The sequence below is a fragment of the Triplophysa dalaica genome, chromosome 22 (assembly GCF_015846415.1).
Source record: "Triplophysa dalaica isolate WHDGS20190420 chromosome 22, ASM1584641v1, whole genome shotgun sequence".
Classification (NCBI taxonomy): domain Eukaryota; kingdom Metazoa; phylum Chordata; class Actinopteri; order Cypriniformes; family Nemacheilidae; genus Triplophysa; species Triplophysa dalaica.
This window is the reverse complement of record NC_079563.1, coordinates 5,775,001-5,998,252: the sequence shown is the minus strand read 5'-3', so window position 1 is coordinate 5,998,252 and position 223,252 is coordinate 5,775,001. Positions and strand designations below refer to the sequence as shown.

At 37.9% G+C, this 223,252-nt stretch overlaps 5 protein-coding genes and 1 long non-coding RNA gene across 10 annotated transcripts; 5 read left to right on the top strand and 1 right to left on the bottom strand.

Moving 5' to 3' along the window:
- Nucleotides 1-33,847: 33,847 nt before the first annotated feature.
- Nucleotides 33,848-44,655, top strand: si:ch211-243g18.2 (uncharacterized protein LOC559906 homolog). Its single transcript, XM_056736620.1, has 9 exons — nucleotides 33,848-33,903; nucleotides 35,799-36,196; nucleotides 37,290-37,372; nucleotides 37,452-37,608; nucleotides 39,099-39,263; nucleotides 40,739-40,864; nucleotides 42,029-42,246; nucleotides 42,356-42,384; nucleotides 44,148-44,655. The coding sequence occupies exons 2-9, from the start codon at nucleotides 35,804-35,806 to the stop codon at nucleotides 44,261-44,263; spliced, it is 1,287 nt and encodes a 428-aa protein (XP_056592598.1). The 5' UTR covers nucleotides 33,848-33,903; nucleotides 35,799-35,803; the 3' UTR covers nucleotides 44,264-44,655.
- Nucleotides 44,656-51,421: 6,766 nt separating this feature from the next.
- On the top strand, nucleotides 51,422-76,378 carry rc3h2 (ring finger and CCCH-type domains 2). Of its 4 annotated transcripts, none has more exons than XM_056736518.1 (19): nucleotides 51,422-52,234; nucleotides 56,248-56,551; nucleotides 56,726-56,843; nucleotides 59,303-59,539; nucleotides 59,844-60,019; nucleotides 60,985-61,185; nucleotides 62,116-62,248; nucleotides 62,591-62,709; nucleotides 62,806-62,918; nucleotides 63,676-63,918; nucleotides 64,101-64,246; nucleotides 64,536-64,909; nucleotides 66,429-66,563; nucleotides 66,953-67,105; nucleotides 68,532-68,745; nucleotides 71,088-71,172; nucleotides 72,439-72,616; nucleotides 72,699-72,814; nucleotides 73,410-76,378. In XM_056736518.1, the coding sequence occupies exons 2-19, from the start codon at nucleotides 56,321-56,323 to the stop codon at nucleotides 73,522-73,524; spliced, it is 3,087 nt and encodes a 1,028-aa protein (XP_056592496.1). In that variant the 5' UTR covers nucleotides 51,422-52,234; nucleotides 56,248-56,320; the 3' UTR covers nucleotides 73,525-76,378. The 4 variants fall into 4 exon arrangements, with proteins under 4 accessions (XP_056592496.1, XP_056592493.1, XP_056592494.1 ...); XM_056736515.1 differs by having other exon boundaries at nucleotides 51,425-52,234; nucleotides 72,696-72,814; XM_056736516.1 differs by lacking the exon at nucleotides 51,422-52,234 and adding an exon at nucleotides 54,491-54,607 and having other exon boundaries at nucleotides 72,696-72,814.
- Nucleotides 76,379-76,958: 580 nt separating this feature from the next.
- Nucleotides 76,959-155,096, top strand: LOC130411374 (rab GTPase-activating protein 1). 2 transcript variants are annotated; one of them, XM_056735967.1, is made up of 27 exons: nucleotides 76,959-77,078; nucleotides 88,015-88,219; nucleotides 90,315-90,344; nucleotides 94,734-94,962; nucleotides 96,410-96,617; nucleotides 96,693-96,867; nucleotides 98,134-98,291; nucleotides 99,389-99,499; nucleotides 101,964-102,030; nucleotides 103,179-103,281; nucleotides 104,408-104,577; nucleotides 104,791-104,959; nucleotides 107,776-107,869; nucleotides 111,969-112,119; nucleotides 136,903-137,016; nucleotides 137,962-138,036; nucleotides 139,758-139,883; nucleotides 140,330-140,473; nucleotides 141,200-141,241; nucleotides 141,582-141,710; nucleotides 145,618-145,710; nucleotides 147,315-147,425; nucleotides 147,500-147,604; nucleotides 149,050-149,133; nucleotides 151,716-151,787; nucleotides 152,534-152,731; nucleotides 153,750-155,096. In XM_056735967.1, the coding sequence occupies exons 2-27, from the start codon at nucleotides 88,070-88,072 to the stop codon at nucleotides 153,870-153,872; spliced, it is 3,231 nt and encodes a 1,076-aa protein (XP_056591945.1). In that variant the 5' UTR covers nucleotides 76,959-77,078; nucleotides 88,015-88,069; the 3' UTR covers nucleotides 153,873-155,096. The 2 variants fall into 2 exon arrangements, with proteins under 2 accessions (XP_056591945.1, XP_056591946.1); XM_056735968.1 differs by lacking the exon at nucleotides 90,315-90,344.
- Nucleotides 120,891-127,056, top strand: LOC130411376 (probable G-protein coupled receptor 21). The gene has a single exon (XM_056735969.1). It carries the CDS (start codon nucleotides 121,545-121,547, stop codon nucleotides 122,571-122,573), a length of 1,029 nt encoding a protein of 342 aa, XP_056591947.1. The 5' UTR covers nucleotides 120,891-121,544; the 3' UTR covers nucleotides 122,574-127,056.
- Nucleotides 155,097-166,540: 11,444 nt separating the features above from the next.
- On the bottom strand, nucleotides 166,541-219,374 carry strbp (spermatid perinuclear RNA binding protein). Its single transcript, XM_056735966.1, is given in 19 exon segments — nucleotides 166,541-168,858; nucleotides 172,188-172,238; nucleotides 173,469-173,598; nucleotides 173,762-173,902; nucleotides 174,570-174,704; nucleotides 174,792-174,944; nucleotides 177,787-177,830; nucleotides 177,833-177,997; nucleotides 179,483-179,566; nucleotides 179,723-179,828; nucleotides 183,115-183,212; nucleotides 184,132-184,243; nucleotides 184,564-184,659; nucleotides 185,081-185,172; nucleotides 189,484-189,628; nucleotides 194,103-194,292; nucleotides 194,428-194,663; nucleotides 201,136-201,264; nucleotides 219,308-219,374. Coding segments are annotated over 18 exon segments (2,058 nt in total). The 5' UTR covers nucleotides 201,139-201,264; nucleotides 219,308-219,374; the 3' UTR covers nucleotides 166,541-168,781.
- On the top strand, nucleotides 168,870-177,891 carry LOC130411373 (uncharacterized). The gene is made up of 3 exons (XR_008905065.1): nucleotides 168,870-172,251; nucleotides 173,797-173,923; nucleotides 177,757-177,891. It is a non-coding gene; the product is annotated as an uncharacterized LOC130411373 (long non-coding RNA).
- Nucleotides 219,375-223,252: the final 3,878 nt, after the last annotated feature.

Below are 223,252 nucleotides of genomic sequence, written 5' to 3'. Positions count from 1 at the left end.
CAAGCTGCTGTCAGATTGCAGTCTGGGAGGCACTGTTGAATTCGTTCTGACGTTTTCTTGGCCAGATTGAAACCGAATAGAGTAGGGCCAGCTTTGTGCCAGTAACAGAGGAGTTATGGCATGGGATTCCTGAGAGACAGAAAGATATATGACACATACCACAAGCACAAGATAACATGGGACAAAACAATGACTGAACTAATACGAACGTTTAAACTTTATAAAGTGAGATGTTTAGGGACTGTGGGGTTAGATAAAGTGATAAATCACAACAGGAATGCATTACAGTCATTCTTACTATGGGATGTTAAGGCAAAATCTGAAATGGGTATATAAATATGATAAATTGTTAAAAATGTGTTAATGATAATTACTGGAATAAGAATTTAATCTTCACAGTTATATTAAAGCAGTAATATTGCAAACTTTAAAATTCAGTGTAAACCAATGGGCTAAATGCATTCAGAGAATGGTTATTCCATATAAAGGCAAGGTTTCATAAAATAAACATATACAGCAATAACAACATAATGACCGTTAGAGTTTGAGGCAACACAGACACAGTGACAGAGTAATAGTTTCTTAGTGGGAAATATTTTTCTTTCAATTATGGATGTTAAACAATAATCAATAATCATCTATTAATCGGTTGTTACAATTTAAACGGTTTACCATTTGCTTGTCGATTAGTCAACTTAAACAAAAGCGTTTGAAGTAAATTGCATATAATATTCATCTGAGGCTAAAGTCAGATATGTTATACATTAATAATTTTAAATAATCAGTCCTATGGTTTCAGATCCAAAAATGTTAAGATAATGAAAACATTTTGTGACTATATAAACTTTTATACCATAGCAGAGTTTTCCATATGTTTGTGTTATAATAATAATATATATTATAATATAGAGTATATATATAAATAACTAATGATTATATATTGATATATATATATTGATATTCTTGAGAATGTACTTTTTTGTGACGGGTAAAAATGCTGCATCCTATTTTAATCCACCAAATACCCATTATATCTTTCATGCCTAGTCAGTGCGTGCCTTTTACATAACGTTTTTTATGCATACACAATTACATCATTACATGTCAGGCATTTAAGCATTTAGTTTGTTAAGAGAAGCATCACTAAACCGTTGTTTGGATAAGGGATTTTTGGATTATAAGCATTTTGATAGGTGGGTGATAAAGCTGGTTTGAAAACATAGAAAGGTTTCAGAGTGTTTTTATTTGTGATGCAAACCAAACCCAATCACTTGCACAGACGGGCTTATGTTCTTATAAATATTTATTGCTTTAGAATAAAATAACCTACAATAATTCTCATTTTAAAAAGCTTAATTATTATACTGCTAGTTCACAACTTTTTGGCTCGACATGCTCTTTAAAGAGTATGTTCTGTGCATTACATCTATTTTTCATGCTGTTTACTTAAAGACCTGCAAGTCAAACACCATTGTTGTCATGCTGCCAAATATGTCTAACTGAAAAATTCCCCCTTGATACGCAAAGGTGCGGTCCGATCCATAGGCTCCCTCAGGAAACGTCGACAGCGGTGACGGTGACCCGGCTCGCTTCGCAGGTCCATGAAGGGAGGCCAGAGTCTGGAGGCAGGGCCTGAGGGCTCGTGGCAGCGCTAGTTTAGACCCTAACAAAGGAAATGGGGGTCAGTGTTGGTCGACTCAACCCCGGCGCAGGAAGCTCTCTCTGGCAGGGAAAAGAAATACAATACTGGACTTTCACAAAGCGTCGACCCGGACGGGAGTCCGCGGTGCTAAAACACTCAAACAAACTAGCTCATTCTCGGTCTTATACTGTCAATAATCCTATATTGTTCACTGTCGGCTTTGACAGGATTAAACAAATATTTGAAACAGAGATGTGCACACACTGCTTGTTACCAGGCAATGTCTTATTGTTTAGTCACTGGGCCACATGTATGCGAGCCAAAGGACCCAATGTTATGAAGTGAGCAATTACCTGTTTGGAGCAACCCCAGAACCAGAACAAGCTCCGTATATCATAATACAATCATTGGCACACAGGACACCAAAAAAAATCTTAAACTGTGGTTCGACATTACATATAATACACATATAAGTGTCATTCATAGGGAAAATAAAGGCATATTAATGCCATGTTGACATACATACAGTACGTGATGTCACTGCTTGTGGGTGGGGCCAAAAATTTGCAGCCAGCACCCAACTGGACCCAACTTTCGTCTCGGTGTGTGCAAGAAAATATCTGAAAAACAGCAAATAGTTTTGAGTCTTTGTTGTGTCTGTGTTGTCCATAAGATGACATGCTATATATGTTTACTTGTAGGTTTTCTCCTCTTCTCTGATCTGGCGTGTTGAGAGGTGCTTTCATGTCTCCACTTAAAATGGCCTCTCACTAGAGTGGCTTTGAACTCACATGCAGGTCTAAGTAAAATACACAGTCTGCCATGGGCTGCGGACTAGCCGTCCAGATGTCTGCGCAACAATGCATGCACATTTCAGGATAACGCACAACTTGATCCGTACCATAAGTATAATGGGCCTTGCATTTTAATGGGATTAATGTCATGTGTTTGACAGGAGAGACTGATTTTACTCATACACACACATGTGCAACACACACATGTGCAACACACAGATCTCGTAGCAGTAGGCAGAATACATGAAACACACTGACATTTTCCTCAAAAAAGAAAAAAACTGAGATCTTATAGAAACCGGGATGCAATGTTGGACAAAAAAGTGCTTACATGAGTTGGACATTTCTCTGATAATAAAACAGATCTTTATTAACCTGTAAATGTCTTTTAAAGTACACATGACGATATTTTCCAACTGAAAAATATCAAACACTGACTTATCACTGCAACACTTATCCACTCAGATACATACCATGGCATGTACACATTGGTGTTTTTAGGTTTAATCCCTAAATTGATCACCTTTCTTTCTAATACCTAGTCATTTTTGTAAATTATACAATCAGTTGAGTTTTGTACTTCTGACGTAATCTTTGCAGCCATATTTTTTAATATTAGAAGAAAGTCTGTTGCAAATGGTAGCAAGTTCCAAACATCGTCTCAGTTTATTCTACAAACAATGTACAAAGTTTCTCTCAGAACCAGATGAAGAAATGCCAACCTGATCTCACAGTAATATGTAAACATTTTACAAGGTGGCAATTTTGTGCAAATCGTCCAAAACGTATGATTGGTATAAAATAAACAATAGTTAATCCCTAACCCCTCCCTTAAACTTAACCATCAATGGAGCTTTTCTACCATCAACCATCAATGGAGCTAGCTGATCTTTCCAAAACATGCGAATAAGATTGTAATAATTCACATGGTTTAGCAACCTCATAAAGTTGTTCACGAGATCGAAATGCATATTTCAAAATCTTTATTCTGAAAACAAAGCAGGATATAAAGATGTGCCAGATGTTTTTGTTGGTAAACTTTAAGACATGAGGCCAATATTGTGGTAAACCTTGCAAAATTAGTCTGTTATTTATTTTCTGAGTAGTCATTAAAGCATGTTAAATGTGGTTAAAAGGAAACAAATATCAGGAAAAGTCAGTAAAAATAAGTTTCGTACTGTGGAGTATAATAAATAATGAGACAAGAGACGAAGATTCGTCGAGACAGCTTTACGCTCCACTTTAATAAATCACACTCTGAACAGCAAGTGAGGACAAATACAACCACGCACATCAACCACCGGAACACAACACTCAAACTAACTCCTCCCTCCCTTAAAGGTACAGTACCTTGGTGAATGTCTCTTCAGTAAACTTGTGGTTCGCCACACAGGCCCCCCCAGAATTCACCCCTAATAAAACATAGGAGTCATTATTGCAAAAACAAACAGATTTAACAGTGAAAGGAAAGTACACGTACAGGGGGCAGATCAGGCGGCCATAACGGCTTCGCTTAACAGGAGAAGAGAGGCCAGGGGCAGGGCAGGGGCTGAGGCTGCCGCAGGGGGCGCCCTCGCCGTGGAGGCTGGGGCAGCTGAGGTGGTTCACCAATACCCACATGAGCAGGCTTGAGACGGTCTATCGCCACCCGCTCAGGCCTGCTGCCCATATCCACAATGAAGTTCTTAGACCCCCCCACCAGGACGCGGAAGGGTCCATCGTAGGGGGGCCGCAGCGGGGTACGATGACCATCGTGGCGGATGAAAACATACTTGGCCGACGGTAAATCATTGGGCACGTAGGACTGGGGAAGGCCATGGTGAGATGTGGGAATAGGAACAAAAGCATCAGCAATGTCCCGGGACACAGCACGATGAGAGGCCACCGACCACTGAGCTGTGGCATCTGGAAGAAACTCCCCCGGAACACGCAAAGGCTGGCCGTACACCAGCTCGGCCGATGAGGCTTGAAGATCTTCTTTAGGGGCGGAGCGAAGGCCAAGCATGACCCATGGGAGGCGGTCAGCCCAGTCGCAGCGTGTAAGGCTGGCCTTAGCGCGGCCTTCATATCACGATGAAACCTTTCGCAAAGTCCATTGCTCTGTGGTTTATTGGCTGTGGTACGGTGGACTTTAACCCCCAGGACCTCGGCGACTGCAGTCCAAAGCTCTGATGTGAACTGCGGACCGCGGTACGAGGAGAGGACGGACGATGTACTGAAACGGGGCACCCAAGCCATAATGAACGCTCGGGCCACTTCAGCTGATGTAGTGGAGGACAGGGGAACCACTTCTGGCCACCCGGTGGTCCTGTCCACCATGGTGAGGAGGTAGTGTGACCACGGGAGGGAGGAAGTGGGCCCACCAGGTCCACATTCACATGATCAAAACGTCTCTCTGGTACTTTGAAGGTTCAATTCAAGTTTCAATTCAAGTTTATTTATATAGCGCTTTTCACAATGTGTATTGTTTCAAAGCAGCTTTACAGGGGCAAACAGGAAAAACAGAAAAGTTAAAACACAGTACAGTGCATGGTATTTATACAACGAGTAAGATCATTCTAATAAACAATATCTAATTTCTAATTAAATAAATAAATGAATGAATGCAGTCTCCCGGTGAGCAGACCAACACTGCCCTGCTGTGGCGAGGAACCCAAACTCCAATGATTGATTAATGGAGAAAAAAACCTCGGGAGAAACCAGGCTCAACCGGGAGGGCCAGATCCCCTCTGACGTGTCATAGCTGCACTCAAACTGGTGACATGTGATTTTAGTTTAGCATTTAATACCAAATATTGTAACTTCAGCATTAATAAGACAAATAGTCCGTCTTTGCTCTTGGTTGGGATGTACTGGTCTGAGCTGGGATGGTCCGATGGTCATATTTCTCTTGGCTGGTGGTGGAATTGCCTTAGATGGAGCTGGGATGGTCAGTCAGTCTGCAGCTGTAGCTGGCGCAATCTCAAATTGGGGATGGGCATCTGTCGGTCATGGGACTTCTTCCTACCTCGGGATGGGCCTCCCGAGGCAGAGGCGGAAAGAGAATAAAGAGAATAATTAGCGTAGCTGCTGTTCATTAACTATGCATTAAGTGAAAGCTTGGCTGAAAAGATGTTTCTTTAATCTAGATTTAAATTGGGAGAGTGTGTCTGACCCTCGAATAGTATCAATAGTATCAAGGTTGCCAAAGGAGCCTTAGTATGACGGGTCACCTTTGCGCGCTGGGATGCCACACAGGCAGCAGCCCAGGCCCTGACGTCCCTCCGCAGGCCTGGCCAGACGAACTTGGCCCCCACCAGCTTGGTAGAGGCCTTCACCCCTGGGTGGGAAAGGCCGTGGATGGCATCAAAAACTCTACGCCTCCAGCCAGCAGGTACCATAGGGTGCGGTTGGCCAGTGGAGACATCGCAGAGTGTAGTGTTGGTCGTGTCAAAAACCACATCCTCCATGATTAGCGCCGTAGGGGCTGTCCTGTAGGCATGCATCTCAGCATCCGCGGTCTGATCCACAGCCATAGTAGCATAGTCGAGGCCTAAGTGGGCCGACCCAGCAACAGCCCGAGAGAGGCAGTCGCCGACGAAATTGTCTTTACCGGCCACGTGCTGAATGTCAGTTGTGAACTTCGAGATGGCAGAGAGCTGACGCTGCTGTCGACCAGACCATGGTTCTGAAGACTTCGCCATTGCAAACGTCAGCAGTTTGTGGTCAACGAAAGCCGTGAAACGCCGGCCCTCTAACAAGAAACAGAAATGACGAGTGGCAAGGAAAAGACCCAGGAGCTCCCTGTCAAAGGCACTGTATTTCCTCTCGTTGTCATGGAGCTTACTGCTGAAAAAGGCCAGCGGCTGCCAGGCTCCACCCACCCACTGTTCACACACAGCGTACTCAGAAGCGTCCGAAGTAAGAACAACGGGGGCGGTCGGAGACGGGTGCTCCAGCAGAGCAGCATTGGCCAGCGCGGTTTTGGCAGCATTAAAGGCATCAGTCATCTCTGGGGACCAATCCAACACGTCTGCCGGCCTCCCACCCCTCAAGACGTCGTATAAGGGTCGCATGAGTTGGACAACATGGGGAAGGAAACGGTTGTAGAAGTTCACCGTACCCAGAACTGCTGTCTTGGGGACATCCCGCGGGTGGACAGTCACCTGGTGGTAACCGCGTACCAGGTCCACCTTTAAAAAGATGGTGGCGCCAGCTAGGTGGGCAGAGTAATCCTGTATGTGCGGCACTGGGTACCGGTCGGGGTTGGTGGTGTTGTTCAGGCGACAGAAATCTCCACAGGGATGCCAATCGCAATCAGCCTTGGTCACCATGTGTAGGGGGAGGCCCAAGGGCTGTTAGCGCGGCGCACGATGCCGAGGTGCTCCATGGTAGCGAACACCACCCTGGCGATCGCGAGCTTTGCAGAGTCAAGGCGCCGGCCTCGTGCATAGACTGGGGGGCCAACCGTGGTGATGTAGTGCTCCACGCCATGCTTAGCCACCGCCGATGAAAACGTGGGCATGGTGATGTCAGGGAACTCAGCAAGCAGGCGTTGATACAAGTCCCCGATGGCAAGTGTGTTCGACAGACAAAGCACCCCACCCCTCCAAGCGTGAAGGGGTATGAAACAAAAGACAGGGCGTCGATAAGGCGGCAGTTTGTAACATCCACCAACAGTCTGTAAGTGCAGAGGAAATCCGCCCCCAGGAGCGATGTAGAGAGACGTAGCGGCCATTACGAAATCCCAGCCGAAACACCTCCCGCCGAAACACACTTCCACATACCTCGTGCCATACCTCGTATGAATGGGTCTGCCGTTGGCGGCGTCCATTGGGGGGGCATGCCCGCCAGCCATAGTGTCTACAGGCATTGCAGGCAGGATACTGCGTTGAGCCCCAGAATCGACCAGCAGCCGCCGGCCGGACAAGGTGTCAGTGATGAATAACAGCTTGCAGTCAGGGCGAGCGCCCATAGCTGTTAATGATCATGATTTATTGTAATTAAACTTTTTTGAATATTCGCCGCTTCCCGCCTTCTTCCTTCCCTACTTTGAACTGTATTACACTCACATATCACTTCACTACTAAACCATATTAAAATACTGATGATCTGCATGGCTGTAATAAGTTTTGTTTAATTCCGCAAATAATGGATCAAGTGTTCCTTTCTGTCACTACCGAAACAATGAAACCCAGCGTTGCGTTTCGGACGTGACTGTTCTTGAAGTGAAAATGTTTTATGTGCACACATAAAAACGAAATGTTGAGGATATCCCGTTAAAAGTTTGCTCAATGGAAGAAAAAATATGTGTTCGGTAGTGACGTTTCTTAAAGTTACACACAGACTTTTAAACACATTTACTTCAAAATGATAAAACCAATCTACTCATAATCTAGCTAATAGAGAGAGGGACACTAATGATTTTGGATACAAAATGAAGGGGTGTGGCTACCATCAGTCTCAGCCAATGGACTAAAACACACACTGTTTCAGTAGTGACAAGTAAATCCGGGACACATTTTTTTTTTACAGTTTAATCATTTAAATATAAAATAAAAAAATCTTTGAACGTCACTTTTAAAAAAAAATCTAAAATATATTTGGAACAATGTATTTATATAACAATGGAATGTTTAAAAAAAATTAAATGCTATACCTTTGCAACATAAGTTAAAATTTAGGGGTATAGGTTCAGGACACCCATCTCCCAATTGAAAGTACCCAATAAATAATGATTTTATATATTAAGCTTACTATTATTATGAATATTATTTTGGGATTCAACAGATGATAGAAGGATCTTAGTAAACAACTAAGATTTGAATACTTATGCTTTTGAAATGTGTTTTTTGATGTGGGAAAGGAGTTTGCATGAATTCTGTAGACTTTATAGTATGCGACTTTATAAATTGCTGACGGGCCTTTTGTTTGTGTGAGTGTCGTTGTGTATGTAAAAATAAAAGAGCATGCGTTTCATTCTTGTATCTTCTATTCCTTATAAAGTTGTGCACAAGTCGACTCCACCCAGCTTTCACCTGCTGACACATTTATGTTTAGACACTATTGTTGGACCTTGTGTGTTGATTTAGCATGTAAATTTCCAGTATCACGCCTCTGTTAAGAGACACTCTCAGACTGTTAACTGACGGCCAGAACAGCGATTTCTGTTTGCATTCCTAACAGCGTGTGAAGTACCTTCCACTATTTTGAAAAGGCTTGACAGCTTTGTCTCGGCTATCCATTCAGCGACTCTCTTTCAGAAACCAAAATAAGACGTTAGAAACGAGAACAAGACTGCACAAGTATGATGTCCTAATCACAGCTGCATGGTAATGGCTGAAATTGTCGTATTTTCACAAAATAAACACACGTGACCTGCGTACAACCGCGAAAACTGTTTTGTTGATGCGAACCAACGAAAGATGAAAACAAGGTGTTAGGATATGAAAACAAATGTTCACTCAAAACTGAATTGCCTGAATAATTGGAAACGTGTCAATGCTTCACAAATCAATTGCAACCGATACTATAAGCGCGATGACACGCGACATCTAAACGCATCACAACTTGAAGGAGTTGTCATGTTGTTTTTCCAAAGATTAATGGCAAAAATGAAATAACTGTATGTCTTATGCAAATGTAGTCATATTGTAGTTCAAAGTATAATACGGTTTACGATAGTAAATACAAAATGTTTCATCTAAATCTGTGTTTTTGTATAAATTTGAATTATATGGCACAGCATCGTGATGCTACTTGGTATCGAGATACTTCAGCTGGTATAGTATCGTAAGACATGTTTATGGTACCGTGACAACCCTATCCTGCGTATCGAGTGAGTGACCCAAAAATAAGACACAGACGGCAGGGAAAACAATGTTAAATGCAAATAATAGTAAATAAACACTTCATAAATTTATATTTCATTTAGAAGCTAGTGGAGTTTCCAGGTGAACAGGTTTGAGATCAATGTCCTATAAGTTAGTCTATTGGATTGTTTTTCTCTTATTCGATGTAAAGAGAAAAACAAACCACCCTGATCATATCAAATGCAAATTCACTTGAAAGAAGAATAAACACGCTTTGTATTTTGTACAGTGACTTATTGGATGTCTGAAGCATGAAATCATGAAAATTTACGAGAATTTGGAGGCAGTAATCCCCTTGTATGGTGTTTATATATCTGTTACTCAGCCAATGTTTGTATGGCTAGTGGGCCCAAAGCAATTGTTCATTTCCTTATGGGTAATATTTGTAATTTACCACTTTGAAATCACATTCTTGAAAAAGAGTTTGCTATTTTTGGGGGGGAGGGGGTTGTAAAAATAAAAATAAAAATAATAATCCAGGATATGTGTGAAAGATATATATATTTTAAATATCAAAGGTTGGAAAAAAACTATTTTGGAACATTAAACATTGGAAAAGGGTCACCGCTTGATGTTCAATGTAAAACCTGATCCTGAAGTGAAATCTCTCGAGAACCCCTGCAGTAAGCCGTGCGCATGCTTAGAAGGCAGCAGACGCCGCCGGAGGCTCGACACTTCACTTCATACTGTATATAGATAGATAAACAAATAGAGAAGTGATTGATTGCTCATTATAAGAGGTTCCAGTGAATGACAGACCCAGCTGTTGACAGCTGCGGGGGGATATGGAGGAGGGCAGCAGATGGCGGAGGGCACGACGGGGCTCGGGAATTGAAAAGGAGGAAAACGGGCCCAGCGGTGCAGATCCTCTCGGGCCAGCCCTGTGTTTGTGTTGGCTCGTGACCAGCCTTCCATTACTCCTCTTGAGATACAGCTTTCAGGACTATTTACAGCCCTGGCCGAAGTGTTCGTGCGAGCTCCAAATCCTTTTCTCTTCTTCCCCCCTCCCTACTTGCCCTCATTCGTTGTCGAAGAGGCACTTTTATAAACTACATTGTTTGTTGAAACTTCAACCTCGATTCATTGATTTCACTCAATGAAGGAGAATAATCACATTGTCTCGACCAATAGCGAGATGTTCAGCTGAACAGGCCCTACTTTCATTCACACTGTTTCAAATCCAAGTGATCCGCCTCTGGTCAGCAGTTTTAAGGAACGTAGGTGCACGCCTGACACAAAGGCTGTTCCAAAACATGGGCGGTTGACAGCCGAATAGTGTCCCACGGGGAAAATAAACCTTTATTGTTTGCTGCATTTGGCAGACACTTATCCAAAGCGATTTACAGTCCATTTAAGCTGTACATTTGATTGGTATGTGCATTTCCGGAGATGCTATAAATTATAGAGTTAAAACTCATTGTTTGCATTCTTTATAGCTCACGTGAGTTGCTGAGCTCAGGAAAAAATAAATGGAAGATGAAAAGAGATACGTTGATCATAAACAAACACATATTTCATTCAGTACTTAATGAGTATGAGTAAAAATACTTAGTCAAATTAAATATATGTTGCATAATATTTGTATGTGCTGTGTGTAGTGTTAACATCAACATCTTGTGAAAGTGCCTCCTTCCAGTTAACAGAGCCAATTCCATGATCCCTAGGCTGCACGCAGGCGTGTGGTAAGATCCGTGACGAGAACCGTCACCGTCCTTTGCCGGAAAAACAAGCCTCTGGTTCACATGCAAGCCGAGGGATAACGGAAGTAGACATTCTCATTAATAGCGGCATCCGTTTGCATATTTATCTTAAACAAACTCATCGCTTCGCTTCAGAGGACTTTTTTAAGACCGCAGAGCCGTGTCGAGCTGTTCGTTGATTGATGGATGCACTTTTTGGAGCTTCAAAAATTGCCCCCTACTCACTCCCATTCTACTGCTTCGAATAAGAATGATGTGACATTAAAACTCTGACTGCATTATTCTTCAAGAATAAAGTCATATTCAGTTAGGATGCCTTGAGGGTGAGTAAAACATGGGATTTTGTTTAGAATGAAGTATGCCTTTAAAGGCATACTCCACCTTAACATGAAAATTTGGTCATGAATCCCTCCACTATATCTCATATTTTAATGGCCTGATTGAACCTGGGGGGGCATTAAAAACAAATATTGTACAAATATACCCCTCAACCATCTTGTTTGTCCACTACTTGGTCATGAAACAAGAGAAAGAGCCCAATTGAAGATAACACCGGATTAAATGGAACGGAAAAACTTTATTTAAATAACAAACAAAAAACCCACAAGGGAGTAAAACAACAAAACAGGGTAAATACAAGGACTCATACTTGACAATAACACTAAACTTAATAAACTAGACTAGAACACATTGGACAAATAAACAACACTGCCTAAACTTACTGTGACAAATTTCCAGGACAAAGACGCTACGTCCTTTACGAGGCATCAATACACAACGAACTGCCACAAGACAGAAAACACAAGGGCATTATATAGGGATCTAAATCAGGAGGGAACAGGTGAGGGCATGAACTCATTAACAATCAATAATGAAGAGAAGAAAGGGCGGGAACAGAGACAAGACCAGAGAGAGCATATGGAAGACCAGAAGGGTCAAAATGTCTCTCTTTACAGAAAGCAAGGGATCCTGCCAGACCAAGAAAGACATGACATGATGAGGCAGAATCATGACACTACTGTATGCTGTGTTTTTGTCACTTTAAAGAGCAATTTTGAAATATCCTTCTCCATTCAGGTGGATTGGGGATGCATATACAGTATGGCAGCCAAGAGGGAAGATTTTCCTTAAACAGAAAATGGCTATTGGTCAATTCTCTAGCGATCTTGCTTCCTTCTGTTCTGGTTCCAATACTTGAGAACACAGGTTCAGAGAATGCATCAAAAAAGTACTGGATGTGAGCTTGATATCAAAGATGAACTGAATGCAGACTTGTGCGTACCGCATCCCTTTGTTCAGTTGCTGCTTGTATAAAAAAATTAAATTCAACGTTATATTTTGGATAAGGGGCAGCTCACTTGATTTTGAAACGGATCCGTTGCCTCTCTTGACTCTCCTCATATTCACTCCTTTCAAATGTATTTTTCTCTCTGAGGTGAACTAACATCATACTCTCTCCAGCCAACTCATGCAGTCATTAAACAAGCCCCTTACATTTTTGGCATTCAAATTATTTGTTGTATTTTTTTCCATACTCTCAAGGTCCTCTAGGGCTTTTTCCTTGATTTCTCCAAACATCCTGGCACCAACATGAAGGCAGTGGGCCTATATTTGTTGCTCCCAAGCAAACGTATACAGTGAGATCTCATGTCAACTCCTTGGTTGGCACTCAGCTGAAAGCTCCTATAGGGCACTTGCTCATTTCCCATGCGTATCTGCCTGCATGTCATTTTAAAGCATTTGTGTATGCGGTTTTTAGGCCTCTTGGAGAGAGCAGTAAGGGGAGGAGGTACAGGATCGAGAAATTCCTCCTCTGTGAATCAATCTAAACAGATTGAATTAAAAGCCGTGCTGAGCGGTACGGCAGAGCTCCTTTGGTGGTACATATATCTGACTCAACTCGGAGCTGGGTTTCAGTTTCCTATGCATGTCAAGGTGTGTTAGGCTTTGGCGCAACTCGAGTTTCTTGGGCCGTGGTGGGCTATCAGTCACTGTAGACCACCTCCCACTCCGTCCCTGAATCTAATCTGCACGCTGTCGGGCTGTAGGAGCCGAAACCCTTCACCTCCTCTCATCCATTTTAAGATGTTTTTCAAGATGTGCAAACCTTGAAGCCTTTAAATAATGTTTCAATAACTGACCATCATTTTGCTTAACCGACTAGACAACCACCAAACCAGGGTCAGTATGGATGGAATGTCTGAATACAAAACCAAAACAGTTCTCAGTCAAAAGAAAGATAGTTTAAACTTGTAGTTTCTCTTTAACTGTTAATTGTCGGAGCCCTTTTTGAGCCTACACATGAAAACGCATGATGGAACTAAAATGGCGGTAACTCATGAATTCTTTGGAATACAGACTTATGATTGGTCTCGTTTGAAAAAAGAAAAGTAGCTGATTATTGCTAAAAAAATAAACACAAAAAAATAAAATAAAGGTATGTTGTTAGGTTTATTGTAAAAAATAAATGAAAGAAATAACAAAAAATCTAAGGACACTCTTTATAAAAAAGTATCAATTACTCTCCCTACATCAATTATTTAAAAAAAACATCAAAGAAATCTTTATTCTAGAGTCTTAGACCTTTCCAATGATAGTTTGTCATGATTCGATTAGAAATTACATGCACAATATTGACGCAAAATTAGGTGTCCCGTATACGGAATGGGTGACAGTTAACAGGCTACAACCATTTGGATGTGCTGGAGCATTAACAAAATCACTAAATTGATTCAAAGTAACTTCAATGTACATAAAATGCCAGAGAGAAACATTACAAAACCTTAATTTTTAACCTTTTCATGCACTGTATCAATATCTCTCTCTTTGCCACTTTTTTTAAGCGTCATATAGTTTTTTCAGCTGTTTGGCACTGCAGCCTCAATTGTGGTTCTTTCTCTCAACAAACCTCTGTACTTCTGCCTGGTGCCCGGATGTCCACAATCCAAGCCACAAGTCAGAGCACTTACAGTACATGAGGAGGTGTGTTTGTTTCAGGTAACCACAGGATAGTGTGGGTTAAAAAGATTCCTGTTTACCACAGAAATCCAAACTGGTGCAGCTGCTTGCTGGAAGCAACTGGCCAAACAGCAAAACCTGGGAAGTCGAGAGCTTAGTCACTTGTTGGACAACACATAGTCTTGGCGCTCGGCATGAGAATGCAGAAGTATCTGGATTCTCCAGCGCATTGTCAAGAGAGACCTTTGCGCACCGTAATGCAATCTGAATTCCTCTGTTTATGATAGATTCACTCAGCCATCCTGAAAATCAAAAGAAGGATGTGAGGATCAGTTCATGTGTGTCGTTGTGTTAAAGGTTCCGATTATATTTATACTGCAGACCTCATTCAGTGACAGGAAAGCTGGAAGTGTTTAGCCGGTAGAAGGATCCTGAATCCATTTCAGTTTTGTCACTCATTGTAAAGGTCAGTGCTTTTGACATGATTACAACCATATTCATCAGGTCTCATGACATCATTCTTGTTTACCGTGGTCTTTCTGCCCTTTCCACTTCCACCGGCTATTTAGATTAACTGTGAATGACAACAGAGCTTATGCCGTCACAACTACCAGAACGTGACTTGGAGGTTGTCAGTAGTAGTTTAAATGCAGACTATTAAAGAGGTCGTATGGCACGAACACATGTTTTTCTGTGTCTTTGGTGTGTTATAAGTTGTCCATGCATGTATTAGACACGTAAAATTGCTAAAATTAAAATGAAAAAAAAGATGCCTTCTATTTAAAAGCGAATGCTCACCCAGTCCTGCCTGAAACTCCTCGTGTAACTACACCTCAACAAATCTACGTCAGTTCATGGTCTGATTTGACTAAGACCGCCCAAATGCTAGTAAGGTGGGCGTACCTGTCAGTACAATTGCTTTGGAACCTGACGTTCCAAATATGACAAGAAGCGTTACATTTCTGTCACACGCTTGCAGTATTCGACCAATCACTACACACTGGCTATCTGTCCAATCATAGCACACCTTGCTTTTCAGAGCAATGAGCTTTGTAAAAAATCTTCGCGTCTCAGATATGCGGGACAAAGAGGAGATACAAACATGCACGGTGTGTGGAATATACAGTGTTTTTGAATATTAAATTGTGTATACACGTTGCATTACATCTAAAACAAATAATAATATTCATTTTAGCTGTGTCATATGGCCTCTTTAAACAAATAAGTGCTTTACAGAATATATTTTTAAATGAAAGTATATCATTATTGAATCAAAAAATGTACAATAGGTCATTGAACAATGTGAGTGCCATTTGTGTTCCTTGTGTTTATATTGTCAGTATATAAAGTTCTTAAATAATAATGTCAGCTGATAGATATTTAAATATGAATATAGACTTTTTCACAACATGTCAACAAAAATCTAGCTTCTTGGAGTGTAAGCAAACACACACATTTTAAAACGAAACGTTAAAATAAAAGATAGCATTTTCTGCACAGATCGAAGTTAACAACTTGTAAATATTTTTTTTAGGTTTCAAGCTATGTTTCAACTCTGTTACCATCATATTTTTATAATTTTATCATTTTTAATCACAGTCAACCATGTTACCATCAAGTTTATAACCATCAACCCTGTTACCTTCTGAAAGCAATGTGAGCTGATTACAACTCTTTCCAAATCTCAAAATCTATTGTTAAAACCCAACCAATCGGTGGAATCCATGTGACCTCATTCAGTAGCTGATACAACGCCTGTGCGATTCGTCATTGAACACTTCCGAAGCAAAATTAGTTAACCCACATGAATGGATGTGAACGCTTAAGGGAGACCGAAGTTGAACCTCTCCTCAAAACTCTGAAGTCCCCGCTCATGCCAGGAAGCTGTATGGTTGGGTGTAATGTGTGAACATTAATGTGATATGATGTGACCACTAGATGAGCGATGGAGTCCAGTCCAGTCGTCCGACCTCCTGAACACAAATAAGCTCCTTACTTCCACGTTTGCCTTGCCTGTTAGTGTCCAGCTGTACACAAGCCAATTACAAGCACCATGGGTTTAATTGTGTATGCGGTGAGTTTGCACATAGAAAGTAAAATAACTTTTTGCAAAGAAAAATAAACGACGGGGGATTTTTCCTGGGAGGAAACCTTTCGTTTACTATATGACATGTTTCTTAATAGTGCTAAAGTGTTCTGTGTTCTTTAAATAAACAATGGCCGGTTTTGCATAGAGGGGCATGAAAGAATGTGGGACTTCACCACTCCTCGCACACATGTCAGCAATTTGGCTGCCTTGTGTATTTTGGATGTTAAAAAAGCAGCATTTCAAAGTAAACGAAAGAGGGAGAGTCTTATCCGCCTGGCAGCTGCGCTCGGTACGAAATTGCTTTCAGCTGATACTCTGCAGCTCAAACTTGCTTGGGTAATGTCAAGTGATGCATTGCAATACTGAGAAAACAACACGGACAAAAATAAATAAGGGGAGAGAAAATGGTGGAAGGTTTCTATGCTTATCCTTCACCTCTGAGATGCACATTGTCCAGCTGAGCTCGAGAATGCAAGCAGATGAAAAGCCAACACAAGACCTGGCCAGGAATACACACACTGACACATACTACATTCACATTAATGGTTTACATAAAACAGACTATTTTTGAATTTTAGTTACGTAACATCGTTTTACAAAAATTTGTGAGTTTTGAAAGGTCTGCATATCTGTGGGACTCTTATTTTTGACGAAATGATTTATTATCGATACATAATTAGATTATGTCAAATGATTAAAATAAAATTAAGTTAAAAGGAAAATGTCTTTGTTCTGATGAACACAGAGAAAGATATTTGGAAGAATATTAGCCATATTCGCTTCTGGGACCTCATCGAGTAGGCTACCATAGTAGGAAAAATTAAATGGTAGTCGAAGGTGCCCCAGAACTGTTTGCTTTCCTATATTCTATAAAATATGTTATTTTGTGTTCAACAGGACAAAAAATCTACAGTAGTGGATGATGTCCCAGAACTGAAATTGCTCATATTATTCCAAATATCTTTCTTTACAACAGAACAAGAAAATGAATACAGATTTGAAACAACGTGAGGCAGAATAAATGATGACAGAGTTTTCATTTTTGGGTGAACTATCCCTTTAAATTCAGTTACTCATTGAGGCCATAATTGAAAAGACTCATAACTTTTTGCAATTTAACAGATGCTCAATAAAAAAGATGTTTATGCGAAGCAACTTCACATTTATTCCAGAAACAATCCATCTGGAACAATCCGGGGGTTAAGTGCTTTGCTTAAGGGCACTGATGAAAGTTCATTAACTGTCGGGTCCTAAACATTAACACAAATTTTGTCCTTTAAAACAGTGCTGTATTTTTCATTTAACATTTCATAAACATCTTTATTTAAAAAGTCCCACCAAATAAAATGTACATTTGTGCAGAGTATACCAAATTTTTTTATATTCTATAATATTTGATTAGATACAAATTGTTAATACTGAATCAGATTTTAAGGATTTTCTAAATCATGGTTGTAATTAAAATATTTCAAAGTAAAAGAAGAAATAAATTGAATACCTTTGAAAAAAAATGTTTAATGTCTCAGACTTTTAAAGGGGTTTTACTGTATTATTATGTCCTTTTACGACGTCTTGATTTTGTTTTTAAATATAAAAAAATAAAACCATGGTGACATATTTGTTTAGGTCGGCTACTTCAGGAGAATCAATAAGGAGTTATATATTCTTCATATTGTTCGAGTTCCTGGATTGCCACCCACAAAACCTTAAAATGTATCTCTAAGACTAAAGCCACCCACTGTGTAAGCTGTTTTTGGAAAATCATTGACTCATTTTTATTTTTCCCTTAATACAAGCAAGCAGTTATAGGAGATTTCTCAAAATGGATTTGACACCACTGTTCTACCAAACTGTATTCTGACACTGTGTCTAGTCTGAATAGTTCACACTGTGTCAATTTGTTCCCAGCGTGCTGTTGTTTACATTGTCAGAGCTGAAGGATCTGGAAGCATTTGGTGGCTTAGCTCGCTGGGAGCTATCATATGATTCTGTCTTAAACTATTTTGATATCAGCTCTGTGGAGAGTTGACTTAAGAACTGTGCCTGAGAAACCATCCCCTCCGGGCTCTGGTCTGCAAGAATAAACACAAAGGCCAGGATGAGACCTCGGCTGTCCGATACCTTCTAAAGCAGGAACACCTCACCCGACTGTCTGGAAGTCCAGATGCTTCTGGATTTGTCGAACTTAAATAGGTTTACTATTAATTTCCCAGTTAAAAAAAACAGCATATGCTGATCAGGTAGGTAGCTGGTTTGTGCTGGTTTAAGCTGGTCCTAAACCAGTTTAGGACCAACTTAAACAAGCACATGACTTTTTTAGGACCAGCTCATGACCATCTTAAACCAGCACCATGCTTCAAAACCGACCTAACCAGCTGTTTTTTTTCAACGAGGTTGACCAGCATAGACTAGTTAATTTAGCTAGAATTGAGAAAAATAAAATACTTCCACTGAAGATGGTTGACCAAGAAAGTTCTTGTTACCGGTAACTACAGTTTAGGCTAATAACGCTAGCATCACATGCAGGATATTAGCATCTAAAAGATATACTTGTAGTCTTTTCAGTCGGGAATAAAGGTCAGCCGTAATCAGGATATTGGAAGACCCTCCGCTAGAGGCAATTACGACGGCTTAAATTCGAACTCCGCCACACGCCTAGACACGTAACAGTTCCAAAATGACAAGCACCTCCGCAACAAGTTCGTTCCCTGTGACCTATTACCCAAATGTGTTTGTTCTGGGAGCTGCCATTACCCTGGCTATGATCCCACTTTGGAGCTAATGGCTGAATTCCTTGCATAAGTTTTTTGCAAAATAATTGATCACATGTGAGCGCGCCGGTGCGCGTTTCCTCCGTTTTGGAGGTGATATCATATACAGTCAGAGCTTTCCTGTGATACTGTGATTGCTTCCCTCCGCCACGGCCAGGGCATTACACCATCGGACTAGAGCGGTCTCATCAAAGTGTGCCGTTATCACAAACAGCCCTGGACCCCGGCCACACGGATTCGGCAGCTACGTGTCATGACGTGAAGGGGAATTTGACTGCGATTAAACCTGAAGGCCTACAAGATGTTTCAAGACAAAAATCAAGGGGAAATGGTTGACTAGGTGTTCTAGGTTCGTCAAGGGACGTCCAGCTGTTGCATTCGCGCACATGTTGGAGCCCTTTGATAACATGGCACATGAACATAATCCTGCTTTATTTGAGCGTACACTTTCTTGCAAACTTTGTGCCAAAGAAATCATAATTTGATAAATATCTATGTAAAGTTCAAAGGCTTTGCTTCATAAAGGATTACTTCTTTGATGGAAAAGGAAAGTCAAGTTCCTGGCTATTGTGTATTCCCACTATATTCACTCAGTGCTCTGTCCAAACAGTTATTTGATTCGGAACGAATTTGCGCCCCTCTTCATATTGTTCATCTTGGGAGGAATGTTTTGTATACATCTTGTAAAACCATAGAGTACTACAACACGATTTTGACTCTTCTCCAACACTGAGTGAAAGACCTTCTGCATTAATCTAACTGCTTTATTTTTTGTATTTTGACAAATTTGTGTTTCCAGGAAGCGGCTGAGGTCAGCACAGCATCTGTTGCTACTTATGTCCAAGATACATGCGTTGCTTTGTGTTGGTTGTCAGGGCAACCAAGCCTTTGCAATCACCATTGAATGGTCACATCTTCAATGGCCTCATAAAAAACAATGATTCTCATGAAACAGTAATACAGTGGTTATGTGACTGTCCCATCTATCTTGGGTATTTACTGGTACATTTGCACTGATGCTGTAAACGCAAGAGAAAGGATTTTGAGTTTACAGTTTTAGTAATATACTATGGTTAAAATGATCATTTTAAAAAGTCCTGACCAAGAATTTCTCTATACTAAAACCAAAAGTGAAAAGTGTTTAAGAGAGAAGAAAATATGACAAAAAAGCCAGCCATCTCATCTCGTATATTGAATATACTTGAAAAAATGTGAATTAAATTAGAAATAAAAATGATTAAGTTTTGGGTGCTTAAAATAATGGTTCATCCAATAGTTAGAACTCTTGCATCATTTATACACCCTTGTGTAATATTATAATTCTTTAATTTGCAGATCACAGAAAAATATATTTTGCAGAACGTAACCCAACAACATTGGTCCCCATTGACCTCCATTCCATGAGCAGAACCCACTGAGACATTTCTTAAAATATCTTCTTTTGTGTTCCCCTCAAGAAAGAAACAACACGATGGCGAGTAAATGATGGCACATTTTTTTTATTTTCCCCCTAGAACTTGTTTGTGCAACAGCTTGTATGAACTCCTTTCACAGCATCACAGTCTGATTTCATCTGAAGGAATGAGCTGATTCATAGAGGATCATTTAAACAAATGGCTCCATCGACAGGCTAATGAAAGATCTGTGCTTGACAACACTGGCTCGCTCAGATGATGCCTCAGTTAGCTTATTAATTTACTCTTTGGTGAGTTCCATTAGCTGTGCTTTCGTCTTTCCACTCTTCAACTGAAATGTACACACTTGCACACAGGAAACCCTTCTGGGCTCTGCCAACACTGCCACCAAGGGAACGGTTTTGGCAGCTACGTTTGTCTCGAGGATGTACATCTGTGTTCTCCGATTGGCACAACTTCTGTCAACTGATTCCATCCATTAATAAACTGTAGCTCATTCGACTTTTCTCCTGGACCAATCATGACAATCTGACCTGATCTTGATTGTTTCATAATAAAGAGATACATTATTAATTGTTTTAATTGCAATGATATTAAACAGACAAATTGAGACCTTTTTCCCAGAATTTAACTGTACATGTGTCTCAAATAAACTTCAGAAGATACCTCAACAGTGTCTCAATCAAATGTCTCAAAATTTCAATATAAAGCATGTATTGCACATCCAAAACAATCTCACACCAATTCGTAACTGTATTATGAGGAGGCTAATTTGTATTACTTACATTTTGGTTCAATTTGTTGTGTTAGGTTTAGGGAGGGAACTCAGCTTTTTTCTCTATTTTTTGAATAATGGTATGAATTCATATGAACAAGTAATCTCTTAAAGTAAAGTGCTATAAAAGTAAAAGAGATATTTAGAAGAATGTTGGTATCTTAACAGTTCTGGGAAACTATTGACTTCCATAGTAAAGAAAAAATACTATTGTGGTCAATGGTGACCCAGAACTGTTTTGTATCCCATGTTCCTCAAATATCTACTTTTGTGTTTAAAAGAACAAAGAATTTCTAAGTTTTAGAAAGACTTGAGGGTGAATAAATGATGAGAGAATTTTCATTTTTGGGTGATCTATCACTCTAAAGGTTCTTCATGGAACCAATTACCCAAACACGGTTCTTCTTGGCGAGTTTACTTTAATGTACGACAATTAGAATCAATTGTCGCTTTTGTGTCTAATTTTATTTTCTTAAAAAAAGAACTGAGACTGAATGAAAAAACTGAGAACTCTCCAAAACTCTCTTGAACATTTTCCTCCGGGGTAAGGTTGGAATATTGGGGCCGGACAGACTTTTAGCAATGTGTTGTGCTAACAGGGCATTCTCCTTGTTGTGAGAGGACCACCCCTACACTAGTTTCCCCCAAAACTCAACCAGATGTGTAATGAGCTCCGCCGTGCTAGTAGCAGTAATTATTTTCACCTGTCCTGTGACAGTTTGGCGTGTAGATGCTAATATGTGCAGTCCCACCGCGGCCCTCTCCTTCTCCTCAGAGACCGCGTGAACCTCGCAAACTTCACCCTCATTTCCGTATGGTCGTTGGCCTAGAGCTTCGCCTTCTCTTCAGACAAGCTGAGCAAAGTCTGTCCCCAACATGAGCTCAGTCCCTCCAAGCGCCTGGATCAAATTCATACTACTTCATTTTTTTCTTCGTTAAATCCTTTTTTTATCTAAAGTGCTATTTTCCATCCGTATTCTGCAACATGAGGATTTAATTTTTCCTTCCCCCTACGCCCCCATCGTGCTCATTCTTACCTTACAGCTGTTGTTTTGGATTAGCGAAATAGCTGCTGTCAAATAAGACAATCTTTCTCCAGCGCCACCCACCGAGCCACTGGAATTGACAAGCAAGTGTCAAGGTGCGTTAAGAGCTGATGCAGTGACCGTGGACGACAGCGTCCCATTCATTGCCAGCTAGCGAATCGGGGCTGGCGTGCTGTTCACACCTTTGGTTTGTTACACGTTGTGAGGAATGTCATAAAATCCGTGCTCTCTTCTCACCTCTTGTCTCTTAACGCACACACTTTATTTTCCTGTACAAGAGTGTGATTTACAACCGAGTTTTGACAGCTTGGACTCTTTAGTGAACACTGTAGACTGTAGGCCTTTTGTATGTTCAACTTAAAGTCCCAGTGAAATTGAAGATGACGATTCTCATATTTTCATGAAATATTGCGGCATTTATAGTAAATAGCTTATCAATGTAAGTCATTTTCTATTTAAAATTCATGTACCCTCATAATCTTCGCTTAAAATCTGAAAATGCATCATTTGCAATCATTTCAAAATCAATGCAACAGCTGTTTTCACGCAACCAATCAATTCGCATTGAAAAACGCAAGCCACGCCCATTCATTTTCTCCTTTGAAATTCCTTCTCACTCATTAATGTGTCAGCAATCGCAACTTCCGGTTCAAGGGGACTTTAAACATCCAAAATGTATGCACACAACTGTACATTAAAGGGATAGTTCAACCAAAACGGAAAATTCAACCTCTGATAATTTCAAACCTGTATAAATTTCTTTGTTCTGCCGAACACACAGGAAGATATCTGGAAGATTGTCAAATCTCACCCTTTATTGACTCCCGTAGTATTTATTTTCCCTACTATGGCATAAATGGTGGGTGAGATCTGACATTCTTCCAAATTTCTTCCAGTGTGTTCAGCAAAACAAAGAGGTTTATAGGCCGACCGGTTTTATTTATACAACTTATCCAAGGGTGAGTAAATGATGACAGAATTTTCATTTTTGGGTGAAGTATCAATTTAAGGATTTAACTACATTTCACCACAACAAAGTTTACTCTCGCTATTACTAAAGAAAGAGAACATTGGGTTCTTCTCTGATGTTCCTATCTCAAATATCTCCTCCGTCAAAACATACATTCTTCTGTGAAACACAATGATAATTTTGTACGAATAGTCACAATGTGGATTTTTTTATAGGTTTCCACAGCATAGGGCTGTCAATCACTTAAAACCATCATTAAAGACATTGACCTATTTTGGTTGTCACAATATTTTTCTGGAGAACTGTTTTTTTAAAGTGTTGCTTTTGTTATCAGTGTGCAACGCAAGAAGCTGCTGATGCTGATATAAACATCTGCCCATCTTCCCTCCTGTCTGCTGTCTTATGTTGCCCCTGTGCCCCAGCGCTGGACCGAAGACGTAGCCAGACCTCACTTGTGCGCAGGTTTCCTCTGAGAGACAATAGGGGGGCAGTTTGGGGATGTTCCAGGGCCGAGGGGGCAGATTTATTGCTGAGGAAACAGAGCCGGGTGTCAAAGTGGACAATAGGGGATTCACACAGCGGCGGTGTCCATCGGACACACACTTACTTCTAACCAGGGCTCTTTCCCCTGCAGTCAGAAACTCCCTTCCTGCAGACCTGTAGAAGGACTGGCTGCCCTAGCCAAAGAGACCAGGGGGGACCCGGAGAAAAAGAGAGATCAACAGATGACAGGAGGTCCGCCACAGGCCTTACAGCACACGCCTGTAGGTCATCACATACTGATATATACGGATGGATTTTGGAGTTCCTGTATAAACTGGCCTGCCGCCCATCTCTTGATATTGAGATCCACCGCCCAAACATCAGCATTTATAGGGCTGGAATAAATCAATTGCGCCCCTACTGTCAGATATCAGAACAAACTTGTAAGAGGCTCACTGAGTCAATGCTCAAGTAGATTATTGTGTTAGATAAGAAAATATTAAACCAAGCAGCAGGTTTTTGAAAGAAAGACTTCACATGAGATATAGTTGTACTGTTTAAAATTAGAACAAGGGGTATTTTACCAGTGGGATCAGTGAGCCAAAAAAAATAAAAAAAGAAAGATATCACTTTTTTTGGCAGAATAATTGCCACATTTTGTTAACTAAATAAATTACATACATCTCAATTACATACCAAGTCTGGCATTTTCAATGTGCACCTAAGAGACCCTTTTAATATTTTGCTTAAATGTTCATTTTAGTTCAGGTTATCAATTCATGAATCACATTGAAAGCAACAGGTGTTGAACCAGAATGTTGAAATAAAATCAATAAAAACTAAATTAAGAGATAAAATAAAAATGTATCAGTTAAAGCATAAGGAATACAAGTGAGTTTCTAAAGATAATAAACACTCAGACCGAAGCATTGACACATTAAGGTTATAAACATTGGTAATATAGAACACATAAAATAAAATACATTCTGAGAAAATATTCTGCCTTGAATTTGTGAACCTGAACTTGTTTTTTCATTGATGATGAAGGACAGAGAAAGTCGTGATATTTGAGTCTTACTGAACTGAGGACTGAATAATTCACAATAATGAAAAAGCCTAAACGCAACATTCACTGAAAATAATGAATACTTCTATCGTTCAAATTGTTCTTTCACTGTCTTTGTTTATTTATTTATTTGCCAATAAATTGTATTAAAAACTCAGGATTTACCTCTACTGTGGAGAGATGGTCAATTTATAGACAAGCATCACTATAACTGTTGCTTTGAATAAACACACACTAACAAACCCTAAAAATCACTTATTTTCTTGGGAACGACTAAAGTTGATTTTAAAAGCCTACTTCGAAAATGCATGCTAATGATTGCCACAAGCTGATATAGTTCTTATAGCTATTCTATAATATTGCCGTGATTTGTGTTCAGGGAGATCCCAAGATCAAGAAACCAGTGAAAAACTCACAAGTCCACCCCTCTCATGAGCTGCAGGAATTTCCACAGCCAAAGCATTCACGTTATAGCTTTCAATCTGACATTTTTCATATTCCCATTATGGTGGCGGGGTAATTGTTGCTCCCCGCGCGAGACAAGCGCCTTCTAACGAGCACGCGCCCAGGGAAAAGGTGATGTAAATGCATAAGATTATGTTGTTTCATTAAGTTCGTCTCCCTTCTCTTTCACAATGCGTTAACAGGCATTCAGAGCATAAAGCGGTATAAATATAGTGTTTAGTGTTGTTGGCTGGTAATTGAAACTTTTTTTATTCCGCTTTTGTTATGTCGCGTGTCTGCGGGGGTGATTGGCAGACACGAGTGCGCGCGGATGAAACGGCTGCAGTGTTAATGAATAGCGCGCTGATTGCAGGATCCCGAGCGGTAAATTAGCGGTGCCGCCACGCTGACGTGCAATTACCGGACCCCCTTCATGCATATTCATCACGCTGCTTTGCATATTGATCAACAACTTCAGCGCTCCCACTATCAGCTAGAAAGGACTTTAAAAAATCTTTGGTCGGAAGTCGAAGGTGTTTCTCCTGGGGTTCATAATTGGCCGCAACAAGACTTTTTGCCTCCCACAAAGCCCGTTTCGTGCTATTTTTAAGCAGTTTTCCCCATATACGCCTGAGCACATTAAGGTCACTATAGGAAGCTTTTGCACTAAAATCTTTATGCAAATCTGAAGGGCACAATAACAGTCTGATTTGCATTATTTACAATACGCATAAACCTTTAAATACAAAAATATTTTATTTGTTACCTTATGAGTAATATGTAATCTAAACTGATTACACATTTCATTGCAATTAGGCAACACCTTTCACAGACTGCAAAGTATATTGTTGTCTTTGATGACAGACTAGTTGAGGACAAAAGGTGACTTAAAATATAGTAGAATCAGATATTATAACATTGATAAAACACAAATAAATAAAAAAATGCACACCTTCAATTTTTGAAACATCTTCAATCCCTCTATTGTCAGAAATACTAATAAAAGAATATATTTTAAGGTGTAAATTTGATCTTTAATATGGTAAAATAATTGATATTATTGATAATCATACAAATGCTATATTTTACAAAATCTTTGTCAATTGCTGGAAATGCACAAGCAAGGAATATTATCATTCTATCAAATGATATTTTTGATAACCCACCATTATTTATTTTTGCAAGAATATTTTTAAGTAAATATAAACATTTTAGATAAGTAAATAAATATACAGAGATGTTAAACAGAAAGTAAAAGGATACTTGATTCTCAATGGAATTAAATCAAGAACAACTACACATCTCTATTAATTGGTGGCTGTGCTATCAACTCCAAAGATCTCTGGTCAGTTTCAGTAGACAAGTCTTGAACCACAGGATAACATTCAATAACAAAAGAATGGAAAGAATATGACGAGGAAACATTTAGTGACAGTGGAAAATACGACCAACAAGCAATATTGTGCAATCAAGGGGAGAAAGTCAAAGCTGGCTTCTGTAGATTGACAAAGGGCTTTAAAACAATAAGTGTTTGGTTATAATTACAGTTATATCATAAGCATGTAATGAGATTTTTCTGCACTCAGTCATTATCTCACCCAGCTTTAAAGTATCTTTAAAGAAAATCCAACTTGGCTCTCTGTGTTTATACAGTACGTTAGTCCTGGGTATGATGTGAAGATATTGAAACAATATTTCCATGCATGTTGTAAAATACCATAATGGCAAAGTCAGGCAGACGATATTTTACTCTCCAGTTTCGCTGGAGAGTATAAACAGGAACAATGTTAACTGTGATCTTAGTGTGGTATGTTTTAACGTTGCATTAGATTCAAACCAGACTAGATTTGTTTCTCATAACAAATGGACAATACACAGTTGTTTACTCCGAATGCTATATTCGAGTTTAATTTTGAATGTTGAAATCCAAATGCTCTGGGGAGGTTTGCGTTGTAGCTCCAACTTGAAACAAAAGCTATGTGTTTATGCCATGTTTTACAAATATTATCTCCTAAAATCAAAGACAAGATCATTATCTAAAGATAATGGCGTTGCCATTCTAAATCCTTGACAAGATTTTGGATTGTATATATGTGATATTCCCCCAGCACAAAACTACCATGAATCTGTTGACCTTTGACTTGAGACACCTAAATTCAAATCAGCTTTGTTCCACGTCATCCAACAATTAACCAAAGTCTTATATGCGACGCCAAATTACTCCGTTTGACTTGAAGCCATTTTTGCAGCCATATTTCTCCCCTTGATTATCTCACCCGGCCTCCTAACAATTTTCCTTCCAGCTTTTCACCACTGCCTGTGCTTTTTTCATACCCAGGGTTCACATCGCTCACAGGATGGAAAATTATATTAAAAGCAGTGGTCTTAAAAGCCGCTGTAAGCTGGCCAGCGGTTAAAGTGTTCACACAAGTCCCCCTCTGGAGTCACCGATTGCGATCTCCTCCCCAGACATGTCCATTCACATTTTGACTGCCTCTGTTGCCTCTTTTGAAGCACAAAAACAACCTGTGCTTTGGGAGAGGAAACACAAACTTGAATGAAAAGAAAAAAGAAATAATGAGTGAAAGGCAAACGCAGGTGCTGACCCTCGGTGTAATGCTCATCTGTTCGTATCTGTTTGCAATTTCACCACTAGCGATCTTTATCATTGATTCAATTGAGCTATGAACTGCAGTCTCTGGCCAAGCCTTCCTGGCCGAGCACACTGGCAACCATTCAAAGGACCTGAGCTGCGTTTTGAGACGGTAAAAAAGTTTCCACTTCCCTCTAGATGGGCTTTGGATATCAGCGGACTAATTCTGCTAAGTGGTCATTCGGTGCGTTTCGGAACACAAACAGTAAACACCCTGGCAGCGTCTGTGAGGGTAAACACGGGGACGGGCCGCCCGCTGCAGCCGCAGTCGTCAGACAGGAAAGAATAACTTAAGATAAAACGAGGGATGAGATAAGAAAGAACACTTTAGCACAGTTTGGCAATGAAAATGTGAGCGGGGTCCAAATGTCTGAGGCTAGTCAACACTAGTCAAAATGTTTCTGTTTAGTTTTTTTTCAGATTTAGTACACTTCACCCTAAAATAGAAATTCTGTCATTAATTATTTACCCTCATGTCATTCAAAATCTGTACATGAGTCTTTATTTTGTAAAACAGAAAAGATAGTTCGAGAAATGTCTTAGTGGTTTCATGTCCAAACTATGGAAGTCAATCTGGGTCAATGTTATTTGGTCAATGTTCTTAAAACTATTTTTTTTAGTGTTCTGAAAAACGTCATGCAGATTAAGAATGACATGAGATTTATGAAATATTTTTTTATTTTTAGATGAGCTATGTCTTTAAAACAGTCTATATATGTGAAATGTCTCCATTTTGCTTTAATGATAGAATGCACTTGAACTCCACAAAGCATGATGATCCATATTTCTCCAAAATAATAAAGACATTTAAACATATTGCAACCAAAAACACTAAGTTAAAGTAAACATCATAAATGTATATTTTTGTTTATTAGTACAGTAATAGGCTTACAATCCTAAATCTCAAATTTGCTTCAAACACATGATCTGTTAAATGATAAGTGTAATAAAAAGATTTTTGGACCCTGCTGTATGTAAAAGGTGATGAACATTTAATTGTTTTGTGTCCGCTGTGTTTTGCTTTTTGACTTGATGTAAATACATCACTGTTCTCCGCCTGGGGTGAGTGTTATTGGAAAGTGAGAGGGTTTGGGCAGTGGACTACAGGGGTGTGTCCAGACTAATCAAGTGTGACAGAGGTCATCAGAGGTCAAGTGGGGTCAGGGGCAGCATCCTGACTTTGCACTGGATGATCAGTACTATTATTGATTTAACTGATTTGAGTAACCTCACACTGATGCACTTTTTATTCAAAGTTTATTTTCCAAGTTTGTAGTCCTCTTTGACATGACCTGCCAAAGACCTCTTCTCAGAACTATAACTTTTTATAACTACAACAGTTTTAACGTGATTCCAGTGTGATGTTTAGGGATGTGTGAAGCTCCACACAAGTTCACGCAGGTGTACTAGTAGAGTATATGTTCCAGTTACATTTGACTATCAATAACGTATAAAAACCTGCTGGCTATAGTTCTTTCTCGTTTGTAAAACTTATACTTATGTATGTAAAACTATATTTTAGTGTGTTACTAAATGGAAACATTCATCTACTGAAGAAGATGAATGTTGGTCAGTTGGTCACATCTCTGTGTGTGTATAGCACCAGCAGTAATAAAGCTCACTACTGCCACCTTCTGTCACTTCTTATGGACTTTATATTTCTTTTTGTACCAGATAGTTCAGAAGAAAGACACACAGGTTTAGAATAACATGAGGGTGAATAAATAATATAAGAACAATATAATGCATTTTTAATAATTACAATACAATAAAATTCAAATTTAATTCAAGCTTTACGAGGTCTCAACAGCAAATAGTGAATAACATATTAAATTGACCTACATTTCCATTTTCTTAGTAAAAAGACAGTAACAAGAAGTGTTAACAGAATAAATCAACAGGTTAACAAAATAGTTCCTTTCCCATCTCCAAAACATTAAATGCACCCTCACGTTGTTCACAAAATCAGATATTTAGCAAAATATCGTCATCTTCACACAATAAACGCTGTCCACAGACGATGACTTTGGCCGAACTTATGCCATTTTAAATGTGTAATTAAATGTACTTCTCTAAACTTCCACAGGGTGGTGATATTGTCTTCAGCATCACAGATGTGGCGCTGCCCTGTCCGATTTTTTCAACAAATTATTTTACAGAAATGATCCAATTCGTGCTTTATTAAATATAATTTAGTTCACTGTCTAAACAATACTGGGCTGTTTCAAAATATGCAATAATATCGGTTTAAATTAACCAATTTAAGCATTTAAATATGTATGTGAGATATTTAACATTGGTTGCCAATGTACAGCTAAATTTACCCTTTGTTTCTATTGAAGTCTAAAAAACATATTGAACACGTGTGTGCCAACAGCACACCACTCCTCAGGACAACCACATCATTTGTGTTATCCTCTCATGATAAACATGTAAATGTGTGGTGTAAAGTGACAGTTTCTAGCTCTGCCCTTTAGCCAAATGGACATCAGCAAAGATTCGGGGAAAAGACGTGTATTTTTTCACAGAAATGTGAAATGTGTGCTTAAAATGTGACGCAAATATAGCATGCACATGTCTAAGAAGATGGTGCTGATGTGCAGAGCTCTTTTGTTTGCATTTTTGTTTGCATAAGCATTTTCTATGTCTTCATGGCATGTATGTACTTAGGTTGAGTCTGTTTTATCTTGTCTTTTTGCATGTTTGTCTATCACCAGTCCCCTATAAGCCACATCCCATTTCTCATCAGGATTTTTGTCTCTGAGCCATGACTGAATAATGCGTTAAAGGAATGGTTCACCAAAAAAATGAAAACACTGTCATTATTTACTCACTTTTATTATAGCACGCTGTGAAATACTAAAAAGGAGTTTGGCTTTTGAAGATTCTTCATGCAGTTTAGTGCCATATTGTATGTTAAGGTCCAAAAATTACAAAGAGCATGAAAAGCTTCATAAATGTAAGAAACTTTGTGTGGAAAACAGAGTGAAATTGGAGTCTTTAGTCACTATAATCTTCCCCTCCAGTGGGCTGTAAAATGAAAGATCATTGAGATCAGTGAATGACTCATTCAGTCATAGACATTTGAACTGCATTTTTATCAATTGATCCAAATCTATGTGAACAAATTGTTTATGAGTCACTGATTCATTTACAAATTGGAAATCGACTCACTGACTCTGACTACAACAGATCTTAAGCTTAACTGTTTACAACGTACTGCTTAAAAAGAGTATAAATGAATCATCCGTTTAATTTGGATCTTGTTTGGAAATGTATGAGTAGTCTTTAAATGATTACATGTTTGTTCCACCGAGAAAAAAATTATGTTTTAGGTAAGTAAACAGTTCACAGATCTGTCAGTTTTGAGTGAACTGTATAGATGTCTCCTTTTAAGGGCTTAAACATGCCAAAGCTCCGTTCTAAAAAAGTTCTTAAATATGGTTTAGGGAAGGACACATGACAAACAACCCCACCTCCTCATGCTACTGTAAAACAAAAACATTTAGAGTCTTAGACAAACAGTATGTGAAGTTAAACAAGCAGGCCAGATCTGCAGTCTCAACACAATCTCATGGCACTTTGTAAACCAGGTCCCTCATATGTGTGTTTTGTGAGATCAGTTTGAGGGACGGGTTTTAATTTTGCTGTAGATTCAATATGAAATCAATTATAAACAAACACAGACCGGAAGTTTCGGGCCGGAACATGCATCCGATAAACCCGTCTATTTTTATTATTATATACCTACTGGATTATAAATATTTGATGTCTATATTTGATTTTTTTTTCCATATTTGAAGCTTTTCTGTAGCTCAGTGGTTAGAGCAAGTTCATGAGTTCGCTCCCAGGGGATTGCACATAGTCAAAAACAAAAATGCATGAGTCTCTTTGGGTAAAGCATCTGGTAAATGTTGAATAAAAGTATATTTTATCATATTATTGTTATAAATGATTTATTCCTTCATATACATAATTTCTGTACATATCGACACATTTTACTGCCCATTGCACGTAGCAGTACATTAAGCATTACTATATTGTGTCATCGGACTGTCCAACACACTCTCTAAAATACATTTATTTGTTCGGTTGAACATAAGATATTTGGATAAATGTTTGTAACCAAACAGTTCTTGCACCCCACTGACTACCAAAGTAGAGAATATTACAATGGTAGTCAAAAGTGCCCAAGAAATGTTTGCTGTCCAGCATTCTTCAAAATATCTTCTTTTGTGTTCAACAGAACAAAGAAATTATAAAGTAATTTTTCCTACTATGGTATCCAACAGAACTGTTTGGTTATAAGCATTCTTCCAAATGTCTTTCTCTGTGTTCATCAGAACAAAGAAATGTATACAGATTTGGAACAAGTCAAGTTCAATACTTTATATTGGTCCTGTGTAAATATTTGCAAACCCCACAATAAAACATGATGACCAATAGTAGGCTAATGATTTATGAAAAAAATCGATGAATGAAATGAGGAAAAATTGAGATACGAGGTTGTTGTCCAACAGCAAACATATTCATTTTTATTATTATATGCGAACTTGTTGATGTCTGCACTGGTAGCCTTCAGTCGTTATATTATATCAATCATCTTATTATATATATATATAAATAGAACAGTTAGTATTATAGTTTTACTTACTGTATTTTCCATAATTTCATATTCAAAATATCATATACCTGTATTTAAGAATTTGAACAAACCAAGCCCAAATCAAAATGTTTTTGACTCTTGATATTGTGCTAAACATCTCATTCAGCTACCGGTCAAGCTCAGCTATATATCGTGCCAGTAGAGAGACACAGGAACCTAAACAATTCCTTTCAAATGGTTTCTCACTGCAGTCTGTCTGAACATCAGTGTAAAAATGTGCTGAAATGTGGGTAAGTTGCTCTCAGAGCCGCATGTTTAAAAGACACGTACAGAAACCGGAGCAAACACCGACACAAGTCTGTAACCTGAGTGTGAATCCAATCCATCCCAACAGTGCCATGTAGTTTGGCAGCAGCCTGAGACTCCAGCTTTGTGCGATCTGGATATGTCATTGTGTTTACAGAGACTTCAGTGACACAATAAACCTCTTGTAGTCGTGTTACTAAACTCCTTTTCCCATGACACAGTTTACAGTAAGTGAAGGATTAGCTCTGTGCGCTTCTGAAGATTTAAACGCTGTTAACCACACTGTCTCTCAATCTGACTTGGCTATCTCACTTTTGGTAATACGACTGTTTAAACTAGTTTTTTAAAAAACAGACTTATGTGACTAGTTTTTGTCATGAATGTAGTCTTAAATGCTGAATATGTTTAGGTTTTTGGTCATGCATATTGTACGGTCATGATAAACGTAACGGGTGTTGTTATTGGTTGCCAGGACGTTGCCATGTGGTTTCATTATTGGCCCACATTAAGATACCCACCCACAAGATATTCTTGTTTAGCTGGTTTCCAAACATAACCTAGTTTGTTTAACTCGACAAGTGCCCTAAACCTCTTGCAAAACAATTAAAGCCAACCAGTATAAATCCGGCAATGTACCTTAAATTGTATTAAACGGACTATTTCTTTAGCAACGTATGGCTTCGGTCTCCAACTTTTTTTTTTTTTCAACCATTAGTTCCTTAAAACAGTAGCACCCCCTCCCAAAACAACAGCATCAGATCTATTCATTTATGTCCTTAGCACAAAAAGTGAGAGACACATTAACCAAATTTAAAACGTTAGCTTGTTTAAAGCAACCCTCAAACATATAAGTATTAGAAAGTACTACGAAATTGTCCAAAACAAGCAAGATTACTTTGATGCACCCATCTTGAAGCTTCTGTTTAGCAAAGCACACTTTGAAATCAATGAGAAAATACTGAAAAGTCCTCTACTTCAGGGAGAAGAGTAGAAGATAAGTAACGGATTGTAAACACTGTTCCGGCTTCCTGGGTTTAATCATAGATCTTGTTGTGCAGGCACATAGAGCCGGCTTTGTGTCTTCAATCTCTTTGTTCACGATACGGCAGAAACCTGTTGAATATTTCATGCCATGTCTTGAGTTACACCTTCTTTTCGATGTGAAAAAGTCCAGTTGTGGAGAGAGCGAGGAGATAGGCTCCTCCCACAGGTGTTCAGGTAGTGGAGGCCACGCCCCCTGCCCCGAGCCCTACATGAAGGCACCGTTAGGTACTGGCCACAGCTTAACGCTCTCTTCTCCACGCACATCAGAAGCGGTCGTCCACAGATAACAGGTATGAATACTTTCGTCTGCTTTTGATGCATTGACCACATATGGATCAACAATTTATTCATATTATTGATTTTATACACCAAATGTCTTAATACCAAATTCAGTCGATTATACTTTAAAGCAAAGATCATAAAAAAGGGATTACATAACACACAATTCTTTGAATGGTTTGGAGAAAAGGCGTCCGTTTAAGAAAGGCATTATGGGTCATTGGGGATCATTTATTCGAATGTAGATCTACCACATCTAAAAACGAATTGTAAAGGTTAGATGAGATGGTTTAGGTTAAGTGACATGGTTTTAGACAATACAAGCAGCATTGTCTCCAAGACAACAAACCCTATATTAGAGTAAGGTGACTAGTTAATTGTGCCAACACAAAACAACAATGCATTCTCCGTTTACATCGTGTCATTCAATAAGCTTTTGTGCTTTGAATGATGCACTTAATACAGAACTGAAAAGAAAACACAAATAGGTAAAATGTGTAAGAAGCATTTCAACGGTTAACCTTGAAGAATAAATGAGCTTTATTGGGCAACATATGTGAAAAATATATAATTCAAGATATGTTTGTCATCTAATTATCTGTAATAAATCTATTTACAAGTCAATACTCTGAGTATCTGTATATAAATTAAAATACTTATATACCTCTGAATGTGAGTCATATTTCTGGTCCCATATCAGCACAAAAGCTTAATTCAGAGTTATATATTGTACAGTAGCAGTGCTGTCAGACGGTTATCACTTCATGACAGGAGATGAATTGATTAGGAAGGTGTGAACTGACTCCCTTAAACAGCCCAGAGTTAAGAAGTCACTTCAGACACAGGTCGGACATTTACTTTCAACTGTGAAATTCAACATTGAAAAAATATAAAAGTAGGTTTTAACCCCTTAAGCCTGTATTTATAATGTTTTATCTCATTGTTTCCAAACCTGTTTTTGTCTTATTTACCACCAGTGTCCAATCAGCAAAGATAAAATTCTCAATCTAAACTTTAGTGTTAACATTAATGTGATAAAATCACATTAAGTGATCTATGTTTAATTTAAAAGATTTCTTACATATGTTATGTTAAGAATGACATCTAACACTGTATTGATTTTTCCCAAATAAGATGTTAATGCAGTGAGATCATTCTAAATTAATATTTAAACTAATCATTTTATATTGTAATTTCTGTTCTAGAGATAAAATATAACATTTTCAAGCATTCACTGGAACCTGCTTAAGAACCTTTAAGGTACTTGATAGCCTGGTTGGGTATCCATGATTGACAAACACAAATAAATAAATAAACATAAACAGTTTCAAAGCAAAACATTACTGCGGATGAGCACTTTTGAGGGCCAAATGTAATTTCCGGTACACATCCGCAATGAAAAGAGATTGTTACTGGTAAGCAAAATAAATAACAAGTAAATTACGTTAGAAAGTTAAAAGTATGTCTAGTCAGTTTTATTATTATTTTTGGCTAAATTTAAATACGACAAAGGTAAACAACCCATTAAACAAATTGTTATTAAATTCATATACAATAATATTCAACAAATTGTAATTTAATACATTTTATGATACAATCAAATGTTAATATAAAGTAATATTTAATTTAAATTAGCCAGATCGATTAAACAACATAGATCAGATGTTATCTTCGGACCAGGCACATGCATCCCATGAAACCTTCTATAAATCATCTGTTTGTCACCTTACTATACTATAATTGTATATACAGTACATACAGTACATACACATACACACACACAGACATATTTATGCATATATTTGTAGTATTGATAATATTTAATATTTGTGGTTATGATCATTCTCCTACATTTTTAAGTGAGTCCGTGTGAGATTCTGAACCACATCTGTCATTGGCATTACAGAGATCATGTCATCTAGTCTTTCTGTGCGGAGCTTGTCTCTGGGCCGGCAGCCCTCTTTCACCAGCATGTCTCTGAGGGACAGCGGACGCGCTCGTTCCAAAGCTGCTGTCTCATTTGCTGCCGCTAAGCCCCTGTCCCGCTCCTCCTCTCTGAGCCTGTCAGATCTAAACGGTCTGAGCAGCATGTCTCTCAATGGTCTCCACGGTAACAGCACCAATGAGAAAGAAGCCATGCAGAGCCTCAACAGCCGCCTGGCCAACTACCTGGACAAGGTCCGATCCCTGGAGAACTCCAACGCTGACCTGGAGCTGAAGATCAAGCAGCTGATGCTGGAGCGTGTACCCAAAGGGCATGACATCGAATCCATGTTAGCCCAAGCACACGCCCTAGAGCAGGAAGTATGTGCCTAAAGTTTTTTTTTTTTATCCAGAAACTAAATGCTTTGAAGTATTAATCAGTTTGTGTTAATTCAGATCACGCACTACTCATCACTACTCATCATACCACAACAAAGTGCAATGCCCTCAAACATTTTTCATGGACAATATATTGAATATAACATATTATTGAGATGCAAAAATTACAAAATATTGCAATAATGGTAACATTTTTATTAGATTTACCCAATAGGTATTTTCCCTTGAACATATCACACGTAGCACAATATGTATCACATCATTTCAAAATGATAATTTTTATCATGTTTTTCCACTAAACATTTTGAATGCTGTCTCCGAATCAGGTTTCATTAATATTAGGGACAAAAAAAAACTTTTTTATTTATTCTAGAGCAAAAGCTTACATTAAGATGTGTATAGAGCGGTGTTTCTCAACTAGGAGGCTGAGGCTGAGGCTGGGAGGCTGAGGCCTACTAGGGGGCCTCGGGTAATTTGAAGGGGGCGTCAAAAAACTAAATAACCATAAAAATGATCTACACAATTAAAAATCAAGATATTTCTTAATGTTTGTTTATTTTTAAACAAAAACAAATATTTCTCAGCCCTTGTGGCTCATGGTATGTACAGTACAGTAAGTACTGTACAGAAAGTCGGCACAGCCATGTGATCATTCGCCCCACAAGCACTTGTTAAATAATTACCTCCCCTTGGTTATTTTTTAACAAAATAAGGAAAGTAATATCTAAAATTAAAGTCTGGGAGAAGCTTATCGCTCATGTAATAATCACCCATGCTGATCCAAGTCGGTTTATCCTGTACTGCTCATGTCTGGTCTTTGGTGAGTCTGCTGGAGTCATTTTGAACACACGCCTTCAGTCTATTCACTGGTCAACTCTCAAGTTCTCCTGTCACCGATGTGCCTATTGAGTAACGCAACATAATCCCAGTTTGCCCCATGGGTACTGTAAATGTGCCAAGGATAATTATCTCATTAGAAATGAACTACACTCTCACTGTGATGATTTGATTTGTGGTTAATAAAATAATGAAAGAAGTGTACTTTATCGGTAATATCATCTTCTGTTTATTGCAGGTAAGGAAGAAAACTCTGGAGAACGCTCGCATCATGCTGGAGATTGATAACGCCAAGCTGGCTGCAGATGATTTCAGAATCAAGTGAGTCTGACTTCCCAAAAAAACATTTGAAAACGTTGAGTGTCTACAGGAGTCATGACTGTGTGTCTTTGCACCCCAGATGGGAGACGGAGAGTGCCATGTGTCATTCGGTGGAGCGGGACTGCGTGGCTCTGAAGAAAGCCAAGTCGGATCATGACCAGATCATCGCCACGCTCCGTGGTGACCTGGACAGCCTGAAAGAGGAACTCTACTTCCTGAAGAAAAACCACGAGGAGGTAAGTGACACACAATTACCTCATTCCGACATTCCTTGAGTTCACAAGGTTTGGAAAATATACATGTAAAGTAAGGATAGAATTTCAGTAACATGTCAGCCAGTCCAAAGTACATTGGCTTGTATCAGACAAACGCAGGTTCTCTTTTTATGCATGCAGGATTGGATGTGTGATTGGCCTGTAAAGCCTTTGAAGAGACATGACCTTCTGTCTTTGATAGACAAGGGCTACGCTCTGAGCCGCTCGTAACTCAATCCCTACGGATTTTGTGAAATTTGATCTAAGATGTGTGGCACAGCTACAGTTTTAGCAGTGGTGTTTGTTGATTGTCATTTTTAGGTGAGAAACGAACTCTACACAAATACGAAAATGCAGACGTGCATGTTTGGCCAACATATCGCGCTGTTCCACAATCTTGACATGCGTTCTGGTGTCACTGTCGTGGACTCGTGGTCACAAACCTCCAAAGATGCGATTGAGTTACCCATCAATTGTCTGTGCCAAATATTTATCAAAAGTGTTGTTATTCTGGTATCTAACAATAAATATGTAAATAATATTAACAATAATTTTCTCACCCTCGTGTCATTTGAGGGTCTCAATGGGTTTTGTGTCCTTATAATGGAAGTCAAACGGGGCCAATTTTGTTTCTTCAATTGAAGAATTATATTCTTTTGTGTTCTGCAGAAGAAATAAAAAGTAGTACTGGCTTTGAATGACATTTTCACAAGAATTTTCAGTTTTGGTTGATCTTAACATGCTTTGATAGATTGTCTTTGAACTGTTTTTGTAATTGTATAATAGTAATTGTAGTCCTGAAACAGAAAACCCATAGAATTGGTTTTGATATATTTAACTTTACAACTGTTTACGAAATTATGCTCTTGATTTACACCATTTGTGGCAGCACTTAGAATACATCATGTAATGGTTGCAATGCAATGCGACAAGGTGTTAAATTGTATCTAGAAACGATTTACATACTAAATTGCACCAAGAACATATTCAAAGCATCACTTGTCTGTCGACACGCCACAAGATATTATTCTGACTCAGAGGTGACTGCAGCATTCATTTTCAAGTAAGATAAGAAAAAGCCTACGTTCACTCTGGTTATATTTGGAAAGTAGGGTGCGGTCAAGCGATTGTATAATATGTCCAGATATATCAGGAGTGTTTGTTTGTATGAGTGGTACATTGCAGGAGTGCGTTCGTGAGCAACGTGAGATCAGCGCTATGAAATATTCATTGAGAGAAACTTAATAATGAAGGAACTTCCACCTGCCGTGTGCCACCGCGTGGAGTCAGATTCCCAACATTCACTCCATACGACCTGAAAACCTCACACACAAACCACACCTATTGTTCAAACACATATGACACGAACACTTACTCAAACATGTTATCTCATTAAACAGACAGGTTTTGTTCGTTTCACAGCAAAGTTGGCTAACAAATTGTACAACATCATTGTCTTTCTGTCACTACAGGAATTAGACAGTCTGAGGGCTCGGGTCGCTCAGGAGGAAGTCAATGTAGAAGTGGATGTCGCTCACGGGCCAGAGCTGGGCACAGTTTTGTCTGAGCTCAGGTCTCAGTATGAGGGCATTGTTCATAAGAACAAGGAGGAGGCGGAAAACTGGTATCGTAAGAAGGTAGGTTCGACTGGGGAACAGAACCAGCACCATGAATTAAAGCACCATGGCATTGCCATGTTATTATGGTGGTGCATTTTTTTGGACAATAACTAAAAAAACAATTTATTTGGATGTAACCCCAAAGCACTTCAAAATTACAAATGTATTGCCACATCAAAATTAAAAAGAAAATTAGAAACTATTGAGTGCACACAATCCTTTTTTTTTTATGTCCCTTGTATGGCTCCATGGGACATGGGACCATGATGGGTTTATGGGCACTATATTATCTTATAATACCACAGTATTTTCATATAAATTGTATTTACTTGTATATGATAGCCACTTATGGCACTTATCTTGTTTTCGAGCCATGCTGAGTAAATATTGGGCAGAATACACTGCTGGGTTAAAAATTACCCAAATTCTGGGTTATTTCAACCCAGCTGCTGGGTTGTTTCCACTCATGGCTGGGTAAAAACAACCCAGCATTGGGTCATTTAAACCAGTGGTTTGTTCTGTCCAGTATTTACCAAACATGGGTCAATCACAACCCAGCTCTTTTTAAAGTGCACATTTGACAATAAAAAGGTGCGATCTTTTATTTTATAGAAGAATTTTTTTTCCATAAAGAACCTTTAACATCTGAAGAACCTTTCTGTTTCAAAAAAGGTTCTTTGTGGCGAAAAAAAGGTTCTTCAGATTAACGTGATAAAGAGATGGTTCTTTAAAAAATCTTTTTCAGTTTTTAAAAAGTTCTTGAAGTAACGTTAAAAGAGCATTTCATCAACATTATGTCATTGGTAAATTCTCTAAAAATGCTCTTTAAACCGTATAAACCATTATTCTTTGTAAGTGGAACATTCTTAAAATCACTTTTTCATAATTTAACGAAAATGTCAGCAGAACATTCTTAATACATTTTGTTAGCTGGAATGGCATAACTACTGTGCCATGGTACTACCAGAATCTTTCTATACTGTTTTGTCATTTTAAAGGGACAGTTCACCCAAAGATACAAATTCTCTCATTATCAACTCACCTTCACATCGTTGCAAACCTTTATAAATTATTTTTCGTCTGAACACGAAAGATATTAGTATAGAAAGATATTAGTAGGAATGCGAGTAACCAAACAGATCTTATCCCACATTTACTGTTACAGTAAAGAAATACTATGGGAGTCAATTGGGGATGAGATCTGTTTAGTTACAGACATTCCTCATATCTTCCTTTGTGTTCAGCAGAACAACGAAGTTTATACAGATTTGGAACAATCTGATGTAAAGTAACAGTAAGGAAATAAGTAAACAGAATTTTCTTTTTTGGGTAAACTATCCATTAAGACGTTTTAAAAGAATTAGTGTTGCATTGAACGCACACAGCTCTACAGGATGTACTGCATTATGCTTTCTTCTGTTGTGTGATAGTCTCTCATGCAGGTCACTTTAGTAACCCATCCACTTAATGCGTGTGTGTCTGTTTGTGTATAGCTGGAAATGGTGCAGACGCAGGTGCGAGAGAGCAACGAAGCCCTGAGAGGAGCTCAAAGCGAGCTCACAGAGAGACAACGCTTTATGCAGAACCTGGAAGTGGAATTGGAGAGCCTGCACAAACAGGTCAGTACCAGGCGGGGAACCTTTTAAAGACCATTGCTGTTGCCTGAACTTTAAGAGCTGGCCAATGCTGATAGAGTTACAGCATAACATTGCAATGTAAAACCCTGCCCTTTACATCTTGGTTATTCAAACGACCCAGAGCATAAGTGCTCCATCTCATGACTTTACTTACTTCCATTATGTCAAATGTTGGTGGACACATAGGCATTGTTTGTTTTTAAATAAGAGTTCACTGTCTGAATAATGGCATCTAAAAGGGGTCAGTACCAAACTAGAAGCGGTACACGTAAAATATATTTATATATATATATATATATATATGATTTATGATGAGATCATTGGTGTTTCATAAAATAAAATAAAATAAAATAAAATAAAATAAAATAAAATAAAATAAAATAAAATAAAATAAAATAAAATAAAATAAAATAAAATAAAATAAAATAAAATAATAAATAATAAATAATAAATAATAAATAATAAATAAAATAAAATAAAATAAAATAAAATAAAATAAAATAAAATAAAATGAAATGAATTGAAATGATATAAAATGAAATAAAATAAAATAAAATAAATAATAAAATAAAATGAAATGAAATGAAATGAAATAATAACATAAAATAGTCAAATAAAACAAAATTATAAAACCTCTTTGAAACCTTTTACCCTTAAAAGGATAGTTCACCAAAAAATGAAAATTATGTCTTAAATTTACTAATTTCAAACCTGTACGACTTTTTCTTCCGCAGAACACAAATGAACATACTTTAAGGAATGTTGTGGACCAGAACCCATTCACGTGCATTGAATTTGTGTCCATGCTGTGAATGGGTGCTGTTTGGATACCAACTTTTTCTCAGAATATCTTCTTTTGTGTTCTGTGGAAGAAAGAAAGTCATTAGGATTTTAGAGGAACCTAGTTTATATCGACCGACAGTTCAACCTTATCAGTTACCGGTGGTTGGCAGTTTAAACAGTTACGTGCAAAGTCAATACGTCAATATGTAAATTAACATATTTAAGGACGTAATACTCTACATACAACATCCAAAACTTTAGCCTAAACACATGCATGGAAATGGTTTACCAGACTTCAACTATCAGCGCCAAAGTTCAATGTCGATACACACATGCAAACCGCTCTCCTAACATCTTCTGCAGGTGGCGGCACTGGAGGGTAACCTGGGTGAGACTGGGCAGAAATACAGCCAGGAGATGGAGCGACTGCAGGCTACCCTGGCCCAACTGGAGGACAATCTGTCTCAGCTGCGTCTGGACATGCAGCGCAACAAAACGGACTACGAGCAGCTCCTGCGCATCAAGCAGAACCTGGAGATGGAGATCGCAACCTACAGGAGACTGCTGGAGGGAGAGGAGGCGTGAGTGCCAGGATACTTATATTTGTGTGCAAGATCTGTACGACACATATATGAAATCACTGTGGCCAAATAAGTGTTTTAAATGACGTCATGTTATTTGTCTCTGTAGTGTTAAAGAGAAGCCTCCACCTCCCAAGAGTGAGTACTTCACTGTTGTAATGTCACAGGCTACTTTCATTAAAGACCAAAGCAAATTTGCACAAAGTAATATTACTCGTAATATTCTGCAATACATACATACTACTCAAAAACACTGAGCTGTGGTTCAAGTAAATAAGAAATAATAGCACCCATCCTAGTCCACTGTCCTCTTATAATTGCAACCGGGTGCAATACTCGTTTTAGCACATATCCCTAATTTAAAAAACAGGAAGAACTTCATTTTAATATCAAAGTCCTTGTAAACTTGATTTGACTGAGTGATCCATGATAAACTTGGTTAGTTCAGTAATTTCATTGGACGAATTGCTTTCCAATATTAATGATATCTCATACCCCTGCTGAGAAAAACTATAGAAAAAATGACAGAAGTTTAAGGGTTTCCATTAAATTCCATTGCGAAACAAATGTCTCTTCTATTTAAATCAGTACAAATTCCTTTTTGTAGTGTGTTTGGGGCATTATTCCAATAGGACTTCTATTGGGATTCAAAGGGTTCTGATGTGACAGATCCCTGCTGAAAAAGTACGTAGAAACTCCTACATAAATTCTAATGGTTTCCACTAAAATACAATTATGAGCCATTAGATTTTTCCATTAAGACCTTTACAAAATTCATTTTTGTAGTGTGTTTTACGCATTATACCAATAGAATCCATCACATACCAGTAGAACCATTACAGTTTTCATTAAAACCAATGCAAATCCCTTTATAACCATTATTACTTATTTAACTAATTTAATGGGATCTATTGTTTTTTTCAGCAGGGATATCTAACCAATAGAATCCATCACACACCAGTAGACACCATTATAGTTTGCAATACAATAAGGACTATAACCATTAAATCCATTACATTTTCTATTGTGTTTTGGGCAGGATTCAGTTTTTTTTCCAGCAGGTTTAACAGCACTGGAAATTTAATTTGTGTCTATTTTGAAAGATTAAATTCAAAAACTTGATCTGGCTTTTGTAGATCTAGCTTTAAAAGTGGAGAAATAATCTAAAATACTCCAAAAATGATAGTAATCTACAAACTGTTTATAATTCCATATTAATACAGTGTTGTTCACATTATCGAACAAGTTCCTGTTTACTAAAAACTATTCACAACAAACTGGTCATTGCTGATTTTTCAAATTTTGTAAGATTACAGGTCAAAATCATTCTTTTCAAAGCTTTACATAAACGATCCATTTTGGGGTTGTGTGTTGCCAATACGCCATTGAAATCTTTTTGGTAAACTTTTCCGTTTATAATTTTATACACAAAAGTAAATGCACTGTAAATTGGTAAAAAAAATATATTTGTTGGATGAAAAAAAAAATCCTAAAATAAAACGAAACGAAATGGAAGAAAAGAAATTTGGAGTAGTAAATAACAAAACAAAAAGAATGAACTAAAAAAAAAAATCCACCTTGATAATCATCTCGTTGTTTTAGATGACTTTTGCCCCATCGTGACACATCCCAACTTGATAACAGTATTTGATAAACCTTCAAGCCGAGAGCAGACCTTTTTCTGGAATGTTTTACCTTCCTGAGAGTAAATTTGCCCTCTCACCTGCGCTCCAAACCGTCTGGAACCAAAGACTAATGACATATTAATCACTGCCACACACAGTTACCTCCCATAACACAACCGTCCATAGCAACACAGAGCTTACAGCACAGTGCATAAGAGCGTGGTCTGTCCGATTGAATGGAATCTGATCTCTCTCTCTCTCTCTCTCTCTCTGCAGAGGAGCCTGACGTCCGTACCCGTAAGATAGTAAAGGTGGTCACGCAAACCATGATCAATGGTAAAGTGGTGGATGAATCCAGCGAGGTGGAACAGATTGAAGAGTCAAAGAAGTAAAAAAGAACAAGACCGTCTGTGTGATTTCATATAAAAGCCTCTATTGTCCATTTAGGAGCCACATTACCCTGGGCCCCCAGAGGCTCCTGAATAACACAGACTTTTGTTTCGCTCCCGGTCTTTCAAGGAGATCCACTTTCATTTCACAAACAACAAAGACCTGAAGTTACCAGGGCAAACCATCAGATTAAGAGCTGACACTGAAGAGGAAACAAATGTTCTTGTTATTTAGTGACGTGATGTAACTTCTAGAACTCTATATTTATTTCTGGATGTTAAATGTAGGGTGAAGAAGAATAAATTTACTTTTAAATACTTATGAATTAATTTGAGTTTTTAACATTTTATCTGTCAGTCTTTAACTGTAACGCAATAAACTGTTACATACAAACTGTGTCTGTTTGTGACCAATGAGTAATACAAAATTTTGCACATAATATGAGTTACACTTGACGAGAGTGTAGCCTACCGAAATGGGTACATCGGAAACGTAATATTAAACCTGTTACATAAAAAAGAGGCTAGAGGTTTTGTTAACTTTTAACCAACTGGTCTAATGTACAAGCAGGTGGACCAGTCACAGGTGTAAAAATACGCCTGTGTATTCATCCATCACATCTTGAAATACTCCTTTTTTTTAACTAAAATCCAAATCATTATTCGAAACCTAAAAGCATTGTGAAATATGTATTTGAGTTGTCTTTCTTTAAAAAACTTGCCAGTTGTTGTATTATGCAAAGACATTAGACATTTAAGGCATCATATACATGCATACCAGAATTGAATGTTTAAAAAAATGTTATATTCTTCTCATTGAAGACAATCAGAAGGTGTCAATGCATTTAATTCTAGAAACAATTAATGTATCGTATACCACAATGTCACCCGTTGAAGAGTCCTCTATTTTCTCTAAACCATAATTGTATAAAGAATATGACATTTATATGGCAGGCCAGTTTGGAGATGAAGTTAATAATAGGCAAATATAACAAACGTGTGCTATACTTTATTATAATGAAATAATACAAATACTACAGTATTGTAAAGTACTCATACAACTTTAGACATTTTACTTTAAAGTGAAATCCCTGGTCATTCCTGGCACTTTCGTTATCTTCACAAGTTCTTGGTCATCATTAGATAAGAACACTTAGATAAGAACACACAAAAATCACTGTCATAAAATGTACAATATGTAAACATGAAATGAAGGCTTATGGTAAGTTAGGTTTATTGTAAAGTTAGAGGTTTGTTCGCTTTTATGCGGTCCTGCTTGACAATTATGGCCAATGAGGTTCATGCCAAAACCATTAAGTCCTGATTGTTGACGCCATTCTGATGTGATCTGTTGGCCAGTGACTGCAGCCTGATAGTCTGGTGTGGACTGAAGAGGAGTTTGGCATTTGGAGCCATTGAGGGGCTTTAGCAATCTGACCTGATCTCTGCACTGATCTGGCGGTCATGAGGAGAAGATGACACTAAGACACGGTGAGAAACCGGTCTAAATCCAGAATGAATTTGGAAGGAAATTTGGATGTCAGCAGTTGATGTCATGCCAAAAGACCATAGCCATTGTATATTTTGAATGACATTTACTGTTCTTCATTATTATTTATTTATCATTACATGTACTGTATTTTATATGTACTGTGCACAAATTCTGTGTTGACTGCCCTTTTACATAACTCAGAAGTACATTTTCATAGTAATCCTTGAAATAATGCTGGTGCTTCTTGCTATGATATACAGTATGTAGCTTATTACTTCATACATGGAACATGAGGACGGGTGGGAAAAGAATGTTCCACAATGATGATTGAGAAAACATACTTTTATCACCACCCACTGTCCAAATTCAAAGCAATGCTCCTCCCACACTAAAGAGGTTTCTATAGTAACTAATTCTCAGAAAAAAGCTTTTATTTTTTTACTTTTGAAGAATCGTCTATTCTTTCAGGGAAACATGATTCTTTGAGAGGGGATGTGTAGAAATAAGGCAAGCATAAGACTTTCCATACCACACCCTGAAGCTTAAACATACACAATATGCATAATGCCTCAAAACCCACTTGTACATATATGATGCTGGTTCTTTTTTTAGCTTTTGTACAGGTTTGCTTAAGCTAATGTATTTGTATGCCAAAGGCAACACCTGTATTCTGAAGTCATATGTTGGTGTCTGTGTATAGGACGAATACAAGTCTACTGAGTAATTATGGATCGCTTCAGTCTCATTCTCAATAAGGGGAACAGACTTGTCATTTTTTAGACATCTCTTTCTGTATTTTCTTCTTGAATTTCTTTAGGGGTCTATGATGTTGAATGTTCATAGTTCATAGTTTCATAGTTCATAGTGTATTTCATTTTAGGTGTGATGTCCTTCATATCTCTCTGAATTAGTGCAATACAAAAATATACTTCTTATAGCCATGCAGAAAAAACCACAGATCTACCAAACAAGCAAAATAATAATCTACAACCCATAAGACACACTATGCCCATAGACTAATGAAATCACCAGTTGCAACAAAAATGTCTTTCAGTAAAATAAAAGCCATCCTTTTGAAATCAGAAACTGGTATTCATAGTCATATTTAAGCAACTAAATTAAGCCAACTGTCATGATGTGTCATTATTGTTCTGTTATCACGTCTATGGAAAGCACTTGGAATAACTATTGTGTGTAAAATGCTATTTAAATAAACTTGACACAAGTGATGAAATTTAAACAAAACAAAGTTTAACATATCTTATAAAAACTGATAACTCCACCACTTAACCATAACCAGCAACTATACAAACACTATTCACCAAAAATGCTCTTTCCATTGTACATTGCTATATCATCATTGTCTGTCTGTCAGCTGGTTGGCTTTGACAGTAAAAGTGCATGTTAAGATCTTTCCTGTAGCACTCAAGACGTTTGTACACACACCTGTGCTTTACTTGTTTTTTAAATTTATGCATTTCGCAGACGCTTTTATCCAAAGCGACTTACATTGCTTTATCCTATACATTTTACATAGGTATTTGCAATCCCCTGGGATCAACCCCACAACCTTGCGTTGTTAACACAATGCTCCTACTACTGAGCTACAGGAAAGCTTTTTAGTCTTCTCACAATTCTAAAATATTGACTAAACGTGTCTACGCAAAAAATGGTTTAAATAAAGTCAATTTATGCTTTAGACTAAATATTTTCTCTCCACTATCAAATAACTATGAAAGAAGCCAAATCAAAAAGCTTTGTGTGTTGTAAAAACTATATGCATCAAATATATAGACTTTAATGAATTAGATTTTTGTTTTTCTCTATCAAGTAATCCATCAAGTACCAATTTACAAATTCATATTATTTACATTATCAAAGGCTTGTTTTTTAAGTAACATATTTTATAAAGGTCCTCTTATTTAAATAAAATGTAAAGTATAGAAAAGGCACAAATCTAAAAATCCTATCAAGATTACACAAGATATAATACACAGATTTACGTTTACAGTAATTGTAAGAACATGTGTTTGCAACAAATATTATATTAAGTCAAACTTTCTCAAAATATCAATAAAAAGACCAAAACCATGCCCTTCTGTTATAAGACACAACTCTTTTCTAATATGATACGCAAGAGTGCAGACATTTAGCAAGCATGTGAATGCAGCTCATTTAAAAACTTTATAAGAAAGATCACAGGTAGGTTAAATGACGTACACTAGCCAGTGAAGCAAGCAATAATTAATAAATAATATAATTTGTGGGAACAAACAAGTTCATTTACTGCTCAGATGCAAGAGTTTCTTAAACGCTTATGTTCCTAAAAGAAAGTCGACAATAACACTGCTGAGAAAGTCATGAAATGCGACTTGCAGAATTTGAATAACACACAAAACCCGCAAATTATTGTTGCAAAGGGGCATTTAAGCTGTTAAAACCATTGGGGTTGATCGCCCCACCATTAAGATTAGCACAGGCTTACTCTATGAAAACAAATATTAGAGGTACATACGCACAGTCTAGACATACAGTATACCTACATGTCTGGGGCAAACCATTATTTCCCTTTGTTAAGAAAATCATGTGTCTGTATTTGTTAACTCTGTTTTATTACACGGCTCTTTGAAATGCTTTATTCTGATTGGCCAGTCACGACATGTGCAGGTTTGTTATTCCCAGATATCAACCTCTCAAAACTAATAACAAACGGTAACCCAGATTTTTTTTTTAGATATGTGTAATGTATATCTGTGGTGGGAACGTGATTCCGGGGGATTCGACCCTTGAGGGAAACCCGGCGGCCTCAACACCGTCAGGGAGCCTGAGGGGAACCCGGCAGTATCAACCCTCCCGCTATGATCCCTCTCTCTGCTGGGTCCTGTAATGGCTGGTGCATGCTCTCATGATCGGTGAGGGAACATGGACAGAGGACCCATGAACAGTCAGCGGGTAAAGGGTTTTAACAACGCTGCTACAAGATCTCCAGATTCTGGAACCATCTTGAAGAATCATCCGAAAATACATCTCTTCGGTCAACACCTGACCGATCAGTACTGACTTCTATTTCTATTCTACGCTCTGTAGTCTGTGATGGGTTATATGAGACCAGTCTTTTTTATTGCACTTATGCTTTTTGTTGTCCTTATGCTGTCCAAATTGCTTTCATCGTTTACCTCATCTGTAAGTCACTTTGGATAAAAGTGTCAGCTAAATGAATAAATGTAAATTCAAGACTTTTAATAATAAATACAAAACAAAAACACGAAAGGAAAACATAACAAAACATGGGAATATAATAAAATGAGAAGACAGGACTAAGACAAACTACACTTAAACAAGACTAAAATTTACTTTTGACATGGACAGCAAATAACTAGACTAGACTACACTAGACTAGACTAGACTAGACTACATTACACTAGACCGACAAGCACAAGAAGTCACTAAACAGATCACAATGAACCAGCACAGGACAGAAAACACCTGGGCATTATAAAGGGGGGGAACAGGTGCAAGAGGGGAACAGGTGCAGGGCATCAAATCATTAACAAGGAATTATGAGGAAACAAGGGGGCGGGGACAAAGACGAGACTGGAGAGAACATAAATTAAGTCATGACAACAATAATATGGCTCCCTCCACACAAAACATGGGGCTCTGTCATGATCCTGCCACTAGATCAAGAGAAACGTGACATGATGGGGCAGAATCATGACAGATACAAGATCACATTGTCAGGGTTTATTTCTGCGATAACAACTGGCTGCCTAAACATTATCCCTTACTTAAAACCTAGTGAGTACCCTAGCAAGACATGATATACCTACAGTAACTGACTATCATGAATGTTTTCAACTGGCTCGGATCCAAAATCAAAGCTAAAGACTGAAGATTCTCTGGGGATCACAATCTTGCGCTTGCCAATTTGTGTGAAAGGGATGTTTTTAGCCCAATATGAGCTTAAGAAACAAAAGTTATGGTACAGTTGGTGTCAGGTGTTATTGACTTCCAGAAAGGGAATATTCAGCTGCTTTCCCACTTCACAAACCTAAGCATAACAGACATCGGGAAATCAAAATCAAACCCATAAACACAAAACCCCACTCATACCAGCTAGAAGACTCACTGACATCCATGTCACTAAGATTGGAGTTCATTGTCATTAAATGCATGGAAGGACTTAAAGAGATTTTATGTCACTGCACAACCTTCTGATCAAGTTGTAGGTATCGCACACTTCCTCTGATTCTCTTCAAATGTGTCATTAACATTCTTGAGACATTCAATCCTCGGACTGATTTCCAGAGCACTTTAATTATCTCTTTTCCAGCTCTAAGAAATTCTGCTAGTTAATGACACATTCTGGTGGAACTTGCCGGATAGCTGTGATCACGAGAGCGGGACAAACTAAATCCTTTGCCTATAGTTACTTATTAAAGTACAAATCCCACATTGAAACCTATAGTAGCCTACAGGCCTACTTTTTATCTTACTACTAAAAGACTGCTGTCCCCACAGTCATTTGGAAAATAGAAACAAATCACTGCCCAAACAAGACACACATTTGAGAAGACAAAAATAGCTTGAAAATCAAAGAAACAAACACTTACAGTTACAGAGTTCAGGAGCTAAGAAACAGTGTGCATCAGTGTGTCAGCTCCGCACAACGCATGCATCAGCGGACGAACAGCGCCCCCTTGTGTCAACATATTTGTTTTCATAGGTATTAACAAGCTTGTGTACTGATTTATATCTTAGATTATTCCTTAAATGTATTAAAGAAGATTTGTCATGTGGTGGTACAAATTATAAAAGCACTGTTTTGTTATTGCATATCAATTAAACACAGGAATGTAAAGCCTTAGGTGTAGTTTGAGATTTTCTTCCAAAATTTGCGTTTCTATCAGGCTCCTGCGTTAAAGTTCAGTATTTTTACTGTAATTGTAATGGATACGTCTTATTTGGTATCAAAGTGAAAGACTTTTAAAATAAACATCAGAGCCTGATACAAATGATCATTTAAAAAAAAATGTACTTAGAGGTTGTTTGCATCCAAAGTGTTCAAATTGTTAGTAGTAAAATATAATGCTGAATTGCAGGGTAAACGTTATTAACTGAAATTAAGGTGACCTGTAGGTCATTTTTAGAAGCATTAATATCATTTGTATATGCTAGTGACAGAATGTGTACCAATGACTGCAGTGTATTTATGACCAGAAGATGTCGACAACATCCCTATCAAATAAATGCGTCTCGTTCACGACACAAATGAAAAGTGAGTGAATGGAGTAAACGTGTTAACATGGCGATGTGCAACATGTGTGACTTTAAATGCGACATGCAAGTATGTCGTTTGCATTTTCTTCTGAACTAGAACTGTAATGTAGAAAACCTTTATATCCCTTTTTTTAATATTGCATTTTATAATACAAATACATTGGCTAGATTTAACCTCAAAATAAACAGCCAACAAGCGACTATGAAGATAAGTCACCCTGTTAAAAGAGGTTAGGGGGTCTTCTTTGATCACGAGTGCTCCACAAAACACTAACATGCGCCCCCATCTGGGTGGTAAAAATGCCTTTTGGTTAAAGGATTCTTTCATTGGCAAAACGATGTCAGTATATTCCCATGAGGATGCTTACTGTATAATGGAGGTAAATTAACCTTTGGACCTTCACATTTTCGTCGTTTACAAATGTGATCTGCTCAAACGCGATCACAATGTGACACAATCGCATCTTCTGACATTCACTTTAATATTCGCTGTCTCTTTAAAACACATGCAGCCCACGCCTCGAAAAGCGGCTCGTTCCGGCTTTGCCCCTTTACATCTTTATCCTTGCCCCCTAGATGAAAATAGTACCGTGCAAAATATCCGACAACAACAACCAACGTCATATTATGTTAAAACGGCACAATGTAAGTATCCACCGGTGACATTTAAGTGCAAAGAAGCACAAGTGAAGTTCTTTTCTGTCCGCGTGAATACGCGGCGGAGGGATTTCGGGTCTCAATCTCACTGGTGGACGGATCGTGAAATTGCGAAACATACTATACCGAAGGCGGGGGCGATCAATATTATTTAGGTAATGAGAGCGTTGCTTGGAAACGTCCCAATAGAGAGCGGTGGGCTTATGAATATTGATTACGTAACGCATACGTCAGATCGCTGCCTTCCAATGCCGCATGCTTGGCTCATGAATATTAAAGACACAGGACGTGATCATAGTGGGATTTGTTGACGGCTCATGGGAGTGTACCTGCCTCTTGAACATGTCGCGCTGTCAAGGAACGCGCTCCCGAATTTCTGGAACCGACATACGTGATTTTATGTGATGTCTGGGCGGAATGAAAAGACCGCAAAAACCGGGAAAAAAACAAGTTCGGCTCCCGTGTGAATAACTGCATGCGATGAAGAATTTGATCTTGACGGCGAAGTGCACATAAACTATGGACGGTTATGATGACACTCTACGGTAAGCGCGAGTCGCGCGTCTTTTGCAGTATTGATGATGATATGGAGCATAGTTGCCGGAGGCGCGCGCTGCTCTTGAGATGTGCGCGAGGATCTCTGCAATAAACGTATTTTTAAACGTTGTGTCTTATTTAAACAAACATCATAGTCAGTTGCATATTGAAACCATTCAATAAAAATCTCGTGCTTTTATTTCACTGTCGAAATGAATGCTTGATCGAGAATAGACTGTAAAAGAGTCCGTCCACCTAATGCTTAAGTTCACCTGCACGAGACAAGTTTTAGTAGGTGCGCAAAAATCTGTGAAGTTGCACAACATCATGGAGCGCAGTTGGCGCTCAAACAAGCTTCCGTGTTTTAAGAACAATTGTCCACATTTCATTCAAACGACCCACCCAAAGCCATTTTCTTTTTTATCTCAACAGTAATGTTTTTATGGTTGCTGGCAAGGATATAAGTGAAAGAAGTCATTTTATAGAGTTCAATAAAAAAGTTTCAGCTTCATTATGTTAAGGCAGCAGTAACCATATAATTCATAAATGGATGTCTATTGAGATGAGATACAATCTGAGGTTTTAAGTCACTTTGGTTAAACTAGATTTGCTTCATAAACTGTTAGGCTATTGGCGTAAATGAACAGAAATGACTTTTTTTTATAACTTAATACTTAAAGGCCCGGTTTCACAGACTATGCTTAACTTAAACCAGGACTAACGTTATGCCTTAGTTAAATTAGAAAATTGAAGTTGCTTTTAACAAAATGCCTTAGATAAAACATTACGGGACCAGTTGCATAAACGTAAGACTGCGTCTTAACAACTAGTCTCACTGACTATCAATTAGTTAGGACCTTACAGTCATACTTTTCACATTTCAATTAGACCAATCTTACCTTTGACATACATTAAGAAGTTTTGACCAGTCTTGAAGAAAAAAACGAGATGACTAACTTGCAACCGGCCCAAGGTGAGCATCTTGAGACGAAACAATGGCAGTGACATATTTTAAGATAAAAAGTCATTCAGACAGCTCAGAGTTTCAAGTCTGAAGCCTTGTCTGTGAGTCCGGGCAAAATAAACGTAAATACGTCGATTATTTGAGGTGACAAGGACACAGTTTTACAGTTAACAAAGTCTAAACAGCTTATTCTTATCTGTTCTGCACAATTGTATCGCTGTTGAACTTGAAAGTGATTACGCAATACACTCTCACGAAAGAACTCAAAATACCTTTTTTGATAATCTATGACCAAGTCATATAAAATTACTTCATTTATTAATAATTAATAATTTGATATTTATCACTTATAGAATTTTTTAATTTGTGCAGTTTTCAAAAGTATAAGAATTTGTAGCTGTTGGTCAGAGCAAAACCTGTAGGAAGGAAAGGGGGTGTAACTTGGGGCTGACAGGGACTAGATGTTCCAACACTGGGGTCACAGTCTTGCAGAAATGCGTTTAAAGAACCAATCACACGCAGCCTTTGAAACCCCCCATCTCACGACACACATGCACTCTTTACACCCGCAGCATTCCTAAAGATCGGGGTTCTGTTAATATGTTGGAGCAATGCTTCCCATAGAACACAAGAGACGATCCATAAGACATGCAGTGACCCCTGGTAGCCATGCCAGGTGCAAGGTGTCAAGTTTATGTCATGGGTTGAGTTTTCTGCTTTGTATTACTACGTGTAATAAACTTGACATTTGCTTCACATGCAAACTTACCCACATGTGATTTTAAAATGCCATTTGTATTTGACAGTAAATCTTTTTTATAGGGTTAATTATAGTTACAGTATACAAACAGCATTTCCTGTCTGACTCATTTATGGTCACAAGACAGTGAACATTGATTTCCTGATCTTATTTGCACTGCATATTTTAACCTGTTTTAGCTACAGCACTTTAACATGATTTTTTACACCACAATTTGTGTGTCGTTGCATAAAAATAAGTTACATGCCATTTGTAACACATGTTTGTGTTAATACAGTTGTTGACTATGTACATGTATTTGTTCATAGTATCTGTCTAACACGCTGCTTATGTTCCAAAACACTTCAAAAAGTTATTATTCATATAGTTTATTAATACATATCCAAAATCACTCCCATGACTCGTGAGGGTGCACGTGCACTGCACATAACAGGATTTCCTTGAGCAGATTCCACCCAGCGTGACCATGAATCACAGAGCCACGCCCCCATAGACCCCGAACCCCATACCGCAACTATCTTCAGACCCGAGCTAACTTTCCCCGCATACACATTTGGTCGCAGGCGGTGTTAAATTCAGCATAAGCGTGGAAATATGATTCACGTGAGCAGAACCCAGCCGGTCCGTGGATGTTATACACGTACTGTCACTTTCATGGTGCGTAATTGCATGACATTTTACTGTAAGTGTAATGACTTAAAATCATGTACTTTGGCTTTTACGTTATTCTTACTCAGTCTGTACTCTAAATGCGTTGTGTAGTATTTGTATTCGCTGAGCTTGTGTTGTGCATCTGATTTGATATAATAATGCATTTTAACAGTTTACAGCTTTACAGTGTGTACAAAAATAAGTGTAGTAAATCATAATTGATTTTTTAAAAGTACATTTAAAGTTTACATTTAGTCATTAAAGTCATAGTAGTCTCTTGGTAAAAATACAAAAGCAAAAAACGTATATCTAATACTAACAGTTAAAAATCTTGTGGGCGTTTACATTTACATTTAGTCATTTATTAAAGCGATTTACAGATAAGGTAAACAATGGAAGCAATTGAAACAACATAAGGACAACAAACAGAATAAATGCAATAGAAAACTGGTCTCATATAGCCTACCAGTACGGTTTAGTCTTTTGAAGCTGTAATATTATATGTGACCCTGGACAACAAAACCAGTCCTAAGTAGCACGGGAACATTCTTGTAAAAATAATTAGGATATTAAGTAAATATCATGATCCATGAAGACATTTTATAAATTTCCTACTGTAAATGTATATAAACTTTCTTTTTGTGATGGGATGGCCTCCTTCAGTGCCTCAGCACAACTTCAAAGGCGAATTTCTCAATATTTCTCTTTTTTATACCTCAAATTCCATCTTTGTAAACAGTTGTTGTTCTGCCAGATAATTTCCTATCCTAACAAGCTAAATATATACAGTTATCTTATTTCTTCAGATGATGTAAAAATCTCAATTTCGAAATTTAATCCTCAAGGTTTTGTCGTCCAGGGTCACATATGATAATTTCGCTAAAAAGTTCAACTGTGTAGAGAAGATTTTTTTTCATGACCTTAGAAGAAATTCTACTGATAAAAATGTTATTTTGTAAATGTAGTTTGATGAATGAGATGTGGTGTGTGTGCTGAAACGGTGTACCCTCTTACCCACTTTCATGAGTCTCTCTCTCTCTCTCTCTCTCTCTCTCTCTCTGACAAATGATTGATTCTTAACAGCAGTTGAGGCACTTTCTTAACTCTGCATGTCATGGTAGATTTGATGGGAACCGACAGGAACTGAGGGGTTTGGTTAGCAGGTGCTAAAACAGCAGTTGCACGACAGCTGACCCTCCAGCTGTTGAAGAATAAATCATTTCTTTCATTGCTATTTAAAGGTTTCAACCACAGCTGCAAAAATCCCCCCCAAAATAGTTTTAAATCTTTTCATATATTAGTTTTGCAGTATTTTTGTATGCGACGTGTTTAATGTCAAATTGAAATGCATCACACTTAAAAAGCCTGTTTGTAAATAACTTATCTGCTCCACTTCCTGTCCCTGCAGGAAGTCGCTGATAAAGAGCAAGACAGGAAAGATTCAAAGACAATTAGACTGATAAGAGAGAGAGGGAGGGGTTGGGCGAACGGAGGTGTTTATTTCTGGAGCTCGGGTGCAACGACAACATGAAATGACATAAGAGAGAAAAACAAACCTTCGGCAAAGAAAGGTTTTGTGTCGTGGTTTTGTTTCAGGCATTGACAGTTAACAGTACTTTGTTCGCACATGTTCTTCTCCGGTCCAGGTGTGTTTAAGGCGCTGGGGCGTGGCGGCATGCGATCTACCTGAGCGTGTGGGCTCCACCTGGAGGTGACAGGATGCCGGTGCAGGCGGCACAATGGACTGAGTTTCTATCCTGCCCCATCTGCTACAATGAGTTTGACGGCAGCGAGCACAAGCCCATCAGCCTGGGCTGCTCGCACACCGTCTGCAAGACCTGCCTGCACAAACTGCACCGCAAGGCCTGTCCTTTTGACCAGACGGCCATTAGCACCGACATCGATGCACTGCCGGTCAACTGTGCCTTGTTGCAGCTGGTGGGGGCGTCGGTGAGTGGGACACGCTTGGAGATTGACTTTTCGGTTTTCAATAAACATCCAAATATGCTGTTTGTTCATGTATATGTCTTGGGCTTTGTAAAGGTGCTGGAGTGCAGTTTTTTGGGTTCTTATGCACATATAAATATTTGACCTCATGGATGGCGATGTCTGTTTTTGCTGCAGGTTCCAATGGGAGAGACTGTAAATGTGGGCAGTGCTGAAGACACAAGACATTATGAAGTGTGCAGGATGTGTGTAGAGGAGCTGGCACCGTATCTCAAACCCATAAGCGGAGGGAAAGGTTAGTGTACGTGAGTCATACAGGTGCATCATTGCTTTGATGCGATGAATAAAATCACTTGTGAAGGCTGCTTCATTGTTCGGGTTTGTGGCCACGTGATCTCGGGTTAGAGGAGCACAAACATTTCCTGTTGTTCTGCGCTTGTATGTGTGCGCACTCTTGTTTGATTTGTGGTCGGAGATTTGTTAGTCAGTGGAAGAAAAGAAACAACAGCTTAAAGGTCATTTCGGAAACAAAGATTTTATGAGAAACGCAATGAGAAACAATAAGGTGCAATTGAACGACCATTTTAGTGAGTTTAGTTTTTCAGAGCAAAGACCTGCAGCTTGTCCTTCTGTAATGTTGTAACAACAGCTCCAAACAAGTTGTTTTCTTGTTAAACATAGCATCAAACATTTTTGGGAACCGCTAGTTGATTAACATAATACTTTTACTCCCAACAATATAGATGCTCTATTAAAGGAATAGTTCACCCCAAATTATGTCATCATTTACTCACTGTCATGTCATTTTAAACCCGTATGACCTTCGTTCTTCGGCAAAACACAATAAAAGATATTTCGAAAAATGTAACCAAACGGCGGCACACATTTACTTGCATTAGTTTTGTGTACATACAATGGAAGTGAATGGTAACTGTCTGTGTTCGCTCACCAACACTTTTCAAAATATCTTCCTTGTGTTCTGCAGAAAAAAGAAAGTCATACAGGTCTGAAATGACAAGAAGGTGAGTAAACAATGATAGAATTTTCATTTTTAGGTGAACTATACCTTAAATAACTCTTTTATAAATCCGCACTACACGTTGTAATAAGCACTTATGTTTTACAGTCTAACAATGCCAAATAAAGCTCATGAAAAGATTGAACATAAAAACAGTCTATGCGGATGTATCTCATTTCCCGCTGTGTTGACCATTAACCAAAAAAGGCCTCTTTGTATGCCGATATAAAGCTTGTTGTGCATGAGCAGTAAACCTTCAGGCCAATCATGTTGCAGTCCCTGTTAAAGGAAAAGACTTGAGGAATCAATTGCCTGTTTTATAGGAGTAACAATAAAAGTTTCTCTTCATAGCATTAGCAGACTAGCGGGAAGCCTCATTGATGAGCTTTGAGTTTATAACAGCTCTTCTGCCAAGCCTCTGCCATTATGTAGACATAAGACTTATGGGATTGTTACCCTCAGGATATTTATCAAATCATTTGTAAAAGCAAGATACCAGTCGATAAGGATAGCCTATGAGTTTAATGCCTCGCCGTCATCCCAGAACTCAGATGATTTACTTTTTCTATACAAGACTATAAATTATTTAGAAAAGATCAAAGACAAATTCAATTTACAAAATGCACAAAACACAATTTTACACCATCAAACATCACTGCGTTTTTCTCATTGCGTACATGCCTAGTTAAAATAAGTCAGAAGTCAAGAAATATATTGAAATAAATTTACTGTATATTAAATCGTTAGTATATATATAACTGAATATATGAGAATGTGATTTATATACTGTATATGATGTCTGACAACTTGTTGTGTAGAGTGGGTCACTTTGTAGCCCCCCGAATATGGATTTATAATCTTAAACTTAGAATTTTAAACCAAAAACATTTTCAGTTATACAACGCTGTAACATCAAGACCAAATATTGCTATAAATGTAGTCACGTAGTATTCAGTGTACACAATGTGCTAATATATTTAGCAAAATTTATGTAATTATAGTTGGTGTTGTCTGTCCTGCTAAAGTCCACTCAAATAGGTTCACAGCACGGATTTGTTTGGAACTTTTGAGCGCTCCATGAACCACCTGACCACACGTCGGCGAGATCGAGTGTCGTAACTCTGTTTTTCAATGCCTCTGGATAGCAGTTAATTGAAATGTTCAATAACACATAATTGTAAGGTTTGACGTATTGAAAAAAAAATCCATGTGCAAATGTCAGCGCTGATAATATAAAATATTGTACATCAGCCTTGCCCTTATACAGTATCTGCCGACCTCTACTGGTATTACCGTCTGACATTAGATTAGTTGTTTACACAACAAGTCTTTTTACATAAACTACAGTGCCATTTTGCATATTGTAGCCAGCTGAATTCTTAAGGTCTTTGCACATGCGTTCTGAAATTTTCGTATACGTTTTTCCGTATTTGGAACTCGTTTACACGCTGTCTCTGAATTGTCAAAATGGCTCTCAAAACGCTTCCTAGGGATGCGAAACATGCAGAAAATCGAACCCAGTCCGTTTTTTTATGACGGATGAAATGTCGGAGGCAGTGTGTAAATGTGATTGACACATTGTGAGGTCATATTCATTATACTCAATGTACCTTTACAGTTTGATTTTCTTGATGTTTGCATAAATGTATTAAACCAGCGTTTTCCAAACGTTTCTCTTCCTGGAACCACCTCTGCTCAAGACCCACTTTAAACATTTCACATCTCGTTCATCACAGGTGTGGTTGCGTCACTCAGTCAGAGCTCGCTCAGTAGACCCATGCAGAGGAAGCTGGTGACTCTTGTGAACTGTCAGCTGGTTGAGGAGGAGGGGCGTCTGCGGGCAATTCGGGCGTGCAGATCTCTGGGTGAGCGCACTGTCACTGAACTGATCCTACAGCACCAGAACCCACAGCAGCTCTCCGCCAACCTGTGGGCTGCTGTGCGGGCACGCGGCTGTCAATTCCTCGGACCTGGTGAGCCTATGATTCACTTTTCCGTACTTAGTTTTTATTGATTGTTCATTATTCATCCCCCTTTCTTGATAAATGTGGCGTCCACTGTACACTTAGTTAAAATTCTTAAGTGGAGAAAGTTAGGGATGAGGATGGTCAAATGTGTTCGGTTGTCATTGACGATATAATTTCACTGATTTTTTACATCTAGTCTAGTTACATCGAGTTTTGCAGTCTGAGAACATTCTGCATGAAATCATTCCACTGACATCACCGATCGCATATTAGTCTCAGAACTGTGTATTTTTCTCGGTGTATTTCACAGCCATGCAGGAAGACGCTTTGAAGCTTGTGCTGCTGGCTCTAGAGGACGGCTCGGCTCTGTCACGGAAGGTTCTGGTTCTGTTCGTGGTGCAAAAACTGGAAGCGCGGTTCCCTCAGGCCTCAAAGACCAGCATCGGTCATGTTGTTCAGCTGCTGTACCGCGCCTCCTGCTTTAAGGTCAGGTCGAAAATCAGCTACACACGGTGTCTGCGCTATAACTGCTGCTAACGGTTTTTCATAAAATGATATCTCCCAATTTGATATACAAGGGGTTGATTTTAATTTGTGAGTTGATGTATGAAAGTCACATGTAGAAAGTTTTCTATTCTTTAATTTAGCTTTTTTAAATAATACTAATAATATATACATTAAATGGTTGGCTTGTTGCGATAGTCCCTGTCACCGGTGATACACCGATTGAATCTTGCGTCTCGACACCCCACATTGTTTACAAATCACTACGACACCCTACAACAAAATGTGAATTTGTGTAATCTAAAGGAGGCTTTATGGTTTCTGTTAGGTTGTGTAATTTGCTGTATCCGCTATATTGGGTGTCTGTATGTGGATACAGTGGTTTTTAGTCCAAGTCAATTTACAGGTAATTTACAGTAGGCATGGCCTCTCTAGATCAGCGTGGGGTAAGGGCTTTAGCCAAGGGCACAATGTTAAAATGCGATATTTAATTTTTAAGAGATTTGAAGCTGTATCTGATATTAGCCACATCATTCAAAAAGCTTTATGTCATACTATCCCTGCATTGTCTTCTTTATTCTGCAGAACACAAAATTAAAAAAGTTGATAAATTGTACTAGCCACTCTTTTTTTAGCATGAGCCAGGTGTGCTATCATTTAAGGGAAAGTTCTTCCAAACATAAGACTTATTTCATTATATACTCACCCTCATGCCATACAAAACCTGTTTGACTTCATTTCATCTGCAGAACTCAAAAGAAGATATGTTGAAAAGAAATCATTGGCCCCCATTGACTTCCATACTATTGACAAAAAAATGACATTTTTCAAAGTAAATAAAAGTAAAGTAATTAACAGAATTTGAATGAAACCTGGTGAATAAATGATGACGAAATTGTTATTTTTGTGAAAACTATGACAGCATTTTCATGCATCTCTCATCACAGGTGACCAAACGGGATGAAGACTCCTCCCTCATGCAGCTGAAGGAGGAGTTTCGCACTTACGAGGCTCTTCGTCGCGAACACGATGCTCAGATCGTTCACATCGCCATGGAAGCTGGACTGCGTATCTCACCCGAGCAGTGGTCGTCTCTGCTGTACGGAGACCTCATCCACAAATCCCATATGCAGTCAATCATAGACAAGGTACTACACGTCTTATACAGTCTGTACTAGAAACTATTGAGCGTCCCACATCATGTAAATGCTTCATAGGTGCTAAGACACCAATAGGAGATTCTAAACTGCGAGGCAGTGGAAAGGCAAAATTTGCATTTCTTTAATCATATTTTATTTCAAATTGTTTTTATATTGAGCAGTACTCACCCAATTGTCCATCATCTCCAAGCAACATCAACATTTATTAGCATTTTTTTGTGTTACGTTGCAGCTAGGGATGCACCGATATATACATTTTAACCGATAACTGATACTTCTTTGACATTGGAACTCAATAACCAATATATTGACCGATATACCGCATCTAAATATTAATATACATTACCTAGGCCTGAAACATAAGGCAAAAAGTGTTTTTAACTGTGAGAAGCGTGCACCTGGAATTGTTCAACCAGAGGAAATGAATCATAATTTATCGCCTTTAATATATTGGCCTGATTTTATTATTGGGCTGATACCGATAACTTTAGAAATGCCTTTAATCGCACGATACTGAACCCAGTTAGCTGTTAGATGTCTGCTAAAGATCTGGAGATCTGGGGAAAAAATGGCTGTCTAGAAACATTTGCTAAACATCTTTGCCTCAGCAGTTACATCCTTTCTAAATCATAAACATCTCGTAGACATCTTCTAGAGGTCTATTTGACATCTGCCAGCAGACGTCTCAGAGACTTGAGCAAACTGTGTCTTGCAGATGCCTTGCAGATGTAAATGCAGACACCATATAGATGTCTGCCAGACGTTCATGTGCTATCAGTGATATGGTTCACATCGTATCTATCATCATATTTATCGTGCATCCCTAGTTACAGCTATCTGGAATAACCTGAAGTCGAGGGACTTACTCGTCTTGTTCCCCCTCTGTGCTACAAATCTGAACGCATCTGTCCTCCACAGCTCCAGTCTCCAGAATCCTTTGCAAAGAGTGTGCAGGAGATCACTATAATCCTGCAGAGAACAGGTGATCCAGCCAACCTCACCAGCCTCAGAGTTCCTCTGGAGCTGCTCGCCGCCATCGACCACAACCCTGGTGAGAACGCACACAGGAAGTGTAAATGCTATTACAAACTAGAGAATGGAAACGATGCTATGATGTACTAGGGTGTTGTGGGTTGATTGAATAATGTATGGCTAATGTGTTGGAAGTGGTGTTCTTTGTTTGGTAACCAAACAACTTTGTCCCCATTGATCTCCATCGTATGGAAACAAAACCACTGAGACATTTCTCAGAATATCTTCTTTTGTGATCCACATATGAATAAATTATCATACGATTTTTGTTTTCAGGCACCCCATCAAGCGTGAGCAGAAATATTGATGCTTTTCTTAGCATCCACCTCTTATAAATAACCTTTGTGTGTGTGTACTGTAGATGCGGCTGCTCCGTCCTGGGGAGAATTGGAAAGTGTGTTATTGGCCGTGAAGGTGATCATCCACGGGCTGGTGGAATTCATCCAAAACTTCAGCAAAAAGAGCCACGAAAGCACTCAGGTGGAGCTCGCTCACTCCCGAAAATGTCAGATCTCCTGAATACATTCGATTCACAATACTGTTGATGTAATATTTGTCGTCCATCTCTTTGTATAGACTCAACCAAACAGCAAGTACAAGACCAGCATGTGCAGAGACTTAAGGCAGCAGGGCGGGTGTCCGAGAGGAGCCAGTTGTACTTTCGCTCACACACAAGAGGAACTGGAGAAGTGAGAACACACCGCAATATTTACTCAACCACTTCTGCATGTGGTGTTATTGTTATAGTTTGTGCCTTCTTCCCAAAATGCATTGCTTCTTTGTGAAATGGTTATGTACATTTTCGATTTCGCGTGACAGCAGTTATTCATCAAATGATTTTAATGAAGTGCATTCAGACATTTAGTGTGGGTAGGTGCACTATACAGTATAATGGCATAGAAACGCACTAACTGATCAAATCTGCAGACTGGCACAGACTTTCTGAAACAAGTCCAGACTGAAAATCTGGGCAAAACTTTGACTCAAATGCTTCTCCAAAGATTGCTTGGTTGCAGTAGCCTGTTGCTTTTTACACAACCAATCCACAAGATCAAAGGCTGTGGCATGCAAACAAAATTCAGTATACTGAGTTTTCGTTAATGTGCTTGTGTTCAAAGTCATCTCATTTGCATAATCCATGTAGCCAACTGGGCACTAAAAAAACTACAAGCGCGTGCCAACAAACGTTTCTTTCAGTGGGCGCAATGCATTCTTAGTGAATTACCCCCCACACTCATTCACTCATTCTCACTCACACATACGTTATAATAACCAAACTCACTCATTCTCATACTGTAATGCACAAATGAACCCTGACATACATGGATCTTCTTATTCAGGCTTACCCACACAATTACATCAAAACGTACTACAGAACAGGATCAGATTGCTCCTCCCATAACCCCATTTCTTCCCCGTCTCACATTAACTCTGTTTTTACTTTAGGTACAGAATAAGAAATAGGAAAGCCGGTGGGGCGGTGAGACCCTTTCTCCCAGTTTCAACAGTAATGCCCAAAGGGGGCACCAATGGGGTAACTCCAGGGTCAGAAGTGGGCACGGGTGAGCTGAAGAACTATGAAACAGAGGAGACATCAGGAGAATCATCTCCCACTCAGCTCATCCCTAGAGGAGGAGACAACCAAGACGAAACTCTCCTCAATGGACTGACTACTACCAGCCAAGACAAGTAAGAGTTCTGTGTTAAGGTGCTTGGATGACAGAATCTGTCGAAAATGTTGTAAGCTGACAGTTTGAACATAGTTCTTTATGTTCTTGCTAAAAAGAAAAAATAGTTTAATGAGGCCATATTTAAAACCTTTGTTTGATTTTGTTTATTTTTCTAATATGTTTTTCCTGAACGTCAATCAGTCGGGGTCGGTCTTCTGTGAAGGCTGTAGAGGATAACTGTGGTCCTCATGAACACAGGTCTGTTCTCGCGAGACCTCATCCTAAGCTTTGCTACTCTCAGGACCAGAGAACACTGTATGACCTCCCACCGTACCACCATCCTCCCAGTGAGTGACGTATTTTGTTTTTACAGAAAGTATTAGTAGGACTAGGACTACATAATTGTGATAATTCTGTTCATTTATCCTAAAATTGTAGCTGCAATGTCATTTAATGCACATTGACAAAGCAGGCATGTCTATGATTGGTTACAATGCTCTATTAATACAAAACACACTCTGTGCTCGTTTGGTATCCATAATCGTAATTGTTTTTTATTTCGTATTAATTGAACTGCAGATATTAGATCTAGATGGCATCCATTTCATTGACCTTTTCTCTGCATTTCTTCCACAGTTCCTCCTCAAAAGTCACGTAGCACACGTTTCCCTCGGTCCAACAACATACCTGAGTCCACGTTACCCCCTTCAGTGGGTTCCCTGTACCCGGATCAGCACCCCTCAATCCCTCCTCCAGACAGATCAGGCCACGCCCCTATTGGTCCTTCTTGTCCTTACTCTATGTCCCAAGCACACGGCATGTACACGCCCGTCTACGACAGCAGACGCGGGTGGAGACCGGCGCTGTATCCCAGGGAGGGAGGCCGGAGCAACTCGCTCCCTCAGGAAGTTTTCCATTCCACGGTCTACCAGCCGCCAATACGGGAGCGCTACAACTCGCTGGACAGCCCCTACTGCAGCACAATGGATCAGCGGGCAGCGATGCACAGGGCAGGTTTCATTATCATGAGTAGTTCATTCACAGCTTTTTTTTTAAAAGAGTCCCAAGTAATGGCGGCATGTTATTGTAACATTTGAAATTTGAAAAAAATCTGTTAAAAAGACGTTCCGTTTTTTGCTAATACAATATTTATTTTGACGAAAAACTATTGGCCGATTCTGATACCAATTTATGTTATTTGATGAGTTGTTTTGATCATGTTTTAAAGAGAAAAGATCAAAAACACATGCATTTAAGCTGCGATCTGTAAGATTTTAGGTTAAAAAATAAGATTGTTTATTGAGCAAGTACGTTGAAAATCAGTGTTTAAAACTTTCCAGATTCAGAACCATAAGTTTATAAAAATATGATTCATACAATTTGAGCTATCAGTTTGATTTGCCGTTTTGACTTTGATTGAACTTCGTTAAAGGTACAGTCTGTAAGAATTTTGCAGTAAAATATCCAAAAACCACTTGGCCAATGTTATATACAATATATATTTTCAGCTGAGTACTTACAATATCTCAAGTGTTTCCAACTGCTTTTAAATCCTGAGAATATCGGCATTCTTAAGAGTGGACCGGGCCGTTTAGTCGCCTGTCAATGGCGTCATATCCGCGTTACCCTTTGTTAGCGCCTTTACTGACGTAGCAACCGGATGACACTGTCGTAGACAGATGCAGAAGTCGTTTGTATTGTCGGTCCGTCTACCATTGTTGCAAATGATGTGTGTGCGTTCAAAATAACTTTTACTATGATTGATTTGAACACTTAAAACTGTGCAGTGTTATCACACCATTGAATTGGATGATTACTGTAACATCTATGACTAACAACTTAGTTTCTCAGATTTAATTCATTAATAATGAAACAAAATGATTTCATCAAATGCAACATTTTTAAAACTTTATTACTTTACCTCTTCCACTAACATGATTTCTCGTTCCTGTATATTTGATGTATCAGCGGTACCATCAGCGGTGGAGTTGAAGACAAAATATCCCATCGTTCCAAGCTACGCGATTGATGTTCTTATGATCGTGCGCCCTCTAACGGCCATTTCTACAAACTGTACCTTTAATGTAATTATTACGTAAAGTACCCTGCAAATTTTATGTTTCAAACGGAGGTGGTGATTTTGAGGTAAAGGTAATGGGTTACAGATTGCTATTTTATTTCTGCATCATCAAATCATTCGCATTAAACATCCACTGAATCCATTTAACATTGAACAGGCCATCATTATAAGAGACACAAAGTAATTAAATGAATAATTCATGCAAATGAGTTTCGTTAAATCTGCCCTCTTCATGCTATAGTTGATATGCAGATGGTTTAAAATTTATCAAAAATCAATCGACAAATATTGGTGGCCAATACTTTGATGCATTTCCTGTGAGAACGGTTTGGCGACACTAGTGGTGTTAAAATTCCATTTCCCCTTTAAATCTTAAATAGCTCATTAAGCTGTTTTTATCAGTATGAGAATGAAAGATATTTATCTCATATTCTGTCTCTTTTGCGTAGGACTCGTACGCCCATGTTCCTCTCGGGTATGAGGAACTGTATCGCCACAAACAGGAACAGTGGGCACATCACCACGGCAACATGAACAGACCTTCCCAACCATCTCCTGTTTTCACTGTAGATTTCTGCCCAGAGGTACGACCCAATAACTTGTGGTTTTTAGAAAGTGTGTCTCAAGGGAGCGCTACCTCACATGGATGCGTTGTGCCGGGGCGGCATTAATTTGTTATTTTTCCGAGTAATAACTTTGGCGCCAGAGCTTCGACCCCTTCTGAGGAGTGTGAAGCTATTTTAAGTGGGACTGTTGCTCAGCAACTGTTATAAATCCAAAGCAGATCCAGAGAAGCTGCTCTGAAATCTCGTGCTCGCACAACACTTTGAAACTCATAATCGCGCAAAAAAAGATTTGGCAAAATAGAAGCTGAGTCACTACATTGTTTCTTTCCACCCCCATTTTTGAAAAACTGGCGGCCTGTTGCACACTGGTGGGTGTGAGATAAAATGTTGTCCTCTTTCTCCTGTAGAATCCTGAGGGTGTGGGTGGTGGGTGTACGACTTGTAAGTGTCACGGTGGAGAAGAGAGTCTTGCCCACTACTCTCCCTGGTCGTGCGGCACCATCAGCCCCTTTGAGTCAGAGCCCCACCATTTGTCAACCCACTCCTGTTCCAAACAGCCAGTAAGTGGAGACACTTCAGATCACATTTACACTTGTTCGCTTTTATATTTATTTGCCGTTATGAAACGTTCCTGTTTAGTTCCACTTTGTTGATTCACTGAAAAATAATGTGTTATGAGCTGGAATAAATGGAGTCACTTCCGTTTAAATTTAAACTGATTTGCTTTTACATTTCCTAACATTAGCAAGTTGGTGATTCACTGAAAATGTGGAGTAGGCATAAAGGGAGTCAGACTACATTTACCCTTTTAAATGTACTTACAATACAATATTCCTATTGATTCCGGAATCAAAAGTCACTGGAGATTATATTTATGCTGTTTTAATTTCATTATTACACGGCTCGTTGGAATGCATGATTCTGATTGGCCAGTCGCAACATTTGGAGGTTCGTTATAGGCCCTTTCCACATGACGTTACGCATCTTCCGTTCTGCCACATAGCAGTGTAGCGTTACTTCCGCTAGCGCCTAAGAAAGGAGTTAACCCAGTCCCTTGCACAGCTGCCACAAATACGGCTAGATGATGTACAACATCTTGCAGACAAAATTTTGCTTACGGCTAGATGGAAGCTAGATAAATGATACAAATTCTTTGTTGAACAGTACCTGTTTGATCATTAAGGTAAGTGCTTTGTTATCTTTTTGTTGAAGCGAAGGTGCTAGGATAAGTACTGGAATGCGCGTTCTGTCAGTTTTTTTCACTATTGTTAAATTCCAGCGTGGCGGCAAAATGAAAGTTCTTCTTCTTCATGTTTGTTGCAAGATAGATGTTATGATACACTGTTTTGCGAAAAGGTGGACGTTAAGTTACGTCATTGTGAAAAGGGCCTATTCCCAGATAACAACCTCTCAAGACTAATAGCACACTGTAACCCAGATGCAGCAAATCAGTTTTACAGGTTTTTGCGACAGATGAAATATAAATATGTCTTTTAATTCCATACATGACATTATATTTACAAATTATTAAACCAAATTTACTGTTTGTGACATTTGAACGTCGTTTCATATCGTAAAACTGAAAGTAAACGGCTTTTCATGGTGAAGGTCTGCATTCAGTAAAAATGAGCTGATAAAATACTTCAAATACACATTTCATGTCCAGTTTTTTTCTCATGTGGCAATTATCCGTGTGATAATGTACAAGCAGCCGGCTGTTATCACAAAATAAGCCCCTTCAGTGTGATACAATGATGATGACACTGTCAGGGCTTATTTCTGCGATAACAACCGGCTGCCTGTACATTATCCCTCTTGTGACATGCAGTGATTCTTGATTTCCTCAAACTAACTTCAGATAAATATGAACACTAAGTGGAGTCACTTCAGATCACATTCACACTGATTCAATCTTAAATTTACATTTTGATACATTTTCTATTTTTATGGTTTGCCTTAAACTTATTCAGTATGGCATGTTCATAGGAAGGGGAGAGCGGATGCAAACGGTGGCTTCACGTGTTAGAGCCTTACAGGAGACTGAAAGATGAAGATCCCATCATTCCTTTCGGAGAGGGGCCAATCATTTCCAAATGGGGAGCCATTTCTCGAGCCTCTCGCACTGGCTATCACACCACTGACCCGATCCAAGCCACCGCCTCACAGGGAAGCGTCGGTACAACATCAGTCAATTTCAGAGGTTAGAATCTGCATCTGCGCTCGACTGAGATACTGACGTGTTGGCATGTTATTACTGTAATTGAAGCTTTTTACTAGGCCTGTTTGATATGTAGGAAAAGTGTGATAATGGATAATTGGATAATGGTGATATGCAAGCAATAAACAAGATTAATATGTCATGTTTATTATTTTCAAGTAGCTTTGAAGGCAGAAAATGTTATTCATGGCTAAAGAAAGCCTCAGTCAAAATTTAGTTTTAAAAGAGATAATAATAATAATAAAATAAAACAAAAACCCACAAGGGGGTAACATAAAAGAGATATAAACATGATAGATAAACAAGAACACAGACTAACTACACTAGACAAGACTAAAGGTAACACTTGACATAATTATAACTAGACTAGACTTGACTTACTACATCAATACAAAACAAGACAGGTATCTGACAAGGACCAAACAATTCAAAATGAACCAGGACAGAAAACACAGTTATTATAAAGGGAACCAAATCAAGAGGGGAATAGGTGCATGAGATCATTAATAATACTAATGAGGAAACAAGAGGGCGGGAACAGAGACGAAACCAAAGACCTAATGGAACACCATAAGGGCCCAAATGCCTCTCTCCACTTGAAACAAGAGGATATGTCATGATTCTACCACTAGGTCTAGAAAAGCAAGACAAAATGAGCAAAATGAATTTTTAAACCGCAATTCAGATTAAAAAATGGATGAGTTTGAGGTCGAAATTGGAGTATTTTTACAGTCATGAGTCTTGACAAAAAATAATATTTGTTATCTAAGCCACATTGACTTTGATTTGACAAACAAAACAAGATCAAATATGAATAATTGTTTTTTCTAAATTTGTTCACTCTTTTTTTATTAACAATTAAAGGTTTGAAACAGTTTTATCGTAACCTCCAGACAGTTACACCACCTAGACATTTTTCATTAGTGTCACATAGGGGTTGAACGACATCAGATTTTTTGAAGTCGACTATTAGGTGATAAAAGTTGCATCAATGTCGACTAGTTGATGATGTCATTAATAAATAAAATAAGCGAGGGAATGAACGATTTACAACAGGATTGATGGTTGTGGGCAGTAAGTTAAGGTGAACTATTTTTAAGGTATGGTGACCCATACCCGAAATGTGACCTCTGCTTTTAACCCATCCAGTGAGTAGTGAACACACTCACAGCAAGTGGTGAACACACGTACACCTGGAGCAGTGGGCAGCTATCAAGTAGGGGAAAGGTGCCTTGCTCAAGGGCACCTCAATCGTTACTCGCCGCCCCTAAGGATCGAACCGACAACCTTCTGGTCACTAGTTCAACTCTCTAACCATTAGGGCACGATTGCCCCACAGACACTCGTGTGTGTGTGTGTGCAAACTGCAGGAGAATGGTGAAACTCCCGCATAAAAATATAGTATTCAAATACAAATGAACTGCAACAACAACTAAAATAAAACTATTTTAAAGCGCGAGGTTGGTGGTAGTGGCGCTATGCAGTAAAAAAGAAGCAGTGGATCTCTACAGTAGCCTAAGTTAGGCTACTTCAGATTTGAAGTGTGTGTACAGACCAAACTTCCCTTGAATTACAACAAGTCAACTGAAAGGATCATGTGCACTAATATATAAAACAATAGAAAAATGTGTCGAGTTTGTTTGTGACGGCCTATGACTTTAAAACAAGTATTAATTAGGCTAATGCAGGAGATGCTTTAATACAGCAGCCAAAACGAGAAACATTTACATTTTTTCAGTTTCTTTCATGTTTTATTAAATGAGGAACAATTGCAAAAATAGCATGTAGTCTCTCCATGTAGAAGCACAGCGCACTGAAATCTATGTAACGTTAGGCTTTACCTGCAAGCTTTTGCATCTTCAGATCAAATTGTGAATGTTGTGGAAGAAAACTGGACACATTGTTAATGATGACGACTAGTTCGTTCAACCCCTAGTATCACAAAAATATGTTTAGAAGTGTATATATGTGTTTTTTTTGTGAATTTATTTGCTTAAAAAAATCTAACTTAACTGTGCGTTCACACCGCTGCCATCAAGACCGTCAAAATGGTCGGAAGTCATTCATTCATGTGGTGTGAATTTACAGTAATGGATTATTGACCCAAAAGCAAATTATTTGGTAAACGGGGCGTAAACATTTTCCAGTTGAAATGCCCTATTTCTTCTTCGAGTAGCCAATCATGATTCACATTTTTAAACAGCATGTCCAGTTAAAAAAAAAATTAAAGTTCAAATATTTTGTAGCCTTAGTTGTTATTTCTGTGTTGGAGCAGCATATTCTTTGGTTTTGAGGGTTATTTATGAATCATGTTCTCTTTACAGATTACGGCTCTCATATCGGTCACAGTGACCTCAGATGGGGCCCACGCGGATCTGATTCCTCCAGTCACTCCAGCTTTCTAGAGAGGTTAGAGTTTCAACAAAAAATCTCAGAACTTTACCATCTTTCCATGTTATTTATTTCCCATGGCCCCGCTACACGCACGAGAACCGCTCTGATTTCTAGCTCGTGAATATATACTTTATCATGTATTGCACATTGCGATTGTATACAGGTGCACACGATTTTACAGATTTTAGGAAACATAGCTTCATGTTTCCTCCTGTTGACCCCTCCCTTTCTGCTGTTGTCGCCTTGCTGTCCACATTTTAAATATAGAAAAGCAGCCGGAAAATAGCTCCTCGGTTTGTATTAACAAAGCTGTAGACATAGTACAATAGGTACAAAAAAGCCACAGAAAAAATAAGACATCATTCCCGATTTTCATTGAATCTGCATTTTTATATGTATTGTCTCCATTCAGTGTCTGTTGAATTTCATCAAAAATGAAGTCATCCAACAGCAATTTGAAAGACTGACAGCACGGCAAGACACATGAAAACTGATAAAATCCTAATTATTTTGAACTTTTCCTTAATAAATTTACAAATATTACTGTTGTTTTGCTTAAAATTGAATACTTGATTTTGACTTTGGTCTGAAAAATACAGAGCATCTTGTCTGTAATTGTGAGCTGTTTCTGCAGTTTTCATTTTCTGCAAATGTCAAAAAGAGCAATTAGAAGCAATATTTTTATTTTAAATGCGGGAGTAATATTTTGTTAGTAGTTCACAGAATGAAACATTTTTTTTTTACTCAAACAGGTTCCTATAAATAGTAAATTCAGAACTGAAAATAATTTTGAAATGGTCTCTTCATTTTTTCAGCGGCTGTATATCAAATCCTGTATAACTGGCTTATCGTGATATGCTTCTAGTGATAAATAATAAAATATACAACAAACAATATACAAAACAAATACATTTAACCTCGTCCTTCAGTTCCGATTATTTTTTAAAAACGATTTTCTGTGGTAATAAACACTATGCCACATTACATAAATTAAAACACTTAAATTTAGAATGAATTTGAAACTTTATTTTTATGGTTGAAGTTTTTGTTACGTATAGTTATCGTGTGAACGGGCCTAAAGACATTTCTTTAATTTTCACATACCAGTGATGTTTCAATGATGATGCTCATAGGTCAGATTATGAATGGGAGAACATGTTTCTCTCACCTGATATTGAGTTTCTAGTCTGAGAACACCAAAGAGCAGAGCTACAGTGAGTTGTGTCTGTAGGTTTGAGATTGATTCAGACCACGTCTGTTTGTGTGTCTGTGGTGTAACAGCGAACATCTTCCAGTGTCGGGTCTGCACGGCAGACGTTATTCCTTCAGCAGCGCGTCAAAGCAAGCCTCAGATATGCTGGGGAAAGATGGGGCAGACAGCGAGCCGGACAGAGACATCGAGTTAGAGCTTTCTGCTCTGGATATGGAGGACATTGAGACACAGGGCTGCAAACCTGAGGTAGGAACTCCAAATGCCTGGTCTGTTAGGTTGCGCTTAGTTTTGTGTGTTGTTAAGTGTTGTCTTGTGTTGTCTAAAGGAGGCTCTTTACACACAAAGACGCTCAGATAAGAGTCATCCTTCTACGGCCTTCAGTACTTACGGTTCCCAGCTACCTGACAGAATGGACGCCCATCTTATGAAGAAGATGGCATTCAGGTAAGTAACAGGGATTGTCATGGCTCAGGCTATTTATATCAAATTTGTTAATTATGAAATAAAAAATGAGTTTACTGCCAAAACATTTAAAGTCCAAGTGAAATAAAAAATTACAATGCATGAAATATTGCAGCGTTTATTGTAAATAGTTTATCAATGTGGGTCATTCTCTTTTTTAGATTTTGTGCCCTAAAAATCTTGTTAAAATCTGAAAATGGACTTCCTTTCTGTAATGACTATCCATCTTAAATGAAAATGACGTATGTAAGACAGCTATGGGCGGAGCATCCGTTAACTCCTCCCCTTCAGCTGTCAGTATGCTGTCAGTTCCAGAAAGGCGAAAGCCACGCCTACTACTTTGTGGCAAATTCAAACTTCACTTGTAAATGTGTCAAAATCGGGAAGTAAAAACAATCGCAACTTCTGGTTCACGGGGACTTTAATGTATGAACTGACTATGTAACTTTTATTTAGTTTGTTGCGTTTTATAGTTTGCGTTTAAAACAACCTACCAGAAATGAATTATGACCATATTCTTGTTGACTTGAGACTTTGTTTTTGAGTTTTAAGCTGTATGTCTTGTGGTGGCTCACAGGAAGACCTTCTCACCTGGAGGTCTTAGTATGGGGAAGATACCAATGTGCTCGCCCAGGCCTGGAGACCCCCCACGACCCAGTCCAGGACCCGAGGTGCTGCTAAACGGGAACTGAAGGGGCCGGACACAACAAGCCCCTCACATTCCAATTCCAAGGGGTCATGCCAAGAAACCACCATACTCCTTAGGTAGAAGGTAGAGTTGTCCTTATAGGAGTCAAATGAGGCGGCGAGACGCAGCCGGAAGCCTTCTTTAGTTATGTGTTCTCTTCATAAGAGCTAGCTATGCCCTCTGTAATCACTTGACATCTATTCCCAGTTTGTTTGTTGTTTTTTAATCACCGCTTGTGGATGAATGTTCATGTTGAGTCACAAACTCCACCTCAGGTAACTGTTGATGTCAGCCAATCAAAACTCACTCCAAACTAGGAACCAATTACCCACGTCCCATCACTCTGTGCAAATGGTCTCTTTGGATAGATTATTTTAGGTGTATCAATGTTTACAATTTCAAATATATATATATATAATATATATAGTCAAATAAACAGTATATCAAGAATAACCAAGGTGCTTGGAATTAATAGTACTTGCATTATTACTGCAGTGTTGGCCGCTGAAATGTGCATGTTGGGCGTCGTTCTTCGAAACAATCATTGAATATTGTTTTAATGTCATCACGTGGTATACAAATTTCATAGGCAATCGTTATTTAAATTCTTAAAGGAATAGTTCACACAAAAATTGAAATTACCACATTCAATGGAAGTAAATAGGGACTGGGGTCACCCAGCTCAAAAAGTTGCATAAATCTCCTGAAGCTGTACACTTGATTTGGGTTCACGTATGTTTATTATAAAAGATGATCTCTCAAGACATGTTGTGCCAGGTTTGGACATTGTCGGTGGTCATAGATGTGGCACCATTGACTTTTGACAATATTGCCACAAATAAGATGAGAGGTTTTTTGCCACGTTAATTTAGCCTCTTTTGTATTTTTATTGTTTGGTGTGCTGTTCCTTTAATCCATATAAAAAGCACAAGAGTTTCACAGCTGTTGTGAAAACAGTGTCGTTTTTCTCAAAGATGAAATACACGTACAAATATTCAGTGAGTTTAAACACAGAATACAGTTTCTCTTAGATGTTATGCGCATCAGTGCTGGCTTTTTATTTGTAGTGGACAAAACATGACGTCAGTTTTCATTGCTTTCATTTGTTGCGGTATGACTTAACAAAGGCAATTTACAGGAGACCGAGTTCTTGTATCTTTCAGAATTAGTGTTTACCCTTATTTATTGGAAAACATTTCTAACTTCCATGAAGTTGTTATCAAAATGTTGTGTATCTCATATTTGGTCAAGATCCTATCCACAGCATCAACACACGATTTTCAGTATGAGTTCATATCTGATAGACAACTCAAAAACAATTGACTTACATGATGACTTGCATACTGAGATTTAGATTTGTGCAATGAAACGTGTTGCTAAGAGGGTTGAGAATTTATAAAGAGATGGTATATTTGTTGACATCACATGTTAAAAACTCGCTGATTTAAATATCATTTTTTTTCAATCAATAATTTATGATGGGACGGTTTCTGCTTTTATGGTTTATTCCAAAAAAACGGTAACTGAATACTCATTTGTTAAAAATAATTTGCCTGGACCAGTGTCTGTTATATGTTTATACAGTATATGTGTACGAATGAGCAAATGTATGTCTTGTTTGAGTATGAAACAGAATATGAAAGCATTATCACTTAAGACTGTTAAATTCTCTGCTATTTTTGTTTTTGATAAACTAAGATCGTCTATAAGAGTTTTTTTTCTGGTCTTGGCTTAAGTAGTCTTAATAAATCTCACTTTGCCTCCTGTAGTCGAAATGACATCAAAAACATATTAGTTTTAATCTAACTCATAAAACACAAGGTTCAGCTCATGCTTCATCAATGAAAAACTTCCAATTAAACAGTTTTTTCTCTTTTAAATTCGTCTTCATACTTTTAATGAAATTGGGTTACTAGTTATACATGTTTCTTGCTAGATGTCAAATTGCCTTTACAATAGCGTTTTACTTTTTTATCACCCAATGCAATGCAACATCGCCTTATTCTTAAGTGTTTTACGAGTGTCTATCAGCCTAGCTTGGCTCTGTATCATGCATGCTGCCTTTGGCGAAGCCATTCTTTGGCAGAGGAGGTATGATTGTGTATCTGTCACACAAAAACCCAGCGCTGTGAGTCTCCTGCACTTGTGTGGCCGAATCTTGCATCCTACACACTTCCTATTGCACTTATTGTCTGCTCTTGTGGATTTATATGGATTGTGATTGTTATTTTATATCCATAGTTGCATAGTTTTTTTTCCCTTGGAAATGCAGATTTTGTTTGCATCTGAATTTTAAAAATTTGCTTTGATGTTATTATGGGTCAGGACATTTTTGGCTGTGATGAGCTGCTTGTATTGTCTGTGTGCAACCGCCAAAACAAATTGATGTGTTGGATACTTTTACGTCTGTATTAGACATTTTATTTGCAAATCTATTGTTCGATTCAATTGTAAATGAATATAAGATGGGCATCCGTCATTTTTTACAGCCAGGGCCATCATTAGATGGACATACTGCACATTTGTAAGATATATAATCAGCTATATTAAAATATATAAGGCTATTTATGGTCAAAGAGAGAGATTTTTAAATTTAGGAATATCTTTTGATGAAATAATAGAAACTATTTATGTCACTTTTTCTTTTAAAATACCACTTGGCAAAGGTTTCCCTTTTTCATGTGGCAAGGAAAGAAATACTATATATAGAGATGTAGCCAATGCACTGGTTTTGGTTGTTTGTTATTGCTCTTGTATTATGCCTAAGCTTTGCTCCGATATGTAGGGCAAGCTTGTGAAATGAATTTAAAGGTCATGACACATAGCTGCATGGCAAGAAAATAAACACAGTTACATCATCACAAGTGTTTGTGTCGTTCTTTCTCTGAGGATGCAGCTTTGTGAGTGAGCATGACATCTGCTGGTCAACTGTGGTACTGCGGCAGCTGGCGGCGGCATTCTTGACAGAATATAATAACAATGACTTATTTTATAATATATATATATATTTTTTTAATGAAAGCACAGTGCCAATTTTTGCATATTACAGTAAATATCTTTTTCTTCTACGTTTTCGCTCCAGAAGACGTATATTAGGCCACTAGAAATGTCTGTGTTGCTTTATATTGGCTAAAATCATAAAAGTCCTAAATCAGAAACGCTATGAAAGTGAGTAAATTATATCTTCAATTAAAAAAAATATAATGATCTATTTTATTTATCATTCAAATAGCATTGAAAACAAATATGAAAACTCGTGTCTAGATCACAGTAAGTACACGTACTGAAACTAAGGTGTCCACAAATAAGAAAGCAGTAAAGTTTACTCATTTTAAAGTTAGTTCTCACTTTTTTCAAGTCCGGCCCATAATAAAAAGTAAGCGTGCAGTGTGCTGCTCGCTACGAAGTGCACTAGCATTCTGTGGAAGTGCCGTGGTGCGGGGCGCATGCGCAGTGCGAGCGGGGTTTGGTTTGTGTACAGCAGCAGTGCTGTTGGTGGCTAATGTTGAGCGCTGTTATGTCAAGCATCTCTGGAATTAAAAGCCTTTGCGGAAACAGGTAGGATGCGTGTCATTGCTGCACATCTCAGTGTATTTATTTCGTGTACACGTCTGTTGCGCGATTCACTAGTTTAAACGTTGTTTAAGAAAAATACGACACAATAACATTTAGACTTGGATGTGAGGCTAACATGCTATAGTATATTAGCCCGTTAAAGGCCGCTGATCTGCTTCAATGCATGACACAAATCCAGCATAAAACCGACGGAAAACATGTTCTTTTGAGCGGTTTTTTTTACCATTCAAAGAACAAAAGCAAACCAGCAATCTCTAACGTTACAAGACTATCAGAAATCCTTAAAAGCAGGAATTTGTTTCTTTATCTTTCCTGGTTGACATTGTTCATGCATTATCTGGAATATGCGCAGATCTGCAAACAATCCGCAGATCTCTTTGTTGCAACGTTATTCATGAGCCATACATTCTCATTGTTTTGTAAAGTGTTGTAATGACATGTCAGTGTGATGGTAGTAACACGACATAATTCCTGCCTGCCTGTTAACTTACTGCCTGCAGTGAACTTTAGCTTTCATCAGTGAAATTCACTCTTGACATCAGATGGCAACACGAAAATCTTGTTGTCGTCGTTGGAGAGAATGAAAACCTTTTGATCAGAGACTGGTACATTTATCTGGTTTATTCTGCGTTTTAAAAAGTTACCTGTCTATTGTAGTTCAAGTGACGTCATGTTCTGGACGCGGAGCAAACAAGAGTGGGCTGTGACGTCACGCACGTCTATTTTCGTTGAAGGTTGTGAGCACTCATGACGTAATGCTGGTCTTTTATTGCTTAGGTAATTCTGTACTGTTGATCAGATGGAAGAATTGAGTTTGAATGACAAGATGAGAGTGATTAAAAGACATTTCTTGTATTTTCGGTGAACGGAGCTCATTCGTGTCCATTGCTCATAGGATGTAAAACAAGTTGTAAGTTACACTGTGCTGTTACCCGTCATTTAAAACGGACAGTGTGGGATTAAATAACCAATGGGCATACATCCGTATACATCTCTCTCAATGAACAAAGTAGGTTATACTGTAATTCCCTATGTGCTTGTTTTCTTCAATAATAAACATGCCCCTCTGTGGATGTTATGTTGCCTAGGCAGCAGCAGCGAGTTGTTCAAGGGTCCATTTCTTTATCTGTCTGTCAGCAGTACTGTTTCCATTAAACATGTGCTTGTGTTGGACATCAGGTAGATGAATGAGCTCTGAAAATGATCAACGGACGGTGTGAGTTTAGCAATTCCTGTTGTTCGCTCATGAGCGGAGTAAGAGTTTGGAATAGGAGAAAGTGGCCCTTTGGTCAACCATGTGTTTGATGGCACAATGACAGATGCTTCAGGTCTCCTGGGTATGTGAGACAGCTGGACCATGTGCAGCCGCACCCTGATACAATATCAGTCACCGTAGTCCACATGCTTGTTTCGGACATTTGAACTTCCTATTAAAAAACCAACGATTGTAAAATTTGATAGATTGCATCACGATGTTAGGAAGCCCATTATCTTTAAAGGTATAATTCGGACCAAAATGCGTCCAAAATTTTGATTGATGAACAACACTCATATTATCTTCATAAAATGGTTCGTTATCACTCATTTGCCAGTTTGGTATGTGTGTCTGTGTGTCCTGTACAGATTTGTTGTGTTGCCAGATACTTATACACTGTTGGTCATTGCAGTTTTGAGGTTTCCATAGAAATTTGAAAGAGATATTCACTACAAGGTCGCTCATTTTGGATCAGTAGCTGTTGTGTTTCCTTGTGTAAACACCACCAGCCCCTCCCATTTAGTTTTTCCCGAGTGCATGTTAACAAATGCTTATTTGCCTGGCTGGAGAGGATTACAATATTGTTAAAGCTTTCACGCATACCTGCATATCACACACTGAGCACATTACTAGATTGTTGGTCTTTCTCACCCATTCCTCCTTAAGCAGCTCATTCGACTCATCTGTTTATAGAGAGATTGTGGATTTGTGCATAATAGCGCATGCAGAGACCTATAGTTCATGTGACGTGACAGATCCAGCTTCCTGGTTCTTCACACAAGGAGTTTTTATTGTTGACACTAACCACATTTGCCATTTTAACGATCTGTTAAGCATTAAACAATGTAAAATAATGAGAATTAAGTTTTGAAGTAAAGGGGCACCAAGTTACAACTAACTCACTACTAAATATGTTTGTGGTGCACCAATAAATAGGGCTGGGACGATATATCGTGCAATACTTATGCAGGGCTCTAGACTAATTTTTTCCATTGTTCGCACTCACTTTCACAGTTGGTCGCACCAACTTACTATGTGGTCGCACCAACATACAATTTGGACGCATCCTTTTTATTGTATTGTTAGTACCTTGCATAATGACCTCGGTTGATGAATCGTTCTGTTAATTTGTCACTCCTTCTTTTAAAATAGTCAAATAGTCGGCTATAGACGACTTCATAGAAGCGCTTTAGCACTTGCCAGCCCAATAAATCCAAAATAAATGCAAAGAAACGTTGTATTTGTTATTTTATACAGTTATTATTATTCACTTTCATATTCAAGTTATATATTGGCTATGAAATGATCTGACTCAAATTTTACCCGTCACTCTTCACAATCCTCCTTTATTGTCGATTGTCGACACTATAACTATAGTTCCTTCTCTGACGCAAGGTCTAAAGTAGCAGGCTAGGAATGACCCGTGATGTTAGCAAATGCTGATTGGCCGAACTTTTGTTTGTTTGTTTGTTTGTCGTTGTTCGACGGACGCGCTTAAATGACGTTGCTGTCGACCGGCTTACTTCACTTTTTGCCGGTGCGAATGTGTTCATGATCAACAGCCCTCTTTACTTGTTCCGGAACTTTGTTCCTGAACTTATCCGGTCGGGAAGCGCCTAAAGACAACAAATATACAAATTATAAAAAATAAACAACTTGTTGATAACGTTAACAACAAGACCAAATATCTGTGTAATACCTTAGAAATGGCCCAAATGTACATCTTTTGGAAAAAGGTTGTTTTAACCCCTGCAGTCTTCCCCTTTAGCACTGACCCTGTTTAACATCTTGTTTAATATCGGTTCTTTGAAAAGTCATGTTTTGCAGCCTCAGTCCACCCGCCTCTTTCTTTTGTCTCATACTGTCTGCTTGTTTTTCTGTCTCTCTCTGTCTGCTTTAGTCCAATTGTGATTTTCTTTCCATCTCTTACCCTTTCTCTCCTCTTTCTCTTCCTATCCTCCTTTTCCGCTTTGCTTTTCCCCAAGAGAGTGTGAAACATCATCTTGTGTTTCACATCCCATTTGGCCTTAACGTCCTAGGGCAGAGAGAGATGATCTGACAAAGCGGCCATTATAACGGCACAGGAGCCGGGCAACAGAGCGGCAGTGTGAGACAGCATCCTACTGCATGTCTATTCTTCACAAATCCGATCTTTCTGTGTGTGAAACCACTTCTCTGTCTATACCAGCTGCACAATAGACACAACTCATTGTAGGCGCTCTTTGAAGCTTGTGCGTTGCTGGTTTCTAGTCATTGCTCTCCAGGGTGTATCACCGAGCCTTGTCTCCATTAGGGCAGAGCACAATATGCCCAGTCAGGAAAACCAAAGCTCATTCACACAGGAACAACCTGCCATTCAATATCTCTGGCTGTATCCCTGAAGCTTGAACCATTTGACCTATCATTCAACTCACATCTCTAAAACAACCTGCTAGTGTTTGTCTTATTGTTGTTTTGTAGTATGACTAAATGGCTGAAGGTCTGGTCCCCACTGGCCAAGAACAACCTACTTTAACATGAAGAGAATGTCTAAAGGTCTTTGCACATGCAGTCCGAAATTTTCGTATGCATATTTTGGAATTTGGAGCACGTTTTTACGGTGTCTTTGAATTGTAAAAACGCCTCTCAAAATGCTCGTAACATAAGTGAAAAACGCAGAAAATCTAACTTTTTTATGACGGACAAAAATATCGGAGGCAGTGTGTAAATGTGATTTACACAACTTTAGGTTGTGTTTTTCTTTTTTATAAATGACTCAATCTGCAATGGCCTTTAGTCTAGCTGTCAAATAAAGCAATTAACCACAGTTTTAAGATTTAAGTCTTAAAGAAAACATAGCCTTAATATTCTTAATAGCCAGCAGAACTGTGTATTTACAGGAGTCATATGACACTGCTAAAACTAATATTATCGTTTGTTTTAGGTGTAATGCAATGTGTTTACAAGATTTAAGGTTAAAAAACGCTGCTTGTTTGCCCCACAGATCTTTATCAAAGGTCATGGCTCTGTAAAGCAAGGTGTGCTATGATTGGCAAGTTAACCAGTGCGTAGTGATTGGTCGAAAAATGCAAGCGTGTGAGGGAAATGTAACTCCTCTTACCATATTTGGAACATCAGGTTCCAAAGCAATTGTACTTACTTCCGTATACATTAGGACATAGATTTGTGGGGGTGTGGTTACACGAGGCGTTTCAGGCAGGTCTGGGTGAGCATTCGCTTTCAGATAGAATGGATCTTTTTTCCGAAAGTTAAATTTGAGCAATTTTACGTTTCTAATACATGCATGGGCAACTTCTAACACACCAAAGACACAGAAATCACGTGTTCGAAAACATATGATCCCATTAAAAAAGTTTTAATTTTGAAAAAGGGCTGTTCATCGATAATTTGCAATTAATCGCATCCAGAATACAAGTTTGTGTTAACATAATTAATGTCTATGCACTATGCATATTTTTTATTTTATTTAAAAGACATACATGTATATATTTAGGAAATATTTGCATGTAGATATTTATATATAATTTAAATAATATATACATATTTATTCATTTTTATATTTTCTTAAATATGTGTGTGTGTGTTTGTTTTCAAATACTAAATGATTAAGTGCACAGACATATATCATCATCAACACAAACTTTTATTTTGGGTACGATTAATTGCGATTAATTCGTTGAACACCCCTTTTCTGAAAATGTATCTCCTGCGACCACGATTTACTTAATGAAAGTGTTGGAACTTGAAAACTTTATATGTGTCCCGTAACAAACTTGCATATTTAAAACCTATTAGTATTTTTTATCCATTTTTCATTAAACTTTTCAGTTTTAATAATACATGTAGCGATAGACATCAAAATCACTGTCAAAAGTGTCCCAATTTACCAGCTACCAACTCCACGACTTCACTGATCTTGTTGAGGTGTTTTCTGGGATTGTCTTATCTGTGAAGGATGATGGTGGCAAAATGTTACTGTTTGGATTCTTTGCATTAGAGGTGTGTCTATTGTGTTATGCCTTCCTAGATGGGTGTCTTGACGGAATGAATATATGTAATATTGTTCATTTGAGACTCGGATCATCTGAAAATATAAAGTTGTACTGGACTGGTGATTCCCAGTAGTGCTGAATGTCTTTTCAGTTTCTCTTTAGTTAGCAGAAGTTTGTTTTGATGATTAATCAGCAGACTTAAAATTAAATATGCAAAACCAGAAGCGTTGCAGGTTCTGTGACATGTAAATGTAAAGGCAGTGCAGGGCTGTACACATGCTCAGGAAAAAATCTTCCAGTGTAGCAAATTTGCAATTGTAGTATGCGAGACAGTTTTGTACTTGATATAGACAGAGGTGCTTGTTTGTTTGTCATTTAAATCAATGGTGCACCGCTATTTTAGTTGTTTTTGCGTTTACAACTTGTTTTCCTGCTGCACGGTGTCCATGTTTAAAGCCCTGTGATTTCTCCAATGTGGAAACTGGGAAGGAATAGTGGAGTTGCGATCTGATTTTTAAACATGGACAGTTTAACGAATTACTACACGCATGTGGTGCTCGTGCATTTGTCTGCATCTCACTTTATAAGTAGATGATCACATGAACTCCATCTCCAGAGCTGATCTGAGAGTTTATTTCATAAGCTTTTTTTAAGCATTTCACTGTTTGAATAAAGATATCATCAACCACCCTCTCTTTGCGACAACCTGTCCAAATTTAAAGTCTTGTTAACTTTAACATCCAGATTAAAAACACTGTGTAACGTTGTAAATTTAGGATTCTAGTTGTAGACTAATAAACTAAATAAACAACACTAGAGTATACTTATTCTTATTTACTAAACTAATATTTACTATTGTAAGGTTCAAAAACACAAATGTACCTGCAAAAGGAGGAATTTTAACTGCAGTTTACCATAGTAAATAATATATAAGTATACTACAGTATGTGGAAAAATATGATTATTGAAAAGTATAAAAATGCAAAACACAGAACTCAGGAAAATTAAAACAGAAAAAGGAACTTTGGAAATACTAAATTATATGGCCCAAATTTACCCAACTGTAACATAAATGTCCTCCCTCATAAATATTTTTTACGTGCATATTTTTTACTAATATAACAGACGTTGTATACTTGTACTACAACTGTTTGGCCTGTGCTACAAAACTTTTAACCTCTGTAGCGCCATAACTGCTACGTACAAAGAAGTTATCGCACAGCCCTACAGTGGCAGGGTTATAACTAATGTATAATGTATAACTATTCTCTTATTGTTCTTAACATATCAGCAGTTTAGCGAGCCAAAGCCTGGGTCACAAGTCTTTCAGTTTGCTTAGCTTATCTGGAACACGCAAATTTATATAATGTCAATATTTGAAATTGCTTGTGGTGAAAATCTAGACTTGTTTTTGCTGTGGGTTTTTGTTTCGAACTAATCTTCCTACAGTATAATGGGTCCTATAACGTAAAAGCGTAAACAATATTAAACTCTATTAAACTAATAATTAACTCCTCAACGCTATGAAAAACATATGCTACTGTTAAAGTAATAGGTCGCCCAAAAATAAAAATCCTTCCATCATTTACTCACCCAGAAGTTTTTCAAACCTGAATAAATTTTGTTGTTTTTCTCACAGACACAAAGAAAGATATTCTGAAGAAGATTTGTAACCTTACAGTTCTAAGGCACTATTGACTACCATGGTAGGATGAAAATCGAATATAGTAGTCAATGGTGCCCCATAACTGATTGGTATTCGCATTAAACATACTTCAAAATATCTTCTTTTGTGTTCAGCAGAGCAATGAAATTTATAAAGCTTTTTACACACCTTCAGTGTGAGTAAATATAAATAGTGACATCATTTTAATTTGTGGCTGAACCATCCCTTTAAGTACTCACGCATGCCTTGAGACTGCACATGTTATGTATGTATGTATGTAGCGTCACCAATTTTACAAATGAGTGTTTTGTATTTCAAAAACTTGCACTTTAAAACCTGCTTTCAAAAGGTTGTGTTTTCAAGCCCTCTAAAATAAAAAGTTTTCAGTTTTTTTATTTTTCTTTGCAGGTTCAGGTTTTCATGTCTGAACCTGTATTTTATGCTCCCATTGTTTACCTCCCATAGTCAAATATAGTTGATGTTCTGCCAAAATCTCCCTTGTAAGGTGATGAAAATGTGAGAACCACCAACTAGGGCTGTCAGGATTATGAAATTTGGCTATCGTTTAATTGTCTAATAAATCATGGCGATTATAGCGGTTAATTGTCTTTTTTGGGGCTTTGACGATTAATTGTCTGTTTAATGGCTTTGGCATATAATTCTCATAATTGTTTTGTTTGTTCATGAAATCATTTTCACACATTGTTGTCATTATTTAAGTTAATCTTTTGCAAGTTGTCTCTGGCAGTAAATATAAATACACTTAATACATATTTAGCTCATGTTGGGGTCATATTAGTACTGGACCAAATGTCTTTAGTAGCTGCAAAAAAGGCAATTCCTTTCAAAACCTGGGGAATAGCATCCTTCACATTCCTGTATAAATTTGGAATTGCTGTTTTGGAAATATATGTTTTTTTTCTTGCAGTTCATACTGCTTATCGAAGTTTTGCAGCATTTCTTTAAATACTGCGTTTCCACCGTAATGAATTGCTACATTTCCTTTGCAAAATATCGCATTATACTGTCAGTTATGGAGCGCCATCTGATACTTTCTCGTTTAAACTTAGTTGTTCGGTCAAAAGCCTGCGTTATTGGCAATTGACGAAAAAGTATGCAAATTCAGTGGGGTGATGTGACTTCGGGTGAGACTGTAAGTTTGTGGTGTAAACGTTTCTCTCTTTCACAAACAACATATTGCCGTATCAATGTCTTTCAGTTGTCCTTTTCGCCTGGTTTTGAAACCAAAATATTTCCACATCGTTGCCGTCGTATTCGGCTTTGAAACTGGATCCATTTTAAAGGTGGATAATGACCACTCGGAGTCAGATGATACCCGTAACCAAAATCAACAGAGCACTGTTTTGCACGCAGAGGACAGAGCGGTGGATGTAGGGCGCTACAGATTCCACTTTTGTTTTCTGGATAGATGTGATATAATTGCTGTGATCTGAAATCACCGCCATGAGTTCAAACTATCGCGATGAGACAATTATTTAATCATCATGACAGCCTTACCACCCACTGGCCCAATGGCGGAGTCCAAGTGGCATGGCAAAGGCATGCACGCATTCTGTCTTTACAGCACTTAGTTAAACAAAACTTGAATGAAAACAAAGTTCATTTAATCACCTCTATTATATCTGACTCTGACTTGTAATATCTTGATTTCTCATTTAGTTTAAATTCAATTTCCTCTTAACAATTATGAAATTAGGGTATATGTTTGATGATCCTGCTTTACTCTAAGCTATATTCACTCAACTGATTCTCATGTCGCTTAGAGTCTCGCGCTGGCCGTCTATACACGAATCTCACGGTCACAAACTGGCCACTTCTGGTCAATGCCAGAGGTAAGAGACCAGTAACATTTAGGTGGCTGTCACGGAAATCGACGTTGTAGGGCACTGATAACGCAAACTTAACGAAAACGCGTTTCGTAGTGCAAGTTTTTGAAAACCACGGCGTTCTCATTTCCGTGTAAACCCCGTAGTGCGCAAGAATGAGAAAACGACATTGTGCGCATGCGTATTAGGTGTGGGGTTGTGGTATGCGTGTGTACACCCAAACACAACGAAGAAGAAGAAACAAATACAACAATGGTGGATAACATGGGTTTTTTTGTGCTGCTCAAAAGTTTGTTAACGCTTCTCCAGCAAAGTGTAGATTTACTACACCAGTGCTATAACCACCAGCGGAGACAAATTATTTATCTACAGCAAAATCTAAACAGTCATTCACGGCGACGAAGGGTTTTTAAACGGCGCTTTTGGATCAGACCAGGGAGGAAGAGTAGATGGTGGGAAGTCCGCCTTCCAATAAACCATCAATCAATCGTCAGGGATCGTCAGTAGTGATGTCGTCCAACTACTGGTGGGGCATGCGTAATACATCGTTTTAGGCATTTTTGCGGATCTGTGTAAACGCGGATTGTTTTGATATCGTTGTCGTGTGTATGTGAAACTTTTCAAAAACGCAAAAGAAAAACTTTCCAGTTTTTCATCGTTTAAACGAATGGCAAGTTGTTAGACGGATCTCTAAAATTCTGAGCGGTGATTTGCGGTAACAAGAATGTAACGGTATACAATATAATTCTTATACTGAATACATAATATAAGAACGTGTTTATAAATTCAGAGTACTGTGGAACAATTTCAAACATGACAATTTATTAGTCAGGTAAATGATTCTTGCCGATTACAATTCAATTTGGAGAATTCGAAAACAAAACATCACATCCTCAAAGATTACTCTACAAGTCTTAGACGCAGAACTGACAGTAGAAAAAGGTGCGATCGGAAAAAAACACAGTGCTGTGTGTCTGAAGTCACGCACAGCACCATGGGGTTCATCTTAGTAAGAATTCCCCAGAACATTTTGCCAGCTTCCCTTAAATACCCAGACCAAAATACCCTTCCTCCACACAACGACAATTTACATTGTAAAGGATCTAAACAGGCAACGAATGGGCATTTACATGAATCCTCAACAGTGAGCAGAATATCTTTAAACCCTCAAACCTTTGTTATGATCCGCTCTACTGCTGTGGAAACGACACCATTGTACCAATCGCATTTCAAATTATGCAAAATATGCTTATGAATATTCTTTGTTCATATAAGATATGGTGTTTGTCATATCCAGTTCATGGGTGAGCTTTGAAGTGCTCTGAGTTCGGTTGGAGAGAAAGAGGAGAGGGGGAGATGAGAACAGAATACTCTGTGTGGAGTTCATTGTATTGGATAAAGTTGTGTGTTTCTCAGGATGTGGTGCCCTTTTGGTTTGGACACCTTGGCACCAGCCTTACACCCTCTGCTTCTCTATGTGCACTCAGACTCTTATCTTGTCGTTTGTTTGATACTTAAATAAAAGTTTCACCAAGCTCAGTCATGTGCACGGTAGTGTAAACAGTACTTGGCTGTACAGTTTACAGTCTTCAACACCTCAGACTTTGTTTGTCATTTGACTGTTGCTGTGGAGATAGCGTGCATTTTTACATCAGATTGACTATTGCACGTCGTATAATAGAGACACTCCCATTTGCTTCCTGGATTATTGTGTCATTAATATACAGTACACAATACAAGCACACATCAATAGACTAAAAGTCAGTCTAATAAAAATAATAATAGATAAAAGAGCACCTGAGGGAATCTCACAAAACAAATAAAAAACATCAAGGCTATCTTCCCACGTTACCAAACAGAAATCTGTATTTCAGTTTTCCAAATTTGATCAGCTTTTTTTTTTACTTTTGTTTCCTGTTGCTGTTTTGAAGTATCCTACTTCCTTTTAGCTATTATTCTTTTTTATTATTAAGTTTAAATGTTTTATTTGTTCTGCAAGTATCATATGCATTTGCTTTGCTGTCATTTATAGAACCAATACAGAACAAACCCACAAACCATAGTTGCTGTTGACAGAGAGTATATTCAATAGATCCCTCATGTTCTATTTTATTTTCTCATGTTTTTTTCATCTCTTTTTTTATCTTTTCTTTTCCAGGTAATTTTGCTCATTAAACGCTATTCATGAGCGCGCCTGGGTTGGTTTAGCAGTCATGGATGACAAGGCCTCGGTGGGGAAAATTAGCGTTTCCTCCGATTCAGTGTCTACCCTCAACAGTGAGGACTTTGTTCTGGTGTCCTGCCTTGGGGACGAGGCCCCCTCCACTAATAATGGTAGCGATGATGAAAAGACAGGACTGAAGGTAAGAGTAGACAGATAAATAGACAGGGGTCATGTTCCAAAATCTTGTGAGCTGCCTATCTAGGTGATATTTTAAGGTATTATATGATCTTCCTGTTAAGATGTCGCCTGTTAAGACGTCTTTCTTTGGTCAAGACAGCATCGCATGTAGGATTCTAAGAGAAATGAATCCCAAAATGAATAGCTCATGAAAAAATTCCTTCCAAGATGGTGCATTTAGCTTATTTAGTGAGGATGTGAGAAATATTGGGTCTTATGATAATACATGATATAATGTGTCTTAAATACTCAGAAGGGCTACTTTATAAACAACACTGTGAATTGCATGACAGAGTACACGAGGTATGGATAGAAATAGCTCATTCTAAGGTAGTAAAAACATAACGCTTCATCATGTATGGTCTTTATACACATCTGAAGACATAGTTATGTGTATTATATTGCATTTTTTTCAATAAATCCTCAATTTTTTTTACATGCGACCATAAATAAAATTGAAAAAAACTCATTACCCAATTTTTGTGTGTGCTTTGTGTTTTGGATTATTTGAATATGCTGTTTTTAGTTAAACTGTAAAGAAATTATTTGTTTGCCCATCTTTTTAGTATTGAAAATATTTACAAATGAATCACTTTTAAGGTTCTATGGCTTTGTAGACAGAGGACAACAGGCAAATGACTAGATTTTGGAACATAGCCACACTCTAAAAGTAATTCTGTGGCTTATATATCATAAAAATAAACAGCTATATTTTAAAAGCATATAACTGTTTTTTTTTCAGTGGGACATAAAAATATATATAAATTCCAATAGTTAATTTCTCTAAAATGTATGTATATTATTTGTGTGTATTTAAAGAAAAAGTATTTTATTAACAAATGAATTCTAATAGACATATTTTGATATTTTACTGATGTTGATTTCACAGCTTTAAAATGTAAAAGTAAGTGTAAATTGTTTTATGTAAAATCATTTAATTTGATTTAGAGTGCAGAGTAATCCTTGTAGTTTGGGAAGTATTGCTTTGTTTAGGGAACTTACAGTACTTGTATTACAATATTTTGTTGCTGATTTGCAAGTGCAGTTTTGATCACCTCGGTCGTTCATAAATGTACCTTTTTATTTTCATATGAGAAATGTGAGATTCAATGTTAAGACAACAGATGCTGATTAAAATAAGGACAGATCACAAACTTCTTGTAGAGATCTTGTAACCTTTATTCCTTTTTTTTTTGCTTAGCCCCAGTCTAGCTTTGTCCATTCTGACATGAAGCCACGCCACATGAATGCTGTTGAGACTTTTTTGTATCACCTTTATTTTATCGGCACAAATGTTGACATTCTGCGCTTTCAGAGTTTTGTAGAAATGCACTTTTGTTCTTTTGTTTCATATCGGACCGCACATTCATATGAACCAGAATGTCTGAAGATTTTGACCACGTTGTTCAGTTTCCCATCTCTTTTTGAGACTGTACAGTATGCTCACCCCTCTCTACTTGGCTTTGTTCTTTTTTGTTGGTTTGTAGAGTTCACCTTTTGGATCACGGAAATGAAACGGGGGACTTATAGACTTTTTAGTGTTAGTCATTTTCCCTTTTCATTGGTCTTACTCTTTACTGACCTTTTTTAACAATTTTTTTAAAAATAATTTTCTTATCGCAAAGAAAATGAATATGTTTTTCAGTAGTTTTTGGTAGTTTTTTTCATATGGATCATCATCCCCCCAAAATTCACCTTAATACCTTATGAAAAGAGGCATTAAAAAGTGCTGCAATGGAAGTAAAATTTAAATCTGTGTCTCAAACAAAGCTTTCGTATGATATGAAAAGACTTGGAATGTAGTTTATGTGCTATTAGTTTCATGGTATGGGATTTTTTGGGTGTGAAGCTTTCTTTAAACCACTAGATGGAGTCAGTACATTGTACCATGTTTCTCTTGGTTGTTATAACTTAAGCCCTTACATTATATTAGTTTGCTTTCACATCAAATCCCATTCTGTTCATCGAGAACGTTGTGCCTCAGTATATCCATTCCTCCTCATCATCACGCCTTTGATCTGTAAGGAAGTTCCTTAAACACTTTGTTTGTTACACAGGTGATATCTAAGGAAGGGGTCAGCTTTAAGGTCAGTCTTCCTCCTATTTTTACCCGTCTCTCCTCTGTGGTGATACTGTGTCTTTGTTCCCTGTGTCTCATTGGCTGATCAGTTTGATTGCCAGCTTCTTCGGCCTGTGCAGTGGCTTCATGTGGGGTTAAAGGCGGGACAAAATCAATGTCGTTGTTGTTGTGCATTGTGCAGTGCCCATATACACCTGGTGATTCAGAACAGTCTTGACCATATAAGCGCTTCTGTCTTTTGTAGCCTGCTGTTCAATGTGTTATCATCAATTCCTTTATTCCAGCTCTGATTAAGTGTTAGTCAAAACTTAAAGGGATACTGCACCCAAAAATGAAAATTCTGTCATGATTTACTTACCCTCAAGTTGGGGCCCTGGTGATTTATAAAAAGGTAAGTGCTCGGGTGCCATATTTTGAACATTCGATGCACAGATACAGCATCATAGCATCAGTTGCGGATGCTGCAGGAACAATGCTTTCTAAACGTCACTTTTGCAGCAGTGAAAACTTAACTCAACTTTATTTATATAGCGCTTTTTACAAATGTTACAAAGCAGCTGTTCATGAGAAATATTGACAATAAGCAAAACAAATAAAGTCATATACCTGTAAAAACAAGAAAAAGGTGAAAACACAGAAGACAGACAAACCCACATACAAACGCTCCACACACACGATATGAACACATATTTACACACATCGACATAGACACACACAGACAGGCACATGCTCACACAGCCTGGCAGACAGACAGGCACGCAAGCATGCACGCACTCACAGTGAAAGCACACATTTAAGATAAAGGAGAAACGCAGGTCAAATATTAAATAGACTATACACTTCTATATGCAATATTAATTATGTAAAACTTCTGAATTCTAAAGCAGCCCCGCAGCCAGGCAAATAGTGCAAAACAATATGCAAACTGTGGCGAGGAACCCAAAACTCCAATCGAGAAAAAAACCTCAGGAGAACCCAGGCCCAACCAGGGGATTCCAGTTCCCCTCTGGCAAAAGCTGCTGCCTCTGCACAAGCTCAAGAGTGCTTGCACGACAAGGCTGAATAAAAAATAAAAAAATCTTACTAATAAGGTAAATTATAGATTTAAGATTTTCATTAACAATCTAATAGCATTTGAAATTTTGTAGTGAAGTCGTGTCAGGTCGGCGCGTCCTTTATCCAGCTCTATCATCTCAACTCTGGTCAGGTCATCGCCTCCCCTGCTCTGCACTGCCATCAGGTCTGGGAATGAACTGCATCCTGCGGTAATTTTGGAACAATGAGACAAGACTGGCTGAGAGTAGAGTACCGTTCTGCACTCTTTGATGGAACAACTGCATCAGTGTTGTTGGAAGTGTTCCTGGTTCCGGTTGATCTAAATAATGCAGCCTAAACCCTGTGAGGATTGTTATTATGGAAGTGTAGTGTATGCAAGATTAAAAAGATGCGTCTTTAGTCTAGATTTAAACTGAAAAAGTGTGTCTTCCACCCGGACAGTGCAGGGAAGACTATTCCAAAGTTTAGGCGCTAGATATGAAAAGGATCTACCACCTGCACTTGATTTCGAAATTCTAGGGATCACCAACTGACAGGATGCCTGAGAGCGTAATGCATGTGAAGGGCTGTAATACAATAGAAGTTCGCTTAAGTACTGCAGAGCTAAACCATGTAGGGCTTAACTGAAAAGCATTGCTGAAAGGGACGAACTTGTCGTCTTGGGTAAAGAGAACAAGGTGTTGATATTTTTTATTCAGTTTGCCTGTTTTATCGAAACGGCTATGTTGTGAGAGACAGTTGCTAGTCTCCGTTTCGAATTTCCACTTCTAGAGCAGTTCAAAACTAAACGCACAAAAGATGAAATGGCACTTTATGAACACCTTTATTATTACTGGTGTTAATAAAAGAAACATGTTCTAAATAAAGTAGACCAAAATAAGGAAAAATGCGGTCTTAAAATGTCAAACCTCATTCGTTGCAGCATTTTAGAATGTACTTTTAGAAATTAAGTAGCTGCGTCTTCAAAGGCTGAAGAATGTACGAAAGCAAACATTTCTTTGGCACCTTTGACAATCATTTTTTTACAACCCCAGCAATCTCTGTGCTTACATTTCTTTGAGTTTGATAGAACAAAGAAATGTACAGGAGTGGAACTACTTGAGGGTGAATAAATCATGACCGAATTTTCATTTCTGGGTGGAGTTGAGTCCAGTCCCCCTTTAGGCCAGTATTCATGTAGACCCCCGTCAGTGATCGGTCTCTGCTAGGCGAGTCTGTCTTCTTATAGAAGTATTATTAAAAAGAAAGTTTCAATTGTTCCCTTTGCCTGTATGATTAAAAGATTGAATAGTTGTCCGCTGTGTTGCTTATTCGTCTGCTGTATTTTCTGCACTTGCTGTACTTGGCCTATGCACTTCTTATGCCTTCTAAAAACAACACAATCTGTCCTTAACTGAACACAAATCTGTCTCTAGTTCAGCGTAAGGGTTCAACACATTACCTACAGAAAATGACTCGATTTGTTAAAATCTATGTTTTAAAATTTCATGGCACACACAAAAAAATATTTAACACATCTTTTATGGGATCTCAGGCCCATACTGTACATTTCGACAAGACTGAACAAAATTCCCTTTTTCTATTTTCTCTGCGAATCATAACAAGAATTACAGGAAATTTTACAAGTAATTTGAGATAGGTTGATCATTTCTGAATAACAAATACTGAGTCAAACCCCCATAATATGTTCACATTGATCAAGTTGATTCAGAATAACTGTTATGAAATGACTTTCCACTTTATGGCTGGTAGCCAAAAGCTGGTGGTATCCGAGGAAGAGATTTTCATTTTAGAAAGTTTTTTTATATCGAAAAAGTTCAAAACAAACAAACAAACAAATACAATTTTAAGCATACAGGAATGTATTTCATTGGGTCTTTTAAAGGAGTGTTTCAGTTTCATGTTCCTGGTTAAATTAAGAGTATGTTTATAAAACAACAACAATGGAGTATAATTTTTTTTAGGGGGGATCTGCAAAAATGAGGAAATACGCTGCATTATTCATGCCAGGCCAGTAGTTGGCGATATCACTTCAACAATGCATGTCTGCATATATTCGCATATACAGTGCTTCGTCCAACTTGCCTACTTATACTATGCACTGTACTGTTTTTGTTATGAAAAAGTATATACATTTTAGTGTGTAGCAAAACAATATGCATGCACTGGGACATAATAACAGGAAACGTAATTTGCCGTTGTTGCCTAGACAACATTGTGACCATTAACTGTCACACTTATCAAAATACAGCTCTTCTTTCCATTTAAGTATTTATTCTTTCATATGTAATATTAACTCTGGTTATATTTATTAATTTAATGACGCATCAGTTATTTAATTTATGAATGCAGCAGTGCGTCACTAAACTCCGCCTACTTGCGGTGAGTTGTGGGTAATATCAGCCGTTAAAGTGTGCATCATTCTGCACTTCGAATTTCTACCGGAAGTAGTAGACCACACTCTTTTCAACAAACGACGATTTGAGGCATACCCTTTCTTTTTTTCTAATACTGTTTAGGACGGATACTAATCGAATTGGGACGCAGCATAGGTATATCCCAAAATTGCTTTGCTGGCGTAAATGTGTGTATAGAAGACAGTACATCTACTTTTTGCTGGAGAAACGTTAATAAGTATGTTGTATGGTACAAACACCCCGCAATTGTTGTTTTGAGTACATTTAAATTGAATCATTTAGCAGACGCTTTTATCCAAAGCGACTTACAAATGAGATAAACACTCGCTCATGTCTATATAGACTGATCACTTAATATGCATGTGCATGACATCACCGCTACAGTGTAGAGCGAAACAACAGCGCCATCTTCAAAAAACCCCTTACGAACGTTTGCGTTCAGTTGTAGTGTAAAAAAAAGTTTTCAGCTTTTAATTGAAAACGTTGTCGTATAAACGGCCTCTAAGTCTTATCCCTTCCTGGTATTCTACCGTTACAGTTTTCTGAGACAAGTTGCTCCTGCTTCTTGATGTATTTATAAGTAACCTAGCGGGATTCTAACGGACTATTGTTCCCCCACTAAATTAGCAAGGAGTACACAATAACGCTAAAATCTGTGTTTTTTTTTTGTTTAAAATGGTTTTCCTCCATTTACATCCGTGTGTTCTCAATGTATTACTGAAACAACAAAAACATTTTATTTGCATAAGAGATTTTTTTTCTGATAATAGACATGATCTGTAGCATGTTACAGATCCCATCCATTACGCTTAACTTAAAACTGAAATTGAAACATCTCTCCAGCGTTGGTTGTTAATCTGTATTGCTTTTTTTTCTCTTGTGTTGTAGAATGATGACATGTATTGATTGTTGTGTGTGCGCAGATCGTGGGGAACGGCAGTGAGCAGCAGTTGCAGCAGGAGCTGGAAGATGTGCTGATGGACCCTTCTGTGACTGAGCTGGAGGCCGGGACCGACCAACTAGGTGGGGGAAACCATGGTTACCCCACCTGTGCTGCTCCGCCACTGCCCTGTCAGACCCCCCCTAAACTGGAGATGGTGCTGCCCGTTAAGAGACCTCAGGAGAGCGAACTCAACGAGAGATCATATAGGGGTAAAATATATTACTGCATACAGAGACTGTGAAGTGTTATCGTTTGATAGAAGATTCCAATGACAAACTGTTTTTTATTGTTTACTGTTTTATTTCTTTAATGCATTGCAGATAAATTATGCACAATAGATCTAGCATAATGTAGTATGAAAGTGTACGTTTTAACCGTTTAAGCCTATTGACACCAAGTTTGTTGTAAGTAAACATGAAGTATAAAAACTATTCTTAATGAAAACTATTCTTCGTTAATTTGTTAAACAAGTCTGAATTTCTTTCATTACTTAGTAGATTACTTTCAACATGTTTAGCTATCAGGTCAAGTGTGTTCGGTAACGTGATCTCTCAGTCCTCCGCTCACCCTTCCATTTCGAAACATGACGGGGGCCACCACAGTACAAAAAGATGTCGTCGGCTGAGACAGCGATCTTCTCACGTTGACGCAGGGAAAAATCACACGGGCATTAGAAAAACTGTCGAAAGAGCGAGGTCTTATTTATTACATAAAATGAACGGTCTGTGGATTTTAAGAATGAAAAGAAGGATAAAAGTCAGGCAGGAGCTAGGACATGCGTTAATATTATAAAACCTGTCCGGTAGAGAAACATAAGGACTCGCAGAACTAAGGCTTTTATTGGAGATACTCATCTATGAAACAGAGAGACGTAGAGAGAAAGATCGTCTAAAAATAACCCGTGAGTTTGATTTGATTCGGATAAGTATGTGAGTAACATTGGTTTGTTTGTTAGAACCAAGATATGTTGTTGTTGTTGTATTATTAGCTGTGCAGTTTTGAGCATCATTGTTTATCTGGAACCAGTTTGCTGCTTGTATATACTGTACTCGTGTAGTCTTCCCTTTTTTATTCATTTGCGTTATTATTTGCGTGTTCTAAGCTATGATAAAGCTAAGCATTTCAACCGTGCATTGCACAGCACGTTTGAGGGCGATGCTGTTAAAGGCATTTGATCTGAGAGCAAAATTGCAGGTTGGAGTTTTTCCCCCTTTGTTAAGTCAGGGACAACTGGATTACGTACCGCAGGACGAGGACTGTTTGTTCATTTAGGGCTACTGTACAAAACATGGCGGTGCAACAAGGCGAATTCAATGTATGCAATAAATAGCTTATTCTAAGGTAATACCAACATAACTGTTTATTACGCAAGGTCTTTAAAAAACCTCTGAAGACAAAGTTATGTATATTATATAGCATTTTTGTCAATAGATCAAAAAATGACACACTGGACCTTTAAACTAAACAGTGACATACTGTTAACCTTTAGATCACACAATGGTAGTTAAAACCTCCTTATCATTCAAAATAATGCTATAAAAGAAAGTTTAATGATGAAATAAAGGTTTCTATGAGGTTTAAAGAATATGATCATAGAGACACAAGTCAAAAGACATACAGTAAATAAGTATGAGTAAACATGTTTTCATCGTTTAGATGAGCCTGCCGAGTTGAGTCCCGGGACTCCTGTCCCAGACGAGGACAGCGTGGTGTTCAGCAAACTGACGTATGTAGGCTGTGCATCGGTGAACGCCCCGCGCAGCGAGTTGGAGGCACTGCGCATGGTCAGCATCCTCCGCAGCCAGTGCCAGATGCCCCTGAATGTGACCCTGTCTGTGCCCGGGGTCTCCGAGGGAACCGTCAGGTACACTGGAAGAGTTCTGGGGTTGGGACTTTAATCACAGGGACAGAAAATTCATTCCATGAATTTGTCTCCTAGGCTTCTGGACCCTCAGACCAACACTGAGATTGCCAACTATCCCATTTACAAGATCCTCTTCTGTGTTCGGGGCCACGACGGAACGCCAGAGAGCGACTGCTTCGCCTTCACTGAGAGCCACTACAATGCCGAGATCTTCCGCATTCACGTCTTCCGCTGTGAGATCCAGGAAGCGGTGAGACAAACACGTTCACCCTTCTACACTAATTGAATAATGAGTAGCTCACACAAAAATAACAATACTTATTTACCCTTGTGTCATTTAAAACACGAAAGAAGATATTTTGAAAAATGTTGCTGTGGTTTTGGGTTAGTACAATGAAAGTCAGTAGGGGCTGATGTTGTTTTGTAACCTACGTTCTTCAAACTATCTTCTTTTGTGTTCTGGTCAAGAAAATAATGTACAAGTCATACAGGTTTGAAATTACATGAGGGCGAATAAATGGTGACATGAATTCCAGTTCTGGGTGGACTGCTTCTGCTTGAAGGAAGTTCAGAGAATTCTTATTTTAAATGAGTTATTTCACAAACTCTTAAGTGTGGCCATGTTAGTTTTTGTTACAAACAAATTGCTGTTAAATCCTATTTCTACATATGAGTTTATTTCTCATCTTTGTGAGATTGATCTAAATGTTCTTTGCTAAATGAATGTAGTTTTATGGTTTACTCAGAAGGGGGAGCTGTTTTTACACAGTTATTAAATGTTAACAAATAAAAAATGTCTTTGCCTTGTTTTATTTATGATCTTATTGTGTACAATTTATTAATTTCTCAGATCCATTGTTTAAAAAATGCAATGCTTGTTTTTGTGAAGTGATATTTTTTTGCATTTATTGGAAAGGAGAGGAAGACAGGAAAGTACAGGGTAAAGAGGGGCCGGACAAAATTGTATTTGCGTTATATATATTTTTTATTTAATTGTATAACTTGTTTTTCTTTGCAATGATAATCTTAGTCAAATCGTAATATAATTTAAGTTTTTTTTTATTAATATACGGTTTCTTCAAGTCGCGTCAATTTAATTTAAATGGCGCTTTTCAAATTTTTTGTTGAGAAACAGCTTCACATACACTATAATAAAAATAATAATAGTGATTGATGAAAAAATAAAATCTAAAGAAGACAATATATGGTATTAAAAGACATGGTATTATTTCAAGATTTTCTAATGCATTGATGAAGTTTAACTGAAATAAATATCAATGCGTCACATTACTGTTATAAATGGATGTTGTGATTGCAGTTTCATGTTAACTTCAGTCTTCACAGTGAATTTGTGCATGAAGTATAACGTTAGATGTAGGACTATAGATGACACAGGATGTGTGTGGCAGTGTTGATAACCTGAGAATAAACTGATCATGGGTCATTGTAATACAGCGGTTGTCACTGAACACTGTTTTGTCTGCAGTCCCTGAGACACGTCTGTTTTTCTTTGTAGGTCAGCCGAATACTCTACAGTTTTGCCACAGCCTTCCGACGGTCAGCCAATAAAGCGCCACTCACAGCCAAGGCTCCGCCCCTTACGCCAGACAGTGATGTTTTCACCTTCACCGTCAGTCTGGAAATCAAAGAGGATGATGGGAAAGGCACATTTAGGTTAGGCATATTCTTATTTCTTCGACTTTAGGTTTTAGTATTTACAGCAGTGTTTAAAGGAACAAGTCACCCAAAAATGACTCTAAAAATAATTGATTATTTACTAGCATTGATCTCCGGCCAAACCAAATTAAGAGAGATTGTCATCATTTACTAACCCTCAAGTTGTTCCAAATCTGTATAAATGTCTTTGTTCTGCTGAACTGCTGAAGAAGATATTTGGAAGAACGTCTGTATCCAAACAGATCTCATCCCCCATTGACTCCAACAGGGATGAGATCTCTTCGGCCATTGACATTCTTCCAAATATCTTATTTTGTGTTCAGCACAACAAAGAAATGTATATAGGTTTGGAACAACCCGAGGGTGAATAAATGATGTTATTGTTGTTATGTTACTTCGGCCATCACTTTAAAGTGTCAGCGCATTGAACAACAGCCATGTGACCATTCTTCAAAATATCTCTATTTGTGTTTGACCCAAAAAGCAAAGGCTTGGAATGACATTAGGGTAAATAGAACAAGACCGAACTGTCATTTTTGGCTGAACTGCTCCTTTAACGACATAATTATTTTAGGTGTCATTCCATGATATCCAGACTTGGAAGTCATGTGACCAGTTTGGTTGAAGGAAATGTTAAAATAGAAAAATCCTCCCCATTATAAGAAGTGTCGACACATGCTTCCTCTCATTTATCATGTTTTACATCTCGGAAAGTTGAATTAACGCTACAACAATGAACAGAGAACCGCTTCTTATTTCTAGCTCCACTCATTTAGGATGAAAAACATTTGTTTGGCGTTTAAGGAATAGTTCACAAAAATATTCTGTCATTGTTATACATACTAAATTCAAATATGCGTGGTCCTTTTTTTTCTCATGGGACTTTTTGTAATGTCTTTGTATGTTTTTTTGTTTCATTTTTAAGTCATCTTTATGGCACTTTAATACAATACAGATTGATTCAAAGCAGCTTTGCAGTGAATCGTATAATTAATAAAAAAGGAAAAGAAATATTTGGTAATAGTTTGCTTTGGAAAAACTACATAGACAGCTTTCTTAGTATAAGTACTAACTGAAATATCTCTGTGTGTCAGTGCTGTGTCGAAGGACAAAGACAGACAGAGCTTCAAACTGCGGTCAGGTATGGACAAGAAGATTGTGATATACGTCCAACAGACATCTAACAAAGAGCTGGCCATCGAGAGGTACGTTTCTGTTTTAACCAGTGTATGCATCCTTCACACAGAAGGCAATCCCATAATGCACTGCAGTGCCTTGTTAGTTATTGGAGCAGAGCTAGGGTCTCTCCACTGAGGGGACATTCTCATCCAGCATTTCCCATAAAAGCCAATAATTCATTTATTATTGATAAACAAGTGCTGAATTATGTTTTTTCTGAGCTTAAGCGTTGCTTTCAGGCCATGAGAAAATGGATGATGTTATTTTTCTTTATGGTGACTGATGTTGTGTTGAACTGAGGCCAACCCTAGACCAACACACAGCTGTGTGCTTCTTGTGTTTACACAGTGTATGTGTTCTTGTTTGCTTTCCACAGCATCTGCTTAGTGTAATAATTTCCAAAATTTCCACCAGATGTAGCCATCAAGCCAAATATTGAATTCATACAAAGAAATCAGAACATTTAAGTATACAAGTTCAGTCATTATAAATAAAGTAAAATGACACAGGGAATAAGTATTGAACACATGAAGGTAACAAGGTGCAAAATGGCATAGAAAGCCAGGAGATCACCTGAAATCTGTCAGTATTGTGAGAGAAACCCTGACCCCTATCAGTACTAATTGATATCAGCTGCTTTAGTCCTAATTGATGGCCTATAAAGGCTTCTCATTACCTAGGAGGCACACAGGAAAGACTTCATGATGGGTAAAAGTGAAGACCTCTCTGTAGATCTTCGTAATCTTATCGTTAAAAAGCATTTTGATGGGAATGGTTAAAGGCGCATTTCCAGAATGCTGAATGGCCGGAAATGGAAAGAGCATCACTTCACCATGAACCGGCCACGATCAGGTGCTCCACGTAAGATCCCTGTGCGAGGAGTCCAAAGAATAATCAGGAGAGTTCTCCAAGAGCCAAGAACCACTCGGGCAGAACTTCAGGAAGACCTTGAATCAGCAGGTACTGTTGTTTCAAAGAAAACTATAAGAAATGCACAGAACCGCCATGGCATCCATGCACGCTCACCACGCAAGACTCCATTGCTGAACAAAAAGCATGTTGAGGCTCGGTTAAAGTTCGCGAAAGAGCATTTGGAGAAGCTAGGATTATTGGGAGACTATAGTATGGTCAGATGAAAGCAAAATTGAACTTTTTGGCAGTCATTCTACACACCATGTTTGGAGAAGAAATGGCACTGCCCACCAGCCCAAGAACACCATACCAGCAGTTAAGTTTGGGGGTGGAAGCATCACGGTTTGGGGCTGCTTTTCAGCAAGGGGTACTGGCAGACATCATATTATTGAAGGCAGGATAAAGGGAGAAATGTACCGGGACATTCTGGATAAAAATCTGCTGCCATCTACCAGAAAGCTGAAAATGAAAAGAGGGTGTACATTTCAGCAAGACAATGATCCCAAACACAAGGCCAAGGACACAATAAAGTGGTTTCAAAGAAAGAAAATCAAGCTGCTTGAATGGGCCTGTCAATCACCTGACCTAAATCCCATAGAAAATCTATGGAGAGAACTGAAGATCAAAGTTCATAAAAGAGGTCCAAGGAACCTTCAAGATTTAAAGACCATTTGTGTGGAAAAATGGGCCAGAATCACTCCTGAGCAATGCAGACGACTGGTCTCTCCATACATGAGGTGTCTAGAAGCTGTAATCACCAACAAAGGCTTTTCTACAAAGTATTAAATAAAGTTTGTTCAATACTTGTTCCCTGTGTCATTTCACTTTACATATCATGACTGAACTTGTATACGTAAATGTTCTGATTTCTTTGTATGAATTCAATAGGCTTGATGGCTACATCTGGTGGAAATTTTGTGTCAATAGCCCACTTAGAATTCCCCTTACTGATAAAAATGCTGATGTCTCAAATACTTATTTTCCCCGCTGTATGTAGTATTCCATAACAATAACTTGGAATATGTTCATAAATTGAAATTCTAAATTTGTTGTTTATTTCATGAACCCACAAACGGTTATATGAATATAAAATGTAGCTTTTAATATATACTGAAAATTAAATCTGCAGCTGGGGAGCCAGAAAATACTGTAAAATAAAAACAATGTAAAGTTATTTTTTCATGTTACAATTCAGGTTTCATTACAGGTTTTTTTACAGTGCATGTCTTTTTTTCTTGTTTTTTTCTGCAAGCAAAAAAATCTGCCAATGGGGTAAAAAATAATCTTGAATTAAGTTTTACCTTTTTCTTAGTCGCTCATTTCAAGATTATTTTTCTGACCCCGTTGGCCGATTTTCGCTTGTTTTAAGCAGAAATTCACAGAAATTTCATATTTTTTTACTAAAAACAAGACCTATTTTCTTAGGTCAGTTTGCTCATCAAGAAAATGCTTCTTGATTTAAGAATGTTTAGACATTTTTACTGCAAAACAAGAAAAAAGTTTAAGCGAAAAAAGTCATTTTTTGCAGTGTAGTTTCACTGTGGTTCTTCTTTACTCACAAATGTGCTTGTATTTCAGATGTTTCGGGCTGCTGTTGAGCCCGGGAAAGAATGTCAAGAACAGTGATATGCATCTGCTTGACCTGGTAGGTGACTTAAGACGATTGCACCTCACCATCACGATAATGGGGGCAAAATACCACTTGCTTTAAGGCAGGACATGAGCCATATATACAATTAAGACCAAAACAGCATAAGAGACAGTTAAAACACACAAGTAAGGCTCTCAAAACAAACGAGAACACCTCAGAAATAACATAACATTATGTCTTTGCAAGCACCCTAATAGCCCAGACGTGTTCCAGCATTTTTCCTTGAAAATGTAACTAAATGTAACTAACTATGCACATTAAAGGGGTCATATGGCGCGAATACGTTTTTTTTTTTACATCTATGGTGTGCTACAAGTTGTCCATGCATGTATTAGACATGTAAAATTGCAAAAATATAAGTGTCGGAACAAAAGATCCATTCTATCTAAAAGTTAATGCTTACCCAGACCTGCCTGAAACGCCTCGTGTAACCACACCCCCACAAATCTACGTCAGTTCGTGGTATGATTTGACTAAGAACGCCTTAATGTATACACAAGTAAGGTGGTGTACCAGTCAGTACAATTGCTTTGGAACCTGATGTTCCAAAGTTGGTAAGAGTCGTTACATTTCCATCACACGTTTGCAGTTTTCGACCAATCACTTAACTGGCCAATCATAGCACACCTCGCTTTTCAGTGCCATGAGCTTTGTAAAATATCTGCACGTTTCGGAGAACCGGGGCAAAGAGGAGATACAAACATGCACGGTATGTGGAAAATACAGTGTTTTTTAACCTTAAATCTTTTCTATACACTGTATTACATCTAAAACAAACAAAATAATATTCTTAATATTAGTGTCATATGACCCCTTTAAAGGTCCTTCATTCTGGGACATACAAAACAAAACGCTTCAGTCAAGTCCAGGGATCAGGTTAAGGACACATAATCTAGCATCAGGGTGAGGATAAACCTGCTCGGGGTCTTTCCCAAACATTGATCTGATGGGCACGACACGCTCTTCCGTACAAGCCACAGAGGCGGTATATCCCGAGGCTGAAAGATGAACATGTTCTGAAATGTTCTGGGTTTACAACCACAAATTCATTTTCTACGTAATCTTTTCTATGTTTTTCTTGATATTATCTTCCATCCCCTTCTGTTCACCTCAATTACCCTCTGCATTCGCCCGTCTGTTAGGAATCGATGGGGAAGAGTTCAGATGGCAAGTCTTACATCATCACAGGAAGCTGGAATCCCAACACACCGCAATTTCAGGCTGTGAATGAAGAGACACCCAAAGGTACGGCCACACAAGTTATCTGACTTTGTCGTAGGTCAGTGCTTTTCAGGCTAACTTCTACTTTCAGTGACAACAAAGTATCACAATAATGTTTGTTCTTGTTTTTTTGCGAGACATGCTCCTGTCTCAAGCGTACCTTTTCTGTCCTCCTTTCTGTCCTTTCACGTTAAAGCAGAATCTGAATCACAATAGTAATTTCTTAGTTTTGCAGTCAAAATTGATCGATCTGATAGATTCGACTTAATCTACTAGATTATTATTGATCCAAAATGATACCGTAGTTTTGTTCCATCCTTTTCATATGCCAAAACTGATTAATCTAACTATCAGAACAGCAGGCCGGAGACGCAGTGAAGTTATTATAAAATGAACAAGGTTTATTGTAGGGAAATCATAGTAGCGTTCGGATGCCCATTTCCAACTCTGCCTAAAACTGTGTTTAGAGTTCACTCTTTCTCCGTCCACCTTCGTCTGACTAGAAACACATTAAGCAGGTGGTATTATACCAACACAGAGAGTGGAAAATTACTGCTTCACAACATTGTCTCGTGACGTTATTATGCACCTTGAGAAGGAGACCACTGCAAACTCATATCTCCTTTTGAAGACAATACAAGCATCCAACAGAATGTTGAATATATCATATAGTAACTAGATAGAAATGAATAGAATCTATAACTAATAAAGTAAATATGTAGCAAAATAAAGAATAATCATAAAGAATAAAATGGATAAGGAAATAAGAAATGAAAAACGACACGTACGTCTGAACTCTCAAGTCAGAATTTCCTCATCTTTAGGAAATACAAACACACAAACAGGTTCCTTTTATGAAATTCAGATCCGACAATCTATCAAAATCAAGCGCAACTGGCTCTTAAAGTGAATGAGAAATGAGACGATGATAGGTTTGCTGCACGTTACGCCCAAAAAACACCCCTCACTCATTGAGAGAATAGGGATAACCCGTTCAGACCATGCGCCTGGGTGCACAGACCCTTTTCCCGTCGTTAAACTAGCAAAAGTGGATTCGGACATGCCCTTAGTACACCTGCCCCATGCGCTTAGACTATTAAATCTGGCCCATGGTGTTTCATTTCTTCGTTTCTTTACCTGTATGACACAGATAAGTTCATGTACATGACGACGGCAGTGGACCTGGTGATCACAGAGGTGGAGGAGCCTGTGAGGTTCCTGCTGGAGACACGGGTTCGAGTGTGCTCACCCACCGATAGGCTCTTCTGGCCCTTCAGCAAACGCAGTTACACCGAAACCTTCCATCTCAAACTCAGATCGGTGAGGAAACACAAAACTCAGGACCTGACTTTTCAGAGAACTAATTTTTTTTAGAACATCCTAGAGAACCAAAAGTAAATGATTTAGAGTAATAGAAAGCCTAATAGGTAATGGTTACCCAAAGGCATCACCAGCAAACTGATTTGCTTTAAAGGTACAGTGATACCATTAGTCGGGCCCATATTAAGATGTTCTCTCTCTCTCCACTCGCAGATGGAGAACAAGGATAGGAAGAGTAACTCAGACACGCTGTATGAAGTTGTAAGTTTGGAGAGCGAGACCGAGAGAGAGAGAAAGAAGACCACAGTGAGCCCTGGCACCATGTCTACCGGCTCTCACGGCTCTATGGTGCCCTCCCCGCCCGAGGACGATGAGGAGGAAGGTGAGCGGTCCACGCCGTACTTGTGAATGAAGTATAAAATACTTAATTGACTTTATCTGTACTTAAAGGGATAGTATTCTGTCATGAATTACTCACACTCACGTTGTTCCAAGCCTGAACAAATGTCTTTGTTTGGTTTAACAGAAAGAAAGATATTTAGAAGAATGTTAGCAACCGAGATTCCCTATCTGTCGGTCTCTCGACGTTGTGTCGAGAACGACAAATGGGGTTCGCCCTTGAGAACCAATCAACTCTGACTATAGAAAAGGCCAATGAAATTTGCCGAATGAAATTTGCATGCCGGTCTCCGCCCCCGGATGTCAGCGTGCAGCATTCATTTACCTTTGCCCGCACTGCGGACAGATGGTCATACAGAAGTTGCGGTCACGGGTGTCTGTCTTCCTACGGGAAGCAGCCATCATTTCGTTGCTTCCCGGGCCGTGACGTCGGTGGCTAAGGCCCCGATGCCCGCCATTGTTAGCAGCGTTAGTGATGTGGGGAGATCTGCGAATGTAAACCCGCCTGCCAAGTGCTCACGGGCCGATCGCACCCTGATTCACTCTTCTGAACGTTTCCCAACCGGCGGTGACATACCGTCCGGATCCTCAGGCACGCACTCGGAAACGATGCTGACTTTCAATACGCTTCTCACACAAAGCTGTTGAACCCATAATGCACAAATCATATCAACTACTTTAAGGATACTTCTGCTGTGGTTTTTGAAACTTGAAAGTTCAATTAAACATCCTTTCATGTTCCACAGAGGAAAGTCATACTGTCACATAGAGATTTTTCTTTTTCAGAACTATGCCTATAGAGGAATAGTTCACCCTGAAATGAAAATGTTGTCATGATGTATCACAAAAAAAGGTAGAAGAGTGATAGCAACAGTTCTCGGACAAATAAGTGAGGGATAATCCACGGCTCACGGCAAGGATTTTAATGCACGACGTGGAGGCGAAGAACCACCCAAGGCGAAACAGAGGGCGTTTTCCTCCGAAGTTCATAAAAATACTAAATTATCCCTGTTATTCCATGGTTATTTGCCAAGTTAAAGCTTTTATTGATGTTTATACTGTCATTTTAGATCAAATGGGTGAAGATGACGGTTATTTTGTAAGGTAATTTTAAATGTAATCAAACTGACTGGAGCTACACGTGCGTTATAGGGTTTTATTTAGTGGTGGGCATAGATTATTTTTTTTAATCTAGATTAATCTAGATTAATTCCAAGATTAATCTAGATTAAAATGGCTCATTTGAATTCTGCCGAAGGCATTCAGAATATGTGTGCTACCCAAATAATGACTAAAAGGAAGCCAGGTGGCGCATTAGACCAGGGGCTCATCTCCTGTTTCCAAAATGCATCACAAACTGCTTGAGAAAGCTGTTCTACTATGATAATTTGTGATGAAAATAAATTATGTTCAATAAGATGAACTTGTGTTTACTTCCGCATTAGCTAAGGGATGATTTCCGTTTAGGTGGTACTTGAGACTGGAAGAGCTCCTACAGTACATTTACATTTAGTCATTTAGCATACGCTTTTATCCAAAGCGACTTACAAAGAGTGAGGGAGCAACAAGCGATATGTCATACAGGAGCCATAATACATTAGATCTCAATACAAAGTTACTGGTTTCAACTAAAGCTAGACCACTACCTGTTGAGAGGAAGTGTTTTTTTAAACCAATTCCGCATTGCACAAGGTGCAAACAACCTTAGTCTTGTCGATGTTTCTATTGGGAAGCTTCTTAAAAATTAATATTCCCTGAAGCAAACCCGGCGGCTTCATAGCTGCATCCATGTTAGCACGTCACGTTTGATGCGGTAATTTCACAGTAACGTTATGTTGTGTTCAGACCAAACGCGAATGGCGCGTCAAGCGCGAGTGATTTATATGTTAATGCAAAGAGCAAATAGACCTACTTGCTGCGCGAATCGCGCGAATGAAGCCCTGATTATGAGATGATGAGGCGGCTTCTGCTTCCGCGAATGACGCGAATCACGCGAGTTGAAAAATCTCGTTCTCGCCCCGTACAGTGCAGTTAAGCTGGTATACATCCGCACTAAAATATCAAGGTGAAAGTCATCATAGCTTGCGTAGTATAGACCCAGCTGCCAACCCAACTTTGAGAATAGATTAACGGCGACATTTTTTTTATCGCGCGATAAGAGTCTCACTGCGTTAACGGCCCACCACTAGTTTTATTGCACACCTTCCAGCGAATCAGAATCCTGTATTCAAACAAACCATGGTATAATTGTACATGTTTTTGTTCTGTTAAACACAAAGTAAGATATTTTGAGGAATTTAGGAAAGCAAAAAGTTCTGGGGCATCTTTGACTACCATTTTAACATTTTCTACTATAATGCCCCAGAAATGTCGCTTACACTCTTCCAAAAATGTTTGTTTAACCAAACAAAGAAATGTATACAGGTTAGGAACAACTGAGGGGAGTAATTCATGACAGAATTTTCACTTTTGGGTGTACTACGCTTTAATCAGGTTTCTTTGCAGACCTTGTACATCAAATTCACTTTCTAAAAATGTATTGTTCCTTTAAACTACTTCTATTTAAATGTGGAAACTGTTTTATTAAAAATATGACTGGTAACCTAATACATTAAGATACAAATATTTTACTTGGATACTGTGAGTTTTATTTAGTTAAAATATTATATCTGTACAATAGTCTTGTGTTAGTCCTTTTTTTTTGAGCATCTGTTTTTAACTATATTTCTTTAGCATGGTAGGTTAGCCAAAATAAGTTTATATGGAAAGCTTACTTACTCTCTCTTCCTTTCCATGCAGACAACGATGAGCCCTTATTGAGCGGATCTGGAGACGTGTCTAAGGAATGTGGCGAAAAAATTTTGGAAACTTGGGGAGATTTATTATCCAAATGGTGAGTCCTTGACAGAATCCAGATGATAGCTGCGACTGTGTCACAGTGATTTATATTACATCACATCGACAAAATCCGGCAAACTTTACTTACCTTTGTCATAAGACTATATATCATTGTTATCGCCATTATTTAGCAGTCATGTAGAAATAACTGAAGTGTGATAGCGATAGAAATTCAAAGCTTTGCTCTATAAAAGCTTCATCTCCATTATGTTGACAAACCTTTGTAGCCTCATCCAGAAATATTCAGCAATATGAAACCATGTGGCACAAGTGATGCCAGAGAACTATGTTTTTTTTTCTCATAAACCTACACATTGTGTATGGATGTGTTTTTAACCTTGCCGACAAGCCATTCATTTCATTCTTAGCTGAAACCATCATATCATTCACACTTTTCGGCCTGTCATGTTAAATGGTTTGTTCATAATTAAACTTCATAACCCATTTTGTGATGTCACAACCACCCCCGCACACCTAACAAAGTGACAACCACATCTGCAACACTGTCATTAAAGCACCACAGAAGGCTTGTGAGCTACAGGTTCAGTACACAGATTCCCGCAGAGATGAATGGATTCACATTTGCATATTTAGATTACAGGCTGTCTTGAACACGTCTTGGTTCTCTGACATTGGTAAATAGATCCAGTGTGTCTTCTGCATAGGGATTTTCTTTAAAAATGGCTTCCCACCCCACAAATTCCCCTTCTCGGACCAAAAAACCTACACGCTGTTTCTTATTTGAGAAGTCATTGATGGGAAGGAAATGAGAGAGACGTTTTAATGAGGAGAGCTGAAAGAGAGGGCCAGAGCTACTAAATGGGCGAGGGGATGGTGAAATGATGATAAGGGTCTTATTAAGATTATTTCCCGCTCTGGTTCCTCTCATTGTTAGTTGATCAAAACCTCGAGATGAATTCAATTAAAAAGCTCAGGAATTTAATTACAGGCCTGCGACTGTCTGAGGAGCACAGCTGTATCTTTGTGCGTGTGTTGTGCTCACATCTGGAGCTCTGAATGTTGTCCCTCTTCGCTTTTTTGGGAAACAGAGATTCAGTCTTTGTTTTACAACAGTTGTTTAATTAAGAGACTAAAGAGAGTCGCACATCGGCTGCGGAAGCGCCGAGCAGCGTCGCGTCTTGGACTCTCCTATAAATGTGGTAGAATCAAGAGGTTTTCTGTATTAATGTGCTGTTTCTCTGTTATTCCCAAACAGATGAATACATGTTGCAGTTTATGGTGAAGTCAGCGTGTACATTACATTTATATTTATGCATTTAGCAGACGCTTTTATCCAAAGGGACTTACATTACAGTATCCTATACATTGGTATGTGCAACCCCCTGGGATCGAACCCACAACCTTCCGTTGTTAACGCAATGCTCTTACCACTGAGCTACTGGAAAGCATTAAAGATGATTTCAGTCAAAGAACATCAAATTTATTGTTAAATTACTCGTGGCACGTTGTTTCGCTGCAGTAGGGTTGTCACAATACCGTAAACATGTCTTACGATTCTATACTGGCCGAAGTATCTCGATACCAAGTAGTATCAAGATGCTATGCCATATATGTCAAATCTATACAAAAAACACAGATTTAGATGAAAAATTTTGTATGTACTATAGTAAAATGTATTATACTTTGCACTAGAATATGTTGTTTTATTAACTGAAGTAATTGGATAAATTGAAGCAAATACTGTAGTATACTTAAATATTTACTATGAAAAGACTCACTAGTTTCTATGAATTAGTAGTTGACAGTAGTAACTAATTCTAATAAGGGACAAATTTTATTGATACAGCAGTCTTTATAAAGGGAAATATTAGACTTACTTTAAATGCAGAACTAAGATGGCCAGTAGGTGGCGTCAATTTCCATTGAGTTAGAGAATCATTTAACCAACTCGTTCAAATCGCCAATTTGAATCATTAACTCGTCCGACTCATTCAAAACACAAATTCATTTAGGAGATAAACACCGCAAAAAGGCAGATGTAAGTGTTCAAATGAATATCAATGCGCATATGCAACATTAACTACGATACAACGATACTACCGTTTCAAAAAAAAGAGAGGCACCGCTACACCGGTCAACCCTACGCTGCAGGACTCAGAACAGCGTCCTGAGTCGTAGCATAGTGCCGCCGACAGGCGCGGAATGTGTGTTTACACTCATAGAAAACAATATGTTCATTTTTACAAACAATTACGCTGTTCTGGGTCCGGTGTGCGACCCCCTTTAATGTACAGTGTTTTAAATGCCTTCATAATGTGGAACGAATGTGTACTTATGAACGGCTAGCTGTGGATAATCCCGTTTATACCTTGGTCATTTGCCAAGTTAAAGCTTTTAGTGATGTTTACGGTGTAATTTTAGATCAAAAAAGAGAAAATAAAAGTTATTTTGTCAGTTCATTTCAAATGTTATCAAACTGACTGGAGCTGCCCGTGCGCTATAGAGTTTTAATGCACACCTTCCAGCCAATCAGAATCGACTATTCAAACAGACCATGGTATAAAGGATTTTAATTCACGACGTGGAGGTGAAGAACCAACCGACGCGAAGGGGACACTAATGGATTATCCCAGTGGTTCTCAAATGGGGGTACGCGTACCCCCAGGGGTACTGGAGGGGTACTGCAGGGGGTACGTGAGAGAAACTGACATTTAGGAATAAATTATGAAAATCAATAAATTATGATAATTACATTTTATGCATCTTTGTGTAGTCCTAATAACATATAAAAAATATTAATTAATACACTTAGATATAATAACTGTTTGACTCTCATTTCACTGTTTTTTAAAGTAAAATGTTGTTGTCTGGTCATGGGGTATTTGGCTTGAAAAATCATATAAAGGGGTACTTAAGCCAAAAAAGTTTGAGAACCACTGTATTATCCCATACTTATTTATTTGATTACTTTTTTCAATTAAATTATAATATTTCAAATATTTTATATTACATTTATCTTATTTTTTTTCATATGTAAATCAATCTGTTTTGAAATGTAATATTTCCTCCACAAACTGCTCCAATTGCTCCAGGTTTACTACACTGAGGTTTGTTAAAGGATTGAACAACAGTAATAGTGAAGCTTGTCCTAGCAACTTCCATCAAAATGAAGCCAAATTGTTTAATAAACACATTTGCTTCCATGTTTCCTACCACACAGATTGATTGGCATTACAAGCTCATCAGAGGACAGAGCACAACACTGGCTTTAAGTGAGCCTCTCACGCCAATGACAGTAGAATTTACTGTCACAAACAGAGTTGTGTTGCGCCGCACAAAATGTTAATTATTGAGAGAAACAGGATGATTGGGATCAATCCAGTAGTATTGCATTTGGCATGAAAGTGAATGGTGGGATGACTTCCACAGTGAAGATCCTTGAAGGTAAAGGATTGTTCATAGTTCGTTGGGAGTATGAACTTTCCCTTTAATCAGCAGGAAAAATGGGCATCAACGTTATAACATTCCATAAATAAATAAAAACGAATGCTTGTAAGCACTCATTGAGTCGCTTTGCCTCCAGCAGGTTGATATTGTCTTAAGAGTCTCAGATTTAAATGAGCGTCTCCCAAATTAAAGATTCCCACTGATGTTCTTACAGATCTCAAAGAGATAGTTCAACCAAATATGACAATTCTTTCATATCTTACCCACGTGTCATTTTAGACCTGTATAAGTTTCTTTTTTTCTGCAGAACTCAAAAGAAGATATGCTGGTAATTGGCATTTACTTTCATTGTTGGACACAAACTCACACATTTCTCAAAATATCTTCTTTTGTGTTACAACAAACCAAAGTGACTTTGACATATTAAAAGTTCTAATAAAATTTGATGAAAACGACAATTATTGATTTATATATACATAATTGACAGCATCTGAAACAAGTTTTAATCTAACGTGCCTCATACAGTGTTGCATTAACATTATATTCCCTCCCACCTGAAAAGCATCATACAGTATTTTTCCATCCATCTCTGTGTAGATGAAACATGGATGCCTCTTCTTAAATGAAATTGCATTGTAATTCAAGCTACATCCAAAGCACCCATTGATGTTGAGATATTTCATCAGGCATCTGAACTTGGCCGTGCGACCCAAGCAGCTCCCGGCGCTGGTCCGCAGTGGCGTCCCAGAGGCCTTAAGAGGGGAGGTATGGCAGCTGCTGGCCGGATGTCATAACAATGACCATCTGGTGGAGGAATATCGCACACTCATCACTAAGGTAGGAATATAGTTTCTTTCCTACATTTCACCTGCTCCATTACATTTACATTTATTCATTTGGCAGACACTTTTATCCAAACCGACTAACACGTAGGAGAGCATATAAACATTTTATCAGCACGCTAAACAGTACCGTTAGTTTACAAGGCCATGCTACTGGGAGGATTACAGCTGGAGTAAGCAAGGGAGAGAATTAAAAATAATTTAGCAAAATTTTTAGACACAAGACAGACAATTAGTCAAATACATACTGAACAGGTAGGTTTTGAGCAGTGTTGCGTGTTACTAGTTACTAAGTAATTAGTTACTGTATTTTAATTACTTTTCCCTTGAAAAAGTAAAGTAAGGGATTACTCATATGTTTTCTGTAATTTAATTACAGTTACTTTTGATGTAATTAAACTAAATATTTTATGAAATATATGCGTGTGCAATAGTGTAATTGACATCAAAATTCAAAGTCTTACTTTAAAATCTTTGCTCACGTTTGTAATACTTTGGTCAGTTAATAATATTATTTATTTGAATGAATTAAATAAGCCGTTTCATGTATATTCTTGAATCACTTAACTAATCAAGGTCGATGTAGGATATAGAAAGTAATTAGTAATGAGTAACTAAATACTTTTTGGACAGAGTAATTTGGACAGTAATCTAATTACACTATTGAATATGTAATGAGTAACTAGTAATTAATTACTTTTTCAGAGTAACTTACCCAACACTGGTTTTGAGCTGTTTTTTGTGAAGTTGTGAAGGATGCTGCAGTTCGGGTGGAGGCTGGCAGTTCATTTATCATTTGGCTAAGACCTTAAGAAGTAATTCCATTGCTCCAAATTCTATCGAATTTGGCTTGGATGTTGAAGACATTAAACATGTTGAAAGTACTGTAATTGAGCTACTATGTCTGTTTGTGCTAAGAGCTGCTTTATTTTTGAAAATTACTTTTCACAATAATCATAAAAAAAGCCTAAAAAATCTGGCACACAGACATAAGGCCAAACTCAGCTAAGTCCTTATCTTACACAACACACCCCTTAGCAAAGCATACAGTTTTGTGACCACATGCACATTGCCTTGGATTTCCATGGTTTGAGTCAGAAACAAGCAGAGGTTTCCTCTCAGTTTACTTGTTAGTTTGGCTTCATACTCGCAGTGATTTCACTGGGCACGGCCATGTCAGCTGTCATTACGTAAAGAAAACATCCCGCAGCGCAGAGGTCCCATGTGGCTTCAAGATGTTCCTCGCTCCCCCCGATTGCGTACACCCACCCCAAGTCTAAATAAACCTGACACAGTGACTTTGTGTGAGATGGTTAGGACTGAATGTATAAGTCTGTCTCTCAACATCGAATGAAACTTAAATGAAGCTACTTTTGTATGACTGCAGGGAACAGAAGAAACTCTATCCAAACCTGATGTTGGATCACTCTTGCACACAAACCCAATTTGTTTTTCTAATCTGATCTTTTGAACTGATTGTTGTTTTGCAAGTCACGAAATCGGGGTGTTGTCGGTTGCTATTGTCAGGATATAAACAACTATGGAAAACTTTAAATTTCAGGTCATCATAAGGTTGCATCACTAAACCTACAAGCATACGTGACCAAAGCTGCACGCACAGTTTGTTCATACTCAATTTCAGATATTAAATCATTTCAATCATTACAAATAAAAATGTACATGTTTGCACACTGCGCATGTAGTGTGACATTATATATGCGTAATCCGTTTTTTAAATTGTATGTAGATGTTTAGTTTGTAGACGATCACTTACATATTTGTTTGCTATTCAGACGACTAAATACTTCATTAATTTAGGTTGTATAGGTTAAAAATTAAGACCTAACTTCATTTCTTAAAAATAAAAATGAAAGAGTTATGCAGTAAAAAAAGAAGAATTCAATTTTTCTAGGACCCAATACAACAAATGCGGTTATGGGTAGATGCGCTCTTGGTGTTAAGAATTATTTTTGACAAGTACAGATTTGGCCAGTTCTTTGGAGTTAAATGAATACTAGGAATCCTTCTGCAAAACACAAAAGAAGATATGTTGAAAAATGTTGGTAACCAAAAACTTCTGTTGTATGGACACAAAACCAATGCAAGTGAATGGAGACCAATGGCTTTTCAGATATAACTTCTCCTGTGTTCAGCAGAAGAAAGAAAGTCATAAAGGTTTAAAATGACAAGAGGGTGTGTAGATAGTGACATAATCTCAGTGTTTCTGCTAGGATTTTGTGAAACTGTGGTGCTTGATGATGTCACACGCGAATTAACATAATTTGTGACGTCATCACATCGTTTTAATACTGCGTCCAAGACACCTCAGAAGTGGGATATTTCCCACCACAAACCCAAAAGTAACATCTGGATTTACTAACATTAAAAGTATTTAATCTTAATGTTGATTAACATTATTAAAATTAATGTTACGAATGATTTAGGAGCATTAAGAGATTACAAGTAGCTTTTAACATTAAAAGAGCACCGTTCCATGAATTATTTCTCCTTTGAAGTGAGAATTATCATATTTTCAGAAAGACTAGTTCTGTCGTCATACGCGTCTTTTGATCAAATGCCGCTAAAGGGGTCGGAAAAGTCGCTAAATCTAGTGAGAGTTGCAAACTTTGCAACACAACGGCAACATGAATGTAGCGGAAACTTTGAATTTTCATTTTGAGGGTCCGTTATCCCTTTAAGTTGAGAGAACTTTAACTTGAAGACCTAGAAGTAATTGAGACACTTAAAGCAAGAAAAGAAAACCTAAAAAGATATTTTGAGAAAGGTCTCATTGGTTTAATGACCATACAATGGAGGATAAAGGACAGTCCTCTTAACAGGTTTGATTTGTCGTAAGGGTGATATTTGGGTGAACTATCCTCTTTTTCCAGATTCATGCGTAAATCAACTTTTATATGCGCTGCGACTATTTTTAGTATTTTTATATTTCTTACACACAATCTGTTATGAGATTATAGAAACCAGACCCGGCAGTAACCAGGCTGACTTTATAGTGAGCACTTGATGAATGGTTATTTCCACTCAGCCCGTTGTCACACCTGCACTCTTCACCGTCCGCCTCGTAGCGCACTACACTTCCATATTGTTGAACTTATGCGAGGTTCGAGTGAAAGCTAAACCGCTAACCACACACTACGTCTCCCGTTGCGTAATGACAAATTCATTAGTTTTCGTAACCTTACAACCAAAAGAATTGCTGGTGTCGCTGATGCTAACATTCGTTCTTTAACAACAGATGTCAACTAGGAAAATGCTGCACATTAACGCTTGGCCATGTTTTGTTTTGTTTTGTCATGTATGTGTGCGTGCGTGCATGTTTCTGACTGATCCCTGGGAATGGTGATTCATTTCTTAAAAGCATTGCACAAAGAATAGCTTACTGAGTTTTGCTATTGTGTATAATTCAATGGAAGCATTGAAAGGCCCACATTTCTATTTTGAGTTATTGTTGCGGCGGCCGGCTGCTCTACAGTTCAATGCTTACGGCGAATTAAGCGACGGAGTGACTTTGATGAAACGGTCCGTCTCCTCGCTTTCAATAAACATCTTACTGAGAAATATAGAATTTCCAGAGTTTGGAGAGAAAGGCCTCACAGTGATATATTTTGGCCGAATGACGAGTGTTGAGTTTCACCAGGTCTGTGGTCATAAATACTGGACACGTCTTAACACCATCGCCTCAGTGATGACAGGTTTGATGTAGTTCTGTTGAGTGCGTTCACCTTTTCCATTTATTCATCAAAAAGTGCCTCTTCATTTATTTACACTTTTTGCCATGGGAACAACGGTGGGCAGGTATGTACCACAATGAACTGTGTAAAGACCACAGCTGATTGATTATGACATAAATTTTAATTATAAATGAGGATGAATCGCCCAACCTGCTGACAGAAACGGCTGAAATGAGCCGGATCAGGTCTTAGCTGGTCTCCCAGTTTGATAAGGCTGGATTTGGAGGCTTTAGAGGGGTTTTGGAGAAAATAAATGACTAGCCATACTACCTGAAAACCTGCTTGTCCAGGCTGGGAGACCAGTTTAAAACCAGCTTAAAGCAAGTATCATCAGCAAACAAGATCAGACTCCGTTGAACAGTTATATAATATTAAACAAAAATAGACATACATTTTTGTTTAATGGTATAAATAAATAAACATTGCCTTAAAAATTACAAGCAATGAACCTACAAAAAATTGTAACAAGTTTGATGATCTGCAAGCATTGCATCAGTTTTGTCATTTGGACCCCTTTTGCCCATTTTAATTTTCTGCAAATGAAAACACGTTTTTATTTGGAATTTGGGAGAAATGTTGTAACTAGCTTCCTAGGTGGAAATAAAAAACATAGTTTACTTGAACACATAAAAAGTTAATTTTGAAAAATTGAAAATATTGTTCCTAATGTATTGTGGCTGTACTGTGTATATATAGAAAGACTAAATAGTTACTTAAAATCTAACGATGTTATATATTATGTTCTCATTATAATGTTGATGATTACAGAAAGTAAAAATTACGAAGGGTTGAAAGCAGGCAAAATATATAAGAGAGCAACATAAAATATAGTTTTTGACATGACCTCTGTGTAATCTTATAGTAATAATGACATCAAAAGTGATTTACACTAAAATATACTGCCAGACCATTTCATTAATAATTCAATAATCCATAATTCAAGTTATTTTCCATTTTTCTACATTCACTTTATTAGGTGCGTGTTTGGTAAAATTATTTTCTGTGGACTAATAACAAAATATTTCTTCCATATTTCAAATAAAATTATTGTTTCTATTTACATTTTTATTTGCAGAAAATGAAAACAGGAGAAACACGTCAACATAACAGAACATATGCTCTTTTTCAGACCTCAAATACTGCAAAGAGTTCATATTCACTTTCAAGCAATAAAACAGTAATATTTGTACATCCATATATATAAAAGTTCAAAATGTATTTTGTACAAAATGTATAATGTATTTTTTCAAAATAATCTGGATTTTTCTTAATGTATTCATGTATCTTGTCATTCTGTCAGTCTTTTACATGGCTGTCACTCCTGAGGTTTGTTTTTGGTGAAATTCAACAGACACTGGACAGGAATAGCCACAATACATCTAGAAATAATGAATAAATGAAAATTTGCAGTAGTGTCGTAATTTCTCTGTGGATTATTTTATGAGAATCCTACCTGCTTAAAAAAGCCCTGAAACCAGCCTAAAGCTTGTTTGCTAGTCTTAGCTTGTTAGTAAGGCTATTTTTTTATCAGCCCTGCTAAACTGGTTCAGTTGTTTGTACGTGTTAGCTGGTCTTAAATTAGGTTGTTTAGTCTGACACAACACCATATATGGGAGGTCATATACCGTTTCCGCGTCCAAACGCTCAATAAGATGGTTTAGTCAAACAACAAAAAATGCTAATACTGTATACACTCATGGCGACCTTAACCTTTATCTATCTAATCAATATTCATATATTAATGTCGGAGAATCTGTAAGCCCGGAGACTGTAGTGTCTCATGTTATTCAATAAATGCTCCGCTTAAATATGTGATGTGAGTAAACTGTGCTCACTAGCTGTTTTTGACAGCAGCAAAAGCACACAGACCAACCCTTATAAACTGAATATGTTATCCTGAAGACAACCTATGCAGCATGATGTTTTCAATGTTGAGGTTACAAATCTAATCAAGTCATTACTGCTCTGCAAACAGGCATGAAGCCCAGTTCCCCATTCAGCCATCATCTGCCTGCCTCCTTATTATCTTAATGGAATTGTGTGAGACCGTCTGCGATTTGACATGCTAACAAGTATCAGCACACAGCCATTGTGTTTGTTCTGTCCTCGTCCGCATGTCGGGCTGCATTTTTTCGCCACATACTATTACCAGATGTGCCTGTGTCCATAAACACAGACACTGAGGTCAGAAATACAGACCAGGATTTCTCTAGACGCTCCTTACACACCACCCCATGTGGTGAAAGAAAACAAACAGCTAACACAAAGCTCGGCCTGTTAGTTAGTCATCTTCTCGCATCACGTCGCAGCATTCTTAACACGCTTTGATAAATAACTGCCTCGTGGTGGGTGTGTATTGGACGAATAGTTTATATATTAAACATCTAAATGAACATATGAAGGTTAGAGTAGATGGTTAGAGAATTGTACGTTTTTGTGTACTGCTCCTTTAACAAAACACTCGCAATAGAACGTCTGTATAAAAATAGCATTGTTGGTTAATGTCCAATGGGGTTAATGTCAGGGAATATTCAGGATGTAGTGCATCATGACGGGGTTCATGAAGGAAGATTGTGGGTGGTCTGTATGGCAGGACTTCTGTCGGTCTCCGCGGCAGCAGCAGTGATGCTCAGGTTCGAGAGTTTGGCTGACTGCTGATGTAAAAGCTGCTGTCTCACTGTGTCATGGGATGAGTACGTGCCGTTTGTGTACTCTGTGTTTTTATCGAGTCAGGCTGGCTCGGTCTCGTGTAGCCAGACCTTTGAATAAATAGTGCAAAGGTTTTTTCACACGGCAGCTTCTTTTGGTTAAGAAACGCCCCTTTAATTTAATTCAATATCATTTATATAGTGCTTGTCACAATTTTAATTGTTGCAAAGCAGCTTTACACGCATAATAATTAATAGGTCATAATAATAATAATAATAGATTAAAATATAGAAATTATAAATAAAATAAAATAAAATAAAATGCATTGTATTATTGCAAGTTATCCTCTATGCGATGTACATTGCTGAAAAAACTAAATGAAGTACTACATTAGATTTTATGAAACTAATTTAATTTAGTTTAAGCATATTCATTATTCTATTATAATGTGCAAAGTACATTTTTAGCCTGGAAAAGAATGATTGACGTGTGAAGCGACCAACCAAAGTTTGTTGTTGTGAATTTTTAATAGATTTCACCAGAATAATAACCCAATGTGAAAACAATGGGCCATCAGGCTCTGCACAACCAAATGTAGTTAATAAAACTATTTTACAGACATATTATGATTCATATTATCCGAATATGTCATTCCAGCTGAAATTGGACCAAATGGAGGAAATGAGTTGTATGTTATATAAACAGAACAAATTGTTATACAAAGAATTTGTGTACAAATTTGCAACAAATTATAAAAATCCATTAAATATGAAATTAATATTTATTTTAGAACCAAACAGAGATTTATTTACAAAGATATTTATGAAAGGATGTTGGATGGAAAATATATTTCTAGAAATAAGCGATCAACACCTGGGAACGCAGCCGCATGACATTAAACAAATTTGAAATGAAATGTGATGCTCACTCAGGTCTACATGTATATCTTTTTCTACATTTTCAGCAAGGCTTTGCAACTCCATCTTACATACGTTCAGCTCCACCTTCTTTTTTTATTCCTTCCTTCCTCTCCTCTTCATGGTCCTCCTGATGGATGAGCCCGATGTCGACTGCTCCCCACCTTACAGCCGGCCCTATTTTTAGCCCCTCGTGTTTCCAGGCTAAGGGGATGCGTGAAAATGGGGACCGCGCGTGTTTGTGGATTTTGACTGAGGATGTCTCAATATTTTACGTTTTCAGTGAGAACAGAACGCTAATATAGAGAAAGGATACAGAAGGCCCAAAAATGCAAATTGTGTATATTGAAAAAAAAATATCGGTATATCTTGTGGGATGCTCAGATGACATGAGTCATCCATGCAAACAATCACAAAAAGTGTATAACGCATTCCTCCACGCCGTAAAAATTCGTACTTCCAAGTGATCTGTTTGTGTATTTATAATCATATTTTAGAAAATATCAATCATTATTTTCTTGTGCTAGGGACTGTGAGGTTATATAGTGCAAGGGTTAGGCTGATACACGACATGAGAAGATAAACAGTCTCGAATAAGAACAGGCAGAGAATATCCTAGAACTAGATATATGCGTGTTGTATTGCATTCTCAAGCACTATTTTTGGGTTCAACTATGCTTAAACTACATTACATGGCAAAAGTCAGTTGTTTGTTTTCTGGACATCCTGTGGAGTTTGTCTGGAGGGCATGAAACAATTTGTGCATGCTTACTCTACACTATTTTTACAAGCATACTGATGTATTGTATGTATTGTGAAAGGTGTTTGATCCTAGATCCAGGGTATTTTGTTGTATTTCTTCTGTACATGCTATCACACCTAAAGTACACGCTTACAAATGAGGATCAAGTGTAATAACCAAAATATGTAACATTATTCATTTTCATTCACTTTAAGAAGTATTTTCAATATGCAGGATCAGTTTTTTTTAAGGCTGTGCATTACTAATGGCTTCTAAATGCATTGTTGTTGTTCCTAAATGAAGTGTGACCTCATTACAAGTCTTTGTTTTAAAGACATTTATAATACAGTCTTATTTCTGGGACGCTAGAATAACATGCTGACCTCCCGCTGTTTTCTGCACGTGTCCCCATGTGAGCAGGAGGGAGTGCGTGGGAGGAATGTGGTGTTCGAATAGCGATAGGGATAAAGGCCAGTGCGTGAGAGAGAACAACATGGGTTTTAGCATTTAGAGAGAATAACGTGTTTTGTTTAGTCTGTAAAACACTGAACGCAATGGATTGTAATTACAAGGGGATGCCTCTCTCCACTCGTGCTTCTCCATTCGCTCAATGGCTCAAGTGGAGGATGGGAGGAGTTTCAGCGCTCCTGCTGCAGCAGAGGGAGGGAGGGAACACAGATGTATCGGTGCCACAGACGGGAGAGAGAGAGGCTGCTTTCTGCATCACACCACTCTATCCCTCATTTACATTCCAGACGCCCGCTCCTCTCCGGAGAGCTCCCTTCTCTGTTTGAAATGCCAATCACCGCTGGCCGTACCTTCATCCTCGATCATGCACACTTCCTGCGAATGTGAGGGAGCTGGGAGCCCGACACGTGCTGAGGAGATTCCCCACTTTTCGTCCGAGCGACGACTGAAGTTGCTGCACAGATATCCGACTCTGGAATTCGTCCTTTTTGAGATGTATAGGAATAATTGACTGGACTACTGAAGGATTTCCCATTACTTTTCTGTGTGGACGTCCTGTGCCGGCAACTGGCCGCTCAGCTGTGCTTTGTCCCGGTAAGACGGGACTGATAGAGGAGGGTGTGTGTGTACGTCCTGTACCGCTGCTGTTTCCTCCGGAGTTTAAGCTTGACTCACTACCTTCTGCCACCGGTTAGACTCTCCGTAGGATTCTGTCATCGCTCGTGTGTATATAAAGGATTTCTGCAGAGCGGCGGCTCATGTTGCTGCTGATATGCCAGGCACCTGGCATGGACGCCTTCCCCGTGTCTATCAAGGGCAGCCTTACCGCGGCCAGCATTTGCTGAGCTCGGCCCCCAAGGAACTATCAGCTTAACTGTGCACCCTCAACAAGATGAACGGAACTGAGCTGAACCAAACCACAGAACCCTTCTGCCTGCTGAACATTGGCTACTCCCATATCTTCAACACCTGTCTGCTGGAATTAGCAGTTATTCTCTTTTTGACAGTGCTCATCATCTCCGGGAACTTGGTGGTTATGTTTGTATTCCATTGCGCTCCGTTGCTCAGCCATCATACCACTAGCTCCTTCATACAGACGATGGCGTACGCAGACTTTCTGGTCGGGGTCAGCTGTCTCATCCCTTCACTGTCTCTCCTGTACCACCTGGAGGGTTTGAACGAGGAACTCACCTGCATGGTCTTTAGCTACATGGTCTGCGTTTTGAAGAGCGTCTCCATGACCTCACTGGCATGCATCAGTGTCGACCGTTATGTTGCCATCACCCGGCCTCTTTCCTACGCAGCTCTGGTCACGCCTTGCCGACTTCGCACCTGCATTGCCCTCATTTGGCTATACTCCGCGCTCATCTTTTTGCCTACTTTTTTTGGTTGGGGCAAGCCGGGATACCACGGCGATGTCTTCAGGTGGTGTTCCTCCTGGGACACTCAGCCCCTCTTTACCGCCTTTATTGTCGCAGCCCTCTACGCACCGGCTGCTTTTACCGTTTGCTTCACCTACGCTCACATCTTCCGGATCTGTCGGCAGCATACTCGGCAAATTAGTGAGCGGAGAGCACGCTTCGGCCCGCAGGAGCCTGAGCCGGGTGAGCAAGCATGTACGGACAAACGCTACGCTACCGTACTCTTCCGCATCACCAGTGTGTTCTATCTGCTTTGGCTACCCTACATCATCTACTTTTTGTTGGAGAGCGCTGGGATATACCACAATGCCGTTGCATCTTTTCTGACCACATGGCTGGCCATCAGCAACAGTTTTTGCAACTGCCTCATCTACAGCCTGTCCAACAGCGCCTTCCGCAAGGGCCTCAAGCGCCTCTGTCTTCTTTGCCTGCAACGTAGGGACACCAAGAAGCCCCTGGGAGATCCACAGGGCCTTCAGCGCCCTGCCTGCCATGTGTAGTTCTTTCTGTTGGCAAGAGAAGTGATGGCAAGTGTTTTGTCAAGTTTAAACGGATACTGAAGATTTGTATCTGCATCCGTATACCGTCCCGGTTTGTCAGGGCGTTTTGAAAGGGGCAAGACCACGAGTTTGGTTTGCCTGTATGTTGTAGGATAACATTCGAGGGAGAAGCCGACCGCTGGCCTGGGTAACTGGAGAAAAAAGTGGACAGTTATGTTAAAGTGGGCTGCTATTATTGTTCCAGAGCTGTCAGGAGTTGCGTTGATGATAGGATATGTGATGTGAAAGGATCTCATTCCATGAGACATAATTGTGTTTTAAAACATTTGCAGATTACAATAAAGTAAATTATGTTGAAAAGAAGTTACATTTAGGCCACAGTGCTGTTTTAGAGACTGGATAAAGTTGAGCTCATGACTTTCCAGTTTAACGTATCTGATCTGTAGATTCTGTGGTGTGATTTTATCGGCCTTTGTGCACTGTTGACTTTTAGTTATGCCTACGTGGTCAGCACAGGGGGAATGAATAGCTTGTGTTTTCCCTCCCAGCTATTTAAATGCAGGTACAAAGAATGAGTCCTGCTAGACTAGAACCGTGAATATTATTTGCAAAATGTTAAAAATCTTCCATACACTGCATATGAATCCCAGCTTTCGACCTGGATTCAGACTCTTTAAATGACTCTTTTTTTATAATACACCCAAATTTCTTTACACGCAATTTCTGAGGATTATCTGATCAAATCCCTGCTCCCAGTGGAGGAATGTGTTTGTTAGATCAGCAGTGATTTTTGTCTCGGGGCCAGCTATGAGTCTTGACCTTCACCCATCCGAATTAGCATTTCTTAAAAGCTCTTTTCCCAAAGAACTGAATTCTACCCTTCAGCGATGTCGCAATGACATGGCCTTCCCGTTTTCTGCTTGTTTAATGCCATGGAGGGATTACATAACCATGACGCTGGTCAGAGGAGATCATTCTTAAAAACCACGTTAAAACAACAGCCAACAGATGCCCCATTCTGCCTGACGTCTTATCAAGCCTTGAATGGGCTGGAGATGAACTTTCTTGCTAAAAGATAAAAAGTCCTTTGAGGATTGTGGGGGATTTGTCTTGGATCTCAGTATGATTCTTATGCCTACTGGATGAAGTGACTTTTTGACATGACCTCTGCCCTGAAATGTCCGTCCTGTAGAAATATCTGCCCGTGCTTAGTTTACTCGCATGGGTTGTAGGGAGTTTTAGAGGATTGGGTAACATCTGTGCAAACGCATTAAGAGAATCTCACTTAAAATGTCACATTATGTAGATCAGCACACCACGCAATCCACATGATGACAGCTGTCAACAGACCCTTAAGATGCTCAGCTCTGCAGGGTTCAAAGTTGCTTGGAACGGTTCTCAAGGTGGATTTGGACGATTCATGCGCCAGGGTGAAAACTACTGTCGGAGAGGTCAACGTTTCTTGCATGTACATAGTTTTTAAAGACAGCTTAGCAAAAAAGACTCTTATTGCGCTGTGGTATTTATGTCTATAACACTTAAAAAAAGACATTCTGTGTATAACGCACGTGTTGAGGTGCCAAGAAAATAGAGGGCAAATTATGCTCTTTTTCATTCTTTGACTGTGATTATGAATTACATTTTTGGACGGTACTGTTAAATATCGGTTCTTATGCACAGATAGCTTTGTTCTTATAGCTGACCAAAGTAACAATATTTATGTTTTTAATCATTCTTTTTATTTTTAAACCTATACCGGAACCACACCATCAAAATACTTGTTTTGAAAATTCAGATAGATTTCATTGTATTTCATGTAATTATATTCATGGGGACGACCTTTAACGTCCCTTCAAATGAACATTGGCGAGGGTTGTGTGTTGTATCCCAAAATAGAAGAGTTTTGTAAGACACCATGAGAGAAAGGACCTAATTTCATCACTCCATTTACTGTAAAAATTATCTATTTTTATGCTAATGACTGAATTGCCCATAGGCTTGTCTGTGTCTTTTATGAAGTGTTGAGCCTTTGATAAGTTACGTGATGATAGTCAAAACCGCTTCTTAGCTGTTGTGTCGTGACAGGGCGCTGTGCAATACTACCATTGATTAGAGAGAAAACATATCGCACACGATAGAAAAAAGGGCTTTTATGTTCTCTAAGTGTCCAAGCTGTGTGCTGTAATGTAGATCTTGATCTGACGGCCTCTGGCCCTGCACTGTTTTTAAACTCGAGCTGAAAGATTTTGTGTTTCACGGTTAGCTCAGTTCATCCATTCTGACGCCGCTCTGGACTACTTGAAGCATAGAGGATCTTCTCATTTGCTTTACTCATCAAAAATATTCAGAATAAATGCCCAAGATTTGGATGGCCATGCTTTAATGGCTGTTTCCAAAATGGTGTACTAGAGATGTTAAAAACAATTTATTTCCAAATAGTCTGTAGATTGAAGGGCTAGTCTGGTTTTGGGTTCACCTGACCCCAATCGGACATGTTTTTTTGTTCAACAACAGTGATGGAGCACAACAGAATTGAACCGAATGCAGGGGTCAAAGTTTGAAAAAAAATCATGACAAAAATAACCCCTTTTGTCTGGGTGTGTGACTGTGGGTGGTTTAAAATTGGATGAATTTACACAATTCAAAAGGTTTTTATATGCGAAATGTCTGATAGCTAAAGCACACAACTGTCAGCATGCTATTGAAGCACTGCCACTAAAGATGCAAAAAAATACAAATAATTATTATTAATGATTAAATCTTAATCTCTACGTAATGATGTATATAACAGAAGTTCATATATTACAAAGTTTCAAATGGTGGAATTTTACAAGACTGTTATTCTAATTTCATTCCCATTTGACCTCTTAAAGAGATCGTTGACCCAAAAACAATATTCTTTTATCATTTATTCACCCATTTGTCATTGTCAAACCTGTTTCACCTTCTTTCTTTTGTAGAACACAGCAGAACATTGTCCCCCATTGACTTCAATTGTATGAACACAACCCACAGACTCACCTTGTTTTGTGTTCCACAGAAGAAAGAGTCGTATCAAAGATATTGATATTAACTAGATGCGCCATTGACGTTATATTGAATGGTGCGGAATTCAACGCTCAATATGGCCGTTCTAGTGAAGGAAGTCCCACCTTCCAGTAAAATGACCCAATCGTCAATCGATAATGACTAATTATTGATCGTGATCGGAAAAATGCTTTTTAATTGTGAAATATCTGCCTTATACCATTCAAGTAGATAGGACTGTGGACTTGCTATGACGTAAATAGATGGCCGCCCATTGGAACGACTTCCGTAAACGGACTTTGGTCATATACAGGTCTTGAACGACATGAGGGTGAATAAATGACATACATTTTATTTTGTGCTTTCCATAAAATATTATGTGCGTTCTATAACATATTGCGACTGTTGTTGGATTTTCTGCTTAAATTGCAAAAAACAGTTTCTTGCGGCATGCTTATCAGTGCATTGTCATATTCTGTAGATAATGTATCTTGCATATGCGTTTAAAGGATGTAGCAAGTGGATTTGTAATGATTTTTATTAATACAGATTCTATTGTGTTGTTTTTTTTGGAATGGATATGGATTATGAGACTCAAAGGAGTGTCAGCATTGCATGTTTCACGTCATAATGGATGGTACTTGTGTCATGGCTAAAAGGAGGGTAAAGGTTTTGAATGTTATTTGATTCGTAGAACTCTGATGCCAGAGAGCTTTTTGTATGTTTTTTGTTCTCTCTATGATGCCAAGGCGTTTTTTTTCTTTCCTGTGGGAAACTGGTTATGTTCTTGATGTCAAGGTCAAGGCCTATTGCTCTCAAGAGAATCAATCTCCCATGATGATGTTGCTCTCTGCTGTGCCATATTAGGATGCCGGACCCAAGCGGTCCACTGCCATCGCAGAAAATGGAGGGCTGAGCTGAAACAGTGTGTGTTTGCTTTCGACTGAACTCACACCCCTCTGTGCACACAAACACACAGCTCTTGATTGTAACAGGCATCTATGTTGAATTTATTCATGCATGTTCTAGCAATCGGTTAACTCGCCCGGCTCTTTAATGACTTTCTTATGATCTTGGCCTTGTAAGTGGAAATGATTTGTATTTGATTAACTGGAGAGAATTTTTTTTTTGGCCTTCAATCCTTTAACTTAAGTGTCCTGAATTGTATTTCGCTTCCTCTTCTTATCCTAAGTGAACGTTTCTCACAAGGGTATGAAAACACTGCTTGGTGTTGATGATTAACACTGTTTTGGACGGAAGTTGCTGGGCTGAAAGAAGATTCTGCTCCTTTTTTGTTGCAAATTAACAATCTGGTGTGTTGTATGGTTGTAGCTGAGGTACTGGTGTAGTGTACCGCACATTTTGTAAAGATGTCATGTTTTAGAAAATAATTGTCATAAATAACATATTTATATTCTGGTATATCTGCACTGAGGAAATAAATGTGATCTCAATGTCTCTTTTATTGTGTGTTATTGTATAAAGAAACATGTTGGTGCCAGCCTATGACAGATTAATAATTAATAATCTCCTTTGCACAGACGGTCATTGGTCGATAATTGAACAAGCACTTGTTCATCACATGCTCTCACACACGTTAACCACAAAAGTAATGCATTGCGGTTGTATGTGATATAGAATTCGAGCAGTGACGTAACTTGTATTTAAGAAATGATTCACAACTTAATGCATGTCATAAGAGATTATTTAATAAACCTTTGGCACAATTTACCAAAATTTATTTGACACTTAATTTATCTGTCTTAAAAACAGCCTAAGATGTCTTTAATTTTGCTTAAATCATTACAGAATTAATTTTTAGAGGTTTTTAGAGAAACATGTTAACAAATCATCAAGTTTAATTACTTTTTACTACATTTTAAAAGGTTTAATTTATGTAAAACCAGGAATGACCAAAAACTTTTGTGACCACAATGAAAGCTAAAATGCTGCACAAGATGACACAATCACGGCCATTTAGTTACATTAAAAGGGATAGTTCAGCCAAAAAGGAAAATTCTGTCATGAACAACTTAACCTCAAGTTGTTCCAAACCTGTATAAATGTCTTCGTTCTGTGAAACACAAAGAAAGATATTTAGAAGAATGTTAGCAACTGAGACTTCTAGGGCACCATTGACAACCATAGAAATACCAAATGGTAATATTGACTACCAAAAATTTAAATGGTAGTCAAAGGTGCCCTCTGGGCACTGTTTGTTTTCCTAAATTCTTCACAATATCAAATTTTGTGTTCAACAACAAAAAAATTGTAATATGGTAGTCAATGGTGCCCCAGAAATCTCAGTTGATAACATTCTTTCAAATATCTTTGTGTTTAACGAAACAGAAATGTATACAGGTTTGGAACAACATGAGTGTAAGTCAATGATGACAGAATTTTCATTTTTGGGCGAAATATCCCTTCAGGTTTATTTGAATGACATTTTTGTTGGTCTTATTCAATTTTTGTTAGAGCTGGGTCCTGAAGTATTACCCATAATCTAACAAACCCGAGAGAGCACTGATTTACTCTGACGGCCCCCGTCATGTGCCCAGTGAGTGATGTGTTGCAGGGAACAGGAAGTGGACCCTCCCTGCCCTTTATTGAGGGAGTGACCAAAAATCAACCCGCCAACTCAATCTCCTCCTCTCACCTTTCATCAAGCTCGCTACACATTTTTTAATCAGCTTCCCCCCTAAAAACAAAATGCCATTTTCGACCATTGTTGCCGATGAGAATGAACCGCTGTAAACAATGGTCAGGAAAAAAGTACTTCCTGCGGAAGCCCCATACAAATAATATCACCAGTACAGTTAAAAAAGCACAACTTGTTTTGTGCTCTGTTCACACAGATTTTTTTTGTTCTCTTACATCACCTTGCTCTTTTCATGGCCCAGAATGATTATCAACAATGCTGCCCGAACATGATTGTTGTTTCTTATTTAAGACACGGACACTTTAAGACACGTTTCCTATGAGCAAACCCTAAACCTGCTTGGACTTCCTGCTCCTGTTACGGACCATACGATGAGCGAGTGATTTCTGGGGAAACTTTAGGAAGAAAAAGTTTTTTTTTGGCTTCATCCATTAATTTTTTGTTTGTTTGTTATTCATCTCTTCCTGCCATTCTTTCCCTTCTTGCTTTTCTTTAATTCGTGGCTTCCTTTTGTGGGGTTTAATGGAAATGTTCATGCCCCTGGAAATGTTAGGTTCCTGCTCAAAATATGCTTATGTTTTGGCGCGTCACATGTACAACTTAAGTAGTGCAATCTGTGTCATTTATCAGACATTTCGCTCAGAATTTATGTTGGCATATAATCGAGACCTTCTTTCCATCTATGTTTTGTCAGGGTATGTCTGGCTTCCATCAAAATAGTTGATGACTTTAGTCTGCGTACTCCAATAGTGACTGCATTGGACAAAGTTTACATAGAAGGTATACAGTATATAAAGGGTATGTTTTTGTTAGTGTATTGTTAGTTTTTACATTAATCTTTCCAAACTTGTTAACTCTTAACGTCTCGGTCAAACAAAAGCTTATTGAGGACTGAGAAATATTAATAACAAAAAACTTGTACTCAATGTATGCTTTATTTTCTGCGTGCTTTTTGTGGTCAAACTTTAGTATTGGGACCAATTCTCACTATTAACTAGTTAGCATGAATTTTATTAGCATATTGGCTGTTTATTAGTACTTATGAGCACATATTCTGCATGACCATACTCTACATCCCTAATCCTACCCAAGCCTAACAACTACCTTACTAACTGTTAATAAGCACCAAATTAGGAGTTTATTAATAATGGTTTGTAAATCCATATTCTCTGATACATTACCGTTCATTTTTTTGCCAAAAATGTGTCCGGTGAATGCCTTTGAAGTTTAGTGTTTTGTCCATTTTGTATCATAAATCTAATAGGTGACCGTGGACCACAAAACCAGTCACAAGTCGCACGGGTATATTTGAAGCAATAGCCAACAATACATTGTATAGGTCAATTGAATTGAAATGGATTTTTCTTTTATGCCAAAACTCATTAGGATATTAAGTAAAGATCATGTTACATGAAGATATTTTGTACATTTACTACCGTAACTATATCAAAACAAAATGTTTGAAAAAAAAGGTGCAAAAAAAGGTGAATAAAAATGGCCGGAAACAGCTTAAAAACTTGCCTGCACTTTGGGAATTACCCACTCGACTTGGGTATCTATGTAAAGCTTAGAATTTCAGCTTTCAGTTCATCTACTCTCCAAAACATCATTACAGCAGGATGCCAAAAGAGACCATTAAGCTAAACCTGTTTCTTCTTGGCAACAGGCTGCCACAGCGCCTCTTTAAAGACGATTTTCTCAATGTTTCCCAGAAAAATTGACCCCACCAGATCTTGTATCTCGGCTAAAATGCTATCCTAACAAACCATACATTAATGGAAAGCTCATTTATCCGTGACGTTTGAATCCATATTTCGAAAATTGAACCCTTATGACCGGTTTTGTTGTCCAGGGTCACATATTTTGATTGTTAAACTTCCCTGAGGGGGCATAAAGAGCAAATAGTGTGCAACATATTGCTTTTGTCCTCTAATCGTTGGTGTCCTTTTGAAATCTTGTATGTCCAAATTCTCTGTTTTTCAGGAAATGGAAGAACTGTCCTTTTTAAACGATTAAATACTGTGTTGTCAAAGTTGACAAGCATTTTTTAATACTTTATATTGCTTAGATATTTGCTCAACCCAACAAGGGTGACTACTTATAATATTTTATGATAAGAATAATAATGACAAAATTATGGAGATACCAGGTTTCAGAAGGACAGCAGCAACCACAGAGAAACTCAAACCTGACACCCTCATAATTACTTCAGAAGAGCAAAGTCGGATAATTCTGACATCATGTGAAGACCGGGTGTCCCTGAGCCAAAACCACCCCCTTGCCGTCTCAAACACAACGACTTGAACTTCAGAGACATGCTTCAGGTCGAGCACCGTCTTTGTAGTCAAACTGTTCCGATTACAGTACGGTCCGGCCTCAAACTGACCTATTTTTATCTGAAACTGTCCTAGTTTCTCCTCAGACCATTTCCATCCTCTTCTCAGCTTGCCGGCCCAAGGCTTTGCTTGTACAGTGGGTCAGTCTGCTCAGAGTTCGCGCTGAGTCTGTGTAGCTGGTGAGGATGTCAGCTGAGCTGCTGGCTGCGGATACATTATTTAGTGACTTCTCTCTTCCACATAAACAGAGCATCAATTATAGAAAAAGAGGGTAATTAATCTTTGAAAAGGGGGTATGCTTTCTAAGGCTGGAATCTGTTATTACCACAAGTTTGTGGGAGAGCTGTATTGCGCGTATTGGCCTGTTGTTTTTTTGCTAGACACTTTTCTCTAGGTAATTTTTTTTTGCTTTATTGGCCATTACTTGCAGGTGGTACTTGACTGGTATTACACGTGAGGGGTGTGAATAGAAGGAAAAGAGCAGACGATTATGACTAGAGGTCACTTTTTCATCTGGTCTTGTGTTGGGTCTCTCTCACATTACTTACATACACATTTATAGGTTAGATTTTTAGTTCATTCAAGCGGATCCATTCTCATGACCGTTGAGAGCGGTTGAGCGACTGGAAAACATTATTGGAAACACATTTATGTACAGAGAAAGATGTCTGAGTTTGAGGTTGAAAATGGTCAAATGGCTTGGTTAAAGGAATGGCTCATACAAAAATGTTTTTTAATCCGTTGTTTTTTTTCAACCTCATGCCATCCTAGGTGTACATGTGACCTTGGTTCACAAAACCAGTTATAAGTATCACAGGATTTTTTTTGTATGGGTCAAAATTATCAATTTATTTTTCTTTTATGCCAATAACCATTTGGATATTAAGTAAAGATTATGTTCCGTGAAAATATTTTGTAAATGTCCTTCCATAAATATATCAAAACTTTATTTTTGTAATATGTAATATGTAAAATGCTGATGGCATTGGCAGATATTAACAAATTATATATCAATGGAAGGCTTATTTATTCTGGTTTCAGCTGATGTTAATATCTCAATTTGAAAAATTAATTTTTGTCCAGGGTCAAATATAACTTAGTTATAGAGTAGTTTTGAAAGATGTACTGGCTTTTCCCTGCTTGGAAGTGTCATTTTCTTTAAACCAATGAGACTCTGGGGTAAATAAACGTCTTATGATACGAGGGTAAAAACTATTAATATTTTTACCTTATTTATCCAAGATAGTTGCGTTAGAACATGTTTTGATGAGAAAACAACACGTGTAATGTAACGTCTTCACGTACCTTAACTCTTTCACCGCCATTGACGAGTTTTCTCGTCATTTAAAAAAAACGCTTGCCAGCCAAAGACGAGTCATTACGGCAATCAGTGTTTGTACTGTTGTACAGCGGGTGGCGCTATTACACACCTTTGGTAAAAGTACAGGATCCCAGAACCTAGAACGTATATGTTTTAGCGGTTTTTAATGAGTGTAATCTGGGCGGAATCTGTGACAATTTTTTTTAATTATCTCAGCTGTTTAATCAAAATGATGCATTTTTGAAGAAACCTACCCACATCACATAACCACATAAAAAACGAACAAATGAAGATAGAAGAATACGGTTTCTTTTGTTTAAAAGCTGAGACTCTGTTCTTTCATTTGACATATTGTTTGTCCATATCCATATATGTCAGACCAAGTTTTCATACTGCTAAGCTCATTTTCAATTATGTGATAGTTTGCACAGTGGCGATCATTTAAATAGGGGGGGGGGGGGCAGGGGAGGCCACAGCAAATCTTGGGGTGCCACACCAAAAAAAGAATTCAGAGTAATGTTTGCTAAAGTTATTGTTTTATTCTGGTGTCGGCTGAAATTTTTGTGAATAGCAATACTCTGCATGGGTCTCTGCATGTCCTGACATCCCAATTACAGAGAGGTGATCGAGAGAGATTAACTAGAAAAATAGGAACTGAGCGAAAAATAAAAACTAGGATGAAGAAAGTCAGTGTGTGTATTCAGTTGAACAAAGACAGCGTGACAGCCGACGTTAATCGTGCTTTTTGCAGATTGTGGTCTTGTCCTTGAAAGCGGATGAATAAAACATGGTGTCCCGAATTTAGACCGAACTCCACCCAACATTCAGACACCCGAGGGACATGAAAAAACCTTCGGAGACCACAGCTACCATTTGTTTAGTGTGCCGCATAGCGACTTCCATTCAGTTAACAAGAGCGTTTCACATGTTAATATTACAGAACAACATGTAAAATGCATTTCACATTGCGTCCCAGCTGCATTTGACTATCCTGCCTCATCATTGTTTTTATTTTATTTTATTACAGATTACAGTAGTTTTGTGTTTAATGGAAGTCAATTGGGGCCAATGTTCTTTGCTTTACCAACGTTTTTCAAAATGTCTTCTTTTGTGTTTTGGGTTCAGTGATGTCATGTAGACTCCGCCCACTAGCCAGTCCTATCCCAGGTCAGGACTGATCCACCATAAAAATTCTAAGGAATTTTGCTTTGGTGTGTATTATAACAAGGCAAAATGTGTTTAATAGAGCTGAAAGTATCTGCCAAAATATAAAAATAAAAATGCATGGGGTCAGGGATTTGTCAACTTTCAAAATTACAAGCATTCTGAGGACGGTGTGTTTGTGTGTGTGAGACACAGTGTAATGGGCCATTACTCACATTCTCCCATCTCTCGTATTAGTGACCGTGGATTATGATGACATTAATAATGACGGATAGTTTAGAACTTCATCTTCTCACTAGAAGCGTCTTTACGATTGCCCAAGGTGGTTGCATATCACAAGGCCCCTTCCAGATGGAGGAACCTGACACATTCACACCATGAGACATGTTCAGGAAGTGTTAAATCCCTGTAGCAGGAAGTGAGGTAGGAGTCCATCTGCAGTGCAGTTACTGTGCTGCTGTGACTGACACCCGCAGGCATGATGTAATGTATTGCATTATTATTTAAATGGGAAAGGATGTGACAGCGGTTTGACCTTAAGCTTTCTACGTGGGCTTTGAAATGAGTGCATCTATAAATAGATGTTGTATAATCTAAACAAGGCTGTACAGTAAATGCATATAACTATAGGTGTTGTTTAGAAGATTAGTAGTAGTTTATAAAATGGGATTTAAAATGCTGCTAAATTGCTTCATGATATATGATATTTATTTTATTTGCAAAAATAAAATAAAAGATATTATAAATAATGTGACTTATATTATCAGGTCAGGTACAGTTCAGAATCTTCTCAAAACCTTGTTTGTGTGCTTGTGGAGTGTTGTGAAAAGATGTTTTGTACACTGCTCTGTCTATCTCTCTGTTCATCTCTCTGTCTCCGGTCCCCACGTCTCAGTCATGTGATGATGTTCTTGAAATTACTGCGTTTTTTGCCTCTCGTTGGCCGTTTAAGTGCGGTGGTTAAAACGAACAGTGTGCAAATCTTCTTACTCTCTTCTATTTCCTTTTCTACTTCAGGGATAATAAAAATGCAATAAGGAATTGATCATTTATTCACCCTCATAACCCGTATATGACTCTTTCTTCTGTAGAACACAAAAGAAGATATTTTGAGAAATGTCTTACTTGTTTTGGATTCATACAATGAAAGTCAATGGGGTCAAATGAGGTTTGGTTATCTTCTTTGGTTTCTGCAGAAGAAAGAAAGCCATACAGGTTTACAACGACATGAGGGTGAATAACTGATGAAAAATGTTCATGTTTCGGTGAGATATCCCTTTAAGTCTTACAAATAATACATACTATAGATTTGTGTCTGAATCAGATTAACCGAAATATTGAAAACAGTTCATTCACCATGAACATCGACAGAAATATGTAAAAACAAGATTTGAGAAAATGTTATGTTGGAAGGTCTGGGACGATGATATAGGGAACATGCTGTAGGTAGGGGGAGACCAACAGGGATTTTCACTGAAATTAACCCAGCTCTATTTTTAGGCAACTTGATGTAAAAGTGGCTGCCAAGAGATGTGTTTCAACTGAAAACATCTGTGTTGTGTCCATGAAGGGAAGTAGATCATAGGGAGGTGTTGGTAGATCAAGCACTGTGGGCATTAGAAAAGACAGCTGGAATAATCGGCCTCCCAGTCAGTAACCGCTCCACTGGTATACAATCCTTATCACAAAAGAAAACTTCTATAAGGACCGACACAACAGAGAACCACTGACTGAGCTCTGAGGTCTTGTAAAGTGTATGTATGATGTTACCTAATAGGGTCTTTGCATACTGTCATACTATGACGCTGCTAAAAACAAACCTGTGCATACACGCATACAGAACATGTCCACCACGGTTCATCCACATACCCCTTTGGAGTGTGAACAGCTTGTTCCAGTGCGTATGTTTTGAGGCCATTTGTGCGTTTTGCTTTTTGGCAACTCCTTCTAGTGGCTGGCAGTCAAAATTGTCTTATTTGTTCTTTCAGCAGCACTAAATACTGGAGGCATATACAGTATAGACAGAGACTAACAAAGCTACGTTAAAGTTTGCAACTAAAAAACAAATGTACATGACTAAAGTATTTGTAGGATGCTGTGTCTTGTAAAAGAGAAATTTCTTGGCAATGGTGACACCAATGTTATTTGCTTTGGCTACTAATTTTGCAGACTTAGTTGTATTTAATGGGATAGCTGACCAAAACTATATATCGACTAGTTCATTAACAGGATTATTCACTTTGGTTGATAATCGAAATGGCTGAGTAGTGTAAGATGGCTTGGTAATGCAGAACCAGTACATCTGATATTTAGCATCTGAAATAACCAACAAAGTATTAAAGTAAAATGAAGTATTGAAGTATTGAGTAGCGCAGGGATGGCGTGTTTTTGTAGGCGAACCCGGAAGCGAGTTATCGCTTTAGCACTTCCGGTTCCATCTCCCAATGTCTATGTGTTTATTAACAAGTTTCTGATAAATTGCCTGAATGAGATCTGTGGTTAACGAAACCTCAAGATATTTCAAATCACACCAGTTAAAGCCGCTTATGATTTTAAAAGTTCATTGTGTCTTGAAAACGGCGTTTGCGGACAAGTTGCTAAATGCGACTACTTCCTTTGCCGGGGACGTTATACGTTATCTTGCATATATCTCACAAATGAGATTAGGATTGGGAATCGAAAATCGAAAGGCTGGAAATCGGATCGGAAATTTAAGGAATAGGAATCAGATTCTTGAGATAAAAATTCACGTGTGCACATTTTCAAAAAAACAATCCCCATAAAATATCTTATGAAATTTAACAATATTTTTTTTACTACAGTTAGCATAGTTTAACTATAGTATTTGCATTAAAAAGCACATGAACCACAACTTAACTATAGTTTCATTATAGTAATAACAGTTTAACCATGACGTAGTTCAACTATGGTAATACAAATTGTAATAAATCTGAATAATAATAGGTTCTACGTGTATATATACACAAACCGCCAAACAAGACAATAAGCAGGCTAAGCGAACATACAGGTATATGTCTAAATGTTTTGCTTCAACTGTGGAATCGAAACTGGGAATGGCTGCAAATCGAAATCGATACACATAATCGGAATTGCAATCGCTAAAATTCAATCCTAAATGAAATGTATTTTCATTCACGGAGTAATTACTTACCAGGAAACGCATTTTTAATAAAGTTTAAAAGAGTTACCGGAGGCTTGGTGGTGGTGAGGTTGATGTCGAGCAATCGTAGTGTGGCGTATTTATAGCCTCGTGTTAGCTTTTTACTTCTGATGATTGCATTTAGGTTCTTAAAATAACAAGTGTTATGTTCATCTGTAAAGATTATCTTGATTGACAGAACGTGTACGTTTCATAATCTATTTTATTTTTTCCAATCTTCCAAAAGTCCATAGGATGTGTGCAGCGCTAACTTCCGGGTTTGGCCTACAAAATAAGTCATCTCTGTGGCACTCTATTAGGCAATTTAATTTCTATCATAGTATATCACAACTGTATTATTTGAAACCAATGTATTTTGAGAAATGCAGTCAATTGCTATACGTGTTTTCTATACGTGTTATCTGTCAAGCGTAGTTTGATATTATATGCATTGGCAGAAATCTGGACCTGGCGAATTCTGTATCTTCTACATTTGTTTCCATGTGTGTCACCTATTCAATTTTTATCAAAGTTAAATAAAGGGAACAAAATCAACTTTTTTAAACAAATGTTTTGTTGTTTCTTCACATATCAACTAACTGTATTTTTGATTTATCTGTAGTATAGTCTACAATGTTAATATTTCTCTCTTTGTGTTTTAGGAATCTCCACAAGACAGTGCCATCACACGCGACATTAACCGCACGTTTCCCGCACACGACTACTTTAAAGACACAGGAGGTGACGGCCAAGACTCTCTCTATAAGATCTGTAAGGTAAGCAGACGTCCCGTACGGGAATTTTGGCACACAAGCAGAGATGCTTCCCTTTTTTATTTCTTATCTTCAGCACTGGCATATCAATACATAACTGAGAGGTTAAATGAGCACGTTTGGACTCTTTATAAAACTGACTTTAATTTTGTAGGTTTTTTGCTATCTTATGAAATGTTTAATGCATAAAGATGCTCTATCAAAACATATATATGGAGTTAAAAGAGACTGTTTTACAGAGAGGTCACTTGACAGAACAATATAATAGTAAACTCATGATGGACATTCCCAATCACAAACACCTTCTCCCAAACTTTCTTAAAATTACAGGGTCAGTGGGTTTGATGTGAAAGTCAGAAATGTTGGGCTCGATAAGAAGATTGATGTGTGTGTTTCCATCTTTTAATAATTCAGCGCTGCCATCATTCATACGGCACTATGGATTTCTCATATCGACCACACACTGTGATTCAGTTCTCTCAGTGCTGGCCTCTAACCATCACACTAAAGTTTATTTGAACTCCAATTTGTGTTTGTCACAATCTGAGCGGACATTTTTAACACAGTTTTGAAAGCTTTTTTATGTCAATCGGAATAGAATAGTGCATCCGAAATTCCCATGAGTTCCGTCTTATGTGGGATGCAAACAATGTTGCTGTTCTTTTTGCTCTTTTAAAGAAGACACCGTTCTTACGTCTGAAAACCGACTGCAACATCATTCTGTAGTTGTGTTGCTTGTTCAATTCCCAGAGATTATGTTATGTGTCGGGCTGCCAAAGAAAACAGATTCTGATCAAATGTAACTTGAATAGATAAAAGTGTCTGCTAGATGCATTATGTTTTATTTCTGAATAAATCTTTTTTATTTCATTTCTTAAAAGTGTTTATTGCTAGATGTATAACAGCGTTACCCATAATGCCACAGTAACACTGTCCATTTTCTTGCAGGCGTATTCTGTTTATGATGAAGAAATTGGTTACTGTCAGGGACAGTCTTTCCTTGCCGCTGTGCTGCTATTACACGTGAGTGTTGCAAAGGTCAAAGACTTCTGAAGTACGGCGGTTTCAACCTGTAATGTTCCTGTGCTTTGTAGTGTAACTGGTAGAAATTGACAAGAGCATCAAGGGCGTATGGGCACAATACCCAGAGAACACGTGTAATAATAATCAAATGCTAATTGGCATCAGCAAGAAGGAGGTCTCAAAAGGTCTCTGTCTATTTTACATTTTTAATGGTGTTTATGACTTAAATGGTTTATATGACATGGCTAAAAAATATAATGGTTTGTTTAAGATGTAATGCAATGTGTATACTAGTGCTGCACGATTAATCGAAAAGAAATCGAAAAATGTATCTCCTCTTTGCTCCGCCTCTCTGAAACACGCAATTTTTTTACAAAGCTCATGGCTCTGAAAAGCAAGGAGTGCTATGATTGGCCAGTTAACAAGTGCATAGTGATTGGTCGAATACTGCAAACGTGTGATGGAAATGTAATGCTTTTTACCATATTTGGAACATCAGGTTCCAAAGCAATTGTACAGACAGGTACACCCACCTTTACTTACGTTTACATTTGGGCGGTTTTAGTCAAATCATACCACAAACTGACGTAGATTTGTGGGGGTGTGGTTACACTAGGCGTATCAGGCAGGACTGGGTGAGGAAAAGGCATCTTTTCTTCCGACACTTTCATTTTTGCAATTTTAATACATGCATGGGCAACCTATAACATACCAAAGACACAGAAAAACAAATACTCCCTTTAGAAACCACTTGACATTTATTTTCAGTGTTTCTGTATTTACCATTCATGGGTTTGTGGAGTTTAAGTAAAATTATCTTTTTTTGAAATTTTGTGAACTATATAATAAACAAATACGTATATTTTTATTTATTTGAAAATGGATACTGGAATAAAACGTATGGAAATATTAAATACGATTAAAGTCAAATTCTGCGTGGTCTTTCACTTTGTTTCTGAACTCAGGGTCCCAACGTGTCCTAAAGCAAAACAGTAGGTTTATAAGAAAAAACATTACGATTTTGAGCTTTGGGGGAAAAGAAGTAGAGATTCACTTCGACTGCTTGGTTTAAGATAATGTGTTGTATCTAACCCTTTTAGATGAAAGGTTGTGCCATCTAGTGGCGATTCCCCGCCGTCAGCTGCGTTCCTGTTTCAAAATGGTTTGCTAAATAATGTGAATTACATCTCGTTCTTAAAGTGTTGGGATATTGTGTGATAAAATCATTCATGTGATTGTTCACCTCAAATCAAAATTCTGTCATCATTTACTCACCATCAAAATCTGTAGTTCCAAATATATATAATGTCTTATAATTTGTATAATGAACATAATTTGTTCTGATGAACACAGAGAAATAAATTTGGAAGAATGCTTATAAACAAACAGTTCTTGGCCACCATTGACTACCAAAGTTAAAAATACTTAACATATTTTTTTGTTCTGTTGATCGCAAAAGAAGATATTTTGAAGAATGTAAGGACAGCAAACAGTTCTGGGACACTTTTGACTATCATTGTGATTTTTCCTACTATGAGTCTGTTTGGTTGAAAGCATTCGTCCAAATATCTTTCTTTGTGTTCAACCAAACAAAGACATTTATACAGATTTGGAACAACTCAATTTTTTTTTGGGGGGGGTGAACTGTCCCTTTAAGTCATAATGTGAAATTCATTGGTTGATGTTTATATTACATTACTTGTGTGATGTTTTGTGTGCAGATGCCAGAGGAGCAGGCGTTCAGCGTGCTGGTGAAGATCATGTTTGAATATGGTCTCAGGGAGCTCTTTAAACAGAACTTTGAAGACCTGCACTGCAAGTTCTTTCAGCTGGAGAGACTCATGCAGGTCAGTGTCAGTTTGTGATGCTTTATTAATGCAGCGTTTTCACAAGGCAGTTTTGTGAGAAATTAATCATTTGCATGAATTAAGTTACACCCAGACAATTTGAGAGCATTCAAAAGTAAAGTGTGTTATTTAGCAATAAGGTTTACGGGACATTTAGCACAGCCAGAACTGAAACTTTCCAATGTTTAAATTCTTTTTTTAATTTAAAATTGCTGTCTTTGCTAAAAAAACAAAAATAATTTATAAATTGAGCTTTTTGGTTGGATTTTGTGTCAATTGTCAGTTGCTTTTAAACATACGTAAAGATACGTGCAGACAGGACACCAGCCTGCATTGTATGTTTCAACTGATGGCAATAGAAAGGAAAATAATATATTTGTAACTCATTGATTTATTATTTATTATAAATACCTACAAATTGACAGTTAAAAAAATGTTTTTTGTAGGAATACATTCCAGACCTGTATGCACATTTTCTAAACCTGGGTTTGGAAGCACACATGTACGCCTCACAATGGTTCCTCACGCTCTTCACAGCCAAATTTCCTCTCTACATGGTTTTTCATATCATAGATCTACTGCTGTGTGAGGTAATGTTTTATTCTTACCTGCTTAAAACAAAAATCACTTTTCCAACTGAATGTAATGTCATGAATTAAACATTCAAGTAATGGCTAGAACATGTTACAAGACTTTTAAAATCTGATCAGATATTCAGATAGAAACAAACTAAATGAAAAGTCCAGACTGAAAATCTGAGCAAAAGTCTTGTAGTGTATTTTAGCCTATTTGTGACCTTGAAATGAATATGCCTGTGTTGGGGGTAATAAAATGTAAAATATTTCTAGATATGAGCAGAAATCAAGACCTAAATTTATTCTTCAGTCAATGATTCAGTTTCGTTTTACTCTATATGAGTATGTTTATCTTAAAGCTGCTTTTCATATTTTTCCAACATTTGTTATTTCGTCAAACCAATTTATTTTATAGATGCAATAAAATGTTTTGTTAACACGACATAACAAGTCTAACATGGTACTGACATGCAGGTAAACCAATAAAAACACAACAGTATTCCCAAGTTAACATGTTTTGACTTTTTCATCATAAGCGCACGGCCATATTCTCCATTATATAACTTTAACACTATGTTTATTTGTGTAGTTGTGTTAAACAAATTTATTGTAAGAGAACTTAGTTATAAATATTGTGTAATACATTGGCGCACAGTTATTTAAGATGGGAGCATGAAAATGTGCTTCAATAGTTGTAGTGACCCAGATTTTCCTCACAATCTTGTTCTTCTTTTCTTTCAGGGCATCAGTGTAATCTTCAACGTTGCTCTTGCGTTATTGAAGGTGAGACGGCGCTCGTGAAGCCAGCACTCGCCACTTTTTGTTGTTTTCACTAAGGTTTCACCGTAATGAGCACACAAGCTTGTACTGTTTTCTGAAAATGAACTGGCAAACCACCTGTTCGTCATCGCCATGGTTACAGCTGATAAAAGGATGATTGACTTATTCGACCCATCCGATCGTTTGCAACTACACAGTGTGATCACACTTAGTGAAGCGCTGCTGACATTTCATCCTAGAATGAGATGAAGTGTCTTTTTATCAGAAAATTATTATGTGATCGTCATTATTGGTTTGTCATAAGTGAGCAGTGCAACTATTTTTAAGCTCTCTGTCCCAACAGACGTCAAAAGATGACCTGTTACAGACGGACTTTGAGGGTGCGTTGAAGTTCTTTCGAGTGCCTGTACCCAAGCGCTATCGCTCAGAGGAAAACGCAAAGAAACTCATGGAGCTAGCGTGTAGTTTGAAGGTAAGCAATTATAGACCCCAAAGATGGCCTTTCTAAAGCATGTAACAGGATTATTTTATGTGAAGTATGTGTAAACCTAAACATAATAGCTTACACGTTACAATATTTAACACTGTAAAAGATATTTTGAGACTAGGTAGTACATTTGAAAAAACAAAATGACCCCAGATATTGTGCATTTACAGTTAAACCATTAGTTTAACCTCTGTTTTAGTGTCGGTGTAAAAACTAAAGTTGTTTTGGATGTAGAAAGTGTCTAAATCAGAGACATCATTGTATCTCTGATTGAAGTGTGTTATGTCTGAAGTGACCAGCAGAGGGGGCTGTTGAAGTAAATAACAAAAGAACCTGAATGCAGGCTGTATTTTGGTGGAGCTGTAGAGCTTGATTTATAGGTGTCATAAACTGATGTTTATTTTACAATGTTCTCTATGATCCATTTATAATGTAAGCACGATTTTTGTACCAAAGACGACTTAACGTCATTATAGGAAGTCTGAAAGATGTGGCTGGCAGTCAAGACTTAGAAGTATTTTTGGTAAAATGAGAACAGTACTATTCTGATACTTCTGTTTTTTCTTACTTTATTTTCTTTGTAAACATTTTGTGCTGGTCTGTTGTTGTGGTGTCAGCTCTTTCAGATTCAGATACATTTTGTTACTTGTCTGTATGTCTGCAGCGTTTTCATACCAGGACATGATCGCCATCAATACATGACTGTCTTGCTTCATTCCATCAAATACAAAGAAATCTTTATTTTCTCTTTCCCTCACTCGCAGTATTCAATCACAACACTGTAACCTAGTTCGGGTGGGTTCCTGTGCTATTTAGGTATGAGGGGCACATGATCTGAACTAAAAATCTGAACTCTAGCAGAGTTTCAGAGACACACTTTAGTTTAAAAGCAAACATGATCAGAAGAGCTTCTCCACTCTACAACACCAATGATAAGATGGACTTTATACTGCTATTGACAATAACTGACGTAGTAAAAGCAATATTTATTGATATCGTGTTAATACTACACATATTACACATATAATACTACACATATTACACATATGGTAAATCATTAATTATATATGAAGAGCTCTTTTCAAAACGCTATAAATCCATGAAAATGACATTTTTTTACATAGACCCATACATTTTGTTAAAATTCAATCTATCCCGTTAAAATGGTATGTTGGTTCAGTCTGTACATGTTAAACAATGATTGTTAAATGAAACAACAATATTGTCGATTATAAATTCGATTTTTTTTTTTTTTTTTTTTTTTTTAAATTGGTTTATTTCTTTTTAAAAACAAACAAACAAGAGAACATGAAACATATGACATCAGGGATACTACATATTAATATAATAATATTAATTATTACAACAAATTAATATACTACAAATTAATATAATACTACAAATTAATATAAATCAAATAAATGCAAATGCATGAAATAAATAGCAGCCAAATAAAATAAATAGTAACAACTAAATAATAGAATAATAAATATTTTCAATTTCATGTTTCAATATACTCCACCACATACAACAAATAATTTAGAAGTAACACATACAAATACCACTAATGAGCGAATTCTGATTGGTCGAGAGGACTTATCGCATTTAGGCTAAAAACAGGTTCGGGATTTATAGCGTTTTGGAAAGAAACTGCATCTTGCAGTACATTTTAAACAAGGAAATATAGTGATTTGGCATGAAACATTGATGGAGCAGTGAATAGGTTTAGTACACAGCAAAATGGATGACAAACTCATTTTTTTTTAAATTTGGCACTTAATGCATTTGGAAAAGAGCTCTTCATATATACATAGTATTTGCCTCCATACTGTTGTGTTTTGAGTGTGAATCATTTTCTAAATTACATTTATGTAAATGTTTATGTATTTATTTAGATGAATTCTTCAGGCTGTGATGATCATGTAGTGGAAATCTTGTATTGCGACAGCAATGTTGTGCAGGTTTTCCAGTAACATTTTTTTGCAAAAAAAGTAGCTTATAGTTAATTAAATGCCATATTTTATTGTGCACATTTGAATTAGTATTAATTCATTAGGATTGATAGTACGTACAGTTTATTCAGTTTTTGACAGGATGATGTATAAAAATCTAAATCTAAAATATTAGTTTCCGGTTTACTTTCGCATTGCCCATGTGGGTATTTCTAAAACGACTTAACGTTACCCAAACAACGACTGTGGAAAACCACATTTCTGTCAAAATTAACTTGTAATAAACACAACAGAAACTTGAATATTCTCACGTCAAGCATCATCAAACATCAGCACCAATGATTCATTAATTGTTAACTTTGTAAATTGACCTAATTTCTTTTAGAAATTTTTACTATGCAATACAAATATTAAAGCTGCAAATATGTATTAAAGGGACAGCTCACCCAAAAATATTAATTCTGTCATAATTTCCTTACCGTCGAGTTGGTCTTAATTTGTATAAATGTCTTTGCTCTGATGAACATAGAGAAAGATATTTGAAAGAATATTTATATCCAAACAGTTTTTGGACCCCATTGACTGCCATAGCAGGAAAAATGCTCAAGTATTTTGTTCTTTTGAACACAAAAGAAGATATTTTGAAGAATGTTAGACAGCAAACAGTTCTGGGGCAGTCTAAGAACTGTTTGGTTAAAAGCATTCGTCCAAATATCTTTCACTGTGTTCAACCAAACAGAAATGCATACGTGTTTGGACCAACTAGAGAGAGAAGTAACTCATGACAGAATTTTCATTTTTGGGTGAACTATCCCTTTAAAATCACATAAAGCCTTCCTTCCGTTGGAAAAATAGTCCCTAATCGACTGTAAACAACAACATGTTTCATTAACATTGCTAACGGTGCATAGTGATACACAGAATCATTGTTTTATAGCACAGAATAAAGCTCAGCTATTGGCCAATCAGAATCAAGGACTTGAACGAAACCGTTTTATATATTTATTTATACTTGTCTCAGACCACTTTTAACTCTGAAACCGTAGCTTCCCCGGCTGCAAGCTACTCATAATTCAGAGCAGCTTCCACAACATCGCACTACACACACGCTTTCATTTCGCTACACCTTGACCTAATTGATCCCTGGGGTGTCGCTAAAAACATGCTGACTGATGAACTTGTCTCGACGTTGAGAGGTTTTTTTCAGACCTCATTTCAGCTGGACAAGGTTCCATCTGTGGAAGCAATACAGATTAAATATGGAACAGACCCGTTTGTGTCTCTGTGTTAAATAGAGCTAATTTACAAACCTGCATCTACCTGCTCACGTTCTGAGGAGAAAGAGCCGGTGTTACACCCAAAACACACTCGGTCTTACAGAAATTGGCTCATTCGATGAAAACGGGGTGTATTGAGCTACAGGCTGATAAATCCGGCACTACTTGTGTGTCTGCTGTGTAGGAAGGGCATGAACACAAATCCTGTTAAATGAATTAGTCTTGTACCACGTAGTTAAGCAAACTAATTCAAAGATGCTTTGATTCTCCCATTTTTCAGGTTTGAAATTCAGTTTTAAAGTATTTTCTTTTCTATTCTGCCAACTTTAAACTTCTGCGCTACTGTACATAATGGAAAGCTGTTCTGTATGGAATGATGTTGTCGACAATATTAAAAGGAATTGCAAACTTCATTTGCAGTCGCGTTTTCTATTTGTTCGTACTTCAAACGCAAATGACGTCATTTCCCCATACAAACACGCCCCACTGCATAAGCCATTGATTGACAGTTTTCTGTAAATCAGAGCAAATACAAAGGGTGTTCGTTTGAGTTCCATTTTAATACCGTCCACAATATCATTCCATAGTTCTGGTTGTTTATTATGAACGGTTACATTTTGTGAAAACAAAACGTCAAAATGTGTTTGTTTTTGTATGTCACAGATCAGCCAGAAGAAGTTGAAGAAGTATGAGAAGGAATATCACACTATCCGAGAGCAGCAGGAACAGCAGGAGGCGCCGATCGAGAGATACGAGGTATTTTTATCCCTCTCCTGCGTGCAGGGATTTACACATCTGCATTCACGGCTATGTGGGTATGAATATTTACAAGATTCATTTGGGCGTGTACGTCTAATCTACGCTAAGATCTTGCTCTCCCCCGAGTCAGAAACACTTTCGAGTTCCAAATAACTTCTCGTGCATTTCCATTCTGTGCATGCTGCCATTAGCATATGTGCTTGGTGCTTATAATGAGCAGATATATCTGAGAAGAGGTCGGCGCCGGCCTCAGACAGATGAGGAAATGAGCGCCAGATGGATTTCTGATAGCAGCAGCTCTGAGCCCAGCTCATGAGGAATTACCATGATCGCGTATGAGCTGTCAGTCACACGTTGGCATGACAACCACTGCCCTCTATCTGAGAAGTAAAATAAGAGTGAATCTATCTTTTAAGCAAGGAAAGTGTTGATTTTTATAATGGATGCACCGATGTATCATCAAATCATCTCTTTTGTCTGGTTTTTAACACTATTGGATTATTTAAAAACAAATTATGATCAAGGCAGAGTGTATTCTGTCAATCAAAAGGAGGCGAAACGCAAATTTGAAACAAGTTATTGAGTATCGGTATTGACACAGAACATTTGCATCGATACGTCCTTATTTTTAATACTCATATCCTATTACATTTTTGTATACGATTTAGTTACATATCTGCATCTTCATAGAAAATTGTTTTCAACTAATTTTGTTTTTTACACTCTAAAAACATTTGTGTTAAGAACAACACACAAAACAAACATTTTGTATTAGTTTTAATTTAACTTCTTGTTGTGTTGTCCCTTTATTTAATTTAACACAAAAACAACACAAACTGTGTTAAAATGACACATAAAGTGTTAAAAACGAATTTAATAATAATTAACACATCCTTTTTGAGAGTTTATAACAGGTTTTCCACATTTGGGCAATTGCAGCGGTATGTACATATTGAATATACATATTGAATTGTGTTTATTTTTGCTACACCCCTAATGATAAAGTCTAAACATTAAAAACAAAACAAAAATCTGTTGTAAAAGACAGAAAAATGTATACATTATGAATATGAAAAAACAAGGACACACACTTACGCGACAATATACTTTTTAGGATTTCTGTGATTTAAAATGTCCAAACCAGAAGCAATAATACCCGACAAATGAAGAAGAGATGGCTTTTCATTGACCACAAAAAGTTATTACTTTCTCATCTAATGTGCAGAGTAGATCCCTATGTAGAGCATTCCTAGTCTGTTTACTACCTCAGAAAGACAGCTCACTACAGTAGATTATATTGTATGTATATATTTAACTCGTTCAGATGTGTCGCTTAAAAGACCTGTCTTATATTTGTATACTATGCTTGTATAGTCAAAACAATATCTCCTGTAATTGTACTGTTACCTTAAAAGCCTGAGAAATTCAAGTCTAGTAAAAGTGTTAATAGCTCTATGACATACTGTATTTCCCTATAGCTGGTCAATTTTTAATCAGGTCTCTTCTCCAAGGTTCCTCATATTCCCAGAACAGTTAACCATTATATAGACTGTCACAAGACGCACACAGTTAAACACACCCGATCCATGTCTGTTTTGTAGAGAGAGAACCGACGGCTACAGGAAACGAACATGCGTCTGGAACAGGAAAATGACGACTTGGCACACGAGCTGGTCAGCAGTAAGATCGCACTGAGGAAAGATTTGGACAATGTAAGTTTTTGGGGAGTTTGGGATGTTGATTCCTGCGGTTTGTGAGTTTGAAAACACTGTCGCTTTATCTTCAGACGGAGGAGAAAGCTGACGCACTCAACAAAGAGCTTCTTATCACCAAACAGAAGCTTGTGGACTCTGAGGACGAGAAGAGACGGTTGGAGGAAGAGTCGGCACAGGTTGGGCACCTCCACCTTATGACTCTCACAGATACAAGCACCTACAAAAGTGGAAGTATCTTCGTGTTGTCGTCCATCTGTTTGGTCTCTCGTGAAACCAAAATGGAAGTGACTTAAACTGCTATTCGTCGACTGACCACTAGAGACTGGCTGCAAAGCAGAATCTCATTGAGCCCCCTGTTAAAATGTCCAACTTTACAGCAGAAAAGAACTTTATTTTGCTCTATATAGCTAATTATGACAACTGTGAGGGTGGTGAATTTTTCTACAACTCGTCACTTTAAATTATATTAAGGGCATGGCCACTTGAGTGACCGCTGGTTCCAGCAACCAGGCAGCTCAGCTCCACCCAACCAATTTATTATTATCTGGTGTCATGAAAAATTCGGCCCCCGTGTGAAATGTGTCCGCTTAGGACCCAATCTAGTAGGCAGTTGTAATGCCTGATCACAAAGCTGTTATCTCGATATGTTGTTGTATGGCTAACCAAACCTGCGCTAGCTTCTAGCGAGCTAAATACGCTGGGTAAAATAATAGCCTAAAAACTATTAATGTTAAAATGTAAGTTTACGAAAAACGTTTGAGCATATAAGCTTGATGTAACATTATTTATAAGATATAATATTTCTGCGTCAACATCTGCTCAACAAACAAAAAAGATCACTTTTGATTTTTTTAAATTACCATAGTTTTATTATAGTAAATAACTAAAAAGGTTAGAACGAGATTTATTTTATTTCACTACCCAAAGCCTCATGTTCTATTATATGAATAATTTAGCGAAAAAGACAATAATGGTGACTTACACAAATACTAGTAACATATATTGTATTTGTTATTTTGTAAGAACCTCAATCTGGTGCTAAAAAGTGTACCCATTAGAAGTTTTTTTTAGCAGCAGAATGACGTGGGGTCCTAAAGGGGATCGATTTCGAGAGGAGACTAAATTTGTCATGACACAGAGATGGCGACCGGCACCGCACACCTCAAAATATCTCTTCACAAACCTACGGGTGACGTCACAGACACTACGTCTATGATTTACACAGTGGATACATACATACTTATCATTAGAGTTATCTTTATAGTCATCATTGTTCTTGGTGTGAGCGGGCCTTTAGTCAAGCGTGACTGCTAATGTTTCTCATAATAGACTTCATGTCCATATATTCTGTATTAATGTCTATTTTTATGGAAGTGATATGAAGGAACAGTCCCCGGGCGAGGGCAGAGTGGCATTGTGGTTGGCGTGTGTTTCAGTCGATTGCTGAGGTTCCCCTGAGAGACGGCTCTTATATTAAAAAGCCAATATAGCCTGTAGACACAGTAGTCCTCGGATGGACTGGATAGATGTCTCCCACAGGGGACGCTTGGGTTAAATATAGGACAGTGATGAGATGGATGAAAGAAGCTCAACCTGCGTCAAAATCTTTGTGTTTTCTCAGCTGAAGGAGATGTGTCGGAGAGAACTAGAGAAATCTGAGTCTGAGATCAAGAAGAACGGCTCCATCATTGGAGAATACAAACAGGTAAACGCGCACACACAGCATTCCATTTTAAAAGAGTGATGTTGAGATTTCAGCGGCATCTAGTGGTGAGGTTGCGAATTGCAAAAAACATCTGAGATTTCAGCGGCATCTGTGACTCTCACAGGACAAAAATGTCGTTTTCAGGGTGTCATATGACACGAATCCATGTTTTTCTGTGTTTTTGGTGTGTAATAAGTTGCCCATGCATGTATAAGACACATAAAATTGCAAAAAAAAGGCCAATCATAGCACACCTCGCTTTTCAAAGCTATAAGATTCTTAAAAAATCTGCGCGTTTCAGAGAGGCGGGGCAAAGAGGAGATACAAACATGCACAGTATGTGAAAATTACAGCGTTTTTAACCTTAAATCGTGTAAACACATTGCATTACATCTAAACGATAATATTTGTTTTAGCCGTGTCATATGTCCCCTTTAAAGATGTTATCTTAGTCCTCTGTGAACCACCGTAGTGCCTCGATAGAGAGAGGGGCGAGGGGTGGAGTGAGCCATTGGTTGCAATTCGCAACCTGACCGCTAGATGCTGCTAAATTCCATTTATTTAATTCCAATTCCATTCCTTTAAATAAGAGCCAAGAATGAAACACTGACTGCAAAATTAAACAGCAATAAAAACACTGTTAAATCTGCAGAAATAAAGTAATTACAAATAGATTATAATAGTGAATATATCACACAGTCCTGGTTGAGACAGAAAAAGAATTAGATTATTATTAAAAACTGCACAATCCAAACTTAAAATCGTCAGCACAAGCAGCAGTGTTGTGTGTTTACTTCCCACTGGGTCTTATTTGTTTCTCTTATTTTATATGTTATGCAGAATTTTTAAAGAACAGCTGAAAATAACTGTTAATAGAGCACAATAAATAGAGGAAATGGGCCAATAAACACCTATTCACACACAAGATTCATTTAGCATATTTCAGTAAGATAAGGGCTGATCTGAGGTCTGCTTCAGTTGCACGATCCGTGCAGTATGAGAGCTTCTCTGTAAAAATAGTTGAGCGCTCGTCCCTGTGGAGCTCATTTTAATGGGGCCGCTGACAGCGTGAGTGATGGTGGAGCATGATAATGGCGTCCTCTGAGCTCGAGAGCCTCTCTCACACACTCACTACTGCTCTGTTTAATATTTGTGTGAGCCAGACAATACACGAGTGTCTGAGGTCTGCAGGTATCACGCTGGATGGTTTCCTGGTGTGAACTGAACACATTCACTCATTAGGAGGAAAGTTTAAAGGGACAGTACAGCTAGTAATGAATACACTGTATGCAGACCCATGTGACTTTGCAACACAAAAGAAGACATTTGAATATCTGGTTGCACTTCTCTACAATGAGTTAGGGACTTTACACAGTGTTGAACGCTGTAAATGATAGACACTGTATTGCTCAAACAGTGCAGTTTAGTAAACGTGGAAACTAAAGCAGCATTATAACAGTCATTGGTACACTCGTGTTTATTTATGTTTTTTTTTTTCATTTTTAAACGTTTTACAAGCAGAATAAGAACAAAATCCTAGACGTCAATGGAGTTTGACATGTGCATGTTGCTAAGAAAATCACATAATATTCTTATTAGAATTAAATGATGTCATTTTTATCATTTTACATGAGCAAACAGCAATATGATTTTGTTTGGTTTATTATTTTGTTTTGCCTACAGCAGGGGTTTCATCCTCCTGTGAGGGACCCCATTCCCAAAATAAAGGCATATCTTTTATAAACACTCGGTTTATAAACCATAATATTATTGTTATACCTCTAAAACTAGTTCTAATAAATTAACCTTATTATATATTTTTCATTCTCACTTTTATTTTGAATTGTTAAATGAAGTAATTATTTGTATTCATTTAATTTTATTCTAATTTGCGTTCAGATAAATCATTTTTAATCAATTACTTTAATCAAATATAATTTATTTAAAACGTTTTTTGTTCATTTTAATAACTTAAGATTTTAATCAATTTTTTTTACTTATTTTAACCTTATTTATGTAGGTAAATTAATTAATTTATTTAAACACCTGGCCTAGAGAACTACTTAAAGTTTTTGAAGTGTCACATCTAAGCCCTTTCTATCCTACACAGTTTATTGGATGTTTCAGAAAGCCGTCCTATCAGAAGTGGATTTGAAGACCCTTAAAAATAAAACACAAGTTTAATTACAAATATTATGATTAAACTGTGGCTGCTATAGTGAGACTAATTTGTGGTTATTATGGTTTACTGTAAATAAAACAGATTAAGTATAGAGATAGGCGCAGGCTCCCCGTGACCCGAGGTAGTTCGGATAAAGCGGTAGAAAATGGATGGATGGAAGTATATAGAAATGTTAATAACTTTAATTAAACACTATTATAGTCAAACATTTGATCGTGGATGTCGTTGTCGTGAGTGTTTGTGCACTTACTGTAAGAGGACCGGTGATATCTTATAATAGAGTTGATGGAATGATTGTCGGTTGACCTCCTTAAGCCTCATTTTCTCCATGTCTCCATCTTGAAACCAAAGCATTAATAGTGTATGATGTGAGCTTCACCCCTGTGTGTCTGTGTCTCAGATCTGCTCTCAGCTCAGCGAGCGGCTGGAGAAACAGCAGACGTTGAACAAAGGAGAACTAGAGAAGATCCGGGTGAGACTCTCGCACGCACAGACTGCATTTATACAAACAGCACGTCACGTTTCATTAGCAGTTCATGTTGGAACTAATTCGAGCCAGTCAATAACTTTTTTAAAAACATTTGCAACAAATTTAAAGAAGTATTTACACAAAAATTTGAATAGTTTTATTATGCGCTCGCCCTGTTTTTTATTTTCCTTTGTTAGATTATTGAAAAAAGCTGCAGAAAAGATGCAGAGGGGCCAAAATATGCATAAAACTGGTCCTTACGTCCAGCATATGTTTTTATCTTTTGCTTTCTGGTACCTTTGCTCAAAAAGTTCAAATGGAGGTACAAATGCAGTACAAATCTAACTTCTGATCGACATTTCTGCATTTTGAATGATTTTGAACTGTGAATTTCCGAACGAAATATAATAATCAGATGGAAACTGGGACATCATTTCATTCATTTTTATTACAGTTTGACATGGACATTTTGTGCATAATAATTTTACAGTTTCTTATATTTAGTTTGTTTAACGTGTTGATAAAAGACAGATCGGTTGAAATCATTATGAAAAATCATAAACAATAAGACCAAGGGCACCACACACACGTGCATGTGTGTAGTGAGGTGTGTAGGTGCGTGGAGGCTCATGAAGATGATAATGATGAGAGAATGACCATCTCGACTGTTCACGTACTGTTCCACCTGGTTAACAGACTGTATGTGGTTTTAAAGCTCAGATTAACATGTTGGTGTGTGGGTTGTACAGGTGAAGGTGGAGGGCTGTGAGAAATGCAGCATTCTCTTCAATAAGGAAGGCCGTCTGAAGGTCCTGAGCGCTCCTAAGGAGGGCAGCGAGGAGGACACAGATGAAGAGAAGGAGGCGCTGAAGAACCAGCTGAGAGAGATGGAACTGGAGCTCGCTCAGACCAAACTTCAGCTGGTGGAGGCCGAATGCAAGATCCAGGTACCTGAACTCAATCCCTCACCAGACAGGAGATATTGTGCCTTTGTATATATTTACAGAACTGTTTAAAACACGGTTTCTCATGACCTTTTAAATCTGAAGTTGTATGTTTAAATGTTTGAAAACTATAATGGTGCCAACATATAATTGTTTAGAAAAGAGTAATGTTTTTACTTTTTATTAAATGTTATTCAAAAAGAACCACTTGACTACTTTGAAATGATGATTGAAAACGTTTGATGCGTTTTGTACTGAAAGGTGCCCTAAACTGTGTGTTTTCCTAAATTCTTCAAAATATCTATCTTTCCTACTATGAAGTGGATGATGTCACAGAACTGAACATTGCTAACATTCTTACAAATATCTTTCTTTGTATTTAACAGAACAAAGAAATTGAAACAGGTTTGAAACAAGCTGAGGGTAAAAGATGACAGTTTTCATTTTTGGGCGAACTAGCCCTTTAAGTACTTGCGGTTTCTTAAATGCTCTCAACAGATCAGCAGTGATAGTGACCGCTTTTAAAAGATGTCCCAAACCTTTCCTGACTCCTACCTTGCTCACATTGCAAACTACAATTTAATCTTAGCTGGCAAATGTCATTGAATGCAATCTAAAAATAGCAATAAATCAAAAAAAATCTTTTGGTAATATAAAATCTTTTGGTAATTTGGTAGTATAAAATATTTTTATACAATATTTAAAACAATACAAGATATTCTCCAAAATCAAAATTGACCATTTTGCTGTAAACAACTTTAATTTGCATACTAAATTATGACACTTTTGGAAAACTGTGTGGTCAGTTATATAAAAATGAAATGATATGATCATTTGATAGTCAGCCTGAGGTCATCAAATAAATGAATATTTAAAGTGTTTTACGTTCTCTATATATATTTAACTTATATATTTTTCTCACCATCAAGCCTTCGATCAAGACGCTTAACCTCAGTGCAATTGCCTGTTTTATAAACCCATTAGATGTGTATTCAAGTAGTAAATGCTTTTCTTTCCTCAGGACCTGGAGCATCATCTCGGTCTGGCTCTGAACGAAGTCCAAGCAGCCAAAAAGACGTGGTTCAACCGGACGTTAACCTCCATCAAGACTGTCACAGGAGCTCAAGGCAAAGAGGGCGTCTAAGAGGACCACATTCAGAGAAAAAACACTCCTCGCTTCTTCTGTCTCTGCATCTCATGTCCAGTGCTCTTACACTCAAGCTGGAACAGAGTGAACAACATGTCCTCTTCCGTTTTTCCTTTTGTATAAAAAAACTTCTTTGGGGTACCAGCTGCCCTGACAGAAATACATGTATTTACTGAAAGAAACAAGACTTTAACGCTAGTCTTTCTACTACTGATATTAAACAAATGACTGAGTGGGTTCTAGCTGACTGAACTATCTTCCGGGGAATATTAACGTTTCAACCACTGTCCTACTCGAGATTTCCTTGCACAAACACTGAGTCGGATTCAACGTAAGGTACAATTGCTACCCGATAAAATTCTTTCTGTTCAACTTTAACGTTTATGTAACGCAGGTCTGCTTTTGTGCGAGGTGAAGGCAAATGTACTGATGTGTGTGTGCATGTGTATGACTGAAGCATTCTACTTTTATTGTACAAAGCGTGTTTATTGGCTAAAATCATGGTAACTGAGGAAGACTAGAAATGGGAAGTAGACAGGTGGCACACTGTACATACTGTAGATTGTAGAGTGAACGTTCATGTTCCTCCTCGTACCACAAGCTGGCGCCTTTCTGCTACGAACAAAACTTAATGGTGTGTGTGTACGAGAATGGAACTGTGGGATATAGTGTAACTTAAAGATTGTAAACGGTCCTCTACTGGTAACTTTGCATCATAGGTAACAGGAAAGGCTCTCTAAAGCACTTAAGCATCGAGCACACGCTCTGATCGGCAAGCACACGGAGAAGAAAAGCCCAACTTTGGACAGTCACTGTGTGCACGTATAGGTGCGTGTATGTGTGAGAAACGCGTGTGTATAGAAGAATATTCTTCGGGGAAGGTGTTTGCACCTTACAGACATATTTATATAAATATCTGGCTTGCTGGAGTTCTTGTTTTTGTTAAAAGGGGCCTTGTGCACTGGGTTTGTAAATAAGCGTATGTTTTGTTTTTGGATTCATTTTATATTTTAACTCTCTCTACCTGGTAACTGTACTAATGTTGCCTCGTTGTACTGTGCTACGACATGACTCATTTTGCTTTGGTCTTAAATTTCAAACTGCTGTCTCATTATTACATGCCAAATGTACCTTTAGCAAACATTGCATTTGTGTGACCATTGTAATAGTGTAGGTTACATTGTGTACTTCCACGAGTTTCAATATAAACATCTGAACATGTGTCGTGGTCTTGTGTCTGTAATTGTTTTTGTACATACACATACATAAATGTGAATAGTGTTTTTGAAACTACGGGCAGTCAAGTCCAGGGGTGAAATAAAATATATAGTCAGTCATTACACAACTTGACAAGTGATTTAATATAAAATTATGAAGCATTTATAGGTCCAAACACTATTTTTGTTCATGACTCGGGTCACAATGTTAAAGTACTTCAAATGTATTAATTGAATTACAATTTGACCTTATTTCAAAATACAAACATTCATTTAAAAGGAATTGTTTAATTTACATTTTTGTATAATTTATTGATCATAGTTTTGATTTTTTCAAGTAAATGTGCCTGTCCCACACTTTTGAGTCTCCCGCAACATGAAAAACGGAGTTTATTATGACATTTATCAAAGACAAACTATCTAGTTTCTAAAGAAACAAACATTGCTGACATATAAGGACACCTCACCGCCTCACTCACAAGATCCCCAAAATATAAGGTAAATATCATCTTATCTGTGTCAGTATTTATTGTGTGTCCTTACCCAGTGTTGGGTGTAACTAGTAACTAAGTAATTAGTTACTGTAATTTAATTACTTTCCCCTTGAAAAAGTAAAGTAAGGGATTACTCATATGTTTTCTGTAATTTAATTACAGTTACTTTTGATGTAATTAAACTAAATACTTTGTGAAATATATGCGTGTGCAATAGTGTAATTGATATCAAAATTCAAAGTCTTAATTTAAAATCTGTGCTTTAATGTATAATTCTCACATTTGAAATACTTTGGTTAATAATATTATTTATTTGAATGAATTAAATAAGCCGTTTCATGTCTATCCTTGAATCACTTAACTAATCAAGGTCGATGTAGGATATAGAAAGTAATAAGTAATGAGTAACTAAATACTTTTTGGACAGAGTAATTTGGACAGTAATCTAATTACAATATTGAATATGTAATGAGTAACTAGTAATTAATTACTTTTTCAGAGTAACTTACCCAACACTGTCCTTACCATACAGCTTAGTGACCCTGTACTTTGAACTACATTTTAAAAATAAATGTATATTAAGATGCAAGGAGTCAAAACTAATGTAGTAGACCTTGCTAATTGACAGCAAAAATTTCATTTGGGCAACATGTCTTTGCGGCAGCACATTTTTAATGTTTACTGTATAATAAACTACAATTATTAAAATCTTAATTACTCCATGCAATATTGTTGACCGTTTTATATGAATTACAGACTCGGATTAAAATTCACAGGGGTTGATTTATAAAAAAAAGTCAGTGTAGTTGCAGAACCACCCATGTACATTCACACAGTTTTTTATGTAAAAATGAGTAAGTTCTGTTAAGATGACTGCTTCAATTATCATTTTGATAGGGTTTAATTGCATCTATACCAGCATTTTAAATGCATATGCAAACATTATAGACGGCATAACCAGGCGAATGATTGTAATCTGACTTCCTGTCTTTAATAACATTTGAACTATTTTATGAGTTGGCTAATTCGTATGTATTCCCACGATGTGAACTGTACAAAAAGGCCCTTCCCTACACCTAACATCACTGGCACAGAAGCATATTAAAACCTACAAATAAGATTGTACGAATTCATACGAATTAGCCACCTCATAAAAATAGTAAAATTTCCGTGAGATTGTGTTGGTCATAAATCACATCAAACCAATTACATAGTGTTAGATTAGATTTGGAGCTTTAATGTGCACAAATGTTGACTTGCCATGTATGAGGAAATGCTGTCATTGCCAAAAACACCACTTAAGCTATTAAAAGAGTTTAAATTGTATAGTTTCTGTGCCTTGAAATATAATTGCTAATATACATCTAGAAAGGGGGAAGAATTTGGTATCATTTATTCCCCTTTATGTTATTCAAATCCTGTGTAAGTTACTCTCATCTGTGGAACACAAAAGAAGATATTTTGAAGAATAGTTTTTGAGTCACTGCTGTTTGGTTACCAACATTCTTCAAAATATATTCTGGGTTCTACAGAATTACATCAAACAGATTAGATATGACATGATGTACAGGTATATTGATTTTGGGTGAACCTTCCATTCAAAATGTATAATCTCTGCATTTATTTGGTCTTTAAAAGTTAAATCGGCAGAAAATTGGAGAAAAAATCTGAATGACCCTGAACCTCTTACCTCAACCTGGAGTCCCAATGACCTCCCCCTTAATATTTCTCATCAATAAATCAAAGAACTTTGACAGCCGAACCAGTCACGTGACAAGTAAACAAGGTCAATAAACACAGTCAGAAGCAAAACAGTTATCCTAAAGCAAGACCCTTAATATAATTATGCTTGTGTACACACGATACCTTAACTCTTTAAATAGCAGCGTGAGATGAGATGTTGAGAGGTGTTAAGCAAGTTTGGGAATCCCGTTACACACGGTAACCTGTCATCAGTGCAGACCCGAACATAAATGCTCATGAAACCAAACCCCACAGCTCGGTCATACCTTTCTAGCCTTCGGATGCACTGGCAGAGAACAGGTGGAATGTCAAAAGCATTCAGTCTTACCAGTCACGTATAGATAGCCAGCTCAACTCTTGGTTCCAGGTTTCGCTGACACAGGCCTGAGGTCTTGTGCTTGCTAAGTCATCTAAAATAGCTTCCAATGAATAACCAGAACAGTTGGAAAAAACTCTAATGGTTTTCCCAGATGAGAGGTGTCCATTAAACAGCAGGGATCTTTTACATTTTGACGGTTAAGCAGATTAAGTTCACTGTCGTGCTCAAGAATATTCCGTTTTACCTCACGGCTCAAAGCTTGTTAACAGCCTACAGGAGTGCAGCCGTGTGGGCACTTAGGCTGCGTTCACACTGACAGTCCAAAACCTATATTTGTGCGTGAACAAATAGAAGCTGGTTATATTTAGCAAGTGTGAACAGCAGAAAAGAAATAATTATATAAATTATGAATAAAACGTTTTACAAATCTGTCTCAAGCAGTGTTGGGTGTAACTAGATACTAAGTAATTAGTTACTGTAATGTAATTACTTTTTCAAGGCAAAAGTAAAGTAAGGGATTACTCTCTTTTTCTGTAATTTCATTAGTTACTTCTGATGTACTTAAACTAAATACATGTAATATATGTGTGTGCAATAGTGGAATAGACATCAAAATTCATCCGTGCTTTAATCTATAATGATCACATTTGTTGTACATTTGCCAGTTAATAATAATACTTATATTATTTATTTGAATACATTTTCAATGTCCTTCCTTGAATCACTTATCTAAACAAAGTTAATGTAGGATATAGAAAGTAATTAATATTTCGTAATTAAATACATTTTGGAGAAAGTAATTTGTAATTACACTATTGATTATGTAATAAGTAACCAGTAATTAATTACCTTTTCAGAGTAACTTGCCAAACACTGCTCTCAAGCTACATTCATATAAGGGCCATATTTTTTATATAACACTAGGCATACACGGTGTATATAAAATAGTCTACAAATATATAAATAATCAGATTTGTACTGACAGTGTGAATGAAGTCGTGTGTCCTGTTGTTTACTCTCCCAGCCATTCGTTTTAAAAGCAAGAATTGGCCACAGTAGCAGCAAGCAGTAGATGGTTAATCCTGCCGTTGACGCCAAGTGTAACTGGACTCCTGTCGTTTCATCACAGCAAGTCATAGAACACCAACATTACCCAGAATGTTCTGTCCAAACTGACCCCGTCCAAGTGTGTTACAGATTAGGGGCTAAACCCTTTGAACCACATCATGAGACCACACATGTATCATTTGAACATCTTAAACTAAATTGTAGCTGACAGCACTTGTTTGCCTAGCAGGTTCTGTCTGCTAGTTTGTTCTGAAGAATCCTAACTCAATGCCAACGTCCTTATAATATTGCTGTAAGGTGCCAATTACTCTCGTAATTCTCATGAACCCAAAAAACAAAAAAGCCTGCTACGAGATATTTACATTTTTAGTCTTCTGTGCTTTTAGTCTAGATATGTAGCTACAATTTCAAATTATTTTGCCAGTTTTACACAAACTCCATCTGCAGTGCATATTTGGTTCTGCAAGTAAGGTTAGAACAGTGGTTCTCAAACTGTGGTACTTGAAGAGACCCGGTGGTACGTGACACGACAGAAAACTTTATATATTCATTTACCTTATGCGTTTTAAAGTGAATAGTGAAAGTGACCTAATTGTCACATACCCGAAATGTGACTTCTGCATTTGACACATCCAGAGAGTGAAGAATGGAACCAACAACCTTCTGGTCACGAGTCCCACTCTCGAACCATAAGGCCACGTATGTCAGGCGTGTGATGGGCAGCTCAAACACAAAGCGGGAGCAGACAGGCACTTGTGAGTCTCTCTCTCTCTTCCGATGAGCTACATGTCAATAAAGCTTTTTCTGTATTTCTGCACTTGAACCTCTGTTTTAAGCTGTTGTTAATGTTGTAAAGAGCTAATTCAACACGCGTCTGCATCTACTCGAGGTTAAATCAATGAATCACGCGTTGCAATGTATTTTAGATGCTTCGCTTTGACAGGAGCCTTTGCAGTAAAGTGTAAGTATCTGTTTGTTGTATATATATATATTCTCTTGATGTTTAAGTACACATATATTTTTTTAACTTATGCGTTAAAAAAGTGTGTAATATTTCTGCAAGTCCCCACGAAGAGTCATTTACAGAGCCCTGTTTACTGCACTACAGAAAAGTGTTTGTCCATCACTGCTGACTAACTTGAAAAAACATGGAAAAAACCTGTTCTTTAGTTTGAAAACACCTAGTAAATAAAAAGTGTTTGCAGTATTAGTAATACATTAGAATTGGAGGACGAGGTGTAAAGATTAAGATTCATTGGTCTACTATTAATTTGAGGGTTTATTCATGTGATTTTCTATGGCGGTCAGCAGGTGATACTTTGAACAACTCATTTTATTAAAGGTGGTATTTGATCTGAAAAGATTGAGAACCACTGGGTTAGACAATTCATACACATGCTGTGAGCGGTTGGTCCACTGCAGGATCGGTTTGTATGAATTGACAGGAAAATGTAGTAATTTCAGCATTAAATGCATATAATTGATGTATTGAAGTCATCTTATTACTTTATTCCCATGATGAAGAATTCAAAAAAGCAAAACTAGTTGCCAAAATAACCCCTCAAAAAATCTCTTCAGATTCGCACATTAGTTTACTATTGTAAAGGTGTATTTTAGTTTATTGAACAGTTAAGTTACATTTACATCAGCACACACACTGCAAAAGTAAACGTATGTGTGAGACAGACGTTAGTCCCGGCCTTTACATGTCATTTATCGTGCACAGATCATTTGCTTACTTGTTTTTCAGTCTTGAGTGCAATAATCTGACAGGTAGAACATTAAATTCTAAAAAATGTTTCTAAAGATGTTCCAGTGTTGTGGCATGTATTTTCTCTACAACTGCTTGTAAAGCGGACCGGGAAAGCACGCCCACCTGAAGAGTTGTCAGCTAGATGAAAAAGGTTTCAAATTCATTGCATTTTCTACTTCTACAACTAAAGTAAGTTGCATTTAAAGGGACAGTTCACCCAGAAATGAAAATTCTGTCAACATTTACTCACCATCAAGTTGTTCTAAGCCGGTTTTAATTTCTCTGTTTTGCTGAACACAAAAGAAGATATTTGGAAGAATGTCAGTAACCCAAACAGATCTCATTCCTCCATTTACTGCCATAAATTCTTCCAAATATCTTTCTTTGTGTTTAGCAGAACAAACACATTTATACAGGTTTAGAACTATCTGAGGGTGACTAAATGAGGACAGATATTTTATTTTTGGGTGAACTGTAATTTAAAGTGATAGTTCACCCGAAATGAAAATGATGTCCTCATTTACTCACCCTCCTATCATTTCAAACCTGTTTGACTTTCTTCTTCTGCTAACACAAGAGATGACATTTTAAAGAATGTTAGTAGCCGCACAATGGCAGTACCCATTGACTTGCATTGGTGTTGTGTCCCTACACTAAAAGTAATGGGTTGCAACATAACAGAATGTGAATGTTTGGGTGATCTATCCCTTTAAATGCGTCACACTATCACTACAAGCGTACACACTCAAAGCATGTTGAGATGGAGTGTGTACTTGGCCTAAACACAAAAGGATCGACACAGAGGAAAAACACACCACACGTGACAGTTTCATATTCATTATAGATATAGATTTATTTTTTGAAAAAGGTTTACACTTTATAGAGATTCAGCACTTTATTTTGAAAGCATAAATTGTGGCAATAAAATGACAGACAAACCACTATAATTTCATCATTTGATACCACGGCTAGCAAACATCTACTGCTGTCATGTTCAAGCACTGCTTGCTTACAGAAATTGTGCACAATCACCAATTCACATTATATTATTATACTCGATAATATCTCAAATCTAGATAGTTCTGTTTTGTTTGTTTAAATAATTTGTCAAATTACATAAAAGTTGTGAAATTGATAAATAAGAATCCCGTGGACTGCTTTCACCTGCAGTCCGACTCGAGAGGAGTATTTACAGAATCGTGGCAGAGCACGCAAGCAGGGAATTCCCATGAGAGGTATAAATAAAAGCAATAAAACACACGGCCAGATAAACCCCACTCCAAAAAATGAAGAAAGATCAATTATTAATCAGTTACAGCAGCTTTTCTATGATACTACATTCAACTACAGAATACATTCCAAACCTAAAAATGGCTCTATTGCTGGTCTATGGGAACATAAAGATCCCAGCTTACGCATGAACCAGATCAAATGACGTCTGTGCCCATCTGCCCCGGCTATATGTGGGAGAAGATTGGAGACGTGGAAAAAAAGAACATTCGCATCCGCAATTTATTTTGCAAGTGGATTGCAAGCTCGCATACTGGATGAGCAGCTCTTCTGGTTCTAGTCCCACACACAAGTCCCTTTCCTTCATAACAAGGTCAAATTTACTTTTGAAATATTGTACAAGCCTGCTGCATTGAGCGCCAATGTGGATGGAGACCTGGCACAGAAGTGTTACTGACGCCTTTGATTCACTTGTAAGGAAGAGTTAAGAATGACAAATATTTTATTTTAAGCCAAACTATCCCTAAAACACATACCAACGCATTGGGAAACTCAAAGTTTAACATGTTAACTTTGCACTTAATGCACGAATGGCATTACATCAAACAAAATATCAAACCAAGTGCCATTTTAGACACTTATTGGTTGTCAGACAATGAAACATGTTGATTTGACAAAAAATGGCTCACCGAAAAGTATAAAAACCATCATTGTTTTGCTGATATTTGGTTTGATATTTTAATTGATGTAATGACATCACACATTAAAGGAATAGTTCACCTTCAAAAAGAAAAATCTGTCTTGTTATTTCAAACCTGTATGACTTTCTGCAAAACACAAAAGAAGATATTTGGAAAAACGTAAAAACTGTTGGTCCCCGTTGACTTGCACCGTTTTTCTGTGCATTCAATAGAAGTCAAAGAGGACCAAGGGTTTTTTGTTACTAACAATTTTTTAAATATAATATTTTGTATATATAATACTCTTTTTTCAATTTCATCTTAGACGCCATCTTCAGACTTGAGACGCAGCTGTGCGTATGCGTTCCCGCCACTGATATTCCAAACACATCGCCTCTGATGAGCAGAATTAAAACTTAAACTCAACTAAAACATGATTCCTCACAACATATTTATGAAGACCATCTGCCTGCCAACACCACCTGGGGAGGCAGGCTGGCACTTCGGGAGAATATCTTATTGCTTCTAAAGCATCGCAGCAAAACAACACGGCTACTTCGCATACTTATAGAGACAGACTGTTTATGACTTAGTTTTGTATTTTTAGATGAATGAAATGTCCCTGTCCCTTGTCGACAACAATCTGATAAATTGCTTTGAAATATTTGACAGCGCATTTGTGAGAAAGCATGTATTGTATTTATAAGACTAAGCCTATGCATTACAGTAATTTGACAAAGTGATGCTTTTTGGTATTTCATAAATCTAAGTATAACAATCTTAACCTTAATAAAATCACTGTGATTACTAAACATATTATTTTTGATGTTCTCTTATACAAGACATCAGTGTTCTATAACAAGTTATTAATAGTTATTAACAGTATGTATTTTATGCCATTGTGGTGCATTATTCCACAATGTGCTTCTTCAGCATTTGAATGGCTTTAAAAGACGGCTCATCCTTGACGAAATAACTACAGTACATGAAAGACTATGACATGATTTTTATTTGAAGCATTCTCTGCTACACTTTATAATCTCTCTTTTTAACTCCATATCGCGTTTTCATCATTATGCGGTGCATTGGCTTGCCTTCAACTCCCAATTGTAATTCGTTTGAAATGTGTTCAGCGCTGATGTGATGCGAGACACGGACAGGGGCTTGTGTGTTTGACGACCATTCATAAAGCTAAAAAAGACAAACCTTGTCTAGTTAGGCCATTTCCTCTGTCTTAATTTCGCTATCTCTATTGCATTTCCACACAAAACTTACCCATACAAGACTTACCATCTCTAATTCAAAAATGACACAAGTCTCGTCTGGTTGGGAAGGACAAAAACACATTTCTTTTGTAAAGAAAATTTTAAGAAACAAAGGAAGAAAAAATCACATTATAACAAACAAGGATATTGACGCTTGCCAGAGGCATGTTGTTCTATTGCAGTTACTAACTGATTACTACTAAACTAGTGCTAATCCGTAATATTTCTTTGATTATATCCCATTTCCTCCTATTTTTGAAGCTACGATACTTCACATTCAAACACAACGGCTAACATATTACTTAATACACGAGGAGACTACCGTACTGTATATAAGTGGACGGGTTTAATATATATTTATTTATGTGAGCTGGGAAGTTGGTCAGCTGCATTTCTTTGAGTGAAATCTAAGATTGTTGCTCTAAGGTTATTATTCAGAAATTGCGGTTACAAAACTGTTTTGACATCAATAGAATACCAGTGAACAAATGACTAGTACACGTGTGAAATAAGGAAATACTGTATCTAAAATAAATTTCAATACTTATAGAGAAGCATTCAGACTATAGTATGACATTCAGAAGGATGGTTCATGAAATGCTTCTTTTGCCGTTACTGTGCTCTGTGGTTGATATCTGGGAGTATTTTGATTGTTTTTAATTAGTTAGCCTAAAGTTGCGCTACAACAAACCTGCTGAAGAAAAACTTAGAGATAAAAAGCAATCTTCTGCTGCTGCACCAAACAAGGCATGTTTTCACACCGCAGGCTGCAGAACGTGGTAGATGCAACAAATGGCATCGAGCGTTCACACTGAAAGGCTTCCTGCTGTATGACCGCCTCTATACAGAACCACAGCGTTGATCATTCTAGGCAGTTTGTAATTGTGCTTAACTGTTTTTAGGACCATTTGGTTTAATGGTGGAAAAGCATCTATGGGTTAGTACTGTATGTGGGGTTAACTGTAACATTGACCTTCTACATATACAGGGTTGAACAAGTTTGACTTTTTCTCTGTGTTTGGTGTTAGAAAAGTACATTAATTCATTTTTTATTATTATTGGGTAACGTAGACAAATCCAATATTATTTGTATTTCCGACTTGTTGCCTAAAACATTAGCACCATTCACGTCAGAAATCCCTAGAATTTATTATCTAGTCTTGAGAACATTTTTTATAACAGCAGGATTAGTTTCAAGAATACAATGATAATAAAATGAAGAAATCACATTAATCAAAACGGTGTAAAAATAGTGGGCCACAGAAAACTTCACAATAGCAGTATGTTAAAATCCAAATAGTAGGATATTCTACACATTCTACACAACTGCAGCTAAAAAATGTTTCGATTTAGTCAAATTTACCAACAAAATCTGTTAAATTCAGCACTATTTTATGAGATGGCTAATATGAGCGAATTCGTGCAATTTTATAAGTACGTTTTAGTACGATCTGCTTTCGCGTCAGTGACGTTAGGTTTCGGCCTTCAGTGTTAGATTTTTCTAAGAATCCCGCGTTTTGTAAGATTCACATCGTAAAACAGTTATGAATTCCCGTGAGACTAGGTTGAAATCATCAAACAAAAGTCTTCTTTAAAAATAAAACCTACATTTCAAAAGATAAATATGTTTCCAGTGCAGTCTCAACGTGTTTTCTGTTGCATTCAGTAATAAAGCAAAAATAAAGCTCAGTCCCTAAATGTTTTTCTTGCAGCTATATTTCTGCTAACCAACGCTGTTAATACAGGCACCAAAATAATAAAAATAATACATACTTTACACATGTGGTGTGAAACAGGCCCCAGTATGTGTGGAACAATGGATGGCCACCTTGCTGCATAAAGGAAAGTTACCTGTGCTTTGCGAGGAAAAGTGAGTGACTGGGTCACGCTAGCTGCCCGTCAGACCTGCTCACACAAACGTGTTAGTGATGGTGTGTATGAGTATGCATCTCAGTCAGATGTGCTTTAGAAAGACCTGCATGTATGCCTGTCATGAACAGGTGGCCATATGTTTGGAGGACGACCTCTCAACCCAACCAGAACTGCAGACTTTGGTCGACTGAGCATGCGAGCATACATACACACACGCTCGCGCAGATCTAGTGAAAAGACACGATCAAGCTGCTGAAGGTGCAACAAAAGAAGCATTACTAATCTACTGCAAGTAGATTAAGAAAAGGGCTTTCATATTGCATGTTCACAAGATTAAATTGCTTAGCATATATGTACTGTATCTACTGTATATATAAAATTGGAAGAAAGCTATATCCTAGTTTGTTTACATATCACTTTACAAATCTAAAATCATGAATACCAAGAATATGTATATGTATATATACTGTATATAAATATACATAGGTACATAGGTTTATCTACACATATATATTTATAGTGCCACAGACCATACATATATATGCATATTTGTGTATATTTATAATATAGCCACACATACACATGTGGTAAATATACAATGATAATGCCTATATTGCAAAGCCAAGTCAAGAGTAACTCAACTGAACATTCACATCTTCTCAAGTAAGCTTACAGCCCAAAGAAGTTCAAGTGTATTGCTATATACGGAGGAAACGAGGTCCCCAGCCGGTTTTCGGGACGAGCAAGTCAAATGGAATATTGCTTTTGTAAGATTGGTGCATTTTTGGATCCATAGATAGGGTATGGATGGGTTTGGGTGGAGTGTATGAAGTTTGGGCCATTTCTGTGCGGTGGAGACAGCCTGGTCAAGCCTGGAGTGGTACGACACTTTAAAGCCACACAACCTGATGGTTCTAGAAGTCAGAGAAGAGATCTTGAGGACCCAAGTGAATAAAAAAAGGAGCGATGGTCCGAGGCTGGTAAAAGGGATTGTCAATGAAAAGACCACCTACAGTAAGGACAAGAGCAGAGAAAGCTGCGATTAATGGTGCGGCCCGGAGGAGGCAGGGGAATACATTCTGATGAAGGTAAATGGAGTTGGGGTGTGCCGCAGGGGTGGATACTAGGGCCTCTGCTCTTTCAGGCTGTACGTGGAGTTTTCATTGCACTGGGAGCGTTTCAGGTTAATAAAAAACATCAACAACTTAAGCTGCACGTTTATCACTTTCCGACAAAAAGAAAAAAATCATACAGGGAAAAAACTATTCAAATGGAAATAACTCTGAGATTGTTCATTCGATATAAAAGGCAGAGGAAATGTGAAACGTATGCGGCAACTTTGAAGTTTCCGTACAGATGTAGTTAGTACATAACTCTGACAAATCAGGTCTGTTGTGATTTTCGAGAGAGTATAGTACAATGACAGCAATAATCACTACCAAAGAGGACAGGCCATCGGTTGAGAGTGGACACTTGAGGATGGCCATGAGGAATGGGTGGGGTGAGTCCGTTAACAATGAATGGGAAAATCGTGACCACTCATGTAACCATGGCGGTTGTATTCCTCTTTGGTAAGCGATGATCATGACCCAGCCATAAGCCAGCACAAGCACTGCTAAAAAAACCAGACAAGAAGTCTTGTGGTCAATTTTAAAACGCATTTTAATCAACTTTAGCTCAAGAAGCGTAAAAACAAGGACAAACCTTTAAGTAACGTGTAAGGCAGTCAAAATTAAGTGGGGTCATCTTTGGAGGTATCTGGAAGATTACCAGGCTATTTGCAACTGGCCTTAATATGAATTTGCTTGTGCTGGCCTTTGGAGGAGTATGAAATAACATCTCACACACAATTGTACACTCATCAATAAGTAAAAACAAACAAACAAAAAGACATATCAGTAGCATGTCTCCATGGATCCCTTGTTGCTGCTTTCGATTCTCCGTTGTAAGGCTGTGACTGGAGGCTCCGGTGTGTGTCCGTGTGAGGGACCATGTTTGAGTCGTGTAATGTGTGTGTCTCTCCTTGAGATTTTAACTCTACTGACCTTCTAGCAGAACAACAAAGAAAGAAGCTATAGCCTGACTAGCTTTGAGTTTTAATGAAGTTACCATTTCTTGGGACAACAAAATGTAAAGATCTATGGATGATGTAAAGGTCACTAAACACTAAAAGATTTTTCCAAAGATTGGGCTACATTTAAAACAAGCTGTAATGAGAGAATTAAAGAAATGTTTTGGGTTCTAAATCACTATTGCCATACTGACGCGTGCCCCAGAAAATCATTTCAACTCATCCGATGCTCGGACAGAATAGTCACAAGTCCTGTGACCACTAAATCTGTCTGCTCAAAGTAATATTTAATGTTTTACAACTTACGTTAACTTTAAATTGCACAAATTTAAAGATACTATATACGGCCTGGCCCATGGAGCGTGTCCTTCCGGTCTGTGTTTGGCTATCGTTCTATCTAGTTATATAAAACACTTAAAATTATATTTAATGAATCTTTAATTGTGTTAAATTCACTAAAAAAGACTTAACAGTTATTGATTCTTTGCAGAAGTCTAACAGAAGTTAAGTTTGGGAACGCATAAAGTTTACGTTGTTACTGCTGGAATCATCCATAAAGACGATTCCATACCAACGAAAATTCCATAATATAACCTTAAATTCAACCAAGTAAAACCACGAAAAGAATGATTTAGAGCCCGAAACATTCATAAAACAAACATGAAATGTTAATTCTTAACTGCTATTTTCAGTACTAAATTATAGAATGCGGAAACGCCACGTCGCCGACCCAAGCAGTGTCAAACATACACCAGTCAGTTCTTGGCAGTTCATGAAGATAAGGTTTATTTGTCAGCAGTAGTTTGTCTTAGCTCTATACATCTTAAACAACTCCTGATATCCGTACATAGATTACGCCTGTGTCAAAACAAAACCTCTTCCCATTCTACAGAGAAAAAATTACAACCATGGTAACAAAAAAAGGCTGAAATAATTTAAGTTTCCAAGAATGAGGTAACAATTCACAGTACAAATCCTTCAAGTTTTCTATCTGAAGAATGTAAAACCTGCATTTCCTATTAAAATCAGAGAACAGTAAGAACAAAAAAGTGATAATGAGGAAATAAAAGCACTTGACAGACACCCTTATAGCTATCCCTGCATTTGATAGGGCTGTGCTACCTGACCACCCCTTCTGATGTCATCTGAAGCTGTGCGTGCGTGTGTATGTGTGTGTGTAGACAGGCTCCTGAGCTAAAAGGAGTAGTAGTGGGGGACGGGGTAGGCGGGCATTTTCATGATGGGCAACAGAAGCATTCTCTTGGGCAAACCTAGAGAGAAAACGAAAAGAGCACTCCACATAAGTCCAGGAGAAATTGAAGAACTTGAGGGTGTCTAAAATAAAAGCTTGTGCCAATTTAGTCTGTTCTAGCATGGGCTTATGCACCCCATAGAGGGGAGGACAGTGAAAAAAACAGTAAGAATCGCAAGATTAAGAGAGGGGTTAATCAAGCATTTATTCGGATTAGAAATAAGATGTGTTATATCAGGGTATAGATCACTTTGCAAGATGTAAACACTGATCCAGAAACACTTCTGGTTTCAGTTTTTTATTATCTTACATATGTATCTAAATAAATCTGAAAGGTATTTGTTTAACATTGTCGAAATCGGTTATAAATGTTCTGTTGGTTGTATGTTGTTTAAAAGCTTGTGCAACTGAAACAGGAAGTTCTTCTGGATCAGCGCTGAACCAGAATTGTTTACATCATCCAAAGAGGTCTATAAAGTCTTGTGACCTATCCAATAATATGGTATATCGTGATCATTTGCAAAATATTGTTAGCACTGACAATTCGAAAGACTGTAAATAATTTGAGATAACATGTAAACATAATTGTTTACATTTCTCTCCTTTTCATATCTTTTAAAATAAGCCGTGTACTTGTTTAATGAAATCAACAAATAAAAAGCTAGTTACATTTGTATGAAAAAGTGTTGTTATTCACGAAAATAATTATATCTGACTAAAATGCTCTGACTGATACTTATAAGTGAAGTAAAAAAAGCAATTTAGTTAATCTAATAGCCGGTCTTAATTTAAAGATGGCTTTTATTCTCCTATTTCTATCAGACTTCATTTAGCAAAACCTGCAGGACTTTGCGATGCATAATCAAACAAATCTGCTGCAACTTTTCAAGATTGTCGCAGATTTAACGCATAATTTGGCCGAAGACACACAATGAAGACGCACATCGTGCATTCCGTCAAAACCTGCTCCAAAAGTCAAGCAGAGATTCTCTTAGATAGAGAGCTACAGAGAGATAGAAGGGTATTTACTCTTAAACTTGGAGAAAGCTTAACGGCCAACAACATCCTTTAAAAAAAAAACTAATTTTTCCAGAAACATCCTCACCTTTTTAAAGCAAAATTAGAATAAAGCCGCCACATAATCAAGCCATTTTGGACGCAGAAATCAGCAAAATTCGGTGGATTTTAATAAGTAAATATTATGTCACGAAATGCAATCTACCTCGCAGTCTATAAAACTGTCTATAAATAATTATTTAATTAAATCAAAATCATAATTTATTCATGAATTACATAATTTAATTTTTACTCTATTTAATTGGTGTTAAAAAATGACCAAAACATCATTAATAACCATAAAAGACACTACAAATGCAATAGCGGAAAATACGGTATACCGTTACAAAAGTCCCAACAATTACTGCAATAATGCATGAAAAACACATGATCTTCCAAAAATTGGCTTTTAACTAATCTTCTGACTAGTGTATTGTCTGAACTGTTGTTCATGGGCATATGGAGGGATACAGAGTGGTGCTTCGTCGGCTGGCGCTCTTATGTGGAGTGTTCATTCTATGATGTGTGTGTGTGTGTTTGTGTGCAAACAGAAGCATAGTCGTAGTCTCACAGTCGCTCCCATTTAGAAATCCCAAAGCAGCAACAGGAGGCACAGGGTTGAACAGCATGGCTGGTGAGAATTAATGCATGCACACAGCTCTCAGGCACCCAACCAGAGAGATGGTAAGCGGGGGGGGCACTGTTCTTTTACAGCACGATTCACAGGTTTCACCTTCCACCTAAAGGAACGCTCTTTATGTGGCAGGCAGAGACCAGGGCGCTGGGAGCGAACCCGTATCCACCCCCCGCCCACCCCCCTTATCCTCCACTAAACGCAGAAAACCCAGCAAACAACCCTCCGAATTCAGACCTCGTTCCCGCAACCCCACCTCACCTAGTCCCCCCTGCACATAAGACTCATTCAAAGCATCCTTATTTGGGACGGATCGGAGAGATGATCGTAAACTACACAAAATGAATAAACACCGACGGTTTACGCATGAGTGCGATGTCATGTCTTTAAAAGAAGTAGTCCATCAAAAATGAATTCTTTTCATCATATATTCACCCTAATTTCATTTCAAACCTGTATGAACCAAATGAAGATACTTTGAAGAACGTCTGGGAACAAAGAACACCGACTTCCATTGCCCTCCATTGTACGGATACAAAACCACCGAGACATTTTGCAAAAGATCTTTTGTGTTCCACAGAAGAAAGAGTCATAAAAAGGTTTTAAACAACATGAAGGTGAATAAATGATGACAGAAGATTTATTTTAAGGTGAACTATCTCTTTAAGTAGAGCCTTGAACAGCCCCTGTGTGGCTGCGTTTTCGCGTTACCAAATCTTACGAGATTCTTTGTGTCTTGCGAAACTAACAAAAATAGCGAACAACTGCAGGAACAGACAGTATGTCAGTTTTTCGAGGCTAATAAGAAAGAGATAAATTAGAAATATAAAGAGATCAAATTTGTTTTAAATACAGAACAAAGAAATATATACAGGTCTGAAACAACTTGAGGATGAGTAAATGATGACAGAATTTTATCTCTTTAACCGTGTTTTTTTGTGGTAAACCTGCAGTAATAAGGGTTTCTTGGTTAACCACTGCCATAACTTTGGTTTTCCTACAGTAATCATGGTTTTCTTGGTTTAACAGTAGTAAAACCATGGTTAATAATGCACATTGTGTCCTTTGAACTTTTCTTTAACTGTGAAAATAGCTTATTGCTTCATTTTATTTTGGTTGGCTTTAGCTGTTATAAACACTATCAGATGAGGCCATTAACATTTTACGCAACTCTAATCGCAGATGTGAGTACTTGGGAACACATTGTTGCGGCCTACTTGAACATACTTAAAAGCACCAAAAAGCTTTTGTCAAGTTTAGCGCTCTCTCTCCCTTATCGATCCATCACGCGCAGCGGCTGCTTTGAATGATGTAACTGTGTGCTGTAGACAGCAGCACTAAACTTGACGCCCACAGAGCCGCCCAGACTGAAGAGAAATGGGCCAAGCGTCGAGCAGGCAGACTAGACAAGCAAAGTCACACTCAGGCCAGATGCAGCAAGTCTTGCTCCAACCACAGTTCAGAACCAAAAGGTTATGATTCGGTTCCATCATCCAGGAAGATCATTCTTTACCGGTTTCTTAGTGGACGTTAGATTTTGGGGTTCTGCTAGGTTTCAAAGCCCAATCTGAGAGCTGAATGGAGGAGTAAGTGGGGGCAGATTTGGACCGTAGACCCTGACTGGAGGAAGGGTGGACAGGAAGGAAGGGCGTACGTACCGTATGCGGGAGCAGCAGCCGCTGCACTGTACCCGTAGGGCGTTCCGAAGCCTGTGAGAACAAGGTATTCATCATCCATGGTGAAGCGCTCGTGTTAAAGGGTTGGTTGACCCAAACATGATAGTTATCATTCTTTATTTACCCTCTTGTCATTCCAAAGACAAAGAACAAAAACAGCATGATAGAACTATTATAAAAATAATGCATGATGTGATTTTCTTTTCATGGAATCTGGCTACTTGTATTCATAAACTGTGTTTGATTCTGTGCATTAAAGAGATCCAAGTTTATGAATGACTTCATACCTTCAGTTCCAAACCTGTATCATTTTTTTCTTCTGTTGAACACACAGAAAGATATTTGGAAGAATGTTAACAGCTGACACTTCTGGGGCACTATTGAGTACCATAAAAATGGTTGTCAAAGTTGCCCCAGAACTGTTTGTTTTCCTACATTCTTTAAAGTATTTTCTTTGGTGTCCAACAGAACAAAAAATATTCAATAATTCTTTCTACTATGGGAGTCAATGGTGCCCTGGAAATCTCTGTTTCTTGAATTTGTCTAAATATCGTTCTTCGTGTTCAACCAAACAATAGAAATGTATACAGGTTTGGAACAACTCAAGCGTGAGTAATTCATGACAACATGTTCGGTTTGGGGTGAAATATCCCTTTTAAGGTGGAACGGTTTTGTTTGTCTGCTGTCATTCATGAGGCAAAATGACGACAAATACTAAATTGTGTGTAATGCATTACAGTGACTGTAAAATATGTATCTTAGCTATAGGAATGGCATATCCTGAGTTTTGGTATTTGAGCAGGGCTAGGTTTTGATAAGGCATTGGGCTGATTTGGTCAGCAGATCTGGCAACCCTGTGTACAAACTACGTACATCCAGGAACTCTTATATCCTGTTTTGGTCCTCATAACAGAATCAGCTGCATTTCTAAACGTCTTTGGAAAACAGGGACAACATTGTTTCAACTCTGAGTGTTGCATTACACAACAAAGTGTCAAACTGTAGATTATTTTAACAAAGCACTTAGGAACCGTGACACAAATGTGAGAGGGACTTTATAACCGCTATCATATGATATATATATAAATAAGTAGATAAATTAGGTATAATTACGTATACAAATCTACTAAAGAGTCGAGATTCCTAAACACAGTATGTGGGCTTGTAAAACTAGAGTTGCCAGAGAAGCAGCTGTAAAAATCTATGAACTGTTTATTATTCAGTCAACACAAAGTTTTCACAAAGTAGTGTGGCTTTACGCACCTGGCGTGACGTATCCTGGTGCAGCGGCACTGACGAATGCTCCTCGCGTGAGGGCGGGACGTCCCCTCCCCCGCGCTGCCTGAGCCGCAACCGCAGACACTGCAGCAGCTGCAGCTAATGCCCCTTTAGACTACAGCACACACACACACAATTAAAAACCCCACAGTTCACATGACAGCTTTAATGTGATTATTAACCCCAGTGCTCATGAACTACCAGACACTGTGACTCATGACTATAGATGTTATTGATCTGTAATCAAATTGATAATTGATAAACCATTGATAATCTACCTGAGGGATGATTTTTTTCTTCTTGTTGCCAGCAGCATTCGGCCCAGAGAAGAGTTTCTCTAGAGCGGCGAGAGCAGCGCTGGCTTTGGCTACTTTTTTATTGGGCCCTGCGCCACGGAACTTCTGTCCATCAACCTCCACCTGCCAATGAGAGCATGTATGGTGAGGGTTTTAAACAGGAAATGACATCATACGTTTGCTATTTCTGACCTAATGCTGCGTTCACACCAAACACGAATAAATTACATACAAAGGCAATGCAAAAATGGCAATAGATGCGAACTTGTGGCAGGTGAGTTGAATGACGTGAAACTGTCGGTATGAATGACGCAAATCAGGTGGCACGAATGCGTGAAACGGACCGCGAGAATGTCTCAAATCGGGCGGCGCGAATAACGCAAATCAAGCAGTGCGAATGACGCCAATCGAGCGGCGCGACTATTGTGAATGCAAGTGAAATGTGTCTTCAGCGTTAAAATAAAAAATTTCAACTTGAGCGAGAAATTTGCGCAAAGGGCTCATTGACACCTACTGTTTGGTGGAAGCGTGAAGAATCTCCCCGCAACGTGATGTTTTTCTAGTTACTTGCGCATAGATAACAGACTTTTCCCGCAAGTCATAAAAAGCGTGGAACGTGATTGTTGCCGTTTGGTGTGAAACTAGCATAAGTGTGAAATGTAGTGTCTTTAAGGTCATTTCGATTTTTTCGGGACACAACAATGCAGCTTTGTGTTTGACAATTATCCCCAACCAGGTTAAGCAACGCCCACTATCAATCACCACAAATAATGGTGGATGTGTGTCTCACCTCCATGACAAAGCGTTTGTCGTGACTTCCTCCGCTCTCTGAGATGAGCTCGTACTTGAGGCCTCTGCGTTTTTCATTGAGCTCCATCACAGGGTTTTTGCCGCTGGCCGTCAGAATAGGACCCTGAGTTCGCACCTACACACATATCCAATTTACATTTCATATACAAACATATACAATTACATTTCACTTTTGACGCTGTGTGTGTGTGTGTTTGTGCACCTCCAGTGTGTTGGAGTTGTCTGAGGAGTGTGATGTGTTATTGCTTAAATGTGTGGTTGCTTCGCTTTTCCCTTCCCCGTCTGACTTCTCATCTGCACTCATGGAGTCCAGGTCTGTGTCGAAGCCCGTGGGGTATCCCATCGCCTGAAGCACCTACACCACATGTCCACAAAAACATTACTTTACTACACACAGGGCATGACTATTGGTAAATCGGTCATTCAGTACACACTTTTATCCAATTTGCCTTTTAATCGCTCTTGTTTTTGCATACACTCTAAGTCTATGACTCCAAACACCTCTGGTTCATACAAGTCAAATCTTTCGCCGATTTTAAAATAAGTATGAAAAGTGTCAATTTGAGAAATATGGTGGAGGGAAATGTTAGTTGTAGTTCGAAAGCGCAAGGAAACTGTACAGAAAAATATTTCATGGAAGAAGTAATACAATATTTGAATCACCAAAAGAGTAAATGGTGACCTTCCATTATTTCAACTATGCCACACGACCCACAATTTTAATGAGTATGTAACTTTTGTCACAAAAGAGAACACCATGAGCTAAAAAGCTACAATATTAATACATATGAGAGTGCATATAACATGCCCAGACCAAAAGTTTGGGCACAGAAGTACCACAAAATGATGCATCATGGTGGGAGAGTTTGGTTTATCTTTGCGGCCAGAAGCCATCAAAAGTGGACCGGTTTCAAGGATAATGAGCTCATTATTGAGAGCGAATTCATGATTGAAAAGACTCTGAGCTTACAAAAAAGTGCCCAGAAGAGACTGAAATATGTCCACGGCACTCAAAGCTTAAAATCACTGTATCAGTGTGAATCCAGCTGCCGGCTTCACAAATAAACGCTGATAACATCACTCACTTTCCTGGCCCAACACATCATAAATGACCAAACATAGTGTTCTGAAATCTCATTTATAATCAGACATATACTGAAATCGAACCCAAATAATGTTCATTTTTGGAAGGTAAACGGTGTCTTTAAGAGGCTCTCATAAGATATCTCTGAAAACTCACAGTGTGGGTATTAACAAAGCATCGCCGTCAGACTGAAACCTTGTACCTCCATTTTTCATTAATCATTACTATTGGTCACTCATTATGTTTTGTCTGTGGGTTTTGCAAATATTTAACAAATAAAAAAATATTTAAAGAGCTTATCGACTCTGACCTCACAGTGTTCAATTGACGAAATGATTCAAGTGTGTGTGTGGGATGTAGGTAGTAACAATCGTCAAGGTTCATACAATTATATAAGCTTACGAATATCATGTCAAAAATTTGATTTAACATGGCGGTGCATCAGTGCGTTACATCCTCTATTTTCAATACTACACCAAAGTCTGTCTGTCTCTCTCACACTTTTACTGTTGCGTCTTTGATAACACGAGTAGACCACTTAGAGACACAATGTTGCACCTCAGACAACTTTTAAACGCTGTAAACGATGAATTGTGATGAATCATTATTGATTTATAGAGCACATTTAAAAACAACGCAGGGTTGACCAAAGTGCTGCACATTACAGCATACTCATAAACTGCCGGTTACACATTCTCAAACGACATATAGAATAAAACTTACAACTTTTTATTAAGCAAATGTGTTTTCAGTTTTGTTTTGAAAGAGAAAGTAATGACGCCATCTGGATTGATGTTGGAAGATTATTCCAGAGTTCAGGGCCAAGGATCGCAAATCCCCGATGCTTTAACCTACATCTATGAACAGAGACCCTTCCAACACTTTCTGATCTAAGAGACCTAGATAGAATGTGCCAGTGTAACATAAAAAAAAAAAAATCTCAATTCTCTGTTTAACAGATGAGATATTGAAATGGGAGAAATGTGATCAAATTATCGCCTCCCCGTCAGCTACAGAATTGATTTGATTATCAAATTTAAGATCAGAATCAAATTACACTCCAAAGATTTTCGCAAAAGGAGTGAGATGAGAGTTTGTGTTTACATAATATTTGTCCATGCACTGTGCATATTTATGTTGTTTTTATAAACACAAACACATACACAGACATGTATATATTTTGGAAATTATTGCATGTATGTATTTATACATTATTTAACGTTTATTGATTTTTAAATAGTAACACGTATGTGTTTGTGTTTATAAAAACAAAATGAATCTGCACGGTGTAAAGACTAATATATTATTATTTAAACACAACTTTAATTACATTTTTATTTATAATCGTTTAACATCCCTACTTTCAACAGCGGTCCAACTTCAAAAGAACATTATATGAAAATGCACTTTATTTACAGATGTATTTATATGGTTTGTGTTAAACGCAACGTTTTCAAATAAAATAATAAGACATCTAAGAATGCTATATTTACCCTAAGCAAACATGATATTTTCTTGCATTTTTAATACACGATTATTTGTTATTATATTATTATTATTTGTTTTTATGCATCTATGCAGTAAACGTTCTCATCAGCATCGCGATGCGTCCTAAAAACAATTATATTTAACAGTCCAGTAAGAAGGCAAGATCATCAAGATCGCACCAGTGTTCATTTGTCAGTCTGACCTATATTGGGTCTGTTGGGGCCATTAACGGCTGTGCACAGCCAGAAAGAGGATTAAAGCAGTTCTGTGCTCCACACAGACTTCAGGATTACGTGGATCTGAGCCTTTCATTGCAATCCGTGAATTACTTGTGTGTATGTGTGTACAAGCAACATAAACCTTGTTGAACAGACCGACACATTTCTCTAACTTAAACTCTTGTTTATAAGTCAAGATGTAGATATACTTGCATAGACCAACATAAACCAATTTCACATTTGCAATTGTGCTTATACATATACTGAATATTAGCACAGCAGATACCGTTTGTGAGGAAATCATCTGTGCTAATATTCAGTACTGTACATCATCACTCTTGCATGTGTGATACTGCTTAAAAGTGTAACCTTTACAGGTTTTTATGCCACTCGTTCACTCAGTATACCTTGACAGCCACGTGCAGCTTGGCGGTCTTCTTCGAAGAGCCGAGGCCTCATAAACGGTGCCGTCCACGTCTACAGACATGGTGAAGACAGGGGCATGAACCGGACCTGACTGAGACAACAGTTTATACTGCAGCCCCGGCCGGATCTGGTTCAACCGCATCAGAGCGTTCATGGGCTGGTTTGAGTCTATTGCTTTGCTGTCAAGAACTGCTGAAATCAGAAGAGAAAGAGACAAGAAAGAAATGAGAAGCAATCCCAAACTGAAGCTGTGTGTGGACAATATTCGGGGATGCAAATTTCGGTTGTGAGCAGCTTTAGTTTGTTTCAAAAACGTTCAAGAAAAGTGAAGTTGAGCCTTTTTGAAAAAGCATCAAGCAAAACTACAAGCTATTAATAAAAGCAGCTTCTTAAAATGTTTTTGTTGTGTAAATTTCTATGCACTGTACATATTCATTTTGTATTTATAAACACGCATGCATCCATTAATTCATTTTTAAACATATACACATGTATATATATATATTTATATATTTATACACATACATACATATTTATATATATAAAAAAATATAATTTGGATTACAATATTTATATACATAAAAAAAGCGAATATTTCCTAAATATATAAACGTATATGTTTTTATAAATACAAAATAAATATGCACAGTGCACTAACATATACCAACACACTGTAAACACAAACTTTTATTTTGCCATAAAAAAGAGTAAAAAGCAAACACGGGGTGAAATGCTAGGCAGTAATTTATGCATTTATAATTTTATTTTTACTTCTAAGTCGTAAATGGTTAGCACAACAGAAAATATTTTTATGATTAGAAAAGCAATATTATCTTATTTGTAATCATGTATTCTATTTATTTTATAACTCATCATTACTTTTTTTATGTATTTTCTGTAATCTGCTTTACAATTCAAAATCATAAAAGCACTATTTAAAGATGTATATGCTATTTCATACTACTTTGATTGAATTATTAAAATTCAAATGATTTTTGATATTTAAATGATATTTTACACCACATATCATTATTACTCCAACTTGCCTGTCAAGCTACGATGCTTCTGCTTTTTACTTTGAAACGCTATTCTGTTTTGAAAACAGCTCAACCACTGTCACACAACTGTAAAAATGTAGTTAAGTTACAGTAGCAGTGCCGGTTCTATTAGTTAGCCCCGATGGTCCCTTACACACACGGCTCATTTTGAATGTTGTATCATCCTAACTCGCTCCATCAGCTGGCTAATTGCTAAATTCTGCTGCTTTGAAAGCAATTTATTTCAGTCCGGAGAGAATCTCAGACGGGGAAAACAGCACGACTCCAAGAGAAATTAAAAATCAATGCCATTGATTTCCCAAAGGCTGTATCCTTCCTGTATGAGAGAAAGAGTGATGGAGTCGCAGCGAGATGAGGAGGGAATTGGAAGAGGGGAAGCAAAAAATAAAAGACTAAAGCGAGAGAGACAAAGAACATAAACCTGGAGATATTACAGAAGGAGATGGCAGGTGCTAGATTATTACTCAAACATAGCAAACGGAGAAAAAGTAATGACGCCATCTGAGTTTTCTTGCTAGTTAAAGGCAGGAGAGAATATCAGAAGCAGGTTATGATCTTTCTCAATCTCCTAGTAAGGTCAAAATTTTGCTTCAGTAGAATGTGTGCGTGTGACAGATACCTTTTCTGAGGTTGCGTTTCATCTTCTTGATGAGGTCTTTGTCGTCGAACAGACCGTCTTCATAAGGCCTCTTCAATCCCAGACCTGATACAATGTCAAAACATCAACAAATCTTCAATTCAACAAGCACCTCAAATTATATCAATGTTATTAATATAAAACGTAAAGGTGACGTGTGTCATTTTTGTGCCTGACAGTATTAAACTGTCAGTTTTTGGTTAACTACCAACGTATGCTCACCATCTTTATCTGACCAGGGGAACTTCTGTGAGGGTTTACTTGAAGGTAGTGGATCCATTTCTAAGACTTTATAGATCTGCCCAAAAGCCATCAGCCGTAATGCATTCTGCAAAACAAGATTTGATACGAGTTTATCAATTTGGTTTTAAAGAGCACTTAAAAAATACAAAAAGACTTCAAATATAATAATAATAAATATTTTTATTATATAAAAATAAAAACAACATCTGCAAACTGTATGATCTAATATTGAAAAAGAGTCTCAAAACTTGCCCTGAGGAAACACACGGCGTGCTTTATTTATATTTCCTGATGATGTGATACGTGACTAAGTCTAATATAGACGGCCTGGGATCTGGCGTGCTTATAGCTGTAGGTGTGAGACATTAGACGGCTGCGGGACACTTGAATGAATCACCACATCCAGAAGAATTAGAGGGCACAGACTGCCTCACAAATAATTCATGCTCGAACAAACTAACCCACAGCTCATGTCAACATTTATTAGCAAAGCTGTTTGCTTTAGTTACAGCCCCATTAGGAGACCCCTTAAGTCTTTCCAGAAAAGGATTCCATTTTTCGAAACCCCTCGTAAAATTGGTTCAATTTATCACTTATCCGCTAACAGTTTTGAAGACAATAAAACGTTGTCATCTGCACCACATTCATACTCAACAGTAGGTAAATCAAATACAAATATTATCAATACGTAAAACTTGTTTTAAATATGCTGCAAATGTATTTTGGTTCACATTTAATGTTGTTTTGTTTCTTTTAAGAATGAAGCAATAATATGTTCCAACACATCTTCCTGGCTTTCATAGTCTGTGTGCTCTTCATTAGATCTGCTGCCAAAGATTTGGCACATTGTGATTCTGAAATGCATGAGCATTCAAACATAAAGCACAACAGAATCTACTCCGTGATGCAGCTCTCACGCACGTACACACGGTCCACGGGCAGGAGTGAGATCTATGTCTGCATGGTTTTCCCACACTCATTACAGAGCCAATCATCAGGAGCTCTTTAAGGATTTGTGTGTGTATTATGGTTGTGTTATATTATGACTTCTTCAGTGTTATTCCTAGGGTTATAAAATTAAGCAACCGTATGAAAGCTTATGGTTTTTAATGAGGACGTTCGATTTCACTCACATTTTCATTACACTAGGGCAGGGGTCGGGAACCTTTTTAACCAGAGAGCCATTTTTCCAGTTTTGATAAATTCATTTTTGAGCCATTGCGGAAACTACTATTATATATATTTTCCATAACTTGAATTCATCATGACATATGAACAACTTACAGGTGTGCGTTAGTCCTCCATTCAATTAAACTTCATCATTTCTAACTTATAAAAAAAAGGATCTCTGCTCTCGCGGCACTTCGATGTCATACACTGCGTTACATGAAAATGAACATAACTAGCATCTTGCTAATAGCTTTGTAGTTCGGTTTGTACCTGGTCAAGACACTCACATACCAGCATTGCAACTCCTGTGAACCTTAACAGCTGTATGTATGGACTTCATATGCGAGAGACTGCTCGTCCAGATATGAGGAGTTAAACACAGCGCTTCCATACTGCATGGTGTGTTTTTAAAACTTTTTACATCTGATTACATAGTATATCATACGCCACAGAGAGCCACATGATTTTGAAAAGAGCCACGTGTGCCACAGGTTCCCGATCACGGCACTAGACCGACTAGATTTGCGAGCACAAAAGATTTTAAGACTTTTGTCAGCTTCTCTGGCTTAAAAATTTTCGGCTGTTAGAATTCTTATTATTTGATTATTTTACAATTAAACAATCAGTTCTAAGCATTACAATCAATGTTGCTACAATGGCTTTAAATAATGGATCCTCGGAGTGAAAATGTCATTATTAAGCCATGAGATATCTCTCTCTTCTACATGAGCTGTAGTGTGTGTATAAGCCAAAAGCACAGATAAACGTGTGTGTGTGTGTGTGTGTGTGTGTGCGTGCGTACGACCTGAGCACAGATGAGATAAGCGCCTCAGAGAGCAGCAGGGTTTCCACACACACTTCTCTCATCATCTCCCTGTCATTCTCACCCTCACACAGCGCCGCTAAACAAAGTACAAATGTATCTTTTTCCACACCTTCCAAAGGCAGGTGAATTGAGAAAATTGACAGTCCATAAATAGAGCGGCTGTGAAATCACCTTTTGTATGAATTTTAATGAAAATGTATAGTTTTGTCAATAGGTTTAGTTGTTCCGCTCATATTTGTGATGAACACTGTCGAACTCTGTTACTGTATCCCACATGAGAGTCAATAGATGACATTTTAGACAAACTACAAGTAGCACTGCAGTAACTTTGGAGCATTTGGAGACTGTCAGTATAATATCCATTAACACTTTACTTTGACAACATTATACTGACTGTAAATACAGTGACTTTACAACTACATGTCAACTTATTCTCCAAACCCAAACTCTGTATAGCACCCGGTACAGTTGAAAAGTTACTTATAGAGTGCTTTTCCACAATCTGAACGGTCTGAAACGGTTACATTATTGTTTCTACTAAGCCTGGTTCCATTACAAACTTTTCTCAGCTCCCGATTAAGCATCAAGAACGATTTGGTGCGAAGGTGTAAAAGTGCTTATAGTTTGAAGAATGTAGACTATTAAAACAATGTGTAAATGTTGTAAAAAAACATTCAATTTCTTAACATTAGTTAGCTAACATGAACTAATAACAAACAATACTTCCACAGCATCTATTCATCTTAATGCTTCATTTCAATTGCTTATAAATATTATAATATTTCAAATATTAACAGTTGTATTTGTTAAAATTTCTCAATGGACTAATATGAATAAATATCTGGATATGTATTAAGTTACTACCAAATATTGATAAATGCCGGAAAAAGATATTGTTAAGTGTAAGTTCTTGTCAGCTAATGCATTATGTAATGTTCATGAATTTAAGGTCTTATTTTGTGTTTAAACAGTTTACTTTCCTGGTATCGATTGGTAATGAAAAACTTATCTTACGTATTGTTGTCATCGTGAACACTACTTTAGACTACTGTTGAGCTCGACTATTGATATTTTTGCAGTTGTTCTTTAATCCATCTACTGTGCTTTCTCTTTTTAGATAGTTTGTATGGTGTGATAGACTAGAAAAGTGTGGCTAGTTTCATCACACTGCACTCCGTCTAGATGCTTTTGAAATGAACGTAAATAACGATTAATAAAGAGTCCTTATAACCAAACATTTCACTAGTCGTTGACTAGTCGATTTTAAAAAATATGCAGTCTGCAAATCCCCTGTAAAGAAACAAGCCATTTGGCAAGTAATGTGCCATAATTTAAGCTGTAGATCACATGCAGTGACACGCAGTCCTGTACACACCTGAGCATTGTATGTGATGGCCTCTGACTCCTCATCTGTCATGGCCGAGAGTGTGTCCAATGGTTCTTTCTCACAAGGATCATGTAGACCAGATCCTCCTATGAATAAGAGAATGAAGGACATCCCCTCTTCATCAGTAAAAATATGTACAGACTGTAGTCTAACAGAAATATAATCAAATTAATACAGGGAGTTTGTTTCCTTAAAAAAAATGTTTTTCTCTTATTCCAGATATTAAGTAGATATTAAATAGTCTGTTTATTGTAATCCTATTGGAATTCTTCTGTTCTGTTGTTGTAACACATGAGGGCAAGTAAATGACAGAATATCATCTGTGGGTCAATAATTCCTGTAAATAACTCTATAAACAGACACACACTATATGGAGCTCTTTGAGTTAAAGGTTTAATATGGACATTTTTGGTCACACTTCAGTATAGGGGACAATTCTTGATAATAATAAACCATTAACTATGACTTTTCCCCCAATTTAAAGAGAAAAAAGTCATGTGACACCTAGCAGTGTTCCACACACACCGTGAACACACACCAGAGCAGTGAGCAGACATTGCTGTGGCGCCCGGGGAGCAGTTGGGGGGAACGGTGCCTTGCTCAAGGGTCTCACCTCAGCCGTGGTATTGAAGGTGGAGGAGAGCGCTGATCATTCACTCCCATCACCTACAACCCCTGCTGGTACTGAGGCAGAGTTTGTGGCTTATTAACAATTAGTAATGTAGGGATTGAGTAGGATCATGGATGTAGAATATGTGCTTTATAAGTGCTAATAAACAGCCAATATGCCAATAATGGGCATGCTAATAACAACTAGATAATAGTGAGAATTGCCCCATATACTGAAGTGTTACACATTTTTTTCTCTGGAAAAGTATAAGCTTTAAAGTTAAGAATTAAGCTGATTCAATTAACTTAAAAAAAAGCCCCCACTAAGATGCTCTGTTTGGAATTACTCAAATCTGTGTCTTATTACTGTGAGTTTTTTTTTATACTTATTCATACCTGGAAGCAGAATGCCCGAGGCGAGACACTCCATGACCCGGCGCAGAGCCTCACCTGCCCCCAAAGGCCTGTTACACGTGGCGATGGCCTTCTCACATATTAACTCCAAAGGCTGATGACAAAAGAGCCCATCACGATCAGAGAGAGATTTATTATTGAGATGTAAGAGATGTGTCGATTGGCCACAGAGATTAATAGTTAATACAGCACAATACAAAACAGTTCCTCAAACACTATACAAAACTAGGTTAAGAAGTTTATTTTATTTTTAAGTTTAGAGAACATGTTGAGAACATGTTTAATGAAGGATTTTAGACAATAAAACAAGGTGTATGCTTATTACATGTTAACACACTTGTTATTACATGGTGTTACATGCATTTACATGTTCAGATTTGTGGCATTCGTATAGAAGGTCCATCAGATACTCACCCATCCTTTCAGTGGTTCCCACGCCGGGACTCTATTGCACATGTCTCTCAGTATTCGCAGGACAATCACACACGATTTTAAGCCGTTAACTCTAGCCTGAGGAAACCAGAGGGAATCGCCCAATAAACCAAAAGGAACCATCAAACCCACCGTAAACCAATAAAATCTTTAGATCTTGACTCTGCTTTATGTGTGTGTTGTGGTTCGACTGTGCTCCGTGTTTTGTGATGACAGTGGGAATGGGGCAGGGCTTATGTTAGGTGGGATGGGAGAAGGGAAGATTCAGTCCAGGAAAGCACTAGACAAATTCTTCATGGTGACAAGCAGGTTATGGAGGAAAAAAAAAGAAAAACAAGCAAAAGAAAACAAAAAAGTGTACCAAATTGCTTTTGTAGCCTTACGATACTTAAAGTTCGTGATGAGGTGTCGAGCATTTGGACAGCTGGAGGAAATCAAGGAATATGGCATATGTTTTTGTTCATAAGGCTACAATAACAATAAAAAAGTGAGCGCCAACCTGGAACCATTTGGCATGTCGCAGAGAGGCCAACGCCACCAGGCACCTCTGTCTATCCAACAGGTCCGCCGGCTCGCTCGACTCAACGCTCTCTATCGGTGAGAAGAACGGGACAGGAAATCAAATCACACACGCGTAGACAAGCACACTCACACACACGTACACGTGATGAGTTTGGTGGGGTCGAGGGGGCGGGGCTGATTAGGGGGAGGAAAGAAGGAAGATGCCGATCGGCTTCGGTGATCCAGGTCATCCAGAAGAGATGGAAGCTCAACGCATCTCTTTGGCTGGCTGGAAACTGGAGGAGGGATTCGCAAAAGGTGTTAGCATGCGTAAAGCCTCGGAAACGCCAGAAAACGGCTGAACGAGGCTTTAATGGGTGTTACACAGCGTCCTAACCGGGCAGCATGAAATGAATGTCAAGTGATAAAACTTTTAATGTTAAAAGGTGAGATCTTTGTCCTGATGTAAATGCAACGGGCGAAACAAGACAAAGGATTTTGTCAGGTGTGCTTGTTAGCTCCACCCACAGTGATATCTGACTGGTAGGGATGGGTACCGAGAACCATTACTTTTACTTGCTTTGTTTTATCTCCGTGTTTTCGGGTGTTAAAAGGCGAATTTTGCATCCCTGAATGATGTCCGAATGGCCGAAGTTTGCTCAATTTTTTTGATATCTAGGTATCTAGATTTCCGCGATGTATTTGTTATCTGCTTGTTTTGCATGTTTATGAGTGATAGAGTGGCATGGTTGCGCTTGTGTAGCTTCACAACGAGAAAGCTTTCGTCAAACACCCCTTTGCACATCAATTTTCATTAAAATGTCTGCTTAAATAAAACATAAATAAAATAGAACAAAACACAGATGTTCTTCAATAAAATAAATTATTCTCAAATGAATTAAAATATAAAATCTAGTAAATTAAATAAAAATATATTAGATAAGGATCCAACAGTAAGTTTGCCCAAATCAGAATTTTTTTTTAATGTACTGTAGTATCTATTCATAAACTAACTAACGTAAATTAACTATCGCTCTCGTCTTTTTGAAACCTTGTATCTGCATATTTCGAGAGTTTTATTTTTAGTTTATATTTTTAGTTGACTTTATGTTTGTTACTGGGTTAATTATCTTACCAGTATAAAGTATTATAAAGTGCTTGTCAATGGTGACAATAGTCTGTTATCATTTAGAACAGTGGTCACCAACCTTTATGAGCCCAAGTTCCCCGACTTCAGACTTGATGAAAGGCAAGATCTACCAGTCAAACTTTGCCACTTTCAGCGCGCCATGAGGTGAAAAACTTATAAGACTTTAATTCACACATGACAGCTTGACATTAAAACATGTGGAAAAGAATTAGTTTAACAAGAACCTAAATATTTAGCTTTTAACTGGAAAAAAGTTTTGTTATATCTATGCATTTATTTGAAGTTTATTTGGACATTTGCTACAGTGTTATTTCCATTTCCTGAAAAACAGCAAATTTGGACATACAAGGTTTCAGAAGGACAGTCACGTTATAGGTAAAATCTTACAAAATTGGTTCATTTTACTGTTTAACAAAGAAAATAATATAGTAAACTGTAGTTATTTTTCATGCGAGTGTCATAATTTCTTCAAGTTAAACAGACTTTTATTTTGATGAGTCTTTGTAAACACCTTTGAGTTTCAGTAAGTGTTTGATGATAGCACTTAAAACAAGCCCACTGTTACCATTAAAAATAGCATTCGGTACTAGGGATGTAACAATATCAAAATCTCACTGTACGATAATCCCTTCGTTTAAATCCACGGCACGATATTTATTGCAATGATTAAAATGACAAATGATGACTTTGAAACGGGCCATAATTCCTTCATCCTATCATAACTGTTGCTTTGAGATCGCTCAAATGACCTAAAAATCCCTTTTAGAAAAATAACATCTATAACTTCTAACATTTTCTATGTTTGGCCCGGAAGACCTATGGTTTCATACAGTCATTTGACCATGATAATATTGAGACAATTTACACCCATAATATGTTCCACTTAAAGTTCACAACGGGAACACTGTATGTGCTATAACAAAATCGTAATCACTTTCTAAATGGGTGTCTGTGCCATTTTTATTGAAAATAAATGCCACAAATATTTTGTTACATAATGCTGGTACACATTTTTTAAGCGTCTCTAGCTGAGGGTCATTTAAAATCGAAATGCTGAGAAATGACGTGTTCTGCCCGGTTATGACACCGTGTTAACATAACAAGCGGCTGTACATGCTAACACCCTGAGCGAATCAGTGCCAGTTTGTGCTTTTGACACTAGAATAATGAAAACATGCTGTGGGTATTGTTATAGACCAGTCACAAGAGAAGAAATCACTCACACCAAACCCTTTTCACAATATTGCTCTTCATATCTCCCACCCAAATAACACACAACTCTCATTCTGCAGATTCCCTGCAATTCTTTCCATCATTTTCATTCAATTAAAGTTTGTTTTGTAGAAATGCTCATGTTAACATTGTGTCCCAGTGCAGATAAACAAATATAAAACACTTCCCCGGGGGAAATTCAGAAAAACAAATGTTTGGGTTTACAGGATATTGAACATTAGAGGATATTTAGCGATTAGGAGACAATAACTGGAGCATTATTCCTTTTTCATAATTCTTATCTGGATTTTAAACACCTTCTAATCACTAACACACACGCGGCAAATACAAACAATAATGTATTGTTTATCACAAATCGAAATAAATGCATAAGTGCATTTACAATCTAATCATAAAACTCACACAAAATAAGATCTACTAAAAACATCTTCAAGCATTTTTGCCTGCAGTTGTCAAAAAACTTTCAGCATAGTATAAAATTTTGGTGTGTATACAGTAATGTAGTATCATGATCATATTATCGTTTCTTTCATTTATTATATTCATAACTATCTTTATTACATCCTTCTCTTCTGATTTCAGACTGAAATATGACCTGGACATTGCTGACGGGTTTTCTAGACATTCACTCCCTAAATTCGTAGTGTTATATGTGTGTGTTTACGAGTCCTGAGATTGAGCCGTTTCTCAACTGGACAGGGCCCTTGACCCGGCCGGGAAATACGAGGCTCTCCTGTCACGATCTACAACCTATCTCTCCTTATCTCTCTCTCGCTCCCATCCCTCACTTCGGGGGAGCGTCCACATCTGACACGTCTGTTAGATGGATGAGGTGTGCGCTGCTACAACTATCGATTCCTCGAGCCGGATACATTCTTTCATTTTCCACACCCACAACCACCTTTCTAACACTGCACATCAAACATGGCGTGCGAGTAAATGAACGAGAAAATGAGCAAAGCTGGAAAAGAGCGTGTGTGAGAGAAAATGAAGGACCTAAACATACGCCATTCAAAAGAGAGAGAGAACGGAAAACAAACAGTGTTCTGCATCGGTGCAGATGTTTCCTGCCACATCAGCCACGGGTCACTGAGCCAAAAACTTCCGAGCCCACCCTGACTTGACTCATTTTTGCTTGGATCTAAAGTGCCTCCGCATCAGCAAAACAAACCGTAAGACCAATTAGACTGCGCAAAGCATTCGGATTGATGTCAGGACACAAAAAGACAGACAGGGAGAGAGAGACTTGAGGACGGGGGGTGGGTTAACTGACAGATGAAAGGAAGAAAACTAAACAGAAAGACTAATGGTCTTGCGCGCACCTGCCGGAAACCCACCCATAATGCACTGAGGGCTGATCTTATTGCTTATGATTTTTCAAACATTTCAGAGTCTATTTGTAGTGCATGCATTTTACTAAACATATTTCCCTTTATATATTACTATATAAATATAGAATTATTATTATTATATATATCATATCATAGTTTCAAATTCATATTGTGTATAATTAAATCAAACCCATTCTCATTGACATCTAGTGGTTGAGCTTGGTATCACAGTCTAAATTTAAAATATTGGAGAGACGAGTTTAGTCAAGTAACGTTTCTTATGCTTGTTATCAGAAATAATCTACAGGCAGGTTAACAGCACCCCACGAATGCACGAACGCGCAGTAACGTTTATTTATGTTGTCAATTTGAATCTGTCTTTATACTACAATATTCTGTGAAAATGACATATTTGCACACAACTCATCCATCTCCCTCTCTAACCTCTAGTTTAGATCATAAAGCACTAGCTGACGCAAAAGGTCGATTCGTTGCACTTTTTTAAAATCCCCATCATGTTACCTTTTCCAGTAGTACTGTATTGTATTTTTGCTCTATAGATGAATGTAACTTACCATGAGAGGGAATTAACTACAGAACACAGGATTTCTAAAACTTCTCTCACCAAATAAAGAATTGCTTCAAATTGTGTCCACATTCCCGGCTCACTCACACACAAGCACAAACCTTGTTCATCCGTCTCTTCATCATCTCTCATCTTTGGGGAGGCGAGTGTCACCTTCAGCGTGAATTTGGGTTCTATCGCTGTGCACACCAAGATGGCCGCCTCAGGAATGCAGCTCTGTACCTCGTATTTCTCCTCTGTCAACTTCTGTCGGGGTCAAAGATCCAAATGTTAAAAAACGTTCACAAATTATCGTAAAAATACATTAATGTAAAGCCGATTTCATCGACGCACACACTGGCCAGTGTCTCAGTTATATATATATATATATATTTTTTTTTTAATTCATTTAGATTTAAATGTTATTGTATAGTAATTGTATTCAATTAGTTTTTGATTTGCGGAGGTCTACCAGAAGTTAAGTTGTCGCTGAAACCCTCTATTAATATGAAGTAAAACAGAAAGGACGATGGTCACTGTCCTTACAAAAATCAAATATGCATTTTATTAATATTTAGAGACTGACAGCCCCATGTCACTGTGTGTGTTAACACTAACACACACATATATCAATGGATCGATCGATCGATAAATAGATAGATAACAATAACTAAGACATTTAGTCCATTTTTTCAATTCAAATGTATTCATTTTCAATTCATTTTGTTCCATTTTCATTGTTGCAAAGCAGCTTTAAATGTCAAATAAATAACAATATTAGTAATATAAGAAGAATCAATTCAAAAAGACAGTTTATGGCATTAAACAAAAAAATGTTACTATTGTTTTTCTCCATGCAGCTCTACTCATTTATGAAAATGAAATAAAAACTATGTTTTCTTTTGTGGTGGCAGTTCAGTAATATGTTGTGTAACTGGGAGAGCTTTGAACTTTTAAAGGCACAGTGTGAAAAAATATGGCCATTTAATTCAGGAACAAGTCTTGTGCAAAATGTAAGATCAAGAATTCAAGTAAGATCAAAGAAAATTTGAGTAACCATATAAATGGATTAAAGAGTAAATAAATCAGGTAAAATAGATCTCCCGTGAAGAGCAAAGACAATCTAACATTTGAAAGTCATTGTCAACGGTGCAATGAGTACAAATGAGCAGACACTGTCACATGCATTTATAAACCCGATTAAGAGGTGGTGTGGAGAATGTAGACGGCTTGCTTTCATGTTTAATGTAATCTGGTTTGATGTGGGGAAGCTAAGCGTTAACCAGGTCTGTAATCTGTTCGATTAATTCCCGCCGGACATTTCCAATCCACTCTGCTCCTTTCATGTAAACCAGAGATCAAATGACCACTGTGTTCATGCTGTGCGAGTGTGACCGGACACACGTAACGTTTTTTGAGCACACAGTCACATCATGAGTTTTCACAAAGCTATGTACAGCTACTTGACCATGAACAGAACGCATCCCCTCCGAGCTCTTTTAAAAAAAGAATAGATGCATATAAACGCGCCTGGCTCATCTTTTAAGATACATATTTAACGAAAATACACCAGCATACAGCAAGCCTGCAATCCACCGATGGATGAGGCGAAGGAATGAATTGACTTTGAAACTCAAACGCTAATTGCTATCGCTGGAACGCTGATGTAACAATGCTGTGATTGATAGACTGAGAGAGAGTGAATGAACGAGAGAGAGAGAGTGAGAGATAAGGACACAGCAGAAAAAGAAAGCAGTCGACTGCCATTCCATTAAGAACTGATCTATCATACGGAGACTCGACCTGCTGGTAACACACTCGGCTTTAATGGGATTTCTGTCTGGATGCGAGTGCGTGTGTCTCAGAGTACCGCGGGTCACCGGTGGGCACCCCCTGTCACCCAGCCAGTCCTGGGTGTCTAATTAGGGAAGCTGGTAGCTGGCAGGTCTAGATTAATTACACATGCTGAATATAAATAGAGCGCGTCTTGTTTTGATGTTGTAGATTTCTTGGTAGGAAACCTGCAAAATTATTTTTCCTTCATTTTGTTTTACAGAAAAAAACACTACATCCCTAATGGTAACAGTTTTATACTGCTGCTCTAATCCAAAAATCACATTACCGGTTAAAAAAAATACTGTAGCATCAGGATTCAGCATTACTGCAGACGTCTAATAAGTTCGATTGTTATGTATTACTGTAGGATTGAGGCGTTTTTAACCTCTGTTGTGAGTCTCCAGCATTCTCATTAGGGATGCCACAATACTCAATAGAATATTGAACCGTTCGGTACGACCTCCACGGTTCAATACGTGTAAGTGAATTGCGGCTTTCCGGTTTTGCGCTTAAATTATTTCTGTGCGCTCAATTGCACTCTGATCTGGCTCCGTCAGTGTTTGTCTGTATCTAATAGCGAGTGGTGGTCGGGCGGTGAAGCGAGGCTGCCTGCAACACCAGAGGCAATGTGCTGCTTTATTGTATGCCTGCTGTACTTAAGTGATAATCTCCGAATTTGGCACATCAAGAATGTATTTTTACACTGCTTACGAAAGCAGTACGTTGGCATTGCTCTCACCCAGCATATGAAGAAAGAGCATCTACAGCACCATGCCAAAGTCCGTTTAATGAAAGTCATGCCACTCCACGGCCATTCGGACAGCTATTTACGGCATAGCAAGAGCTCCTCAAGGCAGCTTTAGCATTGCATTTCTTCCGATTTATTGCAATTTCATTGACGCACCTTGTAAATATATTATATTTGGCTTTTCCCATTGAGCGCTAGGGCTTGCATTGTTACGTGCACTGCATGTTTACTTCCATAACAGCAATCGCAAGTTTTGCATTATGTTATTTTAAAAACTCTGATGTGTGAAACCTCTTCAAGAAACGTATTTTACTGCCATGTTGATGAACAGTAAACCAAAATTTTGCTATGAGCCAAGAATTTGTACAAGTTGATTTTTTGCTTAAAGATAATACAATAAGTCAAGTAAAATACAGAGTTTTTTTTTCTTAACTTTTTACTCTTCTTGTCACATAAGCATAGAACAATGAAAAAACGCTTTAATGTGCCAAGCTATCAGTACCGAACCGAAGGCGAAAAAACAAGGTTCATATTGAACCGTGGGTGAGCTGTATTGTTGCATCCCTAATTCTCATCAGACATTTCAGACACCCTAAAATATCTGAAATTAACTCTGACTGTGTGATTCCCAATGACATTTGCAGAAAGCAGTGGATCTTGGTTTAATGTTATTTTCCTCTGAAACACCCCTTTAGCAGTCATTAAAAATCTTTAAAAGGTGTTAAACAATTATCTTTCCTTCTAGTCAGTGAAGTTGAACAAAGGCAGCACATGGGCAGCCATGTTCCAAATCATTTATTTCAACCACCAGTCAAACCAAATCACAAAATGAAATGTTATCAAATACCGTTACTGATACAAATCTAGAAATAGCATATTTTTATTAAAAAAAGCTCACCCAAGAATCATTCTGTATCGATGCCAACTATTTATATTGTTATATATGCTCAATAAACAAAAAACTGTAAAACAATTGAAACATTGAGTAAACTCATCAAAACCATTGAATAACACAATTGTAACTGTGGGAATTATCTTGTGACTAAAAGCATCTAAAATAAATGAACGGTAATTTTAACATCTTAAAGTTTTCATCCTCATCGTAGACATCATTATTATTACACGGCTCGTTGGAATGCTCGATTCTGATTGGCCAGTCGCGATATTTCCAGGTTCGTTATTCCTATATAACAGCCTTTCAAAAATCATTTTGAAATGAAATACAAATATCTTTTAGTAACATATATGCCGTTAAATGTACAAATGATTAAACCAAATGAACTGTTCATGACAACAGAACGTTGTTTCTTACCTTAAAACTGAAAGTAAGCTTTGCGAAAGGTTTGGTAAAAATGAGATAAAAAATGTTTTATGCAAATTCACATACATTCATGGCAAGTGTTTTCCTCATGTGGCATGAATCCGTATAATAAGCGGGATAATGTATAATGTATGCAAAATATTTCTGCAATAACGACCGGCTGCTTGTAAATTATCCCTCAATCACTTTGTGCAAGTAATCCATTTCAAAAATATATATTTTAAAATACAATTTTGGTTTTCTAATGCAAGAAACTTATTTGTTATTAAGATAATAATTTGGTCAAGTGTGGCGAGAATTTGGCGAGAATTTGGTCAAGTGTGTCTAAACGCAAACACATCAAAATGAAATATTCTCATAACTCAGTGTGACAGTTTTAGTACACAAGACAGTAGTTAACAAATTATGAAGAAAAATATTCAACTTGTCCGAGTGTGGTCAATCTGTTGTTTCATTTGAGAATATAAACACAGTCATTTCAGACTTGATTCAGCTGGAAATCAGATTTATTAAAAGCTCCATCTGATTTATTTCACTGAAGCATTCGTCACTTTGATTCACAACGATTACTGTGTGACTCATTAAAAGAAGCAGCTCATAAAACTGATTCATGACCCAGAATACAGCCCACACACTGTATGATTGCTTTTGCATCCAGCGAAGACAAAACCCCGACAATTGTGCTGTTATTATACAGAATGCTGTGCTTTTAAATCATCACTCTCAGCTACAACTTTCAAAACTGTGTGCAGTTTGTGTGCTGTAGATTCACAGTGCTGCATGAATCACTGGTGTGTGCGTCACAGCTCATGTGGGCCGAGCAGGTGTGCAGTTACCTCGATCTGCGGCAGCAGGTTGTCACAGACAGTACGCAGCAGCGTCTCGGTGGGCTTCTCTCGGCACATGAGCACCAGCTCCAGGTCCATGTCGCCTTTAATCAGGAGTCCTTTGGCCACCAGACCGATTCTCATCACTCCACATAAACCCCCCCCACCGGTGGGTCCATTACTACAGCTGCTGTCCTCGCTAAGACACCGAGAACACGAAACACGATCAATGCACATGCAATATTCACATACAATTTTGGTCACCAAATCATTTCATAAAACATTAACACCACTTTTGCAAAATCATTTCCCATCATGCACAGGGAAGTCTCACTTTGTGCTGCCTTCTGGCGATTCATCAGCGCTGTTCTCAGTCTCCTCCTCCTGCGTGCTGGATGAATTTGATTGGCTGGTTTGAGATTGGTCCAACAAATCAGACACGTGTTTAAGGGCACACTCCACTGTGGAGACGAGGCTCTGTACCGCTTCCAGCTCCTCAGAGGAGGGGTAGATGGTGGAGTGCTTGGCCATGACGTGACGGTCATCATTCCCGAACGACCGGATTGACCTCTGATGGGCAGAAAAGATTCATCAGAAGTGTATACATCATATTAAGAATCTTCTTTACATGCGTAGTAAAGAAAAAAAATGAAAAAAAAGTAAAGAAGAAGAACCAGTCATACTGTACAGAGCTCCAAAAAGATGCTGTAATACAGTGTCAACAACTTCTCAGGATCACCTTGGTAGACTTCTTGAATTTCCCTTTCAGGTACAGTGTGTGTGTGGGTAGTACAAGGTCGGAGGGGCATTCAACAGCAGATTAAACCTTAATCAATCAAACTCACATCTGCTTAACCTGATGGCAGAAACAAACGTCTGCACATCCCAGACCTCACATACACACGACACAACCAATGCATGTCCAAAGCTGTATGTTACTCTCGCTCGCTCTCCACTTCCATCTCCCATCAAGCACCATCTATCACTGTCAGTCAATCTCTCCTGTGATCCGCTTTTGACAAAATGATTTAAAAATTCGGCAATATTTTGCAGGTTACAGTAAGTATACCGATTGTAACAAATTCCATTTAACATTTTGCAACATAATATCTCAACAAAAAGAAAATTGTTTGATCACAACATTGTGCAAAATGCTACATACTATTTTAAATAATGCATAAACGCGAATTGCGTTTAACATATAGGATCATACAACATTATATGGGTCATTCTCACAAAACCACAGGAACATCACGGCATAAAAAAAAAGACTTCAGTAGAACAAAAATATATAATAAACATGATTGTATGTTAGCATAGCACAATTTTAACATTGGAATAAATTATTTACGTATTATTATTGCATTTTCTGTTGCAATTCTCATCGCCGCAATGTGTCCCTATTTGTCGGAGAGCATTTGTTATAAATAAAATTAAAATATTAGACCGAATATTCATGTATACTAAAAATAAAGAAATAGTGGAAAAAAATAAGTATCCAAAACAGATAGTCTCATCCTCCGTAAGGACTGTGTATAGACTCACACAAAATATATATATAAAAAGTTTGATTTAATTTTAAAAGAGTTTGGCTCCAAAATGAGATAACTCATGTTATCAATGTTTTTTTTTTGTTGTTATCATGTTTTATTGTGTTAGTTAGCTGTATTTTTTTAGATGTTATGGCTTAAAACAAAACAAACCACAATAAAAAACATGATTTATTTTTAAACAGAGTTATCTCATTTATGAACTAAAACTCTTCTTATCTTAATTAAACTATATTTTTTTATTTTTCTTATTTCAAAAATGTTACATGTATCATTTTCTATATAAATATACTCCATTAATGTCTTTTGTTTGATTACTTAAAATGCTTAGACATCATGACTTTACGATATGTGATTGACAGTTTAAATGTTCACGCTAATTCCTTTTTTGTAAAAGAATGAAGTTCAACATTGAATGTTGCCAAACATGTCATACCTTATTTACAATAAATATAAAGAAAATTTGCTAATATGAGTTTAAGAAAATCATGTTTGTGAGAATCATATAAACTGCCCTGATCTACAAAAATAACAGTATTTATTAGATAAACTCCCCAACATTTTAACCGCATAGTAAATTCATCATGATTTTGACAATTACAGGTGTTCATATACAATATAGTCAGAACACATTTTGACTAGCACATAACTTGTGTGTCCCCTAACACACACACATTACAGATGTTACATTTGCTCCATCCTGGAGTGATTCCCGACTGACTGGAGCTCTGCGGGAACTCAAAGCTTTGAAACAGCTGTTTCTGCCTTCAATAATTCATCAACATCACTTAATGTGAATTAATCTTTGCTGACATGCTTTGCTTCTAATGAGGATGCATGTAAATGTTAATTACCAAGATACTGCAAACAGAGGGTAACTCATCTAGTACACAATCCAATTTTTCTAGAACATTAAATTGATGCTTGTCATCTTTAGAGATTCAAATATTTTCTACCGTTACATCTTAATATACACAGACATCTGTAAGTACGTCATGCACTGTAAGTACATCTGTTGTGATATCTTAACTTTGCTCTGCTAGTTTGACACAACCACAAACACACTGTAAATGCTGATTTACAGCTAAACATATGTCAAAGATTCCACAATATTGGGAAAAGCATAACTTCCCTGAACATTTATGTTGAGAAACATTTACATTTCTCAACCAAATACAATACTTTATACATAGATCCATAAAAAGCTTTTTCTCTATTTTTCTTGTCAGGAAATACTTTTTTGTCGTAAAGAATTATGAAAGCAGTAAAATCAGTTTAGATGCCCAACCAGCCTAAAACAATAAAAAGGTCACAACCAATGTGTGTGTGCTTGAGGTGGGAGGTGAGGTTTGTTTCGGTGACCAATGAGTGTGTATTTTGGAAACTTAAATAAAAAATGGTCATTGCTTTGCACATCTGAAGACCATTTATCTGTTAACTCCATCATTGATCAACATTTTGAAAAAATGTAGAATGGGACTTCAATTATGCACTGAGCTTTGAATTGAGCAAGATTTATTAAGTGATATTTTTAAAATATTCAAAATATCTCTTCAACCTTGCTTTGATTTTCACAAGTTGTGACTGTAAAGAAACACTTTAAAAACTAAAGAAAAAATGTGAAGGACATCCTGGTGGCAGTTTTCAATGCCATTAGTGAATGGCGACACAAAACCATCATCCTTTTCTAAAGCATTCAATTGACAAACGGACTAAAGCAGTCCATACCTGTACATATTTACATAGTAGGAATGTAACGATTCACTAAGCTCACGATGCGATGTGATTAGCAATACTGATCTCACGATACCATTTATTCACAATTTATTTTTATAAAACGAGTCAAGACAAATTAGAAATGATGAACTCCCTTTGTATTATTTCTCAAATGCTGCACAATTCTTTGCAAAATAAAAATATATTTCAAGACCTAATCCAAATCAAATAAAAAAGGAGAAATACAAAAGCCTCTTCGATATAAACAAACATTTTGTACTTTTCTTGGATTTTTCACATTTAAGAGAGATCAACATTATCACGCTTAAGTTAGCATCAAACACAGCGCCCCCTGCTTTTCAAAACATGTATTGCGATTCATTTAACGTCTCAACCGACTGGAATCGTCACATATTATAATCAATTTTCAACCTGCTTCTTTAAATCCCTATTACATAGTTTAACAAGCCAGTCATTTTAAACTAAATCATTTAAATGAATCTGTTGGTCTGGTTCACAAGGCTTTTATGATAATTTCGTGGTGCTTTTTCATCCGTTTTTAAAACCGGAAAACTTCAAATGTATTTGTCCTTTTTTAGGACATTTTCTCTCTTTTTTTGATTGAATTCAAAATAGTGTTACATCTTCCATGATGAATTTTTTATTTAGGGGTGAATAGTTCCTTTTAGGAAAAAACAGAAAGGCTGGTGTGCACACAGCACAGAATGACTCCCAGAATGAGATAGAAAGGAAGGCGTGTACTGCCACCGAATCTTCCTGTCAATCCATTCCTCATCCTCAAAGGACTGAATTTCAATCATTTCAGCCCTATTCAATATGAGATCTATTCCTTAATCCTATCATTTCCATTCCGTTAGCCTTTCTGTTTCATTTCTATATTCCATAGCAGATTCACTCAATAGGGTATCAAAGCCATATCATCCCCCTGCAGTCCCGGGAGGGGTTTGACCTTTCAAGGAATATAGACATAAAAACGACATCATCTATTTGTCATCTGAACGACGTCTGTTGTGTAACCAGCGAGGAAAGAAAAACAAGATGTTTGCAACCTTTATTGAAGTTGATGAATTACGTGTGGTGTGCAGTTTACGCTTCGACACAACCATACAAACGACAAACATGTGCAAAATAAAATGACCACCCGTGTTAGCATGGATCAGGCTTTGGTCTTTCTGGGCATCTGCAGAAGTAGGTGGTTTAGTAATGAAGATGTGTATCTGTGAATAAGAGTGTCTGTATGTTAGCAGCTGTAACAGTGGTCTTTGTGGCATCAGGCCAGTACTTAACAGGCAGTGTGTAGAGTTTATGAGGCACTCCTAATAGCCGCTTGCCATTAGCCGTAAAACATACTGGGAATTGTAAAAGAGTGTAAAATAGCTGGGGAGGAGCGGAGATCACTGCATCTTAATCTCACATCATACCAGAGAGAGACAGAGAGAGTGCCTTTAGATAAACCTGACCGTCCCCCAAAATGAACGGAATTATAACTACTTTCGATTCAAACCCTCTGTGATCATACATGCCAGTTTGCTAAAGAAGTGCTGGCTGATCTGAATATGACCACAAGAGGAATGCGTCTTTCATAAATATCACCTGTGTTTTTTGCAATTTCCTTTAAAGAATCTGTAATATGAGTCAGGTACAGGATCCCTTTCTTTATAATGTTTAAAAGAGTAAGGAGAGAGTGAGAGCGAGAGAGAGAGAGAGAGCGCAAGCAATCAAGAAACAGAGTTTCATCAATCCACTGGTTTAACAAATGGTGCACTAGAGACACACACATCACACGAAATGATCTCAATCGAGTATAGAGTAAGACGGACACATACGCACACCCAAAATCATCTACAGTATAAACAGTGACGGCAGGAAACGTTTCAATTATACATTACTAGCAGTATCAGGAAACCTGATCATTTTGGGACGCCAACAATGTTTTGGCATGAGGTCATTTAATTACGCGGTGTATTTATGGCCCCTGCGTGCCTGTCAGAAATATTAGATAACCCTTTGAGAGGCTCTGGCATGCTGTGTTATCTCTCTGTGTGTGTTTGAGGTCAGTGTTTGGCATTAAATTGATTACGCACCCCTAATTAAAATGTCTTCCAGTTGACAATCATCCGAAGACCTCTGAGACTTCTTATTATGGCAGTGTCTTTAGCTGACCACAAACAGCTGTTGACTGACGCAAGCCTTCGCCATGACTGTGTGTTTGTGGTAAGACTGACACAAACAGACTATGTGTAAGAAGTTTAAAATGTTCAAACTGTGTAAACCTTAAATGGTCCCAGGACAGAGACATGTGGACCACCACTATAAAAATGTTTATTACACAGATTTCTGGGATAATTTGTGATTTGTTAATCATGGCACTGAAATTTTACTTTTTTGTTTATTGGCTTATCAACATATTCACTCTTGTTGAATTACTCTAGTGTGCCTTTCTCAGCATACCAGTGCAAGTTAGAGTAGATAATAACCTTAAAACTCTAAACTGTCCCCAACTAAACATAACATTTTTGAAAGATCCCTGGAATCTTCCAGTTAAAACACTTACTGCATTGTACTTTAGCTGAATGTCATGTAGCATATTGAAAAAATAACTTAGATTGCAGATTAATAAAATATAAATTCATAAAGTAATATTGCGTAGTGTGTCATGTTTCTAGGCTAATTGTCTGCGTTGTAATGGACTATTATGCTTAGCAGAAACTTTAAGTTAATCTACAGGTAAGATTATACTCTCAAATCAATATTTAGTGCGCATGTACTTATTCATTTATTTGCTTAGTACCTATAACATAAATGGGATAGTGTATAGTCAGCTAGTCACACGCAAAATAAACCCCTACATTTTGATGATAAAGAACTGGCTGACTACATTATCCCGAACATATACACACTATAATGCTGACAAAAACGCAAATGCAAATCAATATCTTCTCTTACTGACATAATTAGAGCTGTCAGCTAAAGTAAGTGGAACGGCACAATGTAGCATTACAAATTAAATTCATATTGTGAATGTCTGACACGGTGAAACTTCAATAGTGGGTTAAATATGCTTTAAGCTCTATTTACAGTATGTTGTTCTCCAATGTCTTGTGTGTTATATGAAAGTTGTTATCTTTGCTTGTAACACGAGTGGAAATATATTTTTTTAACTGTGTTTTTAATCATTTAACGCATTGCCCCATTGTCTTCCACGTCTTAACTGTCAAAATCATTTTCTAAAGTAATCAATATGACCCCACAAATAGAAATGGAAGCTTAACTTGTATTGAACCAGTTTGATTCCTTTAAGCCAGAAATACGACAACACAAAGAAAATAATTTCCAGACTGTTGTTCCTTGTATAATGGTCTTGTATACTACGTACCATTTTCATGTTTTTGACAAACCAATTCTTTAGTTGCTAGCATAGCAGCCAGATTGTGAGTCTTTGTGTTGTGTGTGTGTGTGTGTATATACAGTATCTGAGGGCTCTGACACTTTGACCACCGTCTGACAGGAAGTCGAGCGAAACTGGCAAGGTCACCTTGTCGCTCTCCCATGAGACCTCGCTCCCCCAAGCCGGAGGTGAGGGCCATTAATCAAATGCTGATCTCCTCCCCTCTTTTCTCTCTTTCACTGCACTTTTCACTCGCATCTTGGCACGATGTAGATAAGAGCGAAGCACATGTAAGTGAGATACATGTATATTTGACGTTGGTCTGTGACACGCACACAACTCTACTAAACGGAAGTTTTTGGTTTACCATGGCGTCTGGAGGGATGCTAGTCACGGCGACTCCGTGAACGTGTGTGTGGAGACGGGGGTCTTTGGACGCCCTCTCCTCATGCGCTCGCCTCTCTGCCCCCTCCGCTGCGCCTCACTGCACCAAAACCTGCAAGACAAACAATAAAAACATTAATCACACTATTCCGTATTTTCTTGTTAGCAACAACATGAGTGTCTGAGGGCACAAGCTATTACGACTTTATAATGATAGATAAATTGGATAAAAATCAACAGGACTAAATGTGCAGCATCACAATCGCACACCCACATCCCTCAGGAGAGATCAATGTCTCTTTGTTTGAAAATGAGCAATGCAGTGTATAGACGTTCGACACATTTCATGATCTGGGTGCCGCCAGCCAAACTAAGTCTTGTTGTTTAGCTTTTCTTTCCAAGGTATGTTTGCAGGTATATGTATTTTAAGATAAGACTGCTTAAGATAAACATAAAACAGGTGAAAAATCCACACGCTGTTACCAGAGGGATAGCAAAACCATAGTTTGTGAATATGTTTACCTCTCTTAATATCCTATCTAGTCAAATGTCTTTCCTGCGTCAATGCAATATCCCCAGAACATAATTTCATTTTCTGGATTACGGCTTTTAGAGCAGAACAGCTGCAACCACCAAAAAATAATAATTCTGGCTTAAAATACAGATTTCAAAGAAGAACTGACATCAGTTTTTAGCTGTAAAAACAAAACTCACTAAATTTTAAAGAATTTTTCAATACTCAGGATTTTTCTAGTTACATAATATCCATAAATCATATCCTATGTGCCTTCAAAATATATGATAAACAAATATTAATCTTGCTTAGGTGTGCTTAAGAGTGTAAACTAAAGATCAGCTTTGCTTGGCAAAAAATGACAACACATGTGCAAAGCTTATTGTGTCAAGACCCTGAATATGAATACAAGCGAAAATCAACAATTATCTCTAAGATACGACCATTAAGATTTTTCTGCATTTTTTCAATTCTTTTTTGGCATTGATTTCAAGTCCATATTAGCATACACGTCACATTTTGATGGTTATATCGAACCTGAAAGGGTACTGAAAAACACTGCCCAAATATGCCTAACCCATATTATTTTTGGCCCCCTTACATATTTCCCCCATTCATCTACATAATTTATGCATCTCAGCATGATACAATTTGACAGTAAATTTCACCTCATGCCCAATTCACCCAATCATTTATATTCCAGACAAAAAAGTTGTCAGATTAAACAGTTTATATTCTTACCCCCTTTATGCACAAAACTATAGTTTTAAGATCTTATAAGACAGAACAACTGATAGGGGCCCAAACACAGCTACCAACAGAGCAATTACGGCTGAACGATGCCCTGCAGATCTGCTGTAATAATGTTCAGTGGTGTGTGTCCAAACAGAGATGTTCACAGTCTGCTCGCTGACGTCCTCCTGTCACTCCCTTGTTATCAGAGCAGCAAAACGCTGTCACAATCTGCTGAAGTCGCAGTGTGCACAAAGCGTATCAGAGAGATCATTACTCCCAACAGAATGATCTGGATGACGTCTATTTAAACATAACATCTAATAGAAACTCACAGAAGGGCACTGAATGAGTTACGACAGCTTTAAATATAACCCTCATCTCTGCTACACTACTAAGTCAAGTACAATAAGCAGCACGAATCAGAATTTTTATTTTCAACAGAAAATCTCACATCGCTTGCAGAAAACACTATGAGATGATATAACGGAGCCGGACTCAAACTCAGACTTCCTGCATCAGTACCAAATGCTTGAGTATCAATAAAAGACTTCCTTAGCTTGCTTACAATATATGAATGACTAACCACAATGAAATGATAAAAAAACATTCTTACGTTAGTGCATGTCAAAGGATTTAAAAGGATTTGTACATCACCTCACTGAGGTTAAAGTCAGCGGGAAGTTATTGATTAGCATGCGGCTATGGCGCAGCTGCGGTTAGATGGCGAAAGCATTCGGTTAACCTTCGTATTTCAGCATGGAAGAGCAAAAGCGCACATACATTTACAGACTTATCCTCCAACTTGTACAAGACAAGAAAATATGAGACAAGCCTCTCTCAAGACCACCCCTTGACTGCCCTTCATCTTAGTAGAAAGCCAACAGCAAATCCACCATCTCTTCTCGCTACTATCTTTGACCGATATCAATTCTGTAATCGTTTTTCTATTTTACCGTCCTCGAGGGGAGGGGGGCTATGGGTTAACTGGATTCTGGTAATAGGAGAGTCTGGATTTGTTGAGTGCCCTGAGGTGGCGTTTCCACCAGATGAACATTTACAGTCTGACTTTGATGCAGGATAATGGGGCAAAGCTCACACCTGCCAAAGTGATGCTTTAAATATGAGATAAACAAGCCCTGCTGAACCTAATTCTTGGATTTAAAAGCAAAAATAAAAGCTCATAAGATACATGTGGTTTTATTAGAATGTGATCTTTAGAATCTGTTCTCTGATGAACATTTTATTTATGTCATTTGAAAATTATGAAATGGTATGCACTTGCAACATTTCTTAAAAAAATATAACATTTTTACTTGAGATTGCAAGCAAAATGATTCTTAAAATTATTCCTGTAGCTTAAAGGGATTGTCCACCCACAAATGAAAATTCTGTCAGAATTACCCCCCCTCAAATCATAAAAATGTATTTTTGATTCATTTTAAAAAGACGCTGCTTTGCCATTTATTTAACATAAACGTATTTCGTTTCGTATTCCTTTCATATTCGTTTCTATTTTTTATTTGCAAAGTGTTTGCTGTGATTACACGTTTTGTAATTTTTATGTTTGTTTACATTTACTTTACCGACATTAAGGCTTTTATACTCCTTTAATATTTTTTGCATGGTGTATGTATTCGTTCTGTAAGGTCTGTGTTTAATATAAGCAAACGTCATTCTACTATCCTGTCGTTTTTTGTTATTTATTAAGAAAGATATTAACCCTCCATTAATTCAAGTCGAATTGCCACATATTCAAAACTGAAAGTAAAATACATCATGTGCACGGCCGCATAGATCCCTCAAAGGAAAAGTGGTTTGGCCAGAGGCACTGGCATGTCTCATTAGGATAAGGTTGCCAGATCAGCGCCACACTTCTCTGCACAATGAATATTGGAAAGCCAGCTTAATGAATCTTAAGCATGGCAGCCCGCACCTGCTCCCACTCTGAGCAACCAGAGAAAACACACTTTAGTCAGGGTGTGTGCAATAAACCGATGTTAATTTTGTTGCTCCAAAAATACAAACCATCAGTCTGGGAATGTTTGTGTTGTCCTGATGTTATTTCAAACTCTCAAAGGCAACCCAAGGAAATGCAGACGTGTGTGTTTAGGTTAGTGGTCACAATCAGCTGGGTTATTTTTACGGCTGTATACAGTTGCACATTGTTTAAATGTGAATGCTTATCAAAATGTTTACTTCATAGGAATTTTAACCTGTTTGGCTGGATCTATTAGTGTTTTAAACACACACTATGTACAGTGGGAAATCAAAAATAGGTATAACAAATACAACTAAAAACCCCTGAAATCAAATAATATAATAAATTGCAACCGCGTACAATAAAGTATTCTAGCTCTGGCGGACCACCACGACAGAATAACACACTTCTCAGGGCGAGTGCTGTTTTACCCACAATCCCTGTGGAAACGCATGCAACACCTAAACACAAGAATGCACAGGCCTAGAAAGCCAATGTGCATGTCACTTTAGGAACATCTACATTATATATCAAATTTATAGCTTCATATACAGTAGCGTTATAGAACCAAACTTTATTGATGTTGCTGTTGTTGCACTATATACCAGTGCTAGAATAAGACTGGTTTAATAAGCAATGCCACAGCCAAAACAAGAATCAAGCACAAATAAATCAGTCTGGAAACAAAAAACATGTGGAGCTGAATGACAGAGGTGAGATATGACCAAATCTTAAAATACAAAGGTGTGTTGGATAACAAACATTCAGATTTCTACAGAAAATGCTTGTGCTATACAAAAAATGTCACCACGAGACAATGGTTTTGAAGGTAGATGTCAGGGCATTGTGTGCAGATTTAAGGTCGAGAATGATTTGGAAGCATCGCAACACGTGTGCGTGTAAGACGGATGTAGAAAATGAAAGCAAAGAGCGAATCGTCTTAATGCGCTCAGGTTGTGTGTGTGTAAACTTGTCAATGACGAACTGTACTGTGCGCGTCAGTGGGAAATATCAGCGTGACCCACGCAGTTGACTCATCGAACACACACAGCCTACACTGATGCGCTCAAGATCTGCTCGTCTTTCCACATGAAATAACAACTGGAAGAAATTCCCATGTTACAGGTCGTGCATGCGCAAGTAAAAATGCTCATGCGGTCTTGAAAAATGGTCGCAAAAGCGATTTGGTCGCAGTTTTGAGCTCTAATAAAAAAAATATTAATATTTTGGAAGATGGCCATCTAGCAAACTGATTTTCAGCCAACCCATGGCTCGCCGTGGTGGACATCGGTAGACATTTTTTGGTAGACATCGTCCAACCCTATTACCAAAGAAGAACATAATCAATGTCCAACATAAATCCAATTCTGGCATTTAACTAAAATAAAATGGCAAAATGAAACAACTAGAAAATCCATAGACATCACTGTTAGTTCACATTGGTATTGAACACTTTCTCACACCATCGGATGTGTTGAGTTTTTTAATAAAGGATGCATGTGTTTGATTCAGTCAGATGTGACAATATTCAATGAGTCTGTCATCATCTCTACTTCTGAAAAACAGCACCCGATACAAAGACAAAGCACTAAAATCAATTTTGTATCAAAAGACATTATTTTGTGTTAAAACCCCCTACATTTATATATTTTGTTCTAGTGCTTAGAATAGTTAAGAGTCATTTATCTAACATGCTCCAAAACACTCAAGCAAGCAGTGCAACTCGCTGAGGTGAATTTAGCTCAAATAAAAATAACACTCTTGTCAGCTCAAGCAGATGGATGGTTTAAATAAACACAGACCAGTCTGTTGAAAGGAAAATAAAAATATGCCAAAGTGCCATGAAGTCCATTAGTGATGATATGCGCAACGCAAACAAAAAAAATCAGCGCAAATCATCCCCAAAAATGCAAACGTGTCCATTTTAAGGAAGCATTCCTGTCACCTCCGATGCTGACTTGAGATTCTTCCTGGAATCCCGGGCGAAGTCTTGATTAAAAAACGGCCCATGTTTAAGTGAAAATGTGAGAGAAAGTTTGGTATGAAAGTGCAGCTTCACACATTTGTTGATGATTTGGCAGTGCTGCGAGAGAAAACGCTGAACACGCTTTAAAACGATGGCCGCCATCAATAACCGAATAACCGCAATGTCAATATTAAAGATGGAGGGGTGCTGCTTGCTGACTTCAGGTCAAACCTGGAGGGATGGAAGCGAGGGAACTGAGGCTAACAAGGATCAAGAGATTACTACTGAGGGAACGAAGAGACTAGCAAGTATCGTGGGAAAATAGGACATTTCGTTCTAACTAACACTTGAAAATTCATTACTTTCGCCTCTTTGGTGACTCACTTTCCTTGTTCTTTTCTCATTTGACTCACTTCCTCAGTTAACTTCTGATGACATAACATGACACTGAAAAACAGATGCATCCCAGATCCACATCCATGCATGATCCATCAAAGCAAACGGTCCTCAAGCATAATTCAACATTTCAGTATATGAATCAACATATACTATATATGATTGATGTCCTTTAGGAATAAAACACTTTCCAGCCATAATGTGCATAAAAAAGATAAGAACATTTGAAAGGTTATTTTAAAGCATATGGCATTTTTTTCTTTACTGGGTTAGAAAACTATATTCATAGAAAATCTTTTTATTCATGTTATAGCCAAATCAAGCACAAAAAATAAATAAAGGTGGAAACAAATGACCAAAAAGATTCACAACAAACATTAGAAAACTCAAAGCATGATTCTTCTATGGCATCGTCCAGCACCTTCATTATTAAAATTTTGAATTTAGACATAATTAATATTGCATATAAGAATTTATAGTCCGTTTAATATTTGACCTGTGGTTCTCAAATGTGTGCTTTCACTGTGCGTGTGTGCGAGTGTGTTTGCGTGTGTGCGTCTATGTCAATGTGTGTAAGTATGCATATTGTGTGTGTGGAGCATTTGTATGTCTGTCTTTTGTTGCTTTCACCTTTTTCTTGTTTTTACAGGTATATGCCTTTAGTTGTTTTTCTAGTATTCAATGAGTCATATACAGCTGCTTTGTAACAATGAAAATTGTAAAAAGCGCTATATAAATAAAGTTGAGTTGAGTTAAAAGTGTACAAAAATTAACATCATTTTTAACATACTTAAGCTCTAAAACCAAGACATATTAAAATAATCATGACCATATGGTCTAAAGGTCTTTGCATATAGTAAAAAAAAAAATTATGCGTCTTTTTCATATTTGGCGCTTGTGTGTACGGTGCTCTCTGAAAAAAAACTTGCCATTGTTTTTGTACTTGCCAGTCCGAATTGTTTTTGACAATTTTGACAAATCGGAGGCAGCGCGTAAATGTGATTGAAACAACGTGAGGTTGTGTTTATTTTTTAACCTGCGAACATTTCGGATGAAATTTGGGACCCAATGTGCAATGCCCTTAAATCTTTCTGTTCAGGCAGATCTCTTCTACTTCACTAAATGCTTAAGACATCTAACGTAAAATCAATAAACACACTGACCAGGTTATACAGCACTGACAGCCGAGGAGAGATAAACCTGATTTACAATACTGCTGTTTCGTTCAGTTAGTTTCGTTCCGCTAGGGTTCTTCAAATGAAGACAGGCCAGTAGACCAGGTTCCATGAAGAGATGTATCAAACTGGTTTGCTCTATGCTCTTTGTTGAGGACAACACACACACTCAGGCATAAATCCATACAGATCCCTAAATCCATCTTCTGCCACAGAGCATTTTATTCTGATACTCTTAAGTACACACACGCAACAAATGCAGGAACAGAACAATTGTCTGGGTATTAAAATGGCTGTTAATCTAATGGATTGTAGAGTAGCTTCCATAGACTTAAGCCTAAAGGCTATTACTTAAAAAATTATATCTTAGCTCGAGAGATTATCTCTGGTGTTATTCGAGGTTCTTGAACCTAAATATGTGAAAGAGAAAGTATTAAAGCTCCAGTATGTAATAATTTTGTAATAAAATTTCAGAAAATAACTTGCACAGTGTGATATATTTCCTCCAGTTGTGTACTTACAATATTTCAAAAGTCTCTAAAGATTTTTTATTTCAGAGAAATTCCGATTTTAAATAACTGGCCGTCCCGGAAAAGAAATGTCGCCTCTCAGTGACGCAATGTCCGCTCTATACTTTGTTCCGGTGTAGACCAGAATATCACATGGTCAAATGCGGAAGTGGTTGTTATGGATCACCACTACTCTTTGGCGAGTATTGAAGTGCCAGTAAAACGGAAGCATCCATATTTGGATACACGCAGACTGTGTGACAAACGGAGGAATAAAACCAGGATAAATATCGGCAAGGCGTTTTCGAGATGGAGAGAGCTGCGCGACAATCTTGGACTTGACAGAGACTCTGCTCTCGCGAGTGTATTGATAGACAGGTAAGCAAATCAATTATTTATTTTAGAACGATTGGTTTGAGCACGTTAAACAACACGGCATTAACCATAAACACGTAACACTGCACAACATTAACCCAACAAATCATTTAACAAATAGCTGTAAGTTGTAACGGGATAATATAGCATAACATTTCACGTTCCTTGCAGTTCATTAATTATGATGACATAAAATAATACGATCAGATATACAGGTAATACAAAAACAAATAAATTACCTCATCCGTGATCATGATTCGTTTATCCAATTTAGATGCATCGCTATGGCGAAAACGCATTTAAAACGACATCTCCCATCGTCACCTGCTTCATAGCGTCATCAAGCTTCGCCTTTGTTATTGTTGGAAATGCCCCCTCTTGTGGTCAAATACCAAGGTTACATACTGCAGCTTTAAACCAAAGGAACTCTCAACTGTAGTTGTTCACAAGTTGTTTTTTTAAAGGGGTCATATGACACGGCTAAGCATTAACATTTACATTTACATTTACATTTAGTCATTTAGTCATTTAGCAGATGCTTTGATCCAAAGCGACTTACAGGTAGAGGTGGGGTAAGCAATGGAAGCAATTTGGACAGCACAAGGACAACAAAAGCATGCTCAAAAGTGAAATCAAAAAAGAAGACTGGTCTCATATAACCTAACACAGTACACAGAGCTAAACTAGAGTATTTTTTTGAGTTTAGAGTAGAGAAGAAATAAAACTCAGAACTGATCAGTCAGGTGTTGACAGAAGAGATGTGTTTCAGACGTTTCTTAAAGATGGCTACAGAATCTGCAGATCTTGTAGCAGCGGGCAGATCATTCCACATAGGTGGAACCGATCCGGAGAAGGTACATACGATTTTTACCTTTTTAGGATGGCACCACAAGACGTTGTTCGTTTGTAGAGCATAGGTATCTGGCGGGTAAATATGTCTGTATTAGCGAGTGAAGATAAGGGACCACGAACCACTAGTGGTCTTGTAGGCCAGGATCAGAGTCTTGAATTTGATGCGAGCGACTATAGGGAGCCAATGTAGCTTAATGAATAGAGGAGTGACGTGTGCTCTCTTCGGTTCATTAAAGATAACTCTTGCCGTGGCATTCTGGATCATCTGTAGAGCTTTTGTTGTGCGAGCTGGAAGTCCACCCAGTAGCTCATTGCAGTAGTCCAGTCTGGACAGGACGAGACCCTGTACTAAGTGCAAATATTATTGTTTGTTTTACATGTAATGCAATGTGTTTAGACGATTTAAGGTTCATAAACGAAGTTTTTCCACATAGCAGGCATGTTTGTATCTCCTCTTTGCTCCGCCTCTCTTAGACGCTTAGATTTTTATCAAAGCTCTTGGCTCTGAAAAGCGAGGTGTGCTATGATTGGCCAGTTAACCAGTGTGTAGTGATTGGTCGAAAACTGCAAGCGTGTGACGAAATGTAACGACTCTTACCATATTTGGAACATCAAGTTCCAATACAATTGTACTGACAGGTACACCACCTCACTAGCGTATACATTTTGGCGGTCTCAGTCAAATCACACCATGACCTGACGTACATTTGTGGGGGTGTAGTTACACGAGACATCTCAGGAAAGGTCTGGGTGAGAATTCGCTTTTAGATAGAATGCATCTTTTAGTCCGACACTTAAATTTTTGCATTTTTACGTGTCTAATACATGCATAGGCAACTTATAACACACCGAAGACACAGAAAAACAGGTAGTTGCGCAATATGACGCCTTCAAATTACAAACTGTGGCCTTAAGCTGGCACCTGCAGGGCTTTAACTCTTAGTGACATCAATTAAAAGTAAATTAAACCTAAATTTTTGTATAACAATCTCCAAGCAAAATGATGATTGTCACAAACAACAACAAGACAAACGCACAAGCTGGAGTTAATTGATGGTGACAAACAAAAGAGCTCTACAGACTTCCCAGGATGCTTTGTGCCTTTGTTGGCTTCGGTAACACTTTGAAAGAGCTAAAAATATATCTGACCATGTTACAAAACAAGTGCTTATTATGAAATCCTTTTGGAATGGATTAGGTCTATGGAGACGTCTTATCTGAGAGTGAGTTGGTGTTGGTTTAGTTTCTAATGCATGGTTCACCGTGGTTATATTCGGTCACCCTCATTTATCTATTATGTGAAATGCAAACGGAGAAATTGTTGCTCTTTCTTCAATAATGTTGTTCTGTTTTTAATACAATGAAAGTGGAAAAAGACCAGAAACAAATTCCAAAAATGACCAAGAAAAATAACAATACCCAACCCAACTATGTTCCATCAATTATATATTCCCAGTTTACTGAATCCATCCTTCAGGTTTATGTGAGGACCCAATTACAATGCTAAAAACAACAAAACAAAACATCTGAACCATTCAATTGCATTATATTTGTAAGAGTGGCTTCACACATTCTTATACTCCGTTTCTACATTTGTGTTTCACAAGTCAGTCATACAGATCTGGATTAACAAGTAATGAGTAAATGATGACCGAATTTTGTGGAGGAAGACATAAAAATGTGCGAAAAATGAGAGAAATAAAGAGTAGGTCATTTGAAACACTGCTGGACATGAAAAAGAAAATATTAGATGGAAATACGAATGTGTGTGTGTATACGCAGACATGTGTGTGAACGTGCAGGTCAAGTCAACTCAACACTTTGTATCCCGCTGATAAATCAAAGTGGCTCTTCAGAGCAGAGATGGCAGTTGAACACAACACTATGGTGAACCACAAAATCATCTTTATCGTTCTGTCCTCACATAGACCTAAAAGAGATGATGCATGACAACTAGGCCTGTCGCGATAGTCGAATTTATCGACTTATCGCGCAATATATAAACTTGACGTTGGTACTTTTTGGTGATAAAATGTATCGCCAAAGTGTGCGTTTTCTTTACATAAAAATGAATGACAGTAACATTTTATAAATGTCTCTGTTAGCGCCGCCCTGTATCTGTTTATCAAAAGCGGGGCTCGCTTGCACGCACGCACGCACACACACACACACACAATCGCACACGTGTGCGCACAGCCACACAGGGGGTGGACAGGTGCAAGTGAAAAGACTCGAGGAGTTATATTGTGTTATCCTGATGTATAAACCCAGTTCGGAATAGTAATCGACTGGTGTCAAAGACGCAAACCTCCCACTTCGATATGAAAACAAAGGAGCACGTGAACAAGATGCTCTTCTCTTTAAATATAGAGGAACCGAAAACAACAACAAAACTGATTGAAACAAAAGCTACATTTGGAACTTAAGAGAGGTCTTTAAGATAAATGTGACATGTCACATGTATGAATACACCTTGGACGTATTTCAACAGCATTTTGTTCCTCTGAAGGGCACTTAACGAATGGAAAAGTCATTCAAGATAAAGAGACATTGTTTGTCATTGCTAAATTGGGCAAGTGTAATAAAAACGGCCACATTATGACATACAATCGTGCTTCCCTCTCCAGAGTTCACACATCGAGGTCTCTGGTTACCCTAAACCTTATCATAAAGGCTTGTAACGTAAATCAACCAATAACAATTAAGGACTAGAAGTGTCAGTTTTATTTATTTTAAACATTTACACTCCAATTATTTATTTCCAATTCATGTCCAAATATTATTTTAAAAGGTCTTTGTTCTGTAAAAGGGTGTACTTGCAATATTATGTCATTACTTAATCAGTGACATAAAATATTTATGAAATGACAATAATATCGACTATCGCAATTATTTCTGATGCAATGAATCGCCGAACAAAAAGTTGCTATCGCCACAGGCCTAATGACAACAGCGATGCTTTTGAGCTCTTTAATAAAAAACATTGTGTTTACAACAGACATATGGGGCAGCATAAAACCTCTCAAAAAACGCCTCTCAACCTGCTTGCTATGGGAAAAATGCAGAAAATCTAACCCAGTCCAAATTTGTCCCTAGTATTTATAACGTTGTGGTTCAGAATGTATGGAAGGCTGATTCCTTTCGATTCTTGAACAATTCTTTCACAATGTTTAAGGAGCCATACATTTTTATTTAATTAGTATGATTACACTTGTAATATTGGCAATTATTTAAAAAAAAACAGTTTTTTTTAGTTTAAGAAATTGTACAAATATATTAATTTACAATGTGAATTAACAATTCAGATTGAATTCAAAAGAATTGTGACCAAACAGCAGATTTCACAATTTGAGCTAGAAATAAAAACACTGAATGAAAATAATAAAATGCCAGTAATCATATAATTCGGCATAGTTAGGTTACCTCGCTACTACGCTTTTGGTCACATGCTGCTAACCGATGTGCAATCCTTTTAGCACAACCATTTAAAAATGGCTGCCCTTAAATAAATACTTTCATTTAAAAAAAAAAAATCCTGTTATCCGTGATATAACCTCTTAAAAGGACCCTTATATAACGGCATGAGGGTCACATCGCTCTCTCTCTCTCACTCATCTCTTTTCAGGCTCTGCGACAGCTCACCGGTCGAGCCGCATCCAACCTTGAGCCGTCATGGCTCGGGATCATGAGCACCATCTGCTCGTGCTGAAATCTACCCAGCAGGCAGCACGCTGCACCCTGCTACACAACACTGCATCTCCAGCATGCTTGTGTATGTGTGTTACCTGGGCAGATAGGTCTCTGGAGTTTTGTTTGTGAAGACTGCGAGACGGTGCGGAACATACCTCGGTATGTGCGTTTGTGTAAGAAGAGGAATTTGGGGAAAGTGTTTGGGTTTGTGCACTCGTATCCACAGCATAACCTTCAGCTGCCAAGTCGCAGCGGATCACTGAATCCATTCATTTCCAGGTCAATTTGGGCATGTTACTTGACAACACCAATTCATTAGCACGAACCTTCTCTTTCTTTCTGAATAACTCCATCTCTTCCTCAAACACGCTTCCAGCGGCAAGCATGGCGCATAATGCACTGGGACATGTAGTCTACGGTCAATTCGACTAAGTGCTGTTGTAAATATTTCAGCGCTAGTCTCAGCCCATTGCTTCTCATTCTCCTTTGCTCAGATTCCTTTATCTTGCTCTTTTTTGTTTGAGCCCATCTCCCTCTGAGCTCTCCGATCTCGAACATGAATTTTTTACAAGTCTCTAAAACACAAAATCAGCAGTCTGGGTTCTTAGGGGCAACAATTACATGTTTAGTGTTTAAAAAAAAAAGGGAAGCAATGGATTTTTGGGTATCAACAATGCTAGTATTAAAAAATGTTCATGAAGAGATGGAAATCAAAATATGTTTCCAAATCAGAATTTAACTGACAAAGTGTGGGATATGAATAAACACCCAGCATCCAATCAAAGTATGACAAGTATGATTTTTAACACCTTTCTGTTTTTTTCAGGCCTTCAAGGCAGACAAAACAGGAGAGTGGTGAAACTTTGTTCTTCCTGTCTCTCTCAGGAAATGTTTGGAAAGGAATATTAGCTTATAGTATAACACGCAGTGAACATTGAATACTACCTGCTATTGCGTTAAGAGTGGGCTGATAAACATGTCAAACCGTATTCAGTCACATGACTTCACATCATTAGTCACATGACCACGATACACACTTATTTTGCACACTGAATACACTGAATACATCAGCTTGTTGTTTGGTCAAAACATCTTTATGGCTGTTAAGGATAAAGTAATTACCAACAACATGGTAAAAAGTAAACAAATATGTTGATGCTCACAAGCTCTGTGTGTGTGTATAGAGCGTGATGTGAGACCGCTGTGTGCAAGGAGGTGAAAAACAGCTTGTCTCAGCAAAGTGCTGAATTCCTAACAGAGTTCAGTGACCTCAGGGGCCGCAGTCGTACCAGCCGCACAGATGAGATGGGAGGATGTGTTCATTTCTCTCTGTATGTGTGTGTCTTTCCTTTCCAGGCTGCAGTTTTGACCCCTGACCTTATATCCGGGACACACTACTCTAGTCTTTACATATTCATCACCTTTCATCCTGCATTACTGAGCGTGCTCATGGTCCGGCACTGAGTGTTCTGTAATGAATGCATTAGACTGCCTCTGCTCTGTTTATTAATGGCTTATCACAGAGATTCTCTGCTCCCAGGGTCGTATGGTGACTGGTCATTCCACTTTTATCTGGTTTCCAGGCTTTACACTATAGATGTCACGCTCACAGGACATATAACCTGTGTTTATTTTTATTCATTTTACTATTTTATTTTATTGCATTGAATATTTTTGAATAATTTTGTTATAATTAAGATTAGGTTATTTTTATCATGTTATGTTATTTTCTTTTATTTGAAATTACGTACATTTTTTCCATTTATTAAAATTTTATATAAACATTTTATTTAAATTACTTAATTTATATACAGCAAAACTATTAAGAGATCATTGTAAAATGAGTGTACGTTTTTTCTGAATTTACTGTTCATAGGTATGTAAAGTGATAATTTGTGTTTCATTCTGTAAACTACTGACAATATTTCTCGCAAACTTTTTTTTTTTTTTATTGCATTTATCTGCAGAAAATAATAACTGGAGAAACATGTCAAAATAATGAAAAAGATGCTCAGTGCTTTATCACTTTTAAGCAATACTACTAGGTTGGCAGTGGAACATGGCGATGGACAATGACATCTGGGGGCGTGTCGAGGGTACGTCAGTTTGCTAGATGGCCATCTGCCAAAACATTAAAAACAATTATATCAGGAATCCAGATTGCGACTAAATCGCATTTTGCGACCAGTTTTCAAGACGGCATCATTTTTACAAGTACTTGCACATGCACGACCTGCAAATTTGGAATTTCTTCCAAAAAGCGTTCATTCCATTGATATCCCACACAAAATATTTCCAAGATTAACTAAATTATATAACAACAGTACCCTCCCCAGTACATGTTGGTACCAATGCTTTAATGTACCAACTGATTCGTCAAGTCAACAAAACTCAAAGAAAGAGAAATGAGAGAGAGAGAGAGAGAGAGAGAGAGGCAGACAGAGAGAGAGATCGCATGCGAAGATGGACAAAAAGTGAGGCTCTGTGCGGATCATCCCACAGGAATTGTCGTCATGGCTACATCCTTCCAGCAGCAGCTCCCTGATTCCAGAGAGGGATGAATGGAAGACAGGAGGAGAGAGCAACAGAGAGAAATGCAGACAAAGGAGCCGCACACACACAGAACGGGTCTTATTGCAGTGAGAGATTGGAGATTGAGATGGTAAATTACCACATGGTAAAAGAAACCGAGGCGCTGTGTGATAACTGACACAAGAGAAACTCAATCTTACAACAATTTCAGCATAACAAACACTCCCAATGCAACCTTCAGCCAGAGAGTATAAGATTGAAGACTCAACACATTTAGCACAGTTTCAGATAAAAATGAATAAACATGTCCATGACCTCCTATGAAACAAGCAAGCAAGCATATTTTTTAAAGTGGCCTTGCAACGATGTGCCATGCATTCTGACTTCTTTACCATGTTAAATGTGCTGTCTTCTCATGCTTAACATGGTCAACTTGTCAAAAAACGGGTTGGGCGATCATACAGTTCTCGCAATTTTTTTTCCGAACATATAAAACTGTTTTGTATCAATTTTTCTTAGTCCATTATTGGACAGTTCTCCCGGAAAGGCACGCGGCATGGCCACAGGAGAGCAGGAGAAGGAGCATGCGCAGACGTCACTTTCACTTGTGTTCAGGATAGAGAGAGAGCATACTTTCGTGAAGTTCAGTTGTTTGCTCGATGCATTTGGGTGATGAATGTTATATAAACTGTGGATATAACGCTGGATTTGGAGATCATTTGAAACTGATATATTGAGCCAATGCAAGTCAATGGGGACCATTGGTTTGCTATTACCAACATTCTCCAAAATATCTTTTGTGTTCTGCAGAAGAAATTTAGTCATGCAGGTTTGAATTGACAAGAGTGCGTCTTTTGAAGGTAAACTATTCTTTTAAAGTGATAGTTCACCCTAAAATTCAAATTCTGTCATCATGTTCTCAACCTCAGATTGTTCCCAAACCTGTATACATTTCTTTGTTCTGGTGAACACAGAGAAAGATATTTGGAAAAATGTCAGTAATCAAACAGATCTCATCCCCCATTTACTGCCATACTAGGAAAAAAATAAATACTATGGGAGTCAATGGCAATGACATCTGTTTGGTAACTGACATTCTTCCAAATATATTCCTTTGCGTTCAGCAGAACAAAGACATTTGAACAGGTATGGAACAACCTGAGTACATGATGACAGAATATTCATTTTTGGGTAAACTGTCCCTTTAAGACAACATGTAAAGATTAAACATGCACACTATAATATATTTATTTAAAAAGTCAATTACATTCAATTGTTCATATTTGTGTGTGTACACTATGTGCATATCTGTGTATCTGTGTTTATCGGTCTTCATCAGAAACGGATAGTGATTCTGTGGGTCTCAGCAGTCGATGGTTTTTAATCGGAAACCAAAGCAGCTTGTGGCAATTGTTCGCCTCTATGAGTCACAGCTCATGTTTATGTCTTCCACTGAAGAGACGTTCAAGACATACCTGCTCGACCGACTTCAAAACGCATCAATCAATGATGAAAAACAGATATGAGACGCAGGGGGGTGAGAAAGCGCAACAACAAAAACTGGTAAAACACAAAAGCTGCACAGTGGAATAGTGGCACAAACTAGTGTTTGACAGGAAATGACAGAAAGAGTGTGAAACCTCTCTCTTTCGGAGGTTCAAGAACTGGACAGGTGGCAAATCATGTCTGAACCTCATGAGGCATTTTTCTTTTTTTAAGAATTATCTATCATGTGTGGTTTGACGAAAAAAAGACAACCTTACTCAAACTATAAAGAAAGGAAATTAAAAATGCAGTGTAACTGAATCAGAAGTGTGTTGCCATGCACCTGCTAGGGTGATCTGTGAGGTTACAAAGGGTTTTAAGTGAAGTATAACCTGAAATTGTATACTTTCATAATGTATAATAGGCGAATTGTACGTTGGAAACCTCAGTATGCAAAAAACAGAAGTTTGAAAATGTATTTGTTTACACTACACTGGATGAATACTTTTCTAGCCCATGATGCCACAAATGTCACCAAATTACAAATGTTAATGAAAATTATTTCTCAAACTGTTCTTTACCATTGTAAAAAATGAATTTATGAACATTTTTGTAAATACATTGAAATAACATTGAATGCAGCAAGAGAACATAAACACTTTTTAAATAAACGATGCATGACAGTGGAAAAAAATGACCATTAGTTACATTCAAATGGCAGATGTACTGAAACCGCAGTGAGAGACGCAGCCTGCCAAAGTCACAGCTTTTTCAAGGACACTGCGGCGAAAGAGAGTCTGTGTGTTTCATGGAGAGAGATGAGCGCGCAGGAATATGAGTGGCAGCCTGGGAATACACACATGTGGATCGGCCTTACCGCGAGCATGTGTGTCAGCGTGTGGGGCTTTTGGATACGGTCTGCAAAGCAACTCAGGAGGGTACAAGAAGATGGCACCTGATCGTGTCAGACGACCGGAAGGTTGCTTTGTAATTCTACATGACTAATGATTTGAGGAACAGGTTTGAGTGTTCACCTGACCTGCTCAGCTTCATAGGTCCCAACCAGCTAAAAAAGCCCTAAAAACAGAGAATTCGGAAAGACAACAAACTCCAGAACTAAGCAACAGAAGCACACTGAGCCAAAGATGGCAGACCTGAAACAATACAATATCTAAGTGGTTAATTTTGGCATCGGACAAGACAAAATCAATGCAACCCACCACCGCTACTTTGTTATTTTTGCTCAGAGCACTTCACTTCGCAATTCTAACTTCACAGCCGTGATAAATTGCCTTTATCTGTGCCAGCGGATGGTTGAACCGAAAATGAGTCAATGAATCCCTTTGTGGACATAAAGTGGTGCCATTACTTTGCCGGTAGACTGTGTTTGGTCTCTAAAAGGCATTTAACTTATCAGTAAGGATGAAATCCAAAGTTAAGGCGGCATGAATACATCAACATGACTGAAAAATAAAACATGCATTTCAGCCCCGCATTTAAATTATTGTTCACAGGCAAAGCTTCTTCCCGATACAGAATCCAAAGTGGATGGCTAAGACGGAAACGAGCGTGGAACTCACAAAACCTTACAGCGTCCAACAGGAATCCGTGCCCTGATGGACTTTCCAGTTTACAGTCAAATAAAACAAATCTTGGGCCAGCCCCATCCCTTTACATTTTTTGAACACCATAAAACGCTCTTAATAACACATCCATGCACCATTAACCCCAAAGGGTCACATATAGCGAGAGCAAATCACCGTGACTTGACCACCCTGGACTAAATATTCCGAAAAGAAGCAAGGATGGATATGTTTTGGATGTTCTACAGCCAAGCATGTTCTCAAAATAAAATCACAGTGGACGGACGACACGAGGGGGTTCGGTGTTCTCCAGCAAAACGGACTTATGCAACTCGCCTGATAAGCTTGAGAAAGAGTTCACCTACTGTCAACAGTTACTTCCGGTCCTCTCCAGCACCTGCTCACAGAAGACAGACGCTGATGTCTCGGGACCTGTAGAGAAAGATAAATATTTATCAGTATGGGTGGAAATAAGGGGCAGAATGATACACAGACTTTTTTAATCAAATAAAGTACAAAACAACCAGCATTCGCTCGCGGAGGGAGATAGTTAATGGCTGTAACAGATTAGGCACTTTAATGCTCCCTCTGGTGCGCTTGAAAGCACGGGGTGGGCTGCTTTTAAACATCACCTCCCGGCACTCCATGCGTGGTAGAATCTGTCTACCATCCTGCTGGTCTCCATTGAGCGAGTACAAACACTAGCACTCTCTTTATCACTCTGACCCTGTGGTTGTTGTTCATCACACGGTGTTAGATACAGACCGTGAGAGAAGGAGATAACGCACTGGTTCTGAACTCATGTTCTCGTGATCATGCTTCATCACGCTGCGTGGGGACAGGGTTGCACATGCTGCTGGAGGCGGAAAGGTAAATGACGCGACCCGGCAGCTCTGTAAATAATAACTCCAGCTGGTGCTGCTGTAGTGACCATCTACTACAGAAAATATATTTCCATCAGAGAAGGTTCAGACAACCCCTGGTATGATACCCAAACACTGCACAGCGGGCGCGTTATTAGGATTTGAAAAATGAGAAACTGTTCACAATAGGTTCCTTTAAGAGAAATTAAATAATAAAAATGATATTAAAAATTCACATCACATTGCTGTAGTCAAATAATTGGTCAGGTTTTTGTCAAGGATGGAGTGTAAAAAACTGCAAGCAAAATCATCCCTGTAGGCAAGACAATGGCCTGTAAACAGAAACTCATTCTCTCCCATTCTAAAATTAGCAGTCAGTCTCTAGTGGACACTCGACTGATTCATCCGAGGACTCTTGAAATGGACCAATTGTGTGTTTCATGCTTCACCTCCGTCGATGGGCATCTGGCCAAGACTTCACTGTTAGTGGTCCTGCACGGGTCTTTCCGTAGAAACAGCACACATTATTGTTTGAGGATAAATACATCACTGAAAATTGCTTTGCCAGGAGATGATAGACGTAGACACTGGTCCATCTCTAATCTCCCAAATAGAAAATTAATCTGCATGGCACTGTGCCCCACAGACTGTGCTCATGACCCCAACAGCACTGTTTATCAGAGGACAGGATGGGTTGGGGAGGGACATTGAGATCAGGAAGATAAAAAGGAAAGTTAATAAAGCAAATTAAGGAAGAATAAAAGTGTAAAACAATAAAGATAAACGCAAGAATAATGCATAAAACAGAGTGAACAAGAAAACAATAAGAAAGGGAAACCAAAGGAAGGAAGAAGGGAAGGGAGGGAGGGAGGGAGGGAGGGAGGGAGGGAGGGAGGAAGGAAGGAAGGATGGAAGGAGGAAGGAAGGAAGGAAGGGAGGGAGGGAGGGAGGGAGGGAGGGAGGGAGGGAGGAAGGAAGGAGGGAGGAAGGAAGGAAGGAAGGAAGGAAGGGAGGAAGGAAGGAGGGAGGGAGGGGAGGGAGGGAGGGAAGGAAAAATAAGAGTAAGGAAAAACAAGAGGAAAGACTAAAAATATAAAGTAGGGAAGGAAGGAAGGAAAAAGGACAGAAAAATAAGAGAAAAAAGGAAAAATAAGAGAAAGGGAAAGAAAATAAAAGCAAAGATGTAGGAATGAAAAAAGGATTGATAAAGAGTCAAATTAGAGGACAGAATAAAGGAACAATAGAGGAAGGAAGGAAGCAAAGAAGGAAAGAAGGAAAGAAAGAAAGAAAAAAGAAGAAAAAAGAAAAAGAAAGAAAAATACTTGACCTATCACAGCCTGTTTTGTGAAAATTGAGATGACGATGTAAAACACAGATGAAATATGTAATATATCAAGTATGTTTTTTTAATCTAAATATGAACACCTTTTATAACATTATAAACATAATAAAGACTATAAAAATTGACAAAACAGGAGCCTTTTAAATAAAGATAAGGAAGGAAGGAAATGCTAGGAGGAAGGAAGGGGAAATAATAGGAAAACAGAAGGAAAGGAAGGAAAGAAAGAAGGTAGATGCTTCATAAGGCAAAAATGAATGCAGAGCTGGGTTGGTTTCAATAGCCAGACACATAAAACACCGATGATATAGAGAAGTTTACTCTGACCACACATTTTTGCATTAGACACTGGCCAATTCACACCCATCAACACACATGAAAAACAACCCCAACACAACTGCTTTTACCTTTACCTTTACATATATTCATATATAAGATCAATAGCATTCGGATCAGATCATTGCTCTAAACGGGAGTGCAGACGTTTAGAAGGTTCTTGGTGTTATGCATTGATCAAGCTGCACTAAAACGCAAGCATTAGCAGAAATGTAATCAATGTACAGAGCTCCAATTCAAACATCAATAACAACACTCTTCTGTGAGCTACTATGATACATGAAAGCTCTACACACTCAATTATCTCAAAAAACACATTTGTCCCAGTCTCAAGTGAATAATGGTCACCTCATACAGATAAAAGGCCATGGCCATTTACTTTATCTGCTTTCTGCCAGGATTACAAACTAATCAAGCTTTGAAAGACAGAAAACAAGAAATGAATAGCCAAAAACAGCAAGCTATGAAAACAATCCCATAATGCACTGCAATGCGGGTCTATATATACCAGGTCTATATTTTTGTCATGAGTCTAATCTCCTCACAAATGCGATGAGCCACGCAGGATCTTCTGCAAAGTGAAATTCAATTAGTGCTTTCAGACGATGTCTCCCACACGGCGCTTCACATTGAATCCCGGAGAAAAGACTGCTTCCATATAAGATTAGCTCGACTGTGGGCTACATGTCAAACTGACGCTGTCTGTGCTATAAATTTCTACTGATAAAGACTGTCATAATCTACTATCAGACTGCTACTTAAACTTTGAGATTGAATATCGCATAAAGTGAGAATATCTTTTGCCCGTTACCCATTAAATCCTTGTAACACGGCACAGAGATCACTTGGAGTCACACATTCTCCAATGTCTGTTTCCCATCAATGATGGCTTTTTCCGGACAAACCTGTTTTTGTCAGGTTAAGTTCTTGCTGAAGAAAACGGCAAACGCCCTTCTGTATTGTGCAGCGTTGTGTCAGGCCTTTGTAAACACAACGTGAACTGTCATCATTCCAAAGCATCAGTTTCCATCACTTGAAAGCCCAGGGGTTTGGCAACTATGCTCAAGGAATAACAAGAGAAATCTGCAGGCCAAAACCTGATTTTCTCTTGTCGGCAACTGTAAAGGGCAGGTATGCCATTATTATAAAATAGCATTGCCCTTTAGCTGGAAATAATCCAGCACCGAATTAGCATTCAAATTTATGCCCGCAAAACGGTTGTCAGCATTTTGGTTTATAGTTAATAGCGCCAATTACTTGAAAATTCTTGTACAGTAGTTAAAGGGTTAGTTCACCCAGAAATGAAAATTCAGTCATCATATACTCACCCTCAGGTTGTACCAAAACTCTATACATTTCTTTGCTTTGCTAAACAGAAAGGAAGAAATTTGGAATAATGTCAGTAACCAAACAGATCTTGTCTCCCATTTAGTGTCAAAGTAGGGAAAAATAAATACTATGGGAGTCAAAGGAGGATGAGACCCGTTTGGTTTCTGACATTCTTCCAAATATTATCCTTTGTGTTTAGCAGAACCAAACTTGTCAATTTAAAGGCGAGTAATCGAATGACAAATTGTCATTTTTGGGTGAGCGATCCCTTTAAAGCAAGAGCTTCTATTATTTCATTATGTTCCACAAAAAACAGAGGAACTGCTGTTTAACAGTTTAGTTTACGAATCTAGACATTCAGTCCATTTACAAATGTGTTCGGGTTGATCCCATGAACAAATGCCTCCGGGTCACATTCAAACCCAGAATCACCAGATAAAATC

What these genes read in the sequence shown, in the direction of transcription:
- LOC130411374 (XM_056735967.1), top strand. Translation starts at nt 88,070, where the DNA reads ATGGATGACAAGGCCTCGGTGGGGAAAATTAGCGTTTCCTCCGATTCA. An exon ending in TCCATCTCAAACTCAGATCG is followed by an intron (nt 104,578 to 104,790) that starts GTGAGGAAACAC and finishes CTCCACTCGCAG; the next exon opens with ATGGAGAACAAGGATAGGAA. An exon ending in CTCTCTATAAGATCTGTAAG is followed by an intron (nt 137,017 to 137,961) that starts GTAAGCAGACGT and finishes ATTTTCTTGCAG; the next exon opens with GCGTATTCTGTTTATGATGA.
- LOC130411376 (XM_056735969.1), top strand. Translation starts at nt 121,545, where the DNA reads ATGAACGGAACTGAGCTGAACCAAACCACAGAACCCTTCTGCCTGCTG.
- si:ch211-243g18.2 (XM_056736620.1), top strand. Translation starts at nt 35,804, where the DNA reads ATGTCATCTAGTCTTTCTGTGCGGAGCTTGTCTCTGGGCCGGCAGCCC. An exon ending in TGAAGAAAAACCACGAGGAG is followed by an intron (nt 37,609 to 39,098) that starts GTAAGTGACACA and finishes CTGTCACTACAG; the next exon opens with GAATTAGACAGTCTGAGGGC. An exon ending in TGGAGAGCCTGCACAAACAG is followed by an intron (nt 40,865 to 42,028) that starts GTCAGTACCAGG and finishes CATCTTCTGCAG; the next exon opens with GTGGCGGCACTGGAGGGTAA.
- rc3h2 (XM_056736515.1), top strand. Translation starts at nt 56,321, where the DNA reads ATGCCGGTGCAGGCGGCACAATGGACTGAGTTTCTATCCTGCCCCATC. An exon ending in ACTACTACCAGCCAAGACAA is followed by an intron (nt 63,919 to 64,100) that starts GTAAGAGTTCTG and finishes AACGTCAATCAG; the next exon opens with TCGGGGTCGGTCTTCTGTGA. An exon ending in ATGAAGAAGATGGCATTCAG is followed by an intron (nt 72,815 to 73,409) that starts GTAAGTAACAGG and finishes GGTGGCTCACAG; the next exon opens with GAAGACCTTCTCACCTGGAG.